This window comes from Manacus candei, unplaced genomic scaffold (genome assembly GCF_025592945.1).
Source record: "Manacus candei isolate 608988 ecotype Guabito, Panama unplaced genomic scaffold, ASM2559294v1 h1tg000042l, whole genome shotgun sequence".
Lineage (NCBI taxonomy): Eukaryota > Metazoa > Chordata > Aves > Passeriformes > Pipridae > Manacus > Manacus candei.
Window position 1 is genome coordinate 4799642 of NW_026138090.1, and position 288358 is coordinate 5087999.

Sequence of the window (288358 nt, forward strand, 5' to 3'; positions counted from 1 at the left end):
TTGTCACTGTTGTGTTTCTCATTTCCTTATAAAACCTAGAGAACAGCAAACAGCTCTGCCATAATGCAGACCTGCAGTCAAATACTTCCATATTAACAGGAAAATCTGTAGAAACCAACATTTCGAAATGCAGCAGATCCCCTACACTCTCAGTTTCTGGTGCTCTCTCCTGGATCCCTCCCCATCCCTGCCCAGGTAAGAACAGCCATTGACCAATCTCATCTACCCAACCCAGCCCGTGATTCACAAAGGAAAGCTCTCTGTGACCTCTGTGACCACCAGAGATGACTATGAAGAACTGACCATGGAATATTTAAAGAAAAGAAAATCTGTGCTTTTCCTATGGAAACACTATTCCTCCCTGCCAGAGTGCACAGAGATACCACGGATGCCCCAGCCCTGACAATGTTCAAACCTAGTTTTCATGGGGCTTTGAGCAACCTGGTCTAGGGAAAGGTATCGCTGCCCGTGAGAGAGAGGTGTCCCTTCCAACCCAAACCATTCTACTACTCTATGATTCTATATGGCAGCCCAAGGGCAACACCTTATCTGGTGATGCTCGAGGGGGAGTCCCTCACGCAAAACAAGTTCCTGCTGGGTCTTCGCCTACGGATGATGTCTTCTTAATACGGTTCTTCTTCCCTGCTTTTGCCACAAAACAGTGTCAGTCCTGCCAGTGTGACCTTACCTTGTCTGCTTGTTGCAGCTGTCTCAGCCCATTGTTCTCTGAAGCTGCTTCACTCCTCATTCAGCTCCTTCACGGGGGCCTGCCTCACCTTCCCGCCTCTGACTGAGTCCAGTTTCAGCTTTCTGAGTTAATCCTGAGTTTAGTGTCCTGACCTAGCCTAGAGAAGTACCAGGTTTTGTTCCATTTCCAGGCTACCTCCCACCATGGTTGAAGAAAACCCTGCAAGGTCGTGTGGTGCCTCTGCAGTCAGGCATAGACCCTTATTTTAGTATGCATGGAATTGTATTTGTGGTTCCTAATCTTTTTTTCCTGCCATTTTAAATTTCTACTCAATCTTCCTTTTATGGGGTATTCACTTTGCAATCTTACTATGCTGGGACAATAAAGTCCCATTTACATATATAGAAAAAGACTCTTAAATGCTCTGTAATTAGATGATTCAGAGTAAGAGCCATTTCATTCGGTCTGACACAAATCTGCTGTTTATAACTGTGTACAGTCTGAGTACATGTCAGGGTTTTCTTCTGTGATTGTAACAAACTCATGAAATTTGTGGGGAAGTCTGTTTTTATTATTCTCAGAGAATGAAATACTGTTTCTTTCTTTCTTGTTCGCCATGAGAAAGACCTGAGAAGTAATTTTGGAGCTGACGACTTTTGTGAGGCTGATCTGGAATACTAACGCAAAACTCTTAAAGTCACATTAAACATCTGATCAAAGTGTTTTGAGTTCCATTATCGTGAATTTCTTAAATAGAAGCATATGGTATCTCACTGTGTGAAAGCACTGAGATTTCCTTCCTTTCAGTTTTATCCAGGGGGAATATTATTCATATGAAATCTTATGCAATTCTTAAAATCAAAAAAGATCAGGTATAAAAGGCATGATTCACGGAACTCTTCCTAATGAGGCAACTTGTCCATCTCTATGTTGTTCTTTATTGAGCTTTCCAAAATAGAACTTGGAAGCCTCAGATTCCCTGTGACTAAAACATAAGCACGTAAGCAGGTTTTGTGTAGTTTAAATCATTTTGTTCATTAATGCTCCCCTGGCCATAAAATTTTAGCAGGAAACGATGACTGTCCTTAGGCATCACTGTTGACAAGAATTAGCTAGGAAGCAAATCCCAGTTAACAGTCACACTGAAGTCCTTTCTGTTATAGTTTTAATAATAACCTGAAGTAACATATAATATGAAATCTTCCCTGAAAATGGTGGTGAGGCTCCACCCTAATATAAAGCTCTGTCCATGTAATCACCTGGCTGTGAAGGGACCTCAGGTCAATGTTTCTGTATTTTCCTCCTTAAAAAACTGTCATTTATCAAACAAACACAGGTGGGACACCGCTCTCTCCTCTCCATCAGCTTTGCTTCTGTTTTATTTATTTATTCCTTGCCCCAGAATTGCAACTCATTTACTTTGTAAATCTGCAGGTTTGCCTCTACTTTGTTTGATGAAGAAATGTTGTTATTAGGCTCCAAGGTTAGAGTGAAGACTAGGAGAGCAGTTCATTCTATTTTCTTCTCTCTGAAGTAATCCAGGGCAGTTCTGCATTACTGCAGATCTGAGAGGTGATTCTCCTAATGACATGACTAAAAGCAGATCTTCTTTGGGTGACAAAAGTATATTTTCAGGAGATGATTTTATGAATTAAGCAGGCAGAACTAGTTCTGTAAGCCAGAATTTGTCCTGTCTGGTCTAAATCAAAAGGAAAACTGATTATATATATATTTCTTAGCTGTATGAAATAATAAGGACTTCAAGAGTGTCAGACTATTACCGTGACTGATGTAAAGTGAATCCTGGCTCTTGGCACTATGAATTTTGCATAGAGGTTAAGAAGGATAATGATCTTCATAAAAGCAGCTCCCAGAATTTCTGCACGAGGCTGGGAGTTTCACTACCTAGAATGTGGATGAGGTGTCCACTGCCCTGGAGATTGCTTCCAGACCTGTGTTTCTAAGATTAGTGAGGGCTCTGCTTTTGGTTATCCTGCATAATAGTATCATTTCAATAAGGCATGTTAGTTTCATATAAATTGCACATGACAGGTTTGCATTTCTGCTCAAAAAAAACGAACCTGTTTTCCTGGCCAAATATCAAAGCACTGTTAAAACTTGTAAAGCATTTCAAATTCAGTTTCATTGTGGAGAAAGCGGCAGGTTTTTACAGTTTTGGAAGGTAAGGAATTCCAAACAGGGCAGTTCAGCCTCACCAGCGTTACTCTGTTGTGACTTGTGGACCCTGGCTTGGAGTAATATCTTCATGTTTGGATGCAATCACGGTGAAAACAGTGAAAACAACAGTCTTGATATGGGGGCAAATAATTTCAATACCTTGTAGGAGCTTTGTAGGGTCACATTTAATCTTCATTGGAACAGTGGAAATATTCTTAGCCATATCAGTGATTTTTAATTATCCTATGAAAGCAGAACTAGTTTGTGATGCCCCTGAGCAAAGGTGTATCTACAGCACAGACCCTTGCATTTCCACAAGCTGCCTAGGACTATCCTAGCCAGTGGAAAGAAATAGGTGTCCGTCTGGCGTCATTCATCCTATTTTAGTGCAGATGTCTGAAATAAGCCATGGGAATCCAAATGCACAACAGATGGCTCTGAAATGTTTGATACTCTGACTGCTCCACCCTAAAAATCAGAAAGCTTTAGGCTATTTTTAGCAGATCAGTGTAACGGGAAAATCCTTCAATAATTCAATACATAACAATCATCCCACCATCTTTTTCAATCAAAACTGCAGTTGTACAAATCACACTTATTCTTAACTCACTGACTAAGCATGTATTATAAACTCAATGCTACAATTGTGTGGAGACACCATGATGTCTCCCCACACAACCTTACTGGATATCACATCAGCTTTGGTTGACCCTTGCTAGTGAGAGCCCCTTTTCCATAGACTCAGCTACCATCTTTGCATCAGCTCTGTAGTTGCCAGCTTTGGGAATTCCTGACACCGCTTTGGGATGTTTGGCACTGACTTTGTTTTAATATTGCTCTTCCTTGCCTGTCACTCAGCCAAGAATTTTTTAAATCTCTGAAATGAGCAAAGAAACTTTAGAGCAAGAGTAATATGAGTATCACTTAATCAAATGGAAAATATGAAATCAGTCATTAGATTTAGAGTGATGTATAAAAAGATAAATGATAATATACCTTATAGTTTCCTTTGTGCTGGCAATGGGATGTCTGAAAACTATGTGGTGAATGTATTACAGATGGAGAAGACCCTGGTCAGCTGGCCTGAGCCAGGCTTACAATCCATCAGCACAAAACCCCAATCATGTTGGGTGACAAAAAGTGGAATCAGACTTCAAGACATCTATGCTACTTTTAAACCTTCATGATTTGGAGGATTTTTGACCCCATGTACTTCCACTTCCTCCAGATGACTTGCTTTTAGTTGATACTTTATTCATGAAATCCCATTTTCCTGTGTTTCCTGGAGACACACAAAAGGGTACCCACTCAATGTAGCTTTTATGGAAACTGGATCTTCACATAGGTACCTGTGTAAAGAGGACAACTGCAACTGGAGCAGGATGAAGCACACAATTCTTGCACAAGTGCCCACAAAACATCTAAATTTTGCCTCACTTTCAGGGACACAGGCATGTGGTTGGTCCTCCTTTCCTTCCAAATGATGAATGTTTTCCTATGATTTCCTGGGCAGAGAAAAGGGAAAGTGCTTGGCAGTATAAGCCACCTGCATTGACTAGACAGGGAAGTGTTGCACTTGGAAAGAAATTATAGCTTACTCATTTGCTATTTCTGACATTGGACTTCTTTGTGGTTTGGCTTCATGAGTTTTCCTCTTCTGTGTTTGTTTTGTGTTCAGCAGATTAAAGACCTGTTTACCATTGGCCTCAGGCACTGATGGATTACCAATAGGGCAGCAGCCTGTACATTCAGCCAGGCAGAGCATTGCCTGTGTCCACGAGTGCCCAGTGACGTCTGTCTCTGTTCAGCTGGTAATGACACAGCAAGGAGAGGGCTGAGTCACCTCTGTTATCCCTGCTGCTTACAGCATCTTTGCCTGTCAGGTCAACTGGAACATTTAGGGATCAGCTGAGTGACCTCTGTTTGGCCACGTCAGTCACCGGTAATGTATATAGGTATATGTTAGATATTAGATGTACACATGGTAATTAAATATGAATATAAAATAAATATATCTATCTTTATTGAACACTGAAGTTTAGCACAGTTATACTGGGAAATAAGAATATTCAGTCTGCATGATTTGTCTCTGCATGTGGGAAAATGATAGAGAAGCGAGTTGTGCAGCTACAGCAAAACCACCTTGTTGTTACGATGGGTGAGCTGAGTACAACCTCTCATCAGCTTTTGAAAAGGCCTGTAATTTCATTACCCTGATAAATATCAAGGGTCACTTTAAGTCCAAAACAGAGATTGCTTCGACAAAGCTTTTAACCTTAGGCTGACATTTTACCTCACATACACAGTAAAGCACATTTTTAGAGATTAACTCAAACGCATCATTCACTTTGCAAAGTTAATTTCAAATTCACTCGCTCTGATCTCTTGCAGGTCTGTGGGTTTCTAATGATGTTAGTGTTTGTATTTTTTAAAGATAGAGGTACTAAAGTTTCACCTTGCCCTCACCTTCACTATTTCTCAGTAATATCTAGGGGTGAGTTAATACATAGTTTCACGAGGGTTTTAAACAAATCTTTCCATCCCTCAGCAGGTGATGAAATGCAGATAAAACAGAAGCAGAACTCTGTCATCTTCTTGATCTGAGATGGCAACGTGTTGGCTGTTTTGGTCCCATCCTGAGATACTTTTCATGGCCCTGGAGGCCTGGCTGACCCTCCCTCTAATTTTTTGTGCCCAGGACCAGGCTTCTCAATGGTCATCCTGTATCAGTCCCTGGGTAGGTCTAGGCTGGAATGAGCATCCAAGTGCCAAGGACAAGTAGACAAGTGCTCCAGCACGAGCATCTGTGGTCCTATAGAAGCTTGGATCAAGGAGACTTGCATTCCACTTGCCAGATACTTCACTTTTTGGCCACAATCAACTGGCAGGCAAACCCTCCTGTCCTACTGTAAGTCCATTTCATCCAAACATCTCAAAGGCTAAGATGTAAATACTAATTTACAGAGAAAGACACTTAAATAAAGGAATACTAAGTGACTTGCCTAAGAGAACAGAACCCACAGTTCAGTCTGGTAAGGAAGACCCATAGAAGCTTCATTCATCTCTTGAGTCTGTTGAAATCCCACCTTAAGCCTTGAGCTAAGGTGTAAGTTTTGAGTTCATGTTCTGCAAAAGAATAAATTTTATGATGAGTCTGTGATGAGTCACTGGCAGTGATATGAGTGGAAAACACGTCCCTGGAGTGCTTGTTTTACCACCACACACAGCTCTCTCACAGGCACTCGTCCTTTCGGTGCTGTTCTACATCCTCATAATCAGTGGGGATGGGACATGAGCAGAGTCTTTATTTGGAAAGCAGGATTTACAATGAATCAGAGTGCCTCACAGGCTTTTAATGAAATATATTTTCTTCCAAGTGAGTTTGTAAGGAAAGGGGAAAGGTGTTGGGGGAAATGCATATTTGGGTAAAGTAGTAAGTTAAAGAGGGGAGGAAAATCAGACACCAACGTAAGTGGTAGTGAGAAAAACAAATCATGAGGGAACAATTAATAAAGCATAAAAATTACATTTACAAGTATTCTACTTAGCTTAGTGCCACTTGAGCACTAGGATGTTAATGCAGTGGGCTATTTATAGTGCAACAAATCACCTCACCCCTTAAATTGCAAATTTATCTTTGTGGATTTTGAAGGCTGTGGTGTGTTACCAAATTTAAAGGTGCTGACAGAGCAATTAGTATTTTTGTGGAGCAAATCAAACTGAGACTGTGTCAAAACAACATCATCCTGAGGGAGCTGGAGAAGTAAACGATGTGCAGCGAAATGTATTCCCTGTTTGAGTACTGGCATATTCCCTGTGAGGGAAGCAGCTTATACTCCTAAAGATGCCATAATACTCTTTAATGTATAGGACCAAGAGCATCTGCTTAAGACACAATTCGCTCTGAAACCATGCAGGGGGCAACCAAGGCTGACTCTGAGACATCTGAAGGTGGGGACAGGGCTGATGTGGTAGGTACATATCTGCTCCCTCCTTCTGCAGAAAACCATGCAAAGCCCAGCCATTCTCCAGATCTGTGCATCCCCTCCCTCAGGCAAGTGGTCCTCCCTCTTGGCAAGGGGAGAAAGCCCCCAAGATAGGGGGCTGCTCCTCTGCTGGGTTTGACCCCAAACCCCCTTCTTTCCCTGAGGATCAATAGAGTGAGCTGGGTTTAACGAATGAAAAAGTACGGGAGTTTTAGGAGAGGACGACTGTAAACTCAGCAAGACAGGCAAAGGGTTTATATGTTGTTTATTTTTGGGTAGGCAGGCATCTGCCTGTAGCACCTGAATGGCTGCAGAAATTGTTTTCAGAAATTAATCATAATCGAGCCTGATGCGTTGGGTAAATACTCTGTGACTCATACAGAGCTGAACTGCAGAGAACCTGAACAGTGACTGTCGCAGCATTGGGAAAAAAAATAATTTCTCAAGCAGATGATGCATGTGACAGTTAGATGTGCTCATCTAATTGGAATAACCAAGAGAGGGAAGAAGAGCTCATTATGAAGGTTTTGCATTAGCGCACACATTTGATTATATTTATTGCTTCCGGGACTGCTGATGGTGGAGGCAAAAGGCTCCCAGGTGCCAAGAAAGCTTCCAACAGCACCGTGTGCTTTAAGCTTTCCCTGTCATAGCTGCAAAACTATCTAACAGCACTATCCAAAGCTCTGCTTTAACTCACGGACACCCTTACCCACAGCAGCACCCTGATGTGGTGCCATCCCTGCCTGTGGCAGGGGGATTGGAACTAGTTGATCTTTAAGGTCTTTTCCAATCCAAGCCATTCTATGATTCTGTGATTAGGAGTCAAGCACATGTTGCATGACTGTGGTCTCCTTACATAGGGGCTGAAGCCCCACAAATATAGATGGGACTCTACATTGACTTGTAAGTCAGCCTGTCAGGGTAGGTCAGGCTGCTTGGCCACAGCATCACCTTGAAGTCACCTTGAAAAGACATATTTCAGCCACGTGCTTGTGTAGGGCCAGTGCAATTTCACACCCACGTATGTGAGATCAGAGTCAGTCTTCTCACATGATGCATTACATATCTGGCTTCTACTAAAATGACTTTGTTACAATCTCTGACATTTGGTTGGGTGCTTTTTGTTTGGAAAAACCGGGGTTTGAAAGTTTACAAAGGCTCTCCCGGGAGCAGAAAATCAATGCTGTTGTGAATACCAAGTTACAGTCGCTGGCTGCCATTGTGTGAGTCAATGCTATTGGCAGTGTCAGCAACATTCATTTTTTTACCAAGCATAGCAACAATAAGGTAATAAAGTATGGCCTATCTACAAAAATTCCTGTTTATCGAACAGGTAGGACTTTCAAAGCATTTTGATGTTGGCTTAAGATGGTTCCGGTGAATGTCCCTGAGAGGGCCCAGCATTGCTTTGAAGCTTTTGAAGAGTGAGGAGATATTGTCATTGATTTGGAGAAAGCAGAAAGACCTTTGAGAAACCACTGAAAATTCAGTGGTTTAATCACAAAATCTTTCATTAAGAGATCAAGATCAAGTGTGTTGATACAAAATATGAGCCCAGTTTCCTTCCAGGGGACAGTATCTTAAAATGATAGAATGGTTTGGGTTGAAAGGGATCTTTAAAGGTCATCTGGTCCAACTATGTGAAAGCCTTGTGACATTTTGATTTTTATTTTTACTAGAGACCAAGATGCTTCTGATAGGGTGGATGGGAAAGGAAATTCTCCCCACCGTGCTGTGGGGTGGTGGGCCCTGGCACTTTTGTGATAGTGCAAGGGACAAATGGTGATTGAAGAAGTTGTGTAACATAGGGGGAGTCTTTGGGCTGGGATATAACACTGTGTGGAGGCTGCTCTGCCTTCTGCTCCTTCCTAGAGACAAGGATATGCACCTGCAGAGCCCTTGCTAACCTAGAGGGAGGGTGGTCAGCCTCGATATACCTGGCATCACAATAGAAATGAATACAGGATTAGCCCAAATAACTGTTCTTTGCTGCAGAAAGCTATTTATTCTTTGTCATTCCTCCTGATTTAGTTCACACACCAAATCAACACAGTCAGAGCGTATAGATTTTAGCTTTCTATTAGTTTACACTACATTACTTCTCAGATTGCTCACCCAGCTCCTCCCAGATGGCATGTCCTCTTTGGACATATTCATGTCACTATGGGTCCCTGAGAGTCATCTAACGAGGCTTGGTTTTGCACGCAAAGTCAAGAGAATCCTCATTACTCAACACCCTCTTGCTACCCCATAGCAGACAAATAGCTCTGCTGGGAAAAGGTACCTGTGGATGAATGCTTAAGAAATTCTAATGGCAGCTGTAAAAGGCTCTGGATGCTGATTCTGCTCTCTGACATGTGCTACCTTGGAAATATTTACCACTTCTCTTCCTCCTCACTCAAAACAAACGGGCTAATTGATTTTAATGCAGTGATCACCTCCTTTTATTCTATATGCGCTGGGTGGGAGAATCAGATGGTCTATGCATTTTAGGACTGGAAATGAATATTTTCCCCTTACTTTAGAAAGCAAAGAAGGAGCTGTCACATCACGTGGCTATCTCAAAAGCAGAGAAATTCTTCTCTTGCAGCTGAATTTCTTGTGAGTCATATTCAAGCAAGGTAGCTTACCTCTCTAACCTCTCTTCTCCAGGCTTGTAGATAGAAATGGTGCAGAAGTGCTTTGGGTCTTTTACTTGCACAGCTAATACTAAATTGTGTGTATTCAAGGAGCTCTTCTAGTGCCAAGTCATGAGCAAGATTTAGAGGAAAATTCAATGAAAGTCACAATGAGAGAAAAGATGAACAAAGAAATCACAACTGGAAGGCTCTCAGATGTTTAAAGCGGATCCAAAAGATGAAGTCTGCTAGAAAAGAAAAATACAGGTGCTCTAAACCTCTCCGGGAGAAGAGGTGAAAATACAGCATTCAGGACTGAAGGTATTAAGAGAGGAGAGAGAGGGATAAACACTGAGTGTTACGTGTAGGAGTGAGAATCATGAAAAGGCAGTACAGGCTGATCCTGGCTTTTCTCTAACCAGAAAGCCTTGTTTCCAGGGTTTTTTACTGGTGTGGGTTTCCATCAGGAGGCTATGGCTACATGACAGAGCCTGCACAATGACATCACATAGGCCAGCCACTACTGTCCCAGGTCCCTTTCACTGTGCTGTAATCTGGTTTGGATGCAGGTGGGGCTACAGAGTGTAGTGTATAAACCAGTCAGACATGTACCACTCAAGTACACACCTAAAGCTGGAGGACATGAACCTCATTTAAAGAGGACACTCGGGAGCAGAAAATTATCTAGAGTAGGCTTCATTTCACCATATGTAGGTGTCTATATCTGAGCTACCTATGCAGTTAATGTAGACAAAAGGCATTCATCTTCTCCTCAAACAGATAATTAAAACATGTCTGGTGAGTGCTACCTTCACTTTCAGCTCTGGATGCTTTCAAGTACTCTTTAAAAAAAGGTTTCTGATGTTTTTTATAACATATTTTTTTCGAAGAGGGTGAATGGTGCTCTCAAAGCACTCCAAGCTGTGGGTGACCAAGTTAAGTGAGGTGAATCTCAGCATCAGGTTCTTCCATGGGTTACAGGAGAATCTTAGAGAGATCCCACTGCAAATACCACACATTTTTTACAATGACTGCTTAGCCATCACGTCAGCTTTCTCAGCAGGGTTCTCCAGACTATCCTAGGGTTGAGTCACCACACTCCTTGAATGATTGAAAGTAAAAGTGATGTCTAAGTTGGTCAGAGCTGAACCAGAGTCATGGGTATAAACATTCTTTTAGTATTGCTATGTATCTTGAGTTTCCAAAGAGCTTGAAGAGTTTGGGAATCCAAAAGTAAGAACGTGTGTATGAGCAAGCATGAATTTTAAGGCTATCTTGAACCTCATGTAATAAAGCGTCGGGATGACATGATGTCTTGAAAGAGTGTCAATTTTTGTCTCAGGTAAAGCATTCTCTCATGGAGAGTGCACAGATGACCAGATTATATGGGAAAATATATGGTTCACAAGAAAAAGGAGAGATGCCTCAGCAGGACACGCTGTGGTAGAGCTCATAGACTGATGTGTTAGCAAGTTAAAAGAACATGTTACCTTCTGTGGGAAAACTGTTTACGTCATAGAGCAATGACAAAATTTAACCACATACAGAGTCAACAATGTTACAAAATGAGTTCCAGTGAAGAAACTCCATGAAATTGCTTTGTATTGATTAGCTTTTCCAAAAGTCTCAGTGAAACGCGAGTACAGGCAAGGTCTTTAAGGCGATTTCATCAGAAACAGGCAGAGTAGAAAAGGGTTAATAACTTCATTTACCGGGTGATGTATTCCCACGCAAGCCACTGTCAGCCTACAGGCCTGACTAATCCCAAGTGTAGTTACTAATTGCTGTCATCCAAACAGTAGCTGGCAGCCATTTAATTTTCCCTTTCACTTGGTGTCATTAACATTACTGACATATGGCTGTTTCCCTGCCCCGGCTCAGCGGCTACCAGGGAAACCTATGGCTTGAGCTTTGCAAACATAAAAGTTCGTGATTAACTTCCAGTATTTCACTGGTGTCAGGAAGAGCCATTTACAGATCTGGATCCTAAATGCCTGAAAGATATAGGGTTTTTCTGGGCATAACTTACAACGGGAGTGCAAAGGTACATTTTTTTAGGAGTATCTTTAACTTGTGCCAGACTGATGGAGAGGTATAATAAAATACAGGCAATTCTGGATATGTACCTTGAAACACATTGCACGATTGTTGCAGTATAAATTATTAGTTACTAGTTTGCTTTTTTTTTTTTTTTTTTTTTTTTTTTTTTTTTTTTTTTTTTGTGTACTTTAATGTAGCAGAGCAGGGCAATTGTTTATAACTCAGATTGCATGCCTCTTCCGAATTACTTTTGTATCCTCTCAGTTAACCCAAACTGTTAGGTCAAGATTTCAGATACACATCCTAAAACTCCCAGTTTGACTGCTTGCTATCTGTTTTTGTCAGATTTAAAACTCCTTTACCTCTGCTGCCTTATATATAGGTGCTACTTTTTCTGTGGTGTTAAAGTTACAAAATATGTCTCAAATCCCGCTTTGCTTTCCTTTACCTCATTTGTTCTTGTCTAAGATCATAAACTTTTTAAATAGTATATATATATCTATGTATTTTTTTCCCCTGGTGGCCAGATGATTACTATGCACTGCAGAACTTTGGCCACCCTGCTTTCAGGTAAGATTTGAAGGATTTAATATTACAGGCATTTCAGATCCTGTTCAAATAGCACAGCAACCAAAGTGACAATATTGCTTTTAAAGCTCAAGAAATTTCTGGACCTTCTGTCATTTGGAAACATAAAGTAAGACAAAAAAATAATCTCAGATCTTAGTGATTTTTCTTGCTAGGAAGACAGCAAGTCCCACAGAGGACAGTAAGTAAATAACATACACTGAGGCTTTTATTTGTAAATTGTCTTCTTCCCATTCTGAGTTTTAGGATTGAATAATTTGGTGAAGCAAAAGGGTGACAAAACACACTCTAGTACTGCCTTTCCTCATCCATCCCTCATCTGTATGGGAGGTCTGCTCACCTGAACTGACTCCTGTCAGCCCTGTTGACACTTTGAGAGTCCCTGGGAATCAGTGGTATGTGGAGGGCAGAAACCCTCACGCAGCAGAGGGCAATTCTGCAAGCAGCCCCCCACGTCTGCTTCCCACCTTGAGTTTTTATTCCAGGCCAGCACCTGCAGCAAGAAGTGCATTTTTCTGCAAGTTGACCTTGTACCCATTTTTCTGGCATGAAAAACATGCTAAATCTAACCAATATGTTTTTTTCCCATATATTTTCAGAGTGAGTCCCTTGCTGCACACCTCGGAGAGCCTGCAGCTTTGTGTGTTTTATTTCAGCAAAAATAAAGGGAACTGCTGCTCCAGCTGAAATCAGTGTTCTTCAGACACTGGATTTTATCCTGCAGTTAAAGTCAGAAACGAATCCTTGGGACCAATTTTGTGACCTACCTGGTCCAGGAGTCAAAACATACAGCAGCAGCAGAGTTTCTACCCAGTTCTCCATTTTTTTCTGGAAAGATAATTTGGCTTTTTCATGTACCAGTTTACACCACGATGTGCTTTGTTTGGCACCCTGGTGAGCAATGGGGGCCATCACCCACTTTCCTTCCTCCAGCGAGAGCTAAAAGCAGGGCAAGGCTTGGTATGAGAACAAACTTGTCTCCACTAGCAGAGCATCAAAGAGGTCCCTTCCTGGTTGCTCCAGCAAGGGTCACAAATGACATAAAATGAGCAAATTGAACCATTTTTGTGTTAGCATACAGATGCAGCAATGATACCAGCCGGGGATGGAGAGAGGGCTTATATGACGCAGGCAAAGATCTGACTCTGCCATTATACCCCTCTTTTCAATAAAGGCTGAGTCAAATCTGGATCATTGTGAGCAGGAACAGCAGTAAAATTACAAAAAAAAAAAAAAAAAAAAAAAAAAAAAAAAAGTCAGTGAGCTAAAAAAAAACAAGGTTCTGTATTGGAATATGAAAAGGTGGATCAATAGGGACAGGAACATCCTGTGCTAGCCATGAGGAGCCCTGTATCTATGCTGGGGTTTGCTGGTTAGATAAGAGGAGGCAGAAAGGAAGAAAGACCCAGGAAGGAGCAGGGAAGTGAGCAGGTTTGGCAGAGATGCCAAGGAAGCAGAAGACGGTCAATGCCTGAGGCAGTCACACACTTCATTAGGAATGAGTAGCTGGATATTGCTGGGGAAGGGGAGACAAAATCCGAACTGAAAGGCAACCACTAAGGGAGAAATGTACACAGTTCCGGGGATAATACTGATTTGGGTCAGGCCACGAATAAGCCGCTTCCCCATCTCACGGGGCAGGTTCGCTGTCGTGCTCTGGCCAGCGGCTGAACTGTCCAGCGCACATCTCGCCTGGTGGGATCTCTCCTCGAAGGGGGGACATAGACATCCTTAGCGCCGGAGGAGCAGGGATACGGGTACAAACAGCTCGCACCGCCTGGCGCTGCCATGGGCAGGGATGGGAGCGCGGGTGCCAGCAGCCAGGCAGGGGACGGCGGGGGATGCGGGGCAGAATTCCACCCTCCAGTGCCGCTCCCACCCCGCAGCCTTTGGGGCCGGGAGCTCCAGCCGGGAGGTGGTGCCGTGCTCCCCAGCAGGGCCTAGGCTCCCCGTGGTGCCCGCGGGGTTTCGCCCCCACCTCAGAGCTTTTGGGGCTGGGGAGATGCAGCCGGAGGATGCTTCGCGCTCCCTTCGCCTCGCCGGGGCTGGACCGGCCTCGGCAGCGTGCGCCTGCGCTGCCGGCCTTCCTCGCTCTCCTCCTCCTCCTCCCCCCTCCGCTGCCGGCCCCTCCTCCCGGCTCTGGCGGTGCCGGCTGCCGGGGCGGGCGGGCGGCGGGCCCGCTCTGTCCGTGCAGCGCCGGGGTTATGCCCGGCTGCAGGCGGGTCGCAGGGCCAGGGGCAGCCCGCGACCGGGGCTCCGACGTGTCCGGCAGGAGCAGGGCGCGGTGATTCCCACCACCACCACCCCCCGCCCCCGGGAAGGGGTGCGCGGGCGCTCCGCGGCGGGGGAGGAGGAGGAGGAGGATGCTGCTGCTGAGGATGCTGAGGATGCGGAGGGCCGGAGCGGAGAGGGGTTACTCGGGCAGCGCCTGGGTGTGCTGCTGGCTGCTGGGCTGGCAGGCGGCCGCCCTGCAGCTGCCGCCTTGCCAAGAGGTGAGATTTTCCTCCTCCTCTTGGGGCTTTCCCCAATCGTAAGGGCGGGGGGCGTTTGCACCGGTTGGGGAAGAGGGTGGCACACCAGGAAGGGGTTGTTGCTGGTTGTTGCTGCCCCCCCCCCCCAAGGTTGTTCGTGGGACGACAGAGGGATCAGACCCACGGAGAAGGACCCTTCACTGCAGTGCAGGCGGGGGCTCTGTGGGGCGGCCGAGCCCCCCCTCATCACGCTTGAGCGTCCCCCTTGGTCGTCGGTCGCGACCCCCTCGCGGTTGTCGCTGTTCCCTCCGGTGCATGGAAATATCAGAAGCCCCTCTCCAAATCAGGGGGACGCCGCCGGCCTCGTTGTTTTTCTAAATAACATGTTATATCAGCGCAGAGGGGGAGAGTAAGGGACGGATGGTGCGTGAAGCTGTCCTGCCCCCCTCCCCGTGTCATCCCGGGGTGTCCTGGGCTGAGCCGTGTGTGTGACATGGGGAGAGAAACTTTCTGCCTCTCTCCTGCTGTCAGAACCCGAATCAGGAGGGACTCGACATGTTCAGAGCAGGGGCGCTCCACACGGCTGTGCGGGATGCGGGGTCTGAGGCGGACGGACAGGGATGCGCAGCCCCGCGTGTCCCCGGAGAATCCACGGCGGAGGGGACCAGGGCTTCATGAAGCTCTGTTCCAGGTTTTCCATCCTCACTTCTCCACGCAGGGAAATCCTCTCTGCTGCTCTTAAAGAGCAAGTGGGTCTTTCCTGTATTTTAAACGGGGTAGGGGTGAGTGCTGGGTACCACTTTACCGAACAGGTCTGTGTGGCCGGGGCACTGCTCTAGCAAGCAGAAACCTGTAAGTGGGTTAACAGCATTCAGTCCTATTCCTCCTACCCATTCTGAGGATGCTCCGGGAACAGAGCTTCCCCATCTCATACTGCAGTTGCATCGTTTAGCAAGAACTACTTTGTATATTCTCAGAGTGGATTGGGGGTGGGTGACTGCAGCCAGGGGGGAACACTCGGCTGGTGAGGGGTCCTGATCCATGCTTGGAGGCCATTGCAGTATGGGATATCCTTGCCTGAGGGTGTGGAAGCCCGCGTCTCCTATCTGTGGCGAAAGAGAGCATCCCTGACCCGGGGAATGGTCCCTCTTTACCTGTGGAATCTACTTTTTTGTCTTAGAGGTAACAGAGCTCAGTGCTAGCCTAGTGTGGGAAATCTTGCAGTAGGGGGACATGTGGGATAATCAAACTAATGTCTGCTTTGGGCGGGTTTCTCCTAGATGTTGGTCATCCTCAGAGAGGGGGATTTATGCAGCCACTTGCTTTAAATTACCTTTCTCCCTTTTTAGCTAGTGAAGGGAAACAGATCTTGTCCTAAAGTCTGCTTCAAAAAATGAGCCTCTGCAGATGGTTAAAGGTGACAGAGAGCTGAATCCATATAGAGGTACCAAAAGCAGAGAGATGGCATTTTGAACATCACATACCGGGGTTTAGGTGTGTAAATTCTCTCCTGAGCCCCACTCCTGTATCCCTTTGGATCTGGACCTGAGTGCTTTTGCTTTTCTTTCAGGGAGATGGACAATGTTGTTTTTCTTCATTTGAATACTCTTTGAGACAGAGACAGCCCTCACTCACATGGTTAAAAAGCTGTGCATTAGTTGTGCTGGTGTGTGTGCAGCCATGCAACTGTATGTCCCAGGAAATATAATTACAAACATGTCCGGATGGAGAGAGAGGAAAAAGAGAAGAGCTTGCAAAGAAAGGGGATAGCAGATCAACTGATTACAGAAGGGAAAAACAGAAGTTAATAGTTCACATAAAACATGGCTATTATGTGTTAGTCTCCAAACTTTGCCATTTGTCCTAGTTCAGTCCAATATGAGTGACCTGGGTGTAGTGTCATTAAAATCGCCAGAGCTCCCAAGGTGATTGACTCTGGTCTGTCTGGGCAGACTCAGGCAGGAATGAAGCTGTGCAATAAGAAAGCACAGCCTGTCAGAGGGTATTGCAGTCCTTTAAAGACTTAGTAGATGCCTTGTTGTTTTATACCCAAAAGGTTTGAGAAACATAAGGCTTAATGCACTAGCAGGTAGTTGATTTTCAATCTATAGGGCATCTTTCCTTTATCAGCACATTCCCCCCTCTTTTCTTGACAGCTTGTTTTTCTGTTACTTCACTGTTATGAGAAATACAGATATCTGCCAGTCTGTGAGATTTCAGCACTGGTACAGCATTTGGAGCAGTGGGATTTCTGGCTATCCCTGAGGCTCCGTGGTGCTCCGATTACATAGACAGTAAAAATAATAATGTGTAGCAATGTCACTTTCCAGAAACCTTTTTGTCATTGACCTTGTTCATCAGGGACTGTAGCAGTTCAGCACATTGGATTTAGGAAAGGTGTGTTTGTGCTGCAAACCAAATGTACAAGCAGCTTGAGTGAATGTTCCCAAGAGGTTTTGGAGTAAATTGTTACAGACATAAGCTTCTGGTGTAACAGTGTTCAGTCCAGGCTGTGATGACCATTCACATCGTGAGCTCTTCCTGAGCTCTCCAGGGCCAGCAGCTAATCCGAAGGCGAGCCATGTGAATCTCCAAGAGGTGGAGGTGGGGTCAGCTTGGATGGCCAGGGTACCTCTGGGTGAAGACCCTGGGGAGATCCACTGTTGTACCCTTTGTCTCTGGTGAGTTGGTAACTTAAATTAGGACAGTGGTAGAAAAACAACTGCTTGGTGAATTCTTTCTGCTATGACAATGATGATTGGGGTACCCATGCAAAGGTTTCATTGCATAAATTTTTATGACTTTGAGTGGAATTGATGACACCCATGTTTTTCACTGCCATTGAATACACATTTGGCTGCTATGTTGGAAACAATCAGATATTCATACCTGTCTCCCTGCTGCTGCAGGGACAATCTTTGTTACGTCTTATGTTCCTGTGTTTGGTGCTTTTTCTGAACTTTCCCAACTGAATGAGTCTTCTTCAGCTTTCCCCCAGAGATTCACCCAAATCCGAGCAGATTTTGCTTTTAGGATATTTTAGCTGATACTCAGCCTAAATGGGTCTTTTCTTCATTTCCTCTTTCCTTTCCCTATGTTGTTTTTGGAATCATAAAAAAAAAAAAAAACAAAAAAAACCCCCAAAACGCCCCTCCAAAAGTCCCCCCCAAAAATCAACCAAAAAACCAAACCCACTTAGTGACCCTTCTCTTACCTCCCATTCAGCCAAATTGCTTGCAAAGAGAGATATGGAGTATCCAAGCTGCTGGCAGAGATGTTTTCTTTAACGTCCCTGTTTGACTCTCAATTACTATGCAGATTGAGAGCAAACACATGACTTTGATATTGATAATAAATATGATATGATAATAAATGTGTGAAACATTGCATGGTTTACCTGATGTTTCAGTAGACAGGTAAATGAAAGTGTAATGCTAAATGCTTTATTTAAGGGAAAGTATTTTTGTACTAGTCTGCTAGAATACTTCTGGAAAAGACAAAAATTATATAAGAAATTTTCTTGTAAAATGAAACAGTCTTTTAGAAAATCGTTTGCAAGGCAAAGGCAAGGAAGTCCTAATAAGGAAGGGGAAACATGAACTTGAAATTAGGTCAAGCATGGTGGATTAGGTGTGTTGAAATAGTGCCAGTTTTCGTAATGAGAAAAGGTTAAAAAATGAGGTGTGTCTAAATTAAGTGTGAAGTATTTTAAGTATATTAGTACATCAAATCAAGATAGTAGGTACTGAGCTAAGCAGCCTGGGAAGCAAGGTGAAGTTCTGTCTTTCCATGGATAGAGGGGAGATACATGTCAGCCTTGGGAGTGTGTTACGTAAGCCAGCAACCCTGTCTCCAAATATACATGGCAGGGATGTCTGCTGGAAGGAATCTGAGTATCTGAAACACTCTTATGTCATAAGTGAACTGTACCTGCTTGGGGAAAGGTGTTTGGGGTCATTGCAGATGGCTCTGCAGAGGCAACCCATGTGCTGATGGTGAAAAAATTTGGATGGGTGACTAAAAAGAAAGAAAAGAATCAAACATCTCAGAGCGGTTTTGTGTGTTATCATTAGTACTCAGGAACCGTGAACGTTTATTTGTTCCATAGCTGGTTAATGAGCATACAGTGATCACAGCAAAGGGTGGGGCTGTCTAGGTAAGCAGGGAATTGCTTGATGGAGGAAAAGAAAGAAGAATATGCATTAATGCATGGGGTACAGAAAAATAATGAGATGCAAATCTTTAGGATGAGATAGAAATAAAAAGGGTTTTTGTGCACGTGAAAGGCTAAATGTTATTTCTGTAAAAAGGTAATATTTTTTATTTTTATGTAATTGTAAAGAACTTCTTGGGACTTCTTGATCTCTGAGGTTCATTTAGTCTCTGCTGGCCTTAAAATCTCTGAAGAGATTAGCTCATTTTTAAACATCTAGGAAGGAATTCTCCTAAGCTGGCTGCCTTGCTGTCCCTTATTGGTACCCTTGTCCCTTTCTGTGAAGCATCTGCACTGGCTATTTTGGCAAAAGAATAGGTACTATCTATACCAGCTGCTGGGGTGATTTAGTATTGTATTCCTTGATTTCTAACCACCTTGAAAGATCTTAGACTCCTAATCTGTGAACAGCTCATAGTCAGCAGAAGAGGCTGTGGAAAGATTCCTAGATAGACCATATTATTTTTGTCACCTCTTGCTACACAGATTTGTGTCTTTGTGGGGAAAAGAGAAATGTACAGCTTCCATTTTCCATGGTGATGGAGGGTCATAAAGATGAGGAAAGAGGAGCAAAAACCATGCTGTAAAACTGCTGACAATAAAGTTGATGGAGAGTAAACATGTGCACAAAATATGAGGAGACAGATGCTGAAACACAGGTACCAGAGGAGAAAGAATCCCCACTGAAGTGCTTAGGCAGACCACGGTGGGGCGTGGAGGAGAAGCACAGGAGAAACTGGTGAGATGTCAGAAATTTAAACCTGAGAAGGAAGACAGATGCTGGCATAAAAATTGGATAGTGAGCTGTGGCTATAATGATTCAAGAACAAGAAATTTGTCATGGTGGAACTGCTGTAACAGGCCATAAACTCAAAAGAGAAGTAGCCATTAAACCAACACAAGATTGCATTTTTCCCACCATCAGACATCACTTGATCATTCAGGATGAGATTTAACATCTATAAAGAAGCCCGTGTTTTTATTTTCTTTTATTTTCAGCTCTTTTTTTCTCCATAGCGTGAGATAGCTCAGGTTGAGTGAGGATGGGAGCCGTGCTGGGATTCCTGACCCACCCATGCATGGTGGAGTGAGGACCATCAGCGAGCCAGGCACCAGGATAGGTTAATGCAGTGATTTGGGCTGTCAGCTGCCTCCTCCAGGCCACATTTCCCACTAGGTGTTGGTTGGGAAAGCTTTAGCAGTACTGTGCACTACTTTATGCTTTATGGCAGATGATGGCCTGGGTCAGAAATGCTGGAATCACATGAAGGCAACCTGTGCTGCAAGCCTGACTCTGTGTTCACTGAAGATGTTGGCTGGGATCCCACTGCCTGCAAGGACCAGGGAGGCAGAGCCAGGGGTTCTCAGGCCTGCAGGGCTCAGTCTGTGGGCAACTGGCTTCTCTGTGTCATATGTGGAGGTTGCTGCCAATGCCTGCTGAAGGATGTGGCAAGCACCAGCTATGTAGAAAAAAAAATTAGAAAGTGAAGAACAGATAAGGGTTGGTAAAAAGAAAGGTAGCCTTGAATGCCTCATACTTGAGATAGGAAAGAAACAGTGTTTGGGAACAGGTCCCTCGTGTCTCCCAGACGTTGCCAAAGTTTTTCTAGGGGCTGCTGCTGTGAAGGTCCCTTGCTGTTCTCCAGCATGGGTGTATCTTCCCTAAGTCTCACACCTACTTAGGAAAGAGTGTCCCTCCACCACCCATTGGTAATATTTTAGTGCTTATCCTGGACTTGAAAATATGTTCAGATTTTGACTGCTGGTAGTGAAAATGTTTTGGTTTTCAGTCTTTTGAGAATGAAAACCTCTGGTTTTGAAGGAGAGAAATAGTTAACACCCACCCCTTTTTAAAAAAACAACCCTATATTTTAAAACAAACAAACAAACCAACCCCTTTCAATTAGAAAACATTAGCCAAATCTGATAATGACCTTCTTTCACAAACATTGTGATAGTCTCTTTGATAAATAGTGCCAGACAGTAATCACTGTGCACTTGGGACACAGGCTCAGAGCTGATTTAAGATGATCTAGGACGACATGTGCAGCTGAGCTGCTGGGTGCCCTGTGCTGGTGCTGCCGATCCTGTCACTGTGCTGAGTCAGAGCAAATGCTGATTTGGCTGAAAACTCACCTGCCAAAAAGAAAAAAAAAAAAGGAAGATAAAAGAAGAAAAAGAAAAGGGGGAGTGTTTAGCTGGGTGAGTGGCAGAGATAACTCAAGCGTTTAGTCTCTGGGGGGATAGAAGTGCTACAGGAGGCTTTAGGACCCACTCAAAGGCATAAGTCTGGTCTCCACTTATTTTATTTCTAGACCATAAAATTTTGTTCAGGTAGAGCTAGCCTGGATTCACACTGAAATAATGGCAAGGGGATTGTATTTCCTGATGTAGGAACAAGAAAACAAGATATATGTGTTAAAGGTGTGAAGGAACTGGATTGTTTGTCTCTGTTGTGCTCTGGCTTCAGAGACTCAAGTGCTGTCTCTTTGCTGGCTGTAAGATATGTTTTCAATAAAAGGAATAATAATTCCAGATGACGGGCTATTCCCAGCTAGAAAATTTCTTTGGCAGTCAATTTTTACTGCCAGAAAGAGAGGACAAATTACTCATCTCATTTTTCCTTGCTGATACGGGATTAACCTCTCTTACCTGTTAGTGTTTCATGGTCAAGAACATAACAGAGATAGTTTATGGTGATACATGAAGACTATTGGAAAGTACCTACAAAAAGTGATAGGAACTATATAATTTGCTGGTGACAATCCTTGGTAGCTCAATTTTCATTTAATTAGATTTTGTTCCATGTTAGGGGTGCAAATATTTTCCAATGATAATCCACAGGAAAGTGGCTCAGGGTGTTTGGGGTTGGTTAAAAGGATATGCCCATCCTGCCGAGAAGCAGAGCATCAGGAGATATTCCTGTAAACAACGTGAGACAGTCCATGAGTGTGGACAGATCCCTGACCCTTTTCTAGTTACCAGGGTAGACCCAGTCAGAAGAGCTATTTTCTGTATGATAATTACCAATGTGGGTTACTAGTGCTAATCTTATAATCCAATTTGATGAAGAAAACCTGCTTTGGGGAAAGGCTGAACTTTCCCTCTGAGGTTGGAACTGACTTGATCATGCTTAGAGGTGTTTTTGGTGTAATGAATATGGTCAGAAAATTGAATTGCATTAGATAACCAAGCTAGAAGGAGAAGTGATGGGGAGTGCAAAACCTGAAGATGCTGTTAACATAGTTGCTGCTGGCTTGATAAAATACAGTATACATTTAATAACAGAGAAATCAGAGTCTAAATTGATCTTACTGTCACAGTAAAATGAAACACACGGGAATGGTGACTTTTAGCAGCAAACTGAAGGGTAAAGGTGATGTAGACCTCAGCTGTTGATGCTTAAAGTGTTAATTTCCCACAGCGTTTCTTGTGGTGTGTGGCATCCTTCTGGTTTTGTACTTACTCTCTGAAGTTTCTCAAAGGAAGATCTTCACACAGGCTGGTCGTGTTTTATACACACATGGGGTGGTGCCGTGTCTTTTGAGAGATGTACGTCAGAAATGGATGACTGCTGATTTTTCCCAGGCTTTTATATCCATGGCTCCCTCCTGCTGGCAGGTCAACAGTGCTGATCAAATGCTGCTTGTTTCTGGTAAGCTGCTTTTTATCTCCAGCTCTGTGGTTCCTTAAAGCAAATGAAGAAAAGGAAGATTTCCCAAGACAGTTCTTTTCTTCTCTCTTTTGTTTGGTCTTATTTAATCCAATTTTTAAAAAATTCAGACTTCTCTTGAAAGGAAAGAATGAGGGGCCCTAACCAGCCTTCTTTAAGCAGGATTCATGCTTGTATGGAGGGACTATGAGCTGATGTTCATCTCAAGGATGCTGGGGGAAGGCTGCATGGTGGAACTGGAGTGGAGAAATGATTCAGCTCATCACACTGCACCTTTCTTCACCTGCAGACCTGCAGATGAGCAGGTTGTCTCTCCTTGTGATGAATGTCAGGTGTCCTGATTAGTAGGGGAATGGCTGTCTCCCCTAGAGCTGCTCAAGTAACAGCTGAACCCAGGCCAACACTCTCCTCTTCCAGAAGACCAGACAGGGTAACTGACAATTAAAGCCTGGCTTTAATGCTGAATGTAGGAAACACCAGGACTCTGAATTTTCCTGTTTTTTAGCTGGAAGCCTGCTGTTATTTATGTTAACATCTTCACAGAGAGAGGCAGTGGATCCTGAGGCATTGCTCAAGCCTGCACCACAGCAACATGTCCTATTAGTGTCAAGACATCATTTTTTGGATGCACAGACCAGGTTTCACAAATAGTTCAACACTAAGCCCTGCACTGCTGCTGAAATAGCTGTGATCAATGATCACATTCCCATTCACTCCAGCTAAGAGGAGGCATAATGTAAAAACCAGTCAATTCCTGTATCTTTTAGTTTTGCAGTATTTTTAACAGCACTAAGAGCCAACCCTACTTAAATGTTTTGCTGGCTTCACTGAGAAGTCATTGTTTTTTAGTTCCAGGTTTTAAATAACAAAAAAAAAGGCAAAAAAAAAGCAGCTGGTTTGCAGCATTGGCCATTGGGATACTGATCTGCTAATCTCTTGCACTGCTTTGTTAAACAAGGGAAGAGATTTCCTTAAAGCCTCATCATGTGATTATGGAGGAATCACAGCTTCGATTGTAAAAGGTGGGGGAAAAGAAAAGGTGAGCTAGATCCTCAGTATTGCAGAGAAGAGTGGAAAATGTGAACTTTGAAAATCTGTAAAGTTAAATGAAGTGGAGCTAAGTTGCATAGTGTTTTAAGGTCCTGTGGCACTTAAATAGGTCGTATGAATTTGATGGGGTGGAAGCAATGATGCCTGATTCAAGGTTTTGGGAAGCTTTATGTGGCCGTTACTGAAAGTACAATTTGATTAACAAACTTTTCCATTACTTAAATTTGGCATTTACACTGTAGGCAGTCTGATGGGAAGACCTGGAATTGCCTCATTGGGCACCACACATGCTAAAAATAAAAGTAAATTATTGGGGCGATATCCTACTCTTACAGGCAGTCTCCAGCCTGCTAAACAGGACAGACCTAAAGAACTCTGGTCCTTGAGCTGTCCAGATCACTCCCACGTTTGTCAGTGTGCTCTCTGCCATGGATTTTGCCATGGAAGCTGACACAGTACGGGACACTGGAATAGAAGCTCTGGACAAATCTACTATATTCCTGTAGTAAGGAAGTAAAGCAGAATGAAGGCAGTTTTGTCATGGCATGACTGTAACTGGGTACAGTTACTTGAACATCAACCATGTGAGAAGGGCACATAGCACCCTCATGCTTCAGGACAGCAGAAAATCAGTGTGAAGAGAAACCTTGCTCCAGTGATCCATGCATGGTCCAAGCATGGGATCCTGATGGTGTGGATGTAGCTGAGCCCAGAGCAGAACCAGCATTTCCTACCATGAAGAGGACTTACTTCACTTTTAACTGTATAAATTTAAATGTCAATTTGTAAAGACTAATTTTTATCATCCTGAAAGGTTGGTGTGATTTTTCTGCTGAATGTGCCTGTTTTCTTCCACTGACTACAGGGGGATGCTGGCTTTTGCCAGGTCGATGCTCAACTTTTAGTAATTTAAAGTAAAATAAGGACCCATCAGTGGAATCAATCTCCACTGTAACTGAGTTACATAGGCTGTTACACAATCTACAAGGTCACTTTGCAGCACTCTGTAAGCTGCAGGGGTGAGGGTGCTTTGATAAGGCTGGGACATTGCAGCGGTGCAGGTAGCTCTCTGCAATGACCTAATTACACTGGAGAAAGGACCTAAATCTTTGCCTCTGATCTGCTGAATTAAAAGGGAAATGCAGCAGGAGCACAGTCTTGGTCCATAGTTCTGGTGAGCTGTTTGTGAATAAAGAGTTTAATTGTTTTGTCTTGTAGCAGCTTCCTACCAGAGGTGCCTTATTACGCTGCAGAGTCCCTTCCTATCCAGGGAAAAATAATATCAAGCTCATGCCATGGTAAATTTCTGTCTATTATACATGCAGGAGATATATATATATGCCTATACACACACACACTCTCTCACGTATAAGCTTACCTACAATGATCAGCTTGTAATGTATTGCAGCTGTTTGTCAAATGGGCTAGACCTTGCATTTGGATTTAATTTCCCATGGCAAAAAGGCAGGTGCACAGTTCCTGTTGGCTTCCAGTGTACGTGGTTACAGGCTGACTGCATTGCCCAGGCAGGTAAAGCAGCTATGAATGCATTTCTTTCTTCGTGTCCTAGACCGGATCATACGTGGTGGGTGCAGTCGATAGCAAGGGACAGCGGAGGGACTGTACCTGAGCAAAACTCTGATCTGTCCCTTCTCCTGCCTTTCCCCCAGTCCATGGGCTTATGAGTCACTGCTGATTGATTTGACTGATTCAGCCCTTGCAATAACAAATTACCCTACCCCTGGTGGAGGGATTAATGGGGCTACAGACAAAGCTCTGCCTAGTGCTGTCACCCCCAGCTCGTACCTCGCCTAGGCTTTATTTGATGCAAGAGGGAAGCTTGTAGCTCCAAGCACTATCTGGCTGCTAGAAATGCTAAAAAATTTGGATTTGTAGCTGCCTAAGAAGCTGCCTTAACCCCATGGGTAAATCTGGACTTGAGAAGAATTGAGCATTGAGCAGGGCTTTGCTAGACCCTGCTACTGGAGATCATTTTAACTGGAGTTAGCAGCATGAATACAGAAAAGAGTCCAGAAGCTGAATACAGCTTATGGCCAAGTTAAATCTAAGATATATTTTCTCTATCATTTACTTAGATCAGGCTGCCTTGGGCTGCTAGTTTCTCCTTGCTTTTATTTATTAGTTATTCTTGTGGTGAAAATGGACTCTGTGGGCTTGGAGACAACCCAGGAGGGCAATATTGGATGAAGCTTCCTCATAAGTATATAGGGTTACATATTTTTCTTGTCAGGCTGTGATTTAAGATATTGCTTTGTTCAATGAACAGGGTTATTTCAGACACATAAGACAATTAAGTACTCACAAAGGGCATGGTCCTATCCTGGGACAAGTGGTTGCAAGACAGGCAGAAGCTCCAGAGCTAAACCTCCCAAATATGCTTTCCCTCTGGTGTTACAGGTGTCATTAGTATCTTTTTAGTCTTTTTTTCTTTCCTTTCGAAATGGTATATTCATAAAACCATGTAACACTTCCAGTGTTGAATATCAATGAAGATTCAGCTAAAAATTGTAAAGAAAAGGTCCTATTTGCTATGAGTTGCTTTTTTTTTCTTCCTGTTTGAAAATATTCAGCCATCTGGTCAGCAAACAAATAATATGCTGCATGATATTGGCAGAAAAGCATCCACTGAAAAACAACAAATGGGAGAAGGAAACAGTTTATAGTCTTTCTGGTGGGTTTTGGTTTTACAATTTTTTTTTGCTACAGAGGAGAATCCTGAGTAAAATTCATATTTGTAGAATGCAGAACCTGACAATAATCTTTATATAAGTAAATACAGCTTTGGCAAAACCTGAAGTCAACAAAATTATTTTTGTTTGTTAGGTTCAGAGAAAGCAGCACACCTTTTCTTCATTTTCAGAATCTGTACTTTGTAATATTATATGTAAGTGTTATACATTAGTGTAATATAATAAGTAACAAAGTCCTGGCTATAAACATGTTTTCTGTCAATGTGACCATTTTGGTTCAAATTCTGCGAGTTCAAGTTCTAGTGCAAATCACTTGTGTTGACTAACCCTTGTAGCTCTTCTCTCTCTTTTTTTTGGAGGCTATATGTATTGGTGGAGGAGACTTTGTATTGGGGTACCAGTCCCTTCCACATCAAAAGTTTATTTCAGTGTTTCTCTCTCTGGCTGTACCTAAAACTCAGCCTCTGAGGAAGTCAAAGTCTGAAGGGGAAAAGCTGAGCTCAGAATTGAGCCAAACTCATCCGTCTCTATGGAGCAAGTGAAGAACACACTGGGAGGATGCAGACCCTGGTCACTAGTGACAAGGAAATGAGGGATGGGTTTTTCACATCCTGCCCTATGCAAACCAAATAGATAGTGGGTGTTTTTTCATAAGGTAACACCTCTCAAGAGAAAGGGAGATGTGGAGCAAATGCATTTGGTAGGAAATTGTAGAGGAGGTGACAGGGCAGAAAAATGATACAAGATCAGATGAGTGAGCATCACTGAGACTTCCCTCTAACAACAGCGTTTCTTTTCTAATATTTTTCTGCTGTCTGGTGTGACAAATTCTTACACCTAATGGAAACTGATAACCAACAGCAGAGGGGCAGGAGCAGAAGCTTTGTAAAATGCTTGTGCATGTGCCTGCTTTTAAGCACATGAATAATTCCTCTGAAGTTTGAAAATGAATGCCTTATTTAAGATGAAGTTGATGCTTAAATACCATGGTGGATTAAGGTCGGGAATTCTGTGTATTGAAGAGCCAATACTCTGACATAACTGATATATATTATTGAATTTAAATCTTTTGCTTCCAGTAAGTTGAAGATTTCCTTTAGGTCCAATGTTGAAAAAATGTATTGACCTGTGTTCTTTAGGAATATTTAAATGTTAAGTCAGTCTGGTGCTCATTTCATGCTGTCTTTTGTGAGTTTTCATGGAAATACTTCTTTGATGATGTCCTTTTATATGCTTTTTAAAATGGAATTGGCGTAGTAGATTGGACAGGATGCTGCTGTAGGGCTCTGCTACTAGAGGGGAAATGCAATGAAATGGGCCACGTTGATTCCTCAGATGATTAAATCTGGCCATAGTTCAGGTCTTCACGGGATTAAAGTTGTCAACCTCTAAAATTTTATTACCTTTATATTCCTCTACATGAACCTGCTGGGAGCACTGTGAGGGTGAGGCAGACAGTTTGGCAATAGTTAGTGAACTGAATCCTTGAAGATGTATTTTCCCCATGGATACTGTAATTGCAGAAGTTAAACCTGGTTCAGAGCAGTGGCTCAGTGAGGAAGTGGCTGTACAGAGGGAGTTGCACAAGCTCTTGGATGCACTTGCACATGCCCAAAAATATTAATTTTGAGCTAAATTGTTCGCTCAGATTGGAGGAGCCTTGTAGATAAAAATGCTATAATATTGAAGGTTAACATTTGCTCCATCTGGCTCATTTTTCTCAAGTACAAAGATATATTTTCCTCACTGAAGTTATCAGCTCAGGTCCTCATCTGAGGTAAATTATTTTACCCCACTCAGCTGTTTTGTGTCTGAGGTAGTTCTAGTTTTCTGATTCTACACATCTCAGGAGCACCCAAAGTGAGGCTTTTCCCGTGTCCTTTATTTTGAGAATATAAAAAAGGACCCAAATTTGTCATCTTCTCTTGTATCTGATGAAGAAAGGACATGACAAGGCATGAAAGGAAGTGAGTTTATTTGGCTTTATTTGGTGCTTAAGGAACTGCTTAAATTTGGCACAGTGTTGGTGCTGGGGTTCAGAAGGAGGACAAGGAGCAGAAATAAAAAGGAAGAGGTTGTCTTGGGAGATGGAAAATTGAGTGCCCAAGGGAAACCTGGGGAAAGCTTGTACATCTGTTGAGTGGAAGCTGCCTGGGTCTGCTCACTCACCTTGAAGCAATTGGCTCATCTGCTTGCTGTCCATCTCAGATCTGGGACCTCCTGAACACAGAATCATAGAATGATTTGGTTTGGAAGGGATCTTAAAGATTATCCAGTTTCAACTCCCCCTGCCAGGAGCAGGGACACCTTTCACCGAACCAGGTTGCTCAGGGCCCCATTTAACCTGACCTTGATGGCCTTGAATCCCTCACAAGCTAAAGTTAAGCAATTTTTGCAGTGGCTTAATTAAAGCCACTTGGGATGCTGTAGGTACCTTAGGTAATTGCCTTCTTGGGATTTGCTTCTAGACTGTTAGTTATACCCTGAGCTCCTTCTGTGCAGCTTTTCTTCTGAACAGTCAACACTCAGCAACATCCATATTTAAAAAAAAATAAAATAGAAGCTTCTCTTTTCATTTACGAGTCTTAAACCTCAAATAGCTGGGAATAAAACATCAAGGTTGAAAAGGAGGAGGAATGAATAAAATCCAGCATATTAAAAATTATAATTAGAACTGTGATCAACTTTGATACTGTCAGGCCTTCTCGACTGTAATAACTGAGTAGCTCTGAATAAAAAGCCTCACCATATTGGCAGTGAAACATGAATCTTGCTCTAGGAGAACATTTTGGCTTATTGCACAATGCTGGGATGTGTGAATTGGAGTATGCTGTGATGAGATGCAGCGTGTGGGTGGCTTATCTAGTGTCCATATGCACCCGGTGTTTGCGCAAGGCACGCGGTATAGTTGATGTTTGTGAATAATAGGCACTAATATTTACTTTGCTGAAAAGAGAAGCTGGTTTGTGTGCGTGGAAGTGACCTTGTGCAAACAGTTCTCTGCCAATCTGTCTGGAGGCTGCTCTGTTAACGTGGCAGAGGGCAGGCGAGGGGCGCCCAGCCAGCTGGGCACTGTCCGTCGGGATGGCACCGCGGCCCACAGGCTGTGCGGGAGCATCCAGTGTCTTGGACCACTTTGGGGAACACAACTGCTCAAAGCTTTCCCTGCCCTAGGGAACACTGATGAGTCTCATCATGAAGGTGCTTTTGGAAGACCCTTCACTTGTCCTCATGGGTGTCGCCTGCTGCTCTTGGCTAAAGTGGGATATGGAAACTCGTCACAAACGTGTCACACGGAGTCAGTGTGTCATTGTTCCCTCTGCAAGACACTTATTTGCTTTGTGCTCACACTGGTGAATACCAAGCAACAAAACATGAGGATTTAGTGTTTTCTCCATTACAGTTTTATAGGTAGGAATTTATGACAGCGCGGGAGGGAAAATACTATTAAATCAAAAGTATGAGAAACTACACCTCATTTTACCTTTTTTTAATTGATATAAAGGAATGGATAGGGGATGGGTTCCTAGTAGTTAGCGAAGCAACTACTTAAGCTATGCATAGGATGCTTAAATATTGATAGATGAAAAGCTGTAGCCCATTAATGCTACTTTGATGGGCCTTCATGAGATTGTGAATATTGCCATTAAACCTGACATTTTTTTCTTAAGCCTAACATGTCTATTAATGTTGGATCTTTCATTCTAGTTGACTTCAATAATTGGAGATTTAAGCCCTGAGAGCCTACTTCAGCAAGGCATTTAAGGGGTTGGTCTTTTGGGGTTGAGGTAAAGATGTGCCCAGTGCTACTGTGACCCTCTTCTCCACTACAAACTTGTACATGCAGTGACCTGAAAACCTCTTTTCACAAACAAGAACAAGTGAAAAAATGTTATTTTTAAATACTTATATTGAGTATTAAAGCAAGGATTCCTCCTTTGGAAGAGAGAACCTCCGGAAAAGGGATTGTCATTGGAAGGGCTGGAAACACTGGGATATTGTACCTCCTGAAGAAGCTGATTCTTGCAGTGTGGAAACAAAGTGATATGAGGCAGTGGGGTCAATATTTGTAGAGTAGTGCAAAATCACAACAGATAGGTAAAGTATCACTGAAAAAGTTTAGCCAAGTAGCAAGTTGTGTGTGTTTATTAAACTTAAAATATTATTATGTGTGCATTTAAATTTTTGCAATTAAAAAAACCAAAACAAAAAACCAACTCATCATGAATAAATTTTGAACTGTAAGGTTTTCATGTCATGAATAGTACAGAACAGTTGCCATGTATAATAAAAGTCATTCTCAGTTTGACAAACTACATTTATTTGGCTGTAAATATAAGAGGAAAAATTGCAAAACCTAATGGAAATCTCGTTGCAGTTAATGGAAAAATATTCAATTTATGGAACAGGATTAAACCTGTCCAAATATTACTGCTGGGTGACTAAAAGACTTGATGACTCAATAACATTAGGATAATGAAGATAAACATATGTATAAACATCCTTTACCACCATGTTCTTTTCTTCAGTTTTCTCTTTAACATGACTGTTTTTTGCAGAAGATTTAGGAGCTCACTGAAAAATCATGATTTCCCAATCACCCTTGTCTAAAATATTTTTGAGAAGCAGTAGGGATTTGTAGGTGAATTTATTAGGTTTTGAAACTGAAGGGTTAAAAACTCCACATGTAATATCATGTTAAAATTGCCCACTTCCTGGGCTCCATTGTAACTTGCTGGTGGGAACTGTGAAGCTTTATACAGAGTGGCTCTTCAGGATAGTTTCATGTTTCATTACCTTGGTCAGCAATGTCATATCCCTCCTGCTCTCATAAGAAAGGGCCATGATGGCTGTGGTGAAGAAAGGAAATTTATGTCATAAAAGGAATAACTGGCATTTTTGCTTTGGTTGTGGAGTTAACTCCAGTCTGGGTAAATGACACCGAAGAACTCCCTGAGAAGAAAGGCTGGTCAACTGAGATGAAACCACAATGTTATAGGGTAATTAAGGGCCAATTGTGGGGTAGTTAAGGTGTGAAGCAAGCTTTCAAAGGAGCATTTGAAAGGGTCAACCATTTCTGCCTATTCAGAATATAATGGTCAAGTTTTCTGTTAAATAACCCCCTATTCTGAATTCACATGTGCAACAGCATGTATTTTTTTTTTTTTAGAATCTGAGTTGTTTGGTTTCTCTCAGTGTGTGAAGTGGAATTCAGCACTGCCACCTTCAACCTGCATCTCACTCTATGCTGCCTGTCCTAGTCCACCTTCTGCATGTGCTTGTTGACCACACAAGAACTCCCACCATGCAGATGACTGAAATTGGATGAGATGGACCCATCCCTCTTCTGCTGCCATTTGTCTGGCGGGGGGCACAGTGTGAGTGTTAGGGAGCTGGGGAAGTCATGGTTTGGAGGTGTATAAAGGGTGTGATGTGTGGACACTGTGTGAGTGCTTTCAAGAGCACACTTTGGCCCTTGGAGAGCTGAAACTGAACCTGGTGTGGTGTGAAGGGACATGCCCTCTGGTCTTTTCCTCTCACTGGGTGCAGGAGTTGCCATCCCATGTTGAAAGGTTTAGTATTTGCTTTCCTGGTGCCAGGGACTTTCACTGACCCACCCCTGGGAAGAAAATGGAGAAGTGAGAGGAATTTAGTCACAGTGAATTCCTCTTCACAGAGATTAATTTTCAAGAGGGAAGGCTCTGAACTATCTGTTGGGCTTTTTTCATGTTTGTAGAGGCCTATGAGGATGAAAGGCTGTGTAAGTGCTGGGTGTTACAGTTCACAGAGATGGCAGATGATATGTCACTACCCTACGGAAAGCCACTGACAAGTCTATTACCAGTGAGGTCTGCCTGTGGCTTATTGCATTCTACATCTTTTTACAAAGGGTAAAGTGTTTTGAAGACTTTAAAGACTTTTGTGAGAAAACGATTGTACCCAAATTCTTTTCTCCACACCAAAGACAATGCCAGTGTCAAAGTAGCTGACCTACTCCAAAGGAGCTGTTATTTAAGGCCAGAAATGGTAAAATCTGGCCTTATAATCAAATACAGTGTGGTATTTAGACAGTAAAACTCTTTGAGAAAGGTTCTCTGGATCAGAAAGTGCAAGACCTTGGGTGGCTTAAGCACTATAACTAAATGAGTGTGTATCAGAAATACATAGAGTTGGTACTGGGAATCCTGAAAGGCAAATTGACACATCCCAGGTTAGCAAAGGTTAGCAAAACATTAGATGTATTCCAGGAATTGGAAAGAACAATTGCTAAATATGTAGTGAAACACGGACAAGTGAGAAATGGATACATAACATACATCATGTCCGGGCAGGTGCAAGGGCTGTAGAGAAGGAGGAAGTGGGGATGGGTAGTGCAGCCCATTGCAGCATTTGAACAGCTCCCTTGTCTTGGAGACTGGCTGGCTGGAGATTGGCTAGGCTGGTTTTTGCACCAAAATTATATAAATTTATATTATAAACTAAATTACTCTATATATTGTATATTCTTCTAACTAAGCAGGTCCTTATGTTTTCCTGCTCATGAAGTTTCTCTGTATTAATCCAATAAATGCTGCTGGATTACAAGGCACTGGTTATCACAGAAAGGGTCGTGAGGCTTGCAAGCTGCAGCTGTACTGGCTACAAAGGGCATCTCCATCTCTCTGCCAACCCCTTCCAGTCCGAGTTTAAAAATGTGAGAGCTGTGCTGGCTTACTGTCAGTGGTGCAGGGGAAGGAGGCATGACATGAGCTGCTCACCCTGTGGGTGGGAGAGGGGAGGAAAGGGAGTGAACTGGGCTGAGTAGCAGAAGTGGAGAGTATAACCCTGTTCATTCACCTCAGTGACATCCAAAACATAGTGTGTGACCACACTGTGCTTAGGAGCAGAAAGTCTTCACCGTTTTTGCAAAAGACGGATCTATATAATTGCTCCTGACAAATATTCATTGAATTACATTCAAAATTAAGTTAAAAAATATCAATGAATTTTGGTGCTATTGGAGAAAAAACTTAAACGATTGTAGACTGTATGGGAAACCAGTTTTTGATTGTCTGTGGTGCATACATGGGTACCCCAGTTTGCAATATTCCAATGCCTCACAGTAAGTTGTACATGTTCTCCTGCAGTCACTGTATAGCCTTATTTTACAGGTAAAAAATAATGGTGGCTGCAAGTTTATATGCACCAGTTGCAGCTCAGAGAGGATTGTTCCCATTTGGTTCTGGAAAATGGCCACTTGATCCCTGTGCATATTGATATTCCCATGCTTCTGGGCTGTGCTGGTGATATGTGTCACTCCAGAGCTCCTGCTCGTGGCTGAGATCTCTGCCCATGTGAGAGTGGATCCACACTGGGCCTCTCTCCTACTCCACCTGCAAAGTTGCATCTTCCCAGCACATTGTCAAAACAAGGTTTTGAGTTTCCTCAGGACCATTTATTTGGCTTGATTATGGTGGATTTCCTAATGATGGAAGAAATGACATCTTGAGTCCAATGGAGGTGGAAGGGGACAGGGTTTTACAAAGGATTTGATGTTGGTCTAGTTTAGTTTCCATTGAAATTGGTGGAATTTCTGCTACTGATTGAAATGAGAGTGGACTTTGTTTTCTGAATGTCTTATCCATGTTTTTTCATCTGTTCTCATGGTTTCCAAGATTGTAATGTGAAAGTCTGCACTGAGGCCTGGGTTGGAGCCATGAAACTGGGCTTGAGAGATGGGGTTCTCAGTGGTGATGTGACTGAGTGCTGAATCCTCCAAGCTATTGGAGCTGCCTGCAGTCAAAACCCAGATATACACCACGAGGTACAGGCAGTGAATGTCTATTTTTGGCTTGTAGGTCTAAGCCAAGTGTCTTGGGGCAAGTTTGCAATTTTACGAGATGCTTGACTCCTGGTAAAATATTACGATATTAGTTTTCATTTGGACAAAACCCTGAACTACTTCTATCAGTTTCTCTGGGCAACCTCTTCCAGTGTCTCACCACACTCACAGAAAAGAATTTCTTTGTAATATCTAATCTAAACCTGCCCTCTTTCAGTTTAAAGGCATTGCCCCCTTGTCCTGTCATTACGTGCTTTTGTGAACAACCCCTCACTTGTAGATCCCCTTTAGGTAGTAGAAGGTGCTATAAGGTCTCCTCAGAACCTTCTCTTGGAATATCTATCATAACAGTCCTAATGTTCCCTGAGCTAGCAGATAGGTAGTAACTTTATACCTCTCACCTCCTCTTTAGGGGATTAATTAACTGTGCTTTTCAAGATATGTTGACAGTCTTAAGGTCTTTGTCTCTAATTATTATGATATGATTTATCTCAAATGTTTCACCTCTAGAATTGGACAACATTTTCCTGCCTTTGGGCAATTTTAGTGTCAAAACTGTTATTTTCACTCAATGTTATGGCCTGATGTAATTTCTTCCTCTAATTCTTCAAAAGAGAAAAATTGACATCTTAGTTTCTCAGCCTCCTACGCAGGGTAGCACAGTGTTTGCCTTTTATTCTCAGAGTAACAGAGTTAGTTAGCAGTGGTAAAATCTGGTCCTGTTTTTTGTTGCTGGAGAAGTAATAAAATAAAATCATAGAGGAAATTGTTTTCTTGTCTGCTGTTATTTTGCCTTTAGGATTAAATGATATGCTACTGAAACTGGCAACTTAATGATGGCTCATTCTCTCTCCATTATTGGATGTTGCCTTTTGAATCAATCTCTAGGTCTTTGAGGTAATTAATTTGAGGAGGTATGAGGATGCACCAATGTTTTCTCACCTCCCCCATGCTGACATGGCCTGTGAGGAGGGAAAGGACTTACACAAAGTCAGATATAAATGCTAACCCTGTCCGAATAAATTAAGAGGGAGGTGGAATTACTGATAGAAGTGCTGGACTCCACAATCCAAAAGAAGAATGAGCATTCATTTGAGAAATGCTTTAGATACTTAGGTGAGTCCACAGTGAAGTTTTAATTATGTGACTTAGCCTAAATTGCTACCTTAACAACTTTCCAATCAGTAACACTGGGTGAAATGGTGTTAAATAATGTCAGTGTTTTACAAGCAGCATTTCTTAGGAGCAAGGAAAGTTAATTTTCCACGAGAAGCACACTGTGCTGTTTTCTGCTTTGCTCCAGCTCCCTCTGTTGCTGTTGGGAAGGTGCTCATCCATGGCAGCGAGAGCTGACTAGCTGTGGGCAGGCGGCTGCAGCCACGGTGGGCACATGAGCTGCTGTCATGATTCCAAGAGCAGTGGGACCAATTCAGACCATTGGATGTCCAGGGGAAACCAAACTCTCAATGCAGTCAGGAGAGTTGGGGTCTGCATCCGAATTTTTTTATTTGGGTGCATGGCTTAGGTTTTGCAACTATTTGTCTTCTCTGACTGTATGGGGTGACGGATGGGGATGAAACCTGCTTTACTGCCTGGAAGTTAAGAAGCCTATAAATAATTGTGCCTGCCTTCCAAGTTTTCCACATTGCATCACATATGCTCATATCTTGTAATACCTGTGTCTTGTGGAAAAGTGCTTTTAAGGTATTAGAGATGCAGAAATCTAAGTGGGTGGCCCAGTGGTACTCTCAAAGCCACATAACAGCTCAAGCTGGTGGCAGAAGGAAGATAAGAGCTATAAGCTTTATTCCCAGTGTTTGCTCTAAACACTAATGAACATGACTTTTCCTGATGCAAAGCCAAAGCCTAAAGTCTCTGTTGTGAAATATCCAGGAGAGTGAAACTTAGGATGTTTATAACCAGTTATCTTCAGCCCTCCCAGGCATTTAATGTAGAGTCACAGTCCTGACTCACTCTTCTATACCATTTTGAGTAATCAAGCTGGTGAAATGATGGTAATCACTGATTGCAATTATTTACAGCAGTTTCTCCTGTTCAGGGAAAACCATGCAACTAATACCCAGCTTAAGGTGACCACCAAAACTACTTACAGCATTCATTCTGTTTCCTAAAAGACCGAGGAGAAAAAAAGACTCCGGGCCAATTTAGTGTAGAGATAAGATGAGCAGAGCTTTAATGAGCCCTTGGTCCACAGGAATACAAACCACCTGTGGTTTGCATGTGCACTTGGACACAGGTTCTATGATTTTATAATGATGTCATCCAATCCCCCAACCACCCCCTGGTTCTGCCCCGTTCTGACCCCTGGCACACCCCCTTGGGAACTGAGTCTGGGGGAGTTTGGGACCCCTCTTTCATCATCTTCATCCTCCTCGGAGCACGTTGAGTCCTTGGAGGCCCTCCAGAGTTCCGGGTTTGAAGATTGCTTTTGCCTATGTTTTCATCTTCTGGTGCAGATGTTAAGGTGTCTTCTGCAATTCCACCTTGAAAAGAAGACTAGACAGCTAACGGAATTTTGAGGGATTGACATGGGATGGGGTTTGGTATGTGCAACCGTTAAGCTATTGCTGTTACTTTTACTGGAAAATACTGGTAAGAGATATAATACAGTGAGACAGCAAAAGAATGCATGTTAATAATTCTGGTAGAGACCTCAGCGTGGAAAAGTTACCTGAGTTATGTGCTGCTGTAGTTACTTCTACAAGAAATACTGACACATTAAAATCTGCACCCACTACATAGCTACTTCTGAAATCTATAAAAATTAAAAAATCAAAAAATAAAAAACCTCTAAGGCATCAATTCTTATATGTACATTTTCATTATACTAGCATCACAGGACTCCTCAGTAAGAAAAAGAAAATCATGCAATTAATTAGACGGAATATTGGAGAAAAGTGGGTGGAAAATGAGTCAGTGACTCTAGTTGTTATAGTACCCAGATGTGCATGTTATGGACAGGTCTAACAGTTTCATTTGGATACATACTCATGAGTAATTCCCTATTCCCTTCTGCCACACAGATAAGAGCATCTGCACTCTCATTTATTATTTATATGTGAGCAATGTTTTTCTTTTAATTAGAAATGTCAAGGTAAAATGATCTTTTCTGGGACTAGAAATGGTTCTTGTACGTAAAGGATAATGTGTGCTTGGAAAATGTTAATACATTTTAATTAGTGAATATCATGTTTAAGCTAGCATAGTGCACTGAACTTTGCAGAAAAAATGCTTTGGAGGAGATGATAAAATTTGATTAAAATACCCATTATATTTTGTCAGCCTAAGCAGTCATTCATTGTTAATTAAAGCACATTCTTTTTATGTGGTATAATATCATCCCTGTGTGTTATAAAGTGAAATGTAATGTGTAGGATGAGATGCACTGCTGTACCATGCCTATGCTTTGCACTTACCCCTGTTTCACATCTGGTCACTTCTCAGTTTGCTGTGTCAATTGCTATCTGTAACTAAATTCTCAACAGCAAATTCAGTTTCTGAATGGCTTCGGGGGTGAACAAGTTCCTCTGTGTTTTCTTGGATGATGTTGCAGAGAAAAGCAAGGCAGCATGCAAAAGCTTTCTAAGTAGGAGGAGTTGAGGAGGAAAGTACAGAGGGGGTAAGGATTAGTTCTACCAGTCCTACTTACCTTAACAAAAACACTTCTGAATTCATGGAAAAGGCACCTGTTTTGTTGAGGTATGGTTTCCATTCCCTATCTCCAGGCAGCATGGCTCTAGGAGGGTGGATGTTGCAGATGCTGTATCTTCAGTTCCAGGACAGAAGCACTGGAGCAGGGTGCTAACATTTAGTGTTAAATGTCACCTGGGGACCAGAACACTTAGGGAAAGATCTGCCCATTCATATTAACCTTGGCATGCTCAGACCCAGTGTGCTAGAGACAGACCTTTCCACATGGCTTCCCACTCTTTTACACGGCCAAAGGGGGGTCCAGAGCCTTTAAGTTGTCAGACTTTCCTGGATAACCCAGTTTTTCACCAGCAGTAAATCTTCCAACCGATTTTAAAAAGGAGCAGCTGTAGGAAGATTAATATGTTTGGAAGCATCAGTTGATGACAAATGGTGTTTTTTGGCAACTCTGGCTCACATGGGTAATTTCTCTGAAGTCAGTGGGATGACTTGCTGGAGTAGAGGCCATTAGTCATAATGTCTGGCTCTGTAAGGCCTTAATGAAGCGCACGGTGCTAAAGGGAAGATGCTGCTTCTAAGGGGAAGGCACGGATTCAGACTTAACGAGTAGATGATGTTGTGGGCAATCATCCCTGTTCTGTAGTTTCATATCATTTTAGGAAACGTGACTCAAGAAACTGTTTCCTTCAAAAATTCCCATTATATTTTTACTTGGATTAGGTTAGCAGAAAGGGTCTCCAGCAGCCTTGAAGCTATGTACGTTCTTGCCATAAATAACGATCTCTGATGTATCCATTTGTAAGCCAGTGACGAGGACTTTGATGGATTTGATAGCCCAAGTCTGCTAATTTCAGTAGTCATATTTCTTTAGGAGGATAAAATAATGCAGACAGACCGGGATATTGTGAAACTGTTTCCTACAAGTGTCTAAAAGGAAAGCCACAACAAAGAAAGCCACTTAAGTTCAAGTAATATTAATGTTTCCAAATTTTCCGAGACAGCTGCATATAAATTTTCTTCAAGTTGCAATGCATTTTACGTGGTGCACTATAGGGTGGGAATGGCTGGAATAGAGTTTGCAGCCTGAGTGATGCTGCTTTTGTCATTTAGTGTTTTTTATCTGGTGATCTAATTCAATGAACTTTTGATATGGGATGTAGCAACATGCAGCTGATAGCACCAAAAGTCTGCTTCCCTATGAGCTGGGTATGCAACAAAACTTGGAAATTCTTCTTCTTCAAAAAAAAAAAAAAAAGATTGACCAGAGCAGAACTAGGCTGCAGAACCTGATCCACTAATCATGCTGGTCATAATGAAAGTGATGGGATTATCAAAACGGTGGGGATAAAAATATCTACTCTGAGAAAGGTAAACAACCAGATGCCAACCAGATGACTAATGCAGGAAAAATAGCAAACAAAAATGAGGAATTATATATATTATATAAAATAGGTGATGTTGGCCAAAATATATCAAAGAAATGGAGAGAGCTTTTAGACTCCTAGAGAAGAAAGAATAATGTTTGCTTTACACAAACTCCATTACTGATAATTTCTTATGCGTTTTATGATGAAAGGGTACTCACCCATGAAATACCTTTTATGGAAAATAATTAGAAAGTAGCAAGAGCTCGTGCAATAATTGGAAGGATGATTTGAATCTAGAGAACAAACATTTGATTAATGTGTATGAAGAGTTTGGTATGATAAAGAGTAATGGAAAATTGTGAGAAATGTAAAAAAAAATAATGCTTACTGTTTTTCACAGAAAGACAGCCTTGTCTATCACTGGCTCATAAACTTGACTCAAAGGGTGTAACAAATAATGGAGGAGAGAAAATCATTATCTGGCAAATAGCAAAATCATGGATTTCACTGGAACAAATGATGTCAGACAAATTTCATTGCTTTTTCTGATAGAGACAAATCAGTAGATGAGGGTGACTACAGCTCACATTATTTATGTCTGTCCTGTGATAGAGCCCTTGCTATTGCATTGCATTGCAACCCCCTCATAAAACAAATTCAGCCTGTGCTTTGAATTCTATCGCAGAGATTGATAAGTGGCTGAGGAACTATAAACAAAGCAATGACCTGTCCAGATAGAGATTCATAGCAGTTCACAGAGCAAAATGCATTTTTATTTAGCATTTCCTTTGATAAGGCCAGGTTTCAACTATCCTCAGAAACTGTGTAGATGGTACTAAACCGGTAGATATAGGAAACACTGAGGAAAAAGGAATAATTCATGGCATGGAGATATTTGATTGCTAAATGTGTAACTTAGTGACAGAGCATCCAATAAATTATTTTTACATCCTCAGTGTTTGCTTTATTTTTCTTTAGTATTTTAGGTGTACACAAAAAAAATGTCATGAAGTTCTTCCTTGTTTCTATGCAAGAGAAAGGATTGGCCATATGTGGTGAATTGATTCAATGTGTCTTAGCAGCAGACTTGTAGTGCTTTGCTCAGAAGGAGACTGAGCCAAATCTGGCCAAATTTGCAATGGAAATCCAATTCTTTCTTACATGTCTTTTAAAGACTGTTCCTGGGCACTTAGACAGTGTTTTGTCCAGGTGCATGTTTGATAATTTAAATTTTAAAAGTTACATGCCTTCTGTAAATGATCCAACACATATCAAGATGCAGCTAAGAGAGTATATATGTCCTGGCCTCTGATCCATCAACCCTCTACAGATACATGCTAAGTTCTAAGGTTGGGCTGGATATGAGAATACTCTGTATTTTGGGTTTAAAGGAGTGGTACAGAAATGTCAACACATGCTGGAGTGCTCTACTGTCTAACTGCAGGTGGTAATGATCTCCGAAATGATTCAGTGCCTGCATGATACCTAATATCTAGCAATAATTAAAAAATTACTTCCTAATGACTTCTTAGAGAAGGGAGTAAAATTACTTCCAGTGAATAATTCAAATATCTGTAATAAAGTAATCTAAAATATATATTCAGTGGAAAGCAGAAACCTGGAAATAAGGAAAGTCTAAAGAGATACAGGAATACAGGGTGTCATATAACAGATGCTATTTAGTGTAGTGAAAAAGATCAGTTTTGTGACAAAAAGTGGTAGTCTGTCTCGTGGTGGCTTTTCCTGAGGAAATAATAGAAGATATCAGTGATGAAGGGTGTAAATAAACAGCTTATGGAAAAATCCAATTAAAATTCAAATTTGATTCCAACTCAGCTCAAATTAAATTCAAAAATTCAGTTCAAATTCAAATAGATTGTAAGTGGTTGTAATGGAGAGAAAAAATGTGCCTTCAGTTTCTTTCTGCTGTTTATGGCCCCCTGAGCACTGAATTGAAGCTGAGCTGTCTGGAATACCAACAGGATGAGATGAGGACATCTCACTGCTATCAGGGTGATGGATTTGAGATGACTGGGGTGACTGGGACTGACTCCTGGATTCCTGGGTCTGCATCCTGTGGGGGCAACAGTGGAGGCTTTCCAAGGGGCTTCTTTTTCCCTGGGGAGCAAAGGTGTGGAATAAAAATATTTTCCTGGGAAACTGGGGTGGATTTAGACTTTCTAAATCAAATACAGGTGTCCTGAGGGACAGTGCTGACGGAACTGCTGGCTTTGAAAAACCCTTGCAAATGCAGGTTACCTGCAAAGACAATTACCAAAACAATCTTGACACAGCTTCTGACTCTTTTTCACGTTGCCTTATCAAAGCACCTGTGTGAGCACCTGTCTGATCCAGGGAGCAGGCAGCCTGCCGTGGCTGGCACGAAGAGTGAATCATTTAGGTCCACCTCTGATGGCACCCCGTGTTGCTAAGGCTGCTTGAGGGCTGAAAGCTTTGTCCCCCCCTGACACACAGCTCCCGGCACTGTCTGAAGCCAGAGACACTTTAATGAGCCTGCCTCTCACAGCAGTGGAGATGAAGGGCCAATTATAGGCAGTGTTTAGGTTTCAGGATCATTAAATTAATCAGGAAAATGCAGCCTAGTTCCTGTGAGGATGTTGTGTTTTGCAGCTGATGAGACTGTTCTACCTGCGTCCTTTGTCCACTGCCCAGACAAAGTGGAAAAAGCTGAAAAAAAGGAAAAAGAAAAAAAGTGTTGGAGAAAAAAAAAAAGCTTAATGTTCAGTATTGTAAGATGAAAACAGGCCTGAAAGTGGTATGTTCCGCTGACTTGATGTAACCATGCTGCAATATTATCTGCATTTACCTAGGTTACTCTGTGAATGTATAACATGGTAGCTAATACATTTCTAGTGTATCCCCTACAGTTAAAACAACCCCCTACCTCCTATTTGGCACCAATGACCTTGCCTTCTGTCTCCATCTCAGCATTTTTTCTTCCTTCTCCTTATAATCCTTTAATTTATCTCCTTTCCCTACTAGCCCTGTGCTTCCTCCCCTGATATAGCACAGGCGGGTTTAGAAATGATTTTATGAACTGAACTTTACAGAGATAAAGAGCCAGCTCCTGCAAGTCATCCGTACATAAAAGACCAATTAACCTTGAGAATCAATCCTGACAGAAGCTGGGGAAGATTTTTGCTATTCATAAGCCTATGGTATTTTTTTCCCCCTCTTTTCTTTGAAATGTGCCATTGAATCAAGTTCTAAAGAAACTCCACTGACTTCAATGGTGCAAATGAAATTACATTTTGATACTGAGTTTGACTTGGTAGTTTCCTTTGTAGTTTCCTTTGAAGAATGCATGTTCTAGGAAAAAAGCACTGTGATAAGTTGTAGCTTCAGTAAAGATAGAGCAGGGTGACTTTGGACCAAAGAAGTGTCTTTTAATCAAGAGAGCTGTAGAAATCTTTGCAATTTAACATTTTTCACTGCTTTCTCTCTGGAGCAGAAATTCAGTTTTGTGAAGTTGGATGTAAATGCACGAGGGGTCATTTTACAGAGCGTTATCATAGATAGGAGTTATCAAAATAGAACAAGTAGTTTGTTTAAGGAAAGAAAACAAAGACAAATACTGGCAACCAGTTCTGTTATGCTGAAGGATAACTTGGGGATAATCAGAAAGATTTAAACAAAAAGAAATTTCTAGATGTGGGCTGAAACCTTCATATTTATATTGAACCTATGAAATACATTGGAATCTCTCGATGCTTTCTTGGAGCATTACATTCACAGAATATTGACTTTTTTTTAATGTACAAATGTGCTATCTATAAATACCCTTGACTTGGGTAAAAAGTTGACTCTTGGCTTAGAGAACAATTTTCACCAGTCTAAATAGGATCTCGAGTCTGACATGATACAAGTTAGGAATTGTATTGAATTTATAATTTTCTCTCTTTCACGAGACTTTATTGAAGTCAAGCTAAAGGAATGTAATTATCATTTGGTTATTGAATCTTACTTTGGAGTTAAAAAGAAATCACATTAGGGAAATTCAAGGAAGGAAACTCTTACTACTAACAGGAAGCTGATAAGAAACTGCCAGTGAAGCCAAGTTGGAGTAGGAGCCTGGAAATTCATAGATATTTGCAAATTGCAGTGTGGCAATCCTAAAAAGCATTGAAGTTGTCCTTGAAGTCAATAAGGGATGAGAAAGCTTCTCTCCTCAGCTGAACTCTAGGACAGTTTTGAGCTCTGAAGCAAATATTTTTGGGTTTTTATTTTAAAAAAGTCTGAAATGCAAATGTCCCTCAGCTTCTACTGAAGCAGGATGGATTCCAAACACACTGAAGGCTGGGGAAGTTTCTCCTCTGAATTCAGGGGGTTCTTGAACAGCTCTGTGCCCTTCTCTCCGTCCATCTGTAACTTACAGCCAGTGCTCTCATTTCTGAGCTGTGTTTTAGCTTCTTCACAGTGAGCACACAGAGCTGCTCTTTTTATAGCTGGCTTTGCAACAGTGTCATAAGATGCTGTAAGACTAAAATACAGTAAAGTTACAAGGATGTATAAGCAGTTCTAGTCTATATTAAACCTCATCTTCAGTCTGTCCTTGATGTCTAGTCATGCTGTGTATGACTACACACACAGCTAAACAAAGGAGTAAGGTTGAATTATAGACCTGAAGACTTTTATGATTTTGAGCATAAAAATACAGTGACATCAATGAAGATCACATTGTTATTAAACCTTTTCACCAGGGCATTTTGGAAATGGTGAATGGCAATGGAGCGTTCTCCCCTCCTCTTGCTCCAGGTATGTGATTCCCCTTGGAGCTGGTTCTTCTGGGGTAAGGTGAGGAGAGCTGTGTCTCACTGGTGCCTTTTCTTTTGCCCTCCAAGTGTGGACATCCCTGTCCCAGGCACCGTAATGCTGATTTCCTGGGGCTCATATTCCTCTTGTCCCTTACTAATGCAACAGTGATACACATTTGCTCAGTGTTTCAGTGGGCACGAGGTTACAGTAGGAAGGAAAGCAGGCTGGGGCTTGGCAGGACTTGTGGTTTCTTGGTAGTGCAGAGTACACTCAACATCACACAGAGTTACAGGTGGTCCAACCCTTTCCCTCTTGCACCAGTTTTTGCACAGTTCCCTGTGATGCTTATTCTGAAGGGTTGCTATAAATGTTTGGATAACCTTGCTCATACTTGTCACTTTATACCTGATAGTCATTGCAGCTAAATCTTGGTCCCCATATGTTCACATAAACTGCTGTTGACATTAACAGCAATATATGCCAGCCAAGGGGCTCGTAAAAAGTGACATCCTCACAGCATGTGGCTGGGCACGTGTGGTGTGAGCCCCTCCGATGGTGGAATGCCACCTCCACCCCAGGTTTCTGGGATACAGGGCACCAAAGTGACAGATACAGGTGGCTATTGATTACCAATTTCCCCATCAGCAGACAAAATCCACAACTTTTCAGGGCAATCTGCTCTGTTTTCTGTGTGACTCCAACTCTGTGGAAAGCCCAGCTGAAATCTTAGCTTGGTGGTTTGTCCTCTTCAGACCTGCTTTTAAAATATTTTTTTCTGTGTGGAGAACTTTCCTTTTAAAAAGAGATTTTTCCTTCTCTCCTTTAATTCCTTTGTCCACACTAGATTTATTGGTTCACAGAGCGAGGGTACTGCTGTCAGCTTTGCTCTGCTCAGTTTGCCTTACTTAGGACTTCAGAAATGTGGTAAATGCAGTCAGACAGAAAATAGCAAAGTGTGAGCTGCTTCTCCAGCAAAGCAGAGGAATATTCCAGCCACTCGAGAAACAAATAACACATGTTTTATCAAACAGTGTTTCTGTTGACAGATCATATTACATTTTTTTTCTTACTAATTGACAAGAGTGCCAAATCCCCCGTGGCAGGAGGACTTTGTGGATCAAATCCCAGGTACCCTTTCAGAGTTTCATTCTTTAAAGTGTGCAGATTTATTACAGCGTGGAAGTGAAGAGAATTTGATGTATTTTATGGTTTGGTCCTGAGGGAGAATTTTTTTTTTTGGATTGGCCTGCTTGAAATTGATTGAAAGATAGTTACTGATTTAGTGGATTTGAATGGTGGCCCTCTTCTGAGTCGGTTAAAAGCTGAACTTCTCTGAAACCAGCTCTTTTCCTGCTCAGCAAAAGCTCAGAAGAAACATGCTCCAGTTCAATATGGAAGCCAAGCTTCATTTTTAACTAAAAAGTGACAAAGAAATCTGAAAAAGACTAATGGCTGAATGTTGAGTTTGTCTATTTGGAGGTTAAAGTATTCTGTACCACTTGAGTGAAAAAGTGGATAATCTATATGTAAAATGACTAATGAGAACATGAGGGCAATAAAGATTTTCTAAAATGGTTCAGTTTGAAAAGTTTACAATAATGTGGTTGCTTCCTACAAAATCTTTCAGGAAATTGATGCTTTTCCAACTTTTTCCAATTTTTCAACCAGAAACTCCCAGCCAGTTCCTGGCTATAAGTACTGATCTTTCTGAGCCAGAGCTTCTGCCATGGTGTAAGGTCAGATGAGGCCCTCCTGGATAAGAAATTAACCCTACTGTGGTCTGCAGCATATCAGGAGCAGCAGGAGCTTTTTGGGGTCCTGGCGCCTTGGGAGAACACCTTCCTGAGACCTGCCATCATTGTATTCCCTGCTTTGGTAGAAGAACAGGAGAGAATCTGTGTATCCTGGATGTATTTATGGAGTAAGAAGATGTTCTTTGAGGGGTGATCCTTATCTCTAGCGAATACTAAGCACCTTCTTTCCTAAGTTTAAAAACAGTTATTTTTTCCTCTAGATTTCCTCCTGCTCCTATTCCCAGAGCAATTTATTTTCTGTCTTTTCATGTGTAGCCTATTAGCTTTAAGCTTACAAATGTGCTGTGTTTGTGCTGAATATAATCTATTTAATAGAGAATGATTGCCTGAGGGTACAGATCTTAACCAAGCATTAGGCAACCTAATTCAGCTGTGGTGCCTATTGGCCTTCAAAAGCCAGTTTTTTTTTTTTTTTTAATATTTTCCCTTTCCTGGCTACATAAATCTTCAGAGAATCCTTAGTCATGTGTTAAAGCTTTCTTGGCCTGAGGAGTTAATCTTTTCTAAGACAAGCCTTTTCTCTCTCACATATGTAGGTATTCATGAGAGCTTGGTCTAAATCAAGGAAAGTTTTCTCTAGAAACTCATGGCCTTTGCTAAGAAAAGTGCGTTATTCACCTGAGGAAGATACACCAAAGCTGCTTTCTTTGACATTTTCTTCATATATCATAATCTTAATTTAGACTCATTTCTGCCTTTACTTTGGAAAAGTAAATTGTTTAATTGCTGCAAATTTGTATCTCTCTCTGATACAGGGAGCACAGACTCCTCTGCCCCATCTTCCTGCATCTACCCTCCAGCCTGAGCTCTGGGGGTTAAGAACTATTATGCATTCCCTGAATTTTAGTAGGGTTTGAGATCCCAATAAGTCCATGGCTCCCTTTCTTTACTGCATAAATTCTGCTCATGAAAAATACTTTTTTAGCTGTTTAGGTTCATATTTATTTTCATGAATTCACTCTGGTTCATTGTGACTTTAAGGTAAGCCTGTGACTGAACATGCTTATGAAAGAACACTTTTTTTTTCTCTTGGGATGAAAGGATTATGGTTATGTGAATTGCAGTATTGAATAATGAGGCCATTTGTAACAGAAAGAATTATATGTGAGATCCTTTTAGGTAAAAGTACAAACTTTACTTGCATGCGAGTACTAGTATACCTTTGTACTTTTATGATTACTGAATTGGACCAGAAATTTTCCTCTCCAAGCCACCCAGCTAGGGTTGTATCAAATCCGTGAGTTCTAGACACAAGTAATTACACTGCAAACACCCCAACTGTGTAAGCATCCTTCTCCTAGAGCCTGTATAGTCCTACAGTCCTCTGTGACCTGAAATACAGCTCTGTGGGCAACGTCTTCCTTTTCAGCTCTGCATATAGCCCCACAGGTCATGTTCCCCAGCCCCATGTGTATCTGTCTCCAAGCTTCCAAACCATCCTACCTTTCACACTGAGGCACAGCCTGTAATATCAGCTAAGCCTGGCTTTGCCAAGCATGTTGGTCTCTGCTTGTTGCCAAACAGCAGCAGAGATTTGGGTGTTTAGCTGCTAGTTCATGTTCTACGCTATACAGGTTGTCTTTGGATGATTTACCAGTGTGGGAGCTCTGTTACTACCCAGGACCCAGGTGGGTGAAGTATTTGAGAGGGGAAATATTCTAAATCATGTGGGTGGTCAGCTGTGCCTTGCAGGCTGCAGGTTTTTCACCACCAACGCGAAGGTGGGACCTTGCTTGGCAATGAGTTTCCCATGGGCAAAAACACCCCCCAAAAAGCTGCTTTCTGCTTCTATCTACCATAATCTAACATGATATAGCTTAGGATTGGGGTTGCATGTGGTTGTAGAAGAAAAACACGGTTAGAACTTGGTTATGTGCCTGGTAGCATCATCCGCATCATTTTTCCTTCTTTAAAAACCACACTGAGTTTGTAAGTGCAATGGCCCTATGCAAACAGCTGTTAGTCAGCTACATCATTACCATTTCAAAATATTGAGACTTAGTCTCTGTGCAGGATGTGAAAATGTTGTTTAATGGTCCAGTTACACTCATGTCTGACTACAAAATTTATGTCCTGGCTCTTCAGAGTGTTCCTACGTTTGGGATCTCTGACGGTGAGAGCTGGCGTGCTGGTGTGTGGCTCCTGGCAGCCTTGGGGCTGCAGGCAAGACCAAACCACTGGTGCTTATAAGTTGCTTGTGGGCAAGGGATGATGAGGATGGGAATTGTCTGCCTCTCTGCAGCATGCTGGCTTTCATTGCACAGCTGTAGTGAATGGTGGAAAACAAAAGGTGTCAGGATGTGCATCGTTATCCTCCAATATCCATTTATCACCCCTCTCAGGCGGTGAACATTTTCTCTGTCCTTTCTGTGAGTGGGATGCTCACTCCATTGCAATGGTAAGGTTTGATGAGGCACCTCCCAGACTCAGGAGAGGGTGGGTTTTACTTGCACCTCCATTATTTGCCTCTTTACCAGGTACCTTAAAGTGCTTCCCAGCTTTAAACCCAAAGATAAACCACTCTACAGGGCATCCATCACCCACTGCTGCTGTCATATGTCCCTGTGGTCTCCAGGAGGAGGATGTGGCCCTTGTCATGGACAGAACTGGACCATTCCCAGGGGATGCTCATGCCTTACCAGGCCTGAACCTATGTGCATCCCTCAACAACGCTGCTTCCTTACCATGGCTTTCACACCAAGCAAACAACTGTGTTGCTCTGCTAGCATGGGGAAAACATCTTAGAGCTCCTCCTCTGCTCTCCTCTGGTCTGGCTTCTGCACAGGCTGCTGCTTGCTGACAGTCCTGCCATTCCTCATGTGCATTTTTATCTGAAAGGGTCAATTAAATCACTAATGCTATCATCTGTCTACCCAGATGACTCCCAAGCACCCAACATTTTGCTGTGTAATAACGCAGAGGCACTTATTTCTTTGAGGCTGTCTCCGTGAATCACTGTAATGTATTTGCACAGAGAAAGGGACTTGCAATTAACGCAGCCCAAATCGTGGCTATTGATTTAGCCCTCCTTTCGGTGTGACACTGTTTATGTTTTTAATGAGTTTGCAGCGGCTGCTCAGTTTGTACTGCACTGAATCATCATTCATAAATCACCAGGTCAGGGTGACTTTTTATTTTATCCACCCTGTCTGGTGTAGAGGGGATAGTGGTGCTCCAGAGGCAACTCAGCCCCAAAGGCATTGGTCAGTCCTGGGTTTAATTTTGTCCTGACTTAATGCAGCATTATACAGTAAAAAAAAAACCAAAAAGCCAAGCAAACCCCCAATTTTGGGCAGATGGCCTGTGCTAGTAATCCTTCATCTTAATGGCTCCTGACAGAGCAGCTGTGTCTCACTGCTTCTAAGGGTTTTCCATCAGAGACAACAGTTTTGCTGGGATATGAAACTTGGCTGTAGCAGTTTGCTTCACTCGAGCATCTCTCATAGAAAAGGACAACAGAGAAGAGTGAATGACTTCTGGAAAGGGAAGCAACCTCATTCCTATCGAGATAAGCTGATGACATGTGCCTTTTGCTTACCGCCTGCGCTTCTGTATTTTTAAAATTATGACTCAATATTTAAATAAGAAGGCTTTTGTAGAGACTGGAGGTGAAAGCTTAGAAGTAAAACAGCTTCAAATGGTCACAGATCTCCATAAGAGACTGACACAGCGGCAATGATGAATTAGGTAGTCTGGGGTTGCTCATCAGGAATTTGATTTAGCATTCTATTTCTTCTCTTTGTGGATCCCATGGATGGAAAGCTACTTCTTCTGCAGGAAACCCCCAGTATTCTTCACTGGGGGTTTCCTGCAGAACCCCCAGGTTATTTCCTGCAGGAAACCCCCTGGAGGTCTTGCTGACTTAGTCATCTCTTGTGTTGGATTTTCCAGTGCTGCCTGAGGCGTCAGCTGGGTAGAAAGTGTGTCCAGTTCTGGGCCCCTCAGTTCAGGAAGGATATTGAGGTGCTGGAGCAGGTCCAGAGAAGAGCAATGAGGCTGGTGAAGGGACTTTAACACAAGTCCTATGAGGAGAGGCTGAGTGAGCTGGGGTTGTTTACCCTGGAGAAGAGGAGGCTCAGGGGAGACCTCATCACTCTCTACAACTCCCTGACAGGACGTTGTAGCCAAGTGGGAGTTGGTCTCTTCTCCCAGGCAACCAGCAGCAGGACAAGAGGACACAGTCTTAAGCTCTGCCAGGGGAGGTTTAGGCTGGATATTAGGAAGAAATTTTTTATGGAGAGAGTAATGAGACATTGGAATGGGTTGCCCAGGGAGGTGGATTCACTGTCCCTGGAGGTTTTTAAGATGAGACTGGATGTGGCACTTAGTGCCATGGTCTGGTGACCACGGCGGTGTTGGATCAAGGGTTGGACTTGATGATCTCTGAGGTCTTTTCCAACCTGGTTGATTCTATGATTCTATGTTTCCATGAAAAGCTGTAGTTGAGATTTGCTGCTTTCGGTTCTGTGCTTGCCCATATGTGTGTGAAATACTCAGCCAGTGGTGGAGGATTCATAATTATTTATCTGTCTTTGTATCTGATGGTGCATAGCTGTATATTGATTTGCTGTAGACGAGATGAACAAAATAATTACAATGTTTCATTACAAACATTGAATTACAACATTAGGCAGACAGCTTTTCGGTGTGTGACAGGCTGTGGAATAAATATCGTAGGATATTGCGCAGAGAAAGGCACGTGGAAAGCAATAGGTTGGGAAGGCATGGAGTGACTTTGTCAGGGCTGCTTCATGCCTGGAGTCTCCCTGAGTGCTGCAGGAGACCCTTAAGTCATGTTGATTGGGGTTATCTCTGCACTGGGTGTTAGGATGAATTAGTGCTAATGGTGTCTCCATCTAACACGATAAAGCTCTGGCTGGGTTTTCTCCAGCTCACATGCAAGTAGAACTGCCACGTGGATTGCAATGTTGTTCTGTTCTGAGTCCTGACAAAATTTGAAGTCTGCTACATTTTAAATGATGGAAAATGTTTGCTGGGTTGGTTTTATGGTTTTTATTTTCTTTTTTCTTAGGAGCAATTTTGCTGGGTGGGATTTGAAGTCTTCCACATAAAAAGGAATGTTTTCTAATGCATTTTGACAAGTGCAATTTCAACTGAAAAGCAAGTCATCTCCTATTGCATGGATATTTCAGAATGAAATATCCTTTTCTTTTCAACTGAGAAAACCCTGCAACTCAAACACTCCTCCCTTTTCCCCTCTCTCCTTCCAGCCTTCATAGCAAACAACTTGAGATCCTGAGTAGTTTCATCTTAAAGAGTCTCAGGAGGCAGGGACTCCTCTGAGATGACGTACTATCCTCTGGAGGCCCTACCTCTTTCCTTGGACAGTGAAAATAGCCATTTAGATTGTTTAAATGAGGACAGCAAACTTCCAACTTAGGGCAGATTTGATACTGTTGAAATAGGTACCGCTTGTGGAGAAAAATGGAAATGTATCACACTGTGGCTGTGCTTAATTCTGATTTTCAGAGCCAATTAAGAATGTATTTGGTTGCCCACTTCAAGTTACAAACATGTTATGCCCATATGACATGTATTGATTTCTCCTTTTCTCTCCTTAAATACTGAGTCTTGCTTAAAACTTCAGAGCTTACAAAGCCCACAGTGGTCGGTGGTGTGGGAGGATGCTGTGGGAACCCATGCCAGTGTTAACCTGAGAAATGCAGAGTTAACAGGATTTGGAAATCAGCTGCTTTATATGCACGTTGCCTTCCAGTGTATTACTATTTTTTTAATTTATTTTTTTTTTTTTGTATCTTGACTACATTAACCTTGTCCTGGCTCTGTCGGGCTGGCTGACACAAGATGGATGGTGTTGGTGGCCTGGAGTAGCAGCCCATATGCCAAGTGCCTGTGAAAGGCACCCGCTGCCTTCAGAGGGGGAAGCCTGTTTGCTCAGTAAAGGCACGTTGAGCAGCACTGCCTGCCTAATTGGCTGGAGAGCCCTATGCCCCTGATTTTATGTAATGAGCTTTCCTCAGCAAGAAAGCAGATGGATTACCAAGAAAGCTTTACAGAATGACAAAAATGGGGCTATATGTTCCTATTTTGCTGCTTTTTGAAGCCCTGCAGAGGTGCTGGTTGGGATTGCCATGGCAAGGGCTGCTGCAAGATTTCCTCCTGCGGTGAAAGCAGCTCCCTTCCACCAGTGCCTTAGAAGGATCAACATTACAGATTTAGAATGCTCTTAAGGAGGGGTTTGATCCAGTCTTTTGACTCTCAGGTAATATGCATTTGATTTTCTTGTGTCCCATTTGTCATAGCACTCAGGTCATGATTCCAAGCTAGTCAAGAGCCCAGCTGCTGTAGTAATAGGTGCCTGGGTAGGAGCAAGGCTCTTATGTACCTTTTACAAATATGGACCTAAATGTCCTGGTTCTGAGCTCTTGTGCAGAATTATATTTGGGATAACAACACTTGTCTTCCCTGAGAGTGTTCAAGGCCAGACTGAATGGGGCTTTGATCAACCTGGTCTAGTGTGTAGCATTCCTGCCCACATCAGGGAGGTTGGAACTAGATGATCTTTAAGGTCACTTCCAATCCAAACCAGTCTGTGTTTCTGTGACAGGAAGATGCTCTGAGGATAAAGATCACCCAAGCTGTGCTTCAGTGTTCTGTGTCATAAGGAAGCAGATATAAGCTAAACCCTGAATTAGAGGATTTTTTATAGACCCTGATTTCAGATCTTAGATACAGAGCTGAGAAGAGCAGTACAGAGCAGGTATAGACATCAGGGCTGTTCTCACCCGTTTCAGTGGGTGTCACCACTATCTCAGAATTTCCAAGTTTCCAGTTAGTGTGGGAATACAAACCACTGCAGACAGATCCTGTTTTGGACATGAGTTTGCAGAAAGCTTGGTGAATGTCAAGTGTGTGTGTCGTGAGCTGGTCCAGAGCTCCTGTGCTGAACTTGCAGCGTGCTGAGAACACTTTTGCTTAATGGAGATTGACTTGAGCAGGGAGTGTGATCTTCCCTCATACCCAGGCCTCAGGTGATGCTCCAGCTTTGGGGAGAGGTGTAGGTTTATTCTGTTCTTATCATTTCAGACTTGCTTTGAATTTTGCCTTTGGTGCTTTTGGGTTGATTGCTGTACATTTTAGTGTTAGATTGTTAGCTGTAACTCCCTCCCCATCTGCATGGCAAGGACATGGAGAGTGACTGTGGATCTGTGCAGTCTTGGAGCAGTGCAGTGATCCTGAGCCTTCCTTCTGTAAATTCCGTGTTATTTACTTCCTTATGCAACAAAAACACTGATAAACTCAGAGAGAGTCATATGCAAATCCTGCAGTCCCAGGAGCAAATGTAACATCTCTTTTAGCTCTGTGTGCAATCAAGCCCATGCAGCTCTTTCTGTGCTCGCTGTGTTGTGGCAGTCAGTGAGGTCTTGTTTCTATTTCGAGCCTCAACGAATTGAACTGTTGTTCACTGGGACTTGGCTCTGTTGCTCCATGCTACCTGAAAAGGAACTGAGGGAGCAAACAGCTTTCCTGAGCTATTGTTACTGCCTGGAGCAGCTCCAAACAGCTTGACCACCCCACGCAGCCACCCTGAGGGGTGGCCAAGGGGACAGGGAAATGATGGGGATTCTGGCATCTGCTCTTTGCTGGAAGGATGGCACTGGTCTGGCTTGGCAAAGACACTGGGCTCAGAAAATTCCCATTGGCATCTCCGATGTCATGAGAGAGGGGAGAGGGTTGTCCCAGGAAAAGGTTGTAAAATGTTTTTTCTGCTCCACTTCCTAAAGAATGTCTCTGTCCAAATTTTTTGTGACCTTTTCCCATGGGAGTTTTTCATAGAAATAGGAAATTAAAATAACAAAAGGTGGGAAAGTGATTATGTGGAGTGTGTGGGGAAATATTACTGCAGCTGGAGCTTTAGGTCACAGTCCATAAAGGAAAGGCCTTTGGTTGCATCTAGTTTATTGTGCAGGTCTGAATGCATTGCTGCTTTGTCCTGAGTTATGTGTTGTTCCTCCTGTATTTCTGGAGCACCTGTATCCCATCCAGCTCTTGTCTTAGACCAGGTTAGGGTAGTCTGCTGGAAACCACTCTGAATCAGAGCAGCATGTGCTTTTCTTGAATCATGATTTTTAACTCACCAGAGCCAAACTCACCAGAGACAAACGTGGAGTTTGTCTCCACATAGCTGAGGCGAAGCACATGCTAAAGCACTCAGGGTGCTATGAATGAGCAGTTGCACTTCCCCCATGATGTGTTTTCCTCTCAGTGTCCATCAGGATATTTTCTATCCAGCTTCACAGACCCTAGGAGCCCAGATACTTGTTTCCTTGCTACTGACAATCCCTTGTCAGGCTGATTTGAATCCCTGTGTAGAGGTTAATTGCAGTCAAGTTTGTGTAAGTGCATGTTTGTTGGGGGTGCCACAGAGACAGAGGCTGCAGGAGAGAGCACGAGGCTGGAGTAGCGCCGGGCGAGGAGAATAGATTTGTAATCAACAGAAAGGAACAGATGGCTTTCGTTGTAATGCCTATATTTGTATTTAATGCTAATATTCCTCCCAGAGCACCAGCACTTCAGTGATATGTAACACAACATAAAAGCATCTGGGGAGAGAGGGGATAAGAGAAATGGGTTTGTCAAATCCCGGGAGGAAATCTGTCATTGGATTTAGCCACAAGGTTTCAGTGGGTGTTAGTGACCAGAGAAGGCAAAAGTTTGGTACAGCCCTCCTTCAGAGCACTGTGAGCATTGCTCTGACATGCCCATGCCCTGGGTAGCAGTGATGGGACCCTGGAAGGGAGCAGCATTTGTGCCCAGTGCCCCAGCTGCAGCGAGATGTTGTGTCATGAAAGGAACTCTTTCCCAGAGCATTTTCTAGTTCAAACATAGGGAAAGACATCAAGTCCCTGCTCTGTCGGCCTTGCCATCCTTGTTCTGACAAGGTCAATACCATCTTGTTTGGCTCCTTATAGCATCTCCTCACACTGGTCCGTGGTGGGATTTACTGGCATGCTTGGAATTGCTTACTGATTCATTCTGTGAATGCAATTAGTCACCACCAGCACACAGGTGGAAGATGAAAGTTAATTCTGTGGCACCTAATTAGCTGTCATTGCTGGAAGGGTTTGAGAGCAGAGACAAGAAGTTGTGGTTCTGGTTGCACAGTTGGGGGGGTCTCATGGAGCAGTGGTGAGACACCCCAGACTCCACCCTAGACCTGTGTGTTACCTCTAACAACCTTTTGTCATCCTGTTAAAAGATAAACAAGAAGCTTGAGTCTCCGTGGGTGTAAATCAGAGCTGCACCAAATTTTGTCAGCCAGGGAGAGATAGAGCCTGTGGATTAAATGATGACAGAATTATTCTCGTGTGAGTTGCTCTGTGTGCGTATGGAAATGCACAGGCAGGTGCGTACATGCCCACACACTCGTTAAAGGTGACTGCTTTTTCATTTGTTTGTATTTAGTGCACCTTGGAGGCCCTACCTAGACAAGAGTCATAAATGAAATGTCACCAGATCATTAACACATCCCTGACTTGTTAACAGATAATAGCACAATTTGTAGTTAAAAAAGCCAATTGAAAACTCACTGAGTAATATTCCTCCCCGTTCCCTGACATGTGCATGTGTTAGAAATCCATGTGATACAAAGCACAGGACAAAAATGATTGATAGCAGGTTACAGTGCTCTTTATTACAATAAATTAATTGATCATGTCTAGCAGATTTTCCTCCCAGCGGAATCTCTGGATATTGGACATGTCTCTCTCATTTCTCTTCTATCCTGGCTGTTGGAAACATGCCAGGCAGTTTTATACCATCATTTAAATTTATTTGTGACCTGAGAAAGTTGTGTTGCCCTTGAGACAGTTAACTTTTTAACTTTCAGCTAAAAAGTTTGGTGATATTGTAGAAGATATGGGGATGGATATTATAAAATGTTTTCTGATGAGGTGGAACTTCTCAATGCAGTCCTGGCAGGAGGTCCCACCTGAGAGCTGTGTTGAAATGTTTTTCCTGATCCTTGATCCACCCTTATTTTTCAGGCATCCTATTCTAAACCCGACATACTCCAAAGATATTAACCAGCACTGTTTTTCATAGTCCTGGGCAATGGAGCCCAAAAGCAAATGCTTGCAGGGAGTATCCCTTCAGCCTCGAGATCTGCAGCATCAGATGATGACAGGGATATGTTGGTGGAGAAATAGAGTGGGAAACTTCTGCTGTTTCTGTGCCATACTATTTGACAGCTTATGCCCTCTTTCTGGTAGGTGCTTTTGGCAACTGTCATATGTGTAATGACCTGTCAGAGACATAGAACAGGTTATTATTTGTTGTTTTTACAAGCTCTATCCTGACAAATTGTCCTCTTTGTTGCACTTGTAACTGGGCTATTTCAGAGTCTTAAATGTAAAGAAATAAGTGCTCCAAGCCTTTCATTTCTCTGAATCCAAGAGAGTGGGTGAGATGCTGTGGAATTGCATTAGTAAATTTAGTCTGTTTCGTGGTTTTGCCCTTTGCATGTACATTAAGCAGTATTATCTGTTTAAGGACTCAGTTTCTGGATTCCACTCCTGGCTTGTCTCATAATTTGCCATTAGGTAAGACACTAAAAAGTGGTCTGGCTCCCAAAATAATTTGTAGAGAAGTGTATCATCTCCAGGTGTGCAAAACAAGATTATAATTGTAGGGCAGGTGAGTAAAGACCCATTTGAGGGTCTACAGCAAGGCAGCAGTTGGTGAAGGAGTAGGCTTAAGCCTCTGGTCGATACCAACCCCCCGGTGCATTGTGAAAGAGCCCTTATCCTGTTTGCCGAAGGATTTGAGATCTTCTGCCATTTTTACAAGGTGCCATTTGCTACTTCTATCTCATATGCTTTATCTGAGATGTGCTACAGCCTTTACTCCCAATGCTTTTGGGCTCCATTGCCCAGGACTGTGAAAAACAGTGCTGATTAATATCTTTGGAGTATGTTGGGTTTAGAATAGGATGCCTGAGGGAGGGTTTGACTCCTACTTTCTCCTTTAGGAAAAGAATATTTTAGCTTTTAAGATACCATGCAAGCCTGTATCATCATGTCTAAATTTCTTGCTGCAAGTTGCTTTATGTAAAGCGAGGGGTGAGAAGTATTAAAACAGGAATCAGCATTTCACCAAAGATGCAGTTAAAGCACAAAGTTTATTCTCCTAACTCCCAATACTTTATGGTCTGATTGGCATTAAAATGTCTCTCTTTTATGAAGATTTGTAAGGCTTTGTTGCTAAGAATCAGAATAAGCACTTGGAAATTCTGTTGAGTGGCTGTGGAGATGTGTATCCCTAGAGACTGCTTTCATTTCCATATTCATTAAACTGTTCTATGGTGCCTGAGAGACCCAAACCTTGCACAGTATGGCTGTGAAAGCTGGGAAAGGAGACATTAGGATCAAGGAGCACTTTCACTATCAATTTAACCCAGTCTAAGTCTGCATGACCATTAGGTCAGTCCTGTTCCTAACTGAAAATACTTTCTTCCTCTGCCCATCTTTCTACCTCGACCACCCATTGCCACTCTTTCATGTGTCCACAGCAGTGCTGACACAGTGTGCAATGAACTGGATCATGGAACTGTTTTGCTGAAAACTAGGGGAAAAATGACTTTATGATGGATCAGGGTTTTTTTAGCTGACACAAGGGAAGAGGTAAAACATGGTTTGGGTCAGGCAAACTGCCCAGTATCGCTTATTCACTTATTAAACCATCACTGGAGACGCTTCCGCAAATATAGTTTGTTTGGCTGAAAATAATATTTTTGAGGGCCATTTTCTACCATCCTGTAAAATTCTGTATTTGGTACCTCCCTCCATGAAATTCAATGGGATTGTCTTAGAAGGTAGAAAGGTCTTTGCTTTCTCTAGAGTTTCACTTGCAAGGATGGCAATGCCCATCCCCTGTTATTTAATGCTCAGGGTGATGAGTACCTGGGCTGGTTAACTGTGGATGATCTTGTTGTCTTTCAAAGTGAATGGGTACCTTTTATTGGCTCAACTGGGCAGCAGATAAGGCCCTGGATGAAAGAGTGAATGTTTTACTAAAGGCTACTTATTTCTGTAGGTTGCAAAAATAAATAATCCCAGACACTTTCAAAGATGGCTGGGGTAAGGCTGCACATACCGTGTTTGTGAAGTTTTATTTAAAAGAAAAATAAATTTTTCATAGTCAAGGGGCTGCTGGCTGACCTGACCTTTTCAGATTGAAAATGGTCCCTGAAAGGAAAAATAAGATAATGATAATAAAACCTCTCCTAGTCATTAGTGGACTGCTGCTGAAAGAGATTTGGCAAAGACTGAAGAAATGTCAGAGTGAGAGAGCACACTGTCTCTGCTGAAAGATGAGTCTCTGACCTGGCCGGTGCCCCATGAGGCTGGGGAGATCTGCACTGATTTCACCCAGAGTGAGGGTGGCTGACAGCCAAGAGAAGACGCTGATCAGAGCAGAGCACTGTAGTTTCATGCAGCTGATGTTGTGTTACATGGGAATGCACTGTCCTTACAAACTGTCTTCAACAAATCATATAATAAATATGTAGTAGATGTATAGCACAGTAAATGCAGTTTCTTGGAAGGACACAGCCAGCCTTTTGTCCCAGCCATTCTCTCTGAAGCTCTTTATATGTTGAAATGGTATCTTTGGGGCTGTGCTTTTTAACACATAAACCCTGCATCCCCATGTATTTCTCCTATCTCTTGTGCTCAGCTTCCTTGTTGATAATAACTGCTTCATTAGCTGTCTGATGAATGGTCTGTGCACATTAGCATCATTTTATCTGGCCAATAACTAAGAGCTTTACTCTGCAAAGCTGTGCAATATCCATCACTGAGGGGTTTCTAAGAGGTTGGGCAAACCTCTGCCAGGAATGGTTTAGGTGTGGGGGGCAAGAAGATGGATTAAGTGGCTTCTGAAATGCCCCTCTAACCCTGCTACCTCTTACTTTAAAACCTAGCCATAGTAATAGCACATGATTTCTATGACAAGCATCTCTGGGAGGCTCAGTGGAGAGGTGGGAGCCTTGTGGACTGGAATCTGTTCAGAGGCTGCACCAATATATTCAAAATGGCAATGGCAGCCCAGCAAGCCACAGCTGGGTGAAGAGGTAGAACACGAAGGACTTGTCCTACCTAACTTCAGGAGTTTGTGTGGAAATGAGTGTGTACAAACTCTGCAGCTGTGGAGGGAAGAAAGGGATGCAGTTCACATGCCCTACTCTGAACATCTGAGACGTGCTGGAACCACCTCCTGGTCTTCTCTTTCATCATCCTATGCTGCAGCCTGTTGACCAAGGGTAAAGGAAGTCCTTGGACCTGGTTAGTATGAGAGCTCAGTACCTTTCTCATTTCCAGTGGGACACAATATTCATCCAAACACTTTTCCATCAGCTGTTTTTTCTAAACATTTCTAAGGGATGTCTCTGTCTTCCTCCTGCTGACAGAGCTGCTCATGGCTCTCTGAACTTCACCCATCATTCTGCAGAGAGCTGCCCACTGCAGGTCACTTCATTCACTGGGTAGGACTAGACATTTGTTTTAACACATTTGGGTTAGAATCCTGGTAATTATGTTTAAACAGGTTATAAAAATATACAGAAAATGTCATTTATTCTGATTCCTTGCAAATATTGATGATATACTTTTGCTGAATTCTGGCTTTCATTCAGGAAACCTCTTCAGTTCATCTTGCATTTGCAGATGGCTTTGGCAGTGTTCCAACCTCGGCTTCTGGTGCTTGAAAACTAGTGCTTGAATTAGGCTCAAGATGCAAGTAGCCTGATTTTCAGAAAGTCTGAATACATGCAGCTGCCTCGTGAAGTTCTAAGTAATGAAATTAGGGCTGGGATTCTCACTGCCAAAAAACCCACAAATAAATTAGGAGTTCAGAAAGAGAAATGTGGCAGAATACATATAAATGTCTTTAGGAATTTGGGGATTTAGGAAGCCTGGCTCAAGTTTTCAGCTGAAAATCACTGATATAAGTAATTTCAAAGGAGATTAAAGAGGACTGCATTCTTGCTGGGGAGAAGTGTAGAGCTGGGCATTAGGTCTGAATGAGTGTTGTCACAGAGCCCTGCTGGCAGACAGATCTGCTGCTCACTCATGGGCTGGGGGTGATAGGAGCACAGAGAGGCAGCAGGGATATTTGACGCATAATTAGAAATAATGAGCATGGTAAAAGAGGAGGAAGGGCTAGAAGCCCAAAACTAATGAGAAATGGGAACTTGCATCTCCTCTTTCAGAGCCTGAAGTAGAAGTGACTGATAGGCAGCCCTTGAAAGCTCTGGAGTAGTCTCAAAGTGTTGAAAGCGTAGTCCCTGAGTGTGCTAGTGCACAGACATGGGAATGCCAGACATGGGAAACAGCCACGCAGGGAGTTTGCCATGTCTCTGCAGTCTTTTCAGATAACGTGTCTTGGTGTAGCAGAGGAGTGAAAATGTTGACTCATTTTCAGTGTGATTAGTCTGGGGGGATCACAGTGAGGTTGGATTCCCTTCTTATCTCCTCCTTTATTCATTCTCTCCTTAAAGGGACTTTTATTTGTGAGGAGGTTTAGATTATTGGTTTTTTTTCTTTTATAAATACACAGCTAATCCCTGTTGTACATGTAAATATAGACAGCACATAGGTCTGTAAAGATTATGGATGCCCCTTTTGGCAAGCAGTATCTTTTAATAGCATTGTGTGCAGTTAATCGGGTTAAGCAAAACTATCAGTGGAACAAGGAATCCAGGAAAGGAGTAAGTGACAGATCCCTTGAGAGTTGTTGGTTACCAATATTGGGGAAGGTTGCATAGAAGATTTTTTTTTTAAGCTCAAGTGATGTTTGTGGTTGGAAAATAACAAGAGTAGAGCAAGCTGCTAAATGGCAGGAGAGTCTTGCTATTGTATTTCACAACATATATGGTAAATATTTATTCCTCCTGGGCTTCATCCAATGTTTTCTGCTCAGATCAAGTGTTCAGTGCGTTGGGAACTGGTTGCAAGGGCCTGTGCCTTCTCTGCCCTTCAGTTCTGATAAAATGGTAAGGAGTGCAAGGCATCTCCCATGTAGATGAAAGGAAGGAATGAAAAAATTGGTGTAGAAAAATAGGAAAGACATTGAAGAGGGTGTTGCTCTTTGTCATGGAAAAAGCTCATTTCTACAGGGGGTTATGTAGGAAAAAACCCTTCATTCAGTGGAGAAGAAAACAATACTTCTAGAGTTTCAGAAATGCCCTGAAATAGGCATTTACTTTCAGACAGAGGATCTGTGCCCTGGAAATGTCAGACAACTGACAACAGTCAGTCAACTGTTGTAAAGGACCATATGATGCCTAGCCCAGATGCAGAGGTCTGCACTGGAATCATCTGGCATTACATGCACTGGATCTGGGGACCTGGACAAGGAGGAGCACTCAATGCCACTTAAAGTGAAGACAAGGATTGTATAAGAAGGGGGGCACTGGTGCTGGAGGACACACTGGGTGGGATGTGCCTTGCTGAGGTGCTGCTCAGTCAGCTCATGGTGTGCTGGGAGCTAGAGAAGGGCTGCAGGGCAGGAGGTGTGGGTGTCCCCAGGGAGCCAGGAGGTGTCTGCTGGAGGTTGGCACAGGACACGTGCAAGGGTGGCAGACACACACCATCGATCCCATATTGATGCTTTTTGAACATAGGACACTGGAAAAATTCCGTCACTTTTTCCTACCCCTGGCGCAGCTGTGACCAGTGCACCACCTCTCTGATGTCATGTGCTGACACAAGGGCATTGCTTTTGTACACGGTGTCCTTCAAAGCTAGTGTGTGTACGTCAGAGAGTTTCTCATAACAGCTTTGCATGGTAGTGCAGGTGTGATTTCACTAACTCTCCAAGAACAATAAAGCAAAATTCAGCACAGAGTAAAGCAAACACACATTCATTTTTTTTTTGGTGGCATATTTTGGGTTACTATTAACCTTTCATTTGAAATTTAATGCTGAGGACTACATATTGATCCTGAGCGGCTTCTTGGAACAGCATCAATTTTCCATTTACAAAACTGCTTTTTTTCCAAGCTTAACCCTATATGGGATGTTGTTAATTTTTTCCTGAGAGACACTTTCCAATGGAAACTTACTTTCTGGGTCTGAAATTCAAACCAGTTTTACCAAAACCTAAGGATTAAGAGAAATAGAAAGGAAATGCTATAGGAAATTACAGCTGAACTGGGGGAGGGATACATTTAGAAGATTAAGTCTAAGTGCAGAAAAGTAATTAAAACAGAGTCAGAATTACAGTTAAAATTAAAACAGGTCTGTGGCCAAATTTATAGATACCGCATGTCTGGATGATAGTGGGAAAAAACATTGAAAACAAAATCAGAGTAGTAGCTGGCAACAGATAACATCTGGCAATGGATTTGACATGAAATTCATTTCAGAGAACTGGTGGGTGAAGAAATTTCTCAATCATGGTGTTTGGAACTAGGTGATCTTTAAAGTCTCTTTCAACCCCAGCCATTCTATGATTCTGTGAAGAAATCCCAACACAATTCAATGGCATTTTTCCATGAGAAGCAGAGATGTTGTAAGTGTTCCACGGTGCTGAGAAGGCTCCACTGCCAGCCTTCTGTATTTGGAAATTCAAATTCCTGATGCAGATTAGAAGCACTCAGCCCAGTAAGCCAGAGTTAATGGGCAATTCCAGTGCCTGCATTCATCATGTGTGCTTGAAGGTGCTGGTGCTGCAGTCAAGATGTGCTTCCAGCTCATAGGGATGGACCTGAGCTACACTGGATGCTGAGGATGTCACCATGGCTGCTAAACCAGCTTGAGATGCTGGATCATTTAGCCGAACCACAGCTCCATGAAGTTATATTCATGCACTATAAGAAGCCACGCTGGTTAATTTGAAGCTGGCCAGTGGTGCAGCTGAAGCTGTGAGCTCCTGCCATGCCTGTGATCCAGCACAGATGTATTCTGCTTATAAAGGATAGATGCAGCTGAGCCCTCAGCGTTTGTTTCACAGAACTATAGAATGGTTTGGGTTGGAAAGGACTTTAAAGATCATCTTGTGCCAAACCCTGTGCCGTGGGCAGGGACACCTTCCACTAGATCGGGCTGCTCAAAGCCCCATCCAACCTGGCCTTGAATGTTTCCAGGATGGGGCATCCACAGTTTCTCTGGGCAACTTGGGCAATCTGTGCCAGTGCCTCCCCACTGTCACAGTAAAGAATTTCTTCTGTATGTCTAACCTAAATTTCCCCTGTTTCAATTTGAACCCATTACTCCTGGTCCTATCATAATTTGTGATGAAGAGTTTCTAGGTAAAGAGGTAAAGAGTTTCTAGTGGAGAAGAAGAAGAGAAAAGAGGTTTGGGAAGGGAAGGTTTGGGAAGGGAAGGGAAGGGAAGAGGAGAGGAGAGGGTCGGAGAGGAGAGGAGAGGGTCGGAGAGGGTCGGAGAGGACAGGAGAGGAGAGGAGGCACAGCTGGAACTAAACTTGGCTAGGGACATGAAAAATAACAAGGGTTTCTTTAGAGGAAAATAAAGGAAGATAAAAAAATCCGTACCGCCCCAATGAGCGAAATAAAGACCTGGCTGCAACTAACATAGAGAAGGCTGAGGTACTCCACACGTTTTTTGGCTTCAGTCATCACTGACAAGTGTTCCAGTGACACCACTCAGGAATGATGGGTAGGGAATCTATCAGGGATTGTAGTGATAGGACATGGGGGAATGGCTTTAAACTGAAGGAGATTAGTTTAGATTGGATATTAGGAAGAAATTCTTTACTGTAAGGGTGTCAAGGCTCTGGAGCAGGTTGCCAAGAGAAACTGTGGGTTCATCATCCCTGGAAGTGTTCAAGGCCAGGTTGAATGGGGTTTTGAGCAACCTGGTCTAGTAGAAGGTGTTCCTGCCCATGCAGGGGGGTTGGAACAAGATGATCTTTAAGGTCCTGTCCAACCCAAACCATTCTGTGGTTCTATGGTTCTCTGATTCTAAGATGATTGCATTGGTAGCTGGCAGAGATTTTTGGAGCTATGTGTGCATGTGTGTGACCAAGGGCAAAAATCAGTTTGAAGAGTCTTTAGTACAGTTGATTACCACAGGAACAACCAAGTCCATGGAGTCATTATCAGATATAAAACCAAGTTGAAAGTCAGATAGAAAATGAAAAACCAAAAAAACCCACCCCTGCTCCTCTTCCAGAAGAGAACTGAGCACAACAGGGAAAAAGGTAATGGAAAGAGACTGTGCAAGAACTCTGCTGTACAACATTTGTAAGTCTTGTGACTCCTTTGTGGACATGGCTGCACACAGTGATGGGGTGGTCAGAGGGAAGGGCATCTGTTGGGTCCATCTCTACAGAAACCTCATTTGACTGGTCAAAGCTGGAGAGATTTCCATGAAAGGATGGAAACCTGACTTGTCTGCCTGAATGTGGAAGGAGAGAACACTTTTATCCTTCATAATTTTAGTTACTGTGCTGAATTTTGAATCTCTGGTGATAGTTGACCGATATCCAACCAGTAGAGGGGACGTTTCTGCACTGCATGATGTGTCCCTCACAGCAGCACCCCTTCTGAGACCCATTCTGGCTGCAGAGGGATTGCATGCTGGCTAGACATCACTAAAGTGTGTTTTGAGAGGGTGACTACGAGAGCAACCTGGATTGTTGACACCAAACTGCTCTCTGTAATTTTTTTCACCTGATATTAGATAGAAAATGGATCTGAACATGAGTCAGATTCAGAGCACTTCAATATCCTTTCCTTTGCTTCAGTCTTACATATTTAATTTAACAGATTTTTTTTTCTTATGTCATATGATCTATGAGATGGATCTATTACATTTATGTGTGTCATTTATGTATTCTGGTTGCCTTATAGGCAGATTTCATACCAAGATGATTCAGGACTGTTGTTTTTTTTTTCCTATTCCTGGAAGATTGCATAATGAGATGAAAGTGGAGGAAATACGTATTATAATTGAATATATTTGTAGAGTTGGGAGTACGTTATATTTCATCTGTAGATCTGGGTTTGATAGTATCTTCTAATGCCTTGATTTTTTTTTTTTTTTCCAGAGACAAATAGTTTTCCTTTCCACTGTGCTATGAGTTAGGTTTCTAAACTATCGATTGTACTAGAAAGACAATTATTGAGCCATCAAAATATTAATTCCAGAGAAATCAGATTATTATTTGCACTGGGATGCAAAACAGCAAAGGCTTTAATGATGTTTAGGTAGAACTTTATTAACATCTGAATGTCTCTGGAGAGCTATGGTAACAGTAGGAGAAGTATTAAACTCAATGTTGTTTGCTTTTCTACAAGTAAATGAAGAGAATTGCAAGTCTTCTCCACGTGAGTCAGCTGAATATTTGCAGGAATTAACTCATCTATATCAGAGCCAGCATGGACAGACCCTTATCCATCTGATTCCCATTCTTCTGCTCCATCATGTGCTGCCTCATGGGTGAGGTTCACTGTAGTGACAGTGAGCTATGCCAGCTAAAGAGCTCTTCTGCTTGTGCCTTGGACTGTGGATGTGTCCACTGCCTCCCCCTCCCTGGCTCATGGCCATCCCTGCCAGGAGAGGACAGTTAAATTGAAAGGAACCAACCAAAGTTTATGGGTCCCCCACACCAGTCTGCCCCAAAGCTTCATAAACACCGAGCCTGTGGCTAAGTTTTCCTCAGTCCCATGATTTTGTGTGTTATTTTTGCGGGCCATGAAGGGATGTGCAGCGTGGGAGGTGGGGTTCCCCTGAGGAAATGGAGAAGACTCCATCCAAATTAAGTGGCTAGCTTCCCTCTGTAGCCAGTGAAGAGGAAGAAGTGTTTCTAGGATGTATTATCTCCTTGTCCCCTCTGCAGAAGGCGTCTAAAATAGTCACAGGGACAATGTTTTCCTTTCATTGACCGCAAAGGGAGCTGGAGGTGACCTTGCCCACATGAAGACATCTCACGGAGCTTGCCAGGATGTGTAATTTTAACATAGATCTGTTCCCTCTAGAGAAAGTTAATCACCATTTCTGCCAGCTTCACCCAAACTCTTTCTTGATACCAAGTTGCTTGAAGAATGAGATGTTCCCGAGGTTTATTTTAATAGTACAATTCTGGGCTATGAATTTGAAAACAGAGCTATAAACACAAAACTAAAAATGTAATTAAATGTGAGTCTAGATTTTATGTGGGATCTGAATCAATACTATTAATAAGACAAATAGCTAATATTCTTTCCTAGCTAATGCTAGGAAATTTCATACTGCTTTTCATTTAGTCTGCTCAGGGCTTATCTCAGTCATAGGGACTGATCTCCCCTCACACCACCATTCTGCCTTGAGATAATCCTCAGAGTTGGCCCTGGATGGCATTTTCAGAGGTATCTCAATACCAGATTTATCTCCCCTAATTTGCCTGGGCTACCTCTGAAACTGATGAAGAGGGAAAGGCACTCTCAGAAGGTGAATCATCTCAACCATTTTGGACATCCAGCCTATCACAGGATTTGTGTATGGCTTGCTCCATTGATCAAAGCAGAAGCCTCGTCAGCTACTGTAGATCAGACACAGAAATTTGGGATCAATCCTGCTCTAAAAGACAGGGGAAAAAAAATCCGGTGGAATCTGAGTCCTGCCTCTCAAGTGCTTTTGCAAATCCCACATTCTGCCTTTGCATGTGTGCTGCACAGCACCTGGTGTGCTCTGTGCTTGCTCTGTGATGACACACGGTCATCATCAAAGCAGAAAGAGCACTGCACAGTATGTTCTACAACAGCTACTTCCTTTCTGGTTTGATTATAACTGAGTTTGCTACTCCAAGTCTTGATTAATGAGCTCAATATGCAAATGTTGTGATGAAACTGAAACTCTTTGTAATTGCTTGCAGACAGATTACCACTTCGAGTACACAGAGTGCGACAGCAGTGGCTCCAGATGGAGGGTGGCTGTCCCGAATCCGTCAGTGGAGTGCTCTGGACTACCTGACCCCGTGAAAGGGAAGGAATGCAGTACGTTGTGCCTTTTCATTTTACAGATTGTTACTGGCTTTTTGTGCTATTTACCCTTGTAGGGTTTCTTAGCTCTGTCACTGACGTCCTGAGTGTCCCTGAGTTAGTTCTTCCCCTCCAATCCTTCTTCCTGTCTCCTGAGGCTGTGGAGCAGGGATTGTCTTTGCAGTGGAGCTGTGCAGCTCACTGTCTGCTACAGGTGCCCTTGTATGCTAATTCACAGACAAAGCATGTCTATGACAACACCCCTTGAAGAGATGTAGTTGCTTGTCTTGAGCTGCTCCGTTCTTAAGTTCTGTAGCTCTCCAGTTCATTTGTAGCTGTATTGGCAAAAATGGTGACCAGGAGTGGTCAAATTATATTTGCATAGTGTCCACATTCTTGTTACTTTCATTATTTAGCTAATTAATAAGCTGCATGCATAAGGAATGGTAAATGTCTTATTTGCCTGAGTTATTTTCATGATGAAGCTCCTGCATGTTATTTATTTATGTATCTGTTTTTAACAACTTAGAGTGTTTTCATATCACTTGGTTTTGCACTTTTTTTTTAAAACGTTGAAATGCTTCTTTGCATCTGGAAACATAAGCGAATTGCTGCTCTGCAAACATATCCCTCACTGTTTTGTAGCTTCCCAGGCTGAATGCTCTTTTCCGTCACAGTCCCTTGCTCTACTAATTCTCTCCACAGTAGATTCTAGCAGTAATAGGTACCAGGGGGTATAAATTGTCGTATCTGACAAACAGAATGAACAATGGCAACATCCTTTTAGCTCTACTCCTCCTCTAAAGGTTTATTGTTCATTTCTTTATGACATATGTTCCAGTGTGAGGCGCATAAATTTTTTTCTGTAGCGGTGTTGGATCACTGGAAGGTTTCTGACTGCTTGCAAGGATCACAGAATCATAGAATCATAGAATCAACTGAGTTGGAAAAGACCTCTGAGATCATCAAGTCCAATCCTTGATCCAACACCGCTGTGGTTACTAGACCATGGCACTAAGTGCCACATCCAGTCTCACCTTAAAACCTGCAGGAACAGTGAATCCACCACCTCCCCAGGCAGCCCACTCCAATATCTGATTACTCTCTCTGTAAAAAATTTCTTTCTAATATCCAACCTATTTTCTCGTAATTTGGGAATGTGTCATTCCTGATATTTGGGTTTAGTTTCCGAGGTTTTAAATGTGAAATCTCAGTATGTCCTTAGGATGTGCTTTTTCAATTACAGAAATAGAGAGCTGAGAACCACCTCTGGTGATCCCATAATTCATCCCCCAGCCCAAATAGCTGTAGTGGCAATGACTGTGTCACTCATGGCTGACGTTTGGCTGGACTGTTTTCATGGATCTCTCGTGATGAAGAGCCCAGAAGCTCTCTAGATATTTGCTCATCTATTTTGTTCTTTTCATTTTCCTTCCTGTTAAAGATTTTTCTGCTATTGAATCTCCCTTGTTATACTTCAAGCCTATTACTTTTTGCTGCCTGCACTGTAAAGGAGTAGATAGTTTTATTTCTTCTGCTGCACAACCACTTCTGATGTACCCTGGAGTACATAGGTATAACTCATTTTTTCTGACGTACATTACTTCCTCTTAAATCTTGTGATAAATGGTTTAAGATCCAGCAATATTACACTCTCCTGGACTTTCTGCTACAGATTTCGACAAATGGTGCAGTTCCCTCTTCATCTCATCTTATTTGTGTGTCTTTCTGGTCTTAGATCAATTCCAAAGAGAATTCAGCTGTTTTATAACAATAGATGAATTTCTGGCTTCTTGATACCTATCACCCTGCTTGACCAGGTGAAAACTTTTCCCAGTATATGGGCTGTGAAATTATGCACAAAGTACAGGATTCTGTTAAATACACTGGAAAACTCATCTCAGTAGATGCTTCTCCTCCTTGTAGTGTTGCTGTTAATTCCCATGGGAATTCAACTTGTTTGAGATGCAATCAGATATTTGACTTTTTTACTGAAACCTTCAGGTCTCATCTCTGTGGGCTCTTCTGAGTGCAGAGGTGTTAATGTAGGGTTTTTTTTTTTTCTGTGTCTGTAGTAGATTAACTGGCTTCAGGGGCTGTCTGGCTATGTTCTGATGGCAAGAGTAATTTTAGGTTTCTCATCGCTTAGTCTTTCACCCTTTACTTAAAGAACAACCAGTCTTTCAGCCTGAAAACATGAATCTGTCAACAGCAGTCAATCACTGCAGGAATGTGTTGGGAACACCTCTCCCATTCAGCTTGGCTGAATACTTTTACTGCAAAGTATTTGAACCAGTGTAGAGTTTGGCTGACAGTCCATTCTTAAATGGGTGAGATATACTGGGAGAGGTGGCTTTTGAAAACTGACTGCCATACAGCTCTCTAGATTTTTCACATGAGGATCTCTTGTTGATGACAAGTTGTGTTGAAAATGCTGACAGGCATGCTGACTTGTTATATTCTCTAAGCTGCTGGCTTCTGGCTCATTTGACAACACAGCAGCTGGATCAAGGGCATCTTATACTTAAAACATGAATTTCTGCAGCCTGAGGAATACAAAAGTTCTGTATCTGAGGCTGCTACAACTCATGTTCTCAGTAGATTTTGTACAGAGTGAGATTTGTGCTACAAACTTGGCCAGAGGTTGCATACATATCTCACATGAATGGCTCCTTGAGATGCCTTCCTTCTCTCATAGGTCTACTGCTATTTTATCCCAAAGTCTATCAAGAAATGCCATAACTATACCATATCTTCTGAGGTGAGTCTTTCTGGACATTCTACAATTTCTTTCAGATTCTCCTACATCTTGTAGGTCCTACCCTATGCCAGGACATATGGCATTTGGTAGAGTTCTGGAGTTTCCTTGGATACGCAAGGAAACCCTTTCAGTCCTTCAGCCTGCAGAATCAGGGTCCAGGGTGTAATTACCCCAGGTAGGATGACTTCTGGCATTTGAAATTTGTTACCTTCAGAAGTTTTGTTTAACATCTATTAGTTCTGAGATATACCAGAGCCAACTATGTCACTGCTCTTAAGAGAGGGTTGCAGTTGTACAGCAGTTGCAGTTGTACAGCAGTTGCAGTTGTGTAGCAGTAAGAGCTCTTAGGGCTTTATTTTTTTGTCTCCTTGAGGTTGGCAGAGCCCTCAGTGGTCCTTGGTGGCTGTTAGGACACACCATATTTGGGGAAATCTGTATGAGAAAGTGTTTCTTTTGGGAATACATCTGCCATCACTGCTGATTTCACAATGTTTGCAGTTGTTTTCATCTACTCAGAAATGCCTGCCATTTGAGAATATCTGCCACTGCTCTTTACTGCTCCCTGAAAACTGAAGTGACGTGCAGGCTGTCAATAATTTTGAATCCTGAGAATACTGTGCCAACCTCTCCTTCTTCCAAATGCTCAGCAGTCATTCTCTTTAAATTGTGCCTTTGAAGGATGGTATAACAATATGTTGAATGTCTCCATCTCTGTAAATACATCCAGACTGTGGTCTCCAGTGGAGTGGAAAGACAATTGAGATTGCTAAAAACACCTTAGCTCAGGTGCTTCTGGAGCAATCGAACTGTGACACCAGAGCTCAATTGGTGTCTTGAGGTGTGCTCATTTTCAGGATGCTGCGTTTTACTGCATTTCATTTGAATGAACCCGTTTAAAATTAGGTTGGATACTTCTGTGCTCCACTACATTTTGGAGAGCACGCTGACCTGCAAAGCACAGCTGACTGTGACCCGCTGAGCACGACTGCCAACACTCCCTGAAACGGCTGCAGTCTCTGAAACCTGGCAGGATTCTGCCCTTTTTTTTTTTTTTGACCCTTCAAAAACTTAATCAGCAAAGTTTACCTGCAGGGAAGACAGAGTCCTCTGAGAAATAGTCAGGTGTTCATAGTAGAAAGGGCTGTCATATTTGGACTGCTTTGTGACCTAGGTATTAGAAGAAAGGTTTTTTCGCCTTTATCTTGCCATGAGCACTGAGCAGTGTGATCACCCATTGTCCCCTCCTACTACCCTGCCCTCCACATCTCTCCCATTCAGGTGGTAGGTGGCAAGAAAGAAGGAACCTCACATGACACACGTTTGTGTCATGCAGTGCAGTGACCCAGATATGTGAGGGAAGCTGCAGTAGCAGCTCTGCAGTTGCAAGGCACTGGGACAACATGCCCCTTTCTATATTTCACTTTCTTCTTTTTTTCTGATCTCCTTACCCTATGGGGCTTCAGGCATCACTGCTTTCAGACCCTGCATCAGGTTGTCAGCCTGCATTTTGCCATTCAGCGTGGTGTGATCCCTCAGTGCTCAGTGCCCATGAGACCAGGCTTTCTCTGGACATGCCGTGGTGCAGCCACACCAAGATCCCTGGTCACATCTCTCAGGTTTGTGTTTGTATAGAACTGAGTCATATTTTTGATGCTGCCACACCACGGTTGCAAGGGTTCCTGTGAAGAGATACTTTAAAAGTGCAGAAGAGATCTTGGCTACAAAAAAGACAATATTTATTACTCCTAGAGCTACTCTGTGCAGCTCCCCTCTGCTTCCCATTTAAGATGTCCCCTCCAGGCATCTTCTCAGTACTGTTCTGAAGGTAGGGAACATACATGGAGGTGGGGGTGGCAGACAGAGAGCCTCCCTCAGCAGAATCCAGACCTCTGAATCACTCTTGACAGTCGGGAATGTGCTTTACTAATTTGGTCTCCTTCATTTTTAATTACCACAGATCTCCCTCTGATCTCCTCATGAGTCTGATAACAGGAAGGGAATTTAACTGATAAGGATCACTGCCATCAGGGCAGTTGCTTGGCTTTTTAAATGGAAAATATTGATGGCAGTCCAAGGGAGCAGTTTGCTTTCTGGGCTAAGCCCTTTCCTGCACCCCCTTTATGGCTGGTTATCTCTGGAAATCCACTGCTTTGGTGTGGGGCTGTAGGCAGTGTCTAATGGGGACTTTTTGGGGGTTGGCAGTGGGAGCAGCACTTGGCATCATGCTCCTGCTGACACTGCACTGCAATCTGTTGTGGTGGCCACCATCAGGCTTTTCTGCCAGCCTGACCATATGCTGCCTGTTTTACACTCAAATTAAAAGTCTGTATTTGGAGTTTTCCTTCCTTCCCTGTCTCCCTTCCTTCCTCTCCACCTTCCTTCACTCAAGTACAGCCCAAATACCTGGTTCAGACTGCGCCCTTAATGTGCCCAGGGGCACTGATATGCTCATGTCAGCAAAGTTTGTGACCAAAAAGACCTTAAAGGGTTCACATTTTGACCTCAAATTCTTTTAGAATGTTTACACTCTTTTTCCAAAGAATATAAGTAATTTTTTGTCATCATAAGCAAGACTAGTTTGCACCTTATTTCATAAATATCTGTTCATTTTAGTGGTCTGTGTGGATAATAAAGGAACTATAGTGAGAATAATAGAACATTTTTAAAAGGAGTTGAATTTGCCATGTTCAAGGGAAAAAGCAAAGGTAGAGTCACTGTTATAGTTGTCATCCAAATGCCAATTATAATCAGGGAGATTCTTTAGGAAGGGAGACAAAAAAAAATATTGATAATATGAAATAACTTGAGCAAATTATCAGAACAGGCTGCCTAGGGAGGTGGTGGAATCACCATCCCTGGAAGTGTTTAGAAAAGGTCTAAATATGACACCTGGGGTCATGATTTAGCAGTGCACTTGGCAGTGCTGCATTAAAAGTTGGACTCATTGATTTTAGAGATCTTTTCCAACCTTAATGATTCTGAGATTCTATGATTGAAAGTATGGTGCCATGGAGTTATTAATGGCTCTGCTTGGTAAAGTGCTCCTTTACCTGGTGCCATTAAGAGGGGAGCAACTCCTGTGAAATCAGAAGTGTGCTTCAGTTTAGAAGTGAGTTTTGTGAGCCTGTACCAAATGGCAAGCATGTGAAAAGCTCCACTGCAGAAAATAGACTGTCCTTAATTACAATGGACTTTATTGGGGTCTAAGAGCAAAATTTGACCTGATTTATTGCTACTGAGTTGTGTTTGTTGAGTGTATTCTGACTTGTGTAATCTGCTCCCAGGATACCACAGGAGGAGATACAGATCTTCCTGCTAATTGCAGACACAATTAGGGCAAATGACCTTTTTAAGTCTGCAGGTTTTATAACAGTTTAAGGCAATTCAAGGAATCTGCAGGAGTTTCAACATTCTGCTTTCATAACAGAAAACTTCAGTAGAAGGTTTTGAGTTCGATGTTCTCTCAGTCCCTGGTAAGGTTGGGTATCCCAGTCAGGTGGCCTCCTCCTAATTCCCCTGATGTCAGTGGGCATCTGCAAATTTTCTGTGCGCATACGTATCTGTTTAGATGTATAATACAAAATGAATGTTAAATGTGTGGCAAAGCCTGTGTGCTTGTGTTACAGCAGCCTTCTGACATAAAGTTTACATCTGTTCATTGTCAACTGGATTTGCATTCACGCAAACTCTGTGTAGGCTTTGTGCTAAAGAATTGGCTCTTCCGGAGTGTTATTTAGAATTTTGAAATTTGACTGCTGAAGAAAATAGCAATGATATGTTTTAGCAGTTTCTTTAATGTTTGCATCATTGCACATATAGATGTGAACATGCATACAAATACTCCCATGAGAATGGTGCTAATTATTACACAGTCACATTTGTTTATATTTCAAAAGAGTTTGTTATGTAATAAGAATATGTTATTATCACCAAAGTGTCATTCTGCTTATATATGAATGCATGTCAGAATGATTTTTCATAGGACTTAAGTCCAGAGTTACAGCCTCTTGAAGCAGCTGTGAATCCTAACATACTGTCAGAGGGTTTTTCTCCTTTTTTGTTTGATGTTCACTGAGGATTATTTTCTGGTCTCATCTGGACTTTGAAATGATTGGGATTTCTTTGTTTGCACTGAGAAGAGGAAGTATGGTGATCAGCACAGCTCTGAGGACGAGCTATGTTCATTCTCATTTTTTTAATCATGGTTTGAAAGCACTGGATCTTCTCTTCATCATCCTTGATATACTAACATTTTTTTTCATTTTTAATGTTATTCAGACATTGCTTCTTTGGGTATTCACCTTGGAAGAAACAATGAGGTCAAGCTATTCATGGCTTCTGCTGTTTAACTGTGTCATTTAGATGTGACATATGCACACAGATAAACTTATGTATGCTGACTGATGCTGCTGGGTATCCTGAGCTGTGAGAAAGTACTATTTTGAGACAATGTTCAAAAAATGTATGCAGAAGGTCTCCCCTTTCATTCCTCCATCCTTGAGATTGCTCACTCAAAGGTATATACTGGTCTCCTCCTTCATTTTGACTTACACCTTCCTTTCTCCCCTCTATTTTGAACAGTCATATGGCTTCCATGAAGCTGCCTGTCAACATCTAAGAGTCACATGTAGAAGACTGATCTCTCAGAACTAAGTATCAAAAAAGTGGAAATCCAGGAAATCTGAGGATTTCTTGATATGCCATAGATTTGGCCCTTGGCCTGTCATGCATTACCAAGCTATTATGGATGTCTGATAGTAATAAAACACAATATAACTCTGTCTCTGGAGCCACCTCTCACATGAACAGCAAGATGTCCAAGAAATAGATTTTAAAGTCATGGTCACTTTTTATAGATCACTTTTGTGTGCATGGCCTGCAGGACCGGGCAACTCAATTTTACCTGTGTTTTTTGTATCCTTAGAAAAGTTTTTATGTCTTTTCTGAAAGAAAAAGGAAAGGCTTTCCAACTAGAACACACTATGGAGGGGACTAGCACACAGCAGCAGGGGCTACTCTGAGGAACACTGTGAAGCTGAGGAATTAATGCGGGGCTGCCATGCAGCAAAGCTGTTCAGCCAGCAGTGGTGTGCACAGCACAGTTTGAGAGTCACCGCTAAAAGGCTGTGATTTAGCAAACCACTCAAGCAGATGTTTATTCCTGTTCTTATTCCTGTCCTTGCTAATTCATGTTCCTAACCAGCCAGGTAGGTCAGTCTTATTGATGGCATTAGGTTTCTCACCTGGACTGAGGCTTGAGGCTACATTTTGCCATGGCATTTCTATGTGGATATATTCCTAATGTGGACTGATACCCTGAGAGATACCCCAGTTTTACAAGTATTTTTTCCAGAATTTCTACTCTGTGTGTGAGTACGACACTGTCTTTGCAGAACAAGTGCCATTGTTGGCTTTTTGAAGCATAGATTATTTTAGGTAAATAGTTAAAAAAGCTGAAGAGTTTGGACTGAACCCACAGAATTTAATTCCTGGAGAAGAGTTACTGGGAATTGCAAGTTGATGTGTGTATTGAGACTCCCAAGACAAAGGATGGCCTTAGTGTATTTTGATGAATTCTTCACCTTGTTTGTGTACACAATGTAATTAAACAAGTTAAAGAGAGATTCCTCTGAGTCACTGATTTCTCTTTCAATGGGGAAGCAGCTGGCAAGACCTTGAGATTTGTTATCGCTTGGTAGAGGGAGGAGAGGTGAGGACTGTGTGTGTGTGTGTGCAGAGGACATATCAAATGGCAGTAGAAGTCATTTGTACCAAAGACTTTGCCTGATGAACAATCAAAATATGCCTGATGGAGTCGGTAGGACCTGGAGAGCTGCTCACTCACCTCGAGGTCTGTTTCCTGCCATGTTGTATTGGATCAACCCACCACACATGTCCAATGCTGACCCAATAGGATAGTTGTTGAAACCCTGTCAGCAAATGTGCTTTCCAACCCCTTGGTGATGGCTGTCTTCCTTCACTCTACACCCCACTGACATGAATTGATTGAGTATCCCCATTCCAAACCACACCTTTCAGTGTCTGAATGATGCAGTACAGTGATAATAAAAATGTCCTACATGCCAGGCCAGCTGGGAAAGAGGTGACCTGGAAAAAGCATTGCTCTATTTCGTAATTTTTTGGATAAAAGGAGACATTATTTCTTCTTAAGAAAATGAAGGATTTCTTCCACAGAAGGTACTCTTTCTCAAGTTATATCAGACTTCAGTGTGATCACATTTCAAGCCCAAACAGCCTAGACAGACTTTTTTTACCTTAAATTAAGATTCAGTCTGGTTCCTAGTAACACATTGGGATATAATGAGTGAAGAAAACGAACATCAATTATTCACAGTCTATTGGAGAAACCTCATATAAATTATTCACAGAAGACATTCTGAAGCTGGTGAGATTATAGGAAACATTAATAATGAAGCAATGATTTCCTCTCATCCTTCGGCTTTGTTTTTTTTTTTTTTCTCATTCTGTATTTTGGTTGGTCCTTGGTTCCATGTTGTGTGGACCCTGATGTCCCAGAGTGTCACTGAACAGCCTCTATGTACTTGTCCTTGGCCACAATTTCCCCTCCAGGCTTGTGGCATGTGTCGCACAACAGCTGTTCAGAGGGACAATTGCCTGATGCTGCCAACCTCATATTTCCTTTCTGAGCTACAATTTTTACCTGTGCCCATGGGAGGCTGAGACAATTCAACCCAGACTCTGCCTTCAGGAGATGGCAGCATTGCACCTGAATTCCAGATGGTGACGCTTTGGATGAACAACATAGGACTGGAGAGGTGAGAGATGGAAAAGCAGTGTTTGAGATTATTTTTGCTTTGTATTTTCATTGGTTTCTGTAGGATTGCTCAGTTGCTCTCCTTTCTAATGTTGTTACAATCTGGTAAAATCCAGTGCTGCGTCTTTTTTTTTCTTTTAACTGTAATACGTTGAGAGCCAGGGAGACACAGGATACACATGAATGTGCACATGCTCACTGGCAACAGAATAAACAGAAGACCTAAAATAATTTAAGTTATTGTTAAGTAAGAAATGTCTGGAGAAAAATGTCTTCTGAGAAGAGTGATGGAGGTAGAAGTAGCAGCTCCAACTGGTGTAGGATGGGAAGCTAGCTGAGGGAAGGGGTAAGGCTGGGTGGCCAGGGCTGCACAAGGGAGAAAAGCAGTTGAATACATTATAGATTGGTGTTGTAGGATGCAGGATGTTGAGACAAGATGCAGGGTACTGAGATTTGGTTAATCTTCTGGTGAAATCTCAAATATTCCAATCCCTGTTACAGCATGGCAGTATCTGGTAGATAATCAACATGAGAAAATACTCCAGAGGAAAGTTTCAGACCTCAAGAGGGACTGAGTAGTCATATACAGGTGAAGATCTACTCTGTTCGTCCAGCTATGCTCATGATAATCCTATCCTGACCTCCAGCATCAGAAAGTTAAGCAATGTGAGATTGTTTGGGTCAGTTACCAGAAAAGAAATGTGCCAACTAATATTGATTCTAGTCCACCTAAATCACCAGGAGGGCCACAGCTGTATTAAAGACAAAATGTGACCCTGGAGCCTTGCAGTCAAAGGGCAAATGAGGCAAGCTTGTTTATGGTCTGTTTTGCCCTCTGGGGAGCTGTTTCCATGTCTGCAAAGTGATTGTAAAGTACAGTCAGATCTGCAAAGTGATGTGTTGCGAGCCCTCCTTGGAAGTGGTTACACAGGGGGCAGGGCTCCTCCTTCAGGATGCCCCACATCCTCAGTGGTGTGTCCCAGCAGGGAGATAAGATACCATTGATCTTGACTTGCAGAGTTTAAGAGCAGGGGGTTTAATTAGATTTGCTAGTTTGACCTCACAGGCCATTAAAATGCATTGAGCTAGGCTGATGCTGAGGCTGATAATTTGTGTTTGCCATGAGCTTTTCTTCCATATGGTGTCCAGTTGTGGTACGAAGCACTTGAGAGACAAAGGGTCCATCACATGCCATGACAGATTGCTCCAGCAATCAGTCATTCTTCCTATTAAAAATCTGTGTGTTATTTCCAATTTGAGTTTGTCTGGGTTCAACTTCCAGAAGGTAGCTCTTCTTATGCAGTTCTCTGCTTGATTAAAGAGTGCAGCAGGATCCTGTGTTCTTTCCCCTTGGAGGTGCTTATATATTAATCAAGTTGACTCTCAATCTTCTTGTGATAAACTAAATGACTAAGCACTTCAAATCTCTCACTGCAAGACATTATCCCTAATTTAAAAACCATTGAAAGTCCTTTTGCTTTGTATTGACCTCTCAAAAATGCCAAATCACAACTATATGCAGCACTACAACAATCTTCTTCCCTGTTATACATGTTTCTTACTACACATCTCTACCTCCATCTCTAAATATATCCAGAGATCTCACTAGTGCCTTTTTTGGATTTCTTGACAGTGGAAGCTCTTGAATAGTGGGTCCAGTTCAATCCTCAGGCTTGGTGCTCTCCAGGACATGTTTCAGCCCTCTGCAGGCACGACTGGCACTCGTTGCCTTCAGCATCTCGTCTTTACCTTTGACTCTGTTAAAACACACTGACTTTGAGTGGGCTCAGCCTTGGCAAAAGCCTCTCACCTGCCAATCTTAATACCATTCTTTTTCTATTTGCCTGTAGATCATCGATAAAAGTGTGGGCAGCCATCAGACTCAGTCCTGGACTGGCAGAACTGCACCCTTCCTCCCTGTTTTCTATTGACAGCCCTGTCTGAGATCTGTTATTCAGGCAGTTCCTAATCCCTTTAAGATGTACCTTACTGGTATTGTGCAGCACTACCTTTCTTCATCAGAGTGACATGCAAAACTAAGCTAACTGTATTAGAAACCCTAAGTCTATTACACCCACTCTGTCACCTTTATCAACCGACTTGTAATCCTTTTAAAGAATGAAATGAGGCCTGTTTGACAAGACTTATACAATGGTTTCAGTGGATATTAGTACTGTAGCTCATGACAGTTTTTTATGACGTGAATCTGGTGTCAGCTTTATCACATGAGTGTATGAATGTGTGTAGCTGCTGTGGCAGTGTCTAGGTAACAGTATTTTATAGCATCTTTTTTGTGAGCAAGACTGGTCACCTGCACAAACCACACCATTTTTTTTTCTTCTCTATTTGCTTAAGAAAGCTACAGATATGAATCACCAATAATTGCATCAGCTCCAAAGATCTACTGAAGGCATCAGTGTATCCAATACCACAGTGTGTTGTGCTGTTCCTAACTGCTTCTGAAAATGTTTTTCCAGTTTTAAAAATGCCAGTGATGGGGCAAGCCATGAAACCTTTTAATGCATGAATCACAGTTTTGTTCACAGAAAGGAAGAAGATCACATTGTGTCTTCACAGTGTGTGTTGCTCTGTGTAATTTAATGTGTAGCACCCAAACTGATATTTGAAAGGTATAATAATAAAGTTTGCAGTCATAGAGGGAGAGGGAATAGTGATGTCCAGTTATTCAACAGATCTGTGTTATCTGAAAATTAAGTATCAAATGCCTACACAAATGGGCTCTGGGGTTTAGGGCTGTTCACAAAGGCTACCTCTCATATGGGAAACTAATTTTTCCTCTGATGTCTGAATCAAGAGGGAGAGTTTAGTGGAGGATGAATTAGAGCACACACCTAAAATACAGGATTTAGATTCCTGAAAATTCACATCACACCTTAACCTCCTATATTTTGATGCTGTCCTTCCTGTTGGCAGCATCTTGCTTGTGTCACCCCCACATACACAGCAGTGCTGCAATAATGTCAAGTGTTTTCTGTGGTCACTGGTCAGTGCTGCACCTGTGCTCAGCTACGTCTTAGTGAGATGGAGCAGCCACGAGCAAGGCGAAGTGCCAGTGCCTGGAGATGGATCATCTGTCTGTGCCCTGTCCCACCACAAGTGCCTCTGAGCGATTGTGGGGACACGGCCACAGCCTGCCTGTCTCCAGCTGGGACAAACGCCTGAACTGATACTGCTTAGATTAAAGACGGTTTGCCCTGGCTTTTTGTCTCCTTGCTAGAAGACCAAGTTGTGTGGCACTGTGAGACCATCTCCATGCTCATCACGCGCTGTATTTCCTCCCCATCCCCCTCCAGCTGCTCCCGACCGCCTGGAATGAGACCAAATGTTGCATCTGCTCCAATGTCGAAAGTGTTTTGTGTTGCCATTAGCCACGTTCAGCCCCAAATTGAACCTGGCAAGCAGCTGGGATGCTCAGAGCCAGTTTGCTTGCAGTTGGATGTGTTTTGATGGGAAATGCTGCTGCCTTTGAAATACAATTCTTAGAAGAGAGAAAGAAGGTAATTTCCCACTTGAATAAGAAAAAGGCTCATCTCTTTCCTGGAAGGTGAGAGATAGAGACCATGTCCTGTGTGGCAGTCAGTCTGATCTCTTATACCCTTTTATTTCACTCAAATGATCAGTCTGAAAAGGGTTAAAATGTATTAGTTCAGTTAAAGTAATAATCTCTGCTCAACCTCACTGCAATGGAAGAGGAGGCTCTGCTACTTTCTGCATCTTCATTATGGCAGTGAATTGCTCATGATTCTTGACTCCTTAGTTGAAGTTCACAACTCTGGAATGGTTAAGCAGTGCTTTCAATTTTTGCTATTTAGCTTTCTTTAAAAAAAAAAATATTGAAACTGTTAAAGAATTCAAATATGTCATGAGAGAGCTCACTTTTCTACTCCCCTCCCGATGGCTTCTCTCTGCACCCTTCAAAAGGAAAAAATAAAGCAAGGTTTATTAAAAATGCAAAAGAAGTGAGACAGGGCACCTTTACACATTTAAGGTGAAAAACTGTGCAAAGTGTGGTCTCAGTTCAGACATGTGGGAAGTGCTCACTGGTTTTCTTGGAGTCTCCGGAGAAAGCTGTTTCTGACTCCAGCTGCAGATACATTCTATGGCTTGAATTGAGGTCCCAGAGTTACTCAGATGGGATGTTAGCTGTACTGCTGTGTGGTGTGCCACTGCCTACAGAAAACAACTTCCCCTCAGTGAGGGTGGATTTTTGGTCTGTCAGTCTTTCACAAAATCCATTGCAGCAGTATTTCCTTGTGTATCCTCACCCCAACATCTGTCTCTGCCTGGGTTCTTTCTTGGTCCACTTTCCCTCTTGGTCCACTCATCAGTGAGCAACAGGCTTAGAAAGCTGTTGGCTTGAAGTCCACTGGTTCAAGTTTAGAGTATGCTGGTATGACCAACAGGGAAAAATTATCCTTTGGCAGATCTTTCCATTAAATAGTCCTTTTATCTGCTTTCCAGTGCCACTCGTCAAGGGCAATTACACAAGGAAATGCTGCAGGACCTGGAACAGAAATGGGAGCTTGAACTGTTAGTTGGATTCAGACGGAAAATGGTGTTATTCAGCCATGAGTTTATCAAAGTACTTACAATCAAACAAGTTTTTCTGCACATAAACATCAGCACATCTGTGGAACCACATTTGCTGGGACTGCAGCAGGCGTGGGTTATTTTGGGCCAGTTTCACCACTTTGGCTGGCAGTGTGGTCTCATCCTGCAGTTTCTCAGGCTAATGAGTTTATGTCTGTCAAAGAGAGTGTATGAAATATCTCTCACTGTGCAATATGACATGTGTGAAACAGTAGAAGAACCCACTGTTTCTTGGGATGTGAGTTGTGTGTGTTGCTCTGAATTCTATTTCGGCTAGACTGGCATAGTTAAGTTTAAAAATCTGCAAGCAATGTAGGAAGTACTATGTGCTGCAGAAAGTGCTCATTTGTTTTCCATTCAGGATGTTGAGTCTCAAAGAGGACTTACTGGGGGCAAGTGGGGTGGCCTGCCAGTGAAATGAGTGTCCAGGTAGGAGTTATGATTCCTGGCACAGGCAGGGAACTCAGTGGGCATACAGGACTTCAGCTGCTGTCCAGGTTTCTTCTACATAATGAGAATAATCTTCTCTTGGCAGGCAGAGGGGTAATCAGGGGGCTAAAGGGCATACAGTCATTTGGAGGAAATAATTTTAGAGACATCAGTAAAAAAGACACTTTGTGAATATACCTCTTAATTATACTTCCTCTAATTACACAGGTTTTGAAAACTGTCTTTGCTGTGCTGACAGCCAGTGGTTATTTTCTCAGCATGTTAATGTCCCCCCAGTCAAAGATCCTCATCTACTAGACAAAGACCCATGGGTGATCTTTTCCAAGACCACCTGGTCTATCGGGCAAGATGTTCGAGGCTTTGTAGACAGTTCATGTGATGACAAACATGGAGAGACCCTTGTTACTCTCAGTGAAGGTTTGTAGTGTTGTATTACCATCAGTGTACTGCTGTACACCCCTCTTAGCTGCCATACAAGTGGGTGAGACAAGTCTGTTCTGGCTTTCAGGTACCAGTGATTTTAATTAAGCTCAAGGTGTAACAGTTGGGTGATCAAGGGTGAGGAGAGCTGTGTTATAAGTCCTCATTTTTGCAAAGTGCTTTTGGACACAGTCTGTCAACAGAGATTTTGTTTCTAAAATCTTATTTTGCCAATAGAGACAAGCTGCAAATCAGGAGCCATCATTTGGGATTTGGTTTCAGTGCTGCCACATCAGTGAAAAACATGTGAACATCTCACCAGAAAACTGGTGAACATCTCAATTTTGCAGCTGATAGTTGCTAGTTCAGCTGTTGTGTTCCTGGGACTGGCGCATTCTGTTGGTTCCCTTTAGTGATAGTTTAATCTTAATTAAGCAAGTGGCAGAAAAATAATGGAAATTAATAAGGATTAATGTATCCATTCATAAATGATTGTCTCCCCAGCTTTCTCCTGTGCCTCTGGTGAGTACCTCGAGATGAAGAACCAGGTGTGCAGCAAGTGTGCGGAGGGGACCTACTCACTGGGCAGTGGGATCAAATTTGATGAGTGGGACGAGTTGCCAGCAGGATTCTCCAACGTGGCGACTTTCATGGACACGGCAGTTGGCTCATCTGAGAATAAAGCCGACAGCTGCAACAAGTAAGAAGTTCTGTTTGCATCTGGGTTACGCAGCCACGGGTAAACCTGAGACAGCTCAGCAGCACAAAGCTGCTTAATGACTCATCTAAGCTCCCCAGAGGGTAACCAGCCCTACTAATGGCAAACAAGAGTGGCTGGGAGGTGAACTTTGAAGCCATCTCTTTGCTGTCGACATGGTCTCCTTGGGCTCATCAGCAGCTAGCGAGTCTAAGACCAGCCTGGAGCTGCTCTTATTTGTAGCTGTAAAGCTCCAGGGTCATGGCATAGTAAATGTGGCTAAAAGGTCCTTTTACAGCCTATTTAGAGACCCACAGTGGTTGCAGAAGGCTGTTTCTGAGTATAATTGAAACTGTATTGAACTTGTGGATAATAAACCTTTCTTATGTAGGCCGGGTCCTCAATTTTTCGTACCATATTCTTTCACACGCACAGTTTTAATGAAAAGTATCATGTTTTATATTATTCATGTAACATATTAACATAAAACCAGATATAAAATACAATTACTATATGTATTATATCTATTAGAGTTGAAAAATAAATGGTAATCCAGTAATGAATTAATAAATTCACTGTAGTTATCTGTTGTGGCATTCTGGGTTCTTTATTATGTAACATGTTTTTGTATGGTAGTGTAAGAATAGTTTCCTCAGTATCTGTGATCTCAGTTGAGGCTTGTTTTGTTTATGTTCATCAGCTCTTCATGGACGCCTCGAGGGAATTACATCGAGTCAAACAGGGATGATTGTACAGTTTCCCTCATCTACGCTGTGCACCTGAAGAAATCGGGTTCTGTCTTCTTCGAATACCAGTATATTGACAACAACATCTTCTTTGAATTTTTTGTAAGGCCTTTTACATGGTGAATCCAACCTTATATTGTAAGAATTCAACCCAGATAAAGACCGTTAGAAGCAGATTTACCCCCCTTTACATTCCCCGTATGCCCACAGCTTGTTATTGCTGAACAAGATAAAAAAATCTTCTTCTCTTTCTGTCACTTATACTGTCTTGAGGTATTTATCTCATCTTCAAAACTCAGGCAGAACTGATCTTATCCTGCCATGCGCTGAGATTTTTTCATTAGGGGTCATGACTGCCCCAGTTAGTCCAGCCTTTTGCAAGACAGTTATTGGTGAGAGATGCTTCACGTTTGGGGGTGTTTGACTTGAGATGTTAAAAAGGGATTTAATGTTTAAAAAGACTTCTTCTGAGGTAGTAGTATGTGGAAAACTTAATTCTGATTTTAGGTGAATTCGTGTCCTAGTAATTACGATGAAAAGAAACCCAGGAGAAATTCACATGAATTTCAGTAGAAATTAGGCTTTGAGGATGCATCTGCACTGTGAAATGAAGGGGCTGGAGATCATCAGCTCTGAATTGGGAGCAGCCTGATTGGGCTTGCACCATGCTGTACCCAGATTGCTAAAACAGTCTGATCAGCAGCAACCAGAATGGGGAAGGCAATCCTGGTCTGCACACATGGATGGACTGGTTGTGGTCCAGGGAGCCAGAGGGTTCCCAGTGCCAGTATCTGCAGTGTGGTGTATATGTCCCACATTATTGAGGTGCTTTGGAAGGTTCCACTGACACCTGTATTGCTGTCCTTGTCATGTTGTACCTGTCATTTGGGAGAAAAAAAAATGTAACAAGAGGACAACTCAGAGAGGGAGATGACTGGAAATTTTCAGTCTCCTCTGTTACTGCCTCTATATCTGTCTGACAAACTCTTTTTATCTGAAAAACACAGCTCATGGTACCCCACAGGAGTGAGAAGTCGTGGCTGATTTTGGTTAATATTTCTTGAAGTCTGGAGAAAAGTGCAAAGTATCCTTACTCTTAGTAGAGCTGAGAAAGGATGACAAAATTACGTGTGATAGATTGCTATTGCACTTTGATAACAGATAGTGCAGGCAAGGCTGTTAGCCATTTCAGTTTTATATTAGACTATTCTGCCTCTTTCATAGGGAGAAAGCTGCAAATGTACTCTCTGTTGTCACATGAATGTGCCAGGATTATGAATCCCAGCTCCAGTTGCTTGATTGACTGACAGATCTGCTCCTGCAATGGAGCAGATGTATTGTTTCTCTGAGGGCTGGCTTTGAAAATGGCTTTTTGATTATTGCTTTTATCCATATCCCACTCATTCACCTCCTCTAAATTTATCATTCCTTGTTCAAAAAGCAGTGTCTGCAGAGTGGTGCAGTCCTTTATAGAAACACCCATAAATTCCTAGTCAGTCTTAGTATTTCAGGGAAACCATATTTAACACTCCTGTAAGTCAATTTTTTTTCCCCAGCATGTCTTTGTGCTTAAATATATTTAAAAATGGCACTTTAGCTCCCAACAGTGACTCTTCAGTGGCAGGTTACTGGGAAATGGTGAAGTGTTTGATCTGCCCTTCCCTGGCTCTTCTTACGTATTGAAGCCCTTTACACCTAGTGAAAAGAGACTATATATATTCTTACCTCCTTTTTGCAGATGGAAACCATGACACAAGGATGCTGTAGCTCATGTTCCACAAAATAAGCACATGGGTGCTTCTTCTCACCTCTTTTCCTCAGTGCTGTTGATCTAGGTGGGAATTCAGTGTACAGATGCTTTGTAGGATGCAGAGTTATGCATCCCAAATGTGTCCCAAGAAGTGTCCCAAATGCTGCTGTAAGGAAAGGCTTCTGAGCTGCCCTGGACCTGGGTGAGGGACAATCAACCTCACACTTCTGCCAGGACAGACTCTCCATGGCATGTTGCCTCTCCCTTGATAATGTTACTCTCATGCCTAGGTCAGGTGGCAGCGGGCCAAAGACACAGCAGATATTCACTGCAGAGAAAGTAGTTCTTCTAGCTTTGGCCCATCCAATCCCACTTCCTCTCTGACTTAGAAGTCCATGACCTCTGGATTTTAGAGAATTAAGTCTTGGTTGGCTCGGGAGAAGGAGGAAGCAGGCAAGATATGATGCTCAGCATTCTTGTCTGACCAGACAGTGAGAGGATAAGTCTGAGATCTCCTCCTGCTGCTTTTTTTGCCATCTACGTCAGAGGTGGTCATTGGAGGCACTATTAAACTTTAGCAGATTTTGAAAGTTGGGGGGTTATTTTGCCACAGGTAGGGCAACTGGTGTCCTAAATATGTTGATGAGAGGAACAAAGCTGTCTTTAATTCCCAGCAGTCATTATGCTGACAGAGAGATGCACCTGACTGTGGTCACTGATCTTGTGCTTTTATTAACAGATACAAAATGACCAGTGCAAAGAGATGGAGTCCACAGCAGACAAGTGGGTGAAGCTCACAGACAATGGAGAATGGGGCTCTCATTCTGTAAGTGTATGAAAAATTGCTTCAAGAAGTTTCTTTTCCATTTATAAATGTCTGTGATTTCCACTGGGCAGACACCAAGCACGGGCCGGCTTCTGTGAATGCATTTGAAGAAGCACAGCTTTCCTAGTACTGAGGGGAAAAGTCACAGAGATCCCCAAGGAGCTGATCCCAAAGCAAATGATATAGAGGCAAGACTTTGTATTGATTTCCCTGAGCTTTGAATCAAGTGCTTTATGAGGCTAAATAGATTTATGCAAATCTGCATGCCACAATCACTTTGCACGGCTGTAATTGAAATCTTCTACAACAGTTGTTTGCTCATGAGAACACAAGATTATTCCCTGTGTCTCAGCAGAGCAGTGGACGTGGTGTATGTGGAGACAAGTAGGACAGACATTTTATTCTCAAATGTGTGCAGAAGAGCTGGACTGCTCCCAGATTCTGCTCTCTAGGGACTTATCTGTTTGAAAAACAAGCTGGCAGCACCAGGGTGACTCCTGCAGCATGGATATGAGACTGTCCATGTCAGGAGCAGGAGCCCTTTGGCTGACCTGTGACCCAGCTGGCTGGGTTTGCTTTGTGACAGACCATGCATAGACCAGCTCAATAGCTGAGGCCCGGCTTCCACTGAACCACCATACCCTTGTCCCCAGAGCCATATCAGCAAAGGTAAAGCATAGGCGACATTATGCCAGAAGAAAAAGGCTTCTATGGGCATAGGCAGCAGCATGCTTTCCATTTTCCATGATCTGCTTATCCTCCTGGAGGAGAAAACGTATTCCTGAGCCAGCTCTGGTTGGCAGTGCCTCTTCGCTCAGATGCAAGATTACATCGGGAGTCTGGAGATCTGGGTGAGGAGGGGTGAGGGGCATGAGTTAAACCATAGATCCAAATCCAGGACATGGACTTGGGTGAGCTGAGGGGTGTAGACAGAGTCTGCATGGGAGATGGTGCCATCTGAGCTCATCATCTGAGGTATGCAGGTGTCTTCACTGGCTATGAAGATTGTTGAGATGCCTGGCTGAAATGTAGACACGTGAGCTAGGTGAGATGATGATTCTGGCGCTCCTGAAGGGTTTTTTCTGTGCTGAAAATCCTGTCACGGTAGCTTCTCTGAGCCCAGTCTTGTGGTTGCTGCAGCCTCTGCTCTCAGCATACAAGTCCTGCTATACCAGAGCTGATGTTGGATGCCTCTACCCCACACAACAGGATGTTTCGTTCAATATGGTCCCAGTTCTGCTGTTACCTGTGGTAACCCAGATCTCCTCTGCCCCCCTGGGTAGTAACTGCTTGGGTGTGGGAGATAAAACAGGCTGTATTTCCACTTTGCTGAAGTTCTGAACTCTTCATCCTGGGTGAACAAAAATCGTCATGCCAGACCTGCACAGCACTGCTGTATATGACATTATCCTGGACTCATGCTGGTAGAGTTTATCCCTGTTCCTGTGTGAAAATTAGCACCTTCAGGCCAATATCACTGTGTTGGCAATAGGCATCTTGTACTGGCCTAGTAGTTGTGGTACAGCTTTGCAGGACAGGTAGGGGCTTGGTAAACCTGCTGTTTTTATTGATGAGAGCGGCACTGTAGTTACACAAGTGAGTTGAAGGCAGAAATCATCAACACTGCTGCTGAAAGAAGTGCTCCTGCCTTCCTTCTACCCCTTATCCCAGCCATGATACCACCACCCTTCCCATGCCAGTACAGGCAGCCACTTACTGAACCACACAACAAAAACAAGTGGGCCAGGGCAGCTGGAAAACAGGTTGTTTTCTGCATCTGATCTGCTGTTCGGGGTCAGAAACGAGCAGGAGAGTTGGGACTGCTTCTGGGGCCAGCTCTGGTTTGTGTCTGGCTTACTGATCACAATGCTGTAGTGTTACATGCAGGCAGAGCTTGATTTTTAAAGCCTCTAAACAAAACTCACTTGTGAGCCTGGATTTTTGAACTCTGGGTCGTGTTGAGTTTCTTTATGAAAGCGTATCTCGAGGCTTTAAAAACAAACTGATTGACTATATCTGAACATAGAGCTAGAGATAAAAGCTCCTGAGTGCCAGGGGTAGATAGACAAAGGCAGGAACAGCTTTTTCCAAATTCTGCTTACAACAAGGTCAGAAACAGCTCTTGGTGTTCTTCCATAAAACTGGGTGTTGAGAAACTTTTTTATAAAGCTCACTTTGACTCTCCTCAGAGATGTCTGTACAGCCCCTCCCCATTACCTCTTGACACACTAAGCAGCTTAGGAAAAGCCAGGATCACTACTAGGATGCAAGAAAGCTGAGTAGTAGAAGTAGGAAATTAAAAAATGCCTTGGTGAGGGGATGTCTGATAACTGTCACATGTGTTATTGCAGGTAACTCTGAAATCAGGTAGCAATATATTGTACTGGAGAACAACAGGGATTCTCATGGGCTCCAAAGTAGTAAAACCAGTTCTGGTGAAAAACATCACGATTGAAGGTAAGAGTTATTTGTCTTTTATGTCTTATCTCACTCTTTCTTCACACTGTTTGCCAAGTGCTATTTCTACTGGTGTACTTAGAGCATTGAAGTGAATTTTTTTTTAGCCTCTTGTCCCCTGTCTGCTCCTCTAAAGTGTAAAAACAGAAGATCAAAACTTCACGCTGTCAGAAAAAGGCTCAAAAATTAATTTATCTGGTAAATGATGCCATCTAGTGGAGAAGACTGGCCTAGCAAATAGAGAGAGAAAATAATAAGCAGGGGTTCTCTAATGTAGTATAGAAAGATCATGGATATTGGTAAGCCTCTCAACAGTGATAAATGGATATATATCACAACATTGACAGTTAAATTAATATTTAAATTATTTATTTCATCTGGAGTTGCTTTTTTGGTCCTGTTCTAAGTGTGATCAAACTCGGAGTGTCATATAAAGTTCCTAGATGGGTCAGACTCACATTGAGGAACAAAGATTAAGGACGTAAATTATGAGTCAGCAAAGCCAAAGTGTCTAAAGCAAGTGGTAAAAGTCTGTGGGTTTTATGCTGTTTTATGCAGCTGGCTTGCTCTCACCCATAAGCAGGTAGGCAGCAGTTATGCAGTGTACCTCTCTCTTTCAGTGTTTTAATTTGTTTACAGGAGTTGCATATACGTCTGAATGCTTTTCATGCAAGCCTGGTACCTTCAGTGACAAACCAGGTGCATCTGGCTGCCAGGTGTGCCCACGAAATACTTATTCTGAGAAAGGAGCTAAAGAGTGCACCAAGTGTAAAGAAGAAATGTATTATGCAGGTACATAAACAAAGTGGGTTAAGCAAAACCAGGAGGGTCTGAGTACATGAGGTCATCAGATTTTTGAGGTGTGAGAATGGTTGTATACAACAATGAAATTTAGTCTCCAGTTGATATGCAAGGGGGAAATGAATGTGGGACTTCCCAAAACATGCAGAGGGCACATATACATAATGGACCACAGTCGAACTTGGATAAGGTCATCCATGTTAACATGAAGGGATGGAGATCTTTATGACCTGGAAGGCAACTGTTCTTCTGAAGGATTTAACAGTTGTGCTGTGCCCTCTCGTGGTAACTTGTGTTATCGGTTGGTGATGACATGAATTTTCTTCATCACTCCTTCAGAATTCACACGTTTCAACGAATGTCCTTTCAAAATACTCTCTCTGGCTTGTCCTTGCCTTGGCTGTTCTTGGAAGATGTAGTGATCTAGTTGCAAAACCTAGTCCCAAAGTCCTCTGCATTCCCAGCTCTGGTTAGCTGGTGACCATCACATAACATGATCTTAATCTATTCTTCACAGTCAAAATGTCTTCAGTTTTCTCCCTTGTACTTGTTTCCTTGAATAATATGTTACCAAACATAGAACCTGCTATCACCAATTATGGCAAATGATTGGGACCTGTGCCCATACTCACAGTGGGAAAGGAAATATTGCAAAAATATCTGAGAAAAGGAAGAATTGGACCAGTGTTGTAAGGAAGTTTCTAATGGGTTGGAGTAATTTTGTTCCTTATTGAGTGAGAACATATTCCCATGGTTGGCAAACTGCACAAATTACTGCTTGAAGGTGAAGGGTTGGGGTGAGGGTTTGGGTGACTCATAGAATGGTTTAGGTTGGAAGGGACCTTAAAGATCATCTAGTTCCAACCTCCCTGCCATGGGTAGGGAATCTTCCACTAGACCAGGTTGCTCCAAGCCCCATTCAACCTGTCTTTGATTGTTTCCAGGGGTAGGATATACACAACTACTCTGGGCAGCCTGTTCCAGTGCCTCACCACCCTCATAGTAAAGAACTTCTTCCTAATAATTCTTCCTGGGCATACTGAATCAATGAATTTCATTGTGGTAGCACAAGCATAGCTGGTATTTTCCTTCTTCTGCCACTTCAGTTCAGGGGAATGTTCGTGCAGACTCCGTTAACAGCTTGATTTTTCATACTTGTTTTGTATTTTTCTGCTGACTCACTTTAATCTCCAGATTTTAAGCTTGTTATGTTTGTTTCCAGGGACTATTTGATAGTTTAATATTCTGTTGATCACCTTTTCTTTTTAGATGAGGGATCCAGTGCATGTATAGAACGTCCTCCATGCACAAGTAAAGACTTTTTCCAGATCCATACCCCATGTGATAAGGAAGGAAAAGTAAGTAGAAGGCATGATACTATTTTTATCCTCAATGACCTTACTGCTACTTCTGGATTTGAAAACAAGGTAGGGTTTGTAGGAATCCCTTTCCCAGTTACTTTCCCAATTTTGTTTTCAGCATTGAATTTCTCTGAGGCTTAGGATTTGTCCTTTAGCTGCCTTCTCTCCAGCCTTTATCTCTCTGTAAGAATCTGCCTGTCATGGGTCTGCTTAAGGGATCTGTTGCTGTGAGACAATAAGCTCCTTGCACTTGTGATGAGTCTGACGGGGTCACTGGTGCTACTTCCATGCTGGTTGGAGCACTGGGTGAAGTACTGTCCCAGAATAAACCTGGCTCTATGGTTGTTTGCAATCTTTCCTGGCATATTTTGGGCTTGTGATAACTTACCCTGTCCCAGCAGTGCCTAGGCACAGGATCATTGGTTATGACCATTCCTATTTCAAATGGAAGAGCGTTTGGCTGCATAGGTATGATATGTGTCATGTCCCTCAGTTTTAACATCAAAGAAGGGCCCATGATCTGTTGAAATAATGTTGTATACACAGCCTGTGAGTATTCATGTGCAGCAGCAGAGCTTAACTGCTGGTAATGTGCTTGCCATGCCTCATATCACCTGCACTCTCAGGAGGTTGTTTCACTCAGAGATTTTAGATCTGCTGGGTATCTCATCTCACAGAGGAACCTGCTGGCAGAGCAGCCTGGATTTGAAGCTCTCCTGCCCTTTGTCCTTGTAATCAAGTGGGAATTTTTGTGGAATTTGGAGAAGAAACTCCTGTTTACTGGTATAAGAAGCTCATAGAGGTGTGAACACATGGTCAGGCCTGCTTGTCTCTTTCCTTTCCCAATTCTCTTAGACCTGGATGGGATTGCAAGCAGTAAAAATCCCTAGCACCTGCTTGTTGCTGGCCTAATATTTGCTAGCAGGATGGAGTATTTTGGAGTCTCCTTATCAGCCAGTTCTAAAATTCAGCTGAGATCTCGTGTGCTTTAATAAGGAAGCATCAGTGAGTTTAGCCCAAGAGCTGGCAGGCTCTGCAACCTGGTCTTGACTCACTGATTCTTGCTCTGTTAACTGCCTCTAATGACCTGAGAAATTAGCAATGGTGTTCGCTGCTACACCCCCAGGTACTGCTTTAATTGCAACCTCCTGCAGATTACCCTATCACTGCTCTGTGTGATCCAAGTCTCCCTGGCACTGAATAGGCTCCTACTGTTGACCCTTTTCGTGTCTCTCACTGCTTAGTGCTCTGCAGCTCTGAAAATTGGTCCAAGTTTGCTGTACTCCCCATCTATCTCTCCGTGTGATGCAGCTCAATGAGAGGGCCTGATTGTGCAGGCCATCTTCGGGTGAACAGTGGCCATAAAGAACCAGCCTACTGATCCGTGGCTTACTAAAATAAGCCAGGATTTTCATTGGACATTAGATTAGATTGTTGTCTCCCTCATGTCCTACTCCATGTGTAGAAAGGGACTCAGGAGATTGAGGCACTTGACTCCTCTTGACTTTTCATCTACCTGCTGCTTTAAAAATCCCAGGCTGACTGTTTCAGCCTCAGTGTCAGAGACCCTCACCCCATGGTTGTGGAGACCCTCTGACCCTCTTCTCGCTGCTCAGACACAGTAGGATTCCTGTGGTGTGCAGTGTGTTTGGGCTCTGGGCAACCACCCATGCTTTGCCAGCTTCTGAGCCTTCTCGTTTTAAACGTTGGGCACCGTGACACTGCTGAAGCATTTCTGGAGCAATACTCCAGAAAATCCTTTAAGTTCAGGAGCACCAAGGGCAGAGGCTGATCCATAGGAACAGGTGCCACTCTGACAGCAGGAGCAGTCCCTCAGTGCCTGAGCAAAGTGGGCAAAGCAGACCCAGTGCCAGCGGCCAGGCTGAGCCAAGGTGGCCGAACAAGTCCATAGTGATGAGATACGACCAATGTTAAGCTGGGACATTGTGTCCATGGGCCAGCCAGGATGTGGGTCAGCCAGGGTACATGACCTGGCACAGGCAGGGCTGCAAAAAAGTGCAGGCAGTGATGAAGTGTGAAAGCCTCAGTTTAATTGCAGCTCCCAGGAGCCAAGGCCTGAGTCTGAACTGAAACTCCTTCCAGCTTATTTTTTGAAACAGTTTCAAAGAGGATTGATACTTCTTGAAGTGCTCTGTGTTATCAGAGGGCTAACCTTGAGTGCAAGCAGCTCAACGCCCGAGATGACAAGGGATCTGGATCAAATTCATAAGGTGAAATCTTGCTTACCTGAGCTTCTGGCCTCAAGGATCCCTGATTGCACTGCTGGGACCCAAGGGTGGAATTACCCAGAGGAAGAGCTGTGGTCAGATTTCACTCTTGCCAGCTGGGTTCCTCAGTTATGGAATTCAACTAATTTTCATCTTGAGATATAAAACCCTTTCAGAGATAGACCCAAAGTAAGATGAAATTTGAAACCCAACTTCACAGGTGATGCATCTCATCTAAACCTTCTTCTCAGAGAGAGCTGATGACAGACAGGCCATACTGCTGTGTATGGTAACACCATGGACTGACTCATGTAAGTGTTCATAAATGGCTCCTTAGGTGATGCAGAGGGACTGGAGAGGGGCTGGGAGAGCTCCTGTGTGGTTTTGATATTTGCTCAGTGGGTGAAAAATGGCTGGAGAGAAACTGAGGACTTTTCAAAGAACAGGCCAGTATGGAGAAAAAATGCAGAACTTGTGGTGTCCTCTAACGGATACCTTCCCAATTTATAATGCAGAAGGTATATTTTGTGTTATTGCAATAAAAATGCAGAGATTGTTTTTGCAGCTGTTAGAATTATTTATCTGACTTTCCTCAGAAATGTCTCTATGGGGATATTTACTAATTAAATAGGAATGAACAGTAGTAATTATTTTAAGCTTCACATTTTTGTTTTGTTCTTAAGGTCTGATATCTTGGAATCTCCTGTGAACCCAATTACTTCTGTTTCCTTTATCCAACCTTCCTTTTATTGTCCTGGATGTTCAATGTCTTGTTTTGGCCTCAGTCATTGGGAATACCCTGATTTAATTTACAAGGGAGACCTTAATTGGTGTGTCTAGTCCTAAAGCTTCACAGCACACAGTGTGAGCTCAGTATCTTCTCATTCCAGACTCAGATCATGTACAAATGGATTGAACCCAAGATCTGCAGAGAGGATCTCCCTGATGCATTGACCCTACCTCCTTCTGGAGAGAGGCAGGATTGTCCACCCTGCAATCCTGGCTTCTACAACAACGCCTCATCTTCTTGTACTCCCTGCCCACCAGGCACATTTTCAGATGGGACACAGGGTAGGAGTCTGCAAAAAAATTGTGTGTGTCCCCAAAAACAGTTGTCTGATTGCATGTGACTTAGTTAAATGACGCATCATCAGAAGCCAGAGTTCATTTTGCATAAAATACTTGTTAAATAACATTGGAGAGAGGGAGCTGGATATCTGTTTTCTCTGAGAAGTCCTTTCTTATCAGGGATTGCTGCTCTAAGTTGACCTGCTGTGTTCTGTATTCATTTCTTGGCTGATATAAACATCCTGAGAGTTATTTTAAGGGATTCTGAGCGGGGAATCAGATTTTTTACAGCCAGTAATTCCTCCTTACCCATTCTTCTGCTCAAGCCAAGTTCTTTCCTGTGAAAACCTCATTTTAAGCACTGTCATATTTGTACCCTGCCAATATTGTCTAGTCTTAATTCTGGCTTGTTGATTCTGAGATGTATTAGCTCAGTTGTCCCTTACAGCGTTTTGTGAGAATTCTTGTTTACCAGCATGATCAAACCTTCAGCTGAACCCATTAAAAAGGAAATGTAGCTTTGGGGGCGAGCTGCAGATTACTTACAATCCATTTATTATCTACAATTAATAAAATGCTGGTCTCATTTCCACTCTTCTGGTCATGATAAGTCTTTGACTGTTTAATTACAAAGAAATAAATTATTTTCTTTGCTTATTACTTGCACCAGAGAGTAAAAAAGTAGTAACTATGTTCTTTAAAACCCTGTTTGAGATGCGCTTTGGCCATGTGACATCCTTTTCCTGCCCTCTTGGCCTGCAGAGTGCAAAGCCTGCCCTGCTGGGACTGAACCAGCCCTTGGGTTTGAGTACAAGTGGTGGAACATCCTGCCAGGCAACATGAAGACATCTTGCTTTAATGTTGGCAACTCGAAATGTGATGGGATGAACGGTGAGCCCGACTTCCTGTGTTGCTGTGTGCCTTTCTCCTGCATGGATCACTGCTGTAATGGAGCACCCATCAAAACGAGTGTGCTCTTTGCTGCATGACTCACAACACAGTTTTCCCCCTTCTCTTTAATTGCACCAGGCTCGAAATTTCCTGTAGTCAGTATCACACTGTCACAGTATCACAAAGAAGAAATGAAAAATCCCTCGTACACCAGAAGAGGGCAGGAGTTGCAGCCTGTGTGAAGTCCCCTCAGCCAAGGACCTATCCCACATAAATTTTAATGCATCTTCAGATGCATTCATGTCCCCACTGAAAAAAACACTATTTGACTTCTCCCTCGCTTATTTTGTGTTTTAACTACTCCCATCAAGGTTATACGTAATTCTTTTGGAAAACTTAATTAAAGTCTGTGATTTTGTTCATTTAGCACTCAGAGCTTTCTCTCTGCACATGTGCTAAAATTGCAGCAGAGAGCAGTCACAGCTCACCGGTGAAAATGATCCCATTTGGGACTTCTCCCACCTCCAGCCTTCTCTGACAGATTTTCCTCTGTCTGATCCACCCTGTCAGACTGATGTAACTCAAGCTTTGAATTATGTGTGTTGAGCAGAAGGGAACTGAAGTATATGCTTAACATTTAACACATGGATTCATTGATTCATCTGTTTTAAGGCTGGAAGATATCAGATGGATCATCCCCCCTGAGCTGCACAGCACAGGTCAGGGAATTTCAATTGCTGTGCTGATTTCAAAGGTGACAATTGCCTGTAAAATCGGCAGTTCATACAATTGCTAAAATTTTTCATTGAAAAGCATTATGATATTGCTCTATATTTTATACCAGGTATCTTTAAAATACACTTTAAAGTACAGAATTGCTTAAAAAATTATGATAAGATAGATTTTTTTTTTGCCATCTATTTATTGAAATTTTGTTCTTTTCCTGTCCTATGAAGGTTGGGAGGTGGCTGGTGATCACATCCAGAGTGGGGCAGGAGGCTCTGACAATGACTATCTTATCTTGAACCTGCACATCCCAGGATTTAAGTAAGGAATTGGATTTTTTTTTCCCACGTATTTCTTGTATATCTCTGTCTCTTACACCTATTTCACACTACCTCTGGAATCATCTGGGTTTTCCTTTCAGAAATGGAATAATGTAATGAATGAGAGACAAGAGGAAACTTGGATTTTATTCCAAGCAGTCCCCAGTCAGTCCATTGAGGCATACAAGTGTGTAAGACCTTAGTTTTTAGCAGTGTTTGTTTCATTCCAAAGACACCAGATGTTTGGCTGTCTGGAAACTGAGAAGAGATACTCCTATCCCTCTGGTTTTAAATTGTTCCAAAGCAACCAGCTAAACCTGCCGTGGGGTGGATATTGGAGCCTGCCCTTTCAGTGTTTTAGTGAAATCCAAGTTACTTTGCCCTGTGGCTCCAGGCAGCCTGCACAGTCTGTGCTTCCCTTAGAGTCAGTGAGGAGATGAAGGCACTGCAGGAGAATGGGATATCCCACCTCTCCTGAACCCTTGGACAGAGCGAAATATCTGCTTGAGGTGGTTGTGCCTCTCTGTCAAAAGAGTGAGATTAGACTCCTAGCTCAGATTGGGTGCAAAATAATGAGGCAGGTAAGGTATGGCAAGAGGAACATCAGCCTTCCTTTGCTGTATTTCATCTGAGGGAGTTGGTGACTTCTTACACCCACTGAGCAAACCCTGATTTTTAATTTACAGTATGGGCAAGCAGCAATTAAATTAAAGGTGCATAATAAGGGTTGGAAAAGACCTCCAAGATCATTGAGTCCAACTGTTAACCCAACACTACACCAAGTCCCCAAGTGCCACATCCACATGCCTCTGGAACACTTCTAGGAATGGTGATTCCACCACAGAGCAACCTGTTCAAATGCCTGGCCACCCCTGCAGTGAAGAAATTTTCCCTTATATCTAGTCTAAACCTCCCCTGGCACAACTTGGGGACATTTCCTCTGGTTCTGTCATTTGTTACCTGAGAGAAGAAACCGACCCCCACCTGACTACAACCTTCTTTCAGGAAGCTGTAGAGAGTGATAAGGTCACCCCTGAACCTCCTCTTCTCCAGGCTGAACAACCCCAGCTCCCTCAGTCACCCTTCATAAGACGTGTGCTCCATACCCTTCGCCAGCTCCATTGCCCTTCTCTGGACATGCTCCAGCAGCTCAATGTCCTTCTTGTAGTGAGGGACCAAAAACTGGACACAGGATTTGATGTGTGGCCTCACAGGGGGGGCACCCTGAATACTTCTGCTTTGTGTGAAGCTCCTGAAAAGCATCCCCCATCAGCGGAGGGTAGATGCAACTTAAATGGTGTAAATCACTTGAAATATTTAATGCATTTTAGTAATGAAATTCCCTACAAATATGGTCAAAATTAGGTATTTATTAGAAGGAGGGAACTGTACAATAAAGAATTCAGTCACTCAAAAAATGACCCTGCTGCAGCTGACACCCAGTGCAGAGCCACTGTGAAACCTGGTCTCTGTTGTTCTGCAAGGGCAGATTTTCTGTGACAAGACTTCGATGGTTTCAGCATACTAAAAGGAATTTGAAGGATTGACTGCTGCCTGTCTGGGGAGCACCATGTAAATGTTTTGTCCCTTCTCTGTTTAACAGACCTCCGACATCAGTGACAGGAGCAACTGGGGCAGAACTAGGACGGATTACTTTTATTTTTGAGACCATCTGTTCAGCAGATTGTGTGTTGTACTTTATGGCAGTAAGTGAGACCTCTTTCTCCATGACTAAGGACTGAGCCTGATATTCCACATGTCACTCTAATACCTCTACATAGGTGTGATTAGTTGCACTTGGTTTATTATGCTAAAGATTAAGTATGACATTAGTTTAGTATCTGCAGTGCCCTTGCAGGAAGGATTTAATGAATGACCTAGAGAAATTCCTCCGCCCTATGAGTTGTGAACCATTCCTGGTTATCTGTTTATTCTGAAAGAAATTGTTGGATGCTAAAGAGCCAAATTTTCCCCTGTTAAACTGACTGATGAAATTATCAGTGTCTCTTGTGCAGTTGAGCTGGCCTCTAGTAACAGAGCCACAAGTCAAGATGTGGGATAGAGGGATGGGAAGTGGACAATTTGGAAGTTTAGACTTGATTCTGTCTGGGGAATCAGTAGGGTAGCAGGCAGATGTTTGTTTGTGAAAGGAAAGTACCATTTTACTTACTTTCAAGGTCTACTTATTGAAAGTCCATCAGCTGAGGAAAGTAACTGGATCTGTGAGAGCTCCCTTACCCCTTCCAGTGAAAGGGGAAGCTGGTACTTTTTTGTGTTTAGTGGCTCTTTAGGGGAATCTGCTCTTAATTTAAAGAGAATTGAGTGGAAATTAGGTGGTAATTTGAGTCTGTCTTTAGTGGCAATTTAAAGAATTTGTTTTAAAGGAAAAGCATCTTTCACTGGAACATTTGCAGCTGATTGAGAATAAGAAACATAAACATAGATTGAATGGAGTTTTGTTATGTAAATCTTGGTGCTGCATTATTGGCCTCAGTTCTCTTTCACAAGAGACACCATCAAAGTGGGTATCTGAAGATGTCAGAAACTACAATTTACCTCTGAATTTTTGCCTTCCCCTTTCTGTGCTCTGATACCCGCAAGTTTTACATACAAACAAAATTTCAAATCTGAAAGAACCACTGTGCTGAATCCGTCCTCATAATGGTTATAAACTACTATAGGACTTTGAACTTAGCTCTTATATGAACTACAACATCTTTTGGAACAGCCACCCATTCTCAATTAAAAATTTGCCAGTTGTGGAAAACAGAATAAGTATGTTTGCTCTGCTTTATTAATTGTTAAATGTGATTGTAAAGTCCTTTATACATTAATCTCTATATCATAAAATGCTGGTGTTCAGTGTAGTATGACCATGCTTTTTGTGTGTGTGTGGGGGGATGTGTGGGTTTTTTGTTTGTTTGTTTTGCTTGGGTTTTTTTTAAATATATCCATTTTTTAGGATGTTAATCGAAAAAATACCAATGTGGTGGAATCATGGGAAAGAAGTAAAGAAAAACAATCCTACACTCACATCATCTCCAAAAATGCTTCCTTCACATTCACCTGGGCCTTTCAGAGGATAAACGAGGGCCAAGATGTAAGTACTTCTTTACATACGGGTCTTTAGAACACAGCTTTCCTTGGACACTCATCCCTAGAGCTCTCACCCTCTGTTGAAGCTCACAGGCTTCCTGTAAGGAGTGAGTGGCTCTCACCATAAAGCAGCCCTGGGGAGGCAGCTGTGGATAAAAGATCCAGGAGGAGGGACAGAGCCATGAATAAGCTGATCCCTGAACTGATGCATAGAGATGTCTGTCCATCTGTGTCCAAACACGATGGTGCGACGACACCAGGGTGGTTTCCTTGGCTCTCGTTCCAGAGCAGACAGTTCATCAATGACATGGCCAAGATCTACTCCATCACCGTAACCAACGCAGTGGATGGAGTGGCCTCTTCCTGCAGGGCCTGTGCGCTGGGCTCGGAGCAGTCCGGCTCATCCTGCGTGCCCTGCCCGCCAGGACACTACATCGAGAAGGAGACCAGCCAGTGCAAGGAGTGTCCGACCAACACCTTCCTGTCCATCCACCAAGTCTATGGCAGGGAGGCCTGCATCCCCTGTGGGCCTGGCAGCAGGAGCACCAAGGTACAGAAACTGAGTGTTTCTGAGCGATGGGCAGACAGGAGGTTTTGGGCTATAAACTCAAAGGGCCCGAGGGCCAGTTTTAGCTCTTTCCTTCAGGTATGTGCCTTGTGAGCAGTGGAGTCTAGATCAAACCAGTGAGCCCACTCTTTCAGAGATGTCACTAGCCTAATTTCTGTTTGTAAATATGAAGTAATAAGATAAAATTGACAACATCAGCTCAAAAAAATATTTGTTTCAAGAAGCTGTGGACAGTATGAAGAGGGCAAGCATATATGTTGCTTCTACCTAAAACTGTCCTAGACACCTGCTGTTTTAAACTCAGGGACTTTCTCTGCTGGATGATGTGTCTGTGCCTTTAGAAACCTGTAACAAGTGCCTCTTACATGAAATTGCCTTTAAGCCTTAGTAAGCATTTATTACATGCAAGGAGCTGCACAGGTACCAGAAAAACTGCTTCAATTTGTTCGTATTCTGCCTGACTTCAGCTGGGTTCATATACAGTCCTTGTGTCTTGGGCTGTTTGTTGTGTTTCCTTTGCAAGATACAAATGTTACCAAGGGCATGTTCTGATCTGTTTACAGAGCTTTGAGCTGGAACACTGGGATCCTAAAGGCACACAGAACAAAACAAAGAAAGAAACTACATTTTCTTGGCTAATGCAGCGAACAGCAGAAAAGCCAGGCTTGGGGAACATTATAGTCCTGATATGTTATTGCATGGGATTGAAACAGAAATGGGAATTCTCCCAAGAGAAAGATGAATTAGAGGAATAGGACAGAGTTGCCCTTCATCCTTAACAAGGAAAGCAGTCCTGTCTGCACCTGCTTGCTTTAAATCCCAGAGGAATGGTTTGCTGCTGTTCCATAACTGCTCTTTAATGGATGCCTCTCCTTCCTTACAGGACCACTCTGCTTGCTTCAGTGACTGCCTGGTGTCCTATGTCAAGGATAACCAGAGCCTGAATTACAATTTTAGCAACCTCAGCCAGGTGGGCTCACTGATGAGCGGACCCAGCTTCACTTCCCGAGGGACCAAGTTCTTCCACTTCTTTAATATCAGTCTGTGTGGGAATGAGGTGAGCTCAGCTGATGTTGAGGGTTGGGGGGATGAACCAATTTGTTGCCTGTGTTGATGATCTGGGGTCACACTGAGGCAGGACAAGAACTCCACTTCATCTGAATTATCACCAACACTGCACAAACACTTCCCTTTGGATCTTGTTTAGCAGAGCAAGAGGATTTTTGAGTAGCCAAATGATTTTCCAGAGCAGAGATGACAAAGTTTTAGGCCATAAACAATGCTCAAAAGAAAACCCCTGTCACATCCCTGCCGTTTCTTAGTTCTTGTGCCTTCAAGTCACTTGAGTCACAACCCTCACCTTTGTGTGCTGCCACCAAGGAGCTCAAGTGAAGAGTCTGAGTCTATCACCTGACAACTTCTTTCCATATGTTTCCCTCATGGCTTGACTGGAGATGTTGTAGTCAGCAGAGCCCCTGGTCACCCTGCTGTCTTCCAGTGACCAAGGTGCCCAGTGCTGACTTTGACTGCAGCCTTTGAAAGTGGTGGAAAAATGTGTTTAGTTGATGAGTCAAACAGAGTCAAGAGACCTTTCTCTGGGGCTTGGACTGTACTAGAGCTTGTTGTCACATACATAAATTGACCTTTCAGAGCAGTACCAGTGTTGTACATTGTCCCATGAAAACCAGCACATGTAGTTTACATTAATGTTCAGCCCTGTAAAGTTCTGAAGTCTTTTGCCCATGTACCAAAGGATATACATGAGTTGAGACAGATGAATAGTCACATTTCTTTACATCATTTTGCATACTTTTAGGCTTAAATGTGTGTTTAACTACCACTTGGATCAGAGCTGCTAACAACTAGATTGACAAAAGTGCAGATATGCTGACTCCCTTGTGGATCTGGTCTTAATTTTCCCAAATTAATATGATGGTACTACAGTGCTACCAACCATGATTAGGTGGTGAGTGCTTGACATTTTGTCAGGAAAACTGAGTCTGGTGATTTGTCTTTCATTGCTGCTGCTCTGATTCTAGCACTGGTCTTGACATGTGACATTAAGGCAGCCTTAATGGCTGTATATCTGTTTAGGGATTTCATGTATTTGTGCTTTGAAAATGTTTTGTCTGGATTAAATCCCAAATAAAGAGGTATTCTACATTATATTATTTGAAGGGAAAGGAAATAAGGTTTTTCTTTACAAGCCATTTTATTATGCTCTGCAAGTAAACACTGTGCTGTCAAGATAAACTAAGAGGAGTGCTCCACAGCACGGATTTCTGATAAGACACATGCCAGAGGTGACATTGTGTTTCTGAGTCTGTACAAGGCTTCAATTGGAGCTTTCACAATGGCACAGTTTATTGCTGCAATTTGTCCCTCTTATGACAGGCACATAGAGACATCAAGTTGTTATAAGGTAAAGTAATGAATATCACCCAGTTTGCAATCAGAAAGTTTGCAATCTTTCCTTTCCCAAACTTTTTCACATCTTATCAACAATCAACAGCTTCCCCCTTTTTTTTCTGATTGTCCACAGGGGAAGAAGATGGCAATTTGCACTGACAACATTACAGACGTTACTCTGAAGGACATGGTTGCAGAATCAGAAGATTTTTCCAATTTTGTGGGAGCTTTTGTCTGCCAGTCCACCATCATCCCGTCAGACAGCAAAGGTTTCCGAACAGCCCTGGCTCTGCAGTCCAACAGCCTTGCTGACAGGTTCTTAGGTATATGGTTTGTCTTCTGCTTACTATTATCATGAATGTACTCATGTATTTAGGGCTGCAGAGTAAATCCTTCTGGGCTCAGCAGCTGCATTACCTTGGGAGAAGAGTGAAGGGGCAGCCCAAGACTCAGTATAATGGATAATGTAATTACAAAGCATGGGTTTGCTTTCACGTTTCCTGCCCGCCTTGCTCAGGGCAAGACCATTGACTGTGGTAGTCACATGAGTCTAAGTGTTTCTGCCCATACCAAGACCCCACTTGGGCAATTTCAGAAGAAGAAACTGGTGTTGGGACATAATTAGTCAAGAAAGGAAGAGGTTTAGGGCAGCATGGGGCCGCACACGTCATTAAGGCTTACACTGATCTGGCTCACAAGTTCCCAGAGTCTGAGGCCAGATTAGACAATGAAGTCATTTAGTCTGCTCACCTATCCATTACAGGCACTGAGTGCTTGTACTTTCTCCCTGGCACTGAGCCCAGAAACTCATGTTTGACAAAAGCACATCTTTGGAAAATCATTCAACCTGGACTTTTAAGACTGCCAGAAATAAAAGCTTTGCCACAGTCACTGGTATTTTTTTCCACTAGTCAAAGACTGTCTCTGTGTGTGATTTTAAAGCAGACTTGTTTCCTATTTTAATTTCCCTGGCTTCACTTTTCAGCTCTTGCTTCTTGTTATTCTTTCTCCATTTCACACTCACATTTTCTTTTTTGAAGAAATATTTTGTGTACTGGAATCATCACACCTTCCCCAGTCTGCTTTTCTGATAAGCTAAGTAGACCAAGTTCTACTAAGTCTCTTGCTATCATGTATTTATCTCTAGCATCTGAATAATTTTGAGGCTTTTTCTACAGCTCTGTAACCTTAAATATTTTCTTAAAGCATAGAAGGGAACACTGTTCCAGTGTTTAATTTGCTATAATGGCAATAAAAATCACTTCCGTCTTTGGAATTCCTGAGTCCTTCTTTCTCCAGACTTAAGGGATTTTATGACACCTTCTTGTTTCTGATGTCCACTCTGGATTTTTTTTCAGTTACAGTTTAAGACTGGCCTGCCTGCCTTGCTCCAGTTGTCTTCACTAAAATATATTTAGGTTGTTTGGGACCATCTTACCAAATGAACCAAATGCTTTGTATTTTATTCCTGTTCCTCTTAATCTTTGTCTCACACTTTACCAACAGTGATTATGTAGTTACTTGCAGATGTTTGCCAATAATCTTGCATTTTGGCACTTCAATATCGATGCCTAGAGAAGCCTGGAGACATACCACATTTCATGAGAGTTTCCCATGGCCAGATAATTTTTTAATTACTTAGCTAAATAGTTTTTAATTCAGAGTGTGCACTCAATTGTTATTAGATTGCTAACTTTTTAATTAGAATCTCATGTGGTAATTAGTGAAATACTTGATAAATTTACATAATTTTCTTTAGCAACAAAATTCATCAACACTCAAGGGATGAGATCAGATTTGTTCAACAAAAGCTGTTCTCCATAAATGCTTGTTGACTTCCACTCATTGTGTATCCATCCATGGACTGAAACTCATTTTCATTTACCATTATTTTGCCTCATCATGGTAGCCACATTGTAATTTGGGTCACCATATTTCCTCCCCATGAATCTTTTGACAATTCACTGTAATTAAAAGCTCTATTAAAGGTGACTTTTAGGTATGGGTTTGCTAGTTATAAGCAGGCATGCCAAGGAGATGTCAATATCCTCTCCTGCCACTGAAGGAATCAGGTGTCATTGTCTTGGAAAGCAAGGAGATACTCCTGATATTTTTCCTAGTACAGAGAAAAGATATGAAGCTCTTCTGCTGCCCTTTCTTTATATCAATTGCTATATTTTTGAATGGTTGAAGTTTGTTTTCCTAACATGTGGATGTGGACTTGCTTAAGTGAGTCCAGAGGAGACTACAAAGATGATCAGAGGGCTGGATCACTCCTCCTGTGGAGACAGGCTGAGAGAGCTGGAGTTGTTAATCCTGAAGAAAAGAAGGCTTCAGCGACACCTTAGGGTGCCTTTCAGTACCTAAAGGGGTTACAAGAGAGCTGGAGAGGGTCTTTTTACAAGGGCATGGGACAAGGAGTAATGGGTTAAACTGAAAGAGGGTAGTTTTAGGTTGGATATTTGAAAGAAATCCTTTACTGTGAGGATGGTGAGGCAGTGTCACAGGTTTCCCAGAGAAGCTGTGAATGCCTCATCCCTGGAAGTGTTCAAGGCCAGGTTGGATGGGGCTTTGAGCAATGTGGTCTAGTGGAAGGTGTCCCTGCCCTTGGCAGGGGAGTTGGAACAAGATGATCTTTAAATTCCCTTCCAACCCAAACCATTCCATGAGTCTGTGATTCTATGAACTGTTTCAAGAACAAGCAGAAAACTTCTTCAGTCTTTCCCATCTTTCCACCAGTTTCTGACTTCTACTGCTTTCTTTTGTTGTTGTAGCAATTTTTCACCTCCCTAGAAGGATGCATTCACATTTCTACAGCTCCCTCTTCCTAAACATTGCAGGATCTCTCACAGTACTGCAAATTGCTCAGGTTGTTACATGGTTACGACGTGTGAGGGTTATAAGTTCAAGGCATGTGCTTTGCGTGGCTGGATCAAAATCTTCAGCAGTCCTTTGCCAACCTAAATTATTTTATGTTTTTTTTAATATTGATTGCTTTAAATTAATATAAAAGAGTAAAAATTATTACACTGGCATTTTATTAATTTTTTTGTTTTGCTATGTCTATGTGAGCAAATCAGACTGTATGAGGAACATGTAAATCTGGAAGGTTTAGTTAGAATAAAAGAAAGTGTGTAATGTATAGTAATGCCATTAATTGCTATTAAGTGAGATAAATACCTTTCAGACTGAGAAAATATTACATGTTAACTGCTCAAAGATCCATTCTTAGTTTGCTCCTTTTTTTTTCCTTCTCAAATTTTAGGAGCTACAGTTGAAACAATGCTGGAAAATATCAGCATAAAGGCCGATATGTTTCCTCCCTCTGCAAGTAAAATACCGGATGTGCATTTCTTTTACAAGTAGGTAAAAAATACTGTTTATTGCTATGTCAAATTTCTTCATTTGTTTAAGGGAAACTAAAACTGTAAGGGAGGATCTGTAATTCAGCTTTAATCCTTACCACTTGAATCAGTATCTGGCTGATATTGATTGGCATGTTGAAGAACATCTTATGAAGCCAGCAAACACTGTTTACTCAAATCTGAATTACGCTTTATCTGTAGGAAGTGATACCAGAGCTTTGATTCATCCAGATGCCACTTCCCGTGTCCTGTTTCTTTCCATATTTTCTCATATATCACTTTGCTATGTCCACTTCCCTTTGCATATCTTCTTTCACTTTCATTTGCATTTACTTTGATGCTACAAAAAAGAACTAATCAAGATTAACAGCAATTGTTTGAACACGCACAGTTACTAGTATGCTTTTCCTATTCTTCACTCTTCTCCATAAAAAGAATAGAGAAGAGTGAAATACTTCTTACAAAGCCTCAGCTTGGGTAAGAAGTAGCTCAAAGGTCAGCTCAGTCCAGATGTCTACATGCTGGTGTCTTCACGGGAATTGGTTTTCTAAGCTGGGACTCTGGAGCCCCTGGGGCTATTCAGCTTAAGGCACTTACCTGTATTTGTCCTGCTGGTTGGCTCTCTGGATTGTTCTGGCTTTAATGACAGATCTTAATTGACTGTAGGATTTTGGATATCAGCAGTTCATGCACATGTGAAATTACAAGTCTGATTCTGCAAACTGAACTCCACACCAATGACCCCACTTTGAGCATATTATGAACTTGGCTTACAGTGTCTATCATGCTGGAATAAGGTCCATGTTTTTAATCCCCTTTTCCTTGTGCTAGTTCGGGACAGTGTGGTTCTCAGATTAGCAGCTGAGGAGTGAGCCATCATAAGCAGAGTAACACACCAACAACAGCACCTGCAATTCTCTTTTTCAATTGTTCTATTCTGCTTTGTGGGAAAGTTTATTCCTTGACTCAGCAGATTTCAAACTAGCTAGAGAACCACAGCAGTTCCCTGAGTAGCATCTTAGAGCACTTTGAGATTTAAATGACGTGGTGAAACCTACCCTGCTTCTGTTGCTCCTTTATTTTTTCAGCTGACAAAGTGAAAAGCGCTGTGGTAAAGGGTATTTCGTCAGTATTGCAGCTGCATGAATGGACAGAGACCCATGAAAGAGCAACATGTATTTATTGTGGGGGAAACGTGTTACTTTTCTCCTCTTGTTTGACATTAGGTCTTCGACAGTGACAACCTCCTGTGAAAATGGCCGTGCAACTGTTGTGACAATGAGATGCAACCCCAACAAACCAGGCCAAGGAGAGCTTTCTGTGCCCAGGTATTTGAGTGTTTGTATCTTAGCAGTGCCAAAAAGCCTTTCCTACTCAGGTAATCTTTACAAAACTCAGTCGTAATTTTAACAGCAATGAGGAATGCTGTTGCCCTCATCAGCCATGCAGAAGGTCTCATGTATTTTTCGTAGATGTCCATCACCTCCCAGCAGACAAACTCATTTGTGTTTAGAGTGTGTGATGAGAGACATTAGAGCTCAGGCAGGTTGTTCTGAGCTTAAAGGCAAAAGAAAATTTAGTAATGTTTCCTTGTCTTAACTTTTCCTTTATTTCAGTTCCTTATTTTAGTCTTTGGCCTCCTGATTAGAACTGCCTGGTCAGGGTTTGAGAGGTGGTTTTTCTTCCTTGATCTACAGTAGTGGCTATGGAAAAAATTATTTCTTTGGAAAAGAGCAACCTGTCCTAGGAATTATGAAATCTGCTATTGCAATGCTTATCTGAGCCCTGAACTCTGTCTAGTTAAAGTTTGAGATGTATTTATTTATATGTCTCATCACTCCAGTTTGCATCCTAACCCCCTTGTACTAGTTGAGTTTAATTTGCCTGACCTTTTCCCTTCTCTCTGATTCAAGTGACTTCAAAATGCGCCTTTCTTCCAAAGTCCTGTTTATGCCTGCATAAACATAACTTAAAGCATAACTGAAAAGTTACAGAGAAAAAAAAAACAGTAAAAGGATTAATTCTGTTACTCTTTAACAACACCCTGTCATACTTCAGAAGTTCCCCTCAACTCTGATGACCTTCCTCTTGGCCCATCTTGACCTTCCTCGTCAAGGCCCATCTTAGGGTGTCTGGATGTTACTATAAATCTGCTGATAGCCCTATCACTCATCCCCCTTCCCAAAAGCTAAGTCCTCTTCCCAAGTGTGAGAAGTGTGGGATCCTTTGATCCCTGTCCCTTTTGAGACAGATGAACCATGCTCAGCTGAATGAAGGCAAGGCAGCATCTGCTTCACAGGTGATGGATGAGTGATTGATGATTGAACACCTTGGAAGATAGTTACCCCAGTTGCTGAGGGACCTGACACACTACAAGCTACGCTGGGCAATAAGCTGCTGTCTATCAGCTGCCATGTGAAAATCCTCCAGTTGTTCTCCTAATGTCACAGGTTAAACACAATGTGAGCTGTGATAACTCACCAGTAGTGAGGGAGGAACAACCCACCTTTCTTTTAAAAGTGTGAGCATGGGCAGAAATGACACACAGCTGACATATGTACCTTATCCCAGTTTGTGTTTTCTCCCTTCCTATCCTCCTTTGATTACCTCAGCAATCAGACAGCAGTTTTCACACAGTGAGGTACCTGATATATGTCAAATAATACAGTACCTAACTCCTTGATCCTCCAGACACAGTGTTTAGTATCACATGAAGCTACAGTATAAGATGAAAGCAGTTGAGGAGAAAGGTCTGTCAGTGCTCTTCCCATGTAGTTTGAAAAATGCTCCATATTCCAGAGAGGACAGTTGTCAGGTATTCAAACCAGGATAAACCAGAATGGGCTGTTAGGGCTGGAGATTTTTCAATGCTTCAGATCAGGATAACAGGTTTCCAAATGATATAGAACAACATAATTTTAAATGCATTTTTGGTATGAATATATTTCATATTTACATAACTGAACTTCTTGCATGGACTTTTGGCCATTGCTGCTGTTAGACCTGATGTAATTGTCAGTAACTAAAGCTGTGTGAATGTCCTACCATTGCCAGTACAAGTTTCTTCTGCAGGCTGAATACAAAATAGGCCATTAGTTTTCCTTAGACTAAGAGAAGCTGTTATCTCTTCATTAACTGGTGAACATCCTTCTAGTAATTAACCATGACAGGACAAGTCCATTCCATATGGACTAAATCACCCAGGCAACATTAGAACGGCAGGAACCGGATAGCAGCATTCGTGTGGAACAGTCACCCAGTGCAGGAGAACAGTGATAGAGGCGTGTGCTGGGCTAGCCCGTGCTGGTGAAACACTGGTGTAGTTCTGCTCCTCTTCCTCCCCCTCCCCTCCCTCCCCCTCCCCTCCCCTGTGTAAGAGTACCACTCCCTGCTGGGAAATGAACTGTTATTTTAGAGCTTTGACAGCTCAACATCTGTTGTCACTTGAGAAAGCATTTTACAAACTGGGGAAAATTCTTCCCCAGATTTTTTCATCTGCTGACGTGATGGATATTTATCCATTTCTTGTACTTCCCATTCCCAATCTTCAGCAGCAGAATGTGGAGTGACAATGCAAACCCCAGAGTGTTTAATAACTGATCACTAGGCTTTGTTCTCCTCCCAGCTCATGCCCTGCGGGCACCTGCGATGGATGCACTTTCTACTTTGTTTGGGAAAGTGCAGAAGCTTGTCCTCTCTGCACAGAGCAAGACTACCACGAGATTGAGGGAGCCTGCAAAAAAGGATTTCAGGTACAGGACCCATATCTCCAGATGGGTTTATTTGGGTATAACTCAGACTCTTGTTGAAATTTGATGGGCAGACTGATATGTAAGTACAGGCAGAGTCCAGGCTCTGAGCTGTCTGGATGCAACCACATTGGGGTGCTGTGTTGAGACTCAGGAATGTTTGTGCCAATGGCAGTGTGGTTCCTGGAGTAGACCTGGCTTGTCCTGACCAATTGTGTGAGTAAGGATGTGAACTCTCTATGCATTCATAGATGCAGGCAAGTTATTTGTGAAGAATGGAGTTCCCAAATGCGTCCAATTCTCAGTAGCCATAAACACCAAGGGCAAGCTAGGAAAGGATTGGGAATTTCAGTTTATAAATTCATCCTACCTTGCTTGCAATATTTTTGCTGCTGCCTTCTCTAGTCAAACGTTAGGAAGTCCCTCCACAGGTTCAAACTATCCTGTTGGTCAGCAGCTCCAATGCAGGCACAACTCATTCCCAATAGCTGTCCAACCCATATTGTGTCACATGAAGAACTATACAGAAGAGGAAATCCTTTTGCCATGCCTGAACCTTCAGGCACAAATAAGGGGATGACTGATTAGACAATAAAACTTCAGTGAGAGTCTGGCTTTCACTGAAAAGTTATCTAACCTTTCTACTTCAGAACAGCTTGTTTTCTGCAACTCTAAGTAGTTCTCTCTTTTCCTACAAGCACCTCACTTTTTTTTTTTTTTTTTGTTTTCTGTTTGAAAGGAAACCTTGTATGTATGGAATGAACCAAAGCATTGCATTAAAGGGGTTTCCTTACCAGAAAAAAAGACCAGCACTTGTGAAACAGTAGATTTTTGGCTTAAAGTTGGAGCTGGTGTTGGTGCTTTCACAGCTGTTCTGCTCATAGCCTTGACCTGCTATTTTTGGAAGAAGAACCAGAAGTAAGTACTGCAAATTGTGTTCCATATAAAAGTAAGCTGAAAGCTTGATGGAGTGAACAGAAAGACTTTCCTGGATCTGACCTTACGACAGTGTTGATGACAAGTACTGTGTTGATTCAGGGTTTATACATCATGGATCCTTGTTTATACATCAAGTTGATGTTTCTTCTACCAACAGTGTCTGTGAAAAATTCTGGTGAGGAAAGTATAGAAAAGCCACAGTAATTTTTTATGACATAATTTCCCAATAGGAACTAACTATATTTTTAACTTCTGAGAGTTTGAAGTTGACCTTAGATTCTGAAGCAACGTGGATTTTTCAAGGTCTAAATACCAAAAAAGATATCTTTAGTCTAATTAGCCCCTTTCAGGTGGGTTAAAATAAGGTTATTGACTGTATATTTCTTAGTTCTACTTTGGTTGTTGCCCCAACCAGCACACAGGTCGCACCTCTTCATGCCCAAAGCCCTCTTGACCTACTTGTGGTCTTTTGGGAAAACATGTTTCTTTTATAAGGATGGAGGACTAATCTGGGGAGCAAGAGTTTGCTGTATTGTTAATACTATTTTGGTTATTATATATTTTTAGTAATTGAAAAGGATCTAATTTCCAGTAAATACCTCAGAAATGACTATGTGGGAGGACTGGTAGATAACCTGAATTACAAAAACCTTGAGTATGGGACATTTGTAAAAAAATCTATGCCTGTCTGGCTTTATATCTTCAGGCTGGAGTATAAATATTCCAAATTAGTGATGACAACGAACTCAAAAGAGTGCGAACTGCCAGCTGCTGACAGCTGTGCTATAATGGAAGGGGAAGATAATGAAGAAGAAATAGTATATTCAAATAAGCAGTCACTGCTGGGCAAGCTCAAGTCCTTGGCAACAAAGGTGAGTAGTATTTGCTAATATTAATACTAAAAATAATTATTACATATATTTTTTACTGGATGTAATGAGTCTGTGATGTTAATTTGCACAGCAGTGCAGCCTCCCCCACACATTTCATCCAATCCATAATGATCTGCTGAGATCCACAGTCTGGATAAAGTTAAGAAATGCTGCAGGGTATTGAGTAAATGCTTCTTCCTCCATAGAGAGATTTTAGTAGCATTTTTTATTGTATGGGTGATACCTGAAAAGAGCAGTTAATGGTGGAGAGAACCTCTCTGCCCAGAGTCCTACCAGACGCCCCCATTGCTGAGGCAAACACAGCTATCAGAGAGAGTAAAAATTAACATTGGGAACAGAGCCACCGGCCAGCTCTTGCAGCTCACCTGGGTTTCCTTCATAGCTGACTCGAGAACCATTATTTTGGGTGGGATTCAGCTAAAGAGGAGGCATCAGATTCAACCTGTTGCCCAATACAGCAACTTCCTCCAGTCCAGTGGGAAGCAAAACCAAAAAGCACTTTTTTTCTGTTGCACATGTGATGTGGATTGTTGCATGTCTGAATTGATAGCACAAAAGTTTTTGGTGTCCTTTGAACATTTCTGAGAAGAGCAACAGAAGACCATCATGGTAGATACCATAAGCACTTTGGTGTTTGTTCCAAATGCCTTGAATTCTGTGCTATAGGAAAGGTAGTGTTGTCTTTAAGGGAGTCCAGCTGAGGCATCTAATATAATCAGGATGAAGGTGAATGAAATTTTCCCTTTCAAAGAGTTTTGTTGAAGTGAGTTTTTTAGGAAAGTTTCTTAAAAGGAAGAACTTTCATAGGAAGGTTCTCCTAAAAGATCATCACAAAAACAAATTTTAAAACATCACACTTTTTTATTGTCCAAATAATATTTCAGAATGTTAAATTTTAGATCTTTTCTTGTATTCCTTGTTTTTCTTTCTGTGATTGAGTGCAACGTAATTAAAACTTGTGTTCTACCTTTCTTTTCCCTTATTGTCTTCTCTTAATTCTTCTACTTTTTTTGTTATACTTGTGTCCACTTCCCACTCTACCTTCTCCCCAGATATCCCTCCTAGGAGAAGTTACCATTGCACAAATAATATGCAGAACTTCCCCTTGACCCTAGTCTGGCTATTTGTCTTGCAAAATCAATATTGTTCCTTGTAGAAAGGGGCAGAAATTCAATATTAAATCTTAATTCAATATTGAGAATATTGAAAATGTAAATAAAATCAAATCACATCAAATTTTCTGGTGATGTTGCAAAAATAAAAGTTGATTCCATTTTGAATCCTACAGGCACTAACTTTGAAATACTGATGTTGGTTTTTTGTCCATGAAGTGTCTTGGCTGGCTGTGGCTTAGCATAGTGAGCAGTGCTGCTGGCGAGGATCATGTTTTGTGGTACTCCTGATAAGTGCAAAAACTTTGCTGACTCTATTTGCAACACCACTGACTGGCTCACACCTGGTTTAGATTAGATATTGTTAGATATTATAATATTCTTTATATTTATAAATTCTTTACTATGAGGGTGATGAGACACTGGCACAGGCTGCCAAGAGAAGCTCTGGCAGGCCCAGACAAGACGTGGCCCCATCCCTGGAAGTGTTCAAGGCCAGGCTGGATGCAGATTTGAGCAATCTGTTCTAGTGGAAGGTGTCCCAGCCCATGGCAGGAAGGTTGGAACGAGATGATCTTTAAGGTCCCTTCCAATCCAAACCATTCTGTGATTCTATGAGAAGTGGGTTTTTTTCCTTTTTAAGGTAAGCTTTATTATTTCAGTACTCAGACAACTTGAAAGCCTATTTGGAGTTGCTTAATGTTCCTATATCCATTGTAGGAATCTTCCTGAGTATTCTCTCCTTTTTAAACAAGCCTGTCAGATATTTCAAGCTTGTTCCTTTTTTACTGCTAGATAATCATAACTGGCAAACTCAGCTTCCAGTACCTCATTAGGTTACTGAACTCTGTATCCTGTATGCCTGCAGATAACATGAATTTAATATATATTTATTGAAAATAAATGTTATAGGCATCAGTTTTCATTTATGCAAAAGATGAGGAAATTCATCTCCTGCTACATATGCACGTCAAATATGGAAAAAATACATGGAGGAAAACAGGAGAAAAAAGGAGAAATGTAAAATGAGAGATAAAGAAAAATCTGCAGTATCCTAATTCTGTGTTCATGCTTCAGCATTTCTGCCAGCATGTCATGAAGGTATTAGTTGTTTTGAGTACCCAAGGAATTCAGGACTAGGCCTGTAATATAGAAAGAGATGACTTATTTTTAATAAGAATATAGAAGCTAAAGAAATAGAAACCTGTTTCAGACTGGAGGCTGTTCTAGTTCCATCTGTTGCCTCCAGCATAACAATACCAGGTTCTTCAGAACACATTCTCTGCAGTAGACTAGCATAGGACAATTTCTCCCCTTCTTTCTCACCTCTGCGTTAGGCTGTCCTGATCTGACTGAGATGGCTTTAAAAATCAGATTATTAAGTTAGCTGAGCATAGTTTCCAAACTATTTGTGCACGTGAACATGTGTAAAAAGCAGGCACACGAAGCAAGAACCAGCATTTTCTAGTGAGTACTTTTATTAGGACTCCTTCATTCATTGCTTCTGCCTGGACCCTTGGGTTGGTCACACACGCAGTAACGTGTATGTCCACATTTCTCACCCTGATGTCTGCTGACCAGATGGCCTAGGCTGTCACCCAGCAAATGGAAACTCAACCCTGATTTTTAAGATGGCAGAGGACTTGTAGACTCTTTTTGTCCTGTGGGTCTCCCAGAGGAGGAGTTACGGTTGGAATCCAAGGGCAAGGCAGTGGTGTTCACAGTCACAGATTTTGTTCCAAATATTTTATTCATTGTAGGAAACACATTAATAAGTGATAATAACCATAGAGACGATTATCTTGCAATTCCCCAACTCTAACTACCTGCCCTATACTATGAGTATGAAATGTAAACTTTCCCTGTACCCTCTAAAATAAGTACTATGAACAATATCTATAGCATAATTTTATTAGGTTTGCAAGTTTTTTACAGAATTAGTAATGTTATTAAATATTAAAGGATCAAACTATACACTTAATAACTGTGGTAAAAATAAAGTGAAGTTTTTGGCAAAGGATATTGAGGGAAGTGACTATGGTAACTGCTGGTGAGAATTTGAGGAATCCAAGTTGATGAGAACCTGTCTTTTCTATTGCAGGAAAAGGAAGACAATTTTGAATCTGTTCAGCTGAAATCTTCAAGATCCCAAAATATATGAAGAATTAATGCTGCCTTCAGAGAAACAAACCTAATTTCTATTTTTACAGGACCATATTTTAAACATATTCTGGCACACATTGTAATGGTGATCTTGGTGAGAAATGCTTAGCCATTTAGGAAGAAAGAAGAAAGGAAGCAAACCAGAAAATTGGATTGCCTTACCATGTGATCGAGTACCTTGCCAAAAAAAGAAAGCAGATGCTTGGATTCCATACTGGGAATGAAATTCAACTCAGGAAGAGATACACATACTGCAAATAACATGAATTTTTTGCATTCACCTGGGCATTGCTCAGGCATGCCATGTGATTTATAGATACCTTTCATTTCCTCTCACTCCTTCTACGCATATTCCCAAGATACGATTTTCAGAGAGGCCTGCAACCTCCAGCTAGTTGCTTACTAGCATAATTATGAGTCTCTCTCAAAATCAGAATTGGGAATGGTACTCAGAATGAGCCTCAGGTGAATTTTGAACTTTGGAAAATACTTTTGGTCTGTTGCTTTGAAGGTCTAGATGATCTATGTTGACCTTTGTTACAAGAGGAATGGTGTTGCACCTGCGAGTTGAACCCATTCTGATGCCTAAGTTATGGCCATCAGGGTTGGGGTAAAACCCAGTGCTATTAAATTTAAGTGTATTAACTGCTGTCGTATGAACTGTAGGTCTGGGCCCATGGCTTTACAGGCAGTAGCAGGTTCAAACTCCGTAAAGAGAAGTGAAGTGGTACCTACGGTGCAAATTGCACTTATCCCTCTCTGTGAAAGCTTGGCCTTTTGGCAGATTCAGTGTCCTCCCTTGGGCTGCACATATGGGTTGTGAACCAACAAATCCTGAACTCTGGAGGTACAGCAAGAGTCTCTACTTTCGGAAATCAGAGATCAGCTTTGTCAGTTGGGAGGCTTAGTAGAGATACTCAGCCACCTTTACTCCTGGACCCACGCAAGGAGGAGGATGGATGCCCAGCAGAGCTGAGCATGGGTCATGTACTTGCCCAGCCTAGCCAGTAAATTCTTTCTGCTGTCAGTGCAAGTACCAGCTTTGGAAGAAGGGCACAAAAGGGTGCCTTGAAAGCTGGAGGCTAGGTGGACTTTTTCATAAAATCAGCCACATTATAAGCATGTGACCTTCATGACATCCACAGTAACAATTTCCTGAAATTCCCATTGAGATCGAACTCAAAGGAATCTGAAACTTAGGCAAAAAAATATTTGAGTAAAATTATGCAAGACTTGTATAGAGCCAGGAGAAAATGAAGAACGATTCTTATATTGACCTCTGGTCAGACTCATATTTCCATTACAGCAAATTTATGTGAATTGTGGAATGCATCAAAACTAGAAAAGACACATGGGCAGAAATGGTCTTTTTACTACAAGGGATATAGATTTTTGATTTTATATGACTGAGATAGATCTATCAATAAAAAATGGCCCACTTTTAAGTAAAATTTAAATTAAACTGAATTTTCTGCACTCTAAATATTTTATTATACTATAGATGTGGACAAAAATTTTATGAAGTTTAGATTTTTTTTTTCGTTAGGAAAAATTCAGCTCAGTTATTTTATAGTTCCAGTCAAAGAACACACGCTTTACTCTTTTGATGGGAGATACTTCAGCCATCCTAAATGAAGTGGTGCACATTTTCTGTTGGTCTTGAAAAGGCACTTCACTTTCCCAAAAAAGATTTTTATGGGGTATTGTTGAATGTATATTAAATACACATTCCTTTTTGTATATTTTGTACCATTGCACACTTATTATTGTACATTGTATTTGTTGTCATGATGTCATTTATGTATGGTTGTCAAAGATGATATGCTCACAGAGTAAATGGTTATGGCTTTGGGATTTCAATTCTTGGATCTTTTATGATGAGGGTTTTTATGTTGTTGATTTTTATTCAAGTGTGTTGTAGCATCAAAGATATATATCTGATGGACATTCATAAAATAAAGTGAAAATATATTTGAAATTTTGGACTTGAGATGTTTGGTGGCACTGCAGCCTTTCCTGAACATTGCAGATCTGCAGTGATGGGTAAAGCTTTTCACTGCCATCAAATTGCATCTGTCTATATCTCCTTTAATTTTTTCCCTTCTCTGTCCATATGTTTTCTAAGCCAAAATGACAATTCATTCTCCAGAACACCACTTCTTTTTTCATCACTGCACCTATATCCCTGTAATGCAAAAAATGCCTTAATTTTTATGAACTATATTTAATTTGACTTAATACCACACAGTGTTAGTTTGGTTTCCTTTTCTTTCCATTTTATTTTCCAAATAAAATACAGTGGATTTTTTTGTCAGATGTGACAGACTTTGCTGTATGACTCTTCTCAGCTCTCCTTCCAAATGGTTTGTCATGATATTGAATATTCTCCCAGGCAATCTAATATTGTATCTGGTGCAGTGCTAACATAGTGGGATGCAAAACAATACTGTAGACTTTATTTACCTTTAAATAAGAAAATTGCGTTTCCCAATCATTAAGCAGGTGTAAACTGACATATTTTATCTGACTTCTGCTATTCTTTTCTTTCTGTTAAAGTTGTAGTAGAGAGGAGAAGTTTCCATTTTCCTATAAAAGATGAATTTTAGAAGCCTTTAACACTTCATTAAAAAATCAGTTGTCTGTGACCTCTTCTATTACTCTGCCCAAATATACTTACAACAACGTCCCCCTCTTCTCCCACATGGAATCACATCAGAAATTGTTATTTGATGCCATAAAACAATGTGAATCAGTCTGTTAAGTGTTCACTTGATTAAACGGAATGCATTTTATTGCTGCATTTGCATGCTTTTCTTTGAAATCTGGAGTCAAACAACTGAATCTCTTTGAGGATTAAGCCCATTTTAGTGCTTTCTCTGTGTAAGTTATTGGCAAATTAGCAGAATGTTATTGTCTCAGATTTGGCAGTGCTTGCATGGGGGGAAATGAGCAAATAATGGATTCTAGCCTGGCTCTGATTATGTTGGTTGACATTTGTAATATATAATACGATTGATTAAGGTTTGGGGGAAATTAAGTGTCTTAGAGCCACAGTGGGAAGTAACTGAATAGCTTCAATGATCTGTCATCTTTGTTCAAAGAAAGGATTTGTCTCTTTGGTCTTGAAAAATGGGTTCAGGGATTCTTTGTTAGTTAAGGGGAAGGTTTACAGTTTTTGTCCTGTCAGAGCCAGTATTATGCATAAAATCAAGATACTTAATTATAATCAGATAGCAGCAGGTGTTGCCATTTAGGAGCCAGTGGTTGTTGACTTTTGTCCAGCAGTGGCCAACATAAATGCTTCAGTGTAAGAGTAGAAGCAGCTACAGTTGGTGCTGACACACAAAGGGGATGACATTTTCTCCTTAGCAAGGAATGCTGCTGGTTGTTGGTCCATATCATGAAACATGACTTAATATAGCAATTCTAGATAATGTAACAGGGAATGATCACAGAATCACAGGATGTTTTGAGTTGGAAGGGACCTTTAAGGTGTTCTAGTTCCAATCCTCCTGCCATGGGCTAGGACACCTTCTATGAGACCAGATTGCTTAAAGTCCCATCCAGCCTGGCCTTGAACACTTCCAGGGATGAGGCATCCACAGCTTCTCCAGGAAACCCACCCCAGTCCCTCACTACTCTCATACTGAAGTATTCTTCCTAAAATCTAATCTAAATACGTCCTATTTTACTTTAAAACAATTCCCCCTTGTGCTATTACTGCCTGCCCACGTAAAATGTTGCCTTTTTATGAACCCCCTTTAGGTACTGGAAGGCTGCAGTGAGGTGTCTCCAGAGCTTTCTCTTCTCAATGACAGCCTTAAGAGAACTCTTGTGAAGTTCTGCTTATCTTTGGTGGTGTTCTGTCTTAGTCTTTCCCCTTGTGTACTTCTTTCACTGAATACCCTTGTTTTTATTTCTTGTGGAAGACTAGTGAACTGTGCTGCTTTGGAAAGCATGTAAGGAGGCAGGAACAGAAATAAAAGGAGGTCAGGCTTATCGTGGTGCCACAATGTACAGTGACATCCCTGGCTAGATGTGCCCACACTGAATACATGCAGCAGGAAGGAGGGAAACACAAGATCAGTTGATCATAAACTGTCACTGTCTTTTGGTTATTCCTCTGGATCTGTAGAGTGGGATCTCATCAGGAAGAATTCTCTAAGGTCCCATGTACTGTGAGGCTGGTCCTGTAACTGCATCTAAAAGCCAAAGCAAAGCTATGTCATGTGTATTTGCTACCCCATCCTCTTCTTATTGCAAAACCAGCCCAACCTGGCCCTGGCCTTTTTTCTTCTTGTAGTCACAATGCTCAGTTTTTGTCTATGTTTATGTTGCTGAAAAGCTTTGAGGTGGCTCTGGATAAGCAGCTTCTGCCTTTTGTCTTGGAGACTGCAAGCATTAATGAACAAGCAATGGCATCATGGACATCAGACTGCATTTAGTGATGAGTTAAGTGTTTGTTTTGGTCTCCCTTACTCTAATTTTGGATTGCAGTGTAAACCTCTTTAACCAGAGCCAAAATTTCTGGGTGGAGTCAGTATATTTTGGACATTTTTTTGCTGATTTTTGGGATTTGTTCTGTTCAGGTGGAACATGATTTTTTTAAAATAGGTTTTGATTTTTAAATTTGAAAAAACAATTCATTTTGAAATTGTTTTGGCTATAACTGAAACTAGTTGTGTTAAATTAATTCAGGAAAAACAATCACTTGAAGACAAAATAAAATGTTTTGATTTTTTAGAGTACACTTTGGTTTTGTTTTCAAACTTCGTTAAAGACTTAGAAAACAAAGACCTCTCCAAAAAAACCCCCACAAAACCCCACACTAAAACAACACACCCAAAACCAAGAACAGAGACAAAACCCTACAAACCTTGTTTACTTCAGACTGACCTGCAATGATTTTTTTGAGTTTTATTTTTCTATTCTGCCAATATATACAAAGTGCTCAGTTTTTCCACAAACCTTTCTGTGCCTGTGATTTGTATCGGAGAGCTGAGGAACTTGGAGTTATGGCTCCTGAATAAAAAACTAGTTTTCTTCAGCCTCCAGTAAGGCACTGTAAGGCAAGGTTAAGGCTTGCTCTCATCCACAGCATTGCCTCTGCTTTCAGCATTTCACCCTGAGTGTGCAGGGCTCAGAGCAGTGTGATGACTCTCAAGGCTCTCAGCTGAGGTACTTGGGGCTTCCCTCTACCCTCTGCCCTGTGAGGAATTGCTCAAATTTTTTCATGTGATGGGAGCAATAAAGAGCTCAGAAGAGGCTCATACTCTAAACCCAAGTTTTACACAAATGGGAACAAAAACTATAAACTGTTTTAAATAGAGAAACTAAAATAACTATGTGAGAAAATGGCAAAGAAAAAAAATTTTAAATTCCCTTTCTCAAGAGGTTTTCATGACAGTATGGTGTGGAAAGCCCCCGCCAGACTTTGACACTTCCCTTTTCTGATGTGCTGTCTTTTGAAACTGGGTTACTTGAATCATCAGGCAATACCAGATAATCTGCATCCCTGGACATCCAATGGGAAGTAGTGAAAAGCTTTCATGACAAAACCAAACAAAGTACAAGAATGTCAGGAGCATTCAGTGGGGCTGGATCTCCAGAGCTGCATGTTTTGGTTGTTGGGTTTTTTTGCATGAAAAACCCACATGGAAGTGGCTTTCAAGCCAACTAAGTATTTATAACATGTCCAGACACAGACTTTGGGTCGTTTCCTCAATAGTCCTATCAAAATGAATGAAAACTCTAACACAGTACGATCCTCACCTGCTACAAATTAACTTCAGTGGTGACAGTTTAGAGTCTGGGGTTAGAATCATCTGACACAATGCCTTCATTTTCAGTGCAAACTCTGTGATCTGAGCAAGCTGTGCTAGCATTTATTTGGAGAGATTCATCCCTGCCTAAAGTGGCAGAGTGAGATAAACCAGGTGGATTATGCCTGCTTCCCTCCACTGAGTACAAAGGGAGAAAGGGTTGACAATCTCAGATGCAGCTATTTACTTAGTCATTGTAAACAATAAGTGTTAGATGAGGTGTATTTGACCCTGATTGTGGCTTTCCATAAAAATCGAGAAGGAACTCTCATTGTCCTGGGCATTTTTAAGAGCTCCATAAAGATTGGACATCAGCATTATGGTCATATATTCTAACCTTTTGCCACACTGTGAACAGCCTCTTAATCCACAAAAGAGCACACGAAAGTCAAATGAATGTAGCTGCCCACCCTGAGATGCTTTAAGGGGACTTAATTAGGAAAGCAAGACTCCCAACCTGTCCAAACTTGATCCCATGCCCTGCATCAAGGTGGGAAACAAACCTGAAACATCAGACATGTCAGAACTTGTGGAGAGAAAAGAGTTGAATGCAAAGATCTGTATATAATGCAGGCTGATTATATTTTGGGGAAAGTCACAGGGATTTCTATACTGGAGAGCTTCATGATGCAGAGGCTTAAATGGCAGTCTGTGTAGCCAGTCACAGAAGTGTTGACATCAAAAGGTCTTTGCTGGTGGACATGTGGGTATTCAGAAAATATAGGTGTCTATCTATGAATAGGAATTTTAAGACCCTTCATCTTTAACTTTTGCACTCCAAATAGCAGCTACCTCTAGTGCAAGTTCACCCATAAGGACTTGCACCTTTACAGAAATGTGTAAAAACCTCTGCAAGTGCAGGAGAATTGGGCTCCAGAGAACATGTACATCCAATAGTATGTATCTATGGTGTCTGACTTTCAAGCCTTGGTGGTGCTGCCTTTGAAGTCAATGAGAATTTTGCTATTGACCTCAGCTGGAATGAGATCAACAGGAACAAGCCCTTAGGTAAATATGCTCAGACACATTAATCAAAGGTGTGTTTGTTTCCTTAATGACTTTTTGGACCCGTCAGAAGGGAGAATTTCAGTTTGTTTCAATAGAGTGAGGGCAGCTTTAAGAGTGCAGTTATAAAAGCCAGACTTTTAAGGTATTTTGCAATTGTCTAAGTAGGTGGTATGTGTGCCTTGAAGCATTTGGTTTGAATGCAAAGGTCACCCCAGAGATGTGTGTAAATGTCTCCTGGATTTCTCTTTTTTTGACTGTTTTTTGCTCTACCTCTGAGGTGCTCGAATTACCTTTCACACCAGTGTTGTGTGAACAACCTTTGTTTTGGCTGGAGATATAAAACAGTCTTAGCTAATTTTCTGACAGATTTTCTTCCAACCTAATCTAAAATCTCTTTGTTTTTATGTGCTACTAATCTATTGTGTGCATGACAGCATTAAGTTGTGCCAAATGAAAGAACCAGTGATCAAAAACTTGTTGCTAATATCTCATTGAGATGCAATTAGACATTTTTCTTTTGAAAATTATCCTACATTTTAATAACAAAAAGAGAACTTGAGATGCTTTAATAATGTGCATTTTTTTTAAGAGAAGGAATTTCTATTTGACACTGGCAAAGAATTAATTGTAAGCACATATTATGTGCTATGGATTTCATAACACAGGCACAAAGATACCTGTGTACACACGCTCAGACTTTTTATCCTTTTTACCTAACCTGCTCTCTAGAAGAATGTAATGACCTTGAAAGAGGAAGAAATAAAAATGAAACCATGCTGGAAAACTTTTATCTTTTTATTATTGGTGCCTTTACATTAATACTGCTGTTTTGTGCTGAGAAAACCAATCTGTTACACATAAGGTAACTGTAATATACAACATAGAAATGCAGTCTAAGTTAATTACAACAAGGAGCTACAAAAAAAATTCGTAGGAAAGAAGTCACCTAACATTGCAACTGTGCTTGCAACAAATCACTCCCTTACTGCAGGACTATGCACATTGTGAACCATGGTTATTTACATGTCCCTTACGACCGTTAACAACAGAAGGGCTAAAATCAGTCTAAAAAGTTCCAGAACGTCACTATATACTGTACAATCCTCAAAAATAATTTATTACACTGTTTCTAAAAAAAGGTACTAATTTTGCTTTGATTTCTTTTGTTTTCTGGTGTTTTCTGGAGTGCACAACATGTGCAAAATTTTGCCTAACAGTCTAAAAACTCAAGAACTGAACCACGAGCCACAATCACAGAGACGAAGTGGTGGAGTCCAGAACTTCCCTCCCGTTGCAGACGGTGGGTACGTACATACTGGCAGATGCTGAAAGAGAAAGAGAGGGGGAAAATAACTCACTTCAGGACAGCAAAAAATGACAACACACAGGACTAGAATTTATGTTGATCTTGACCATCTCACCCAATTTAGCCTTATGAAAAGTCACTCTGCACGCCTGGGTCAGCAGCAGAGCTGATGGAGGTGCTGCTTGCACCTCTACATGGCAATTCAGACCTGAGGCTGAAGCACCCTCTGGAGAAACCTGATTTCACTTTGCTGACCACTGGGAACACGTAGGGTGATTATGCTTCTACAAGCAGTGTTGGAGTAAAATGCATGTGGGGTTTTTTTTGATGATTCTGCACCAGTGAGTCTCACTTTATAGCACTTTGCATGGTAGTGTGAATTAGTACAGCTAGAGTAGTGCTAAGATATCTCAGTAGAATTAAAATGTGAGTCTTTGGATTGTATTTTGTTGGCAAGAAATACTAAAGTCTGATCCTTTGAACTTTCAGATAATTGGAGTGGACATTTCTGTAAGTAAAATATATGTAACTTTAAATCCACCTCTGCATATTAGAACTCTGTGCTGATCTACATTTTAATTAATAAAAATAAGAATTCTAATTAGATGTTGGATGAAGAGAAGAAATTTTTGAATAACTGAATTTAAAAGCGAGATTATTTCTCACCTAATCCCAGAATAATGTCTGCCTGTGATAGGCTTCATTTCTAGGAGCTCTGGATCAGGATTCAATATGCATCCAGAGATGAGAGCCAGATTCTGATAAACTTGTTTGCATTGTATAACATTTTATACATCAGCTTTACATTGCTCCAGTGATATTAGATGGCAATTGAATCTGAGTACCAGAATCTGCTTCTAAATGTATTTTTATTTTGACTGCAGAATATATTACCCCATTCTGCTAAAGTCTTGTGGATTTTAATTTAAAAGCAAGCTGGTTTGTCCATCTTTGTTAAAATTATTCACTTGGCATCAAGAATGTGTTTTCAGATGCTCTGTGACATCTTTGCTCACAGTACCACAAAGCTGTTTTTTGAAAGATACATTAGGTTAATGGTAACAATGACCCAGAGAAATGTGATGCCTTCATCAAAGAAAACACAAGGCAAGCAATGATTTCGCAAACTCAATCACCCAGTGTAAAAAGCAATTTATTCAGCTGACAAGGGCATGCTCAATCTTTCAGATCTGGTGCTGGCTATGCTCTCAGCTGCAAACTGGTTTTTTAAAGATGATCAGCATTATTTTTAGAACAAATAATTCTTTCTTCAAATTGGCTACTATTTCTAATTCTTTCATTGACTGAACAAATATTTCATTTAAAACAGAACTGCTTTAAAAAGAGAAATTTAAAGCCATCTCTTGGACTAACCTACTAGTCAGAGGGCAGGACATATTCCTGATAAACAGGAGATCCAAGAATGAGCCCCTCTTCTGGATTAGGTGATGGAGTTTGATCTCTCACAACATGAATGTGTGTTTTGAGTCACAGACGTGGAAGCATTGTAGGTAGAAGGCCACAGAGTATCCATGTGTCTGGTTTGTGAAAATTAACTATCAGGTCTTGTGTTCCGTTTTTCACTGGGTATAACATGGCAGCACACTGAGCTGAATTATTTATTATTGTTGTTACTTTTATTTCTACTTTTTGTTGGAAAGCAGAAAAATCAATTCTGTTCAGGAAACCTGATTCAAATCCCTGTCCAACTGCAATATGGCTACAGGCAAAAGCATTTTTTTTCCCATGAACATCAGTCACTTATCCAGTATTTTTTTAGCCTCTGGTTTTTTTCAAAGTCCAACACATTGATGAACATGAATAGCTCAAATACTATGGTAACTGGGTCAGGAGGATATCAAGATTGGACAGAAATATATGGTGGTAGACATGAAAATAGTGGCCTTGCCTTTTGAATTCCCAGGCTTTCTCCACAGCCCATACCCCTCTTGTGCTTTGATGCAGTTATTAACTCTGCTGGGTGGAGTAAAGCGTTCGTACCAAGTGAACCAAGTCTCTCCTGAGACAGTACAAAAGATCTTGCTTTTCATTACAGACCTCAGCAGTGTTAATCGCTGGCCCTACAGGGTTCTGAGTGTCCTGTAGAAGCAGCCAAGAGGTTTCTGAAATATTGCAGGATATGCAAGAGACACTTCACCTTATTTTGCCTTGTGTTGAGACCAAGGGCAAATGCGTGACATCACCAGAAGATGTGATTTGGCTCCAGTTCATGCTTTTGATCTCCTCTTTTCTGGCTGTCTCTCATTTTGCTTAGACCATCCAAGGAAAAGAACCAGAGGTACAACACCAGAGCCAGCACTGCTGTGGTCACCTTGCAGCATTCCTACAGAGCCAGGAATGGGCAGATCCTGACGTGCTGTCAGTGTGTCTCTTAGAATATCTCATAGAATATCCTGAGTTGAAAGGGACCCATAAGGATCATTGAGTCCAGCTGTTGGCTCTGCACAGGACAACTCCAAAAATAACACCATGCGCCTGAGAGTGTTGTCTCCTCTACTCGTGCTCATAACTGGATAACCATGAGTTAATCATATATAAAAGCCATATACCAGGGTTGGTTGGAGCAGGGCTTGAGAAAATAAATTCAGAGAGAAAAAATGAACCAGTCTGGCTATAAACAGTAGTTTCAGTTCTCCTTCTGATCCATCTGGAGGACACCTGGAGCAGCTTAAGTGTGTGTGTAGCTCTCCACGTGGACATAACTTGGAAGAATGATATCTTCTGTGTGTAAAAGCCTAGCCTTAATCATCTAGGCACTTAAAATCATTCCTGAGCTCCCTGGAAAGTTTTACGAGTGCTGAAATCAATAAAATAGGCCTTAAGAAAACTGGGGAAGATCACAATGGGGGAAACACTGCAGGGGAAGCAGAATTTATGCAGCGCCCTCCCAAATGGGAATTTTCAGATTCAAGTAAGTGTGTACATATATACACGTTTCAAAACACGTATACCTAGGTACATACCCTGCCTCTATTCATCTTAAATCTATATTCTTTTTTTAGTCCAGACTTTAGCTATCAAAATAAGTCTCCTTGCTGAGCAGTCAAGTATTCACCTCTGCTTGTTTTCTGCAGAGCGTGTAGCAAAGAAGAGCTGTGTTCAAACGACTGCATGAGGTGCTCAGTTTAACTCTCATGACCACTATCACACCACAGCTTATACAGCTGACCATTTCCTCAGGCTCTCCCTCCACTGTTCAGTTTAGGGATGTCATTGTGGCACACATTTAGAGCTAACACAGACTACCCAAGAGCATCACGAGTGTCGCTTACCTTTTCTCATAGTCTTTGACCAGTTTTCATGGTTCAGGGAACTCTGTTAAGAACTGTTTGTGTGTCACTTGCTGTCCATGACTCACTATGCTCATGGAATTAATTATCAATGGAGTGAAGAGGTGGTGGCAACCCTGAGATGCAATGAACATGGGAGTCCGTGGAAACAGGAAAAACATTGCCCATTCAAACAACTTGGGTACTCCTGACCTCTAGAACTCTGATACTGAATGAGAACTGGCTTTTTAAAGTCACTAGAATGCCCTGGAGCTAATTATTATCAGTCTGATATTAAGAAGTTTCTGAATGATGAAAATACCATCAAGACCAAAATAAAAACAAGCTGACAGCTCCAGGACCAATGACAGGAATATTTTAGACATAGAATAGAATCAATTTGGATGGCAACTTTTTTGGAGCTCTATAAATGACTAAACAGTTAGGAAAAATAATAGAAATTTATTTAAAATAATCTACAAATAAATGGAAGGAAGTAAGGGAAAATTTTTCATCTTGAAAATATTGGAATTTTGATAGAGACTAAATTCTCAGTATTATTTTCCCAAATAATTCTACTAGATGGAAACTACAGGGTTTTTTCCATTTTATGTGATGTACCTTTTAGCTCTAATTCTGTGTCTTTCTATGGTTCAAAAAGTTCAACAAGACATCCCATATTCAATTAAGTGTAGTGAGTGAAAGCACATGACTGGAGCCACCTTTCTAAACAATGAAGCAATAAGAGATTCTAAGTCTGGATTTTTATGCTTTTCTCAATGTTTTAAAGCTATTCACAAACCTGAAAACGCAGGCTTTAATGCAAAGATGTGCACTGAGGATGTCTCTCAGTTGCATGCATGTTTGCATACACACACGTGTTATCCAGTTGTTAAAACAGAAATATCAAATTCCAAAATCCAATCCAGAATCCAGTACAAACTATTTATGAATCAAAATGGTTTCTGACTAAGCTTATTCCATAGCATGACAGTATTAAGAAACTTGGTAAGAGCACTTACACAAAACTCACAAAGGATGAAAATAATCTCATGGGACCAAACTTCTAAGGATTTTGGGAATTCATTGGTCCTTTGGGAGTGTTCAGTACTTTGGGCACATAAGGCCATCTCATTAAATTTTCCAAAACAGCAAATTTGCTGTTAAATTTGCCCTCAAGTGTCAGGGCTGGATGCAGCTCTCACTCTGATGAGATGGAGAACATGTAGAGCCACATGGATGCCCTTTTGTTAAGGGACCCTGAGCATTCACTCACAGTGTGGTTTGGGATGGGAGGGCCAGAGATGGTTGGGATCCCTTTACCTCCTAATCCCTGCCATGGTGATACACAGCAGGATTCCAAGTCACTTCCATGTTCTGTCTGAAATCTGAAGGGCCAAAGGTTTTGAGCCAATTTTGAAATTTAGGTGACACTCAAAAACCTCAGTCTGGGTTGGTGTGAACTTCCTAGCAAGCCTTGTTCTGTGCCCCCCCTTTCCTCCCTTTCTTATTTCCTTCCTCTTTATAATTGCAGTGTGATTTCAATTAGAATTCCAGGGTAGACATGCTGTCCACAGAGCTCTGTGAACAAGGTGCTATGTGCTCCCATTTTTGACTAGTTAAGCTAATTAAGCTAGATTAAAAAAGAAAACCAAAACATAAAAAACCAAAAACCCAAACAAATATACAGATGACCTATTTTTTTTTTTTTTTAAATCCAAAAAAATCTCTGAGCAGCTCACCCAGATAAGGAGCAACAGCCTCAAAACAAAATCACTGCTGTGACTCTGCTTGCAATGAAAAGAGTAAAGATGAAGGAAAGGAGGGAAGCAGAGCAGATGAGCTGTCCTTGCAAAAGAACACTGATTGCTTCCCCTGGCTGTGGCACTAACAAAGGGTACTGATCATGCTCCGCATACAGATGCCATTTATGGCATCCTTTGGATGTGTCTGCTGCAGACTTGGTGCCTTTCCTTATAATGCAGGTGATGAGCCATTGAGACCATGCTGCGTTGTGGCCCAGGTCCTGTCAGCATGTCACTTTGACAGGAATACTCCAAGGCAATCTGTTCCTGTCACAGCTGCCAGGGTGACAGTGAACCACAGGGTCTATTTGCTTTGTGCAGCAGGCTGGAGTCAGAGCCCTCCAAAAACTTTCTGTTGACTTCAGTGAGCTTCAGAGCAGGCTCTGAGCTGACTCCCATGGGAGCGGGATGAATTTTTCTCTCCAAACACATAGAAAGCGATCCTTTCACAGGGTACAAAGTTCAGCCTATAAAGATCTTTCTGTTGCTGGTAAAAGACTCATTTTGCCTTTACCCAAACTCACCACAACCCCACATTCTTATAGAAAATGACAGTTTTGTTACTTACACTGGGAGTAAGTCGTCCCGGTCCCACTGACACTGAACCTGTTGAGATGGAGTCTGTGAGTGACCACGTTCTTCTGGGGCTGGAAAAGGATGATGTGCACCTTGGGTGCAAACAAGCAGCCCAGCACAACGAAACCGCTCAGACTCACTGAGATGCACATGGTGGTGGTTTGCACCTAGGACAGAGTGGGCACAAAGCACTGTGTTTCAGTATGGAAAGCTCTGAAATGCAGAGTACTAGAGACATTATCATACAACAGCAAGAACCATGATCCTGGGGGTTTGCATCCTTTTCTTCCACAATCCTAGGACTGTATGAGTGAGGCGTGTGGTGCTGTGCCTCTGCATATCAGGGGGAGATTGACTGAGTGTGTTCTCCCTCTGTTTAGTACAGAATGGATATTTCTGCACTCTTTCTCTCATACCCTTGATTTCTATCTTGATGAGGGAATCCTTCTGTAATGCCTTTCATGCAATATCTGAACAATGCTAGCTGCAGTGAGAACCAGCTCACACATACTATATGTCACGTGGGTTTATATTAGGTGTCTCATGCAAAGCACCTATCTGAAAACCACTTGAGTCTCCAGCCTCAGTCCTAAGCAGAGAATTTGAGAAATCACTTGTGGAAATCTAGGTGTAATTTGGAGTAAACATAATAGCTAGTGGCTGTTGTCAGACTGGGCCTGAGAGGTGTCCTAGCTCCGAGACATCAGTTTTTGGGCTAAGAAATGAATTGTTTGTAAGGTGGTAGGATTTTAGAGTAGTTGCTTCAGGGCATTTGTTAGCATAGCTTTGATGATGCTATCATTTATCCTTTTTATTCAATAGTATGACTAGGTGACAGTTTACTGCCTCATTTTCTGTTTATATTCTTTTCTTCCAAGCAGATTCCTTAATTAAGATGTTGAACTAAACTGCTTTAAACTCTACTGCTTAATTTGAATGATTATACATCCATGGCTCATTTTTCTTTAGTTACACTCTTGTAGTTCTTGGGGATTAGTCTTCATCCATGGGAATGCTTCTCATATCTCCTTGTCAGAAATAATTGGTGCAAATTAAAAAATAGAGTAGGGAATGGACTTTGTTGCTTTATATATATACTGAGCACAATTGGTGTTTTGTCATCAATGAGTATAATTAATGTGATCATTTAATAATCACTCTTTACACAACGTGGATTTGGCAAGCACTGTGAAAAGGTACTCAGCTTTCATGGGTGAGTGAACATGGAAGATTCTACAGAGGCTGAGTGAGAAAGGAACACCTTAGTTGTATTTTCTCCTTCACTTCTCTGCATTTTGTCCATGGAGCTATGCTGTCAGGTGGGTGTTGAACTGGGCACTGTACAGATAAGACAAGGGGAGTTTTCTTATAAAATGAGAATAAATGAAGCTACCTTTATTTTCATTAGTTTCAAGGTAAGTTCTCTTCACTGTCAAAGCTCTCCTCCCCACCCTGCTTTCCTAGGGTTTGTGCCTCCTGGAGCAGCTCAGCTGTGCTGGCATAATTACACACTCAATCAATTAAATGATTTGGGTTAAAAATAGCTCCCTCCCACAGGGTTCCTTTTAATCCAGGTCACGCCAGTGGTTCAGTGTTTAACCTGGCCTCACAGACTGGACTGGTGTGCTGGTGGGGTGGAGGAAATCCTGCTAGACCATGTGTTATGCTGAGGCACGTGGAGAACAGGGAGCTGAGCAGGACAGCCAGCACAGCTTCACCAAGGGCAAGTCCTGCCTGACCAACTCAGTGGCCTTCTATGATATAGTGACTGCATCAGTGGACAAAGGGAGGGCTACACATGTCATTTATCTGACCTTCTGTTATGCCTTTGACACAGTCCCCCTCAACATCCTTCTCTCTAAATTGGAGAGTGCTGCATCCAGGTCTGGGACCTCCAACAAAAAAAAAGACATGGACTTGTTGGAACAAGTCCAGAGGAGGGCCACTTGGCTGATCAGAGAGCTGGATAAGCTCTCCTATGAACACAGGCTGAAAGAGTTGGAGTGCTTCAGCGTGGAGAAGAGAAGGCTCCAGGGAGACCATAAAGCACCTTCCAGTACCTAAAAGGGGCCCACAGGAGAGCTGGAGAGGGACTTTTCACAAGAGAATGTAGTGATTGTACAAGGAGGAATGGCCTTAAGCTGAAGGGTAGATATAGGTTAGACTTTAGGAAGAAATTCTGTACTATGGTGGTGGTAAGACACCAGAACAGGTCACCCAGAGGGGCTGGGGACTCCCCATTCCTGGAAGTGTTCAAGACCAGGCTGGATGTGACTTCAAATAACAGGAAGAAGTCCTTGCCTTTGGAAGGGGGCTGAAGCTAGATGATCTCTAAGGTTCCTTCCAACTCAAGTCATTCTATGATTCTATTCTATGAAACACAGCCTTTGCCTGAGACAATTGTCCAAGTGTTTCTTAAATTCTGTCAGGCTTGGTCCTGGGATGACTTCCCTGGGGAGCTTGTTACAGTGTCCAACCACTTTCTGGGTGAAGATCCTTCTTCTAATATCCAGCCTAAACCTCTCCTGACACAGCTTCATGGTGAAGGCTGAAAGTCTGTGACCAGTGGCAGCAGGCAGATGGCTCCTGCTTTACTGGCAGATCTGCAGTTAGAGTGTGGGTCAGTACCCTGGTAGCAGGGTGAGGAGGGGAGCTGTGCTGTGTGTGAGAGAGCAGTGGGACCAAATGGAGCTCTGCCCATCAGTGGGGTTTGAGCCAGCTGATAGATTATGTATCAGGATTAGCAGACAGACCAAAGTGAACAACACTGTGGTGTGTGTCTACTATAGACCACATAATCAGGAAGAAGTAGAAGAAGTATTATTAAGATAACCGGAAGAAATCTTCTGTTTGCAGACTCTGATTTTCTTGGGGCAGTTCTCACTCTAATACTGACTGGAGGGACAACACAGAAGGGCAGAAGCAATGTAGAGAGGCAGAGAAAGCTCTGGCTTCTGCAACCAGGAAACGGTGGAATTCAGAATTCCAAGAGAAGAAAGCCAGACAAAAAGTCCAGAGAAGTATGAATTGTTCAGGCAACTTCTTGGAACAATATCATGAGATACAGCCCTGGAGAGTAGAGGGGTCAAGGAAACCTGGTTGTTTTTCAAGAGTCACTTCATCCAAGCTTAACAATGGCTAGTGGCCCATCCCAATGGGCAGGAAATCAAGTAAATGTTTTGGGATGTTTGCATGGATGAGCAATGGCTGCCAATAGTCAGTATGGATTTACACAGGGAAAATTGTTTAACCACCCTGACAGAATTCTGCAGTGAAATGACCAGCTTGGTGGATGGTGAGCGAAAGTGGATATACTTTGTCTTTAGTAAGGTTTTTAACAGTCTCCTATGACATCTTTGTGACAATCTGATGAAGTACAGACTAGATCAGTGGACAGTGAGGGGGAATGAAAACTGGCTGAACTGCTGGGCTCAAAGGATTGAGATCAGTGTCTCAAAGTCCATTATTCATTTAGGAGCAGATTAAGCAGATAGGGCATATTCAGCCTAAAATAAATGTTTTTGTCTTCTGTGGTTTTTGATTCGTTGTGGGAGATGTAGAATTCAGAGCTGTCCACTGGTGCTTTTTGACACCCACAGAGGTGGGTCAGTAGTTGTCCTAGGGATTGATATTAGAACCAATGCAGCTTAAAAACCTTCATTAACAATCTGGATGCAAATAGCAGGTGTATTTGCTGCAATCCCAACACAGCTAACGTGCTGTCTAGTACCTGTCATATAGGGTTCATAGAGGGACATTTCTGCTTCAGTAATGGTATGAATGTATTCTATGTTGAACTACTTTTTTTTTGTTCTTTAAATACTGTGGTGAGTTCAACAACAAATCTCTGGATAAATTCCCAGGAACTCTCCCTTTTTTTTCAGAAGGATGAGTCCTAACTGATGTTTGTGCTTAACGATGAAATCTCAAGCCATCCAGCATTAATTATTTTATTGCTGCTATTTCTAAGGTTGTTTATTGGGGATGCTACCAGAACTGGGCTACACTAGGATGGCACAAGTTGATTCAGAGTCAATATGTGACACTGCATGGAAAATAAATATGGGTTTTTCAAAGGAACCCCAGAAGTGCAGGCTTGTCGTGAAAGTATCGAAAAGGTGTTAAAAACCTTTTCTGCTGATTTTGTAGGACTCGAGTTGGCTTATTTGGAATCTTGAATTTAAATTAAATGCCTACAAGTGGTTTTGAAAACTCCACTCAGGACATAAGGCTGTAAAATTCTGCTTGAACAATCAAGTCATGCTCTTCTTGGCCATTACTGTCTGTGCTGTCCACTCACGTGACTGTCTGCACTGATATTTCCCTTCTTCTGTGTCTGTCTTCCTGATTGCTTTGGGTGTCCAGAGCTGTTCCCTAGTGCCTTTCTTAAACTTTTCCTTCATCAGTTTCAAACCATTACTCACTATTCTAACTTCTCCTGAGACCGAATAATCCCTTCCTCTCTTTTTGTTGCCTTGAAATTATTTATAGTCGTGATCACGTCTCCCTGGGTTTACTCTTGTCTAGACTAAATATATTTAGCTCTTTTACTGTCACTCTGCGTGTCCTACTGCGTCATTTCTTATCTATCCGTGTTTTCTCGAGGATTTCAGTACCTTTCCCAAGCTGAGAAAAGTAGTATTAAATATATTGTTCCAGGGTGGTCACACCAAAATTAAGTTAAATGACATTATTAGCTCCACAGTTTTATATGGTATTTCATGTACACACTAATAGCAGTAATACCCACCTAAGCTAATCTACCTTTCTTCTGGGCAGAATGTTGAACTAATTCCCTTTAAACTGCTGTAAGAGCCAACTCCTGCACTCATTTCTCACATCATAATAACTGTGAGATTTCCAGTGTAGCAGATCTGAATTTTTTTCTCAGACAATTTCCTTCTGTTCAAAAATACGATTTTATTGAACTTGAAGTTTTGCAACACCATGTGACAATTTAAACAGTTTAATGTTTTTAGAATTTGTTGGTGTAGGCTGACCAATATTTTATGCTCAGTGAGGTATGTGTTTTACAAAGTGTAGAAAGAATAAAAAGTTTTATCTTTAAGAATAACATTTGTTGGATTTTTTTTTTTACAGACCCTCTTTAATAGGAAATTTTGAAATTCTATCCTTATATTTTTTACTTGGAAGAAAATACCATGTTTCAATAGCAGATTCTTTTGCAGAAGGAGACTATCTAGCTCAGATTTTATTTTAAGGCCCATTTCTGCCAAATAACTCATTATGACTCATTCCAGCTCATGATCTACTAGGTTTTTCTGTTAGGACTATGATGTCAGATACTCATGAACCTATATGAATACTTAATCCATACTCTATGCCTCTGTCACGATCAGACTGATAGTACTAATCCTTTCCAGCTCTAACTGTACATGATCTTTTTGAAATGAGACCATCTTTCTCAGAAGCAAGCCAAAATCTGCTAACATTGAAAGAGAACTTTTTTGCAAGGGATCCAGGGGACAAAAGAACTGAAAGAGTCTTTTAGTGAATGCTGATCCTCTAAAGTGATGCATACGATTTATGGAAACATATATCCAAAGACTTACTCTGTAATCACTGGATGTCACATAAAATATAGGGAGAAAGGCCAGCCAAATGATGCACGTTGTGTACATTGTGAAACCGATAAACTTGGCTTCGTTGAAGTTCTCTGGACATTTCCTTGTTTTGAAGGCATATACAGTGCATAAGACTACGAGGATTACATCATATGTTAACGAGATTAACATACTGGAATCCTTGACATTGCATTTCAGTATGACAGTCTCTCTCTTCTCGGGAACAGTGTACCGCCTGGTGCCTGGGGCCTCCAAGATGAGCCACACGGACACCACCACAACCTGGACCAAAATGAGACTCAGGCAGATGAAGACCTGAGAACTGGGGCTGATGAATTTGGGCCTTTGAGCCCCATTCTTTACACCATCGAATATTCTGGCTATGCAGTTCGTTTTTGTCAGAAGGGCAGAGTAGCAGACGGCAAAGGAACTTCCCAACCCCAAACGACGGAGGGTGCAGATGGCTGGAGAAGGCTTGGCTATGAAGAAGAAAGTCATGCTGTAAGACAGGAAGACCCCAAAGAGCAAAATGTAGCACAGTTCACGGCCAGAGGCTTTGACCAGGGGAGTGTTGTTGTGCTTGATGAACACCCCAATAACCATGAAAGTACAAATAAAGCCTAGGCATGCAATGGTAACAGGACCTATTGCCCAAGCATCTTCCCACTTGATGTAGTCTTCTGGTAGGTCGTAACAGCCAGTCAGGTCAGCTGTGGGCCATTTTCCGGGCCCGCAGTCTGCACAAGTGAATTCATCAGCCAGGTACTCATAGGTTTCACAGGGAATGCAAATCCAACAGCAGACATCTCCTGGTTGCATATTCTTCATCTCGTTAGGAGCGCAGGGGTCGCTGCACTGGGAGACAGGGACAGAGCTCCTGGACCACTGGATAGAGTCTACCTCGAGTGACAGAGTTTCTGCCCACTGACCAACCTTCACGTAGGAGTATTTGTCTCCAGTGTACTGGAAATTGAACACATTGTATCGTCCTATCCCATCTCCATAGGCGTCAAATTTGACCATACTGTCCGGATCATTGGGAGGGTTAAAGGGAGCTGTGGGGGAAAAAAAAACAAAACAAAAAAAAAATTGTCAGAGAATGTTATTATCAAAGCTGTATCTGACTTTTTTTCAACCCTTTGGCAAGCACAGGCACCTGACAGCTCAAAGAACCCAGTTGACAACAGGTAAGTCAAGAGGTCTGTATTTGCCTCAGTTTTGAACTTGGAGGAAGAAAAGAGCTCAGATAGTACAACTCTATTTCACTCTACTGTATGAGATATATTTTTAAATGTAAGATGACCAATATCCTTACTGTTTTTTGTCCCGGAGAAATCAATTCTCCAGTTATTTCCCCCAGTATGCAACCATTGTTACCTTTCACATTTTCTCTTGAATGAAAGAAGTCTGCTTCTAACTGAAACTCAATATTATTTGGTGAAACTTGGCTGCCCTGATATAAGAAAATTTAAATGGTCAAATCAATAAATGCTGTTTTGAGACCAACAGTCTGGAATACAGAGGATTGAATAGAGGATTCATTTTGAGGATGATGGAGAAGTAACTATGAACTCCTGAACAATTTCTTACTATGTCTTTTCACTTCTCCCTGTGTAGTAGGAAGTTTTGCATCCCTTCTATTTTGTTTCAATTTTACCAGTTTCTGATATTTCTTTTCTGGTCTGAGGTTCCCAGCACATGCTGCTTTGGTCCTGCATCTTGTTTGGGGAATAGATGAAAAAACCACAAACTGTATCTGTGACCTTTTGTGAAATCAATATTGTAACACTTCCAACTGGTAAACTCTGGAGAGTTTTGTTTTTCCTCCAGCTGAGGATTATGCAGGGAATGAAGAAATATTAAAAATGTAGGAGGAAATTGCATTTACCATGTGATTTATTGGCCATTTGCTGCAGCATCAAAGGTGAAAGGCTTTATAGGCAGGAAGTGAAAGGGGTTTTTTGCCACTGATGAGCAATAAAGGTGATTTTAGTCTCCAGTGTTTTTGGTTACAGAAGTAGTTCCACTGTCATTGCTGGAATAAATCTCTTTCCCTGCCTCTGTGCCCATGCTGTGCTTGAGCATGAAAATATCGTATAAGGGTGTAATATCTTCCTCCACTTAAATTTCCAGATACCTTGGATTTCTTGTGGTAGATTCATTTAGTTTCTTTAAAGCACTGAGGCCAAATTCTTTCACCTTTATTACTGTAGTGTTACCTTATTTTGCAATACACTGGCTAAGGTCAGTAAAAGGGACACTGGATTTTGGCACAGAATCCCCAGATGTTGGAGTGTTGAAATGTAACCTGCATCTCCTCAGGTGCTGCACTTGGAGTGCATTTCTTTCCCAACTTTCTGCTCATTGTAGAGCAAGGCTGGAATAGGATTTAACCCACCTATACTCTCTTCTGGGTTTGAGTCAAGACTGCTTGTTCTTATCCCTGCTCACTCCTGCACCTTACCATGTCACCTGCGTCAGCTCCAGCGGTGGACAGCCTTGGTTTGCAGGATTACAGAATCATAGAATTACAGAATGATTTAGGAAGGAAGGGACCACTGGTGGGGTCATCTGGTCCACCCCCCCTGCTCAAGCAGGGTCGTCCTAGAGCACATGGCATTGGATTGAGTACAGACAGTTCTTGAATATCTCCAGTGAGGGAGACATCACAGTCTCTCTGGGCAACCTGTTTTGGTGCACGGTCACCTGCACATAAAAGAAGTTCTTTCTCATGTTCAGGTGTTCCAGTTTCTGCCAAATGCCTTTCATTTCATTGCTTGGCACCACTGAGAAGTGCCTGGCTCCCTTCAGATACTGATATAAATTGATGAGGTCCCCTCTCAGTTGTTTCTTCTAAAGGCTGAATAGGCCCAGCTCCCTCAGCCTTTCCATATAAGACAGATGATGCAGTCCTCTTATCATCTTTGTAGTCCTCTACTGGACTTGCCCCAGGAGCTCCATGTCTTTCTTGTATGGTACAGATTAGGACTGGGTAGCCCAGGAATTTTTAAGAGGTTTATTTTATCTTTTTCTACACTGTTGGCACCTAGTTGTACCACTCTGCAGTCCAACAAGACTTCTGAGTGCACAAAATTTAAAAGCAGCATAATACTCTTCCAAATGGCCAGCCCTCCTGGAAATTACATGCTCTAAATTAAACAGCTAGCTAAATTCAAAATATAGGTCAACAAGAAGAATATTAAGCAACTTCCCTTCTCTTCCTCCTCCTCCTCACACACAGGCATGCAAGCTCTCATCCAGGAGCAGCATTAAAACGAAATCATAATGCAGCACTTAACAGCTCTTCAATAATGTGTTGTCATTGCCAGTGTCTTATTTCATTATTCATGACACTCATATAGATTGTAGAAGCTGTTAACACAGCAGCCCAGCTTCAAGAGCTAATTTATTCACTTTGGTGTTATCCAGGCCAGCTCGTGAGGTGGGCTGAGAGCCTGTGACTGCTACTGGCACCAGTGGAGCTGCAGGTAAGCAAGACAAACTGCAAACTGGTTGTTTGGCATCATAACTTGAAGGGCACAAATACCCCAGTGTAAGTTACCTTACGGTCTGAAATACCAGCACTTTTCATGAACGAATTCCCTCTGTGTAACATGTTTAACAACGTCTTAGTTCTGATAGAATATTTATCATTTAAACAGAGCAAAGTATTTTCCTTAGACTTTGTAGGTAGGTACAGAAGGCAGAGCAGGTAATCTCACATATAATTAGTTTGAAGCTCGTGTATAGTTGCCTTTCACGGGGCTGTTCTCATGGTACAAGTATAAACAAAAGACTTTTGTAGGACAATATGTTTTAAGTTGACCAAAGCTCGTAGCTTGAAACATTCATTTTTAGTGGCTGCTGATAGAGGAAAACAAATCACCCTCTTTCAGATGGGAAGGATGAAATCATTAAACCAAACAGTGATGTATTTAATTATAGTATGGTAAGCCAAAGCCTACAAATGAGCCGACTGGGTGGCAGCAATTAATATATCCACTGATTACATACAAAATTACTAAGGCATTTTAATGTATCATTTATCAACATATTCTAGATGCTGTAGAATCACTTTCAAAAAGTAATGTTTTCATAAAATATGATGTAATATTCACCATGAAAGTAAGATGCTTATAGGCAAGAATGGAATATCACAAAAAAGCAGGACTTTATTTTTAGTGTAAAAAATGATAATTTTTGCAAATTGCTTTTCCCAGAGATGATGTCAGTCTATGTCATAAGTCAGTCTGCAAATTTTCTCCTGTTATATTCCAGTTTTGAGAGGAAACCTACAGTCTTTATAGTAGGTATTTCTGGCTGGTCTTTTTCAGAGTTTTAGCTAAACTGCTTTAGATTCATCCCTTGGGAGAGAAGAGACAGGAGTCTCTGGATCTATCCACCTGTTAGCTTAGAAGCTATCTGAGTGACAATACAAACTTTGTCTCCTTTGAGCAGTGTCTTTGAATCTTGCTCTTGCCTTGCACTTCATGAAATGAATTATCCCTATGTAAAGCAGTTATCCGTGAAAAATTTTGGAAAATAAGTTATCAAGGAAAAGAAAGGATAATTAAAAGTGACTTAAAGAGAAACCAATGATGCTTCGTGCTCCAGCTTGCAGCAGTTCAGCAATGAAGATGTCACAGCAGTGATGTTTATGAGCGCAGAAGTGCAGAAGACAGAAACCTATGGAGCACTGGTGCAGGCAGCCACCTCTGTCAGCTCACTGGAGATATCCTACTGGAGGAGAGGATGCCAGTGTGCAAGTGGAGGACAAACTCCTTCAGCTTCAGATAAGAGAGAAATCACTACAGATTTATGGCTGTCTCCATAGCAGATATGGATAAGAACATAAAATAACATCATAGCTTTTATTTAGTGAATTATATAACTTGTTTCCATCTTCCTACAGTGGCATCAATTTTTCCAGAAGTCGAGTAACTTGTGAATATGTGCTTATGTGCTGTTGGAAGCAGGGAAGTTGCTTTCATTTAGAAATTTTTATTATTTTTGGTGTGAGTGATGTACAGCTCTTGGTGACACGAAAAATTTCAGAAAGAAAGTTCTGAAGGGGGGGCTTATTTTTTTTCAAGAGCAAAACCATTATTTGAAGAGGTGGTATCAGAAGTATTTTTAAAATGCTTCTAAATCTGCACATTGCCTCAGTTGAGTGAAAAATACTCCAGGATTTTTTAACCAGGAATGAGTAGATGAGGAAAACAAAGCTGTTTAAAACTTAATTAGGCACTGGGAAACTTTCAAGACACCAAGCAGCCTACGAAAAGATGAATGTCATTTTAACTGGCTTGGAATCAGATTAGATTTTGTTTGTCAGCATCTTTGGGCTAGAAAGGATATTTTGCATAGAGTCTTGCATGCATCTGTCACAGAGCTGAATGTACAGATGTTGTCTTATAGAAAACATCATCAGTAACACTTCCTGGTAGGGATGATGACAGATAAGCCTACATCTGAGAACATTCATTTCCGTAAAACACACATGTGTTCGTTGTTTGCTGAGTGTATTCTTTCAAAACAAGGTACAGATCACTACCTAGGAGACAATTCATTAATAGCAAGGCTTGTTGAAAGCACTGCAGTTTTTCAGCTTAGCAGTTTGCAAATCTATGAGATTTCATGGGGTTCAGAAGGAGATGTAAAAAGAACTATTTTGAGCACCACAGGTACCTTCTTCCACATCTTGTTAGCCCCAAAGACTTTCAGCCCAATAGACTATAAGGGGATCAAGATTAAATGGAAATGTAAATGTGAAGAGGGAACAGGCTGGAGTTTCTGAAAAGTTGAGTAAAACCTCCTTAATCTCACTAGATGGTGCTGCAAAAACTCTGAACTTCTGATTTAAGACTGAAAAACAAGACATTTGTTTATGTAACAGAAAAATATAGTTATTTTTTCATCCCCCCTACTCCTTCCTGTTACATATCCTGGGTAATGCCTTTTTAAAACACTGTAAGGAAGAACCTTTGTAATAATATTGCAGGATATGGTGCGTTTGTCCAACAGGCTCATATGCACGTATGATGCCTTTTCTTGAAAAGTATCAGAAAAGACCCTGAGAATGCACATATCCTTTCATTCTCTTTTCTTTTTAGCTAGATATGGCTTGTTGAGATCAAAGTGACTTATTTCTGCTTGGCTGAACACTGACCTGATGCACCCACTCCTGTTTCTATCTCAGTATAATGCAGCTGGTTTCATACCTGATTGACAGAAGGCACGTTGAAATTTGGCAATTTAAAAGTTAGTACAGGGAAAGATCAGAGTGAAGTGTCACTGCTTTGTACCTCTCCACAATTAATGAGTAATGAATGGGCTTAAAATATCAGTTTCCACAGAGACAAGTAGTCACTTTTAACCTCTGCACCACCATTTCTGGATGTGTTTGGGTCACATGCAGCATTGCTTCTTCTCATTCAAGAAGGAAATGAGACTGATTAGTCTTCTACAAATGTAGTTTTCCTATCTATGCCTGCAGATTTTCCATTCAGGTCTGTGGTTTCTCTCTTAGGTTAGATGCTTGCTGTAGGGAATTTTAACACCTGTCATAGACAACCCCCCGCCAGCATTTGCAGTGGTCAGAAACAGAAATGTTTCTCCAGGCCTAGTTGCAAAGATCTATCACATATCACAGACACCTGTAGGTAATTTAGTTATTCCAAGCTTCCATCCTACAAAAGAGAATGGGTACTTCTAGGGTTCACCTTGAAGAGGTATCTAGGATAGCCCAGCTAAACTGTACCTGCTCTTTTTTCTGCTGACCATAATGATTGTGACTAGCTAAAATACACTCACAGTATATGTATCTGCAGTCAGGTGAGATGAATATCACCAATATCTGGAACAGAAAGACTCACAGCTGGAGCACCAAGTGATAAGAGCTTGTGCAAGCTCTCTGCAGTGCACCTGTGAACGGGTGTCTCTTGCAAGCTGTCCACACAGGCTGCTGTGGAGGCTGTTGCAGAGCTTGCCTGGGAACATTGGCAAAACAAGCCAAGAAGGGTCTGAAAGATTGGAAGAATTCGTTCAGCTTGTCACTATCCTCAGCCTGGCTGGGCACAGAACTCCCCAGCTACCTTTCCTGTGAAATGCTTGCCTCAAGCATCATGTTTTACATTTTCAGGTATATGTTGTCCTCTTGCTTGTGTGGCCCTTAAGCATATATGTGGTCTTTAGAACTCGGGAGGAATTAACGAGGTGCTAAGTTACAAACTTTCACCAAGGAAATTATGAAATTGCCTTTGTTTTTTTTTAAAGGAATTTTAAGGAATTAAAAAAAGAATTTCTTCCTTCTTATAGCATTTGGATTTTGAAACATGGTGGGTAAAAAGCAGGTAAGAATTCTGCAGTCATTACATTTCTCCTTAAAAATACAAAACATCTCCCCTGATATTAAGAATATTTCTTGGAGTTGTTTTGCAAAGGTTGCACCAGTGCAACTTTAAAATAAAACAAACACTCATGGAAAAGTGTCAAAGGTGTTTTTCTTTTTTTAATGTCTGCTGGGTTGATAATCGATATGAATGATTTGTGAGATTCCAACATAGCAATGCGTTTCAGCTGATACCATTCTTTTAATTTAAGATTATCCACTTAAAGAAATGGTTGGCACAAGAGGTAAAATGTGTGTAATGTAATTCATACCAGCAATCAACTTGTAATTACAAAGGAAATTAAACCATGACTTCAAACTGCCTAACTCCTCCCTCAGGCCAACTAGTTAGTTATTTTGTAAGCAGAAGCAAAGGGAACCCATTCCCATTATGAAGAATAATGGCCACTGTTAGGGTGACAACACACGCTCAGGAACTGGAACTGTAAGCTCTGGGCTGGCCTTTGGTAGCTCCCGAAATGTTTTGATCTGAGGAAAAAATGTGTTGGCCAGTGAGTTATCTGTCAGTTACTGAAAATTAACATTACTGTCAGAGCTTGAGATTTTGGTTGGGACTTTCTGTCAGTTCGGGGTTTATGAGTTTCCTGTGTCCAATTTGAACTTCCACTGAGGGACATTCCCATTTAACCTCAAAGCTGGGAACTGGTGTCATACCTTACTCTTCTCTTCCCAGTACATCTGAGGAACAGCTGAAAGAGATTGAAGCTGTGTTTTAATTTTGCTAAAATTCACTTTTGGACTAAATGAGGGCCTTGGTTATATCACAGGAGCATGACTCTTTCCCTTTTTGGAGGCACCATTCCATGATGTGCTAATTCCACCCCCAGACTGCATATCTAGCTGTCTAAGGAAGAGTTAAATACCTAATAATATTTTTGTCCTTCTTCGTCAGCCTGAAGGAAATTAGAATAGATTCAGTTATTAAGATATTAAAGGAAATTGGTTAAAACATTCTCTTCTCTGTGGGGACTTGAGGATTAGAGAGGTGTTTCTAGACACAGCTCTGAATAATTTAGTTAGATGGTTTGCCCTTAGAGATCAGAACCAAATGAACCATGAAATAGACCCTCTGGCTGTTATTTCCTAATTGATGTGATAGGAAGACACTCCCAAGTCAGGTGGACTGACATGGATTTAATGACTTATACTGCAATTTTATTATTTAGTAGTAGTAATGTTGCAGCTGTTACATTCCAAGATTCAAGTGCATAAGAAACGTAGTTATTTCTTATAGACTAGTCTATAGATGGGAGAAGTGCACAAGCTTTCAGGCACAAGTTCACTCCATTAGGTCATCAGAAACATTGTTCAATAAATTTGACCTTCGTTTATTTTGAAGGAACAGCTCTGCTCAGAGTTTAGTATATCAGGTTTTTATTTCCTCCTGGAAACAAAATTTCGCTTTGCAAACAGCCTCATTACTATCCATTTGCAGAGTAATTGCTGAAAGCTTTTTGTTCTCTTCTTTGAAAGTATGTAGTTTAGAAACACAAGGGTTGATCGAGATGCAAGACAAGCTATGACAAAGGGATGTTATGCCAAAAACCTCTGTTTTTTCCAGATACGTGGGCAGCCTAATAAAGGTATTACCTCTTCCTACGTATCTTATGACTCTATGCTATTATTTTTGTTAAGGAGCTACTGAAAACTCTCAGCAATCACCCTACAAATTGCTAATAATGAGGTAATTTGTGAAATGAAATTGTATTTGCAGTAGGAAAATAAAAGCATAAGTAGTGAATTCTAAAGAGAACATCTATTTGAAACAACTGAAGCTCAAATTTATTGAACATTTTGAGGAAAAAAAAGGAGTTGTAAAATGCCTCAGAGCTGGAATAAAGAAACACTGCTATGGTGAAACACAAGAACCTTTATGCTCAGACATATGCAGCTCAGTTACAGCATTTGCCACATCTGACATAATGTTGGTGGAGGACAAAGAACACTTAGAGTTCAGCTGGAAATGTAAATGTTTCACACATCTCATGGTGTAAGATTCTGGGGTGGATCAGTTTTCTCTCTGAATATAATATGTGAATGAAAAAAAGTGGCCTATATTTCTTTAACCCAAACTTAATTAGTATCTATATTGGGAGTGCGATTTTCTTGCAGAGCTCCTATAAACAAGTGGAGAGAAACAGACACTGCCAAGGGTGAGCTCTGGCTGACATGAGCTGCCATCAGGAGGGTGGGTAGCTTCCTGCATTGATAGTTCTCCAGTTATCGTATTACAAAGTGTATCAAAGAAAGCTGGGTGGCTTGAATTTTGGCCACTGAAGGCAAAATCAACCTTATGTTTTCAATAAGGCTCACTACACACAATGAAAGTGCTCATCTTCCTTTGATGAGGTTTGATTTTATTTTTACTCATTTCCTTGTAATAAGGTGGTGGCTGAAAATGCACATCTACTGAAATTGCAAGTTAAGTCAGTGCTCAGTAGAGTATATCTTGTGTCTGACCAAATCTTGAGTCAGCCAGTTGAGAAGTGAAAGTGCGCTTCTCACAACAATGAATTTCAGTAAAAAGTTGGTGAGGTAAAGGATAAGAACTCTTGGCTTTTAAGGCTATTCATGCATATTACACACCAGCTGCAAAGGTAGCACATCACCTCTCCCAGTATCATCAGTGTTCATTGGCATGCCTTATGCTACAACATGCAAGCTGCATGTTCCATTAATACTTGCAAATTCTCCTACTCTCAGGAATAAAAGATAAAGCTGAAAGCACAGACTCATTTCTGCTAATGTTTTGCTCCACTGAATCAGTTTGGCAACAGCAACAGCAATCACCAGACCTCAGGGAAAAATGTAAAAAGAAAATGTTGATTTATTTGCCTGTTTTATGGTGGAAGCAGAGGCACACTGATAGGCTTTGACTGATAAAGTGTTTCAGAGATCTAGAAAGGACATCAACAGCACTGCCGCAAACTGTCCTCTGATTTGAGATAATTTCTTCTCCAAAGAGCCTTTAAAGATGGGGTTTTTATTCTTTCAGTTACTGGAGCATTAACTAGCCATTAGCTATTTATTCAAGTAGATACACAAATGCAGTAGAGGAAGTTTAACAAACTTTTTCAGCACATTTCCATCAGTTCCCAATAGCAGCTTCATACAGTGTTTTATCAGCCACTGTCTGGTGGAGACTTATCCTGGAACAGCAGGCCAATCTTTGACACAAAACTGGTCACTTGGAGCAGTGATCAGCTTCTCCATTCATCAGGACAATAGAGAAATGTCATGCAAAAATTCTATTTTTTCAGAAACCATAGGCAAAATTTATTTATAGGGGCACATGGTGTGTAGTTATTTACGTCAAGGGAAGGAACCATAAGAACACAACCTTTGGCTGTTACAGGCAATGATGTCATTGCTGCTTAGACTACAAGAGTCCAGCAACCCTACTCCACACACTTCTGCATATGATCAAGCCTGTCCTAGTGTTTGGAGCAAATTTAAGACCTATTGTAAAAGATAAAGGGCGACAAAGAAGCCGTCCCCACAGGAAGAGTGCAAGAGAGTTCTGTAGCAGAAGCACAGGAAGATGCTTGAGGCTCCAGAGCTGTACACAATCAGCTACTGATCACTACAGAAATTTAACCTTGGGAAGAAGAGAGGATTAGGATTAGGATTAGATTTTTAGGGCATAATCAATATAAAGAAGAGCATGTATGCAGCATATGCAAAATATCCAGTGGATGGTGAAAAGACAAAAGTGATAATAAGAAGGTACAATGCCAGTAATGGCCTCTGCAAGTAAAAGAACAAAGGCAAAATTGAGAGAAGAATTGCTCTAGGACTGTCCCCTGGTTGTGGATGCTGGAACTCATCAGTGCTGCTACCTCAACACCAGGAGGTTCTCACTTCCCTTTGGCGTGGAATGATTGCTGCTTTTGGATTTGCTGTGCACTTTTTACAAATGCAAACTCAACAATCATACACCAAGTTACTATCTTAGGATTGGTTTCAATAAATTTAAAGAACAGTGAGTGAGTGCTGTTGTGACTGTGTATGTGTGTGTGCAGGCCTGTGTGTGTCTTTCAATCCAAACTTCCTATAAAACAGTGTGGTTGATACTGGGTCACAGAGTCATTGTAATATCAGATGTAGCCCTTAGGAATCACATTCCACCCTGAAAATCCACATTCTCTCAGAGTTACATGGGATTTCTGTGGCACCTACGTTCTTTGTGAGGACTTCGTTCATGGCTGTGCTTCCCTTAGCGTTCTCACAGTTTCCCTGTTTCCTCTGAGAATGGTAAAATTCCTTCCCTGGATAAAATGATGGGGTTTTCTTAGCTAAGCCTCATATTTCAGCCCCAAAAGTGGTAAATATTTAATATATGCAAAGGAATTGCTGCATTAGCTTATTCCATCAAATTATCTGGAATCTGTGTATAGCCTCAAATAGAAAAATGTACTGCATGAAACCTGTATTGAATTGAGGAGCAATTGCACACATACTTTTAAAAAATTAATATCTCTCAGCCTTCAGAAATGTTCTTGCATTTCTTCTGTAGGCATTGTGCTAGATATGCATGTGTCATTAGTCTAGAAGAGATGAGACAATTAATTTATTGCCAAGTAGAAAGATGGGCAGAACTGTAGGAGATGAAGTGCAGACACAAGACTGAGGGGACAGGGACCTTCAAAGTGTGAGGTACAACAACCTCTGCTTTTGATCTACTGGGTGTTTGCAACTACCATTCCCATATCCACTGCTTCTGGCTCTGAGCTCTTCTTCCCAGGCACTCAGAAAAGAGTGAGTTTTTGTGTGGAGACCCTACAAACCAAATTTTTGATCTCGGTAATTTCTTTATGAAACACATGTCTTAAGTTTAAGGATTTATATTTGGAGACATTGTAATTTCTGGCTTAGTGCTGAACCCCTTTGCATTCCAACAGTGAGCAGGTGAGTTAACCATGGCTGGAAAAAGAGGTGAGAAAGCAAATCAAAGGATTGCTCCTGTGCCTGAGCCATGCTACAGCTAGGATTTTCTGAACATTTCTGTTAGAAGTTTCTCTGCTTCTGATACTCCTCTGCATGAAAACGTGTGCTGTTCCCTGTGCCTTGAAGAATTTTAGTATTCTTTGTCTTTACTTGTTATATGCTCAGACAAATATACTTTCATGGCAGGAAGAAGGAAACAAAAGGAAATGACTCACCCAGATAGCAGAAATGAAATATATTTTTCTATTATATTCTATATCTGCTAACAAAATAACCATAAATGGTGCAGTGATGCCAAAGTAGACATTCTCTGAGATGCTTTTAGAGGTGTTTAGAAACGTGACTCTGACAGATGAGGAAATGAAAGAAAGTCAAACATGTTTTTCTGCCAGGTCCATCCAGTTTACAGTTGATGGGAATTGTGTAGAAGGTCAGTTTGTGAAGAATATGCATATGCAAAAGGAGTTTCTGCTCTGTGAAAATATAGACCTGATTGCTTTTTGAAAAACAAAAAAAAATTGGGGAAAAATATTTTAGTGGAAAAATTTAAACACGACTGTTTTGAGTTTGGGTTGAGTTTCTTTCTCCCTTTTAGATAGAGAAGGAGACTTGTATCCCTGAGGGTTTTTTCCTGCACTGTGAATCAGAAACAGGCAAGACAAGCTTGAAGGGAACAGTTCAGGCTTCACAGAAAACTGAAACAGATTCACAAGCTCATCTGGGCTGCAGTTTAACAAGTACAGTACAGCAGTCATCTTGGGACAGGTGTGTCTGGAGACATGCTACATGGAAGCGACGGAGGATTCAGACCATGACCCATGTCCAGATTGCAACACCAGGCTGGGCTGAGTGTCAGTGTCATACTAATGCAGCTCTACTGGTCTGGTACTTCTTCCTGTTTAGTCAGTGTTAGCCTGGGAATATCTTTACACTGTGCTCTACTGGGTGGAGAAAATGTGTCTTCCAGGGATGTAGTGATATTTACTTTATTTTAGGAGAAAAGATACTTTTCTACAGACTATGCTTTCACTTCTGCCTTTGTAGGATGATTATTAGCTGCCAACAATGATAGAGGTTTTGTAAAAATAACGTAACATTTAGTTATCTATGGGATTAGACATCTGGATTTGTGACTTTCTGTAGTTTTCTTCATCACCTTTTGGAATGACCAATTTTCTCGAACTCATTGGAAGTCCAGAACACACCTGGATTAATCAAAAAAGTAAAATGGAATCTCCTTCTCGTGTCCTTGTCCTCATATTCATTAACACTTTCGTGGTCATGTTCTGAGCACAGCCTCTGCCTTTGTCAGCCCCTAAAATATATCTCAGCATTCAAGTGAGACTAACTGATATTAGTCATGAAAGTGCTAAACTGCTCTTCTGTAGCAGGTAGTGCAGAAGAATCTGGTCCTCCCTTGGGCTTTTTGGAGCCAAATTAGATGCTAAAATGTAAGGGATAGAAATCCTGAACCGAATTCTTCTCTCACATGTAACTTGTCCTGCCAGGCCACAAGAAGAAAGAAGCAGACCTGACATCACTTATGTGTGAATGTGTCTCACAGGAAAATCTCCATGAAGAATAAGAATATAATCCCATGGTTGCCCCCTATTATAAACCTCAGTAGGACTGGAAATGGGACTGCGCATATTTGGGGGATGAAAATGTTGTATGAGACTTCCTGCTCCTTTGAGGACTTGGAATGTGCACACCCTTGGTATTTGGGATTCACATGACATTTTCCATCAAAACAAAAGATAAAATAATAACAATAACTATTATAAAACAAGCAGTAGGCAAACACAGAAGTCTGTGATTTAGAGAAATTAGGTTACCAAACCTTCTGTCTCTCAAATATGTGATGTGAAAGAAAATCGTTGCTCAGTTTGTCAGTCATGTGTTTCTCCATAAACACAGGGTGTCTAATCTCATCCTCATTTACACATTTTCATGGATGCTGTGATATCTAGAGATTTATGGATGCCTAAAGGCTACATTATTAATATGAGATAAGCCGACTATGATTTACATACAAGGCACAGACTATTTAATTTTATGTTCAGTATTTCATGGCTCAGCTGAAGCGGTGGGTTGTTTAAATATTCAAGTAGAGGAAACTGAGATGGAGAGCTATTTGCAATTTTAGGAATGTCAAAGCACCTTCACCTAAATATGCCACTATAACAAGTTTGGGGTCATTGCTGGCCTGTGGTTTCTGCAGGCTTTCCAGGAATGACATCCAGCTGGGTAAAGGCCGAAGGCAACATACTTTCAGAGACTTCCTGAGGAATATGAAGAAAAGCTGTTGCTGCTCTGTGTTCTGCTAATGCTACATTTCTCATCTTTCTGTCCATGGGAGCTCAGTGCCCAGGTCAGGCAGAGAGTGGTGACAGTGGTGACAGTGGTGGCAGTGGTGGAAGTGGTGGCTGCAGGCAGAAGTACCTTGCTTCTGAGTTAGATGGGGAGCAATGGCCCAACACACCTTGGCCTCAGCTACTGGAGCTTATCTCAAGGGGTAAAAAAACAATTCAACCTCTGCCCTGCTCACTCAGGCTAATTACTGTGAATTAGTGCCAAATGAAAGCATGAAAAAGCAGTATTTTATGATGGTTGCTGGCTAGGCAGCAGACACCACTAACAGGTAGGTCACTGACCTGCTATCATGCCAAGAGAAATTTTAATGAAAATTTTATTTGGAAGTTGTGCCCTGGAGATGATGATGCCTGTGTCCTGCTGCCAGCCCAGGTATCCAGTTTACATGGGGCAGCGTGTGACACACAACATATCCAGAGTACAGATCAGTTGTTTACCATCATGATACCTCAAAACTAAACTAGGGGATGAAAAGGTTCTACAGTATTTTAATTTCAGCCAGTTTACATCTAGAAAGCCCTAAGCAAATTGATCTGATTAAACAACTGTTTTTCTTTCCATCAGAAGGTTAAACTAGAGATCTCCCAAGTACCCTTCCAACCTGATTTATCCTTTAACTTTATGGTTCTATATATTATGAATCTAGAGTATACATAGTTAAATATACATAAAAATGCATATATATATATAAATTACATAAATGTATTAATATATACACATATGAAAAGCTTCAGTAAGGACTAAGCAGAGATTAGCTTATTTACCCTTGGAGCAGTAAATTTCTCCAACAGAAAGAAACTGCATATCCCCATGAGGTCTGTGAAGAGACAACTGGAGTAAGAAGAAAGTTGATGGGGCCACCAGGAATATCAGGCCATCAAAATCTCACTAGAGCTCTCTGTGTGTATACACAAATGTAACTCTAATACAGAGAGAAATATGGGAAAACACTGTGCAAGTTCAACTCTTCCTCTGCTTTGAAACAGCAAATCTCAAGTGTACTTTCAGAGACTGTCCCTTAGTTGCTTGCAAAGTTTTAAATTCTACGACACATTTGTGGTCCCAGGAAAAGGTAGTAATTTTTCCTATAAATCCTAGACATCTTTTTCATGTGTATTTTTAATTACTATCTTGGGGAATTCACTCTACATTTTCCTTGGCTTTATTAGCTACAAATCCATCATGAATTACACTTTTACAACTTTTATGATTAACGGGGTGTTAGATGCCTTCTACACATGTAAGTTTTGCCTTCATCTGAAAGATGTGTTCTGTTTTCATTTACAAATAAGCATCACAAGGAAGACCAGGAGGACCTCGCTACTGACTGAGTGCTGAAGGCCAGGGGGATCTGACCTGATGAGAAGGAGCTCTTTGGGTGCGATGGCAGAGTACCAGGGCCTTCTGCTGCAGAGCCTGGGCTTTGAGCTCTGTCTTTAGCCTGCACATCTACTGACAGGTACTCCCTTCTGTAAACTCCTTTGAAGTTTCTGCATCTGTAATCTGCCTGTGACAGCAAATGCAGAATTTTTGGTCTGTGCTCCATGCAGCCTGGCCAGACATTGAGTTTTGAAGTGGACTTTTGACAGGAAATATTTATGGCTAAATCCCAGAGCAGGCACCATGCAGTGCTGCTGTGCTCAGAAGTGAGGTGACATCTGCTTGTTGGAGACCATGACTTTTAAGCTCTTTCTTACTTGGATGGCACAGTTATGATGGAAATGGTCTGTGAAATTACATTCCCACAACAGAAGTCATCAGTGTTCAAGAATAAATGAGAAGGTGAATTTGTGTTTCTGCTTCATATTATTTGAGTGTTGACAGGGGCATAGTGAGGAGGGAAAAAAAAGGAAGTAAATCACTCAGAACCGTAGGACCAGGGAGAAATAAAAGTTTTGTCACAAAGTCTAATGGATAAAAGGGAACAAATCAGACCTGACTTACAACCCTTTTCTCATTTGGAGTAGTCATTCAGGTTAGCTACCAGAGAGGATTTTGCCCAGTATAAGCTAAGATTGATGACACAGGCTTGGCTGGAGAAGAGATGGACTTCTGAACATAATACAGAAAGGGACATGACTCTTGCAGCTTTGGACAAAGAAAGGGGTAGGAAAAGACACTGAGTACTATAAATATATGTGTCGCCTAAAATTTTTATTGCCTTGTTTTCCAAGGTTACTAATTTAGCTAAATTCCTCCAACCATTAGCTGTGGAGATTCAGAAAGCTGCACAAGACAGGTGGACATGCATACATCCCAAAATCCAACCTTTCTCTGCCCATACACTCCCACACTAGATTCGCAGCAGAGTTAGTCCTGTGATACCATCAGCCCCGCTAACTGCAGAGGGAAAAGCTGGAACCCAACCCCACACCCTTGGGTGACAAGGCTGTCATCCTGCACAGCCAGCTCAGCAACCCTGGCCCTGATGGAGCTAATGCTGGTCCTCAAATGTCATCACTGCCCTTCCTCACCTCCAGTCCAATGCCCTGGAAGAGCAGCTATACCAGGTAGCAACATGTGGGGCACAGCTGTGCAGTAGCCTGCCACTTACTTGTCCCAAACGATGGACACCCCTTTCTCACTGGCTGTGCTAACGCTCACTATCCTGGCATATGACAAACTCTGTGAGGCTTGCAGTAGAGCTGTGGGCAGTGATAACATTGCTTTTCTCTGTCCTAGTGGCTTAAATGAGCTAAAATAGTTAGCAAAGCTGGTTGCTGCACTGTCCCCCACACCCTTGTGAGGGAGAAAGGCTTCTGGATATGTGCAGCTCTGACTTATATTGGGGTTCACCCCCGGATTTGTGCCCTCCAGAGTCCCCTCTGTATTCTACCCTTCACCAAGCAATGGCTGGGTGTGGTGAGAAGTTGAGTTTATGCTCTTTCCCATGGAGCCCTTTACTTTTGTTCAGCACTTCTTTGTTGTTTTGTTAATACAAGTTAACAGCCTCTTGAACCAGCATCTCTTTATCAGCAGAAAAGCATCATGATTCAGAACATCAAGTGCTGCACTTGTGCCCTCAGGAGGGAACGCAGAGAATGGGAAGATCAAGAAGATGAACCAGCCTATATCTCTTTGAAAGGCCAAACAAGCACTGAGATAGAGTGAGTGCATTTATCTAGGGGCTTTGCATTCTTGCATCCTCCTGCTGGAAACTGGAGTCAGGTACAGGTGTTTCTTTTTTTTCCTTACTGAAAAAATTCAGGATATCATGACATTTGTCATATATGTCTTACTGACTTGCAAGAAAATTATGTGCTTGGTGTATCTCACAGACAATAAGGAATGAAACCTCATGCTGTCTTAATGCCACACTTCAGTTCTGTGGAGTTATTCCAATTTAATGAAAAAGGAGAAATAAGTAGGACCCCAGAGATATTAATGGAATAGCTGTCACACAGCATGTCAGCATCAGTGGCAGCATGAGGGTGCACAGATCCTGGCCAGTCCTATACTTCAACCCTGCTGTTAGCTGGTCCCTGAGTATTTCCCTGCAAATCACATTATTGCTGAGCCTGAGAGCCTCACTTCAGGCTTTCAGCTAAATGGCAAGTGAAAATAAATCTTAGTTGCTCTATGCTCCATCTGTGGTCAGTAGCAAGAGGTGTAGGGGCAAACCATACCTCACATGGGCTGGAGCACACACTGTCAGTGCTGATCCCCTCCATTAACTGCAATCAAAGACTAACCAAAATTAATTTGAGTATGAAGGGTAAATGTCTAAAATTGCACAGTCCCACATCAGTCATATAAATGCACCTAATCATTTCCTCAGACTGGTGTGTTTGAAATACACCATCAGATGCTCCTGGAAAATGGGAGAATACTTTCAGGGCTGTTTCCCAGATTTCTTTCATGGAAACCTGCAGGTTTATGCATGCAGGGCTCACTATGTATACCTCTGCCTTTCAGCAGAGGAGGTATTGCTCAAATAGTTGTTTGTGTGTCTGCAAATCTGCTTATCGCTGTTCTGTTTCTTGCCTGCTTCCTTGTGGTGGGTGTAAATCTCTACCCAGGCTAAAGAAGAGAGTAAAACCTGACTTGTTTGCAGTGTATCTGACGGACTGGTAGCTTCCAGGCCATCCTCTCTCTGCATTGGGAAAACATTCTCAGATTTGGAGGTGGAAATATGAGAATATCATTGATCAAATGTCCCATGCAGCAAGGTCCTCATTTTCCATTAGCAACACACCTAAAGATTTTCTTCAGCCAGGAAAGAGGAAAGGATAATTCTTGGTCCCCTAGAAATCAATGACAAGACTTATATGTATGAAAATTTCACATATGTATGAAAATTTCACACCTTTCTGAAAGGAAGAAGGCATGAGAGATTCGCTGATTAACTTGCCACATAAAAATCATACGCCTTCTTAAAAAATAACTTACATTAAAACAGGAATTTGCATTATAATGGAAGAACTGATAACAAAGAAATGAGATGAGCAAATTATGTTGTAATCTGGTAAAAATATATAAGGAACAAAGCCATTGGAAAAGAACTTGACAGGTTTCTTAATGTTTTAAATTGGAAATGAAAGCTCTTCAAAGTTTCAAAGATTTCCATGTTGACTTTAAAACTAATTTTGTTCAAAAAAAGAGCCTTCTGTTTTCAAAACTGCAAAATTACAAGCTTCATTCTTTTTTTCCCATCTTTAACAGCTTCAACTTCCAAATCATAAAAGATATTTCAGCCAAAATGAAAATTATGTTTCCTGGTTGTAGCTAAATAAATATTTTCCTGGAGTTTTGGTTGAAGAAAGTTGGGGCTATTTTGACTTTGTATCTAGATGTTGAGTGGAAATATGCTTTGGTGCTTAAAAAATATCCGAATATAATCTGAAGAAAAATGATTAAGAATCCTCTACTGGAACCAAGATTGCTTGGTGCTAAACTTGGACTCTGTTACAGTGTATGCATTCAAGCCCATAAAAATACGTGTGGTGTCAGAAAAAGTTTCAAAATAATTTAAGATATTTAAGTGCCTGCACATTGTGGTTGGTTATTACTGTCCTGAAGTGTCTCCCTGGCAAGGACAGAAGCAGGCTGCACACCTCTACCTTCCCTTGTGATCAGTATGCCAGGAACCAGCTTCCATGAAGTGCTATTCTCCTAAAACCAATTGATTTCAACAATTTGGAGACATTCAAGTATCTCTGAGGCTAGGTGTAGGCAAGTGAGAAAATAGTTTTGATGTTTTAAGTGCTGTGAGGAGGGGAAGGAAAAAGGATAATTCTTAATTTCCAGAGGTCTAAAACCAAAAAGGTTGTTTCATTCTGACTTGTGCTGTTTGTGAAATTAATAAACAAATCAAATGCAGTGACAGCTTGGCATATGCTGTGTTTACATTGTCTAGGTATCTGTATACATCATGGTATGTGACTGTCTTCACTGATACAGCATTTTTTAGGAGACCAACGACATGATGCACATAAGCATCATGTTGCTCAGGCAAGACATGTGGCTTCAGCTGCAGTGCATGCAGCACCCAGATGAGGGTTTGAAGCATCTCACTTTCCAGCTGCTCTCGTGTTACTTTTCCTTTGTGATTGAATCTATATTACCAGAGCATGTCCAAGATCCTGCATCCTGCTGAACCCTTTCCTGAGAGATAAAATGCAGCAAGTGACCAGTCTCATCTGTCCCTTCTTGATTTCCGTGGTAAAGAAATCCCGGCACGTGGGCTGCAGGAATTCCTGACGTGTTCTAAACTTGTCAGCTACTCAGGTATCAGGATCCTGGGAGACCAGGCATCCTAAGGAGCTCTGCAGCATATGCTGGAAGGCACATCAGCAAGTACCCAAGAAAGTGGAATACTTGGCTACACTAGCCATATCCCACTGGGAGTGAGAAAAACACAAGGGATGTGGTTAGTAGTATCTAGAGATGGTCTGAAGCAAATGCTAAGACCTCTAAAGGAGGGAAAAGTTCAAGCTCCAATATGACAGTTTCACGTAGTTTCCAGTGCTGTTAGCATTGTACAATTACTGAGGATCTCCTGGGACTGAATATGCTGAATCCTACACATATTTATCCTTCAATTCCTATTGGAGTTAGTTCTCACACAAGGCACGGCATGATGTTTCCTTACTATCAACTCATTCAGCTGAGAATATCAGTTTAATAATACATAGAAATGCGAGTTCAACCTAGATGCTTCAGAAGAAAGTTAGAAACATAACAGCAAAAAGACAGGATGCTCTGCACTTTACTTGTTTCCTCTGTAGATCTATTTAACTTTGCTATGGTGTAATATTAATCACACAGGTAAGATCAGCCGCATGTGATGGCAAAAACACAGAAATATCATGTGATGCGTGGCGAGTCCCCATGAAATTTGCTCATATCATTCCCAGACTGTCCACCCCTCTCTCCACTTCTCCTGCACATATTTAATGCAGCTTTTTTATAATTAGTCATTAAACTTGTAGTTCCGTAACATAGGAAATGCAAGGACATTGGCCATTGGCCATGGTCCAGTTATTATGTAAATTCATAGCAAAATGAGGAAGAAAAGGCCAAGTCTTGGCATGGGAATAGCAGGCGGCTGCCTAGTGCAGCAGGTGGTGAAATGACCATCAGCTTCCAGACATGCCCAGACTGGCTGCAAATTAAATGGATGTTGGTGTGTGGAATTTTTAGAAGATGGAGGGTAACATTGCCAAGACCAGCTGTTGCCACCTTCACCTCTTCCTTCTGCTGGGAGCAGGAGGAGCATGGAGCTGTTTTTTTATGGTTCTCCTCAAGCTCCCTGTCCTTCTTTCTGCTTTCTTGTGAGAGGGGCGGCCTTGCCTGAGAACCACCCTGGTCTGAACTGTGATAATAGTTCTATCAGGAATTCAGCTAGCTGTTACTGTGACTGATGAGCATTTCATTAATTGCAGTGATATTTTTTGTGTACCAAAAGAGAAGTTATTACCTGTAAAGTTCACTTTCAGGAGATAATCTTTGTACAGCTTCCTGCCATCCAGATGCTTCATGGCATCACAGAGTTTGGTGGTATTTGGACAGAGAGTTCTCTGCATTTTATGCAAGGCATGGGCCATTGCATACACAGCATTCACAACAAACATGATCTTGGATTCTTGCTCGTAGTTGGAACTGTTGATGGTGAAGTGCTTTTCACAAGCCTTTTTATGTGGTTTTCGGTTCTGCAGATTGCACTGGAATTTTTGCTCCCAAAAGTCCTTGAACCAGGGGTTGCGCCTGTTATTGTAAGGGCTGAGACTTTGGAAGTACTTGTCAAACTCTTTAACTGGATGGGAAGCAAGCTCCAAGGTTATCGCCCCAGAAGCGATGCGCTCATTGCCCTTGACGATACTCTCCTGTGCTCCCCATCCGTCGCTGGCAATCCAGGTGAAGGAAACGTTGAAACGGTTGGCAGCTGCAATGAGCTCCCGAGAGTCATCCGCTCTCATGAAGAGCACCACCACCCTGGCACTGGGCTTCTGAAGCAGCTCCCTGATCACGCCGTCATAGGACTTCCTGATGTTGGACCGTCCCACCTTCTCGGAGGTGGCGATGCAGATGTTGCGCAGGCGAGCTTCCTGCTCAAAGGCTTCGATCCCTGTCTCCCCATAGTCACCCTCTGAAGCAACTGTGGAGACGTAAGTCCAGTTGAAGTACCGCAGGATCTCAGCCATGGCTTTCGCCTGGTAGAAGTCCGGAGGCACAGTCCGTGCGAAATAGTCGTAGCGGGATTTGTCGCTCAGCTTGGCACTGGTGGAGGCGTAGCTTATCTGGGGGATCTGGAAGAGTCTGAGCAAATTTGCCACCTGGAGAGAAAGTGAGAAAACACAGGTTGTTAAAGAGTGGTGTTTATAAAATTGGACAGAAATATCCAGGGAAAGGCATTAACAGTGTTTTTTAATAAGATGTGTTCTGACAGTCACAGATTGAGGGTGTTGATAGAGGATGTTGATAAACTCCAGTGAGAGCAGTGCACTGTGCATAAGCACAAAAGCTGTTCTGCTGCCCAGTTAATTCCCTGGGTTCTACTGGAACTGTAAAGGACATTTATTTTTGTGAAACTGAGTCTGTTTAAATCAACAGAGAATTAGACACAAATGGACAATACACTTCAGTCTCAGTCTGTGTTCCTTACTAAGGTCTGGGGATTTGTATGCCTTTGCTGTTCATATTCTCCAAGATTCATTGTATTTGATAACTAAATACACTAATAAGACATAAATTTCCCATTAGTGTAAATATTACAGATGTGACAGTCGTTCAGAGAACTTTCTGATCCCACTTATTCAAGCTCTCCTAGCTTTTGCTCATCTAAACTCTTTTTTCTGAGATGTTCTGACTGCAGACCTCCTGAGATGGTATATTTGTTGCATGTTAGTACTCTTCAAGTACTGCACAATGTCATGCTGACCTACTGTTTTTCATAAATAATAAAAACTTTTATTAATCTCTATTTGCCCTTCTTGTGTGCTTTTTTTTCTTTTTTTTTTTTTTTCATACATTACTCTTTCCAATGCTTATTCCCAAATCTACTCTGTTGCTCTCATAGAACTGTAGCTCCTGATCATATCTGGAAAGAAATCAAGAACGACTATGGCATTTTTTTTCCTTTGATAGCTTCTTAAATGACAAAGGGAAGATTTTGGAGTTCTGCCCTTGGTCACTGGAAATTGTGTCCAGAAAATTAAATATAAGCTGAGAGTACAGCCTGACAAAACCATTTGAAAAGCAGTAGTGTACTTGAGATTCCTAAGGGAAAATTATTAAAAATTACCCAATCATTTTCTCCAGATATTTCTGCAACCACAGACTATGTCTGTGAGAATTCAAAGGCAAAGGACTGTTTTGAAAAACATGTTGTGGAACAGGCAAATTTTGAGGACTCAGACGTCAGTAGCAAATTAGACAGTCTGGTAAAAAAACTCCAAAAACCCAGAAGAATTTTATTGCTTTTCAGCAATAAAAACAACTGTATTACTTGGGATTTTATAGATTTAGATTCTGTTTTTTCTGTAACACAGACACTGGACTAGTATCCTGCTGTGGCTCAGCCTCACCCTGTAAACTGGTGTAATCTTATCTGGACCAGACTCTACTGCCAAACATACATGTACAGTGACTTTCACAACCCCTGGGACACACGGAACTGAGGACTTCAGGAGGTCCTTGTCCTTCTGGGACACCAGGGAAGAGCAGGTGGGATGTCCTGGCATCTCAACTGTGTTTGTGGTAGCTGAAGTCCTTTACAAAACAAACTGCTAAGAGTGGTTCTCTACACTTCTCGGAAGGGAGCTTTGTGTAATGCTCTGTGGTTTTACCAGTGGGTACAGGATGGGAAGTGCTGTGGCTGAACAAGTTACCATCCCTCAGAAAGCTGCCAATGTGTTCTTAACCTCCCTGCTAGGTAGTAACACAATTAAAATGCCTTATACTGGAAGTGTGGGATTTAATTTCCATCGTGGTGATGTAAATGAACAGCTTTAAAGCAACAGGATGGGCAGAGAGGCTTGTTTTGTCACCAAGGTACAATGGGTGCTTTGAGAATTGTTGAGTCTCTGTGGCTTTTTATCTTTGACTACATGCTGACACATCCACATGATTTGGTTCACGTGTCCTCTCTCAACAAGAGCATTCTGATTTGGTAATAAGAATGTCCTCTGTGTAGCTATTATGGAACATTTCTTGCAGAACTGTGTGGGCTGGAATTGCTATTCTTGTCACAGTTTATTCTAGCAGAAATTATTTTATTTTAGCTAAACCATAATGAGGATATGCACACATATCATTCTGCATTTTTGCCCTCAAATTGGCTAAAGAAGTCCATTTTTCCAGCTCAAGCAACGCTGTTCAGTGTGTAGACAAGCCTTCAGCTCACAGAAAGATGCTCCTAACAAATATAGCAGCTTCTTTATTGTTTGTTTGTGTGGTTATTTTTGTTGTTGTTTTGCTTTTCTTTTAGTCTAAGCTGCAAAAGCATCCATATACAGGGAAACAGAACTACACTCCCAGTTTACACAGGGGCCCCCAGCCTTGGAGGTCACTATAATTCTAGGGTCCCTGCAAACTGCTGCAATTCTGATTCCTGTGCTCTGGGGAGAAGTTTTTGTGTGTTTATAGCTGTTTGTTGTAATGCTCTTCACTGCAAAGCTGTCCAGATGGTAGTTTTTCATAGACTAAAAATTATAAAATATAAAAGTCTGATTAATTATAGAGGATAGTGACCCAATCATCCCTGAGAACTATGATTGCTCAAGGAGTTCAGTGAAGTTGTATCTGATATTAATTCTGATCAGGACACTCTTCTTGAAATTCTCAAGCTGGGGATTTTCTGGAATGTTGTAGTTTCTTGATTTTAGGGACTAATTTGCCAAAAGAGCTCAAGCCTCAGGAACTTAGCTGATGTAATTGGTTTCAGGACAGTGCCTTTTTCCAGACATTTCCATGCTGATCTGAATATCTGATTCTGAAAATGAGATCCTGATTAAGCGACCAACTAGATAACAGCACAGGCAACATATTCTGGAGAGGAGCTGATATCTAAGACTTTGTGTAGTAGATTCAGTGTAGTAGAGGACAGTGTAATGTAAACCAGAGTTATGTGCAGTGAGATTGAATCACTTGAGACACACCTCCACTGTAGCTCCTGCTGCCTTGGGATGTGTGCCACAACTTCAAAACTGCAGTGTACGTCCGGCATTTGCTAAGTGAAATAACCTATTTTGGCAAAGCTCCAGGCAGCAATTTAATTCAAGTCATGGTGCATGCAATTAGTGCCTGAAATCCATATGTTGGCACTTAAGGTTTTTTTACTGTCAAAACTAGTGGGTTTTGCAGATACCTTTGAAAATAAGGCTGGATGTTCTGCATCTGCAAACCAGAACAGTTGCTTTGCACAGCTTGCTGTGAACAAAGTGTGTCGACATAGTCAGCATTCACTGTGATGGGAAACCTTTATTTGCCCTCATGTTGCTGGGTTTATTAGTGCACCCACTGTCCTGTGGTAAAGTGTCCAATTCCCAGGCAAACCTGTCTCTCACCCAGCTGCTGGGATGGTGGGTAATTCGCTGCCCAACATGAGCATGGCAGGAAGTCCAGTGTGAGCCACGTCCCTCCATAGGGACATACTGCCCCAGCAAATCCTGCAAATGGAGTGGCCAGGGCAGTGCCAGGGGATACTGAAGTCCCTCTCCTAGCATTGGAGCCGCATCTGTAAATTATACTTCTCTGAGCACCAGGGACAGGATGAATGCTTGTGGGAAATTGCCAATCTTGTTTATAACACTGAAAATGGCTTCATAATAAGCACCTGCAAGGAGCCATGAATTAGGTACAACCATCAAACATACGAACCTGGTTTCTGAGTGTATTTCTGACCATTCAAGAGTCCTGATGGTAAATGGGGACAGAGAGGTAACACCCTCATGTCCTAGTACTCTTGGTCTGTCTTATGATTTACTGAATCTCATTGAACATTTTGCCTAGTGTTCATAGGACTTTTTTTCAGTGGCAGTAGGATTTATTCTGATGTTTTTATTAAAATTTTCCTTTTTAATGGCCAAGAGACTGCTACACGGATTGTTTAAATGTGTATGGGACTGAAGAACACAAGAAACATTTCGGAAAAAAGTTAAATCTCAAAACTGCTAGAACAGATTGGGTTTCTTAACACAGCACACAAGTGTGTATTGCACATTTGTTGGACAGAGGAGGCCCCTTGTTAGATGACAGTGCTCTCTACTCTCCTGAAATTTAACCATGCGAGAATCTCATGAGACTTAACATGGCTTAATGAATTTAATTTCATAGAGCTCCTTTGAGACAGGCAAGAGCTCCTGTGCCTGTTTTGAACAGACAATAAATTAGCCTGCAGAGTAGAATAGGATTGAGGTAAAGGAGGTTTGTCTCTATGGAGAAACTGGAGAAATCCCTGCCTCTCTGAGCTGCAATCTGTCCTTATGGAGATTCCATGGCTGCCTTTGGTGTCCTGAGAAAGTCTTTCTATTTCTAAGTTTTTTGTCTGGATTCCCACAGCAAGACCATGGCAAAGCCATTTCCCAGAGATTTCCTAATGTTTAGATCATTGCTATAACACAGAGGCTGAGCTCTTGCTTTGAAGAAACATGTACTGCTGCCAGTGTATGTTGCATATAGTTCCTAAGTGATGGTATACATTGTCAGCTTTTTGCTATTATTTGGGCAGTTGGAGGTCAAACTACAGCTAAAACATTCATTCCATAAATAATACAGGGTTTTTTTCTTATTTAAATTCTTCTTGTTTATTAAATCCAAATATATACCAAAATTTTGGCAGAAAGCACCATTTTTGAAAGACAGGAAAGAAACACTGGCTCTGAATGGGCTGGGATGTGGGTGTGTGATAGATGGTGGGCATAAACCTAATGTAAAGACAAAATGAGGTATCTCTCCAGTCATCTGCCTCCATTGGCCTGTGCAGCCTCCCCATGATCCCAACTCCTGCTTTGTACACTTTTCTTTCAATCTATAACTATTTTCTTCTGTCCTCTTGTCATGCATCATGTCAATAAAAGCATTTTCTTTGTGTTCCTGAGAATAAACCTGTACACACTGAAAAGCTTATACCAGATTTCCACCAAACCTTCTCTTCTCCAGGCTAAACAGTCAGTAGGGTATGTGCTTCAGATTCTCCTCCCCATGATCATATCTGTATTTATTGAATCATCCTTTTATTGAGGGGCCCAAAGTTGGACATAGCATTTCAGATGTGGTCCAATGAGAATAAATAGAAAAAACTCCATCTATCTACTGGCTATGTTTCTGCAGATAATGCCCAGCAGTCTGTGAGCCTACCATGCTGCCAGATTGCATCACTAGCAATAAATATGAGAAATACTGAAGAGATTGGCTCCACCATAACTTTCCCTGTTTTCTTGGGATTTAGTAGGCTCAAAGGCATGGCTCCTGCCTGGGGACAGTGTGACCCAGTGTGACTCAGTCTGGGCCCTTCTGACATACTAATGTAGTTTGGGATTATTAGGGAGTGAGAGAGTTCAATGATGCAAATGCAGCTGCCCAGCTCAGACACCCCCCCCCCAAAAAAAAAATTCATTTCAAATTCTGATTTGTTTTCAAAGGGAAATTAGGACCTTAAGCTGATTTCAGAGTTGAAAAACCTTTATCATGGTGGAACATCACCTCTCCATAGCCCATTTAAGGGATGGAGATGTGTCTGGGATATTATAACAAGCGCTATGAAAGGCAGTGTCACAGGGGCTGTGACATGATGTACAGCAGAAAACACCCATTTGGCTTCAGCTGGACTCCAAGCTCTGGTCCCAGGAATTAATTGGGAATGCCAATATCCCAGTTCTTTAAATCAACAAAAGATCAGTTGCAAGGAATGAAGCCAGATGCTGTGAGGTTATTTAGGAGTCCCAGTCTGTCTTGTGCACGTTGCAGGACTGAAGCAGTGATTTTCATCAGCTTTCTCACTCTTTGGTATTAAGAAGGCTGTCTCCTAGTTCATAAGTAATGTTCCTTAACAAAATTCCTTCCAAAAGGCAACTCAGAAGAAGACAATTCATTATCCAACAAAAATTGTCTGGCACTTCTTATTAGCAGGGAGAGGGAAGAAGGCAACACTGTTTTTAGCTTTGCTCTTCTGAAAATTTAGGCAATGAAGCTGGGAAAAATATAGTGAAATATTTGCAGGAGAGTCAATAGCTGTAACACACAGAGAAACAGTGTTTAAACTGTGAAATAATTGCATCTCTGAAACGAACGTCAGTAATAAGGATGTCACAATAACATCTACAATTTCTGCAGAGCAACTGGGAGTTTCTTCTTATATGCGTGTCTGTCCTGTATAATAAAAAGTAAACCAGGGAGGGCATGCAGAGAAATGTGCTTTGAGAGAAGAATTTTTTTGGAAATTTTTATTCTTATTTTTCTGCAGGGGAAGGCACAGTGAGCTGTCACATATGCACTCTGCCTCCACACAGCATTAACTGTTGAAGTAAGCTGAGCACTAAGCTGGCACCTTGAGAAGAGACCTGTGCAGAAGGCTTTGCTTTGCGTGAGGAGTGCAACTGTTCTCAGAGACTTCATAAACCTGATTGTGAGTGACTCATGTCACATTTACAAAAGATCAGAAAAAATACTAAAACTGGGATTGATGGTTCTAAAAGCATGAAATTGCTTCTGGAGTTAAAAAAGCTATCATTGATAAATATGGTTATTTGAGACTCATTAACTGATGTGTAAGTCCTGATCAGAAGGGTTAGAATGAGTGTAGGTGATGCTCAGATGTCCTTAGATAGTTCTTATTTTTGTCTACTTCTCTTGTAGTTACATCCTTGGCACACTTTATTGCTCCCTACAATTGCTCACTTTATTGCTCACTACACCTCCTGAAAGGAGGTGGTAGATAGATAGGGTTCATTTTCTTCTCTCAGGGAACAAGTGATAGGACAAAAAGAAAGGGCCTCAAATTGTTCCAGGGGATGTTTATATTAGACATTATGAAAAATTTCATCACTGAAAGGATGGTCAGGTAGTGGAATCACCATCCCTGGAAGTGTTAAAAAAATCTGTAGATGTAGCACTTGAGAACATGGTTTAGTGGTGGGCTAATGGTTGGAGTTGATGAACTTAGAGGTCTTTTCAAATCTTCATAATTCTATGATTCTTTGGTAGGGCTTCTTCCTTCGCACCTGTGATCTCAGCGGTTACTTATCCATCCCTGTAAAATTGTGTAATTTTCCCCTTGGCAAAAGGAGAAAATGGTCACTTTGAAGAAAAAAATAAATCCCAAACCCAAATCAAAAGGACTACAAAGGAATCAGTTACACTGGGACTTTCAAAGAAGCCAGCCAGAGGGAGGTACTCTCAGTCCTTTGAAATCTCTAGGAAAGAAATATCCAGTGCTCTTTGGGCACTTTGCAAATCACAACCTAGTGGCTGTTCAGTTTCTGAATGTGGAATAGAAGAAACAAAGAGAGGAACAAACAGCAAGGATCTGGCTGAGAGGTAGCAGAGAGAGAGGCGCAACAAAGATAAAGGAGGGAGAGAGTTTAAAGGAGACACATGGAAGTTGGCAAAGGCACGTGTGGCTTAAACGCTAGTGGTAGGTGGTCAGTCTCACAGAGTAGATCTTTTAATAAGGATTTGGCTTAGTTTTCAAGCACAAAATCAGGAGAGCCTGTTGTTGCACAGTTGAATGCAAAGCTCCTCCATAAGCAGAGCACAAATGCCGTGTGTGAGCTGGGGTTCCTGGTGAACCCCTGCAGCCCCCTGCACTTTTCTCCTGCCCGTATCCCCGCTGGGTCCATGCACAGTGGGACAGAGCCCCATATGTTCTGGGTTTTTTTTTTTTTCATTTAGTTCTAAGGATTTTGCACTATTTTCAGTGGTTATGGAAGCCACAAGCTGTCATTAAGACTCTGTTTGAAAGATGGTTTATCCTTGGAGGAAGGAAATGGATGTGATTAGCTTTCAGGCTCCGTGAGTCTTTGGCAGACTTTTGTGGCTAAGGAGAAATGACAGCCAGGAAAAGACTGCCAGTAAATGAGTACACACTCTGAATTTCATGCCAGATGGTCACTCATGGAGTGACCTTAGCTTTTGTGATAGTGGTAATGTACCGTTAAACCTTCTCCAGTGGTTTTGTTAGAGTTTACTTGAGACACAGCGAAGAATTGAAGAGAAGACAGCTGGGCACTGGTTTCTATTCTGCCATTTTTACTGGATGAGGCTCTAACTTGGAAATAACTTTCATTGCCATGATCTGGAGGCCTTGTGAGCCGGTAGCATAAAAAATCTTACATACATATGAATATAGTGGATAAGGAAATTGAAAGCCCAGCCCACTTAAAGTAATATCTTAATTTTTCTAAGAGATAACTGCAGGGAATGGACTCAGGTCTTCATTTTCAGAAGATGAATCCAGTTTTCAGAATCAGAGAAGAACAAATCCAGCATTTGAATAATTGCATTCCTGCTTCTGCAAGCACATTCCTGACAAGAACTGACCTAAGTATTTCAAATATGGCATTGGGATTGGCTATGCAGGTGCTCCTTTGAAAATGAACACTGTTTTTCTTTTATCCTTTTTACAATATCACTGAACATCTCCAAGGAAAAAACATTTGAAATTCCTGTTGTAAACTAGGAAAGAGTGGACAACCTGCCTCAGATTAAAACCCATGAACCCAAAAGAAGTGCCCTCCAAATTTTGAAGCATTCTCCTCCTGATCCCAGATTCAGCTCAAGTCAGAATTTTATTTAATGAAAACAACTTTTTTATTTTTTATTTTATCACAAGCTTTTCCATTGACAGAGAATCTTGGCTTGAATTTTGAGAGATCAAATGCTGTACAGATTGAGCTCACTGCTAATTCAAACACAACATCTAAAAACTAATTATCCAGATCATCATTAATGATAATAGCCTAGTCAGACCAGAAAATAATTAAGCATTCTGCATTCTCTTGTTGTTTTTAGACTCCGCAAAAAATGCCTATTGCACATACTGACTCAGTGGGGAAGGTGTTCATTGCTGAATTACCAGTAAATTCTTTTTTCCTTAGTGGAAGGATAATGAAAGAAGTAGAAATCTGACAGCAGGAGCATCATAAAGTGATTTGGCAGACAGCTGTCCAGACAAAAAAACAGGAGAGGGAGGGTGACAGGAGGGGAAGAAAATGTATTGAAATATAAAGAAAAATTCACAGAAGGAAAGAAAAAGCCAGAAATAATTTTTGTCTGAAGAACTCGGCATGTTTTATTTCAAGGCTAAGAAACTGCACTGTGGACTGTATGATGTTTACAGCTCTGAGCAAAAGAGAAATGTTTGACAGAGTTACATCTGGAAGCATCCAGCATCCTGAGTGCTGCTTGAAAACAAAGGGAATGAAGATGCTGAGCCTTGTACACACGCCTGATGAAGTATTTTGACTTTCAGCAGTGGTGCAATTCCAGTTATTGCTGGAGCTACTCTGCACAGGTGAGTGGCTCTGAAATTGGGTAGTCTCTTCTTCTGGCATGGCACCAAAATGCCTGGCTTTAATGTTTCAAAGTCCTTACAACTTCAGGCTTGACTCTTCAATGTCTATTATTGTTGACAAGAATTTTCTTTTGAAATAGAAGTTGTGACTGGCTAACTTAACAGGATGAGCAGCAGGAGTGAATGGCTTAATTACATCTTTCCTAGATAGTGTGAAATCTAGGGGAAAGCTAGAAAAGAGAAACTGAAGGAGGGCCAACATAATCTATGCCAAGGGAAAATAAGCAACTGAATACTTCTTTTCTAGCTGGAAAATGCTCATGTTGAAAGATTTGTGAATCTATTTTTTTATCTTTCTGAAGAACTGTTTTACAGATCTTATGTTTGAACAACTATTGGCAACTATAGGGAAGCTGTACAGATCATAGAGTATTAGTAACTATAACTATTGTTTCATTATCCTTCATAAGTTTTGAAAATACTGAATGACATACAGATAGGCATACACCTACACTGCCATTTTTACATGTACTGAATGAGAAAGTCTCTTATCAGGACTTCCAATTTCCATTGGACAGCTGCTCTAAATCAAAAATTTTGGAATATGAATCATCTACATACACTGTATTATTACATTCAATGTGCTCTGCATCCAGTCTACTGCCTTAGATATGGATTTATTCTTAGATCAGTGATTGCCAGAGACTGGCTTCAAAGGGACAGATTGACAGATGTCGTGCAAGACGCCACAGGCCTGCCTGACTCCCTCAGGGTTTCTGGGAGGCAATGAAATATTTTTGCCATTTCCTCAGCTGTAACTATACTGATGCCATTTTCCTTCTTGACCACCTGGGCACATTCTGGGTCATGTTCCACCAGTTGTTGAACAGCATCCCCAGTTCCTTTTCTGCCTGGCAGCTTTCCACCCACTGTCCCCAGCCTGTAGTGCTGCAGGGGGTTGTTGCGCCCCAAGTGCAGGACCTGGCACTTGACCTTGTTGAACCTCATACCACTGGCCTCAGTCCATTGACCCAGTCTGTCCAGACACCTCAGCAGAGCCTTCCTGTCCTTCAGCAGATGAACATTCTCACTCACCTTATGGTCATCCACAAGCTTACTGAGAATGTCCTTGATGCCCTCATCCAGATTATCATAAAGATATTAAACAGCGATAGTCCCAAAACTGAGCCTTGAGTGAATGGAAATAAGATAAGGATTTATTCTTTTATTTTAAATCTAGATTGTTTAAATGACAACTGTTGCATTCATGCAGCATGGTAGGCACACATATATTCAGAAACATAGGTGGTATCATTTATGATTGATGAGAAAGCAGAGATCTGCACATAAGAGTTTTAAAAGTGTCAGGAAATGCAAAGTTCAAAATAAATACCAAGACTTTTGGAAACTTTGGATACTCTCAGGATACACCATAACTAGAGGAAGTGGACAGCTGCCAGAGGTTTGAACTACAGCAAGTGTTTTGAAGAGTGAGTCAAACTAATATAAATTCAGTAAAAATCATCCGCTGGATTGACCCTTAGGGTAAAGTGATCAAGCTTAGACTTGCTTTATTGACAAACTTACATAAGCAGTGGTTCTCTCACTGTAACTGCAGATGAACAACTCTCACCTGATGGTGCTCCTGTGACTTACCTGTATGGAGACGCTGCTGTAGGAACCGCCTATGACTCCCGCAATGAGCAACGGCAAATTCTCCTGGATGGCATATGAGCCGTCAGGGCACATATACTCTGTTTCATCCACTTTAGTCAAAGATGCCCTGACAAACTCCAGAGACTGTTCTAAGGCATATGTATCCCTGGAACATGTGTCCAAGATGTGAACTCCAAGCTTAATTCCCGGAAGCAAGTAGTTGTCCTTGTTGATTTCATCAATAGCAAACAGCATGGCCTCCAAGCGCTGGATGCCTCGGTCTTCATTGATTCTCCCACATTCTTCTATCCCAGTGCCTTTCTCCTTGATTGGGAATAAACCACCTAAGACCAGGTCTCCTTCTATCTTAATTTCCTTCCTTACAAAGCTGTGGTCACTTAGGGAAAGGAAAACTCCTTTGGAAAAAAAAGCTAGCGCAAGGACTTGGAGTCTGGTCAACATCTTCATTGGTCCTGTTTTAGCAGCTCCAAGAAACACTGGTGGGAGCAGAAGTGCTCTTCAGTCCTTCTGATCCATTGCCAAACATAAAGTGCTGTCCCACAAGCCAGTGAAGAACAAGCCAAGTCTTTCCACTGGACCTCTAAAGAAGAGATAGAAGGAATTAGAAAAGGTATAAGGAGACATGAAGATGTGAGATGCCTTAATCATGAAACCACCCTTCCTTAAGGCAAAAAATTCACTCTTGCAAGCAAATTAAGGTAAATACATAAATAAATAAGAGAGACATGAAAGAGAAAAAGAAGAGACGTGACAAGAAGGAGTCTCGTGTCTGATGCTTGCTCAGGGCATGAAAATGCTTACGGCTGGACTTGCTCTCTTTAATGTTAATCACAGTTCAGTGCTCGGATCAAAGGGAGGACACAGCAGTGATGCATGTACTTAGGACACGATTTTACTCTCACTAAGGTCAGGAGAGTTTGCCAATGACCTTAAAAGGAGAAAAATCAAGCCTCAAAGTGAAGATAATGTTGTAACAATTTTGTAAATAAACACACATACATGAAATCTATTTATACAACAAAGATGCATGACTTGTCCATAGACTCCTTGCCAATATCTCTTCAAATATGTCAAAGTGGCTGCCTTTTGATCTCCCAATCCTGAGATAAATTGTGTGGTAATAGTTAAATAGATCACTTCAATAATTCACTTCTGTACTTACTTTTTCCTTAACAGAGTATGTACTATTATTAGAGTTGCAGAGTTATTTATAATTTAGAAACACTTAGCACAAAGAAATTGAAATAAGCAACAATTAAGATTTAACACTGACTAATGGATGAATACACTTATTGCAAGGCAGCTGTTTATCCCAGTACAATTTCCATGTTGCTGTACCAAATTGTGTGAAAGGAGAGCTTTTTATTCATATTTATTCCAACATTGTTCTCTCATAAATAAGTAATAGTTCAGATGCACTGTTAAAGGTCTCTCTCTCCTATTGTAGTAGTCTGTGCTGCAGACTCTCTCAGCAGAATTTTCCATTCAGAAATAAGCGATATGACAACAGAAAACAAGCTTCCTTATCCCAAAGTGAGCTAGTTTACTTATCACCTGTGTTTTTATTAAACAAGTCCAGAAAATATATTTTCTGGTAATGTTAAGAGAAGTAATGATGTTGACTGTATTCAGCAGTACTTTCTGTATCAGACTTAGTACTATAATTTACCAAATATTACTCAAGTTTATACAGGGCATCTAAAATGGTGATATTATCCCACTGGAAATCATTACCAGACAAAAAGGTGGCATTTGTCACATAAATGGCTGTGTTGTTAATAATTCAGTTGAGCTGACTTCCATTGTTTTCATCACTAATCCACCATTTGGATAAAAACAGGACTTGAGATTTTTTTTAATGCAATATCCATCTTTTTTACTTCTATGGTTTCTGCTGTCACTGTATCTGCAAATATTCACACATTTATCCTTATAACACTGTAAAAATATTTGTTTTCCCTGTTTTTCACTTGGGGGAAAAAGAGACACAGAAAGATGAAATAAAATTCTCAGAAGATTCTAAATGCAGAGTATGATTCGCTCGGCACTCACAATCACTATCAAACTTTGGAAAGGTCTCTGTTTCCCTTTAGGAATTGAAAAACGTGCTTTCAACCATGCCCTGAACCCTCTGGTTCCCACTGAGGCACTGACTCTGAAAAACTTCCTAAACAAGCCAGTGTCTTTTCCAGGCCTGTTCCTGAGTGATTTACATAAGGTCATCAGCACAGTCAAGAATCAAACTTTGATCTTTTCCAGTGCTCCTCTGATACCTAAAAAATAAACCTCCCTTGTTTCCCACTGCTCTTTCTGGCTTTTATGACAGTCTTTTATAAGGTGATATTAAAACAATCTGCTTTCAACAGCCCTTCAACGCTACCAGGAACAACTGAGTTACCCAAGGAAAAGGCTTGTAAATGGGGTTGTTTATAAGGTTTTCTGAAACTGTCCTGGGACAGAGCTACAGTGGATTTACCCTGAACAGCAGGGAGAATGTCCTCATCCCCTTGACTCCTTCATAGGAGTTTCTGCAAATGGCATCACCCTGCACCTTGCATCTCCTCTGTCTCAGGGCTCTGTGTCTCTCTGATACATCAGCAACAAAGGTTAAAAAGGTAGCAAAAATTATTTCAACATTGCACATAGAGAACTGATTTCCCCTGCAAAGAACCCAAAGGATTTCTATTTCTATTTCTATTTCTATCACTTAAGCTTGTTACAGTGGTACTAGTGAGCAAAAATGGAATCAGTGATGGTACAGCAGAAGATCAGTCCCTGTAGAAGTCAAGGGGCAATCAGAGAAGGCAAGGATTGGGAATAGGTATGACCATTACTCTGTTTATTCATTGCCACTTTGTGTTGACAGCACCGGTCTGAAAGTGTCCAGGGATATGAAAGGAGGAGACAGTGGGAACCCCACCTGAGTTGGAGAACACAGAACACTCATCCCCATGATCCTGTTCTATCTGGGAATAAAGGGACACTGCTTGGTAAGGGATGCCCATGGGTGGGGACCACCTAACAACACCAATTGTCTTACCCTCCTCACAAGGCAATGCCTGTGAAGCATTTGAGACTGTAGGGAGACCCCATGGACATAGAGTACACGACAATCCTACTTTCTGTGTTCAAATCCTATGTTTATAAATGGGACACAGTTGCCAAAAACACAGCTTAGGGTATCAAATGTGCTTCTCTCCCTCTGCCTTGGTAGCCTGTACACTGTATAGTGCATTGCAGTGTCCTGCTGAGGACCAGGGATGCTGAGCAGAGGTTGGGGAGTGAAGGTATTAATGCAAAGGCTGATTTGTCAGGAGGGGTTTCCCCTTTGGGCTGTGAGGGAGGGATGCTTCCAGGATTTCTCAGTGCTGGGACTCCTGAAGGAAGCTATGAGGCAGATTTGGGTGGCCAGTGAGTAGCATCACTATGGTGACACTAAACAGACAGCTCGATGTGAAGAAGGAAGACTATTTTAAAGCAGATCACAAAGATGGGCTAGGAGCTCAGTTCCTCTTCTGCTTTCTCAGGCATGCACCTCCCACATGTTTTCTCTGCAGCTTGCATAACTCACGACTATATATAGAAATATTTTGTACCTATTCTGGGCTGATACAGCCCATATACATGATAAAGGTGCCACTTGCTATTTCCTATCAGAAGTGTTCTCACTATAGTGACCACTCCAATTCAGTTTTGCAGTACCCTCTTCTACTAAAAGCATGTTTCTGGGACATTTCAAAAAGAAGTACCTGTTGATCAAGCTGCAATTCTTTAATTTTTATTTATATTTAAAGTTTTAACATCAGCTACAGGCAGAGTTGTTCTTTTAATATTAAAAACATGTACATTCCAGCCCTATAGACTTTGGTGGAAATAGAAATAGGGTCCGGGTGTTGAAGTCATCCAAATACCAAAATGAAAAATAAATAGGCTGAAGGAGAAAAGTTTCCGTGTTTGAATCAGAGGGTGTCTGCCAGCTGCCCTATGTGAACTTTAGTCAACAGTACTCAGCTTGTGGAACACCTTAATTTGGCACTTTGGAGCCCCTTCTCTTTCCACCATCAAAAGTCCACAGGGGAAAGCTACCTCTGCCCTTGGGGGACACTGTCAGCACTTCCCTCAGTAAAAGCAACTCACTTATTTGTGTACAACAGCAGCTGTGCTGCTCTCATTGAAAATCCCATTCCCTCTAGGTTTGAATCATCAGTTTTGGTGGACTATTTCTGTGCATGTGAAAAGTCGATTACACAAATTTACTATTTCTTGGTGTAAGTCTGCTTATTTACTAAGGATTGGCACATTTCTGTTCCTGTGAAGGTAAACTGGAATGAGAAAGATGATGTCTGGGGTTTCTGCATTTAGTATCCCACTGATATAATCTCCAAAACTAAATCTGTCTCCCAGACTCACATAACAGCTCTGTCCTCTGCAGATTTTCTGTCTGCAGCTCACAGAGTAGGTCCACCTGTGCTGTTGGTTCAGAGATGAATTCTTAACACACTAAGTGTTTTCAGTCTATTTTTCTAGTAGGTACCAAAATCCAGAAAGAATTGCAGTTGAATCTTTCATTTATCCAGATGACTTATAAATCGAAATCATTGCTTATACATCAATGATAAGTTTGTTGATACCTTCCAGCATATCACCAGTGCTTGGCACTGGCAATTCAGCATCCAGCAGCCATGTACTTTCCAATTTTCCACTTATAAGAATAGAATAGGAAACCTTACTGAGAGCTGAGGCACTTCAGATCTCCCAGCTATTTTTCAACACCATTAACTAACAAATGGGACAATCTACTGAGCTAAAACTCTGGAGAGATTTTCTCTCTTCCTTACCATGTGCTATATCCTTAATTCCCCCACATTTGTTCTCCTTCACAGTATTTTGTGGGGCTCATCTGTTCATGTAGCTTCCTGACAAAGGATGCAACAAGAGCTTATGTTGGTGCTGGAGAAGATTATGTTTAATCTTTATTGTGGGTGGCTCCACCCTGGCAGTCATGAGTTTATACGGCATTACCCAAGACTATAATGTAATATTATGATGCCTGGAGCCATATGTTAACGTGGTATCACCTGCCATCCTTTGTAAGCTTTCTTTGGAGAAGAACCATGCTCAGTGTAAGGTCAAAGAAGAGGTTCCCACACCTGTGCTCCTGCGGCATTTTACAACATTGAAGATTATATTTTCATCAATATATCTTTCTCCAAGGTCATCCCATAAGAGAAGTATCTTTCCCTGAGCCCTTGTTATGCCCTACAAATTTTATCCTAGGGAAGCAGATTTCTAAAACAATTTCCATTTCAGCTCAAAATTCTGGTTCATCTTTCATGACTGACATAAGAAACTCATCCAGCACATTTATCATGTTTATATGTGTTCTGCCAGAACTTTACCTGAATGCCTGATGAGAATTGCACTGAAATATGTCTTATTTCATTGGGAAAAAGTGATAGACAAGCTTGAGTCTCCTCACCAATTAGAATTAGGGATGCCATCACCTTTGGAAGAGAAATATTTGTAAAGGAACCCAAGAATTATAGTGACAGCTATGTGCCAGGTACACAAATTGCTCACATCCTGATTCTGTCTGGCTGAAATCTGATAGCTTAAATCAGGACGTAAAGGAAAAAACAAAACAAAACAAACCAGCAAAAAGTTGCAGAAAGGTAAGGTACGGAAGACAAGGAAATTTCCTCTGTGGAAATGGAGAAGTTTGTTCATGAAATGTTAATAAGATGCTAACACATAAATTTGCTGCAAATGAATCAAAGCACTTTAAATTTTAATTGTTGGCTGTTATATATAGGATTTTTTTTCATTTTGTTGTGAAAAATGACAAAAATGGCTTTCCAATTGGGTGATTTTGTGCCTTTCATTTCATGTTGGAAATCCATACACGAAAAACATTAATTAATACAACTACCACTGCCAGCAGCATGAGACTACAAGCCATACAAGTTCATACCATGCCTAGCATATTGTAGAAGAGTTTGAAAAGCCCTAAAAATTTAGGGGCAATTTCAGTATAAAGACATATAAAGCAAGAGATGATATGTCAGTGCAGAAGTAGATCATCGGTCTTAAAAACTTATATTCTGTTACTTCAGAACAAGAAGAAAAAATCAGAACACTGTGTTAATGTTTGTACTGTGTTAGCATCAACAAGGATGCTTTATGTTTTCTACAGTGTCAACATACAACAGATGCCCAGCCCTCTCCTCAGAGATCTATGATCCTGTTTCAAAAAAAGAGAATTTAAAATATTAATCACGCAGGAAAACAGATGTCTCTGACGTGCTACTCCTTAAGTTTCTGGATATTAAATATCTCTACAGAATAGAACTAGATGTATTAATTTAGCCTGGTGAGGAACAAGGAGACCCTGAAGATCACCAGACATTAATGTGGTGTGGAAATACAGGTATTTGTTATCTGTTAAATTACATGAATGCATTTGGCACTGGCTGAGTCCTTCTAAAGTGAATTTGATCTCAGGAGAGGGAGCCACAATGGGCAGACCATCAGAGCTGGAGATTTGGGTCAGGCCATGCAGGCTCCTAACTCATTAAGAGTTTCTCCATACTTTGACAATAAGTACATTCAAGTGTATTGAGAAGACCAGCCATGAGCCCGAGGCTTCGTGCCATCTGGACAATTTGTGGTGTAATGATCTTGATGTAATGCAGGGTTAGACCTTTGAAAGTCTCACCATCTTCCCGTCTGTCTTCTTTGGATTGAGCTGAATCCTACTGCTTTTTGTCCATCTGCTTATTTCTTCCAGGCACTGCCGACAGCTGAAAGCCCACCAGCAGAGACAGCAACAAACAGGCGGCAAGTGCTGTCTGCTTATTGATTGCATGTTAGTCAACTTTAGTCTCAGTCTCCATGTGTGGTCCCAGAAAGACGCAGAAGAGGAAAAATGGGAGTATAAAGACTTTGAGGACAAAGGAGCAGCTGGCTTCTGTGACCTGTGGATGTCACAGCAATTATTCCTACTAGGTGATGTGGGGGTACCTTCACCATGCTAAGGTCAGCAATGTTAAATGTTGGGTGAGAGTGGTAATGGCACAAGTGCAGAATAGTCTTGCCCAAAGTGAACCATGATGTTTTCAGAGTCATGTCCTGGGATGAAACATTTAGCTAAGAGAAGCTTTAACAGTTGTGCTTAATGCAATTGAGTTTTAACTAAGTGATATTAACACCAACCAAAGTATAGCTCCCCTAGGGAGTATCTGTGCATTTAGTCTTTAGATACGTATTTAGCCTTTCCCTCTAAATTGATTCTTAAGCATCTGGTTTTTTCTGCCCTCGAAGAGATCATTTCTGCCTAGTGCCTCTAATCTCTTCTCAGCTCTCTGCAGCACCTGCAGGGTTTTCCTTGAGGCTGGATCTCCCTGTGAGTCTCCCTCTGTGCTCCAGCCGAGGTGCTCTGCCTGGGCATTCTTGGCTCACTCCAAATGGCATCAGCGTGAGCTGTCAGATTTCACTCTCATCACTCCTCTGCCAGGATGTTTCCCTCACATTGCAGCAACATGGCCAAAATATGGCTGAGCCTCTGCATATGTGGAGGGTAGAGAGTCCTTTCTTGCTATGGCTTCTGCTGGGGCTCAATCTGGCTGCCAGCACAGCCAGCCTGAGAGTAACGCTGGCCCCACAGAGCAGCAGAGTGTGCACCCTTTCTCTTCTCTGTCTCTATGTGGCATGACTTCTGCTGCCACCCGGTCTGCTCTGATGGGATGCAATCCTGGCCTGGATCCCCAAGGAGCAGCACCTGGCTTGGTGCTCTCCACATCATTGGTCAGGATAGGAGAAAATGGAATAGCAAAGGTGATGGCCAGCAGTGGGCAAAGCCCCCTCTGTGACTCCTTCTTCCTGCCCCAACTTAGTGATAAGTCAAATAAAAGCCCTCCCAGGTTGGTGCTCCCATCCCTGTCTGGTCTGAGCTGTATCTCCCAGTTTGCCACAGCAGTACCTAACACTCAGTGGGAAATTTTCCAAGTTAAGATGGCTCTTCTCATTTGTCGATCAAGGCAATATTTCTCCCTCTGACATATCCACAGCAAGCACTTTAGAGCAGGAGCTGTTTCTTTGCCTGTGGCTGTGCAGGGCTGAGTGCTTGTCTCATCACCACTGACTGTTCACTGATGAGATTTGATCTGCCTAATTTACACACCAACATATGGCAACATTTTAGCCACCTTTGACCTCCAGCAGGAGAATCTCCTGCCTATTCTGGTTTAAGAAAGACACCAGGTGTCTCTGGGACCCCCAAAGGCACGGAAATATTTCTAATGAAAATGTAGGCACTTGCTTTAGGCAGAGTGGTTCACCGAGCATCGACAAGATGAGGTCAAGGTAGGTGCCTGATTGCATAGACAGGGTTTCACCTCCTGGCCAACTGTTTTGTTGTGATCTTGGTAACAACACAAAACAACAGAAAGCAATCAAAACATGGAAAGAGTGTTCAGGTTTTTAAGGAAAGAATTGTTTAGCAGCGTATTGTAGCTTTTTACTGCTTAGCTGCTTTTATTAGTTTTTTTTTTTTTTTTTTTTTTTTTTTTTTTTTTTTTAACACAAAAGGATTAAAAATTTAACAACAGTAGCCTCTCTTGAAATGATCCTTTCCTCTCCCCTCCTTCCCACCACAGCCCAGACTGGTAACTCTTCCATCACATGAATGTTGCCTCCAGGCTACAGCATTCAGTGGAGTGTGAAATCACAATTAACAGAGCAAGTGTTTTGTAAGTGAGTAGAGACGGCCACAAATTACATCCTGCTATTAGCTGATTTTAGAACAACATTGTTGAACAGCTTCATGATTACTGGGCTTTGGTGTGTATTAAAAAAACATTAATAAAACATAATTGATTGTGAATTGTGCTTACTGCCTTTATAGTTTTAATCACAAAAGTCACAGAAGTTTACTGGAAACAAGAGCTTTCCTCAGCTATTTATGTGAACTGGATTGGTCTAAAAATTTTACAGAACTTGATTTGCAGCTGTTGTAAATCAGTAAATTACTGAAACCTATGGGGTTTGCTGACTGATGCATTTTTCTTTTTCATTTGGCAAAGAAAGGTACGAGGCTGCCTTACCTCTGCCAGAAAGTACCACTGGAAGTGTGATGGAAACAATATCCTCAGTCTCTCAGACCTGCCATGCACCCAGCGTGCCCTTAATTGCATGTAATGTCACTGATAGGGAAAGAGCTGGTGCTTTCTATTTACCGAGAAACAAGCAAATACAGAGATATACTTCAAAAATATTCACATTTATGTCTCTCTTTTGGGCCCCAAATTATTTTCAAACCTTAAATGTTGTATTCTTACAGGAACCCAGAAATGTTTAATTCTGATCTGTGGCCCTGTCTGGGTTCATGGAGGGACAAGGTATACTGCAGAGGTTTATGGCTACATTTTTCAAACTTGGATGCCCTGCTATGAATTAATGACTTTGAAATGGCCATTAACAATCAGTCTACTGTGGGACTTTGACAGAATTCAGGTCCCAGCCAGTGATGCAAACTTTCTGCTCTTCTGCATCAGTTAGTGCTATGGGGATCTAAATCTCACTCTCAGGCTGAGAATTCCCAAAACACTTAACTTCAGGCACTGCCTGCACTTGCTGGTCAAGGTGACACCTAACTCCACTTAGAAGCCAAATTTAGTCAGAGGAAGACTAACCTCTGCCAAAGTCCTTGGGGAAATAGGCTCAGGGATGTGGGCAGGATCTTGCCCTACCTGTAGGTATTTAAACTTGTAAAGTTTTCTCACCCTGCAGAGTGGTGGCAGAAAGTGAAGGAATAACCCTCGGAAGTTCTGAATCTGTCCAGCTGTAACCACCAGAAATGCTATTGCTATGAGTGCAGAAAAATGTTAGAAGTGAACCTGAAATGAGGTAATACAATGCCTGCATTATTTATTGACTTTTTGTCAGCCTGTGCCCTGGCAAATAAACTTGTATAAACAGTGGGAGTAGACTGCTGAAAAGCATTTCCTGTTAAAGAGTTAGCAGCAAGGGTTATTTTTAATGAAAATAAACCAGAGAAAGAAAATTTTTCTTGTTTCTGCAAAGATTTATCTCATGCAGGCAGTAACAAACATGCCTTGTCCTGACCAAAGGAGTGACTTCTACTGCTATGAAATGAAATGTCAGTTACCACTCAAACTCATTTCTCTTAAGAACTCAGATCTTTGCAGGTGTATCCTGGAACAAACAACTGCAATCTGCAGCAAGCTTCTCCTTATTCCATGCCACCTGTCCATGCCTCAGATCTAGTGTTTGCTTGGCTCCTTTCATGTAGCTCCACAGCAGTGTATCTAGATACAAACATATATTTTTATGTAAAGAGCCAGAACCTCACTCCCCCAACACATTCTTTGCCTTCTCTCACTGTAAATGGCCATTGCTATGGCAACACTGCTTAACTCAAAATTTAGAGAGGTACTTAGCACAAATAATGAAAGAAGACATGCGACTGTATTCTGGGTAAAGCCACACAGTTTGATGGCCCATTGTGACTCCATTCACCAATTGTTTCAGAACACCCTGGGGACCTTGCCTCCTGTGATGTGGCACCTTCTGCCCTGCAAGGTTCAGGAAACAGCCTTCTCCAATGCGGGCTTTGTCTTTGTTCTTTTCTGTGCTGACAGTAAATAGCATTTCCCCACAGATCAGCCACAGAACTGAATCTGCAATCCACCCAGCCTGGTGCTCAATACCTCTGCCAGAATACTTCATGGTCTGATAGTGAGAGGGGGGAATTCCTTGCTAATGAAGGGAAGGAAAGAGACAGGTCCTATTTAAGAATATCTTGAACAATGCTGGTGTTCTGCATCAGTATGCCTGGCGTCAGATGAAGGCCCAGCTGGGTGGCAGGATAAAGTATACTCCATGTCTGTGACTCTTCTGCAAGGAGTTGCTCTGTGGTGCCAAATCTCAGACATGGTGACAAAGAAGAAGAAAGACCAGCATGAATAATCTCAACAATTCACGTCTTTCTAAACCTGTACAAACTTTGTCCTATGTTCTTATATATGGCCACATGTTATATAAGGCATGATGAAAGATCTACAAGAAAGCTGGAGAAGGACTTTTTAGGAGGGCATGTAGTGATAGGACAAGGGAGAACGGCTTTGAATTGAGAGGGACCAGATTTACATTACAGAGAAGAAATTCTTCGCTATGAAGATGGTGAGGCACTGGAACAGGCTTCCCAGAGAAGTTTGAACTCCTCATTCCTAGTATTTTAGACATCTAAAGTGAGGTTCTCTCTTTGGTTTCCTTTACAATAGATGAATGGCAATTCCTGTCCTGGGTGGGATAAAATGCTTTCTACAGATGCTGCCTCCACTGTGGAAAGCAGGAGCTTAGGGTGAAAACAACCCTAACTTCAGCAACTTTAAAACCTAAAGCTAAGCAGGATGAATCTTGGTCTTAACTGTGCTCCTTTCATTGCTTACTGGAGACAGACAGAGTTTCGGTCAAGGAAGAGTTAAAAATGTTTTGCGTGGATGTTTGTGTAAAGGTTTATTATTTCTTGGAAGGTACAGTCCACTGTAGGGATGTACTCCTGCCTCACTCCGGGAGGAGTTAGATCTGATTTATTTTGGGAGGGCCAGGGCTGGATATTCTTTCTGTGTGGCCTGTGTGCCTTGTAATAACAAGCTTTCTTGTTATTACAATTCTCATTGCAATCTAAGATTAATACTTGTTTCCTAAATTTCACCGAGGCCAGCATGAATGAATAATAATCCCATTAAAGAATTCAGGAACTGGCCAAGAGTCACTAGTTGTATTTGTTAACGAAACTGAACCAGAGGTATGGATTTCATTGTTTGCCTGCACTTTCTGGCTTTGATCAGGGAGAAATTCCATGTTTGCCAACATTTCTACTGACCACAGGAAATCCAGCAGAACTATCCACATGGCAGCAGGCATGCAGTGAATGTTATTCTGTGATAATTGCCCCAAATTCTCCTGTCAAGCGGTGATTGAAAAATGTGAGCTGAGAAACCACAAGACCAGGTGCATGAGAAAAAAGTAGGTTAGGAATTGTACATGCCAGATTGTGAACCAGGCTGCACTCCCCTCAAGGGCATATTCTTCCAGTCCCACAGCTTGTTTCACAGAGAGAAAGATGATGGTGAAGAACCCACTCTGCAGATCCTCTGTTCTTCCCAGGGCTGTGGTGTTACCCGTGTGTCAGCCCCATGGCTCTGGGAGGCAAAGGGCCCTACATAACAGGGGAGGAACTGCAGAGGTGTCTTTGAGCAAGGAGAAAAATCAGGAAACAGCAGCCCTGGATGTGGCTCTGCTCCAGCAGTAGCTCAGCAGCTCAGGGCATTGCTGAGCCTGGGGACAAATTCTGTGGATCTCACTGACCGTGCTTGGGAAGAGGGGACTTACGGAAGGATGACAAGAATGGAAATGTGAAGGAATTTGAGGGGAAATTTTGAAATTCGCTTTCTAGGGCAGAATGATAGCTTTGACAAAATCCTAGACCTTTAAGCTACATGACAGTTTGCAGGGAAAAAGAAGTGCAGTTCTCTAAGTTTTTAATTAAATAAGCTTTTTAGGACACTGTTTGGCAACAAGCAGTGAAATACACTCCCTTCATGGCTCAGGCCCAGCTGCCTTTTTCTCAGGAAAGCAAAATCAGCACGGGCAACATCCTCTGTCTTTTCCTTTTCCACAAAGAAATGAAAAATATACATGGGAAACAGTGGAGTCCTGCAAAAACAGGTGACAACATTTAAAATGGGAAATCCTATGGCCTCCCTCCAACATTAAAATGAAGACAACACTTGAGTAACAGCCTTTTATCACAGGCTGCATGTTCTCAGTATGTCCTAGTGGATTGCAGAACAGACATCATCTACAATATGAAGGTGTCAGAGGTGGTCAGTCATCCTGACCTAAGGATTTCTCAGTGGTTTGGATAGGCTACTGAATATTTGGCAGCGCTCTGCCTGTAACTTTTCTGTCTAAAACAAGGCCACAAAGTGTGAAATCAGGGTTTACTGAATCCAGAGCCAAGCTCTCACTGATGTCAGTCAAACACAGGCTATCCTCAGGTGACACTTGAGTTTCAGTTTGACTGTTTTTTTTCTGACATTGCATAAGACCAGGGCATTTTATTTTTTCCAAGGCAGAAACATTATCTGACAGTTTCCAGCTGATATAAGATAGGTTACAACAGTGATACAGCCCATCTGAGCAAAGGACTTTCCACAAAGTCTGTTTGCCTGTGGTTTTCTCCAGGGAGGATTTTCTGATGTCTGCTATGTGGCTGAGTTCACTCTTCAGCCTTTCTTTATCAGTGGGATTTTAATCTCATTCTTCATTCCTTTACTGAGCCACCTTCCTTTCCTCAAAAGGAAACCTGTAACAGATTAATGTCTCCAAGGTCTGTATTTTCTACAATTTTGTTGAAACTGGCTAGTATTCAAATTTTATTGAATTGACAGTTAATGAAATTGCATAAGCCCTATTTCCTTAGGAAAACAGCCTTCAAAAGACCAGGGCATGCCTTGAGAACTCTTCTATCCTTGCAATATCCCAAGCTCTGACTTTTAAACCTCCCCTATTGTTATGTAAGCCAAAAGCACAGCTTTACTCCTGGATTAGTCAATTATAGGACATGATTCATCTAATATATCTTAGACATTGGAATAGGATGAAATAAATTTCACCCAACTGGATCTATTTCTCTCCATGACAGCGAACAGGGTCTATAGAATGGAACAATGAAATTTTCTGCATAGAGTCTACTCTTCAGACTCTCATTTAGTCAATGAGACCAACAAGGCCAAAGGGTACCTTGGCATGCAGTTAATTTCACGGACTTACAGAATCATGGAATGGATCAGGTTGGAAGGGACCATAGTGGGTCATCTGGTACAACCTCCCTGCTCAAGCAGGCTCATCCACTTCTTGAATATCTCCAGTGGAGGAGACTTCACAACCTCTCTGGTCAATCTGTTCTCATGCACAGCCACTTGCACACTAAAGAAATTCTTCCTAATATTCAGGGGCAACTTCCTGTGCATCAGTTTCTGCCCGTTCCCTCTTGTTCTATTGCAAGGCTAAACAGGCCCATCTCCCTCAGCCTGTCCTTGTAAGAGAGATGCTCCAGTCCCCTAATCTTTGTTGCCCTCCTCTGGACCTGCTGCAAGAGTCTCATGTCTCTCTTGAGCTGAGGAATCCAGAACTGGACACAGCAGTTCCAGATGTGCATCACCAGGGCTGAGCAGAGGGGCAGGCTCACCTCCCTTGACCTGCTGGCAATGCTCTTCCCAGTGCACCCCAGGGTACCATTGGCTTCCTTGGCCCCCAGGGCACACTGCTGGCTCAGGGACAGCTTGTTCACCAAAACCCTCAGGTCCTTTCTATTTTAGGCTGATTCACACCCTGCACTCTATTGACTGTATTGATGAAATCCACAAAGAGTCAGTTAGTTCACAAGTAGACGTCAACAACAAAGCTAAGATGGATTAGATAAGATGGGTAAGATGGTCTAGATAAGATGGATTCCCCTTCATGCTCTCTTAAAATTTCAATCTAGCTAAGGATTGGTCCCTCTGTCACATTATTTTAATGTTATCAGGCCCTGACAGCATCAGACCTTGTGCCTTAGTACTAAAAGCCCCCCTCTGTGAATAGGAGCAATACCATATGAAATAGGGAGAACTCACATTTTGCAAATCCATTCTCTCTGTGGACAGTGTTTCAGTTTCATTTTGGGATCATTGATTTGCTGGCTTCGAGCTGTTTTCTTCATCAGGCCCAGAGGATAAGCTTTTTTTGCACTGCATCTTTCTCTCTTCTATGGCTAATGCTAGTTTATTCTCCTTCAAATCTTATGTAAAGCTTTTACAGGAGAATACATCTGTGATATGCTCTTCTGGTGTTTTTTTTTTGAAAAATATGAATAAACCAGAATAAACTAGAAGATTGTCAGTGTATTTTGCAGATTATCTGTGTTCCAACTGTACTCACAGGAAAATACAAAGTCGATTAAAACCCACCCAGTGCAAAAAATATGTTTTTTGATTCTGTCAGCATGGCTAAAGATGAAAGCTAATGGCAAATCCATAATACAGTCACACAGATCAAATGATCTATCAATCCATAAGCTTGCATTCATGGGAGATAAATGCTTTTATTATCATCACAGCGTGCCCCAGTTAGTCCAGCATGAACTTGGTGAGTTAACTTGGCACTCTGCAGTCAGGGTGCTGGAGTGTAGGAAGTTTGCTTGTTATGATAGGATTGCAAATGCTAGAAGTTCCATTTCTTCAATCTGTAAACTGTTCCTTTCACTGATCACTGATCAGGTCAGTAGCTGCTCTCAGGTGTATCCCATTCCTTGTTCCCTGTTGCAATTTTCCTGTGTTCCTCTTCCAAACCTTTCCCCTCTTCATGTCAGCAGCCTCTTTCTCCCAAGTTATCTGTATACTGCAAGACACTTTAGATGCCCCTAACATTTCAGTGGCAGGATTTTTTCCTTTCATTTTATCTGACTGTGCTGATAATGGAGAAGAGACTCTTCTGGGGGTCAGCCCTACCATGGCTGGCTGCTGAGAACAGCAATGGTAATAAAATCCCAACTTTGCCTCTGTGATTTGTTATTCTTGGCATGGATAAGTTGGTCCCAAGCAGACACAGTGAAGCAATGCAACTTCCTGCTTTATTGTGTGGGATTATTCTGGATGGCACTAGGAACACTGAGAGGCTCAAGCCTTCTAAGCATGGACAGACTCTTTAAAGGTTTCAGCTCCTGGTGTTTAAGAAGGCTTCCCTCAGCATGTATAAGTGGTGATTATGTTGAAGGGCTGGTAACAGCCCAGCTTCAGGACATTCTCAGAGGTTTAGCAAAAATCTCAATCACATAACTCATGTGCTCACTCTCAGTGTCCTGACATAAAAAACTGCAATTGCTTATCAAGGAAAAGCTTGCTGGAACTTTTTCTAAATTGCAAAGCAGCAGTCCTTCCATCTCCACTTGTCCACTTGTACCTTTTACACAATTCCTGTCTGAAACTTTCCCCCCCTTATCCCACTCTCAGCTCACCTTAAACTGAGTGTCAAGTGGAAAACACCCTACATTTCCATTCACCTGGGGCTTCAGACAGCCACATGATGGGAAATGTTTGACAAATTTAGCAACAGGCACCACAGTCAGAGAAAACTTGTACATTTTTCAAGCTCAATTCAATAATTTGTGCCAGTAGCTGTACTGACATCCCGTAGAGTCAACGTGAGACTTTGGTGTGGTTCACTGGTTCATTGAGTCAGGGGTATTATAGACTTGAACTGTGAGTTCTCTTGTACCAACAGACTGTTTTGAGCTAGGTCTGTAATCACAAGGAATAAAACACTGTGCAATGCAATGGTCAAATTAAGTACCAGCGAAAGAAGCTCCATTTGTGTCAATCATAGTTATCTTGTTGGTGGATCTGTCCCATTGTTAACGTTAAAACCTTTTTGTTCTCTTGTTCCAGCTATTTAGAATTATTCATTCATCCTGAATGAATATCTTGTGCTTAAACTGAATCTTAGGAGCTTATTTAGAACCACTTAAGATCTTAAATTAAATATGAGTGTAATGTGGGGAGGCATAGAAATGAAAGAACCATAATTTTTCAAGTGGAAAATTAAATTTCCTCTCCTTTCCTCTCTTATTTGATGCATCTAGTACAAAGTTTATGGAATTTGAGTAGGTGTACTAAGAAAGTCAGAGAGCTTTGGTAGACATCTGCATGTGATAGATATCTGTGTCTTATGGACACATCTGTTCTCAATGTCTGGAGCAGTATCTGCCTTGTTCACACATGTGCAAGCGAACAAGCCAGTTTTGCCAGCTGCATGCTGGTGCCCCTGAGTGACTGCTGAAAGTGAGGCCAGGTCCTCATTGTGACCATGTTGAGTACATGGACCACATTAACATGACTATTGGTGGTCCATAGGAATATACCAATTGAGAAATTTAATTTCTGATAGAAGGTACAAACTTTTTTCATTGATACTTAAAGGACAACAGGACCGACCTATGAATTAGTTCCTGTTTTTCTGTTGCATTTCAGGACCCACAGGGAAGAAATTAAATACTCATCATCTGGCCAGTATGGAAGCTCAGAGCTTTGATGCTTTCAGCTGTTAAGCCTGCTGTTTCATAGAACCTATTTTCCACTCCTTGATCTGCTGCCCAAATCAATGTGCTGATGTTTGGTTGGGAGCAATACAGTTCCAGACAGGGTTAGCAATTTATAAAATTTCCGTCGGCCTAAGCATAGCAGTGAGCATATATGTGAATGCATGCATGTGGTCTTTCTGGCTGCTTTCAGCATTTGGTAAACAATTACAGGAGAACATTAGCTGTGCTTCAGTGCATACTGTGAGTCTAAACTAATGTCATGATCTTCACTTGGGGACTGACAGCATCCCTGATGGCTCAGCAAGGCAACAGGGAAGTAAACCTGCAACACACCTCATTTTCTTTAGGGTACTTCGCTGTTTTGAACACCTAACCCTTACATTCAGAAATATTTTTTTTTCATGGAGTTGTGAGCAGGTCTCTCTTTTTCAGTAGCTGAACAGATAAACAAGAATATTTTGTATTTCCCCACCACTACAGATCCTTTTGTGACAGGGAATAATGCCATACCTGTATTTTACCAATGAGAAGCTGTGAAGAAAACAAAGTATGGCATGAATTAATGGCAGAAGAAGCAAAGATCACTTCATTCCCAGTGCCAGGATAGAACTCTGAGATCACCAATATCTAAGAACAATGAAGAGAACAAGAAGCTCAAGGCAGTGTGGTATTACCTTCAGTACAGCCCAGTCCACAAACAAGAAGAAATGGATCCTGTTATGACTGATATAGCTGCAAAAGGTAGACACCATTTAGATTACCAAAACACTTTTCAGGTCTTCATTATCCAGAGCTTACTTGTTTCTCCTCAAAAACATTAACTGAATTCCCATTTTTCTTTACCAATGTTGCCTCACTTAAACTAGACAACTAGGCCACAGAGCTTTACAAAGCTATTTGTTCATGAAGATAATGAATTTAAATGGGGAAATGCACTGAGTGCAGCAGAACCAAGAGAAAAGAGCTCTACAATAATAGGTCAGAACAGCTTAAAGTGCCCTGAATACTCATTGTTTTGTTGATGAGAAAGAGGGAACCCTGGAATTTTGTATGAAGGTGTCCTTCAGCACTTTTTGACTGTATGACAATCATCTAATTTAGATAGTAACTTGCCTAAATCTCAGGAAAACTCACGTACATCACATTTTTCCTTATATTGGCTCATTAAAGCACATGAGTTATTTTTTCAAGAGACTTTGGACTCATAGCATGTAAAATCCTCTTCCATTTGTTGGAAAGGCTCCAGTCTAATAAGTAAAACAGGGTACTGAAAGTTGGTTCCAGTCTCATCTCTGCCTTTGGCTCACCTCTTTGTACCTATAGAAGATAGAGATAATATTACTTTCTGACCTTGCAGTTGTATCCTAAGAATTAATGCTTGTAATGCATTACGTGCTCCTCCAGTGAATGGTAGTCTGGTCAATGAGTACACTCCGTTCTTCTTTGCATGGAGGTAAATTAGATGTGGCTCTGATGGCAGCAGAAATCTGGCCCCATTGGATAGTGACACGAATCCCATGTTCTCCAGGCTTTAGACAGATCCATTCAGCTGGCACCATGCCTCAGACCTAACTTCAATGTTGTGACATATCTTGCCAGCAAAGATTTTTTTCTGGGTTGTGAGACAGTATGTTGACAGGTAAAGCAAGAACTAGGGGCGCTCACTCTGGTCAAACAGGAGATCTCCTCTGGAGAATTACATTACCAGCTCCCTCAGAAAGGAATGATGGCAGAACAGTTAATAAGGCCTGTGGGATCATCTCTCCTGCTACCACACAGAGAAAAAATCATAAGCTAGCCATCTTCCCAGGGCTCCCTCTATTTTCTGGGCACATGCAAGTTCCTTAGGAAAATCCCATGGGATTTTCAGAGCATCTGGGTTTGGCTCCTGCTCCAAAGTGCTTTCTGGAAAGCCTTTCTAATGGCTATGGGGAAGTGGAGGGAAGCCAGCTGAAATATGAGGGTGTCAATAACGTCTACTGAGTCTGAAGTGCCTCGGGACAGAGTTGCTGGTGTAGACAGACAGCCTCTAGGCAACAGTGCTTGGCTGACACTGCTTTCTGAAGCCAGCCTTCATCTTACAGCCATCAGCAGGATGTTGCTGGGAACTCCTCCTCACTGTACTGAAAATAGCCAGCCTACATCTTGGCTTGCAGCCCACAGTGAGCTGGGGGATCTGGACAGAGAGGAAGCCCTCTCCCCAAACAATCCCTGACAAGCATCAACTAAAACCTCATCACACACCAGTCTGGCAAGCCCCAGTTATTATTAGCATTAATTATTCATATATTTCCATTTTATTTAGTAACTGACTTACAACTATTCATATTACTGTCTCCTTACTCCAGCACTTACACAGGCTTAAAGGACAGATGATAAATATATTTCATACTTCCTCAAATGCAAATGTTTTTGTTTGTTTTTTGATGTTTACTTGCTTGACTGGAGCATTCCACTTGAGCCTCATACCCTAGGTAGTTACAACAGATTGCAAAGTGGGATTCATGCCTGGGTAAAGACAGTTAGCTTGCTTTACAACACCAAGATAGGTGCTGGTCTGAAGCACCGTCATGAGGTCAGTTAGATCTAAGACTTTAAATGCCAGAAGATTTACAATTCCATATTGACAGCCCCTATGCTCCTCCTCATCTTTTCCCCAGCAATAAGACTCATTTAAATCTTTAAAATATGGGAAGCAGAAAAGGAGTGATTAATTTTACTTACACAACAGCATTCACACTTATAAGGTTTTGACAGCTTTCCTAAACCCAAAGGAATTCAGATAGCTAGAGCAAATGAATGTGCACGAATACTTGCATTGAAAGGATGTAGTTTTCAGGGCTGAACACATATTTTTTTCCTGCAGGAAGCTGACAATGAGGAGAGTATGTAGGATGCTTTACTACCACATTCACGTGATGCTACATAATCCCCCCCCTAATCTTGTTCAGCATATTTTCTTTGTGTTTCTTAAATCAATAGAACTGCAGCGAGTCAACAGATTATTTCAATATTTCATAAGATGATCTGCCCTTACCACCATACTTAGTACCTATTGTTTTTGGTGAGGCAAATAAAATCTTTAAATGTTAGATTTGCTACGTAGAGGGAAGATGACTGTGTGTCTTGGGGGATAAGGAATTAAACTGCAGAAAGCTAAACATATATGCGTGAAGCTGAATGCTTTTGGAAACAAATTCTGTAGATTTTTGTTTTTTGTATCACTCTCATGATTTTGGATGGAAAATGTAAAACTTGTGATGAATTCGTAATAGGCCATTGCATTTCCATCTGAGACAGAAGGAACGTGCTTACTTCTTCAGGAGGGAAGACAGATGAAGGCAGGCAAGCTGCAGAATAAAACAAGAATTAAGTGATAGCTGCTCAGTGATCATTGTTCTGGTCTATGTCCATTATCTGTCTGGGTGTAGGTAGGAAAACACCACATGAATTTAAATAAAACCCATTACTCACACTCGCTTACGGATGTGATGATAGGAGTTGCTTGACAGGTCCTACACAGGGAACTCGGATGTAATTGAGCCCGTTGCTGTCTTGATTCTCCTCCAGCAAAATCCTCTACCTGTGCAGGAATATTTTAAGACCTCACTAAATTTGACAGAGTGTTAAGTTTTTTTGCTTATTTGGTTTTTTTATCATTATTGGGTCTCTACAATAACAGATGGTGAAATCTCTCCTGACTGAGCCAAATGCCAGTGATTTTCCTTACAGGATGTCATGCAAAAACATTAACAGCTCGGCTCCTATTAGTACTAGAAACTGATGGTCTGGCTCCAGCACCTTTTAAAGTTCCTGTGTGTCTTTGGATCAGCTCCTTGACATGTCTGAATGAGGCAGGCAGTCTGCTTTAAACACTCCTTTATTATTCCCAGAGTTTCAGTTGGGCATCCTATTAAACAGCTTAAAAATCTCTCCTTAAAGAGCACTTTCTTTTTAAAATACACAGGTTCTCTTATACATGAGTGTAAGGTCAGGGCACTTTGTAGGTAAGTTTAAGATATCCATTTATTTTTTCCTTCTTGAATGAGGGACTGCTCACTTCTGAGATGACCGCTGCTTGTGGTTTGTGTTTGCTGGAAGCAAACACTTATAAGATTGCACTTGACAGAGATTAGATAGGTGGCAATCAGCTAGGCCAGGTTTGTCTTTCCTTGGTCTTTTCTTGTGTCTCTTGCTGTGCCATATTGAAGGAATATGGCTTAATGACTATAAAGGGATATTTAGATTTAATTCATGCTCCTAAAGCTGTCCTAATTGACTCTTTTCTCTCATCATGGTTAACTTATCAGCTGCTGATCATGAAATCTCAACTGAATTCCCAATTCCATGTCAAGTGTGCCTGCAGTAACATTTCTTCCTCCCTATAAGTCCCATATTCCCCACTGGTGATATGAAACACATTGGAGTACTTTTATCACATTGATGGGGCTGTGAGAATAAGTTTGGCTATATTTATAAAGTCCATAAATTTAGATTTTCTTCTATCCATATCTACCTGCATTTCATGCTGTAATTCTTATTTTCAAGCATATGTATCTATTTATGATCACTTTTTATTATTAGATTTCCTTTTGATTTATGCATCAAAAGATTGTAGAAGAGACATTGCATAGAACACAACTGTGAAATGAATGAATTGAGGAGCATATAGATATCTCAAAATTGCAAAACGGTGTCAGCAATTGGCTGCTAATTGTGGGGGGTGTGGGGGAGGAAATGAGTTGATAAATGTGTTTGGGAAGCACCTGTAACAAAAGTCCTAAGCCATGGGCTTTTGTTTTACTGTGTTCAATGTGTCACTTGCAAAAGCACAGAGCAAAAATCTAGAAGAGAACCCCTAGAAGAGAAGCCAGCTCTGTGCAAGGGGTGCCTCAGTCTAGTGAGAAGGGTTGGGTTAGTCCTGGTATGCCTTCCTCAAAGCTGTACAGAAGTGGATGGAGGTGCTTCTGCATCCCTGTGAATCATGGCATTGATCCTTTTCTTCATGTATTCCCTCCAAAAAGCTTACATATGCTTCACTTGTGTCCTCAGACACCATCAGAGGAGGAAGAAGTATTGGTGGTCCCAAAACAGAGTGTTTTACTTGTTGGAACTCTGCTCTGAACATGCCCCAAACTGGGGACCAGATTTGAGTCTTTCCTTTGCACTTAAAGAGAATGAGACAGAAGTGCTTCTCCTTCCCTTCCTGGTTCCTCTGATGAGGTGCCTGAATTTGTGCCGAATATTGTATTTTAAGCAATGTGTAAGTAAAACCAGGGGTCCTAAAGATGCAAAACACTCACTACAGTCGGCTTTATACATGTGCCAAGAGTCCTTCCTTCTTCATCTCTGGGGCTGTCTGTGTTGGATAACAGTCAATAGATGGTAATGGACACTGAGTGACACAGTAGCAATGGGGACAAGATGCCTGCCAACCCGATACAGCCCTAGTTATGTACAGATGTTCAGGGGTTTGGGCTTTCATTACTCTAGGCCCCTTTGTAAGTTCTGAATTTATCCACTTTGGCATTTTCCTTGAGAGACGAGACAGATAGCAAAGACAGAGGAAAGAAAGTGATTCCTATGAAATATCTTTAGGAGAGTTAATTTCTCTTGACTGATATCTATGGAGTTTCCATATTAATTTGGAAGGAAATCATGCTCAGCAATTGTCATTACCTCCCAGAGAAGTGCTGCATCTCTTTGGAGGTATATTTGACACATATTGTGTCAAAACTCACTGTCTCTCACACATGACATCTGAGAGCTGAAATGATGCTCCAGTTAAAAGAATTGGGAACCAAATTCCCAGGGGCTGTGGACAGTTTCTGTACATAAAGCTCTATTTGAGTATAAAGCAGATTTTTCTGAAGCATTCACAATCATTTTTACATGCTCTCATAGAGTTAATTCTGCATTCTCTTGATCACCCAGATAATTCTTCACTACATCTGATCCAGTTTGGCTGAAATTATCTTAGCAAATAGGGTGGGCCTTGGACCACTCTCTGGTCTGGATACTATCTGGCAGAGCTGTGCTGTGCCCTTACAATGAAAATCTCTGGAGCTCCAGAATTCCAAGGTCTCATCCCAGGGGTCTGATGTGAATACTGCTGGGGCTAAGACAGTCTCCAGCCCCTTCCCAGGAGTTGTCTTGGGAGAGTTATCTCGGTCAAACTCCATGGCTAGAGACTGTCTTAGCAATTAAGTGATATGACCATAGTCTGGTGTCTGTTAGTGTTTGAGAGCTGTACTTGCAATCTTCGAGCTCCTCTGTCATGAGTGCAGATGATCAGAACTGTGCACAGTCCTTCAGACAAGGAGCTGTACAATTATCATGTCAATAGCTATGTCTTGTCTTATAAGCTAAATTTCTGTGGGACTGTCCTGATGCAATGAGAGCATTAGGACCACAATTGTGGCCAGCCATCCATCTACCCTCCCTCAGCCTCTGGAAAAGGGGATCCACATTGAGAATGGAAATGGTTAATGGTCCCCACCACGTCCTAAGTCCCAACACACATCTAGGAATTATTTGGGACAGTGTCACATCCCAAAAGAACTCCATGACTCAGGTCAGAAGTATTCCAGGGATCATTCCTGCAATTTCTCAGTATGGGCAATTGGAATTATATTGTCAAGGACTTTTCCCTGGCACTATTTAGCTCATTAGTAATACACAAAGACACTCCTCACCACCTCTGCTAGAGAAATCTTGCCTGATGCATCCCAGCACTGAATTTGCTTTGCTAACAGCTGAATCAAGAATGTCTCTGGGTATCCTCTCTTGAATAAAAAAAAAATTGAGTGTCTCTTCCCAAAAGGTCTCAAGTACAAGCTTTCAGTTGCTAACTGAAATTCCTCATATTTTCCTAAAGTTGAAAGTTCCTTTCTTGAAAACAACAGAAGAGATTACATGGGTGCATGCAGCACCCAGTCAGTGAATGCAACTTCCAGGAAACAGATGGAAAGAGTATTTTCTGCAGATGCAAGGTGTTGTTGGTGCCATTGCACAGGATACCATTTAAAACTTGTGTATAATCCATGTATTAGTATAAAAATAATAATCGAATTAGGAATAGATAAGGAGAAGGACTACTAAAAGGAACAGGGGACTGATGAGGCTGTCTTAAGGGAGGAGAGCAGTGGGGCTTCGCTTATTTAGCTTAGAGAAAAGGAAGCTAAAGTTTTTGACAGCTATCCATAGACACCTCAGGGGTCTGAGTACTCAGAAGGGAGGAGAGTGAAAGACACTTCTGGCATGAGAACAAATGACTGTAACATGGTCCTGAATAAACAGACATTGGAAATTATAAAGAAGTTTCTAAACAGCAGAGGAATGACATTTTGGAAAAGCTTTCTGACAGCAGGAATAACAGTCAAAAAAGCAAAATTTAAGAGGCAGCTGAAGAAATCCAAAGAAGGAGTTATATGAACTGATGGCTCATGACAGCGGGAACTGAACCCAATGACCAAAGAGGTGCCTTCAGGTCCTGTCTCTGATGATCTGAAAAGTATATGAGACCATGTCCCATTGATCTGCAATGACAGAGAAGGTGGAGATTGAGTCTCAGTCTGTCCAGATCTAAATGCAAGGTGATGTCCTTGAGCAACAGTCCTGCCAACCCAACTAGTAGCAAAAGAGCTCAGGAATAGCTTCTCTGGAGATGCACACAGTAACTTGATTTAATACAGTTGTGAAAGAATGGACTCAAAGTGTTATTTCTTCTAAATTATAATATCTTTTCTCCTGGGTATGCTATAATCATGAGAAATAAATTGACAGATATCTAGATACAAATTTTAAATCCACCAGATCTTAAATTCAAGAGCTTTTGTATCCAAATGGCTGCTTCATGCCCTAAATTCTCTGAATTGTGCTTAATTCTTGCAGCACATAAGGCATGTAAAAACCACCCACTCACTACTTCAGAGCCATTTTTCTTCATCTAAATAAAATTTCTTTAGTTCCATTCATCTTACAGCTCATTCAACAGGTCCCTCTGCAGCAGTGAAGGGAAGCATGTTTCAGTGCACTAATCCAGTTCGGAGATGGATTAATTGACTCACAGACCCCTCTGATCACTAGCCAGATGTCTCTCCCCAGCTGGCAAGCCTTACTAATTTTCTTGTTGTTGTTGTTGTTGTTAATTCTGGGTTTCCAGCCAGCGGGGGCCCTTCTCGGCTCAATCAAGGGCACCATGCCCTCTGCTGACATTTTGTATTCTTTGGCCTGCTTTCCCTTGGGCAAAGATATTCAGCTATGAACCTCCTTTCCTGGCTCTTTGTCATCTGGCCTGTGGCCCCCGGAGAGAGCTCTCCTGGTGCAGTTACACTTGGGCATCCAGCACATTGGGCCAGCACAGGGCAATGCTGTGGATATTTAGGGTGGGTGATGGAGGCATATGGGGCCTGCAGGGCCAATACCAAGAAGTAGTCCAAAATTTCAGGTCTGTGCATTTCAGGAAAAAAAATGACACCCATAAGAAGAATTAGAAATATTTCCTTCATCAGGCTGGGTGCTATGAAATGATAATGAGAGAGAACTCTCAAGAATGCTGAGAAGGACTGCATGTGACTAGACTGGTTAGGACACTAAATTGGGAAGCAATATAACATCAGGGATGGTTTGAAGATGGGATATATGTGTGCTTCAGGCTCCATTCCTGATTCTGTCATTCTCCTGATGTCTTGAGCAAGACATTTCACTTCTATTTTCTTGTGCCCAACATAAGTTAAATGATAACCTTTTTTATTTTTTAAGACACTTGCAAATGAGCAAGACACTGTATAAATTAAGTACCATTGGCATCATTGAATATATAGCCATTTATTTGCAGTGATTTGGGTAAAACCATCATGTTGCCAAATGCAAAGGTATTGATTTGGCCAGACTGTAGAACTTGACTTTCTCTTTCCCAATGTCTTGGGTCATCACTGTGATTACACTGAGTGGAAACTTAATGAACAGGAATTCATCTGGATGGTACAACCTTTATTCATCTCAGCAGTGACTTCCTCAAACACAGGTTATGGGTGGTAAGTAGTCACTGAGGGAGGGCAGAAGTAGGAATATTTGAAGACTTGTACTACTGAACACCAAAACTCTGAAGTTAAGCTATGCATATATATGTCTGAAGCATTCTTATTGTTTCTGAATTATGAAGGTGAAACTGGTTTTCTAATTTCTCGCTAATGGGGGTTATTATACCAAACTGTAAAAAAAATGAATTCCTGAGTTATATGAATATTCACCTTTTCCCTTCCCTTCCCTTCCCTTCCCTTCCCTTCCCTTCCCTTCCCTTCCCTTCCCTTCCCTTCCCTTCCCTTCCCTTCCCTTCCCTTCCCTTCCCTTCCCTTCCCTTCCCTTCCCTTCCCTTCCCTTCCCTTCCCTTCCCTTCCCTTCCCTTCCCTTCCCTTCCCTTCCCTTCCCTTCCCTTCCCTTCCCTTCCCTTCCCTTCCCTTCCCTTCCCTTCCCTTCCCTTCCCTTCCCTTCCCTTCCCTTCCCTTCCCTTCCCTTCCCTTCCCTTCCCTTCCCTCCCCTCCCCTCCCCTCCCCTCCCCTCCCCTCCCCTCCCCTCCCCTCCCCTCCCCTCCCCTCCCCTCCCCTCCCCTCCCCTCCCCTCCCCTCCCCTCCCCTCCCCTCCCCTCCCCTCCCCTCCTTTTCACTATAACAAGCTGTCAGAAATTAGTTCACCGGAATAGAAAAGAAAAGCAAAGACTTCTCCTTGACCGCAGAGTTGGGCTTTTTTTTTCATTAGAAAAGAAGTTGCAAAATATTGTTTCATGACAAGATCAAGAAGAATGCAGCTTGAGAAGAGAAAAGTAAGAAGTTCATCTAAAGTGTGAACATTAAGAGTTCAGCTGCATTTCTATGGGCCCAACACTTCCTACTCCAAGTAAAAATGGGGAGGAGGTCACTTTTTCAGCATCAGAGCGGTTGCTTACAATTCACAGGGATGTAAATAAAAAGAAAATCTCACTCTTGTAATTTAGCATCTTTGGTTGTTTTTAGCTGAGGTACGTGCCTTGTATAAATCCCACCACAAATTTCTTCCCACATCAGGCATAGCCCCGGGGAAGTTGTTTTACAGGGAAATAAAGGCTTCGACCTTTGATCACTGTAACCTGCCTTCTCACAACCCTGAAAACAAGTGTCTAAAAAATTGAAATGTGAGCAACACACACCATCAATATCAATTACTGCGTTGTTAGGTGGTAAATTTTCCCCACAGGGGGTGAGCAATCCACTTGACGTATTTGGCAAAGGGTTTGATTCTCCTCCCCACTGGCAACAATATGATGCTGACATCTCTCTATACACTTTGGAGGGGTGCAGAGCAGAGTAAAGGAGCAGAACAGGAGTAAGAATCAGACCCGAAGTCTCTGCAAGTGCAGAGAGAAGTGGTGTCTGTCAAGAGAGGGTTTATGCAGTCTGAACAGCAAGCTCCAATCTTTGAAGAAAAGACTTCAAAGAGAAAAGGAGAAAAGAAACAATGTCTAATCTTCATACAAATGTGCTCAGGGGTCTCTGAAATTCAGAAACTTCCAGGATTTAAGAATTAATTATCACTTGCCAGAGGGAAGCTTTATTCGCAGGTAACGGTTACAGCAGTCAGAGTCCTTTAGGTGTAAAACTCATGGAATTATATTGAACTGATTAAAGCTCAGTAAATCATCATATTTCCCTTTGGTGTACTTGCACACTTTCCAAGTGTTTGATGTTATCCTTCACATTGTTTATGAGGGACACATGACAGCAGCTCCTAAAATTTCATCTTTGAAAGGAGATACACTTGGAAATATTTTGGTACAAGAGTTGTGACTTGCAGGTTCACATTAAAACATGCAACAAACTGATGCAGCTCCTCAGGTCCTGTAGAGCAATGCAGCCCTGTTTGCTTCTCTTTAACACAGCAAAAGACAAGACTAAGTCATTTGTCAGCTCCATGGCTGTATAAATAGCGAGGAGCACTGTAGGTGACTAAAAGCAAAGCCTGGCTATTCCGATTCCTCTTAGCCGAATGGTGTGTATAAAATGTCCCTCAGGCCAGGTATTTAGGATATCTCAACACCTCACAGACTTTATTGGTTTTTTTTCTTATAATACCCTTTAGAATAAGCACTCCTCTTACGTCCATTTAACACTTGAAGTTTGAAACCTGAGGAGGTGGTTGCAGGGCAAGTTAGTGGTGAAATCAAGAGTTAAACATTTATGTATCTGGAGGACTCAGTTACATGATGGAGTTATTGTGCTCAAGAAAGTGAATGATTTAATGTGGATACCAAAGTTAGGCCATGGTAATGTGTAGTTTAAATCCTGCATTTACTGAAGCTGAGGGTGTGCACCCAGCTGGCTGGTGTGGCTCAGCTGCTGCACAGAAGCACACTAAACCATGATAACTCGATTTTGCATCCCAGCCCTCTCTTCTGTAAAGCACTACCTGTCTTTCATCTTTAAGACTTCAATCAAAAGAGCTGCTGCAGAAACTCGTGGGAGAACTGCACCACGGCAGGAACCAGTTCCCTGACATGAGCAAGAGGGTCCTCAGACCCAGAGCAGCTATATCTGATACACAATAAAAACATTGCCTCTCCTAAAATGTCAGTGAGCCAAGGCACCTGCACAGAAGGGAAAGGGAATGGAAAACAGAGCCCATGTCCAATGCAGCTATTTTGAAATAATGAAACTCTCTGGCAGGTTTACAATTGCTTCATTTTATGTTTATAGCCATATGGCTTTGGAAGTTAAATGGAATTTGTCTTGGTATTTGCCCACCAGCAGTCAGGAGGCATCTGTGACAGTTGTCTCCCTGTACATGAGTACTTTGCATCCCGGTAATAAGCAGACCCAACCATTGTGCACCACCAGCATTGCCAAAGAGATGGCCAAAAACTGAGTAGATGTGGCAGTTTGTGACACGATTTAGTGGGCAAGGTGGTATTGGTTGGACTTGGTGATCTTCGAGGTCTTTTCCAACCTTAATGATTCTATGATTCTATGATCTTGGAAGTGTCACTGGCCATCACAGAAGACCTAAGTAACACAGGAACACTGTATTATCCCATGTTAGTATCCAGAAGGATTCAAAGTACAGAGTTTGACCCTGGTGTTGCTTTACAGGCAGGGCTGTGAGTGTTTGTTTTCAAAAGAAATTTTCTTCCGCGAACACTCAGAAAGATCCCAGGCAGTCTCCTCTCACTGACTGTGGCAGCTCCCAAGACAACAAAACCAAAGGTAACTGGTGCTGCCTCTCTCTCTCTCCAAATGGGAAATGTTGATATTTCAAGTATTTGTTTAACTGCAGATAGTTGACACAGCTTGTGAGAAATTATTCTGGGAGGAAAGCAAACCTCCCAAACTCCTCCACTTCCTTTGTCTCTGGCTCCTCTCGGCTCCTGCTGGGTGATCTGAATCACCCCACCAGGAATGTCCCTGCCCCAGAGCAGGGTCCTCCACCCCTTCCTCGAGGTTAGTGTTCTCCTTCAGCCATCACTCCTTCCAGAGCCAGGGATCCGGGGGTGCACAGGGAGCAGATCCTTGGCAGCCATAAAGGGGTTCAGCTCTCCTGGCATCAGTGGGGCCAAGCTCTGACACCCCAACCCAGGTGGGGTAAGTCAGGCAGACTCTGCCCCTGAGTGACTTCATACCAAAACAGGGAATCTGGTACTGAGCTATTTTTGCCCAGTGGGGGATATTTTCTGTGTTTGTTGTAAGATTTTTGGTGTCACTTGTCACATGCTTGGTATAATGCATTGCCTGAGGCATAATTAAATTCAAAGGGCATGTCTGTGTTGAAAGGGAGGGTTGCAATTTGTTGCTGTTAGGATTTTTCATTAAAAACCAAGCAGTTTTTCTGACTGGCAGGAACAATGGTTACAGAACAAAAATGCTGTTAAATAAAGAGAAGGTAAAGGCTTTTCTTTTCTTTTTTTTTTTTTTTTTTTTTTAACAACTACCTTCCTGACATTCTCACACTGACTTGGAATAACGTACAGCATTTAAAAACAGTGGGATTGTAACAGCAAGCTGAGGCAAAGAAAAGAGGAGCCTTGACATTAAGAAAGGTCTGGGGTGATATTATGTATACCAAATTATATATGTTTATCTATCTATACACACAAATATCTATATCTGTAGGGGTGCGTGTGTATGTGTTTCATCTCTGGATGAGAAATCTGCCTTTGCTGCTGAAGTTTCCCTGAAAGCTCAGTTAATTAGTTCTCATAATACCCATGGAGGCAGACATTAGTATCATCCTTATCCACAGATGAGGAGATAGGAAAGTGCACAGAGAGAAGGATGCACAGAGAGATTAAGGGATTTCCACTACAGTGAATTCAGTGTGGAGCTGAGAATTCAGTCCAACAGGCAAAATTCTAACCCTATTAAAAGCAATGGGAGACTAACTTACAAGAAGCCTGGATTTGGCAATTTTTGCTTGCTTTGTTGAAACCTCTCTGATCTGTTCAGTTACATGTGCCCTGATGTTGTTTTCAGAAGAAAATTGTGCGTCTAACTCTGTACAGCTCCTGGTCAAATCTCAGCTGAGTTCTTCAGTCCCAGAGCTTCAAAATAGGGGCTGAATCTTTCTTTAAGAGACTCTGTACCATACATTTACATATGTCTTAAAAATAGTCTGGAGTGATAAGTAAAGCAATTTAAGATCTTCCTAAACAGATTTCTATATTCGCTTAGGCTACCAGGGTCACAGAACTGAATTTTTACATCCCTGCTTGCTATATTCCACAGACAGTGCTATCGAGAAATGACTGGAGGGTTTCAGCTAAACAGATGAGCTACTTTGAAAATAGATTGGGCAAGGCAGGCTCATTAAAGAAAAAAAAAAAATAATGTCCTCATTTTATAATGGCTTTGTTGCCTTCTTGCTTATATACTTGTTCCAGGGCAGTATTTTCATATTATTAGGGTGTTTTCAGCTCTTATTTTTAAGCTCACTTCATTAATGTTGGTAGAACACTTTGAAGTAGGAAATGTGAGTGCTAAGTGGTATCACTGACACACTTTCAAGGCAGCGCTTTTGCCTTCCCAGAGGTCATGTGAAGCAAATTTGTCACACCTGCAAATGTGCACAAATTGGTGCTGGCACTAGAGGGACAAATTTCCCTCCAAACTGCTGCAGCAGCTGTATGCTGGCTGCAAGTACCCTACAAGAGGATTCCTCTTTCCAGCAGGGAGCTGGGTCTGCCAGCTAGAGGGTGAGTCCCCAGTCTTGCCGTGAGGAATTTGGCAGTGAAGCAGCTGTGGTGCAGAGCTTCACTGTCTGATAATTATGTGCTGGATAAAAATCCCCTAAACTCATCTGAAAGTCCCCTGATGATTCCTCCAGTGCTTACCACCAAATCTCCAAAGTTTCTTGTTTCTCAGCAGGACTATAATGGACTGAGAAGTGTTGAGAGGAGCACAATGTGCCCTGGGTTATGTGGGAGAGGAAAGGCTGCTGGGGTGGGCAGCAGATGCACTTGCTGTAGCATCTTTGAACATGGGGACAGTTTCATAGAATCATAGAAAGACGGGTTGAAATGAACCTTAAAGATCATCCAGTTCCACTCGCCTGCCATGGGCAGGAACACCTTCCACTAGGCCAGGTTGCTCAAAGCCCCATCCAACCTGGCCTTGAACACTTCTGGGGGTGAGGTGTCCACAACTTCTTTGGGCAACCTGTTCCAGTGCCTCACCACCCTTATCTAACATCTGTATCTTGGGGCTTGTCCACTGAACAAAACAGAGGTTTAACAGCAGTGCAGTGCTGTTGAACATGAGGCTTTACTGCTCACTTGCCTCCAGCCTGGAACATCCCAAAGCAGAAACAGGTTTCTAACATCTGAGACAAGGGCTTATCTGTGAAGAGTGATATCTGTGGAGTCCTATGGCCAGTTTGAGAAACCTGTGGCATCAACTTTAATTCTGAAAATCTGTTACTGAAACCCTGGCCTGGCTACTTGTATTTGTTCCCAATCACCCTGTGGGGTGTGGGATCACAGGAGGGATCCTATCTATTGACCTCTGGGTCCGGTTTGGACATACACGCTCTGCTGCTTGCAGAGAGAAGATTGGAAAGCTCTGTATGGCAGCCTTTGTGCTAAACTGCAATAGCACAGCTGTCCTGCTCACCCATGGCTCTGATTTATTACCTTGTCATATTTCAAAAGCTAAAGCAGGTTGAACTTCGTCTATGCTTAGATGGAAAGCTCTCCAAGGAAAACACAAGAACTAGAGGAAATGTTCCCTAAGTCAGAGTCAGGGCAATAATCCAGTGTGGTATTAGGGATGTTGCTTTTGGTCTGATTGCAAAATCAATATGTTGGCCACTGGTGGTCTGTGGGGAGGGACTGTAATACCTGCCATGACTGGGCAATAACTGCCAGGTATTTCTTTTCCTACAAGGGTCAGTTCTACAGCAGGTGTAAATTGGATGAAATGAAGATGATGAATCTGGCTGATTGCTTTCTCTGTTGTATCTTGTTATACGGATTTGGAGGTTTGGATGTTTTTCTTTGTCATCTTCCTTGATATGTTGCATAGTTCCTTAACTGGCATGGAAGTACACAAAATACAAGAAAATCCACAACTTAAGGGTCCCTTTAAAGATTTTTTTTTTCTGCTTAAAACTATTGTTAAATGGATTCTAATTTCCCCTCATCATTCCCACAGAATTATCTGAAAGCTCAGGATGCTCACCACTGTCTGCAGAATTGGATCCATCCAGTTTCTTTTAATGAGTGTCATCTCTGCCTGACCCTTGAATTCAACTGGCCACATCTCTTCCTGTTAGCTCTTTAGATGTGATTCAGATACTGGATTCTCACTGCTGATGTCCTGGGACTGTGCATTTTTCCACAATGAAATGTGAGTCCTGATTATTCATCACATAGTTTTTTTGAAATTGTGCCAGTCAAGGAACATTGACATTTCTTTTCTGTGAAACAAGCTGCATGCACGTAATAAAACTCACAATCTCTTTTGTATTTGTAAAAAGTGTGTTAAAAGAACACTGATCTGAATTTAAAGAGATAATGAAAATGAACAATTTCATCCATGCACCACTTTGGCCTCTCCAGTTTCTAAACAAATAACTGTTCTTCATCTATCCTCCATTTGTAGCACAAAAAAACCCATTTTTCCATGGGACAATGGAATCCAGATCCAAAAACTGTATTTTCATCTCCTGATTCTTCGTTTCTGGCTTAACAAACTGCAAATTTGAAGTAGGAAAGGTGCTAAATGATCCCATTCTAAAATCTGAAAGCAAAGGGAGCTTCTCTACCCACTGTTACTTTAGGTGGTCATTTCAAGAATGAACCAACCAGGCAGCTTTGAGGATGGCAATGTGCTTATAACCACTGCTGCAAACACTCTGTGACTGTAGTAATTAACTATGGCTCTCCACTGGGAAAGCAGAGCCTTGATAAGCGCGTTACAAAACCACTGTCAGGATTACAAGTGCTTTGAAGAGAGCGTTGAAAGGAGTTTTGCTTCAGAGTATAAGAAAGTATGTAATGTGAGATCTCTCAAAGGAGAGGAATATACTTTATTTGAGCTTTTCTATACAGATTGAGAAGCAGAATGTGAGAATACTTCACAACTTATTTAGGAATACAGATATTTGCAGGCTTGACTGCACCCAAGTCTAATCTAGCCCAGCATTTTGTGTCAGAAAGTGACCAGCACCAAATGCTGCAGAAGAAGGTACAAGAGAATCTGTAGAGGTTATGTTTTCACAAGTGGGTAAACCATCTTCCTAATTTCCAGTTATTGTTGTTGCTGCTGTTATGTGTAGATTTATTTTCTTTCTACAGGACAAAAATTAAAAAGAGGTGTGTCCTAGTTAGAGCAGCTGGGAGCAGTTCATCACTGTGTGGGTGTAACCCAAACTGTGTATTCTATACCCTCTATGTCATTTCCCAGGAACTGTTAACAACAGACCATTTGCAGCAGCTGCCCAGAGCACACCTGACCCCTCAGGCGATAGTTATGGGTGATGTTAACTCCCCTCCAGGGAGTCATTAACACCTCCACACCCAGCCTGAGGGGTCATGTCTGCTAACAGGCCACCAAGGATTCCAAAAATATCTCACGACTCACAACCACCCATTGTGGAACTCCCCGCCCTTGGGGAAGGTGCTGGGCATTCCCACTCAAACCTGAGTGTATATAACCTTGGGGTTTTAGGACTTCTGCTACCACTCCTCGGATCCAGAGGAGGATCAGAACCTCGACTGGACTGCGACCACTGCTCTCGACCGGACTGTGACCAGCACTCTCACCAGCAGGTTTTCCCCCCTTTGACTTTGGACTCAAGGGGACCATGTGGGGCTCAGCATGGGGGCCAATGAGCACCATTCTTTTGGTGCCCCAGGGTGCTAGGTTATACGTCTGGGTTTTGTGGGTTAAAACCAATAGCTTGTCCATATAATTGTATTATTGTATTATTTTTTATTAAATTGTAACTCTGACTTGTGGTCTCTTTTGTGTTGGGTTCATTTCTCCTACTGGTTTGCCTTTAAACCAGCACAAGGTGTCTATTTAAGGCTTTAGATATCATTGTCCAAAGCATTAAATGTTTCCTCCCAGTTAAACACTGAATGACTATAATGAAACTAAAAAACCTCACTCCCATCTGTGCATTCAGTAACTCCAGTGCATATTTCCAGTATAGATACCCATAATCTGCTTCAGCATGGGAATATCCACTTTCCTTTGGCGACACAGCAATCAAGGCAAATTGGAATCTACCCTGTGGTTTTGAACGATGTGCAGGACTTTTTCTGATTGTCACACTAGCAGATCATCACTAACAACCCCAAGCCCTTGCAGAGGAGACACAGAGGAGGCATAGCCCAGGCTGGGACCCTGTTGATGGGGTCCTTACTGATACTGACTCCCTTACAGATACTGTACTTATTAATACTGGGCAAGTTGTTTCTCATCTCTGTGTTGCCTCTACAGAGTAGAGATACTGACACTTGCCTTCTTTGAAAAGCAATGTGATTGACAGCTGTGGCTAAAAAATAACTGTAGAACATAACAGGAGAGATTTGGTTTTTTTTTTAGGATTATCAACTCCACCACTGAAACTGCTTAAAACCACCCACAAAACTCTTCTGTAGACAGAGAATAACACATTCACCTCCATGCAAATTTTCTCCTTCTGTTCCTCCTGCAGAATTAAGCTGAGCCTTTGACTTTTAAATCTGGGCATTTGCTTTTTTGTTATTATTATTTTTAAAAACACACAATGTAAACTTAACTGTGGTCAGATCCCTCACTGAGCTGTGATGGAGGAAGGGTATTTGCAATGGAAATTAATATGGTGGGCATGTCTGCACTGGTTTTGAGGATAGTGTTTTCATGTTCTTTTCCTTTCTTCCTCAGCTTTCTTCTCTTTTGTGTCTGCCTGCCTCTTTCCCATTTCTTTCACAGTCGCTATTTTTGCTCCAAGCAAAGAACTCAGTCATGCTCTCCCCCTCTCATGGGCTCTGTGTACACTTTAGGTCAGGCTAGCAAACCTTACTGGAGCCAAACTTTGCATCCTTCCCCTGCCCTTTTCATACCCTTTGCCTCGTCACAGTTTTCTGTCCCCTAGGTTTTCCCTTGTCTTGTTGTGCTCCTGGAGGGCTGTAGTCCCTTGCTGCTGGCACATCTGGCTGGGGCCAGCTTGGGTTCTGTCAGTGGCTCAGATGCAGAGCTCCTGTTGGACACTGTGCCAGTCACTCATATCTCCTCTGACGTATTTTATCTGTTTCCACCACATACTTTTCAGGGAAAAGGACAGTCTGTTACTCTTTGTCATTACCCACTGTAGCACAACACAGCTCCCCTGAGGTTCAAGGCACCATATGCTTCTTAAAAATACACAGTCACTTTGATGTGCCCTCCCATTCCTTTGAGCTCACTTTACCCTCCTGTCCCTCCTTCCTCCTCTCTCTACTTTTCATTTAACACCATCTTCCTTTTGGCACTGTAGTCCTTCTTCCTTTCCTCCACGCTCCCCTTGTCCTGCTCCAGAGCTGTGCTGTCCAGCCTTGGGCAGCTGTCCTGGGGTGGAGATGGGGCCAGGACCAGGGGACAGCAAGGATTTGCTGAGATGGGTTGAGCCACTCTGATTCCTCTCCCCTGTGAGGGAGCAGGGATTTCTGTACCTGATCCTAAGGGGGCAGAGAACTGAACAGAAAGAAGTGGCAGAGCTGTCTAATGAGCTCAGCAGAGGGGACATGGCTTGCAGAAAAGACTGTATGTGCATGAGGAAGGAAACCTTGCTGGAAGGATTGTTTAACATCTGGCTTGCAAAGCCTCATTCCTTGGAGATCTACAGCCATTTTTTCACTTTCCCTGCTTCCATTTTCATATCTGCCCTAATCTGTATGTTTCCTTGTATATGGTTTTCTCCAGTTCTGTTCAACCCTCTTCCTACCATTCCCATTGGTGTGGCCTGTGGGCTGCTTCATTCCAACCAATGTTCCTAAAGTTCCTTGATTGGGGTGCTCCAATGCAACAATTAATTTCTCTATCTATAATTTGTTTATCTTCTTCTAGAGAGTCTTACAACAAGCCTCAGGAGAGGGATATAAATGATGAATGCAGGTTAATAACACAGGAGCCTGTGGAAAATTACATTAAGATGGCACAGCAAAAAGGGATATAAAAACAACTGAAGCATGTGGTGAAGCCCCTACTATATCAAAATATTTCCACTGGTAATATACATTATAGTTTGTGCTAAAAAGTCTGAAACTTAAAAGTGATAAAAATTTAATACCTCCAAACTGCTACTGAGAAGAAAGAAGGTTAGGCAAATTATTCCCAGTTGTTACGATAGGTGAAAAAAATAAGCAAAATGGGTAAATTTAATCCTATTTAATTTTAATTGTTCAAAGGCCTGGAGCCTAGCCATGTGTATAAACAAAACTCCCTCTCTCATCAGGCAGAGTGACAGAGACCTCAAGGGAAACAGATTCATCCCAGCCCAGGAAAAATGCTTAAAAAGCAGGGACACTGACTCTCCCTTCACTGGAGAAGACTAATTCGTCTAGTCTTATGTAGGCAGGATGTCTGACCCTTCTAACAGCTACACTTGGGAGCTTCATCCTTCTCAAAGACGTTTAAGAAAACCAACCTAAGGTCACTACAGCCAGACTAAGATTAGCAGAACTCTGTGGTTTCTGATATTCTGAAAAGGAGGTAAGGTCATTTCTATTTGTTTAATAGCACAGAGTCAGCTCATTGGTTTCTCTAGATGCACTGGAAAGTTTCTGCAAGATGTGAGGTGTTGGAAGCTGAGCTACACTCTCGTACCAGACACTCAGGATGCTCAACAGCCTATATATCTATCTTTGTAAACATTTTGTGTGCCTACATGACACTAAGGGGAAGCTACCTGTGTGAGCTGATATCACAGAGGGTTTTCAGAATAGCTACCACAAATCTTCAACAGGTAAACAAACCAGAGGGGCTTTTCCCTCTCATGACAAGATATCATTCTGCTGTAACAGGTTGAAAAAAGCTGTCAAGAAGTGACGTGGAAAGCCACCACATTGATATAGAAAGGGAAATGTGCTTCATTTGTTCCAGTAACAAACAAACAATCAAATGACAGCTGGACACTGTCTTCGGAGCATCATCTGGACAAATGTGTAGGACGTCTCACCCAGCAATCCCAAACTAGAATACCTTCTCTGTCAAGACACAGGCATTGTGGAGATGTAGCTTTCAGGTTGATGGGAAAATGAAGGGAGCTATCTGCTGAACTAAGAACACAAGTAGGGTGTGCCATCATAGGAAGATATGTTTCTATTTAAACATTTCAGCATTAATTCCTGATCCAGTGTTCTGTGCAGATGAGACTGCAAAGTGCATTTTCTTTTACCTGTCTTGAGATTGCTCAGTGGAATAACAGACTGTGAGGCAAAAATAGCTCACAGAAAGAGAAAATGCATTTCCTCAGCGTTATTTGTGTTTCTCACTTGCTACATGTTGAGATGTTTGTTTGCTTCTGTGGTGGGTTTTTGTTGAATATCCAGTGAAGAATTAGCAGGTGGAATAGAGATCAAAGGTCTACCCTGCTTAATATCTGCAGCATTTCTCAACTCTCAGAACCAAACTAAACCACTCCAAAAAATGATCCAGGAAATAGACTTTCAATTGACTAGACAAAACCCATGACCAACAGGAACAACTAGGCAAAGTCCACAGCTTTGAGTAAATCATGGAGGGGGTCATTGAAATCACAGAGCTCAGACGTATGATATAAGCTACAGATAAAACTTTATGAGATTACAGTCTTTGCTGTCATCTTAATAATCTTCAGCTGCTTGTTCATCTCTATTTGTGGAAAACATGGCCTTAACTCTTTCAATTCATTATGCCTGTCTCTTTTTAAGAAGATAGTAGCATTTTTAATATTCTCCTAGGGCTGTTTTGTTTGACTATGACATATTTATGTCAAAGACAGATGTCCAGTATTATGAGATGTCTAACCTAATATCACAATTTTTTTAGCACAATTTGACATTAGAACTGAAAAATTTTTAGACATGAGTTCTGTACCTCTAGTCATCCATTGACAGTTGGGATTTATTTTAAAAATATGTTAACTCTGGACTGGAGCAGTTTAAGAACAGTTTGGACCTAGTAATATGTGATTCATAAAGACAGCTGCTTCCTGGTTCTGTGAATACTTTTTGACTGATTTAAGCAGTAAATATGTAGCCTGGTGAGACATAAACAAAGGTTTATCTGGTTTATCTATTAAAAAAGCCCCCTTAGTTTATTTAGCTGCAGCTATTATCACAAGAGAGTTAGTACTGGTGGATTTGTGAATTCAGATAGTAGAAAACAACTTGGTTTGCTTCCCTGATGTTTATGGTGCTGTAACTCAGAAGTTATTCAGTGAAAATCAGTGGAGATAGATCCTTCAATTTTGTGTTGGAGTGACATTTTCCAACTGTAAATACATAAGAAAGGACATTCCTGGACACAGTGGGAATACATTTATATTCAATTTCAATTTTGATAATTCAGTCCTAGAGTAGGAAAAATCAAATCATCGAAACCAATAGTACAACATCGACATCCCGTCAGGTCAGTCCTGGGGACCAGTGGTAGCAGGGTCAGGGCTATGAGCAGTGGCTACCTGTATTGTAATTAGTCCTCTGCCACATTAACAGATATTGATGCAAGGTGGGTGGGATCACAGACCCTGGATACAAGGGTAGAACATGAAGTGGTGAAAAAATTTCCCCAAACCCCTGACCCCCAAAGTTAAATACAACCCAGGCTGTAAGGACTGAATGCAGATGGTACATTTTCTTTAGGTTCAGCAGGGAATGTCTTTGTAATTGTTGCTTTTACTCAGTTATGCCTCTCAAAGCCAGAACGACCATCTTGAACTAATAAATAGGACAATTTTAATATGTAAAGGAATGAACCATATTAACCAAAATCATACCTATTGAATAGATGGTGGATATTATAATGGCCTTGTCCTGATCGTGTTAATAGTCCTGTCTTTTGGGGCTATAAGTTAGCTGACTTAGTTAGCAAAAAGAAAGTCTAGCAGGTTTGGAAATTTTGGGGAGATTACGGTACATGGGAATCTCCAGGAAGCTTTGACAGCCCCAGGAAAGAGTTCCCTGAGCTCTAATTGAGCCAGCCTCAGAATAAGAGATACTGCAGAGTGCGACAGGGGAGGAGGAATAAAAGGTAGCTTTGAGGAGGAGAAAGGGACACATGAGGGAAATCGTGAGAATCTACTCCTGGGGGCTATAAGACTCAGACTCACGCTGGTTTACACAGGAGGGGCAAAGTCTTGCCTTTAATCAGAGAGCTTCAAATGCATGACAGCTTTTAACAGAAGACAGCAAAGGCTAAGGAAAGGAAAGAAACAACTCAACCCACCAGGCAGTGAATTTAAACTAAACTAAAGTCTGATGAACCCTGTCAAGGAATTTGCGCTAAAAAGGAAATTAGGGGACCTAAGGTCTCAGGAGCTCTTGACGTGAGGAGGAAGAGCAGGCATTTGTGATACTGCAAACGCCTCTACATGAAAACCTGGAGTCTAGCAGAAGTCACTTTCTGACAGCATCGCTTGGAAGGAAATGTATTTGCTTTAATTTGTGCAGTGCAACCTCCTCCACACTCAAACCACAGAAACTCTGAGCCCAATTCAGCTTTATGAACAAGAAGCAGTGTTTTAGTTAAAGAGTGTTAAATTTTTGGCTTAGGAAAATGTTGGTTCAGTCCTTATTATAACCAAGATGAAAGTTATCACATATGCATGATATGTAAACTGAGAAGAATTTGCATATTTGAATACTTTAATATTGGACGAGAGTGTTGACACTATGTGATGACTGAAAGAATAATTTAATATTTTCTGAAAGGTCTGAAATGCAAAAGTTTCAAATCAACAAGATCAAGATTAACAGTGAGCTTAGACTTGAATGCTTGCCAGGTTTTCTAATAATATATTTTTTCCTCAGTTTAGCACAGTTTTAATTTGGCATCCCTGAAGATAATGGATGGCTAACTCGCAGATCTACTGAGTCTAAAGGCACAGGGGCCATAACTGACCTTCCAGCTTGACCTCTTGTATAATACAAGCAAAGGGACTTTTCTGTATTAATTCCCACTTCAAGTCCAACAGTTTAGCACTAAGACATTATGAAGCTTTGGACTGAGTTAAAACAAAGATCTCTGTAGCCCATGCCTGTCACTATTCAGTCTCTGACAGAGGTCATCACTGTACACTTAAGGAAGCATAAGTAGGACAGTGCAAGAGATCTCCATCAGTAAACTGTTGCTTTCACATGTGGTAAAAAATTAAACCTCAGTGGAAAGGAAAACTCTGAATTCTGGGAGAGAAAATTCCTTTTGCAAGATAAACTTATCGCCAAATAATAAAGATGGCATCTTAGAATCTCACACACATTTTGATTTCCTCCTACTGAGAGTCTTGGGTTGCAGAAAGGTTTCCTTTTTGGAAGAGATGCAGAACATATTCTTGTGGAAATAAATGAGGGAGAACAACCTGGCAAGGATCAGAGAAAAAACAGCAGCACCAGGTTTTCCTCTCTCACTGACATGGCATTTTGTTTGAGGTCACAGAGCAGACTCTGAATAAAATTGTGACTAAAATTTCAATCATGTGAGAAACATGGGCAAAACTGAGCCTGAACTGCTGGAGTCCCACCCTAGGACTTTAGGTGAGATTTCTTTAACCAAACGGTCAGATTATATGGTTCTACATGGTTATCCAAAGGCCCCGTTATACTCCCTTTACAGAAAAAAATGCAATTTTTTTTGTATCTTTCCTTTCTTCCTATAGTAGATATCTAAAATGGGTCAGCTCAGTTACTCCTTAAAAGAGTAATTCTTTTAATCATGAAACATGACTTTCCAAAGATGTGGATCTCTACACTGTGGCTGTCTCTGTCTCCACCTTATGTCTGCCGAGGTAAATCCCACCCTCAAATGCTTCTTTTCCTTGATTTGTACAAAAAATGAGCTGGTGGAATGAAATGACCAAAAGATACACCAGCAGTAGTCACAGAAGGGGTGAAAAATGCAACAGATACTTCTTGTCCCTGCCCCACAGAGTCCACAAGCTTCTTTTGAACCCAGGGAAAGCAAGATTATCTCATAGAGAGGGCAATGGAGAGAGACTTCCTGTTTTTTCAGCCATCTGAGTGGGAGTCAAAACTGTTTTTGGTCTTTTATAGGGACATGAAGCAAATTAAATATTACCTTTATATTTGGTATTACTCACAAGCAAAAGGTTTCAATTTAAATACTTTCATTTGATTTGAAGTGGAAAGGATTACTTGCTCACTTTGAGAAAGTTTACATGTGGTGTTAGTCTGAAGTGTCTCAGATTACCAGCAACTATTTGGTTAACTGCAAGGACTTCACAGGAAGACTAAATGATACTTGAGACCTAGAGGCAAAACAATTAGCATAGTTGTGCAACCAGTGGAGCCTTTACAGTTGCTTTCCACACACATAGTTGGGCTGGAGTAACACATGACCCTGAGGGCTCCGGGCACAAGGTTCTCAGCCCTGCAGACAGCAGGAGGCTTCTGGGCAAGAGTGAGGAGAGCACTGCCTACATGCCAGGCACAGATTCAGGGCATATGGTACTCTCTACAGGCCCAAAGCTCCTCCAAGGCACTGTAGTCTTACTCCAGAGGAATGTGCCTGAGCTGAGGAAAAGTACCCTGCTTTGTAATTTCAGGTATTCTTTTCTGCTGTCCCTCTGAAAAAGTCATCATGGGTAAAGAGGACCAGCTTCCCAAGACATAGGAGGTTAAAAGGAGCTTGCTAGGCAGTCTGGCCACAGTCTGAAGACTCTTAGAAAATTTCAGGGGGGAACGTGGGGAACGTGGCTTAGAAGCATCTGAAGGATGTCATTAAGTGTCTTCCTGGGTTCTGCAGTGAGTGGGAGGATTAAACAAACGGAGGCCCTAGAGCAGGGCTGACAGTCAGGAATGAGGACAACAGCCACGGAATAGCCTGCATATCTCTGACCACCAGACAATGCCAACCCTTAGTAGAAGGAATATGAATTGACCTCCACTGGCACCAAGTGGAGGTTGAGCAGGAGACAGGAAAATACTATAGTGAAGCTCCTCAGCAAGGAAATACTCCCCAGCCTGAGGTTTAGCCAAGACTGTTACCTCTAATTGCTTTGCAAGAGAAGACCAAGCCCTAGTGAAGAACAATGAACAGGGAGGGTGAAGTGATACCAGTAACTGTTTACTCAGGAAAGATTTTGAACCAATTTTTTTGTTGTTGCAATAATCCACTTAGGAAGCACTGTGGCACTTCAAGGAGATCTTATTGATCGTAGCAGAATAGGCCACTAATAGAGAAGAAATTATCAGAGAAAAGGACATTTCTGACATTCTCAATACCTTTTCCATCAAAGCCTTTTCACCAGCAATAGTTCTTTTACTTACGCTCTATTTTATTTTCAAAACAATGTTATTTTCTTCACCAAACACCAAGTCCTTTACTCTAATAGAGTCTAAATATTTTCTTTAATGAGCATAAGAGACAATAATGAATCATGTTAAGCATTCGTTGGAACCATCATGCAAAAAAACTCAATGCCATTTAAAAAACACAATGCACGGGCTGAAATTTGTCATCTCACTAAAGAGCATGAGATTAGTGGTGCTACAATTTAGAATGAAAGCATAATTCCACTGATGAGATTGTCCTTTCCTTTGGAATGCACCCCACTAATCACATAGTCTAAAACATGTCTTATGTTAAGGACTCTAACAGAATGTTCCTATAATGGGTGACAAAATAAAAAAATAATAAAAAAAAAACAATCTTAGGACTCTCTCTTTTTCATGAGCATTACTTTGAGTCTTTTCAGTGGCAATGAATGTTCCACAGTTTGACAACCAATTCAACAGACTGGAAGTTGTCTCAGACTGAGAAGGGGGCCAGTTTCAGACAACTAGAGAAGACATAGACAGACTGGCCTGAAGCTCACAGTTTTCCAAATCCAATCAACAGTCTCAGGTTCATGACAGAGATGGCCAGACCAGATTGTAAGCAAAGCTGAATCAAGCTGAGGGGGTGGGAAATTAATTGGGATGAAAGGAAAATTTTGGCTTCAGTCATTAGCTAAAGCAAAAATGAACTTAAACTGTAAAAATAAATGTTTAGGCTAGACACTACTGGAAAATGTTCTCATCATAGAGGTACTGAGGCACAGGGACATGCTGTCTGGGAGACCTGTGGAGTGTCTATGACCAGACGTTTTTAAGAAAAAAGTAATCTTTTTTCAGAAGTGACACAATAATACTGACTCTGCTTTGGGGCAGGAGATAGATTGAATTGTCTCTTCCAGCTTTATTTATGTTGCACAACCCCCATATTTCCTGTATTTACAAGGTAGCTCTGTCCTTGGAGCTTGTAACATTGCAGTTACACTGATTTACACTAGTTGGGGGACTGAGACATGTTCATGACTCATGTTCTCATGCTGTCAAGTTCTCAGCAGCTTCCCACTGGTGATGGCCAAGCTCAGTCAGAGGGCAGCATCCAGTCTCAATTACATGGGCAAACGAGCATTCCTGGAGGTAAAGCTTTATTGCAATGCAAGGGCTTTGCTGCAAAGTCCTCTCTACTGCTTGAGTAGGAGCAAGGGAAGGAAGCTGGCTGACTTTGAAAACCCAAAACTGCAGATCTTATTGATCTCTTGAAGCTGCTAAATGATGGAAGCGCAGCACACCTGACAAGTTGAGCAGCATCGCCAGTTGCTGTAACGTAGACCAGCTCTGTTGACTTTGTTGATAATTTATCACAGTCTAGTCTTTGACCCACTGAATCCTGAATTAAATTTTTATACATTTGTGAACTATTTATTCTGTATGAAAAATCAATATCTTTTTATTGTTCACCTGATTTAGGATGGATAAAAGGAATATTTCAGTATTCTCCAGGGTCAATGCAGAGAGGCCTTGAATGATGAAAGATATGGTATCTTTTGAATAGAAGAAAAATTTCAGGGTAGAAAGAGTGCAATTTAGGCTAAATTTCTTTTCTATCAATGATATGAATAATGCATTTTTTCGCTACCTCATGACAAAACATAATGTCTTTTTGGAAGACAACATCTAATTCTTTATCTCTCTTTAAGAAATAATTATTAATTTTGAAAAAACTTTCTTTCTGAATTTCTTTGCATTTTGTAAGAGCCATAAAACCTCCAAGGACTTATTTAAATTTCAATCCTCTCTCCCATTTTTATTAAAATATACTATAACCCTGCTTCAGTAATTAACATGAAGATAGGACTCTTAGTCTAAAAACTGAAATCTCTCATTTATTTCAAATTTTCCTTAAGTATACTTTTGATTAAATAATTACTGAACAGCAGTATTAACAATTTATCTATGGTAGGGAGAATATTACAGATTTCTTACTGATGTTGCTGCAGTTTATGCTTTTGCCATTGCCAGTGTGTTTTATGAGTATTTATTAAAGATGATGCCTTGAGTTAATAACATAAACTACCTACTAGTTTCATAATCATCACTGCAGTGCAGAAAGCTTTAGAGTTACAGTAGTTCTGCATTGACGACGTCAACAGATTTACTGCATTCATTTCCTTATGCAAATATTCCAAAAACATACATAACTTTATAACCTTATATAGTGCACTGCCTACACACACGAGTATCAAAGCCTATGAACATGCAGAATAGACTTTAAAGTTGATAGCACAAGTTGTGCTGTTCCTTCCTTTCTTGTTTGTCTACTGTCCTAATGTTAGAACTCTTTTCATACTGGGTTTTGTAGGTACACTTCTGCACAGTCCCTACAGTAAAGGGTGGGACTGCTCATGGTCTTTACCTGACAGACTATGTGGCTGGCTGTGCTCAAGACACTCATAGAGTCTGCATGTGAACTAAGCAGAGACTTGTGATGCATTCTTGCTCTCTATCCATACATGATTTGCCCTTGCACGGCAGAATTTGCCTCTCTCTTGCAGGACAACCTTGTTTGCTCCTGAAATGTGTCCATTTTTTCCCCCTCTTCCCCAAGAGAAGCATGGTGCTGTCTGCTCTGACTGCTGCACCTCACCAACTCAACAGTGGAGGCTCTGCTTAGCTGGCAAGTGTCTAGACTGCAGCAGAAGAAGAAGTTTGAAACACTGAGGCCCTGGGATAGGAACCCTCAATTATGTCACTTAGAGAAAAAGAGGGTTAGGAGGGACCCTGAAATATCTTGATCTTCCTTTGCTATTACCCAAGTCAAGATCAATTTTACTTATGACTTATCTACTTGTTTAGCTTGTTTTTAAATACTTTGGTGACAGGAATCTTCTAGATTTCCCAGGAGTTTAATTCTGTTTTTCCCACTCTTTAAAATAAAAAGCTTTTCATAAGGTCTAGTCTTCTGTGAGACAACTTAAGTCTTTTACTTACCTGTGATAAATCTTTTTTTCACACAACTCTTCATGTGGATATTCTCTGCACTCTGAAAGATTTATGTTCCTTCTAAAAACATAATTCTCAAAACTGGGAACCATACTCCAAAACTGTCCCTACTATTGTTGAGTAGAGATTAATGTTTACATGCCAAATCTTGAAGACAATATTCCTATTTATTAATCCCAGTAGGAATTTTCCCTTTTCCACAGCAATATGATACCATGATGTTGAGTCATGCTCTGCTTCTGAGCTTCTCTAGCCTTAGATCCATTCCTGTTGCACTGCTACCTGGCCTGTTCATCATTTCTCATATTTGTGGCAATACCTGTGTGAATAATTTTATGGTGAGTCTATTTCCCTCCAGGAGTTATTTTGGGAGCCAGAATCTGACAATATTAAAGTGTAACTAATCTGAATAAGAATTGCTTTTTGGAACTCAGAAGACATGATAATCAAGTTAGTTACCAATAACTCTCCGTCCTCTACTTATCTGGCAAACAGATAGTCAATTACACATCAGAATAATGTACAAACCAATGCAGAATAGCAGTCACCAATCAGCAATTAATTTTAGAACAATTCTTTTTGGTCAGGTACAGTCAGGACCACTTTTATAGAACACTGTATAGAATTATGTATAATTTTGCAGAATAATATGTCTTAATTAATCATGAAGAGTATCTGGAATCAATACAGATGGAGAATGCATTCACTTTAATCTTATTGAAGGAATTTAAGTTTTATTTTAGGAAAAGAGCAGTACAGAGAGTTCCAGTTACATCTTGAAGTCCTTCTGCTACTGCTGTCATGGAAGTTTTGCTTGAGAAAGGACTATAGGATGCAAGACCTGCATTTCAAGTGAATTTTTTTTATTAACAAATAAACACAGGTGAATTAATACATGAAAAATAATTTTGGCAGGGATAATAATGGAAAGAGATAGAAAGAATATTGAATGGATTAGCAAACCTAACTGGTCTTAGGTTGCCTAATGCACCATTAGCCTAGTGCTTAATTCCTCTCAATCCATTCGTCTTTGCAGCTCTTACTCTCTACAGATAAATGTGGATCATTCCAAACGTGCTTTTGTTTTTGAAACAATTGTATTAGTGTTTAACTGTAATCATTGGCATGGAAACTGTGTCATAAATGGGAATGGACAAAAATGGGACATGCTAAAGCACCTATTAGCTAGTGCTTAAAAAAAGTGTTCAAAAAACCTCACAGAACTCTAAAATACAACTGTGATGAGTCCTGCTGATTAAATATAGATGACTCTTTACATGGAAGCTGTTTTTTTAAGGTTTTGGGAACATGCTGTTGACCATTCAATAAGTGGCATTACAATGCTAGGCCCTGCTGACCATGATCAGGAAGTGCATCCTAGGTACTTGATTTATTTATTATGATCTATGTTCAAGAGACAACATATCAGATTAGTGTTCAAGATTGCTTTGTTACTAGTGGAGGGGAAAACTCATCAAGCTGCATCCCATGGGTTGCCTGAAGGTGTCCCTCTGTGTGTCTCTATCCCAGGCTGTAAAAAATTCTCTCACATGGAGACCAATGTTCCCTTTCACCCAGTACATCCAAGGAGTGCTTATTTGGCAGTCTCAGTGTGACCAAGTTAGACAGAGCAAAGGGACTGTTCTCATATATAATGGCTTGTGCTCTGGTGGAGTCACACCACTTAAATCTTCAAAGCAGCTGCTTACCTGTTCAGTGGGAATTGAAGGCTTGGAAGTTAATGGTCAGGAACTAATGAGTTGGACTGGATGTGTTTTAATTTACTGAGATGTATTAAAACAGCATGTTGATTAGCTTGAAGGCTAGAAGGGACATTTTTGTTGCAATGTTAAGGTGCTCCATGAATTACTACAGATGCAAAAGCTTTTTTTTCCCTTTCTTTCTGAGGTTTTCTTTTTTTTTTTTTTTAGTAGTAACTAATACTCTCTAATGTATGAACCTTACAGATGCAAAGGGTTCTCTAAGGAGCCTTTAGGGCAAGTACCTGTGGCAGCTTCATTAGGACCTCTCTGACATTATCCATGTCCTGGACAGTTTGGGAAATGTTCTAGACTGACCAGGGAAAAGTTTGAGCCTTAATAAAAGAAAAATTAAACAAGCGAGGCACAAAGTGTATCTTGGGGGCATGAAGTTCTGGATTCTTGCCTAATGTCACATTCATCAGGCTTAATGTAGATGAACTCTGTGTGGGTTTGCCAGCAGCAAAATCGAACACCTCATTTGAGACCTCCTGGTGCATTGCTCTGTGGTTATGCTCCTGAAAGCAAAAACAGCTTCTGCCTTTTCATGGACCCGCAGCTGGAATACCCAAATGAATACGAATTCCACATTTGTATCCATCGCTCAGCTCTGCAATGTTCTTTGATACATTTTATGCTTGGAGTTGGTCTGGAGTCTTTCCTTCTAGAAACGCTTCTGGGAGCTTTTCTTTGACTTGTGGACAGTCAGGCTTCTGGCTGAAGTTAGTGACCATGATGGTAATTTCATGCTAAACATGCTAAATCTGTGTCATGCTGAACATGATACACGCTAGACAATGCAGCAGCCAAGCATCCCCTTTCTATAGCAATGACTAAGCCAAGAGAAGTCATTGCCCATACAGATCCTTCTGGCAAAGACAAAGTAACAGGTTGTGCAAACTACCTAAAAAATTTTCTTCTGAAGTGTTAAGGAGGACTTGTTTGGTTGGAGTGGTATGTGGTTGCAAACTAGAAATGACCACAAGCCACCAAGAAAAAATGTAGCAAATTGAAAGGCGATGGGACAAGGACATCACTATGGCTCCGTGCAGCTCCTCAGGGCTCCTTGGGCAAAATGCTGACTGGAGTGAGGCTTGAAGCATAGAACAAATGAATAGTACAAAGGATTTCTTTGAGGAGTGTTGTATTCAAGACAGGTGAAGTCAACCCATACATTGGCTGTACTCATCTTTTGGGTAGGAGTCCAAACGGGCTACTGGAGAAGGTCAAAAGGAAAGCAGCAAGAATAACAAGAGATTGAAAAAAGCAAATGGCAAAAAGAAAAGCAATTATTTCACTGAGTCAAGAGGAGATGACTGAGAGGAACATTACATAAATGAACGTTAAACAGCTGAAATCTAATCCCTTTGCACCATAAAAGTCTGGAATGGAAAGGAAAGTACTAAATTGCTTTGAATTTCCATAGCAGAGAGGATAAGAGTGATAGGCTCTGTTGCAAGAAGTGGGATTTAGTTAAACTTTTGGAGACCTTCTGTCCATAAGAACAATGAAGCACAGACATATGCTGTTGCAGGAGGCTGGGAAATTTCTGCCATTGCAGATTTTAAGGAAATCATTCAACAAGTATTAGTTAATGAAGATTTAAAGACAGTTTATGCCATCTTTGGAGGGGGAGATGGATCAGATCAAGTCCTTATTGGTGTCATTATCTGTGGAACTATAAATGCTGTGTTCAGCCAACGAGAACGTTGTGTACAATCTTTGAAAATGAGGAATCTTACATAAAAAGGGCCTCTTTCTATCATTTCCACCCTGATGGATACTGCACTCTTTCAGGATAAGTTCTAATTGGAACCTTGTGCCTTTGCCAGGAAATCACAGGGACTAAGAAGCCCTATTACTCTCTGTAGCCTCTCCCTGCACATTGATTTAAGGTATTTAGGTATAAATGGGACTATTTATCTGCATTCTTCCCTAAAACTGGTGAATGTGGAATAGACAGGCAGATTGAAAGATTATATGGAGACTTGACTTCATCTTACCTACTGGTCAAAATAACTACATTTTAGGGAGCAGGAGCAGTTCCCAGAGATAAGCAGACAACAGGGCACTGCTGGATCACACCACTCCCTGATACTGCAGTTGCTGTAAGCTTCAATTTACATTTCACCCTTTGGCCAAAAACCTGGAATACAAGTTTATATCCCAGCTCCCTGGTGTTACTTCCAGACTAGATTTTTATTCTTTTCTTCATAGTGAATAATGCCACTAGGAATATGTTTATCTGAGCTTGATACTTAAGGTATTAGCATTAATCTCTAAGATTTGTCCTGGATCTCTGCTTCTGGGAAAAATCTTGGTTAGATGACTGATATTATCAAGAAATTCATAGTCCTTAGAAATCTCAGAAAGGTCAATGAAACAATAAAAATAAGTCAATTTTCCCCTATTCATCAGAAGTCTCTAGTGCTGTTGAAGTGCCCGATATTACCAATTGTCTTTTAGTCTCTGAAACTGTTAAAATAAAGACACCTTTCCCACATTTTCCTTCTCTGCCTTTCACAAGTTCTTGAGGTTCTTTTAACCTCATTCTCCCCTCTTTGTTTGCTTAGAGGATCAAAGCTTTTTTATTTATTTCTTTTTCCTCACAAACAGTTTCTGGAGTGTTAAAAAGCACCACCAGTATACTGAGTTTACATTACAAACAAGTTAAAATTCCCAGTCTTTCAGAGCTTTTCTCCTAGGATACCAAGGAAAGCAAAGTTCAGCTAAACTGCACAATTAATTGGAGATCACTTCTGAGTGAAGAAGAAAAGGTTGCTTGAAGGGGAGCTATTCTCTTCTTGGAGATTTAAAGTCCACTTCAGAAAGCAAAGATGCTATTCTCTGAAAGTTATCTGATTTTATTTGTATTCCTGGACCTACTCTATTAGGTTATCTTCCCTTTTCACTCATAAAATCATCTTAATGAATCAACTGTGGGACTGGCCATAAGTAAATGTATTCTTATTGACAGTCACGTTGACAAGGAAATGAATGAAAAAGACATGGGTTGCATGTTGTTTTTGCTGGAACAGCAGTGAGGTTTGTTTTGCTTTCATGACCCTGAGACAGGTAATTTATTTCTTGATTATGAAGAAAATGCTCTTTTTTTTTTTTCTGAGGTAAATATATTTTATAATAACGGTAAGATAAAGAAACATGTGGTATATAGTTTAAGAGCATTTGGCTAAAACAGACTTCAGTGTTGGTTTACCATTCCAACACAATTGCTCTCCTTTTTCTTAACTTCCAAGAGCAAAGACTGGCCTGATAACTCAACCTGGCGCATCAGTCAATGTAGGATGGGCTCACACCTGTCTAAGAAAATGCACTGTCTGTTGATCTTATTGTCTGTAATTGTCAGGGCTCTTCTAAAACCGTGATAGCTGCAAGGAAGAGAGTGAGCAAGCACAATTAAGAGATTACAAGGGAATACACTGAAACAGTTGCATGGTATATGTGACAAGTGTACTTCAGTGTGTTCTTACAGTGTTTGGAAAAAAAATCTAAGAAGATTCCTACAAACTCTGTAAATTTCCTAGTAAAATGTAATTTCGTGGACAAATATTTCACAATAAGGAAAACAAGATCCTTATTACTGTCTATGCAAATAATGTGCTGTAACATCCAGTGAGCATTGTAAGGTATCCTTTTCACACAATTTAATCCAATATTACTACCTTGATGTCCCGTGTGGGTGTTTTCTTTCCCCTACTTTTTACAAGGCAAAGTTAAATACTGGTAAAATACGTCTGTTATAAGGTAAAATCAAGATGTTTAATTTGTTGCATACAGAAACACCCAGAAATTTTTCAGTGGAACCAAATGAGGTGTCAGTTGACACCTCATGAAGTTGTCCTTCTGACTGATGAAGGTTAGTAAAAATACCACTAAAAATCTATGATAAAAAGTGAAGAAATCCATAGCCATATTCTAAATTAATGAGACTTAACACTCAAATACATACACAATGTCACCAAAAATTACGATGATGCTTTTTGAAAAGTCACTTGTTATAGCAAACCCAATTATATTTTTGCATAAAAATATGATTTTTTTAAATTATCTTGCAGATAAAGATACTTTTAGACATTTCCTATCTATGTAAGTTTATCCAAACAAACTCTTTTAACACCTTAGAGCTGAACCCTACGTGTCTTACAACACAATATCTTTATTTTTCTTTTTACCTCCATTCTTTTGATTATTATCTGTTTTCTCTTGTCTTGAAAATACACAGAAATAAGGGGGGGGAAATAATCATTCTATGATTTCTGAAATATCCCCAAAATTTGCCTCTTGATTTTTATCAAATCTCTGGCTATGTGACACTAACAGCAGGGCAGCCAATTTCTGCTATGCATTGCAAATGTAATATTTTCAAACACTAACAGAACAATGTCTCCTCGTGCTTTCCTGATACTTTCTTCACTGGATGATATGACCACTCTGAATGAAATTCATAATAACAAAATAATATATCCTGATTATAAAGCAATATAAAAATTGCTAGGCAATAAGTACTGGATCAAAAAATATCTCATCCAAAAATCTCCCATAAAACATACATGAAGAAATGTTCGCTCAAAAACAGCTGCAAGTGTCTCATCATGAAAGCACGGCACATACAAACTTTGGACAGTATGGGATCTAAGGATACTTAATCACAGCTACATTATGAAAAATGGACAACCATCCTGATGCAGTGAGCTGTACATTAAATTGTCCAAGGTCAACAAGGTCAGGAATGGTCCAGGAGCCTCTCAAAGAACACACTAGGTCCTTACAGGGCTCCGTTCCTCACCAGGGAGGAGGAGTGTATTTAGTCTGAATTCCCACAGCAGAGGACTAGGCTTACTGGAAAATTTCTGCACCATCTCAGCCCTTCTGTTACATGTCTGTGGAGTAGGGAGCTATATCACTGATGAAACAATATTTAGGAATGTTTAGGAATGAAAAAATTTAGTAATACATTTAGGCATAAATTTTAGGAATTTAGGCATGGGACAATATTTTTTTAAGATTTTCAAACACTTTTCAAATGGTGTCCCACCCTATACTTCATAGATTGATGTAATGGTCATTAGTTTGATCACACAGTATTAAACAACTGTTGCAAACCACTGAAGTCCCTCAGCGTTAGATTTGGTACCTGACACACTAGTTTTGCTGGAAGAGGTTTACAGTCTCTCGTCACAGTCACACAGCCCCTTGTTGCCCATTTATCTCAGGTAGCCTCTTTACAGGGCTAATTCCAGAGAGGAATCCCACTACTGCCAAATCTCAGAGTCGGTGAATGCCTGCAGCATCCTCCTGCACAGACTGCAAGGCAGTGCTTCAGTCAGCCTGACAACATGTGCAGTTGAGGACCAGCCACCACAAAACAAAGAGGTTGAGGCTTTGCAGAGCCCCAGATTATGTAGTTGTGTTAACTTCTCCAGATGCAGCATTTAGGTAACATAAAAATTGTCCCTGGTTTGAGTGTGGGCTTGTTAGTGGAGCTTTTCAGGGGAATGGAATCTAATGTGTAAGCTTACTGTATTTCTCAGCTGAGGCTGCTTTCAGTGACTATATCTTGGACATTTTCTTTTCTATCAGCATGTCATCTTCTAGATAAAGATTTTTCACAGTTTTCAGGTTCCCTTCAGCTCTTTTTCTCTGGCAATCTCAGGCCCTGCCTCCTCCTCTGTACCAGTGGGAGGTGACTTCCCTGTACCACCCACCCCCTCTGTTCCTCTTTCCTTTTTTTATTGGCAATCTTTGCTTCCAGCCTTTGTCTGTGCTTTTTCTCTGATGTCATGATTTCATTTTCCCCCCTGTTTTATTCTTCATTTTGTCCTCCTCTCAAGTACTCCTCATTTTCTCAAGAGCAGTTCTGCTTCTTCTTACCTGTGTACTCTACCTCCCCTTCTCAGCACCCCTTCTTTCAGATACACTGTTGCTTAAGGGGTACTCCAAGCTAACATATTCATCCTTCTTTTCATGAGAAAATAATCGTCCCACTAATTCTCCTATGGTTCTGACCTATGAATGTGCTGACTTTTTGGTCAGTCACTTAGCTTTTGACTTAATTCTTCCTTGTGTGCACTTGCTTCGTTTTCCTTTGGAATCTGACAATGTCTCCATTGACTTCATCACCTTCATCTACCTTACAATCTCTTCTTCCCACAACTGAGTTATCATTTAATTTATTTTTCTTCCAGCTTGAATACTCATTTGAATATCTTCACTTATCTTTTTTCCTTTTCTATCAAGCTCTTTTCTTATTATTATTTTTCTCATTTTGTCTCATAAAAAAGTATTTTCCTCAACCTTTTCTTTTTTACTTTCACAACTTTTTTCCTTCTGTATTCACTCTTCTAATGGAGAATTTCCACCAAGAATCCACCAAGAGTTTACTCCAAGTTCCCATTTCAGCCATGAAAAGTTTATCAACCATTCCTTCAGCACACACCTTGCTTGATGTGTGTTTCTTATAGTTTATATACTTGTGATCATACTGTATCCCTTTGTATGCACCAGGAAAGTGACTTTCAAGGTCAGGGTCATCAGTACTATCAAGTTCAAGCCAAGTGCCAGACCTTAAAGCACTCTGAAGTAAGGCTCCCTCAGTAACTGGGGTTAAGACCGTGCTTTTTCGTTTGGATAAGTTGGGTCTTAGATGGTTTGGAAAAGCTGCTACTCTGCTTCTTAGGTTTTTGGGAAAACCTGTTGATTTATGTGAGGAGCCCATATGTTCCTATACAAGCAGTACAATTCCTGATTACATAAATGCTCCCATAATCTCAGCATAGCTATGAAAAAAAAGCGTGATAATAATTCCGACAACATCATTTCATATTTGAGAGGATGAATATGAGACAAAAACAACATACTTCTATAGCCTATTTCTGAGGGGTGTAATTTCCTGTTGCTCTACTAAATTCTCTTCTTTTTGACTTTAATAGGTTCACAGCAATTTAACCCTCATAAAAATGTTCTGCATTACTTTGAAAAGGCTGGAAACAAGACAGCATATTTCTTGCAGTATTTTTGAAAATCTGCACATCCCTGAAACAAAATGTCTGAAAATCTCTTAAGATAGTAGATAACCCAATCCATTTAGGTTTCACAGTGGATTCTGGGCTTACCTGAAGAAAGAGGCAATTGCATGAATCTGCAATAGTTAAAACACTTCTACCGATGAACTGTGGTTTTGTCTCAGTGGAAATACCTGACAATTGCACTGAGGCTGTTCCCAGGCATCATTGTGCCTAGGAGGAATTCTTAATTTTTTTGTCATTTTATTCCTACTAGTAAATTAAACTCAGAATTTTCAGCCAATCTGTATCTTTGTAAAATGAAACGGGTTCCAGATTTTTCTGCCAGTTTAGGGCTGGATTACCACAGTGAAAGTTGTCTTGCTAAGTTAGTAGCAAGAAACAGTCACAAGCAGAGACTTAAGAAGATGGTACCAGCCAAAGGATACTACACTCCTTTCCTGCCACCTTTGGATCCCAGGTCCACCACAGTTGAGCTCTAAACATTCAGCACTGGCTGCAGGGACAGGGTGGCTGATTATCCCTTTGGTTACCCCTTCTCGGTACCTGTGGATACCCCTCCATTGCAAATGCAACACAGTCGGGGATTAAAGCAGAGCTTTATTCTCCACACTAGTAGAGAGCAAGAGGACAATCTTCTCTTTAACTCTCTGACGTGGAATACATTCTTGATTAAGCTTTAAACCAGCTCTCAGTTTTATATCAATAAGCAGAATCCCCCCCAACAGTCAATATTACATGATCTCTTCTTCACAAGAGCTTATGTAGCTTACCATAGTTATACATATTCCCACACAAACAGTAGTGCTGTCTGATCCTGGAGTGTGTCAAACGCCTTGGTGTTTTTCTGTGGCATCCTGAGAGTGATTTTATCAATGACAAAAATTCATACTACCTAATCAATAACTATAGTACAACAAGTTGGGGCAAACAAGGTGCAGAAATCCTGATAAACATTTTATAGGGCTTTAGAAACAGCTTTCAAAAACTGATAAGAGAATGAACTCCCTTCAGCAGGATGCTGTTGGCAAGTTTAACAGCCTCATACACAGGATCTCACACCCTGTGAAAGCTTTAGGTTGGATTCTCCAATCACACTGCTAAACCAGGCTCCTGGTGGATGCACACTTCATGTGTCCACCAGATTTAAAGGTAAAATTGCAGTTTGACTCAGCATAAACAACATTAGAACCAGGTCATTCATGTTTTATAGGATTCTAAGTGGGACTATGTGACTTACAGCATAATGTATGTTCTGTCAGACACTTCCATGGGAGAGTTGTGTTAGCACAAGACATCCAAATAGCTCTTTCTTTAAATACCAGTATGTCTCCCTACACTGTCTTCATTTCCAAATTTGGCTCCACTTATGTAACACAGACCACTGAACTGAATGATAGCATTGTTTGTATTGTATTTCTTTTATTTTGTCTTTCTAGTCTGATTTAGTACTTTACTTTGTCACATTTATTTAACTATAAAAGCATTATGTGAATCCAAGATGATACTTTATCCCTGCATCTTGCTCTAGATCCACTCTTTCAATGATAAAATTAGAATCTTACTCCTAGACAAGGTGTCAACATTTGCCTAAAAAAACTTTATTCCCTCATTTGTAGAAGCTTGTAAGTAGGTCATCAGCACAAGTAACCCAGGCAAACATCAAGAGTGATTAGAAAAGCATCTTGGCTCCAGGATGAAAGTCTAGTTTTAGTGCACTTGATACCAATGCCATTTTGCTTGGTTTAAAGTTATAGAACAGTAAAGCAATTGGTGGATTTTCTATTTTGAAGTTTTATTTTTTATATATAATGCAGGGCTCTGGAAATAATGAGAATTGCAGTGGACAGCATCAGTCTTAAAAAAAACCCAAAGTCCAAAACCAACCAAACAAAACAACCCAAGAAAAAAGCCACAGAAATTGAAGTATGATATATTCTAGTGAAGCACAAATTAACTTGCATTGCTCTTCAAATAATCAGTTCATTAAGAAGGATTTGCATGAATTGTTGCCGATTTCACTCAAAGGATGAACATCACAAAAGTACAATTTTTCTATTACGTTAATTGTGAATAAAAGTAGTTAATGTGCAATTTTCCCCAATATAACCTTAATTGTGAATAAAAGTAACTTAATATGTAATTTTGTCCAATATAACTGAGGAGCTGCATTTTATCGTAATACATTTATCAACATAAATAAGAGCAGAAGAAGTCATCATGATTTAGGTGCATTTGAAGAAAATGAAAAAAGTAATTTTCCTAAAATATGTATTGCATCGGGGGGGTTGTGTGCTTTTCAAATTGTTTTCATGCATATTTAATCAACGTGAGACCTATACTTATGCAAGTTGAAATAGGTACCAGTCTGTGTCCCAGGCTGTTCTGTTTTACAGTTTTCCAATTGAGATTTTTTTTAAAGCCGATATAATTAATGATTAAAGGAAATAACTAAAATAATCTTCAGCAGGTGGCATAAACTGGGAAAAAACCAAGGAACTCACAAACTACCAGCAAACCCTTAGTTCAGTTCAGTGCAGTATTGGTGCGATGCCTAGTTTTTCAAGAATTGCTTGGGTTTTACCAAGATTGCTGAAATACAGAGGTGGATACATAAAATGATTCATTGAAATACTGAAACACTACAATAACCTGGGAGGATAAAGCCCTCAAAATCCAACACACCCTCCAAATCCTACCTATACACTGGCATAGAAACATACTTTCTCACACCCACATGTGTATTTTGGCAGACATGTGTGCCTGGCACACAGAGAGATGGAAGGTAAGTACCCACACACCTCTAGGTCTACAGAGGGTTAGATAAACACCATCTAGGAATAGAAGCACAATCCTATGAATCTGTACATATAATACATCCACATGCATCCGAGCAAACACATAAGCATGGATATACACACCCACACACCCAGAGACACGGGGACATAGGCAAGGCACATGCACAGACACAGACAGCTCCATAAGCACACACATATACCTACACAGCTGGCTGCATACTCACATGGACAGACAGATATACGGGCATGTGTGTGAGGGAGAGTTTACACTGGCTCTGCTAATTTCTCCTTCCTTTTTGAAGCATTCCAATTTTAGGATCCTGGAGTGAGTCAGGTCCCTTCAGGGGAGATATTCCCAGAGGAGCAAAGCACTTCCAATTTCTTTAACGTTCCCCACCTCTCTCTCGCTCTCTCCCAACAGCAGATCCAGGGAGATGAGCTGGGCACCCAGCACGGCTCTCCCAGATGCTGCCTTGGCACTTTCCATCCCAGCTTAAGGAAGAGTATAGGATGGCAAGCTTAAGATCTCGCCACTTCACCCCCAAAGTCTGCAGGAACAGGAACCTCTGGGCAACATCTGGACACAGCTCCTTTCTGCACGCTCCCTTCACCTCCCCATGCCCCCTCAGCTGTGGGACTACAGGGATCCCCCTGTACCCTACCTGTCCTCTGCAGGTGTGAAAACCCTTGTCCCCCTCCCCCCTTCCCCCTTTCTCCTGGCCCCTCAATCCCATCAGTAAACGTCTTCGCAATCCGCCACTCTAAACTTTTTCCCGGCTGCAAAATCCGCAACCCCCCGGGCAGCGGCTACATCCAGCCCGGAGGGCAGGATGGGGCGGGAGTGGGTTGCAGGGACCCGGGATGCAGGGATCAAGGCTGCAGGGTGTGGGATGGAAGGGTTGATATGAAAGGACCGGGATGTGGAATACGGGGATGTGAGGACCGGGATGCACGAATCTGAGACGCAGGATGCAGAGATCAGGATGTGGGATGCAGGGACCAGGACGCCGGATACCGGTGCCCAGCTCCTTACCGTGCAATGAGGGTAGATCCTGGCGAGGGTCTCCAGCTGCTCCCGGACATCGCGGGCCTCCCGATGTGCTCGTTAAACATCCACAGGGGAGTCTCACCCCCCAAACTTGTGCGAGCTGCTTCCTCTGGGAACAATCACCCTTTCTCCCCCTCGCCTTGGATTTGATCCCGATGGAAACTCATCAAGCGGTCAGAGGTAAGGCTGTGAGGGAAGGAGAAGAGGAGCGGGGGCAACGGGACAGAGAGATTGCGATCACCAAGCGATGATCCCCTTCCTTTCCCCTCTCCTCTGGAGCACCCGCTTCCCGTTCCTCTGACCAACTTTGGCTCTGCTTGGCCAGGCAGCGCCTGGGACCGGCGCTGTGAATTGGGGTCCCTTTTCGCAGCCTGACATCTTTCTAGATTTCCTCTCCTTTCTGGGCAAAGGGGATTGTCGCAAAGCTTTAAATTAGGAGGCGACCTAGAGTTACAAAGACAGGGAGTGGGAGCTGCTGGCGTTCGCAGACCGCCTCCCCCGGCACTAGGCTGCGCGGAGGGGCAGGCTGCGCCTTATCCCTACCATTTATTAGTTGACTGCGCTCCTAGTTCTCACTGTGGAGCTGGCTATCGCTCCTGGCACGGCCGGGAGCGGGATTGTGGCAGGAGCCCTCGGAGGGAGGAGAGCCCCATGCTGCGGGGCTCCCCGCGGTTGTTTAACTGCGCCGGCAGCGAGGGCAGGAGCGCAGCCCGGTCCCGGGGGGGAGGACAGGGGTGATGGGGGGGGACGGGACACGGGGACGCTGCTGTCGCCTGGCAACCCTGCATCCCTGCCCCGAGCATCCCTCCTCTAGCGCCCTGATTGGACGGGGCCGCGGTGGCGGGGGGAGGACACACACACGCCCCTTCGAGGATGCTGCGCCCCGGCACTGCGACTTGTCGCATCCTCAAAAAGCCGGGAGCGGGCAAGGGGAATACGGAGCAGCGGGGAGAGCCGAGGCGGTTCAGGGCGTTGTATCACCGTCCTCCTGCTGTCTCCCTTCCAGCTGACTTGACCAATTTGTTTCTGCTTTACATCTCCTAGAAAAAGAATGTGTCGGTGTATGTATGTATATATGAGTGGATGGATGGATGGATAGGTAGATGAATAGATAAATAGATAGATAGAAAGAAAATATACAAATATATGCATATATGTTTAAACGAATATGTATTTGTATATACAGATAGATGTATATGTATTATCTATAATCTCTACATTATCTCTCTATGTTCTAACTCTCCTATATGGGAAGAAAGAAGAAAAATAGTTACTGAGAAAAGATCACTCTAGAATGCAGCAAAGCTGGATGCAAAAGGAAAAGAAAGCTACTTTTTGTGTTACAAATGTTTGAAACCAAAGGTTTGCATCACCTGGAGTGTTAACAGAAGGTTGTGGTCCTAAAGAGAGAATTAAACATGGTGAGGTGAGTGAGATGTAACAGTCAGTGAGGATGGATGCGTTGAATTCAGAGGGGGTCAGTTTAAGCTGTGCTGCATGGGGCTGCTGGTATTATATGTGGCTTCATTGCTCATTCTCTGCTATGGGGGGACAGTGAGAAGCTGCTTCCTGCTGGTTGAGTTTAGTATGGAGAGGGTGTGCGTAAAATCCCAATACCTTTCCACCATAACTCCAGCTGGGACACTGTAATTTCTCAGTATTCAGCAGGGAGAAGGCCATTGTCCACTTCTCCCTGAATGCTTCCCCCCCACCTTTGGACTTGACTCCCCAGTAGTGCTCTGGTAAAGCAAGGAAAGGGACACTGCAGTCAGGAGCTGCAATCCAGCAGCTCACATGGGGCCACTATTGTTTCAGCAGCCATGGTTCCAGTAAGGAATTAAGCCAAAGTAAAAGGAAATAAAATAATCTGTTTCTGCTTCGTAATATTTTATGTTAAGTTATTTAACATCTGTTTACTTTTGTGATCTAACCATTACATTTGAGCTACTTGGCTAATTGTATGAGGTTTTTCTTTCCTGTAAGCCAAGGACATTTGCTAAGATGTGCATGTTAAACTGTGCCATTAAGAGCTAAAGGTAAACAGGGAGCCAAATGAAAGAGATCAGTTTCTCTCAGGTTTAACCTTAATGTAAATTGGAATAAAATGTGCATGGGACATTACATTAACATCAGGGTAAAAAGGAACGAATAGGAAATCAGAACCATGTCTTTCAAATCATAGCACAATTTGACAAATAGGTTGGAATATAATTATTTGGACAGTTTTGCAGGCTGCTTGCCAGGAAAGACTAGTGGAAAGAAGGATCTGATCCCGCATTGCTTTGTACATAGCAATCATAGCTCAAAGTGAGTATGAAAGTAACTTTTTCATTGGGTAGGACATAAAACCCACTGTGTATGAAATTGGCCACCACAGGTGCCAAGTGGAATTTGGCTGAGATGTATTGTATGATTTGCTGCAGGTCACTTAGAGGCAAGGAGGTGACCCAGTCATTCATGTCTTTGCTTCAAGAAACATCCTTGGAACCGATGGTACTCTTTCCATGCCTGCTGCTGTGCAGTGTCTGATAACACTGCTACTACTTGCATTTACACCTGATTCATAGCTAGTGAGGAGCAGGAAAATAAACCTGAACAGGCAAACAAGCTGTAGGCAAAGTCACAAGGGTTTTGTTCCCGCTTTCTGCCAGGGTAGAATATGCAGTCAAGTACTGAGCATAATGTTGAGACTTACAGGTACTCACAGTGTTACAATGCAGGGCAACCCAAAGATCTCAGTGAAACCTCGTGCTAAGCTGTGTTTGGGTGCTACTAGGGAAATCATTTACTTGAGATTAAATTGAGCACCTCACACTACACTTGACTGTGGATGTACCCTGGGTTAGGCACAGCGATCAGGCTGTGTAAGTTCTGCCAGAGGACAGCCCTCAATGTCTTTGACCTGGATCCAAATAAGGAGTTTTAAATACAAAATGTATTTATTTATTTTCTGCCTGTGACACAAAGGAGGTAAAGCAGCATTCAAAGTTTTTGAAATAGGAATATTTTGCCTTTCTGAATTCTCTATTAGCTAAATAATAGTTATAGTTAGTTAAGACATTGTTTCCTTTCAAATTGAGTTCCCACATGACACCAAACGGAGTTTGTAGAAAGCTTTGATGAGCTGAAGAATTTGTTTTGTGATTAATTAGGAAGCTTACCACCACAAGTAAACAGATGTGTATCTTTTCCTTACACAGAATTTTAGCATGAGCTTCAAGACTGTATGCGTGGGAACTTTCCAATCTTACATTTGATGGCAAGATACTGTTCCAGCAAAACACTTTGTAGGGTTCCCTAACTTGCTATAAGCAGCTGTTTTGAGACACACTCATTTGCTGATTAAAGCCTAAAGTGATGCTTTAGAAAAATTGCAAATGTGCATGTACAGCCAGTGAGTGATCTATGAATTGGACCTACACTACCTGAATAATTCATGAAGCTTATGGTCTTTCCTCCTTTCCTGAGGACCTTACAGAAATGGACAGGAATAGGGCCATGGATCAATGATTTTTTTCTGGCAAATTGCTCCCTGCCACCTGATTTCCAGCAGCTCTGCAGCTTCTTCCTCTGTGAGTGGCATGATCCCATTCTGCGGCAGTTTCCCTGCACTAACAGTTGTGGTCATCACTCCAGAAGCAATCCTACCATGTTTCACCTAGAGATGATATCATGTTCTCCTGGAAGTCTACCAATCTCAGGGTGCAAAACACCAATTAGATGGAATGAGGCTAATTTCCCATTTTTGAGTACTCACGGGGTCTAGATGTGTCTCCTTAACACTATGGCCAGGTCATTCTCTGTGTTTGGAGACACGAAGACAAAAGGTTCATAGTGGCTGATGCGGAGATTTACAAAACCCCACATTGTCTGGCTCATCCCCACCTGCCAATTGCAGGTGACACTGACATACTCCAAAGGAGTGTGTGCCCAATGGCACACAGCTTTCAGAGCAACATAGTCATTCCTAGGGAAGGTCCACACTGTGAAGACTGTAAGGGGTGTCCCTCTGTCATACTCAAGGACCTCATGGATTGTTATGGAAAACTGTGCACTGTTATGGTGGGTTGGCTCTGGCTGGACACCAGGTGCCCACCAAAGCCCCTCTACTGTTCCCCTCCTCAGCTGGGCAGGGGATAGAAAGTGTAACAAAAAGACACACTTTCTTTTCTCTTAACAACACTAATGGCTGATTAACTTCATCATGAAGCTCAGCATCAAAATGGAATGTCTTCTTTTCTTATTGTTAAGTGGTTTCTAAGAGATTTTAGGTCAATACATAGAGTGCAAAAAGTCCCCATGTACAATAACAATGTTGATCCTCTTATGGCTGAGTCATGTGGCACCCCTTGGGCCTTCAGTGACATTGTTATTTTCTGTCAGATGTCCTGTGATGGGTTTTCCAGCTGACTGAAGAGATACTGACCTAGCACCAACATGAAGAATATGCCATGACACACTCAGGCATTTTGTGCATTCTGGGCCTTTCTCATGCACAGGGACACTGGCAACTCTGACTACAAGGCTAAACACAACAAAAACCTGGGTTTCATGTGGTATGGTCTGGAAGAAAGACAGAATTCAACATGGTCTGTGCACATGCAGCAGCATCCTCCCTTCTGCCCCCACCTCCCATGTCCATCAGTGTCTTTACCTGCCTCTTCTCCTCAGCTTCCCTCCAGCCAATTTTCCAGTTTCCTTCAGTTTCCCTTGACCTTTTTCACCTTCTTCCTTTTCACTCTTTAGACAGCTGGCCATGTTGGCCATGTCTCCAGTTAACCCCAAGGTCTCCTTGCCCCTTCTCAGCAAAGAAACCTCTTTTCTGGAAAAAACCCAGCAGCTGTTGTTCATCAGCTACAACAGGCAAAAAGGTCTGACTTCACTCTGGGAACCAGCTGCCCTCTTTCCACCTCTGCTCCCTTCTCAGAGTTCAGGTTTCCCAACATACTGCTGGGGACACACATGACATCCAGATGTTGTCCAAATGCGGCTCCTTCATAAAAATACATGAGTAGTAGGGATCCATCAAGGTCCCTGCAAGATATACAAGTATACATATTTCACTTGCACTCCTCAAACCTTCCCTAGCCAAAATCCTACTGCAGTTTGTGTAAGTGCAGGGATGAGCATATCACAGGCTCTGCCTGATGTATGCCTGATACATGCAGTACTCCTTAAATTGCCTCCGGTTTCCATTGCTCATGACTCTGGGTCCAAGGTCCACCGTTCCTCTGCATCTTCTCACTCCATCCTCCCTAAGTCTCTGATAAAGGAGGTGATATTTTCTTTTAAGGGACTCCAGCCCTTTCCCAGGAGGCCCAGGAGTCCTCCTCATAAGGGGACAGGGCATGACACAGTAGCACATTTCAGTCTCTGCCATATTTAAATAAATACAAGCAGATGACCCTATTCTAAAAAATCCTGGCTGTCATACCTTTTTCTTACAGTGTGAATAATTGGGTACCAATACCAGAATCACTTACACATTTTGCTTTTGACTTAAGTCACCTTTATGTTTCTGTGCATTATTATTCTCTTTTTTAGAGTTTGAGCTGCTAGCAGTCTGGCTTCTTCAAACTACTCCTCCCTCCCCCTTGAAAATCCCCTAACAATGTTTCTTCTCTTTCGAAACACTTTCCCTTCCTCCATCGAAGGAATTACTGCATTTACATATTTTGTTTAAGGTGCTTAGGAGTTATTGACAAGTTTGCCTTGCCCCTGGGGGAGGTGATGCAACACAGTCAAGCTGTGAACCACTTAAAGCTTGACTGGCTCATCGAAGGGATTGCTTGGGACTCTGAATTAGGGCACAGGCCAAGAAATGTAGCAGAGTGCTGTCAAGAGCTGTGGCATACAGATCCATTTCTTTTATAATCCTATCATATCTATGACTTACCACATACAGAGCAACGTAAAAGACCTACATTTTCCCATTAGCTCAAGATATGGGCTTCCTGTGAAATAAATTTACTCACAGCCTCTATGCCACTGCTTTGCAAGCCTGAAAACCCTGTCTTTATTATGTCAGTGAGTGTATTTCAGAAATCTTTCACACTGAGAAACCATCTGGATATACTACTTTCTCAATGTCCTGCTGAGATTCTGCTTTGCCACTAGTTAAAAATGAATGGATAAATTTATAAACAGGAAGTTTATTGTATTTGTCTTCTGAAATAGAATCTAGATTTTATCTTGGCTTGGATTTTTGTTGTTGGCGTTTTGGATTTTGTTGTTGGTTTTTTTTTTTTTTAATCTTTTTCTCTACCATTTAATTTTATTAGCACCCCTGGAAGGAATAGTGAATCCAGAATTAGAAAGCTGAAATAAAAGGAATGAAGTTCTTGGAAATGAGACTGGAACAAAAAAAGCAAGAGACCCAAATCTGTCCTAAGCTAAGGATTTTGACTTTCTCTTAACAAAGGCAGACCATTTTCCACAAAGGAAGACATACCTGTGCTTGGAAAACTGCTACTAGCACAAAATATAATTGAGCAGATAGTGACAAAAATAGCACTTGGTCTGTTTAAAAGCCTTTTATTGAATACTGCTTCCTCCCCCCCGAATGATGATGTCCTCTCTAATTTAAGAAAGGTCAGGAAATACAGGTGAATTTAGAGAGCTGTATGTTTTTCTTCAGCTGGCTCTATTTAAATTGCACACCAGCAGATGTGGTTAAGAAGTTTCAAAGCAACGAGAACTAGCATTGATAGTGGAATCTTAATTCAGGTCCCTTGTGCATGTTGATACACTCTTTAATTGGTTTAACACTGTCTTTTTTTCTCTTCCAGAAAATCCTGACACATTCAGCACCTTTAAGAAATAGGGCTTTGTCAATAGTTTGATTTCCCTGAACTGCTCAGTGACTCTGCCTTGCACCTTGTATACTGTGCACTCTTACCCTTCCTTAGAGGGTCCATTTCTTTTCAGAAAAACATTCAAGTGTTTTGCAAACGTCTTTTTTTCATTTAGTTTTACTCCATTCCTGAGGTAATGGGTGGTATTCTGGCTTTCCGTTTCACAGACAGGACACTGGCATTAAAACCTGAAAATGTTAGTGACTGCTGAGTACTTGTTTTTTTCACATTTAGGAGCTATACATTTTCAGTATAGTTTACATTATACCTTGAAACAATGTCTGTCACTCACCATATTTTAAGTTTGTGCTCCCAGTTGTTGGGTTTTATCAGGTCCTAGAGTCTGACTGGGAGAACAATGTTTTCTCAACTAAATCTTTTTATATAAAATTCTGCACAGAGACAGAGGATCAACATGGAAAAGTCCATATCAACAACTAAATTTTGGCAAAGGTGCAAGCCATCATAATCTGGGCTTCATGATGGGAAATGCTCAGTATTTGAGTACTGCTTGATATTAATCCCTGAGTTTTAGCAATAACTTGGTATTAAATAAAAATAGAGACTTTGGTTTAGAATACCAATTAACATTACTGAGGTAATAGTCACACATTATCGAAAGGTTACTGACACCTCCACTCTACAAAGCCAATTTCATGAGTTCTATGACAGGTTAGGGCATGAAGTGTCTTGCCCTTTTATTTGTATTTGTCTCTTATACAGTGTCTTTGCCAAATATGTGTTATTTTCAAACTTTATAAGGACATACCTCTGTGGGTCTTTCTCCCTTCTTCCCAAACAAGGGGAGGCTGAGATCCCCTGCAGATACTTGACAGAGATGGTGGACTTTGCTCAGTCTTCCTATTGGAGGAACCTACCATTGTTGGCTCTTATGTGCATCAGTACTAGATAGTCTGACTATGGACAATAGCCATTTACACATCCTAATTTTCCAAAGACTTAATGAAAGTAAAATCCTCTTAATTTTCTAAATAATAAAAGGCAACCAACATCAAATCCTCTCACTATAGTATGGCCCTATGTTAGTGGGTTTCACTTCTAAAAGGTCTGATTTTGGCCTACTGTGACAAAAGGCTTTTGGAAAAGAAAAGAAGGGAAGAGAAAAAAGAAGAAGACAAGAGAAGAAAAGAGAAAAGAAGAGAAGAAAAGAGAAAAAAGAAAAGAAAAGAAAAGAAAAGAAAAGAAAAGAAAAGAAAAGAAAAGAAAAGAAAAGAAAAGAAAAGAAAAGAAAAGAAAAGAAAAGAAAAGAAAAGAAAAGAAAAGAAAAGAAAAGAAAAGAAAAGAAAAGAAAAGAAAAGAAAAGAAAAGAAAAGAAAAGAAAAGAAAAGAAAAGAAAAGAAAAGAAAAGAAAAGAAGAGAAGAGAAGAGAAGAGAAGAGAAGAAAAGAAAAGAAAAGAAAAGAAAAGAAAAGAAAAGAAAAGAAAAGAAAAGAAAAGAAAAGAAAAGAAAAGAAAAGAAAAGAAAAGAAAAGAAAAGAAAAGAAAAGAAAAGAAAAGAAAAGAAAAGAAAAGAAAAGAAAAGAAAAGAAAAGAAAAGAAAAGAAAAGAAAAGAAAAGAAAAGAAAAGAAAAGAAAAGAAAAGAAAAGAAAAGAAAAGAAAAGAAAAGAAAAGAAAAGAAAAGAAAAGGGAAAAGATTCCCTGAGCACAGATCCTAGATGGATTGTCCCCTGGTAGCTTTCTTACGGTATGGAAGAAGCACCTCATGTGGTGACAGTTATCAGACCCTGGCCTGGGTACAGAAATAGTTTCCTAAGAACAGTGTTTTGTGATCACATCAAATGTCCATTCAGGACAGTATTTTCTGTCTAATCCTGGTCAGTAGCATATGCTTAGAAAAACCTGGAGACTGGAAAAAGTAGAACATTTTTCTCTTGATATACCACTTATGGCTTCCGGCAACCTATGCTTTAGGGACTTTAATCTTCTTTTGATCCCATTATTCTGTTTGCCTTTACAAAACCCTGCTGTGGGGATTTCCCTCACCAAAACAGGCCGTGTGTGAAAAGCACTTCCATTTTTTTTCATTTTAAGCCTGCCTCAGCAAGAACCCTGATCTGTATTCTGGGAAACCACAAATACTTTTTCCTTCCTCATCCTCTTCACATTATTCATGGCTTTAGACATTTGTCTTATCCCTCCCCTGCATAAAGATGAAAAATTCCAGGCTATTCAGTTTTCTTTTCCCATGATTTGCTTCTGACCACATTTTTGCCCTTCTGTATTCTTTTTCTAGCTTCATAGTCCTTTTTCTGAGATCAGCACAGCACCATGACCCCTCAAGGCGTGGGAGAAATACCTATTGTATCATAATGAGGATATTGCTTTTAATTATTTTTTCTTTTTTTCGCTCTTCCTTCCTAAAATATTTCTAACATTTTCTTTGTCATTCTGACAGCTGAGCTGGCATTTTCAGAGAAACTATCATAAGGAGTAATAGTTAATTTAGGATCAATTGTACCATAGACAGAGCTCGAGTTATTTTGTGTCTCATCTGCAGTTTTTCACATTCATCAATAGTCACTTTAATCTGCTATTTTATTGTCCAGTCAGTTGATATTGTGAGATCCTTTTGTGCCTTGTAGCTGCTAGTTTGACTTTTTACTACTCTGAATATCTCTCTATATAAGTGACAGTCTCATATCTCATTAGTCAATCATTTTCCAGTCTTTCCAGACTATCTTAATCAGTATCAGTCCCAGAACAGACATTTTGGAAACTCACAGGGGGGCTCTTCATAATGAAAACTGAACATGAATCTCTACCCTTTGCTTCCTTATTTTCAGCCACCTTCTACCTACTCTTGTCTTTGCTAAGTTTCCTTGAGACTCTTTTATGAGGATGTTTGTCATAAATGTTGCAAAGATCCAAACACAGGTCACCTGAATCTGTTTGCTTAGGGGTTTCAAAGTGCTCCTGCAGCCATGTGCAGCAGAGCTTTTTCCATATCAAGAACCTATTCCCAATAGATTTTTGCACACATTAGTTAAGGCCATTCTTTGCTAGTTTTCTTAGCAACTTTCTGGTATGACAGATTTATTCATCACCCCCAAAATGTTTTTAAGCACCTGACTTATTCTACTCCTTTGGTAACAGGGCTGAATTAAGAAACAGGTTACAGACAAAAGATAGTAAATCAGCAGTTTCTGAATCCTTTTATCACTTGGGTCTAGAAAGTTTTTGTCGTTGATTTTATAATTTTATTTTATATGTCTTTGCTCTTGACAACTGGATTTGAGACAGATCCTCAGAATTGTCACCTGTAAAGAAAAGCTAGGGTGAACACTGATGCATAAAAATTATGTGTGTTTCCTGTTATAGCCTTAACATCCTTCAGTGCTTCTACTATACCTGGACTATTTATTGACCCTCTAACTCTGGCAGCTTTCTTCTGATGTAGTAGAGGAAAAAAAATTGCTTTTGCAGTTATGCTTTTTTTTGCACATTTCACCTCAAAATTCTTTTCCACTTAATGTATGACACTGAAGATTTATAGATCATAAAGCAATTGCCTAAATCCTATCTCTAAGTCCAATAGGCAGTTGACTGCAGAAAGGGGAATAATGTAAATGCATTATATTAAGGATGAAATTTCCAACTATTTGTGAAGGTATGGTTATCTGTGGCTATTTGAATGGCATCTGAAGTGGCTTGTACAAATTTGAGGTAGATGCCAGGACCCTTAAGTTTAATTTAGTGCAATCCCAAAGTACACTTCCAGCTATCCCTTCCATCAGTCCAACAACACAGTTTTACTTCATCAGTTCTTACCCAGCTGTCAATGCTTACTGTAGAAAGTCCTGCAGAGAAGTAAATGGGAAATACTTTGCTGACACTACTCAAAAGAATGCTCATTCCTTGGACTGGCAATTTCATTCCTGACTCCCTCACCTTTCTGGTCATACTTCTCAACATTAAGAGAGTCAGAGATATTACCCTAGCAGTAAAACACCCCTTTTTCCTTCTCTCTGTGTTTCATATTTCCTGAATTGCTTTTATGAGAGCAAAAAAGGAGCTGGGAAGTGAAATGCCTAACCTATTACACTTGACTGATCAATATATATCTTTTTCTGCACTACAGTAGAAAGATGAAGTTGTCTTAGGTGGTTTCATAGCTTACAACTAACTTTCTTTACTTCAGCCTAGGCAGACACGAAGGAAGCCTGTGTATAGTAATGAATAAAAAGGCTTGAGGACATCTACAGAGAAAATACTTCCCTCTGGTTTCAACTCAGTGGGTCTTATTGGCATAGTTCAACTAGAGACAAAAGACAACTAGCACCAAGTGCTTGCAGAAGGCCTGGCAGATTTATTACAAACACCAATTACCTGCATATAACATAAAAACACACACTGCTAAGTGCTTGAGACAGCTCTATGCTAGAAGGGTGACTGTCAAAATAACTTTAACTTCCTGAATCTGCTAGTCTAGATAAACATCTGCTACTGACGAAACAGATGAGACAGGCAAAGGAAAGATTTGGTTTGCCATAGGTTATGATCCAAGCAACTGAGACAGAAGGAAAAATGTCTGAAAATCAGTTGACACACCAGCTGTGAATTGTGTCACAGAGAATTGGACCCCAAGAGTGTGAAACACCTATGACATAAATGGGAACAGTGGAACAGCCACTTTTGGATCACTACATAGTCAATGGGGAGAAACAACACTTTTTTTCACCTCTTTGTTTGAATTTAGGATGTGGAACTGATCTTACCCGTTTTCAACAACTCTTTTTAGATGTAGGGTGTTAGATGACTCACATCCTTAAACTGCCTGTTTCCCTCTGCTAATTGTAAAATGAGTTTTTGGGGCTATCTCACATAGAATTGCACCCTGGGCATTTGACCAGATGAATACCACTGTAAATGCTATAATTGATGTCTATGTCTGAACCCTAAAAAGAGCCTCAGCAGCACAGTGGTGCCCAGCCCTGCAGTTCACAGCCACAGCACAGCCACGGAACCATTCCTTCCCTCTGCAGCGTTACTAACACTGTCACTTACTGAAACTGAGAGGATTAGAAAAGAATAAAGAAAATCCCCACTGCTTTTTTGCCTTGGGGCAGCAGAGGAACGGACACGCCAGGATCACCTTGATTTATAGAGTGGCATCCTACTCAGTCTCATGTATTTAATCCTTTTGTGCCAGCAGGAAGTTGAAAAGTCTGACCTGCAAATATTTAATTATATACTAGTAAAGCTAATTAAAAAAAGGAGATGAGAAAGAAGAAAAAAGTCTTTTTAGGATTTGTAAAATCTTACCTACTCTAAACCTAAAACTTATTTCCGTGTGACTGAAAGCTTTCCTTTAACAAGTATGAGGAAATAACATTGAAATGGGAAATAAAAGCTACAGATAACATGCTTTTTATTTTTTATTTTTTTTTTGTCTTATTAGCCTTAGAGAAATAGCAGCAAATATTTTTGTATACTGTTTTTCTCTGACTGACACATTCCTGTTCAAATTTTAATGTTGCTAACAGCCATTCTTTGAGTAAAAACATGCTTTTGTGAATAAATTCTGCATATGTTATTTCTTACAGTGTTAAAGCTTTGTCAAATAACTATGTCAAATACATATCTGTGATACCACATGAATGAGACAGAGTGGAGGTGACTGCATGGAAAATGAACTTTGCAGCCTTTCCCTTGCACCATTTCCTAATGTGTTTCTCTCAGATATTGGTACTGTAAACCTCTGAGATGCTCCTGATAAAAGTGTAAAAAAACCAGCAAAATAAAACTCAATTAATTTCAAAAGTAAGTGACTTTCTATTAAATAAGCATTCTTCACTTATTTCTTTGTCCCTGGAATTACACTTGTCTCAAACCTAGAAAAGGTGAGATCCAGCACGACCACATTCTACCCTATTTATATTTGTTTACACACACTCCCCTAAACAAATCCTTCTAATTTCATACTTACTGCCTTTTTTTATTGTGGAAGTGAAGTTGTTACCATGAGAAATATGGCAAAATGCTACAGCTTTGTGATAAGATTTACCACTTCAAAGAATCATAGAATCATTTAGATTGGAAAAGCCCTCTGAGATTCAGTCCAACCATTAGCCCAGCATTGCCAAGTTCACCACTAAACCACGTACCTAAGTGCCACATCTAGACATCTTTTAAATGTCTTCAGGGACAATAACTTCACCACTGACTGCCCTGGGCAGCCTGTTGTGTTAGTATAGAAGAATTCTAAGTATTTAAGTCTTTAAGGCCCTGACTTATTCAAATGAAATTAATTTTGAGAGTTTTGGGGATTTGGGGATGAGATTTGCAAGCAGAAATAAAGGGTTTGAAGATATGAAAATGTTATCTAATGAAAATTCTTCTGGTATTCATAAAATCTCATCTCATTGAACCTCATTTTGGATGTGTCTGGAACCTGCTGCTGCACAGTATGGAGTAAGCCAGCCCCCACCTCTTGGGGAAGCCTCATTGGCTCCAATGAAATAATTATCTGTTTGCTAAACATTCCCTGCTGTGGTGGGGGAAAAAAACAGTTTCCCACCTAGAGTTGTAAAATGGTAACCCCCCAGGGGGTGGTGTCCCTTAGGGTTGAGTCAATGAGCGCAAATTCTGCAAATTCTGCAATGAGAGCCAATTCTGCAAAATATAAACGTATCACCCAGACCGGAAAAGAAGGGTGGTGGTAGTTGTAGTTGTTGGAGAAAGTGGTCATGTTGTAAAGCCACGAGGAGAAGGGGCAGGAGACCCGCTGGGGGGCTATGGCCCCCCCAGCCCCAGCTGGGGAGGCTACAGGGACTTGGAACAGTGTTAGACTGGGCTAAGTATCTGTAGCTAGAAAGTTGAAGGAGTTTTCTCCACCGTGAGTGGGCAGATGGAGCAGCGGCAGAAACAGCACCGACTGGAGAGACTGTGGCAGAAAGCCAAGAGATAAGGAACGAGCAGAGAGAACTCCTGCAAGGAGAGAGAGAGAGAACCAGCAGCAGAGAGAGCTAAACTCTACAGAGAGAGTTGGGGTAAGAACTGAAAATCAAAACCCCCAAACTCCTTTTGAGACCCCTCCTAAAGTGGAAGGGGGGGGACTCCTACTGGATGGAAGTCCTAAAATGCAGCATGCACTGCAGAGAGAGGAGCTGAGAAGCTCAGGCTTCCCGGAGCTGGACTGGGAGGGCCAAAAGGAATGCGGAGGAGGGCTTCACCCCCCCTGTTGCTGCTAAGCTAGCAGCCTGAGATCAGAGCAGAGGAGCTCTGCAAGGGGTTTGAATCCTCTGAGGATACAGATCGTCACGAAGGCTTCTGCACTTTGTTGATATGATGTGGTGAAGCGACGTTTGTCCTGGTGAACGCAGCCCACGGAAGAGAAAGACCCTCGCCTGGAGTCGAGGGGCTGAGAGGGGCTTGGAGGCCTCCCTCATATGTAATGACAAAAGATCCAGCCACAGCTGCTGCATGGGAGAGAGAGAGAGAGACTGCTGCCGTAGAGAGAAACTGCTCTGAGAGTGGAAAGGATCTCTTCCTTCTTCCCTCCTGGACTTTTATTTGGAGGGAGAAGAGATTTGATCCATTGTAAATACTGCTTTATCATAGAAGAGATAGTTAAGATTGTATATGATGTGTTATAATATTTATTTGTGCAGTCATTGTAATATAATCCCTTTTCCCCATATTGAGTCTCGTGTTTTTGTCTGGAAAACCCATCTCACACTGGGCCAAGATGTGGGAGGGGGGCTTGGACTCGAGAATTGGATTTTTGGGGCTCTCAAACCATTTCATTCATTACATTCATTACCCTGAACCGAGGAGCCTGATCCAAACCTGCTTTGCCTGTGACCTTTCACAAATCCATTTCTCCAGAGGTTTTTGCACCCAGTGGATGCTACAGGGAGCTTGTGTCATGTTTGCTCTGCACCTGCAGACAGCGAGATGGCAGCTCCCACACCACTGAGAGGTGCAATGCTTGATTTCCCCTTGGGTCCCTGGGTTGTGAGCTTCAGTTTGAGGACACTGTGCCAATAGGTGGGATTCATCTAATTAAAGACAGATATTAACAATGCAGACGTATTTGTGTGAGCTATTCACTCAAAGCTTGCTTTCTATAAGTCTATTTCTCTCAGAGAGAATGCAAGCAGGTAAACATTTTCCTAGGTTTGGCCCAGAGGCTAAGCAGAGGACTTTCAAAGAATATATAACAGCTAGGTAGTTTGCAAATAAATAATCTTTAGATGCTGCTGCACTGAAGTAGCCTGATTTTTAGTTTTCACATGGATGAAAATTTCAACTCAGCCTTTTAGACACAACTGTGTATGATGGTAAATTGGACAAGAAGGCATCCCAAGGAGACTAAATTACTCAGATCTTTCTAGTATGAAAGGCAAGTGGGACTACAGCCATGAAACCACCCTGGCACACAGAGAATAAGCTCCAAATTGACCTCAGAAGATCATTGGTCCCTATTTTTGCCTGCAGACAGGAACTATTGTACTTGAATCAAATCAGGCAACTTAAAAATGACATCTAATCAACAAAGAAGATAAGGAAGAGGATACTGCACTCCTTTACGTTATCTTAAGACCTTTTTTTGATCCTAATGCTAGAATGGAGTGGGCTCACCAACTTGTCTCAGTCTGGGAACACAAGCCATGTTACTTCCAATTACAATATATTTCTGCTTTACCCTTTCTTCTGCTTCATTTAAAGTTAATGGCTCTTGGTGGCAGCTGTTCCTCATGGGGTCTGACAGAGAAAGGACTGTGTACAAAAACCAGCACTCCAGTTTATCTGGAAAATTGTTTCTTGACACTTGTGACTCTAAATTTTTGTGTGTGAGTAATCCCCTATTCTGTTTAGGAGGTTTCATATGAAGTGGCTGACAAAGCCAGGACCTAAACTCTTATTTCCTGAGTTTTATTCCAAAGCCTGAAGTATCATTTCTCTAAGCACTCATCAGTGTGAACCTACATCAGCTCCTTCACTCTTGAGATGAACTGTACTAGCAGAGACTGTATTTGCTGTACTCACAGTCAGCAGCATCCCAGGCAGGAAGAGTGGTAGTGGTCATAGCATGGATGGCTACACCTGACTGTGCAGTCTGTATATAGGGAGCAGATGAGCTCCTGAATGGTGGTTTTTTTGACCTTTCACAGAACTTAACGATGGGAAGACTCATTCCTTAGACTTTATGGACTATTTTGATTTGACCTCCTTTGACTGGAAGGGGAGGTTAGATAACTGTTCTGAATGTAGGCACCTGAGGTGTGTCAGTCACCTAAGTGCAGGCATGGAATGACATTTCAGATACTTCAGAACACCTGAGTTACCTGACCACCACAGGAATTACCAGAGACCCATAACCCTTTGGAGCTGCAGCTGGAGGCCAGTCAGAATACTGCAGCAATTTTTGTTCAATCAGCTGATTTTCACCCTATCCTGCAGATATCCCTCATCTTGAACTTAGTTAAGAGGAATCCTATCCCACCTCTCTACAAGTTAGAACCACTATGTAAATACAAAAATTAACTTTTGCAGTTCTGTTAGTGATGGTAGGGGTAGATGCTTTTCGGAAATTTGTTCAAAAAAATCTCAGGCAATCAAAGGACAAATGATCTTGTTCATCTCTTTCTAAGACCTAACTCTCAGCTTCATCTTGAGCTATATAAACTGTTAAGCCTTTGGTCAAAATCAATGAAGTCGTGCCAGTTGACTCGATGTGGGTGTGACCAAAGCTTAGCCAGATCATTCACTTCAAATACAACAAGAAACCAAGGACTACATCTGTATCTTTCATCCTTAAGTTCTCTAAGTACCAAATTAAATCATGCAGTGATCAGGAATAGTTGTACCATTAAAAATGTTCAGAGGCAGTTAAAAGCCCAACTGCTACTCATGACCAAAATTCAAAATGGCCTTCAGATTTATTTAAGGCTGCAATATGATGCTTTTGATACTCCCCTTGGTTTGTTGTGGAAATCAGAGCTGTTGTGGCAGAGCAGTGGGGTTTTCAGTGACAGATGACGTACCCAGTGAAGTCTCTGGAGTGAATTTCCCTCTTAACTTCTCCTGTTGTGAAGTCAAAAGTAACCCCTAAACCAATTAATTGAATTACACAAGTAAGTTACATTTATATGGGAGTATACTCTAGGTAGAATTACTTCCTTAATTGTACCTGGACAGTGTAATGAGGGCAAAACAAATTTGTGATATTAGCAAGGGAGAAGCTGGCTTAATAATTCATCCATAAAAGGTACATGATATGAATGAGAGAGGATTCCTTACAGAATCAAAGCACAAACAAGAATCCCTCACTCTGTTCCCAAGGATGAAACCTGTGACATTTAATCTATATTATATTTTAAATCTACCGTGTAAACATCTTTTTAAAAGTCTTTAAATTTGAATGTAATTGCTATCACCTCTTGATTACATACACATTACATAATCTATCATTGAATCAAATAATTACTGTTACTGTTGGGAAATAGGGAATTATACAAGAACCTAAAGAAGAACACTGCATTACAGGTGAGAAACAAACAAATCAGGGTTGGGTAATCAAGCTCTGTACCATAAAATGCTAATGTTGTCCTAATAAATATGAATTCTCTTCCATTGCTTGATATGCTCCCTACCAAGCATGTCACTTAGCCTGTGGTATGCTTTAGTTTAGTTTGAAGTGGCACTACTATTAGCATTTTAGCAGAATAATAATAGTTCCTTTTCATTTTCATAAAAATATTTAAACTTATCAGTTTTCTTGTTATGCAACAAACCAACCAGTAAATGGACAAAAAAAGTTCAATTTGTGGTATTTTCAAATTAGCATCCTATGCCCCAGGGATTATTCAGATATGAGGTTCTGAAATAATGATTTTTTTTTTAAATTAAAAAAAAGAGGAAATAAGAGTGACACTGGAAGAAAAGCATTCCTGTCAGTCCCTGTATTGACAAAATTATATTTAATACAGGATAGCTACTAATACTTCATTGCAAGCTCACAATTTTTTCAGATAAAGCTAACGTGATGACTCCAGAAGGAGACAGAAATTTAAATTGCACTTAAATAAAAAAAAAACTTACCATGGCGAGAAGTAAAATGCATATTTGGACGGACTTTGGCTTTTCAAGGTACACTGAACCTAGAGGATGCACTGAATGGAAGGATGCATTCTACTCATGGAATGTAAATTAAAAAGCTCTGAAAAGGAACTGTGACATGAAATCTGCTCAGAGATGTGGCAATGAGCTAAGAGAGGAAACAATATTGTTGGAGATTTCATAATTTACATTGACCAAATATCAACTCCCTCATGAATACAAATGCTCAATATATTTTAGAACCAGTCCTAATGTTTTACTCAGAGACAAGAGTAGAAGACTGCATTTGATTTATGACCTAAAGAAGAGACAGAAAGATGGGTGGCCCCTAAGTCTATTTTGTCCAGATGATACATTCCCCAGTCTGACTTGTAATGTTCCATATGATGAGACTCCCTATATTTTGAAGGTCAGTTATGCCAGAACAAAAGTCCAGAAGGAACTTTTATCTTCTATCCATATGCTGGCAAGCAACAGGGGACACTGCAAACTCATCTGCCTCACCATATAAGCAGGAAAAGAAAAATAGATATGTGTGTTAAACTCAGTTGATTTCACCTCATTACACCATGCTGCCAGAAGGGATGGTTGCTCAGATGTGTTATCCCTGTCCCTCTGATGGCAGATTAGGGACAGGAACAAGGAAGCTGTTAGATGGGAACCTACCAAACAGAGCTAGGAAAGCTCATGCAGATCTTGCCAAATTTTCTGAATAGTTTCTTTTAGGCTTTCTGACTCAGAAATTGATCAGTGAGGATTTACATTGTAACAAGAATTTATTTTTCCCTGTTGTCCATGGGACTTTCATAACCTTTAACAAAGTATTGTGCCTTATAGTAATTGCTTTATAGTCCTGTGGGTAAGATGCTTGATGTGACACAGATGACACAATCTTTCTTGTGTTGCAAACCTGGTCTCGGACCAGATCTTCAAAAATGTTCAGACCCCCAAATGTAAGTATATGTTCCAGGAAGAACTACTAGCTTAAAGTACTTCCTTGATTTCATTCACAGTTATGCACTGCAGGTGTGTATACACATGCACGATTGAACATCTCACAAGGTGCTTATATTTATCAGCCTGCTTTGCCCTTAATTTCTCAGCATAACAACTGTCTTTAGCTGACCTTAGTCTTTACGAAATGAGCAGGATCAAAACTAGTTTTCCCTTTTTATATACGTATGCAGGCAGCACAGCATGAGCAGGCAACATGGCTTCTCTTATAACAATGAACTTAATTAGATGATCATAAGATTTGACAGCAAGAAGATTGCCTCCAATCAATACAATATCTAAGCAAGTATTTTCAACTACACTTTCAGATTTTGTGAACTGGCAATGAACAGACACCTCTCGTTTAAGAATCTGTGACTTCAGTGAATACTGGAACCTTAACTTTTCAAAGCAGTGATGGAGTAGAGCTTTGTTTTGACTCTCTGGCCACATCTGATGGCAAACTTGCATTTTTATTAATTTATGTTCTTTAATATTATGGGCAGGAAGAACAAATAACTGTCTCAGTATATAAACACTTCACTGGAAACGAACAGATGAACAGATTTCAAACCCAGAAGTTTTCATCATGTTCATCTAATTAGCTTTCTTATATAAGAAAGGTTGTGGTATTTCAAACAGTAAAAGAGACTAATTTTCAAGTTGAAAGTTTGCAGCTAACTCTTAAATCTGTTAATTTATTTTGGAGACATATATGGAGCAAGCTTTTGACTCCTCCAAAATTCCTTTAGTTGCTCAATATATTTAAATCATAGAATCATTTAGGTTGGGAAAGACCTCTAAGATCATCAAGTCAGAAAATAGCTGGACCTATGATACTCATGTAAAGTAACACATGGAGACAGGAATAAAATCTGAATTTTGGAGTCTTAGTACAGTGTTGTCTATAGCAGGAGTCTTGACTTCTATTAAAACCAACACCTGGGTTTTCCTTTAAACATCTAACACCTACCAGACCAGCAGAAGGGTAGTAACCATGGCCTATACACTAAACTTAAATGACAGAGTGTATCATCAAAACAGCACATTTGTCAAAAAAATATTTGAACATTTTACAATATTTTAAGAGAGCAAATAAGTCTGTTTTCCCACAGCTGGAATGATTACTCTCCCCACCACAAGTTTTAATGTCTGTTTTAGTGATAATCTCTGCTGCCTTGAAATACACAAAATAATGAACAGCTGCTCTGGCTGATGAAATGCAGAAGCAAAGTTGAGGTACTAATCTCTCATAAAAACGGTTTATTGCATCTGGAATAAAAAAGCAGTTGGGGGTTATTGTTGATGCAGAACAAACCATAATAGAGATAAGAACAAAATAAATGTATTCATCCTTTTCCTTTCTGAAATCTGACTTTGCTACCTTTGTAACAGACATTTGGATGATGTGCACATCAACAAGGTTCTTGGGAGGAATGATCTGCATTCACTTCCAGGTGCTGTGTCTGGACACAGTGCCTTACCTGTTCCTGGTTTCAGCTGAGAGAGAGTTAATTCTTTTTTTAGTAGCTGGTATGGTGCTGTGTTTTGCATATTGTATGACAATGATGTTAATAACACACTGATATTTTAGTTGTTGCTCAGTAGTGCTAAATCAAGGACTTTTGAATTTCCCATGCTCTGCCAGTGACCAGATGCACAAGACTCAGCAGGGGAACATGGCTAGGGCGGGTGACCCAAACTGGCCAAAGGGATATTCCATACCATGGAACACTGTGCTCAGTATAGAAACTGGGGGGAGTTGGCCAGGAAGTGCCAATTGCTGCTCATGGATGGGCTGGGCGTCAATGTGGCAAGCAATTGTGTTGTGGATCACTTGCTCTTCTCTTCATTACAATCATTGTCATCATTGTTATTATAATTATAGTTTACTTTATTTCAATTTTTAAACTGTTTTTATCTCAACCCATGAATTTTACCTTTTTTATGATTTTTCTCACCATCCTGCTGGGAAAGCAGCAGACGGGGGGAGGTGAGTGGCTGTGTGGTACTTGGTTGCTGACTGGGGTTAAACCACAGCTCTGCATCATTTAGACTGGTACTTAATTACCTACTGGTTATGTTTTTGAACTACAAGTGAACTGTGTATGCTCTTCTTTTTACAGCTATTAATTAATGTTATTCTAGACAAAGCTTGCAAACTTTTAAGAATAGAAGTGTGCAAGGAACATACAAGGAAATTACTTGAAGAGGAAAGAAAAAGCAGCAAAGAACTATGAAGTTAAGCAAGCTCAATGCCAGAGTTAAGAAAGTGTAGTAAACCTGGCCTTACTCTGTCCTTATCCACTCCATTTCTGAGCTAGAAGTAACCCATTTGAAATGGTGGAATGAGATCTGGGGAGATATATTTATCACTAGGGAACAGCAGCATTTCGTAGGACTTAAGATGTGACATTTGCTGAGGAAGGGATATTAAAAAGGGAGCCTTCTCCCTTCCTGCATATTGCTTTTCAAATCTTGGATGTCTAGTGTGGTGCTCTTTTCTTTCATGCTCCTTGCCTAGGAGCAGGTCATCTTGGTCTAGACTGATAGCAGAGTCTTCCTCACTGTCCTGGTTCTGGCCAGGACAGGGTTAATTTTTGCAGCAGCCAGGAGGGGGCACAGCCAGGACCTGGAGGTCATTGGTCCAGGGGTAGTCAGGTTTTGTTGAGTTCCAGCAGGTATAGTGGTGAGCATTTGCATATGAATAGCTCCCCTCTCTTGTACCCTTTTGTTTGTTAGTAATATTGTTGCTCTTATTGTTTGTTTTCTTATCTCACTACTGTTTCCAGAAAATTGTTCTTATCTCAACCTGTGATCTTTACCTTTTGTGTCCCCAATTCTCTCCAACCTGCCAAAGGGAAGGGGGAGATGAAGGGGGGAGTGAGCAAGTAGTGCATGGTTTGCAGGGTTTCACTGGGAACACTAAATTGGATAATACCATTCCTAAGCCACAACACTCACTTTTTTTGACTTCCTGGGTGAAGGAAGTAGAGAGAATATAAAAAAAAAAAAAAAATAATACTGTTTATCCACAAAAGGTCCATAGTCTGACCCACTTTCAACTGGGTCTTCATCCTGCTGCCCTTATCTTCATAGAATCATAGAATCACAGAATATGCTGAGTTGGAAGGGACCCATCAGGATCATTGAGTCCAAATCAATGACATAGGACACCCCAAGAATCACATCTTGTGCCTGAGGGTGTTTAAATGCAGCTTGAACTCTGTCAGGCTTGGTGCTGTGACCACTTCCCTGGGGAGTTCCAGTGCTCAACCACCCTCTGGGTGGAAAATCTTTTCCTGATATCTAACCTAAACCTCTCCTGAGTCAACTTCATTTTGTTTTCTTGAGTTCAAGATTCTTTTGGTGTTCATGATGGCTGTGACCAATCCATTCAGGCAGAGGGCTGTGCCTGCCCCATGATGACTTCTCCCCTTTGCTGCACTGAACTGTAACTGGGTACAGTGAATAAACTGTCTTGTGGTTACCCAGCCCTGGCAGTGGAAATGAATTACCAAAGGATGGCTATTTTTACTTGAAAATTTGATTCATAATCTTTTTTGTTGTACTATTTTTAAGAAGATAGTTCACAAATAGAAGATAGTTCACAAATAAATCTTTATAAAGTCATGGGTGTCCAATAAATCATCTGTGTACATGATGGGTTCTGTGGAGAAACAGATACTTCAAGACTAAAGCAAAAGTTTCATTTAGGAAAGCTCTATGTGCATATTTTATACCTTTATACTTAGTGATTTAATTGAAAACAATTGAAATTATGTAAGAAATAGCAAAATAATATCAATGCTTTTAAAATAGTCATTGAATGTAAAAGATCAATGAAACATTGTCACACTTGAAATTCTATCCAGGGTTTCAAACCCATCAAGATATTACATTTTTTTAGAGATTAATGGAAGGATGACATAAAACATGATGGTGGTTCAAAGAGAAGCAGGGCTATTGTCCTAGGATCTTCTCAGTGCAGGTGTGTGACACATCACTTGCTAGAAGGAATCAATCAGAAGTGACGGCCATGGAAAAAACAATCCCAAATAGCACAGTCCTAACTGGAGTAAAGAGCTGGACCAGTACCACAGGTGGTGCAAATTTGCAAAGCTCAGTGAAGATTTGTTGAGTTACAGAAACAGGGAGTCTGCCTATTTGTACTTTATTTTTTTAATACATGGATGCAAATGACAGAAGTGTTAAACGCGGAGAGCCTGATTTTCTTCTCACTTATGTCAGCGTCAATCAGGAAAAACTTCACTGAATTTACTTAACACACTTCTTTCTGCCCTCTGGCTTCCTTGTAGTTAGTCTTAATTAGAGTTGTGCAATATTTTAAAAAAATATTAAAAAAATATGAGATTGAATAAAGGAACTTAGATACCATTTGTTGTGTCAACGAGATTTTCTCTTGGCTTGCAATAGAGAATATGTTTATTTAAGCAGTAAAGACTCAAATGATTTTGAGGCTTAAGTGGTGTAAGCAGAGATTCAGAAAGGTCCTGTCTGTACTCAAAGTCAGGTAAGTAGCAGTTTGGATATGGGCTTTCCACACATTGTAGGATATTTCAGTATCTGAGGTATATGCAAAAACTGGGAAAATGGGCTGCAGGTTTGTTATTAGCACTTGTTTTTTTTTAAATGTTGCCTCTCATAAAATAAGTGTTATTGTGGAAATGTCAAAACAAAGTATTTCAGTGTTCTGAAGGGTTTGGTGGTTATTTTTTTTGTTTGTTTGTTTTGTTTTGTTTTGTTTTTGGTTTGGTTTGGGGATTTTTTTGCTGTTGTTTTGTTTTGTTTCTTTTGTCATACATGAATGTTGTAAAAGTGACAGGTGGGATCCCTGAAAAGCTCTTTTGTATAGGACAAATAAGTGATTTCTAGGGTTGTCTTCCTCCCCATAACTAATTTGCATCTGTGTAAACCAGAAAAAATTCAAACCAGTTAGATTATGCCTGACAAGTGCCTGATATAAGAAAGAGGAGAGTGGAAATTGGCAGTCTCTGATGGAACCAGACTGTTCCCTTCAGCCCAAGTATGTAGAGGTCCATTATTGCAGGGCTGTGGCATTCACAAAGCAATTAAATTAAGGAATTCTACTGACTTCCCACATAGTTAAAATGAACAAAACCATGTTGAATGTGGAGCATTACACACAAGAGGAGGAGAATAAAAAGAGTGGGGTTAGAATATGAAAATCCCAGAGTAAAAAACAAAGAGAAGTAAAATACTCAGACATGGAAAATTATTATTATGATAGTGAAAAAGAAATGTACTACTGCTTGGAGGATTTTGGCTCTATTTTATGAACCCTGGTTTGTGTATATGACCTTTTGACCTGCCTGCTAAGATACCTGTGCTCAATTATCCATGTGCCATGAAGTGTTTCGTTAGACCATTTGTACTTATATGGGTTGAATCTGTCATTTAACTCTAAGAGCAGGGATATAGAAATATTGATTGTTCCACGAATAAGTGCTGTACACCCTGACTGTGAGGACTGACCAGGTGCAGAACTTTGCAGAACTCTTTTCAAGCTGTGAAGCCACAGGTGTCTGCCTTGAAGTTGCATGAATCCTTCTGAGACTTCTCTGAATCCAAGTAATCTTCTTGAGCAATGGATTCACTTGATGGTTCACAGTACTGCTACCAAGAAGAGATTTGTCATATCTTTAGACTAAGGGGAGAAATTCTGCAGCACTAGCTAACTCCTCTCCACAGGGGAAATCAGCATATTCTTCTGGTTATACTGCAGTCCTGTGATCAATATATTTGTTCACATTTAATGCTACATGTGAAAACCAGCATTCTTATTTTCACAAACAGCTGCAAGCAAATAGTGACCTACATATAGGATTTGTCCTCTTTCCAGCTCTATTCTTAACAGAATTTATCTGGAATTAATTGTAAATAGCTGGATTTGAAGGTCTCTTGATTTTTTTGAGAAAAGTTGGCATTTAAATCTTATTCTGCCTAGCTAGTCAATAACAATGTTCTTAGCTTCTGAAACTTGGACAGATTTGTAGCTTCAGCAAACTCTTTCATATTGCCATTTTTAAATACACATCATATATTTCACAGAGCTTCTCAGCAAAATTTTTAGACATGCCAATGCGATTTAGAAGTCTAGAGTATATTTAAATACGACTGAAGCATTTGGGAAAACAAACCCTAAAGGCTTTCAGTAAGATTTAGACCATCCACAAGTTAATTTCCAAAATGGCACATGCCTAGATGTAAAACTATCAGATGCTCTGAAAGCTATGACAAAGATATTAATCTTAAGATCCCATGTTCTTAACCAGTGGATGATTGAAGTCATTAATAGCTCAACTTCCTCCTGCAAGAGTCTGTCAAGTCCATATATTTGTGGTACTCAGCATACAAAAGCAAGTGAATCAACTGGCAGTGCTGGGAAGACCACTGAATCCCAGGGCTACACATCACCCAGAGTAACAAGCAAAATACAAGCCTCTAACCCACCCCAGTGTGGCAGAGGTCCTTACATACCCACATATGCAGATAAGGAGCAAAAAAAGGAGTGTTCCTGGTTTCCCAGTAACTTGGCTGTATTCGGATGAGGTGCAGAAAGGCTTTTTAGGCTCAAATGCCTCCACTTCCTGAGAGACATCACAGAATCACAGAATATGCTGAGGTGGAAGGGACCCACAAGGATCATTGAGTCCAACCCTTAGCCCTGCGTAGGACCATCCCTAAGAGTCACACCACTTGTCAGAGAGCATCATTCAAACATTTGAACTCTGGCAGGCTTGGTGTTGTGACCACTTCCCTGGGGAGCCTGTTCCAGTGCCCAGCCACCCTCTGGGGGAAAAACCTTTCTCTAATATCTAACTTAAACCTCCCTTGACACAACTTCAGGCCATCCCTTCAGGTTCTATCACTGGTCACCACAGAGAAGAGATCAGTGCCTGCCCCTTCTCTTCCCCTCACAGGGAAGTTTGTTAACTGAACTTGCAGCTGTCATGTATGAGGAAAATATACTGCCATCAGGAAAAGGGGCTCTGAACTGCTCCTTCTGAAGGTTCCTCACAGCAAATGGGATCATTAAAGTTGACTGAGATGGAAATAAATGTTGTGAGGAGTCTTTAACCCAGATAGCTAAAGAGGTTCTCAACAGAAATCTAGTCCCTACTTGCCTTGGAAGTGATGCTTAAAGCTTACTTTGAGGATGGGAATCAATGTCTATTCACAAAGAAATGGGATTTGTGGTGTCTCTTCTATCTCCATATACTATTTCTAGGTTACTAGGTATCTCCTATCTCCATGTACAGTTTCTAGACTACTGGACCATGTCCATAGGGTCCCAGAACCTGAATGCTGCTGTGGAGTGCTGCACAGTGAAATTCTGCTTCAAAAGTAACTTTTTTCCTTCTTTCACTCGCCCCCCCCTTCTTATTTAGAACTTAGCTTGATGCAGGGTGGGACTAAGGTTGCAAGATTTCTGCCTACGGTTTTCATCAGTTCCACAGTTGTAGTATAGACTACAAAATGAATAAGTATGTCAAATTTCTTGCAATGTCCACAAAGACATTTTCAAAAGTTTTAGAGTTTTGGAAAGGGCTTTCAAGGACCTGGTGTGTTGACCCTGGAAACCCTGAAAATACCTGAATGGAGCTAGGCTTTTAAACTGAACTACAGAAAGCCTCAGTTACCACAAACCTACTGAAACCTGAAGTGCCTCTCAGATGGCTTCAAGCCATAACTAAACAGTACAATCCATCTGGATGTTTTAACAAAATTGGCTGTCCAGAAGCCACAAACCCCAGGAAGGCTGGCATAATCAGCCCTAGAGGTTTCCTCCTTACAGCAGGATGTTTTGGACAAAACTTGTCCAGCTCAATGAGTACTAAAAACCTATTCAAACTGGGCCCAAACTTTTATAGTTAAAACTGGATTGCAGGTTATTATGCTGCGGGCAGGTTTAGAAATGCTACCTGATGTCTTTCAATATGTTTACATGACACTTGTTCCAATGGAAATGAAAAGAGCAGAGTTTAAACATATACATTGCAGGATGAAACTATTAAAAACTCCAAGCTGACCTATCCCCCTTCAATTACCTTTGTGATATAGACTTAGTGCTAACTAGTTCTAAAAATCCCAACTCCCATATTTTTAACTGTAGGATTTTCTGGAATTGTTCTTTTCTGTAGATGTTTGAATTGGATGAGTGCATGAATCACACAGCATGTAAGTCTTGCAATTGTTATGAGTTAATAGGTAGGTGTGGACAGAACTGTGCAGTGTTATGTTTTTGCTCAAAGTTAGTTTGTACAGTTTTTATCTTCCAAGATCTTTGCTGAATTTAGGTTTTAGGATGACAGCAAACCCTGGAAACCATTTCCAGGCACAGTGAGGATGGCAAAATCATCAGGAGTAGCCAGCATGGCATCACCAAGGGGAAGTCAGGCTCGACCAACTTGATAAATGTCTATGATGAAATCTGGCCTGTTAGAGGAGGGGAAAGCAGTGGGTGTTGCCTACCTGGACTTTAGTGAGGGCTTTGGCAGTGTCTCCCATAAGACCTCCATAGAGAAGCTCTTGATGTATAGACTGGATGGGCAGACAGTAAGGTGCATTGAAAAGTGGTTGAATGTCTGGGTCCAGAGGGTGGTGAATCAAAGTCTGGCTGGAGACAGTTCCCCAGGGATCAATACTGGGTCAAGCATTGTTTGACATCCAGATGATGGGGCAGAGTGTACCTTCAGCAAGTTTGCTGATGATACCAAACTGGGAGGAGTGGCTGATACACCAGAGGGTTGTGGTGCCATCCAGAGGGACCTCAACAGGCTGGAGAAATGGGCTGACAGGAATCTCATGATGTTCAACAAGGAGAAGGGCAAAGTTCTGCACCTGGGAAAGAGTAACTCCATGCACTGATATATGCTGGTGGTCTCTTAGCTGGAAAGGACCTTGTCAGAAAAGGATCTGGGGGTCCTTGGAGGACACCAGGTTGAATATGAAACTCTTAGAAGCACTCAAAGTGAATATCTACGCAGATTCCATTTAGATATCTACTATATATCCCACAGTTTTCATGATGTAGGTGCAAATTTATGTGATTGAGGGCCGTCATTCAGTCTCCAAACCTAGTTAATATTGTACCGCATCAGGATTTTCATATCCAACTCTTGAATTTGCTGTTAACTCCTTCTACAGGTTATTGGAAGAAAAGGCCTAGTCTTAATAACAAAATACTGATCTGAAAATGTTTCATAATATTTTTTAGGGCAGGATAATTTTACCTGGGTATGTTCCAAAGAAACTTGTTCTTGGATGAGTTTCACTTTTCAGAGTGAAAAATCACAGTGCAAATCTGTCTCCTCATCTAAAATCTAAAGACTGTTTACATAAGGATAATCAGGGAAAGGACAGAACGATCAGGATTACAAGTGTCTGAAAATATAGATAAGACCAGATCTACCAGTATGAGCTTTCTCTGCAGTGCATCTCAGATGATGAAAAGCAACTGTAAACAGGTATAACCAGCATTTGTGATTCTCTGCATCAGTGGAACAGTGCCGAAGAGTTCTGGTGTATCAACAGAATCCAGGGCAATTGGCAGCTGTATCTTTCTAGACAGATAAAGCTTCTTCTGCTGAAAGTAGTTGGAAGAAAACATCTGCATGTGCACAGTAGGGTATTTGTTTGTATGTTGCATACATGTGTGTTTACACGTACACACCCACAGTTCTGCAAGTACGTGGTGGGCCTGGTAACACCATAAAATTTACCCATCATCCCTGCTGATAAGAGCAGTTATCTACAGTCTTGCTAAATGCTAGTCAGAAAACTGAAGTCTTCTATATCATCAATAATCCTTTTTGGACTCAGGCAGAATAAAGGAGAAAAATTTAAAAAGATGCCAAAACCAAACAAAAAACACAAAACAAAACATCCTCAAAACCAAATCAAACAAACAAAAAACCAGACCAACCAAAACAACAACATCAATATCAACCCAAACCAAACAAACAAAAAAAACCAACGAAAATAATACTAAATCTAGATGCACATATTAGGTCAAAAGATCTGGTGGGTCTGGGAATGTGGAGCAGGGACTGGAACTGATTGACTCTAAGTGGATACTGGGACTACTGGAGTGTGAAAAACGGACAAAATACCACAAAGTGATGGAGTTTCAGGTAGTGAGACAGTTTGGAAATTTTTTGGAAGCCCATTTGTTGGTGCACAACATGGGGTTTAGCATAAGAATCTGGAATATATATGGATAGGATGGCTAAGGGCTGCAGATCAAAGGGAGTAAGAGATAGCATCAAAGTAAAAAAAAAAAAGAAGGATCTTAGTGCACTAAGGGAAGAGACAAAGATAGCAGTTGTTCAGGAAAAAAGGCTGGCCCAAAAGACCAAGATGGGGAAGGAAGTGAGGGGGTAGGTCAGTACTGGATGGGTCTGTGGTGCGATAACAGGCTTGAGTTGGGGCTCAGAGATGAGAGAAGGTAAAAAATGAGGGAAGTCTCAGGGAACAGTAAAGACGAAACTGTACAGCCAAAGAGATGGGAAGTGTTTGAGGCATCTTTGTTTGCTATGTGGGAAAGGATGGCTGGGACACTAAAGTACAGATGATCCCTGCTGGGACTGAAGCATGCTCAGGAGACACTGTGTTATTGCTAATTTTAGTTGCCAGGCTCAGAATAATCTCTCTTAAGCATCCATGAACTGAGATTTTCTTTTTCCCAAAGACCTGTAATTTGCTCATCTCCTTGCAGATTTTCTTATACACACTGAGTAGAACAGCCCAAATTTTCAAATTCCTCCACAAAGAACCCTCAAACTATCTAATCTTTCTAAGAAAAAATGGTCCTCATAGTTTTTTCTCATATTGAACAACAGTATTCACATTAAAGGCTTAGCTGTTTTGATTCAAACAAATTAGCTTTGAGTCTGCCTGGATAACACTAGCAGGGAAAAAGCCTTAATCAAGATGTTTAGGAAAGTTACAAACAACTAATAAAAGATCCCGAAAGAGGGAGTATCGAGCAACACTAATTACAGGAAATGCTGGAATATTTATAGACACATACACAGATATTTGTAGAACAACCTCTAGGCTTTCAGCTTTCCTGGCCTAATCTCAGTGGAGGGATCCTTTCAAGTGATAACCTAAATATTTTGGTTCAGTATGTTCATAAACAACCCCGGATTTCCTTTAAAAAAATGAATGGAGTCTGGCACATGGTTGGGATTGCAGCTGACTGTATGTCTTATTCATTAGGGAGTATATTTTGCTATAAATGCTTTCTTTATTTGTTTGGAAGAAACTGCATTTTGACTTTATGATTTTTTGAAAGATAAGGCTGAAGCAGTTGCTTACAGTCATGTTATATTATCTGCTGCAGCTTCAACTAGCACCTAATCCAATGATTGCTGATTACATCTTTGGTTCAGAAGCAATTTATTTTCTCCTAGTGCCAATGATGTGGCACTTTGGGGAGTTCCTTCGTAGCAGAACTCAGAGAAGTCCTACTAGAAAAAAATTTGGCTCCATTTAGGTTTTTGAGCATTAGAATCTTTCATACTGACCTAACAATTATCCAGGATAATTCAAAACACGTTCAAAATGGTTGTAATTTCACATTTAGCCATAAAAGTTCCACTTACAGTTTGGTGTATGGTATGAAAACACAAATCACCAGGTACAGAAAGCCAAGGATATTGTGGTGATATTGAGTGCTTAGTTGAACAGACTTTTACAAGCAGAGCTCTTATTGACAGAAATTACTTGTATTTTTCTGATCATAATGGCACTGGGAAACTATTGTTTTAAACATAAGTATTATTATATATTACTGTGGATTACAGAAAAAAGAACCTGCTTTCCTTCTACACTTGCTTTGCCTTTTGGTAGAAAAGAAATGGTGTTATTCACAAATATTTAAATCTTGATTGTTATTCCCAGTCTAGAAACTCCTACTCAAACCCAGGCAGCAGGAAAGGTGCTGTGTTGATCCATCTGGCTGCAGGTAAGGGCTATATTCCTTCTTATAGAGCACCCTCTTTGTCACGTCACAGTCTGTGCCCCAGGAACAAACACTGCTGTGTTGGCTTATCTTCAGGCAAATGTTCAAGGGCATGACATTAACTGAGGTGTTACAGGAAATGACCACTTAGGACATGAAAACTAAGGATAGAAAAAACTATCCAATAGTAAAATACCAGCTTCTTGGACAGTCTTAACCACCCCACTGAACATCGTGAAAATGTTACTTTACACCATCTAAAATCTTGGACTGCGGTCTTTTAGGATAGACATCTTCTCTAAATTCCTTGCTAAGAGGAAAGACAGCACTATATTTGCTGCTACTCAGCCAGCAACTAGGAATTTATCATGATACTCTACTGCAGCTGTGTCCTACTGCTGTTAGGCATCGTCTTAATGCTTTTTACCCAAGAAAAATAGATGGGTGTCACCTTTGAGATTTAGTTACAACTGCAATTTATAAGTAGAAAAATTATACCTTGCAAGCAAGCTTCTTAACAAAAACAAAACTGAAAAAAACACAACTCTCCCAAATTGTGAATCTCAGGAGATATTCATTAGAAATGGCTACAAATAGCAGCAGTGAAAATTTTATATCTTGAAAACATTACAGGTCCCTCACTAATCTTTAAATCACGCAAATCTAGGAAAGAAGAAGGTATTGGAGTTTCTTTTACTGCTTACATGAGCCATAAAGTAAAGTGTTTCAAAAATACCAATATTTAATGACAAATGCTGTAATTTAGAGCACAAATAATGCTTTATTTATCAGAAGTGAAATAATATAGCTCAACACTTCCAACTTCTGTATCAACCTGCTATTTTGTTCCCCGACGATGGTTTTGGAGTAAATAGAAAAATAAAATATTTCCTTGAAAACACTCAGATGATTTGTTTCAGGACCCATAAACGCCTTTTATGAACAGCAATTTGGTAATACCCAGTATTAAGTAATACCAGTGGTGCTGTAACTAATCTAAAGTATGGATGCCAAAGAAATAATGTTTAGAGAGTTTTATTAGACTGATCTAATTGAAAAATGAGGTCTGCTTTGGGGCACAGAAAGCTTGTGAAGCTTGTCTATTTTTTTCCCCAATTGATGTGATGTTATTGTTACATATATTGCTTTGGAAGACACACAAATGCTGAGGGCAAGCAAAATGTCCTTGGGCCTTTTGATGCTGGATTCTTACCTTGCTTATGTGTGCATTCAGAGGATGGCCACAGCAGGCTTGCTTCCCCTTCCCAGGTGCTCTGGGAATTCCAGCCACCTTGACTTCATCCAGTGCAGCTGCACACTGGATGAAATAGCCCTCCATGGGATACATTCCAGGAAAAGTGAGTGGGGTTTCTCCTTTTGCTTTGGTTTCTCAGAGACTTCAGTGAGCCAGCTTGAGATCGAGTGCCTTCGTGCTTAGAAGAGTACTTAGATGTGTTGGGAAGTGGTATTTGAATATCTGTTATGACATTTTATGTTCCCTCTTAACTTTCTGTCATGATGTAGACAAAGGTTGACTGTAGTTACACTTTTTATGTGCTGTGATAACCTTCCACTGTATTAACTAACAGGATGTCATTAGCACATGTCTACTCTGTGGTCTCCTGTCCATCTACTGATTTCTGCCTCAGATTTTATACTGTATGCTAGTAAGCATCTATACAGCACTTATTGTGCTGAGATCAAGGTCCATCACTAAGTTTCCTACCTCAATAACTTATAAAACAGCTTGACCATTGGTATTAAAGGTACCGTGGTGGTTTTGATGACTTAGAGTGTTGGAAAGTCTGAGGAAAGTCTGAAGCAGAAAAATAGCCATGCTACCCAAGATGGGTAGACTGTTTATGCTGGGAATAGGATTCAACTCAAAGACAGATCTGTAGTAGGAAAGATGAATAACAAATTTTTTTTTTCTCTTCTGAGTATGAAAAAGATGTTTCAAATGTGTCTTACCTAGATGCCTCTGGTATCTGCAGTGTTTTTTCATAATTTTTTATATAAAGAGCACATATGTCAGCTCCAGGGAACAAGTATCAATGAATAAGTAAGTAAGTAAGTAAATAAATAAATAAATAAATAAATAAACACATCCATCCCTCTTCTTTGAAAAATACTGGGATGTTTAAGTCAGGCACTTATATTAGTGACTTGAATGCAACTGCTGTGCATTATAGTAACGGAAACTGTAAGTGATAGCAATAACACTGGAAAGCTTTTATCAAATTAAGTGATGGGTTTGGATCAGCTCCCAGCAGCTATGGCTTCATTTCTCAGAAACCAGCAGCTGGTTACCTGCAGCACCTTTGCTTGCTGTTCCAGCGAGCTCTCATGGCCTGGAAAGCTGGTGGGAATTTCTTCCAGGCTCTGATCACTCCTGTGGGTTCAGTCAGTCTCACACAGCTGTGCATGGGTTGGGATTAGTCCTTTCATTGAAACGTTGCGATTTGAAATAGGAGTTGTTAATTTTGGTTGACAGCATCTTGGCAGAGAGAAGACAGGCAGATCCCTTCTCCTCCCTCAGTAGTTCTTGTTTCTGCTGTTTTATTAAAACAGCTCATCATATTTGTAAGCTTCAATGAACAATTCTTCTTAACATACTCCCACACAAGGATCCATTGAACAACTTGCATTGTCTCAGCTATTTTGAGGATAAACATTTCTTCAGGAGTGCTCATGAAACCTGCAATTGCTAAAGTTTCAAAGATAATAAATGTCACCTTCTTCAGCCCATTACAGGGGGTAGTTTCTTTGCTACTTGCAAAAATACAAGTTAGGAGGAATTACATTGCCCTCCAAAAGAACATCAAAAAACTATGGTAGTAGAATGGGAGCTCGGCTCAGGAGTGTGGTAAAAACTGCGTTCATTCCTGGAAGGAATGTTAGATGAAAAAATATTAATCAGTTACTAACGATACAAGTAACCTTTAAAATGAAAGGATCACCTTTCTCTGGGTTTCTTAGGGGTTATTTGTTTTCATATTCCTTAAGCACAGACAACCTTTACCTAAATCAGTCAGGATGATTAAATAATTTTAGTGGATAATACAGTGAGAATTTACTAAGTACGGATTGTGTAGAGACCAATTTCCTGAAGTGCCTTGTTCACTTAAACTTATTCCTACTTTAAAATAGATTTCAGGGGTGACTTAGGCTTTTTTGAGCCTTGCATCTCTAATAATTTGTGGGAGTAAGGCTCCTCCATCCCTAAAAGTGTATTGCATTCCAGCTACCTTAGGTAGCTCTAATGTAATTTGCTTGGATACAAAAAGCAGTATAGTAGGTTTGTGTGGCAGTTTGCCCGGACTAATATAGCAACTTCTAGCTGTGTTAATTAGTCACAGTGGAGCTTCACAATAAAGCTTGTTTGTTCAGCACTTGCACAGGTGTCTTCATGCTGCACTGCTTTGTGACATATAGGTATAATCTTGGGTGCTTCTAAAATTGTAATTTCTTGCCTGAGGAAAAATTAATGTAAAAATATCCATGCAGATTCCATCTTTTTTATCTGCCTGCTGATTTCCAGATCAGATTCTCTCAGTCAGGGCTGAACTTCCCCTGCAACACCTCATTCTATCAGCAGGGAACTTTCAACAGCAGTAGATGTGAGCTGAACCACTTTTTAGCCCTTGCCATGCTGTTAAAATGTGAACCATAAACTCCATCTCTGTCCTAATTGGCTCTGTTGTTGTTGCAGAACCAACTCAAATGAAGCATAATTCAAACATATTTAGAAGGAAGGTTGCCTTGAGTAAATGATTCCCAGTAGAAGCTGTAGGAAGAGGACTCAGTAGGACCCTGAAATTATGCTATAATTTCAGGAATATATCTAGGCTTCATTCACGGCTGTATTCACTACCCAATTTGGAATCAGTGCTGAAAATACAGTGGGAAGCTGCAGAGACCAGACTGCATCCAGTTTTATTCTAGTTCAGCTCTGTTTGGGAAGGGACTATTGGGAGTTCAGCTTCTCCTGCAATGGACTTGTGGTTAGACACAAACTCAGAGAAGCAATAAGTGACCCACGCAGTTCACTCCTTTTTTCAGCTTCCCAAAGCCTCTTCTGCTGTCTTTCTCCCATTCATTAAGCTAGGAATGATAACAGACGCAATGCTTAAGAAGTAAATATTTTGAGAAAGAGAGGACACTTTGTATTTGGCCCTTTGTCTTGTTGGATTATAATTCCACGTTTTTCTTTGTGTCTGTAGCACTGGTGAAAGGTGCCAGACTGACATGTCTGGAGAATGAATAACTCCTTTTATGCACAGTTGGAGTCTGAGTACATCAGAGGTTTTGGGCTAATAAATCTCCTCAATCCCAAGAAGTAAATTCCTAAAAGAGGCTGTTGGTAAATGTTAATTATTTTCCTTGAGATGGAATTCAGAGTCAGAGAGAAAGGAGATAAAGAAACATGGACATGCCTATAATTCTGAACATATCACCAGACCTCTTTGCCAGGTTGATAAGGAAGTGTCCTGTTCTCTCATCTTGTTTTAAACTGTGCCTACCATCGTCATGGCTGGGCTTCACAAATGAAGGTTTGGGGAGGGCTCTACCCATGTTTGTTGCAAGCGTGTTGGTGGCTAAAAAGGCCAATACGAGATAGGCATGTCCGGTTGCAAAAGGCACAACAGAAAGATTGTGCCTCCCAATTTCCTATTTAATGTCACAGCCTTCAGCCACTCTGCAGATGACCTATGCAAAGCAAACACAAAACTGCAAAAACTCAGCCTTTAGCTCTTGGTGATGCATTTTCTTTCAAGACAAAACAACTGTGGCAGTTTTTCTTAAAATGTGAATTTTCTACTCATGAAAAGCAGCAGTTCAGATTTCTAAAATTAACGGGCATGTTTGCACGCCAGAGCTGAGAGGTCTAAAGGTATGTACCAATTTGTCAGATGGATGTGTCTGGACCACAGATTGGGAGGAAAGAACATGGAGAGCAATGTGCGTGCTGGCATTTCCACCCAATCATGTAGCTTGGAGTAGGCACTCTGAGCCAGGTGATACTAATGTGGAAGGAGGTACTGCTCCCTATTCTCTCTCCTTTGCCAATCTTAAGTGACTCATTGCTTTGGAAATTCTTGGCTAACATATTCATTCATTTCTCACAGAAACTAAGTGTTGCAGCTAGAAATAAAACAGAAGATGGCTAGTAGTGACATCTCTATGAAGAATTCATAACGCACAGTTTCGCGTCTCAGAAACTTTAGAAAAGTTATAATTTATTCCTTTTCCTGCTCTGCAATATGTCTAATACTTCTGGTATAAAAACTGCAAGATCCAACCACTCATATTAAAGGAGTATTGAGAAGTGTTTAGTGCTTATGAACCCTTCATTCCAGCATGCACAATATCCAGGTCGCTGAGCTGCCAACTGCACACCTGATAGAGGAATAATGGGTCACCCTGAAGACTGATTTTCTTTGTGTCTGTGCCCTTAACATTCTACCTGTGCAGTTCATACAGTTTCTAGCTCCTTCCTGACTCCTCTATAGGTTTTCTGGGTGAGTTGGATGCCATGCACTGGCTTTTCAAAATTATGAATTGTTGAATATCGGGGCAGGGCCTGTGTTAAGTGGCTCTGGCTTCCTTCTCTCCTATTGCCTAAGAAGTTGCCTTTCACCTTGGTGGTGGAACTTCTTTGAGTCCCTTACCTCTCTCTACCAATAGTTTTTATCAAATACTTATGAACTCTATCCCTGGAATAGAATACCACCTGTGTTTCAGTAAAATTAAGCTGCTCTTTAGGAGGCAAATTTAGCAGCTAATCTACTGGATTTAAAAGTTATTCTGAGCTGGTGTCACAATATTTTTGTCCTGTCAAACACTTGGACACCTTTGATGCTGGCTGATACATTGTCTTTCCAACCAGAAAATCTCCAGCAAAACTGTTTCTCCTTGGAAAACTAACTTTTTAACAGAAGCATTTTATAAAATACATCTGCTTTTGGTGGATAATTTTGATATCTCCTCCAAAACAAATTCCCTATCTACCCCAAATATTCTGAATGTAAAAATGCTCTATGACAGTTGTCATTGATAGTGTCTGAATGCAGCAGGTACCCCTCTTCTCTAGGTCTTCACTTCCAACCAACTGCATTGCTGTCTGTCTGCTCTCACAATGCACTAACCTCAAGAGGACAGATTTATGATGTCCCATGAGAGTCAGAGCTTGATCTAAAGAGATTGTCTGCAGAGGAGAAATGGACCATCAGGGATTGGAGAGTCACCTCCCATAAGGCACTGCAGAAACACTTCTGACAAAACTTTTTTTCCTCTTTAAAAAAGTATTTTGATTTTTGGGGGTAGACCCTTTTCTGATATCCATTCAGCATATTTTTGGATGCTTTTCTTATTAATTATTCAATTTTCCTGTGCATCCTTCTTGCCAATAAAACTCTTAGGTTGGAGACAGACATCTGAATGCTTTGCAAGGACAGCCTACACTGACAGCATAGAGAGGATGATGGAGTCAGCCAACTCAACTAGCTGCCATAGTGCTGAGCTGTCCACAAACACAGAAGCATTCCAGAGATGGAGCTGTGACTGCAAGAGTCTCACAGTCAGCATATTGATTTGGTTTTGAGGAGTAATGTGTCTGAGGCCATATGGTGGAGCTAATCTTGTTTATCACTGCTTCCCCATCCATTTGGTTCATAGTAGGAATTATCACACAAATAGCTACTGCTGAGACCTTCTACAGAGACAGAGACAGGTGTGTGTGGTCTGGGGAGGTCTCAGCAGGAGAGTGTGGTTGGAGACTGAACAGAGACAAGAAAGCTAATCCTTTCTAAGCTACACCAAAACACCCAACATGAGATAGATAAATAGCTCAACTCTGAGAGAGACTTCTAGTGGACCTAGTAAACTGTTCTTACTTAAACTACAGACTTCTACATTTTAGTAAGAAGATTCTATTACCAAAGGTTTGTCTGTAATAAATTTATTGACAAATTCTTATGTACTGATACAGAGTGAGCCCAGTCTAATTCCTTAATGATAACAAGTTCCCTGTTTGCTGTTTATGCCTGTGTTTATTTGAGGTTAACTCAAAATGCAGTGTTTATGCTCTCTCATCTTACCAATAACCTGCCTGTGTAGTTAATGTTATTTCACTGCCCATCTTGGGCATCCATGTCTGCATGAAGTTGATGCTCACCTCAGTCATCAGCCACTGACCACAGACATTGCCTGTGAAAGGTCCATGTCTTGAACTATTGATTGACAAAGTAAATGCTAGACTGAGAGTGAAAACAAGAGACCCCTCCTGTTCACCTTGACAAGGCTTTGAACACACTCAAAAGGGCCAAATGCCTTTTTGATTCAGTCCAGAGTTGGCAGCAGTTTCAACCTCTACAATTTTGCTGTCACCTTTTTATTTCAAGGGGGTCAGGATTACTTCCAGTGTGAATTTTGCCTCTGACTCCACTGAGAATAGTCCCTCACCCTCTGTGGTTCAGTAGCTACTGGAAGAACATGTCAGGGTACCTGCCAGAAGAGGGATGGCAGCTACCAGCTCCTGTGTCTGCTTAGTTCCATCAGGAACTGGTGTATACAGCAGCTAATTCACTGCTTGAATGCCTTGATTCTAATGGGTGAACTTGTATAACATCTTCCTTTTCACACTCCACCCTGAGTCATGTCAGGAGGACTACAGAGTGCCAGCTTTCTAGTGTCTGTGAGAAGTGGAGCAGTGTTCTCACTTCCCAATGTATTAGTCATTCAAATCCACCCTCAGTCTTTCTTCTGTCATATGTTTATTTGTGCATGAGCAGGTAAGCTCAGAATAAGTTAGAATCTCTTTGTGGAAAGAAGGAGCCTTGTAAGGCAATTCTGCACAAGTTTTAATAAATCCTCCAACTCCACTGATGTGTGTTTTATGTCTGCCTGTGGTACCTGTATATCTACCAAGTTTGTAAGACACCTGGAAGTAAAAGTTGTTTGCATGCTTGGGAAATGATTTTGAGTTTTCCTCCTCATTCTCCTATTGTAAGGAAGAGATTCTCTCAGTATTAGCAAGAAAGAAGGATAAGGTTCAACCATCCAAACCCATATTAATTGTTTTGTTCTGTCTTCCTGACTGCCTTGATAGGAAAAGGAGGTAAAATTTGTGTTATGACCAAAACACGTCCTTCATGACCCCAGCACTGTCTCAGAGAAAGCCAGCACCTGACAATCTTCCTACTCAAAAAATCACCGTGCATTTCACCAGGGGTGCATTCCACTTATTCAGACAGACGTGATCATCAGAGTGAATCTGAGTTACCAGGAGAGGCTGCTCGAGGTGTGACATTAGGAACTGACACTATTCTATTTGGAGCAGTGTGAATTCAGACAGTAGCCTAACACGAGAGAAACATATGACAGAAGTTAATTTTATTTGCTAGATTTTTCTGCAAATTAACTAACAAGGCCAAAACAAAACTGCAGAGTTAAAATGAAAGAAAAAAAGTCACAGCACCTTTTTTTTTCCAAGTTGTAGGAAGAAATGTGGCTAAAAGCATTTATAAAAATTAGGAATCCCACTCCATGACCATCATCCCTGGCCCAGATTTGGACAAATACTGTAAATCTCAATGAATAAACATTGCAATTACATCTCATTTTCTGTGATTAAACTTAGTGCAGATGCTTATTGTAATTTAAGGAAAACTTAGCTTTATTTAACTTTACAAACCATAGCTCTTCTATGAGTAAGAGTGCCCTCAGATAGTTTGTCTTTAAAACTGTCTCCCACTGAGGACTAAGGACAGTGAAGATACTTAATAGTTGTCAAAGATGGGTTTTGTTGGTCAGATGGTATATAAGTCACTACCTAAGCCAAATCTCCAAACTTTAGACTCCCTATTGGCTAATAAGGATTTCCTCACAGAAGAAAGCTAAAAAGTATTGTGTTAAAGAGAAAATGTCTGAAAAGGATTATAAATAGTGTAGATCTTCTATTGTGGGAACTATATAGATTTTTCTAGAACTCATAAACGAAGGAGAAAAACAGTTCTGGCTAAAATAATTGTGAAAAGCTCACTCCTACAAGCCCCACTGAAAGAAAACTTCCATCTCCAGATTCAGTCTCCATTATCCTGCAGATAATGGAACCATCTGTAGGAAATGAAAAAACCCGCAAGGATTATAAGTGGGATTCACCTAATCTAACTTCATCTCCTTGAAATTTAACTGTCTAAATTAAAAGCATCCTCTTGGCTCTCTACATTGAGTGTAGAGGAGGAGAAATATCTCCAGAGAGTAATTAATCTTCTGTCTTCTAGTCATCTGTCTTACATAGGTATGAGTTGCAATCAAGATGGATGTCTCCATTGATTGCTGAGAAAACCCCAACAGACTTAGTAGAAAAGTCTGGACTATGAAAGGTCAAGTATGCACAATCCCATGGGTCAGAGAGCGGATTGATCATGCCCAGGCAGAGTGGAAGGCAGTGCTTTGTTTTGATTTGGAGAATAGCCTAGGACAGGCCTCAATGGGCTTGATACAAAGGTATCAGATACAAAATACTAAGAAATTTGTATCCTTTTTCTAATACTGTCATGACGTATGATATTTTTTCTATTCAAAAGACAGTGGTATCATCTTATAAAATAGTTGTCCTATGAACATAGAAAGAGAAATTTTGAAAAATGAAAATATGTGGACACTGAGGGTTTTTGTTTCACCTTAACTCACTCACTTTATTATTTACTGCAAGTGGTAAAGTGAAACTCACTGTAGAAACATGCACTCCTACAATGTGTTATGAATTTCCAGTGGTGAACTATTAGGTGTTTTGCAATTAACACAGCATGAAAGAACCATCGCTTCCACAGATCTCTGAGTTCACACTTTTCTCTAATGAGAACCAAGATAAGTTGTTCCAGTTTCAGTGCATTGGCTACCAAATTGACCCTGGTCTATAGCTCACTTCAGGCTTCTGTAATTCCAATAAACTTGTAGTATGCTCAGATCCACCAATTGTAAATGTCTAAAATTCACTCATGCTACTCCAGGAGCTAAAGCCAGAGGAAAAACTCATATATGCTCTTCAGGCTTATATTTTTTCCCTTCTCTTCCAGTGAAATATAACGCCTGTATCCATCTACACTAGTATTTTTCCCAGAGATGCAGGAGGGCAGAACCTGACCTTGTGTCCTAAGAGAAGTCCTTAGTGACAGAATTATCCTTATTAATAGATGACATAATTTCTCCTTCTCAAAATGCAAAAGAGGCAGCTCTGTTTATGCTCACACCATGTTTAATAAACCTTGTCCACAGAGGAGTCTGACAGTGCACTTTCTATTCTGGGCCGATTTGTGCATATTCTTGAGAAGAGGCAGCACATGAATGAGGCTGCTGATTGTTGCTGTCAGCATCCAAGGTGGATGTAATAAAGGAATGACTGAGGTTACTTTTCTGCACATCAGCACTTCCCAAAATTCACCTCAATGATTGCACACTGTGAAATTTTAGTGCTCATGATGGGCATGTAGCATAATGCGAGGAATTCCCAGATCAGAAATCTTCCTTAAGAACTATGTGGTGGGACTCTGAGAAGTTTTGAGGAGGTGGGTCATAAATTTCACAGGTCCTACAGAGCAGCTGGTTATAGTTAGATCCTGAGAGCACCCTCAGGACTGACTGCTGGGGCTCAGAGAGTTCCCCATGCCCCAAGGGGATCAGGAGAGGCCCAGAGCAGCCTGTGGGGAGGTTACAGAGGGACCCATATACCAGTTCAGGATACCTCTCACCCTTAGCCCCCACCTGAGCCACACAGCCTCAGCAAACAATTTGTGAAGAAGAGATACATAACATATAGACAGGATTTTAAAATTACAAAGCTAGTAACTATTTTTTTTTTTAAAGTCAGATTCTTCATTATTCATGCAAGTCTGTGGGGTTTTCATAGGAACTGTACCCAAAGCAGGACTGCCTCAGGGACTGAAATTTGAAGATCTTTAATTTGAAGATAAAGTACTTGAAAAAAGACCCAAGTTTATACTCTGCATTTTCCTGTCTTTTTCTGGATGTTTTATGGTGATATTCTTTGGCTCTTGAGATGCCCATGTATTCTCTGTTGGGGCTGCACATGTGGAGGAACAAAGGGGCTGGAGATAAGGGCCTGATTTGGGATATAGCATCCCATTCTCCTCTTCAGCTCAATTTTTCACTCAAGTAAAACAAGATCATTGCAGCAGTAACCTGATTCCCAGCCAGTGCAGCAGAAATCACTTATTTCTCCCATCTCTGTGAATTGCAATATCCTGCAATATATTCCCAGATATTCAGTCATAACTTTTGGATGACACAAGGTAAAATTCCTTTTCAGAAAGAACTTAATAGTCTAGGATAAATACTGTCTCAACACGTAGCTTCCTGCTGATTTACAGTGGTATTTGACTTCTATCAGGCTGTTGGGTCTCTGAGGGAATTTGAAAAATCTCTGTTCATGCTAATATTAATTCCTACTTAATGTTCTAACGCGAGCAGAGCTTGGCATTTGTGTTTCTAGGAACCGGCCAATAGGTCACTGTCCTTTGTATGATTGACCTCCAACAGAAAGGAAGACAAATCCAGCTGAACTGAAGTTTGAATATTACTTCTTGGAACATAAAAAGTAAGTTTTTTTCTTCACCTATAAGGCTTAGATGCTTGCTTAATGAAATACAAATAGTTAAGTGTGACAGTTTTTCTAACATGTCTTTAGGAAAAGGTTTATAATCACAGCCCATGATCTCATGTATCATAAATCTTCAAAAAGTAAAGCTGGAAAGGATCTTAATTAGCTTCCTAATCCCATACCCTGCACTGAAAAAGGCAAGTAATATGTAGTGAGGCGACCTCCTACAGATATTTGATTTATAATCTCAAAGAAAAGCAATTCTGCAGCCCATCTAGGCAACCTACTGTAGTACTTCCTTACACTGCTAGTTAGAAAATTTCCTCTTGTATCTAACCTAAACCTTTGCTGCTGCAAATTAAGACAATTACTTCTTGTTTGACCCCTACTGAACTGTCTGAACAACTGATCATTCTTCTTTGTTGTTACTGTAAAAACAATAACTACTGGAAGACTAGAATCATGTCTTTATTTAATCTTTTCTAGATCAAATAAATCCAATTATTTTAAACTTTTATTTATTATGTGGTCCTAAACATCTTATTGTTCTCCAGACTCCTTTGAACTTTCTCTAGCTTCTCTCAGTCTTTCTTATAGTCTTACAGGTAAAAACTCCATGTTTGTCTTATAATCAAATCTTCTAGTAACACATTTCATATTGCAATATGCCTTTTTAAGAGTCATATAAATTTTTCCTTCTTAATATGTATATGGTTTGCTTTATTCCTTCAGATACTGCTTTGTGGTAGCATACATATTTTTTTTAACTCAGTGCTGGATTTCTCTCTTTCAAATGTAACATCTTTCATGTTTTTATTAAATTTCATTTGATTATTTCAAACCAAACCTCCAGTTTACTGAGATCACTCTGTATTTTGTCATCTGAAAGTATTATTTCACAGATGAAATGCCTTCACATACCCCTGTGAAGTACCACTGACCTGAATAAGGCTTCATTTCCAGGGCTTATTTATTGAGATTCTGGATCAGGTCCAGATACGGAGTCATTACACGGTCAATTATATGCCAGTCTGCCACAACAGTGTTTCGAGCACATGTACTGGCACTTTGTGTGTGTGGGAAATAGGATGAAGAGGAAGAACTTAAAAATACCTAAACTGACATTTCTCTTTTCCATAATAATCTAGAAGAGTTTCTATTTTTCCATTTTTATTGATAAGTATAAATGAACTTGTGCACCGAATGTTTATTTACCTTCATGCTGTCTGTTTAGGTTTTTGCATATTTCTGACACACAACATTCCTTCTGTACTAATTGTTCAGGTCTATTTAGGCTGCTCCAGTGGTCTCTTACATATTAATATTTTTTCATGTGTTCTTTTTTCCTCTCCCTGCAATTATGTGTTTAGATAAATGAGCACTTGAAATTGAATTGTATTTGAAACCAATGGAGGTCAATAGGAGTGACTCAGTATTATACTAATTTAACTCTTGGTCCTTTTATGTGTTGTCCAAATCCATTCAGTTTTAAGAGTGAAGAACAGAAGCTTTTATGTTGCAATGTTTGCATGAGCTTTTCCTTTTTGCTGAAGTATACTGGTTGATATTTACATTTAACTAGGGCTTAACTGAAGGTGATATTGGATGTTGGCTTCATTAAGCTTGAAAAATGTCCTTGAAGCAAACAAATATTAGCATCCTGACTAAGAGAGGAACTAAAGAGAATAACAGTGATGAATTAAGAAAAAAAAAAAAGGGAGAAATGTCTTTTGCACATCACATGGTTTTCTCCAGATTTATGACAAAAAAAAAAACCACTTTGAAGATGGGAAATTGCAAATGCAGAAACTGTGTCTTCATATTTCCAATACGTGTTGCCACATGCTTCAAATGAATGTGACTGATAGAAATGTTACCAGATAACTGCAGCCAAGAATCAAAAAAGGACTGCTGGATTTTAAAATGTGTGATTCATTTTCATGTCATTAAGGCAAGAAATGCATTTTCTTTTTCCTCCTCTCTCTCTGGCTTTTGAAGCTTTTCCATAGACAGAGTTCTCCGAAGACAAACTTAACCTTTGGTGTGTTTTATCTTTCTCCAGCATCTGACTAGGAGGGGAGAGCAATGAGCTTTCTCTCTTTAAATGTCAAAAAGTCATGAGTTGTCATCTCCATGTATCATCTCAGTTTCTGAAGGCACAAGGGAGGTTTCCTTCTGAATGCTTTTGTAGAAAATCTCTGCAAAAATGACTAATTTAAAAGCAATAAGATATAGTTACTCTGATAACGGAACACAGTTTCGAGAACTTTGACAATTGCAAGTCTGGTGGACAGTTTTGCCTTCTAGAAGATCCCAATTTTCAAAAGATTCTGTATCAAAAGAAATAAATCTACTTCCAGACAGCTCAAATTAAACATGCAAAACCGAAGCATGGAAAATCTGAAGCTGCATTCAAAATCCTTCCCTTAGTTACCAGATTTTAGTCATAATCCATCTGTTGCCAAGATCTTAAGGCCCAGAGTACCTCTGATCAAATTCTCTGTTCATGGGACAAAGTTTCCTTTGATGCTATCACTGGTTTCTTATCAACTGAACCCTTTTCCCAAGGAATTAATCAACAGGATGACATTCAGCATAAGCTTCTTGGCAGCCTGAAATGAGAGAAATGTGTCAAACTGGAAATACATAAAAATGGGTATTTAATTTGATTGAGACTAATAAAAGTATATGAATTATTTTATCCATATAACTTTGATTATTTATTTTTATTACGTTTCTTATATTTTGATCAATATTATTTTAGTTATGTTTTTATTTCTTTATAATTGTTTAATGCTAGTAACAGATACCAAATTTGTGTCTAAGTGTGTATCAAATACTAAGAAACCCTTTGAGAAGAAATACAAATTATTGTTGATTAACTAATTTATTTGCTGTGAAGTAGAAGCTATTACATTAATCTTTGCTGGACTAAAAAAGATAGTCTTTGTTGTTGTAAGCAACCTGAACAATCGAAGAATAAAATGCAAAAATTCTGAGTAGGAAGCTGCAGTCAGTAGTCAGCGATGCAAAGTAGAATGACACATGCAAATTAAAGTGCATACGGTACTTTTCAAGCTCTAAATCACATTTGTTGGGATAAAAATGGTGATTAAAAAGTCAGACCTGCTCAAATCCCATTTTCTGAGTTGATCTGAGAATCAGATCAAGCTTGAATCTCATTTTAGGTCATTGAAACCTAAACAATTCGAAGGCAAAATCCAAATCTCATCACCTCTACTTCCCAACACCTAAAAAAAATGGGGTATTCAGGCTTACCTGTGATGTTTCACAATGACTCAAATGAACTTTGCTGTTCCCAAGGCCACTTTCATGTCACTGTGGAGAGTCTATACCTTTGATGAGAGCTTGTGTTAAGGGGAGAACCGATGAATATGAGTGGAAAGACAACTGACACAAAGCAGCATGTCAGGTACTGGAATTGATTCCCACTGGAATTGGTCACACCATGTGTTAAGTGGGCACCTGGAACATGTATGGCAGTAACAGACCTCTAGATCATCGATCAAAATAGGCTTGATTTGGTCCTAAGTGCTCACAGTGTTTGTTGTGGTCTCTTGACTTACGAAGTTGTCAAATAACTTTGACTCATATTTTATTCAGTGGTCTGTCCAGTGTTAATTTTGGTGAACAGATAATGATTAACTGTGATTAAACATAATAGAATTGACTTTCTGGTGGGCTATTTCTAGCTTCTAGTTCTAGTTTCCAGAGAGTATTTGTTTTGTCTCAGTCACTAATGAGATCCAAAGTTGCTCAGCCAAAGAACTACTGCGATTTTTAAAAGACATTGTAAAGAAGGCCGTTGGAGACATATCTACTTACCCTGAAGCCTCTCTAGTCTGGCCTTAGCATAGAGGGTATCAATGCCTTTTATTTCAAAAGCCTTCATAATATCAATAAGATTTCAAATGATTATTAGCACCAATGTTTCCCCTGTGCAAGACAAACACACCAAATTTAATTTGCCATCCCAAATGTTTTTATAATACCTATTTAGAATTACTTTGATATACCAGTCCTGGAGGCAGTACTACTCATGATTGCATGCAGGGGACTTTTATACCTCTCCTACAGTGAAGCAGACTGGATTCTAATGATACTGTGATACTTTTGTTTGTTTGTTTCACTGACCTAGGTAAGGCTTTTGTTATTTTTCTACCCATTAAAGGAGGAGAAAATCTTCACATTTATAGACGGTGCAGCAACAGAGTTGGAACTTACAGGTTTGAAGTGCTCAATGCTTATCTATGCAATGGATACTTGCTGAATTTCCATGATTGTTAAAACTCTTTGAACCTCCAAAATCTTGAACAAGATTTTCCATTGAGCATGTGAATGCGTTTCTGCCTGTTGGATTTATTTTAAGAGCATGGCAATTGAGGAGATTATGTAAAGTGAAGAAGCAAAGACAAGCAAGGAAAAAATTACAGCAGGTTGGAGGAGTGTGCAGAGAAAAAGTTTAAACCGCAAAGTGGCAGCACTAATGCATCAAGAGGGGAAAAGAACCAAAGACAAATACCTTGGATAGTGGGAGGTGTCTGGAACTCTTGTGAATGATGGTAGACAGCATATTGTATGTGGGTGTCTACTGTGATCTGTTTTCCCCCAGCAACACACGAACTGTACCTAGTCTCGAAGTCATATTTCCTCATAGTTATAGTTCTATATGCTTTTTATTTTTATGCTTCATGCCCTCCTGAAATGTTACATTTGAAATGGTTTCTGGACTGTTCTGAACATTTTATTCCTAGAAAGATATCAACAAAATAGAGGGACTTTTAAGAGGGGTGAAAAAAAAAGGCTGTGGAGGTGACCTGTAGTAAAAGAAAATATTCAGAATAGGTACCAATGGTTAACTGTGATAACCAGGATGGCTGCCCATTGCTCAGTAACAATTTCAACATATGTCCTTACAAAATACCATAATCATACTTCCTTTCTTTGGGAGACATCCTGAATTTTGTAACAGTATATTTGTGCATTTACAAAGACATAGAAAGAAGACAGTATAATAGCTTTAAGTTCTGGTTGCTAGAGCTTAGAAAAGGGAAAGTAGAGGGGAGAAGATAACCTGTTTTAAATGCATATGTTCAACATTTCTCAAAAAGACAAAAAATGTGAAAGAAATAATAATAATTTAAAAATCCCTTCCATTTTGGATGTGGAAACGGTGAGTGAAAAATTTTAGGCAATTAATGAGGGTCAGCTGGATATAATAAGCCCTGAAATCCAACTCTGCAGCAGCCGAATTTTCAGGTTTTGCTCTCTCACTCATATATCCTTTAGGACAAAAATTCTGATGGACATTTATCCTGGTGTCACTGAGATCACATTTTGAGGACAATGGTAGAATTGAAAAGGAGATTAGATCATGGTTTGGCTAACACAACCTCTGTTGTCACTGGTGTTGTGTCAGAGAGAAAGGCCCACTGTCAGAAACCAAAGTGGCTCTGGGTGAGTGGCTGTGAGGGAAAGCTTGTTTTCCATTTGTATGATGAGAAAATCAAACCTAGAAGTGAGAGAGGCATAATGAATAGAGGACAGAAAATAAAAAAACCCTGAAGTTTTGGTAAATAGATTCACTATTTACAGTAGGTACTAAGAGTTATAATTGTTCAAATCTTTATTGTTTAGGCACTTGGAAGCCATCCATTAACTCATGTTTCGATTTCAGAATAACCAAATAGAAACCAAAAAATCTCATTGAAGTAAGGAGCACCTAATCTCAGAACATTAAATCACAGCAAGATATTTTGACTTGGACATTCCCATCTTAAAATGATCATAAAGTTCTCAACAGATTTGATAATATGGGCTTTGTTCTTACCCAATAGCAGGTTTGCATAGTTATCCTTGTGTTGTTTGCACTTTCAGGGCTACTGTTTTTGATGAATGTGTACTATATTGTAAACCATAATTTACTAACATAGATTTAGGGGGGAAAATGATGAATTTTGATGGATTAATTACTACTTCAGTTGATATAACTGGCATCAAAATAGCAAGAAATTGACTCTATGCTTCTGAATTTATACCTGAAAATGCCACTCATTCACTTCAGAGACTTAAGTTGTAGTTGCAGCCACTGAAAGCAGCAGACAGTATGTTTGCTGCACTGATATTTCCAAACTGTGCCTTTATTACCAGTCAATTTCTAAGCCTTTCTTTCAGTATTTCTTCAAATCTGGATATCAAGTTCCATCGGTGTCTATCAAAACAGGAATGACACTTCTAGGCAAAACATATTAAAGTAGTCATTTAGCACTGTCATCATATATTAGAGAGTGAACTTCAATTTGTCAGGTAGCAAACCTGCTTAGAGAGATAACAACACAATGAATATGGAAAACAATTCATGTTAAATGATGGACCTAAACTCACAACTATACATTGCGTTAGCACTGGGTGCTTTGTACCTTTATAAAGTTTTGACTCTCTAAAAGGTGCACCCTGTGGCTTGCCAGGGTGTGTGTATCAATGTGATGAACACTTCAGTGTCAAAAACAACCATTTGGGACAATCAGCCTGTCAACAATCTTGAATACCTTCCAGCTTTGCTCCATTTATTGGCATCAGTAAATAAAGCACTGTGTTTTCATTTATTTTTTTCTGCCAGCTAGTGCCAGGCAACTTAATGGAGCCTCCCAACGTTGCTTCCCTATGGAAATAGCTTGAATCAACATTGTATTTTTTTTCACCCCAGCATAAAATGTTCCTTCTCTCTTTTACACTCCTTTTGCTTCATGAGCAAACAGCTTCATAGCAAACAACTAGAGGGCCCTTGTAAACTTTGCTATCAATTACTTAGATTTATTTTTTCTGTTTCTTATTGGATAAATAGTTATGTTAAGGAGGAAAGGAGCAAGAAATTCTAGTTCTACAGCTGCTGGTCCTCAGTTCATCCTCAGAAGAAAACTAATGGTTTACAGGTATATAGTACAACTGTTTAACTTTTGAAGAGAAGTGTGCTTCAGTCTAGTCCTTACAACTTGAGCTGGGATTTTAACATGGTCTTTTTTTCTAATGGCAAATGAATACTTTTTTTCTATGTCTTGGTCTACAGTTGGGTTCAAAAAATGCAGCAGATGACCTTCCCCCCCGCTACTTCCCCCCTCTTCTTTTCTTTCCAGTTCTTTTATGAAGAATGACATTTTCCATCCACAAAGATGAATGTTTTCAAAGAATCTCAACATCTGTAACAAAAAAAAAAACCCCAAAACGACAAAAGCAGCAACAACAAAAAATCCCCAAACAAACAAAACTCCCCTTTCCCCAGGGACCTTATGGAAAGTGTTCTGGACTGTGGAAGAAAAATCCTATAGCTGACATCCTGTCTTTCAAATGTGCTTTCACGTTTGACTTCAGACAAATTACTTGATCTCTGCAGCTCTGCATCTGTATGAGCTCAGCAATATTTTTTACTATATAGATACACAGGAACTAATATTCTTATCACTGTTGTTCCATTCTGTTACAGTTTAGATAAAACTATCTTTATAAGGACTTAATAGTGTTTAAGAAAAAATCGATTTTATATACAAGTTACATTTATTCCAAGAAAACAAATGGAAGCAGAAAATATCTATGAATTTTTAGCTTATCTGAACAAAGACTTTTATTAGCTGTTTCCCTGGTAACTTTTTTGCAAGTAACCTTTAAAGATAACTTTACATTTGGGAGCAGAGGAACTTGAAATAAAACAAAGGCTATGGAGAAGTCTTAATACAAAGGCACAATGCATCCCAAGAAAGCATTCATGATGTTGCTTTTATGTCTGAATCTCTGAGGAAAAAAAATATTCTACAAAGAAAGGCACAGCATGAGAGCAAAGATGATTAGATGTATTAACACACAGAGATAGCAACATCAAAGCAGCTAGGTCCTGCTTTGGTTTTGGTTTTGTTGGATGTGGTTTGGGCTTTTTTCTGAGACACTGCACTAAGCTCAGAAGCACTTCTCCAGCTGGGAGACTCTAGGGCAACAAGTAATGTTTTGAATTCCTTCACAGCAACATTTCCTAAGTAGTTCAGATGTGTCATGAGAGATGATGAAGGGTAATTTGCAGAACAAGATGATACAATTAACAACCACAAATAGAAAGCAGAAGCAGTCAATAAATATTTCTGTTCCATAACTGTAAACAGGCAAGAATAATGTACTTGTACAACATCAAGATGATGAAGTACCTTTCAGTCCATATATCATCTACAGATGATAAACAATTTGTGTGACCTTGATGATTTACACATCACAATCCAAACTACTGATGAACATTTTGACAAATCCTAAGGAAAACTCATAATAAGCTCCAAAGAGTTACAACAACCTGTAAAAAGTATTCAAAAGGAATATTTCATTAAAAATATTTGCATTTTTCTAAGCCAAAGGGAAAATAATGAAATTTGAATTTAAGTAATACCAGTGTACTTTATGGTTGTTAGAAAAAAAAGAGAAATATTTTCAGGGAGATTAGAATTTTTGGATACCAAAAGTACCTGAATTATTCAAGTCATTATTAATTCTTACATTACTTAAACTTTTGAAAGGATTTAGAACCTTGTGACATTCTAATTAAAAATATAGCACTGTGAATTACCAAGAAGGAGCTGATGAATGGTATAACTGATAAATGTTAAGGAGTTGTTATTTATGGAGAATTTTCATTATAGGTTTTATCTAGGGGGAAAATTTACCATGTAAGATGTACCTGGTGCTAATTTTTATTCATGATAAGATATCATCACTATCAATAAAATCTGTGATTGGTACAAAGAGTAGAGGAACGGTGAAAAATGATGAAGTTGAGCAGTCAGATACAAAGTCCAAGATTACCTGTTGAACTGGTTTATCCATTCAAGATGCTTTTCCAGTTCAGGTAAATGCAAAATTTTATCCATGTAAATATAAGGCATGCAGATCATTCGTACAACAGAGGAGTAGGACTCCAGAAGAAGATATTTAAAATGTATAGGGAGAAAGAATCAGTGGTTTTGTGTATCAAAAAACACTCATGCCAAGTCTTGTATGTGGCAGTAGTTGAAATAAAAACCATTTTCTATAGTACTAAGATTAATATTATCATACTACTTATAGTTCTAGAGTGTACAATTTCAAAGGAATATTACAAAACTGAAAAAAACCCCCACATTAGTTAATAAAGCTGTGGGGAATATGCATTGCAGTGAATCATACCGGAGGTTTTAGCCTTTTTATCTAGCAGGGAAAGCCCACTGAGAAGACTGGACACCTAAGGTCATTCATTTGGGAAAGACATGTGTTTTCATACAGTGATTACTCAGTAATTAAATGCAAATGCACTTGAGAAATTAATAAAATTATGCTGGATTCTTCCCTCCTAATTTTTTCATACCAGAGAGAGGATGGGGTCTGGCCACAGAGAAGCTGTTGCCTCCTTAAAGGAATAATGCAATGAATCATCAATATGTGAGATATGAAAATTCAGACTAGAGGATGTTATAATGCTGCCTGATATGGAAAGAGATGGTTATGGGAAGGGGAAACCTGGCACTGGTGACAAACAGCCAACATCTTTGGATCAGATCTTGGCTGTGTCAGCTTTCAACTCAGTTTGAACAGTTTTAGGCTTGTGGCAAGTTTTAACTCTGAGTAGCAGGATAGTAATTCCCAGTGGCCTATCATCAACATTAACAAGTGATTTCCATATCAATATGCAAAATGTAATAGCTATAACAGAAGTTACATTTGCAGAAAGTATATGGTACAAGCTCCCCCCCTCTACTCATTCCATCAGGATGAGAGCTGTTGGTAACAACTTTATAGCTATAACAACTGATATTTTTCTCTGTAGAGGTACTGGGTTTAATCCTGACAATGTCAGCCACCAGAGCAGCTATCACAACATCAGCTCCTATGCCGATAACCAGACAATTTTCTTGATAGCACTCCTGAGCATATATTTTATATATTACTGCTAAAAATATAAATTTTATTCCTTCTTTAGTAACCTCTTCCAGAGATCATGCATCAAATTACATATCGTATTTCATAAATAATTATCTTACAAGGAAATTTAACTTGGTGTAAAAATAAAATGTCAATCTCATTTTTCTTCTGCAGAAATGTCCTTATGCCAAGACAAAATGAATCCTTCACCAGATGGCTGTAAATGAAACAGAAAATATGTGATCTAATGGTTCTATGTTAGCAAACTATTCTAATTGATTTATTTTTCTTAGTAATTACACTGCTAGAACATATCTGTGCTTAAACTGACACCAGCTCTGTCTAATATCTTCTATTTTAAACACTGGGCAATTAATGTAAAGAAGTTGTCATATTGTCACAGATGATAAATTAGGGTCTTGTATTTCCAATACTGCCTGAAAATGATTGCATTTTTTAAAATTATCTTAATTATAAAATAAATGTAAATATTTGTTTGAGATTGGCTATTAACCCAAAAGACTGGGGTGATAAAGAGCAAAAATAATTCACTTCCTCTTTGTTCTTTTCTTGAATTTCTAACTATATACAAAACATTTTCATATTGCAGATATTCATATTATTCTTGTTTCAAAGCTGTATGGATTTTTTTTCTCACTTACCCCATCAGAAGGGATTGAAAATCAGAATATACTGACAAAATTAAAACGAAAGTGAAAAAAGAGGGAGAGAGCAGAGAAGTGACTAAGTAGAAAGTTTTGCTTTCAAATCACTAAGACAAAATTTATGAGATAGCTGACCTCCAGAATTTACACTAGAGTTTGTCTTTTTCAAGTATTCCATAGGAAAGTGGAGAGGAAAATCTGTACATTTTCATTTGAGCATCCATTGTTTGTAAAATCATTGATATTACTCTTTAAAATAACAAAAGAAATATTAACAAATTCCATCAGAGCAAGCATTAAGTCTGAATACAATGGCGTGATTTTATGCTGTCCCAGGAGTCAAGCTTAAAATAGTTGAGATGTCAGACATTATTCTGTTCCTGGTACTTTCATGTTTGTAGAAGACACAGTGTGGCATTTCACTACCTCATCATCTCATCTGAATACTATTGTCTGCTGTAAAAGTATCTTCATGATCATGGCCTTGAGAGCCCAGTAACCCACTGAGCTGGGAGCTTAATTACTGAAAAATGTAAAAACTCAGGGAATGACCCAGCTTCATCATAAAACAGCTCTCAGGAAATGTGTTACAAACACATTATCTTTACAAACAAAATTATCTTTTTCCTGAGCACAGTCATGATCCAATGCCTATTCTAGTTAGTAACAGTCTCCATGGACTCCATGGATCAAGCACTTGAACCCTTTTCAATTTTTCTTACAGATGGACTATGTTGTCCTTATTTCCCATTGTGAGCATTGCTTATTTGAAAGTTAGAAAACTCTTGATGGACTCCTGCTGGAAAGGCCAGGTTATATATTCCCATGTACTCACGTACAGAAGCCCCATTGAGAATGAATCTCCTTCTCTGGTGATATCCAGACAGCTGTACAACATGACAACAGACTCCAACCTATCATCCAAGGAGTATCATTCATTACTCAAAGCAACCTGTTGCAGACATCTGTTGTTGCTGTAGACAAAGCATCATCAGGAAAATGATATTTTGAAGAACATATTGAAGCTAGTCATGAAACTGAGTGTAGTTAAAATCAAATGAGAAGAGCAAGGAATAGTGGTTAAACAGCTGTTGGTTGTGAATTTTCAGTATTTAGCCTTCTAGAAGCACTCAGGTTAGGAAGGGTCTCTGGAGGATTTGCAGTCCAATGCCCAAAGCAGGGCTAATTGCACAGTTAGATCAGGTTGTTCAGATTCCTGCCAGGATGAGCTGGCACAGTGCCCCTCTACAACCCCTGAGGAATATCTCAGATCGAGCCAGCTGGTCAGCTGGGCCTGGAATCACTGACCACCATCTTCAAGGCCAGGCTGGATGGAGCTTTCAGGAACCTGGTCCAGCCAGTGGCATCCCTGCTCATGTCGGGGTGTTGGAAGTAGGTGATTCCAAACCATTCTATGATTCTATGATCTCTTGGGTCCAGCAGTCCAGTTTGCTTTCCATGCACTTCGTGGCCCAGCCATGCAGACTGCATTTTGGATGCAAACCTTAGTTTGGTTACTAGGTGTTTCTTGGATAATATGTTTAAATTTTTTAATTTGTTTAATTTGAGGTAAACAATATCTACTAATCTCCTCTCATTCACAGACTCAGACATTTCATTAGAGAAGGAACTCAGGTGGATTAAACCTGACTGATCTCAGTAAATCAGAGGTTCACAATCACTTTCTTGTCTTTCATGTAACTTTTCTGAATCATTCTTTCCTTCAATGCACTAAAACTGGGGCCTTGTTCATTCTTTTCTTTCTCACTTTTAAATTTTTATTCAAGTCCACAATGTGACAAAATCATCATGAGAATAACATATTCCATGTTATTTCTTCAGACTAGGTAAATAATTTTGATAGTGTTTCCTCAATACAAGTGTTTTAACACCATCATGTAGGACAGAATATAACTTTATGTTAAACAGAACATATAGCTACTCTCTATTTTGAAGTTTGAATTGATTAAGTCTTGAAGAAATACTTGATAACTGGGAATCTAACTTCAAATGTATTTTAAGTATTTTTTAAGCCTCTGTAAGTTTTTTGTCTCTTGAACATGAAGCATTTAAGTAATCCATTCTTTTTCCATTTTTCCAAGACTAGCCAGGATATTACAATTCATATTTTAAATCCACATTTTTCAGACTGAGATATCAAAAATTTAGAACCTTGATACAACACAGCTATCCAGAAAGCAGGGGTTTTTTTTTCAGGTGTTTGGCAGTTCTCTTTTGAAAATGTCTTTAATTTGCCTGTCTCTTAGTCAGTTAATTCCCCCCTGATTCAGTAGGAAGCAGACTGAAACTAACTGTGGTTTTCATACAGCTTATTGAACAGCCAGCAGACAGGAGATACATCTTTGCTCCGTGAACAGCTTAGGGCAGACATTTTATGTGTAACTTAGCAGTGAACTGCTCCATATTTCATTAGCAATCTCCAGCACAATTTGGTGTTCCTTGTGCTTTAAGCAAAATGCAAGAAATTACAAGGATGACATGCAGTGCAGGAGAGAGGAACATTATAAAAGGAACTCTTTAGAAAGTGAGAAGTGGCAGTGCTCACTTGCTTAATATTTGTATAAAAACCTCTTGAAGATGAGAGGAATAGAAGCATTCATTATTTTCCTTTTTTTTTTTTTCCAAATGCGTTGGTGTGTTGCACGTTCTAATTGAAACCTGTGGAGCAGAAAGCTGATCTTGCAGTAATGTTTGTGGATACAATTATGGAAATCCTTTGAGCGTGATTAAATTATACAGTGTCTGGATATGGAAGTCATTTTGATACTTAAGTCTGCAGTAGAGTCAGCAGCAATGTGTGAGGTGGCACCTCCCTGATCAATCTGTTTAGGAAGGATGGTATGTGTAGCAGTTTTCCAATTAACAAGCTTTTCCAGCAGTAAATGCCAGCCATAAAAGAGTCAGTTTGGCATGGTCCATCAGACAAATTTGAACACATATGACGTGAGGCCATCCTTGGAAGATCACTCAGAAGCAGTGATCAGTTTAAAATGGCCATGTAAGAGAAGAAATGGCATGTCTTCATATTAAGTGGAGTTTGAAAAGTTTTTAGTTGATTATTCATTGCAAAATCCAGGTCTTTTAGTGCCCTTTATAAATCTAGGTTTTGGAACTTGGTACAGTTATTTGTTTGAGCTACTGTAATTTATTCACCACTACAAAAATGCAGGTTGATTTAGTTCTTGTTGTTCATCTCAAAGAGGTGGTTGATTTCTTTTGGTAGGTAAAAAAAGTTTTAATTTATTATCTGTTGTTATTACCCAGGCAAGTGTCCAAAGCCCCACGATTTGTTGTTAATAGACAAAACTTGAGAATAAAGGAAGAATTTTTTTTTGCACAGAAAAAACTGAAAGTTGTATCTACCATAAAGATATATTTTAAAAATAGTGTTTCCTGGGAAGAAATATAGTTCATCCAGAATATTAAAATTCAAAGGCTTAATGGTTCTCTTTTTATGAAAAACCATATAAATCCAGCACATTGTAGTTCTTTCTACAATACTCAAGCTCCTAAAATTCACGAAAAATCTTCAGACTAAAATCTTGCTTTCCATAGCACAAATATCTTCTAGCTTTTTCCTCACTTGTAGAGACACTCATTTTTAAAGGCCATTATCAATTTAACCATCTCCATAACTCAGGGCTAGATTTTACCCAGGAAGTGTTTTAGTCACCTTAATAACTCTCAGTTCATTGAAAATTCACTTGCTTTTCATTTTGAAAGAGAATCACTCATGGTCTAAAGACTCTGAATGAAGACGTATATTCTATGTCTATTAGTAAATGGTTCAAATGGTTAAGTATGCTCCTGCTAAAAAATTGCATCTCATTTCCAGTTTGAAGGTTTGGCTCTCAGCCACTGGGTCTTGTTATTAGAGATGAAAGAGCCCTCTGATATCAGGCACTGCTCCCTGTGTAGGTGGAATGTTCCCCATGTTGTCCATATTAATCTGATTCATTGCTGCTTCTGCACTATCTTTCATCAGTTTTCCTAACTGCCAATTTTCAAAATAGTACTAGTTTCGATATGCTGGTTGTTTTTGTAGCTGAGATGCCATGAAGTGGCTGGAGAGGACTTAAAAGAGATCTTCATCTGGATGAATTATTATGGATAGAAAAAAAAAATCTGCATCTTTAAAGGATGTTGTATACTTCGGACTACAATTTTCTGGCAACTTTCACCACGGAGGACTCATGTTTGATTTAATAAATGACTGAAATACCTAGACATTTATTTTCCCATGCCTGGTTCCTAAAAAGGAAAATGAAACTCCTGTGGTAGGCACCTTGGCTTAAATTTTTCTGGCCTATTTTCCAACAACACCCCTGCGATTCCTACTCACTACATGCCCTAGCAGTGCAAACCCAGCTAAGAAGAAACCCAAGGCAGATGGATTTATGTGGAATTTAGGAAATGTCCCAGTGCCTGAAAAGTGTTAGCCACTTCAGAGTAATCCATGCAATATAGCAGATAGCCCTGAGAACTGACTGTAAAACTGCTTAATATAGTAGAGTATCTGAAATTCTTCCCCTCCTCTGCAGCTTAGACATATGGCTTAAGGCTGACAGAAAAAAAGGTGGATTCCAGAATCCAGAAACCTCTACTAAGAAGAAGTCTGCAGAAACTCTTCCCAAGAACTCAGGAGAGATTGCAAAAGAAATAATATTTTCTCTTTTCTCTAAAACATCCCAATGGTTTCATGCATTTGCTTAGCAAGTGAGAAGAGGCTATTTTCATCAAATTCACATGGGCTGTGTAAACATCAGGAGGTAAGCAGAGGCCCTTTTCCTCAAAGGTGTACAAGAGCATCAAAAAATAGCCCTTGCAGATCTCTCAGGCTCAAATTCATCTCTTTTTTATAAAAATACAGCAAATTTTTATATACCAGTTGCACAATCACGTTTACTCTCCTTTTCTTTGATCTTTTTATGTGACTTTCTGAGCCATGACAAGTTTTTTTTTTTTCCCCTGAAAAGTAAGAAGACTGATGGTTTATTCAGGAGTGTATATTAAAACACAAAAATCAAAATAAAGCACAATATTGCTGTCATACTTGTATTCAAAATGATCCAATACACACTATGCCCCCCCTTTTTTTTTTTTTGTGTGTGTGGCACACCTTTGTGCTTTGTGAAAAGCTTGTTTTAGAGAATAGTGGACAGAAGAATGGCGTGTCAGAAGTTGTGCTTTCAAGCTGTTTGAAAGAAAGATTCAGCTGGTTGGTTACTCTGAAATTTTTCAAGGTTCTTTTTGCTCAGATGAAATCACAAATAAAAGTTCAATTTGAGTGTACTGCTGGTTGGCTGAACTTATACTGTCTATTGCAAATACAAGGGGCTACCTAGAGGCTGTGGTGTGCTTTCATTCCATATCTTGGAATATAGGAGAAATTGTTATTTACACTAGAAAGATGATTTTGAAGATTTAAATAGCTCTTCAGCTCCACCCAGTTCAACTTCTACCCAGATTCTTTCTTCGCTCTTATCCCTGTCACTGATCATATGGAATATCCTTCTAACTTAGAGAGAATTAGGATGTGGAATGAGGCTCAGATGACAAATCTGTACCTCATGTAGAGCTGGGGGATGACAAGACTCTTCAGATAAGACTGAAGTTTGGGTTTTGACCTCCATAGTGATTTCAGAGAAACACAGAGAAAAACAAACAAACAAACAAACAACCCCCCCCAAAACCCTAACAAGATTTTAATGCCCTCTAACATTTCATGATTTGATTATTTTATGCACATCTTTGTTTACAGACTTTGAAGCTGGTCACTGAGGTAGTGAGAAACAGAAAACTTTACGAGGTAAATAACCGAAGGAGTTGAGAGTGACAAAGTGACCCTCTATGGCTGACAGGATCCTAGAGCCCAGAAAAAACCAAAACATGGTCCTCTAAGTAGTCTTGGAAACACATGAGAATGACCCAGAACTTCGTTCCTCTTTAGGGATCAAAATAGGTAGCAACATTATCAGGATAGTACAGCACTCAGAGCCTGGCCTCACATGGCATAATGTGAACTGGTAGCCTTCCCAAGGATTTTTGAAAGTTTGGCTCTGGCTGCAGTTGCTTCACACTTCCAAATTTGGCTCTGAACACCAATAAGAGGCATTTAGCAGAACAAAATACTGTATCCAATTGTCTGAATGACTGTCCATAGGACCATCCTTCTTCTCAGACTGAGACATTCTACTAATAAAGGACACACAGAAGACATCCTTGACCCCTTGGTTCAGAGTCTGCATCTGTTATACTCTGTCACAAGGGAGGGAAGAAAAATGTCAGAGCAAAATAAAAGAAAATTGTCAATCAGTAAAAGAAAAAAATATGAAACCTGCTTCCTAAAATAAACAGATGAAAGAAGCAAATTAATAGTGAATACTTGTTTTCTAGTAAAGCTATTGAAGGAAATAGAAAGAATATGAGCAAGTAAATATGCACAGCATTCCTGAAGGTGAAATAAATAGGGATCCTATTATACTACTGCTTATGCACAGCTTGGAAACTTCACTATAAAAATTGCAGGGAATAGAAATACACTCTGTAAGCAGAAAGTCCTTGGACTGTTTATGACACCACATCCATGACATACCCTGAGGTTCCTATAAAGTACTTATTATTTGCCAGTTCAAGCTGTTTGGCTTAGCTATGAATTGGGTAATATTTCCTTCCACTGGAAGAAGTGTTATGCTGTTGGTATAGCTGGAGTGCTACAGCAGCATATCCTCATCCATTTCAGATTGCTTATAAGTTTGCAGGCCACAGTTATAAACCCCAGGTATTCCAAACTTCAAGTGATTCTGCCTAACACGTGGATCAATTCTCTAGGTAGAGCAGGGAATATATACCAAAATTTCAAGTTCATTTGCTCCTCTGTTTCCGTGGCTGTGTATCTGGTATCACAGATTTAAAATGCATTCATTTACCTGGGCTCTGACATACATACAGAAGTCCAGGGGGATCTCTCTTAATTGCAGGGCAGAAATAACAGAGTAAACTCACAGACTTTTGCTAAGCAAAAACCAAGGTTTTTCTTGTTTTTGTTTCAAAGAATTTTCAACTTTAACTCCTTCAATCGAAGAAAATTGTTTAAAAGCATCAAGAAGGAAAGGTAAAACAATGACAACACTTGAACTCTTTCACAGAAGGCAAGGAAGCTTTTGATTAGAGAGAAGACAGTCTGAGAATACTTTCCTTTCCTGAGGGTGTGCCTACAATCAAAGAAGGATACTAACTATTGCAAAACCCTGAATATAGAAACAGAGGAGTTCTTAGTGCGTGGACTAGGATGGGAGAAATTCCTCAGGGTATATCTCTAAAAGCTTCAAGGACATAAAGTCTGGAGCAAGCAGGGCATCCAGAGGAGCTCACTCCCAAGGACAACTTACACCTGTGCAGAAGCCAAAAAGGAGCACTGGAGAGACCTGCAGTGTGTGTCCTCACCTCTTGTGTTGGACCGTGCTCTGCTGAGCTGCTTTGGCCGGTCACATATTCTTTTGCAGGACTGACTTCTCTGCCACCATCCCCACTTTTGGCCAGACTTTGGAGCACACAGAGCCCACTGCAAGAGTCAGAGGCCATGAACAGCCTGAAGGTTCAATCACAGAAGGGTTGAGTTGGAAAGCCTCACCTTAGAGTGGTCAGGACATGAGCTTTTTACATTTAAGGATGTGTTCAAGGGATTCACTAACTCAACTGCCCATAGGAGCAGAGCACATGGGGAATTTTTCTCCAAAGGAAGTCAGGGTTCTTTTCTTTTTTCTTGAGATATTAAATATTCTCTCAGAGTAAACAGTCTATTTGATGATTTTCTACTGACTGATACTTAGCTCTGGGAAAAGACAAGCTCATTTTGCCAAAATTGCTTCTGGATTAGGACATTGCATACCCCATTGCTAGGGACATGGCCTACTGCAGAAAACATTAAAATTTAATTATATTGGTGAATGCAATATTATTTGTGAAATAAAATTGCCTTATTAGGATATTTAGCCTTCTTGGGTCTTTAGAGAATCATTAAACAAAGTAATTCTCTATTACCTGAGTGAAAAGGAATTAATGAAAAAGGAAAGTTATCAGAAAGGTCTAAAAGCAAATGATTATGAGTTAATAATGTTTCATGAATTTAAATGTATGATCCTGCTTACAATCAGAAAAAATAGCTATGCAGGATCTAACTATCATGCAGAGCCTCCCACAATGATTTATTCACTGAAGATGAGGAAAATTATTTTCCATTACTCCAAAGACTAACCTCATAGTGAAAAATAAATTGGCATTTATAGTGCTTCATCTCCAGAAATTAACAGGAAAGATATTTGTGATTTGCAAACAAAAGATTTATTTTTATTTAAAATTAAAAAAAGACAAGTAGTTCAATTCACTTCCCTGAATGCTCTTTTCTAACATTTTCCTACACTATCCAGCTGTGTGGTAGCAAAATTATAGTCTAATCATTTAGGATCATCTGATATACTCTAATTGAAAACTTTGTAATTATTTCAATGTTTTGAATGGTCATTCTCAGCTACATGGAAATGTTCCTTTCCTATTTGACTGAAAGGTCCTAGTAAATAATTTTGGCTTTAAACCTCATGTTTTTGGCACTGCCTGGAAGTCTCAGATAACTGATAGGTAAAGTTATGGCCATTTTTCCTCTGAAAGCTCTTAGGAATTCTTGGAAGAATCCCTTCAGAGTCTGATATCTGCATATGTGAAGCCTGTGAGGCTAATGCGTGATAAGGATGTCAAGAATAGAATATTATAGAACTTCCTTCAACTAGTCTGATGAAAGATAGCAAATGAATCTCTGAGTATCCTGCATCATCCCTACATCATCTGATTCAGTTGTCTATATTTAGACTTTTAGTGTTCTTTGAGATATCCCAGATTATTCAGGCATCTACAAGAGACGGGCAAGTGCAACATCAGACTTAAAGAACACCAGAAGACTTCCATGTTAGAACAGCTATTCAGGGCAATTAATTTTGGGCAATGGAGTCCCACTTCTAAATTTTTAGATGTGGGGTAGGTGTCTGAGCTTCTGTTATAGAGGGAAGGGCTTTACCCAGAATGATCCATGGAGCCTGTAGAGCCATTTGACTGACCTCTTACCAGATCTTTTGCAGCACAGAGTTTTCCTATAGTTCCTGTGTTTCATGTGCCAGCTGAATGGGAACAGGGTTCAGATTGGGTATCAAGAAATTTTTTTCACTAATTGGGACAGTTGACAGTGGGACAAGTTACTGACAGGTGTTGTAGTCTCCATTTGAGGAGTTTTTCAACACTTGGTGAGACAAATAACCCAGAGGAACCTGATTGGACCTCTGGATGGCCCTATGACCTCATGGATGAACAAAAGGTTGGAATAGAGACCTCTTGAGGTCCCTTCACACCTGAATTATCCCATGATTTCATGATCCTTGGATACCGTAGAACACCTCAAACAACACTAACACAACTTCTGGCAACTACAAGCTCTTGAACAGCTCTGGCAATAGCTGGAACTTACACATCCAGACCACATGTAGACATTTATATATTGACAGCTAAATTTGGGTCCTAATCAGGAGATGACGAATTCTACTTCTCACATGACAGTTATGTTTATGCAAAGAAAAGCAGGATTCATCAGACATGTATTTTTTCCACCTACTTCACAGTGTGTTTATCCATGTGTGAATGTGAGATGCAGCACGCAGAGGTACTAGAAAATACTATGCCTGTTTTTCTCTGTCTATTGAAAAAAATGTTCTTTAGTTGTCTTCTGTGC

General features: G+C 41.0%; 2 protein-coding genes across 5 annotated transcripts; one reads left to right on the top strand and one right to left on the bottom strand.

Annotated features, from left to right (window-relative positions):
* Nucleotides 1-14269: 14269 nt before the first annotated feature.
* Nucleotides 14270-115829, top strand: ELAPOR2 (endosome-lysosome associated apoptosis and autophagy regulator family member 2). Its single transcript, XM_051795289.1, has 22 exons — nucleotides 14270-14593; nucleotides 66531-66651; nucleotides 82179-82374; nucleotides 83072-83219; nucleotides 85607-85693; nucleotides 88045-88150; nucleotides 88790-88942; nucleotides 90221-90309; nucleotides 93431-93611; nucleotides 94371-94499; nucleotides 95456-95546; nucleotides 97149-97251; nucleotides 98508-98645; nucleotides 98928-99191; nucleotides 100093-100266; nucleotides 101752-101941; nucleotides 104884-104980; nucleotides 106210-106311; nucleotides 108609-108735; nucleotides 109472-109650; nucleotides 110378-110543; nucleotides 113778-115829. Exons 1-22 carry the CDS (start codon nucleotides 14465-14467, stop codon nucleotides 113835-113837), a joined length of 3030 nt encoding a protein of 1009 aa, XP_051651249.1. The 5' UTR covers nucleotides 14270-14464; the 3' UTR covers nucleotides 113838-115829.
* Nucleotides 115830-121446: 5617 nt separating this feature from the next.
* GRM3 (glutamate metabotropic receptor 3) lies at nucleotides 121447-226078 on the bottom strand. 4 transcript variants are annotated; one of them, XM_051795293.1, is made up of 7 exons: nucleotides 225367-226078; nucleotides 187239-187337; nucleotides 166570-167170; nucleotides 154882-155737; nucleotides 133220-134286; nucleotides 127639-127813; nucleotides 121447-121994 (listed from the first exon to the last, which is right to left on the bottom strand). In XM_051795293.1, exons 3-7 carry the CDS (start codon nucleotides 167035-167037, stop codon nucleotides 121921-121923), a joined length of 2640 nt encoding a protein of 879 aa, XP_051651253.1. In that variant the 5' UTR covers nucleotides 167038-167170; nucleotides 187239-187337; nucleotides 225367-226078; the 3' UTR covers nucleotides 121447-121920. The 4 variants fall into 4 exon arrangements, with proteins under 4 accessions (XP_051651253.1, XP_051651250.1, XP_051651252.1 ...); XM_051795290.1 differs by having other exon boundaries at nucleotides 187229-187337; XM_051795292.1 differs by lacking the exon at nucleotides 225367-226078 and adding an exon at nucleotides 224558-224754 and having other exon boundaries at nucleotides 187229-187337.
* Between the last annotated feature and the right edge of the window lie 62280 nt (nucleotides 226079-288358).

Bases quoted from the DNA above. Each gene is read 5' to 3' on its own strand.
- ELAPOR2 (XM_051795289.1), top strand. From the start codon at position 14,465: ATGCTGCTGCTGAGGATGCTGAGGATGCGGAGGGCCGGAGCGGAGAGG. The intron at 94,500-95,455 runs GTGAGCCCGACT...TGTCCTATGAAG, and splicing joins GAAATGTGATGGGATGAACG to GTTGGGAGGTGGCTGGTGAT. The intron at 95,547-97,148 runs GTAAGGAATTGG...TCTGTTTAACAG, and splicing joins CTGCACATCCCAGGATTTAA to ACCTCCGACATCAGTGACAG.
- GRM3 (XM_051795291.1), bottom strand. From the start codon at position 167,037: ATGAAGATGTTGACCAGACTCCAAGTCCTTGCGCTAGCTTTTTTTTCC. The intron at 127,814-133,219 runs GTAAGTCTTTGG...ACTCTGTCCTAG, and splicing joins TGACATCCAGTGATTACAGA to GTGCAAACCACCACCATGTG. The intron at 121,995-127,638 runs GTAAGTAACAAA...TTTCTCTTTCAG, and splicing joins CGGGACGACTTACTCCCAGT to CATCTGCCAGTATGTACGTA.